Source organism: Ambystoma mexicanum, chromosome 1p (genome assembly GCF_040938575.1).
Source record: "Ambystoma mexicanum isolate Mex_15411 chromosome 1p, UKY_AmexF1_1, whole genome shotgun sequence".
Taxonomy (NCBI): Eukaryota; Metazoa; Chordata; class Amphibia; order Caudata; family Ambystomatidae; genus Ambystoma; species Ambystoma mexicanum.
In genome coordinates this window covers 1,094,698,930-1,094,987,287 of record NC_090921.1, presented here as the reverse complement: position 1 = coordinate 1,094,987,287, position 288,358 = coordinate 1,094,698,930, and the positions used below count along the sequence as shown (strand labels likewise).

The following is a 288,358-nucleotide window of genomic DNA, read 5'->3' as shown; positions in this document are numbered from 1 at the left end:
ATGACCAGGCTCCCAGCATCCACCTCTCATTCTTCAGGGCGGTTGTGCCCGTGTCGCACGCGGCATCCAGCAGAGGTCCAGCGGGCCACCCAGTCACGATGGGGGCACCCGGAGATGGTGTCCCGGAGAGCGGCCACACCACGTCTCTCCAACACTATTTTTCGGGCCCCAGCAGGTGAATGTTGGTAGTGGCGAGGAGCGCAGGAGGGAGAGCACTCCGCAAGCCGTCAGACACTGGCCCAGTCCATATAGAGGCAGTGCTCACATGCGCCGGCTGCCCCCAGGTGCAGGTATGACCCTGGTGCCACCCCTACTGCAGTTGGGGCCAGGGCAGGCTGCAACTTGGTCTCCGGGCAGACCCCAGCAACGGTGTGTGGAGCCGGGTGCCGCAGAGCCGCAGGGAGGCTCCAGCACCACCCCCTGCGAGGTTCTGTTGCCGCCGGATCAGCCCAGCCCAGTGGCAGAAACAGCAGGGAGGCAGCACAGGGCAGCCCCATGTGCACCGAAGCACCACCAGGTGCAGGATGTCTCCGGGGCGGGGACCACCTGGCGCGGCCCCGGCACGCACAGATGATCAGGCAGGCAGTGTCACCAGGCGGCACAGCTCCAGGGTGCGCCTCGCAGCCGGCAGGAGCGGGAAGCCAAAATGATGTGCCCTGGCGGGAGATCGCCCGCAGAAGTAGACAGGCAGGGCAGCGGCCGGTCTCCTCTGCAAGACCACACGGTCCAGGCCGTACAGCGAGCCAAACGTCCGGCGGCTGCATCTCGGGCCCCCAACACTGATTCCTCCCAGAACTGCAGGTAAGAGCACAGCAGGGTGTTAACAATCAGCCTGTAAAGCGATGGCCAGGGATTCAAGGAGTAGCTGCCGATATTTTCAGATGAGGGCTGACTGTTCACAAAGCTCACGGGCTAAGCAGCCGTTTTCTGGGCTGCTCAACAGCGCCCCCCACATATACATATCGTTCTACTTGTAGGTAAGAACAGGAGAGAGCACATATCTGTTGTTGAAAAACTGGAATACATAGTTCTCCAGCAAAATTGTGAGAGGTTATGTGAATTGCTACCCGATACACAATTGAAGGTAATTTTACCATGATACATGTCTAATGTGAGACCAGATGATGAAGTAGAAATGAGGTAGCAGTAGCAGAACATATAAATAAAACGGGCTTCCATTGGTTTAAATTCTACAGGACCAGATTGAAGATCTTACTGTTTAGTCACAGGGAAGGATTAATTCCATTTCACCTTTCTGCATCTCCAAAGTGCATATATGGAGGTGAGTAAAGGTGTATGCAACTATATGTGGAGTTGCCATTGATACAATTACATTACTATTGGAAGAAATGAGGATGACAGAGTACATTGACAGGTTTTATTGATTTGAATATATGTTTTTGTGTAGATGGTCCATATAAAGCAAGATTCAACAAGATGTTTGTTTCATGTCCTGAGGAAGGTCTGAAAAACAGAAGGGCTACAGAATTAGTGCTCAAATCCATGACCGAAACAAACGTCGACAAAATAAACTGCTCAAAATTATAATTAACAGCTAGTGAGACCAAGAATAGGGTCCAAATACTTTGTAAAACTATATGTATGGAATATGGTGTAACAAAAAAGTGTGGTTACACAGCAAAGTAAAGCGCCATTGTTGTGGTTGGTGTAAACGCATAAGTATGAATGAGTGACGGAGTAAGTTGGAGTGTGAGTGTGAATTTGTATTTGTATTTGATTTTACAATATTTGTTAGCGATTGGTAAATGATATACACATTGATATATTTTTGTATTTGATAAATAAAATAGCATTTGAAGAAAATGTGTTAGATAATCTGGTCATCCCCATATACTGGTTCACCCTGTTATATATTTCCCTTGATAAACCTGAGGAGCCAGAGATTAAGTGCAGGTAAGCCCTATATTTTTTGACAAAGTCCTGTCCACGACTTTATATTTTTGATATTTCTGTAGGTTTCTCTCTATAAAGCTGAATTTCAATCCTATAAAGGCAAATGGACACAATGCAAGGCCCAATTCGGTTTTTCATTTTCATATGAACTGTTGTGCTTTTTATTCCAGCATGAACTGGTTTCAATTTAAAGATAGCTGAATACTTTTGGCTCATTGGGAAGATTTTTGTTGTTTTTTGTACCGTCTCGTATGCCCGTAAGATAGCTCAGCAGGTTGAGTGCTCGCTGCTGCGATCTGTGTGTGTGAAAACAAGGAAATAATATGAGGCAGGGTAACCAAAAAGGAAACACACCAAACACAGGTTACAAAGGAACATACAAAGTACTTTATTTTATACTGAATCCAGTTACAAAAGAACAGAACAAAATTCAGATAGCTATCGACCCTCAGTACAACACAGCGAACTCCGGCGTGGTTCGGTGTGCTCAGTGAGTGCAAATATTCATTGAAACAGTCAGGCTTTTATACATTTCTCCAGCCTGTTGTCCAGCCTTTCTGCAGGTAAACCATTCCATAAATAAGTTACTGCTCTAGGGTCCCTTGCCAGGTCAAATCTAGTTCATCTTAGGTTTATACATTAACAAGAAGAAATGGTAATAATGTATGCTCTAGGCCTAACATTACAATGCGGGACTTAGTTTATACAATGTAGTTAAGCAGGTGTTCTCATTCAATTATAGATCAGTTTCGGTGATACAGGTAATCCATTGCAAACAGGTCAGCAGAAGGACAAGGTCTCAGCTCATGACCCTAACAAGTGGCCTGCAGGCAAGTTATACATTAGCTGTACAGAGGTCATGACAATCGAATTCTGTTCTGAATAACATAGGCTACCATTTTAGCTCACATGGTGACTTTATAGAGCAAGAAAACCTAAAATGGCGGCTTGACCCAAAATGACAGTTTACATGGTTTCTAAGGTCAGGACCTTGCAATGCGAATTTATTCACATGTAGTTTATAAGCAGCTTGTTAGCAGCTTGGCGTAGGCCAATATACATATATTCATAGCAATAGGAGGCACGATATAATTTCTAGTTTGACAAACCCTCCTTTTGGCCTATTCAAGTGCTAAACTACTTCTGATCTCCCTGCAAATAACTCCATGTGTCATCGTCCATACACCCTGAATAGCTGTCAGAAATAGATATCGCCATTAGATCTTTTACTAAGATCTCTTTCAGTACATACTCCTTAGAGGTTTTATCCGGGGCATACACTTTATGTCCTATTGTACCTATCGCCTGAGCGCAACATCCCCCTAGCATTGAACATATACTTGGTAGACATTGGATACAACAACAAAGAAATAGCAGAATTCCCAAAATAATCAGCAAGACTGAAAGCACTTTCCAACCCCAAGACCGCAAGAAGTCCCAGAACCAAGCGCTAAGATTCCAATTGTCCTCGGGAACATGCACTTCTGAACTAAGAATGTGCAGATTCTGTATTGCCTTAAAAATAGTTGGGGAGGAATCCGGTACGAAAACACAGCAAGCGGACCCCACTAGTTTACATACTCCACCACGTTCAGCCAGAATGACATCTAATGCCATCTGGTTCTGAAGCGCTACCAATCTGATCGCTTTCTGCTCTAAAGTCATATTTATAGAGTATATCTGTGGTCCGGTTGATGGTTCTCTCCAGTACTCTCGCTAGTTTCCTGATATCCTCGGAATTTGCTATCTGCCCAAAGAATGGAAGGAATGATTTCGCTACATCTCCTAAAACCTGTGCTGGAGTGTCGCCATTCTCGTCCTGCCGTGGACAAGCCTTCGAAACCTCTACAGTACTTGCTATAAACACCCCAGGTAACAGGATTCCTAGATAACAAGTTCCCTGCCAATCCCTGGGCAACCATGGAAATGCTACATTACCGCAAACAAAAATAGATAGGTTCGCCTACATACAAAGGTCTGTCTTCCCCAGTCAAATTTGCAACGTTGGCACAACCTTTAAAATCTCCCATTGACCGGGTGCCATTCCTCTGTATGCAGAAGGAAACTGAATCGGGGCTATGGTTAACAGTATAAGAAGGAGGCACGGCATCCTTATTGCCTATCGGAGCCATTTTAAAGGAAATTAAAGATTGGAAAGGAAGAGACAGTTTATCAGACGGCCTAATAGAAGCGACATTAGGTTTACTTCTATTTGCAAAAAGCGAGCATCCCCGGGGAGTTAATTCACGTTTCTCGAAATCATTCAAATTAGTTCCATCAAAGTTCCCTGAGATGCTATCATTCCAACGGCCAAAGAATAGTGCTCTAAGAGAGGCATAGCAAGCAGTCGTTAAAGGTAAAGGGTGAATATACCATCCCAGTCCCTTGTTCCCATGTTGCGGTAAATGAGTGCAAATCCAACAATTACTCTTATTAAAAATGGCATGCGTTGCATTCATTACTATCATTAGAGTGTTATTATGATACTTTTGTCTATGTTGGGAGTCTCTAGGGGACAGAGTGTGAAGGTGTACAGAGGGAGTCAAAGCAGTCAGTATAATCTCGGTCGGTAGTAAAGGTTTTAGAGGATAGATTTCTTCAAAGTACCAAAGTCCTACAGCAGTAGATGCAAAAATAACAATTATCATTATCAAAACACAGCAGTATGTTTTCGGGGCCCAGGCACATTGTTCATTGTCCAAGTTGGTCACCCCCTTATTCACAAGTCCAGTGCGGAGAGCAGCAGTGGAGGTAGCAGGCATTGTAGTTCCTCAATCGACGACCCCAATGTTCGTTGCTGGCGACGTTACGGTCGCGTGATTTCTTAGTCCTTCCCAACCCTAGCCAGCAGAATCCCTTTTTTTCCCTTTTGTTCAACAGAAACTTTTTTATACAAAGGAAAACTTTCGATCACTTCTCTTTCTCAAATGCACGGAAAAACCCGTGCCGTAGTTCTATTTTCTTCGTCGAAGGTTGTACCTGGTGGTACCCAAGATTGTTTGGTCCGGAAATAAGGTGTCGTCACTTCCTGAGGGAAGCGACGTATCGGAGGCGACGGAAGTCGCAGAGCTTGAAACAGTATTTTCCAGAAGTGATTTTTCAAAAGAGTGCGGAGACGAAATGGACTGTTCCCCAAGCTCCACGGGCTCCGAGAAATTCTCCGACGCACTCACAGCGCTGTTTGCTACTCCAAGATCAGGGACTGTAGCATCAGCGAGGGGTTCTGCTTCTTCTGTAACATGTGGCGTTGGGTGAGGAAGTTTCTTGACATGCGTCGCGTGGATCCAGTGTTTCTTTCCAGCCACCTGCACTGCTGTCCGAGTGACCAACAGCACATGGTGGGGTCCCTTCCAACGAGGAGCGAGACAGGAAGACCTTTCGTAGGCCTTCACTAGGACCCAACTTCCAGGCTGTATATCGTGTCCTGGGCCCGTGAACCGTACAGGTAAAGCTGAAAACACCTGGTGATAAATTAAATACTGGTTTTTAGTTAACTGGTTACAGTAGTCGGAGAGAAGTACATTTTCTACATCGCGCAATGCGCAGCTTTTAGGCAAACCCCAAATATTAGCAGGTCTCCCTATTACCACCTCAAAGGGAGAGAGCCCAGTCTTAGTTTGAGGGGTTGTCCGCATTGAAAGTACACGATCGGTAAGGCGTCCGGCCATTTTAGTTTGGTGCCGGCACACGTCTTAGCAAGCTTGTTTTTTATGATACCATTGTGTCTTTCCACTAATCCTGCGCTCTGAGCATGTCGGGCCGAATGGAATCGTTTGTCAATTTGCAATGCCGTACATATCTGTAGAATTACAGCAGCGATAAAATGCGGACCATTATCTGACCAGATAACTCTCGGCAAACCGAACCGTGGGAAGAATTCCTTTAACATGGTCTTTGCAGTGGTCATGGCTGTAGCGTCTTTAACAGGGAAAGCCTCGACCCACTTACTAAAGGCGCAAATGACCACAAGGACATATTTTAGATTGTTACATCGCTCCATTTCAATAAAGTCAAAGTGAATCACTTCAAACGGGACAGAAGGAGGCCCAAAGCTACCCCTTGGAGTTGCTGTCCCCTTTCCCACATTGGGCCTCATTCCGAGTATGGCGGTAAGGGATACCGGTCACCGTTAACAAGACCGGTGCCGGTAATCCCTTACCGCCACATTCCGAGTTCCCTTTGCGCCCTCGTCCTTAACGCCTGCTTTTAGCAGGCGTTAGGGACGAGGGCGCGAAGGGGATTTTAAGCCAATAACGGTGACCGTAAAGTACGGTCACCGTTATTTGCAATTTCCCCATTCCCATTGAGCCCTATGGGGGCTCATTTGGGAATGGGGAAGAGCCCTGGGGAATGGGAAATTACCGCCCTGGTCAACTCGGAATAGGGCGGTAATTTCCCATTCCACCAGGGCGGTGCCGGTACGGGTCCGGCGCCGACCAAGGCGCTAATAGCGCCATTGGTTAGCGCCAGACTCGGAATGAGGCCCATTGTGTTGTAGGCAAATCATGCAATTTTGGACATAATGCTGGGCAATTTTTGAAATCTTATCATTTACCCAGACTTTCTCTAACATTCTCGTGATCTGTTGCGCGCACACATGTGTGGGACCGTGTGCCATGGTAACCATCATTACTATATAGGCATTAGGAAGCAACCATTTCCCTTCAACCATGTCCACCAAACACCCATCATCATCGAGTTTACCCAAGCCCTCAGCCCACCTCTTGGATTCTTCTAATGTGGCATCGGCTTGGATATCCCGTACAGACCCGACACCCTCATCCATTGCATAGGCATCTACAGTCTCCCTTGAAACATACATCTCCGTGAAGAGATCAGAGGCAGTTTGTCTAGCTATTTGATCAGCGAAAGCATTCTCTTTCCCTACATCATCTATAATCTTGCGATGCGCTGCGCACTTAATGATTGCTAACTGACTAGGGACCGCAAGCGCTGAAAGCAATTGTACTATCAGGGAGCCGTGTTGGATCTTGATGCCATGCGAAGTTAAAAACCCTCTCTCTGACCAAAGTCTCCCAAAGTTGTGAGCCACCCCAAAGGCATACTGGCTATCAGTATATATGTTTACTGTTAGCTCTTCGGAAAGCTCATAAGCTCGAGTCAATGCTATAATCTCTGCGGCCTGCGCAGAGTTATGCGTAATTCTCTTGGTCTCCACAACCGTACTCAATGTAGTGACTGCATAAGCAGCTGTGGATGTACCATCCAGTAGTTTGAAGCAGGAGCCATTACAAAACAGCTCCCCTTGTGGGTTATCCAAAGGAGTGTCCCTCAAATCAACTCTGCCTTTTGTATCTTGTTCAGTAGTATACAGGCAGTCATGTGACTCTTCGTCACCGCAAACAGTATTTTGCGGGAATGGTAGGAGTTCAGCCGGATTAAGAACGCAGCACCTCCTAATTTGAATGTGGGGAGCAAACAAGATTAATTAATATCTTGTCAGTCGTGCGGAAGTGAGGTGTTGCGTTTGGGTTTTGTTCAATAGAATATCTACAGAGTGAGGCACCATCAGGGTTAAACCATGGCCTAGGACCATTCCCTCACTCTGTTTTACAGACGCAGCAGCAGCAGCGACAGCGCACAAACATCTTGGCAAAGCGCATGCAACAGGATCAAGGGCGGAAGAGTAGTAACCGCATGGCCTATTCTTCCCTCCATGTTCCTGCGTTAATACAGCCAAAGCACATCCATCACATTCATGCACAAACAACACAAAGGCCTTCTCATAGTTCGGTGTGCCCAAAACTGGCGCCGAACATAATGCAGTCTTGAGCAACTCGAATGAATGTTGATGCTCCGTATTCCATGGCAATGGCGAAGAAATACCCTTCTTCGTCAAGGCCAACGTTGGTTTTATCACTAGTGAGAAGTTTGGGATCCATAACCTACAGTAAGAAGCCATACCTATCAAGGCTCTAACTTCCTTTTGTGTATTTGGGACAGACATGCCAGAAATGTGTTTTATTCTTTCAGGTGTCAATCTTCTTCCCTCCTTTGACAGGAGATAGCCTAAATAGGCGACCTCCTGGCAACAATATTGAAACTTTTTAAGCGAAGCTTTGTGACCATGCTTAGCTAGATGGATGAACAACAACACAGTGCCCTCTTTACAAGAGCTCTCAGAGTCAGCGGCTAAAAGCAAATCATCAACATATTGAAGCAACGTACAAGTAGGGGGCAATCCAAGGGTATCAAGCTGCTCTTTCAAAGCCCTACTATAAATACTAGGACTCTCAGTATAACCTTGAGGTACACGAGTAAATGTGAATGAGCGTCCCCCTAAGGTGAACGCGAACAAGTATCTACTATCCTCATGTATAGGAATACTGAAGAAAGCATTCTTGAGGTCCACAACACTGAAGTGAGTAGCCGTAGCTGGAATCATGGTTAATATTGTCGTCACATCAGGCACAATTGGAAATTGCGGAGCGATGACTGTATTAATGGCACGTAAATCAATTATAAAACGAAATGGAATTGCATTATCACCTTTTTTGTACACGGGTAAAATCAGACTATTGCACAAACTTCCTGCAATCTCCTCAATCACCCCACGATGCACAAAATCGGATACAATGCTCTTCAAAGCTCGCTCGCCTTCAACTGAGATCTTATACTGTGGAATACGGGGCAGCTTAATTCCATGTTTCAAAACTATTTTAACAGGCTCAATCTGCAAAACACCGACATCATTGTCATCAACTGCCCACAAACACTCTGGTACATTACTGAATTCTGGCGGCAAAGGTCTAGTCAAGAATTGCGAAACAGAACATTGCTGTGGTGAAATCGTCAAACGCACTCCATCAGAAGAACAATGAATTACCACATTTAATTCCTTCAACAGATTCAACACCAGCAAATTCCCTCCACAATTCGAAGTCAAGAGAAATGGACAGTGGTCCGTAAAGGGACCCAAAGAAATAGGTACCGGTGAAGAAACCAGACAAACAACTGGTGTGCCAGAAAACCCTACAGAAACATTGGTTTGCCCTGACAGTGGAATATTTGGAACCCGAGAATGAGTGTCTATCAAAAATTGATGTTTCCTATTTCCCACTACCATTTCAACGTAGGGACCTTTCTGATTAACGGGAATAGGTATAGGTTCCAAACCCTGCTTCGGGCAATCCTAACAAAAGGAAGCTCTTCAGATAGATATGCAGCAGAAGGATGATCAAATATGTTTCTAGTATCCACACTCAAAGTCTGATTATCCTGTGAAAAAGGTTGTTGGGGATCCTGCGAAAACTGGCTTCTACCAGGGCCCCCTACACCCGGGCGATCTCTGGATCATCTACCCATATTTCCAAATGTGTTATTCGACCTCTGTCGAAGGACGGGGCATTGTGCACGCCAATGACCCTCCTGGCGACAATAGGCACATTGGTTAATATTCACAGGACCCAAGGGCACATTCCCTTGTTGAACATACTGACCTCTAATCTGCGAACTACCCCTCTGGGGCCTCTAACAATTTTCTGTAACAATACTTTAGTTATCAAATCACATTTTCTCTTCTCGACTCTATCTTTTTCATTATTGACACAGTTCTCGTAGTACTGAGCCATGTGCAGTACTTCTGATTGGGATTTTGCCTGCCAAGCGCTCTCAGAAGACATAATTTGTGACTGGATGTCAGGCAGCAATCCACGTACAAATTTTTCCACAAATAATCTTTTCCCAGACTCTGTGCCTAAGTCTTGTCCACTGAAATCCGAGAATACCTGTTCAAACCGATTAAAGAACTCGGTAGCACCCTCAGATTTTCCCTGGACACAGGCCGTAAGCTTGTCCCAAATAATTCTCTTTTCAGGGATTATAGTTTTCAGTTTTGCAATGATTCTGTCAGGCAAAGTTAGTATCACCTGAGGTGGTCTCTCACCAGCTGGCCTTTCCCCATCAAGCCTATGTTAGCCCATGTATCTCCCAACCCTGGTACATCGTCTATAGTTCTAACTTGTTTCCACAAATCTACAGGCAGGAGTACAGGGAATAGCAAATCAATGTCGCCTAGGGTAAACACTGAGGACTGCAAAACGGACTCTATCTCTTTATAGAACCCTGTCGGATTTTTCCTAATGTCAGGAATAGTTTGTCTAATAGTATTCACTTCCTGTCGTGAAAACGGGAAGTGAACAAACTGCTATACATAATGTGCAGGAATGTCCACAGCAGGTGTACCTGCTGCAGCATTAGCAGGAATCTCAACCTTTGGGACAAATGTCGGAGGAACCTCTCTCATAGGCAACTGAGATGTAGGCAACTCCGAATGCTTACTAAGCAACAGAGCCAAGTCGAGCGCTAAAGCAGTTGAAGAAGTGTCAAGTGAAAAAGCTCTCTTATAAATGTTTAATATCTCTGTGGGACAACTAACCTTTCTCTTTAAACATTCATCCTGCAGGTACTCTACCATTACTGTATCACTTTCCTCTGCATTTCTAGCGTATATTGACTGTATGTGTCATATACCTCAACTGGAGTTATCGATATGTCTGGAATCCATCTAATCGCATCTTTTGTACAAATTCGCGCCTCCTCAAATGTCGATTTACGACATGGAAGAAATCGTTTCTGAACATACATACTTTCTTCTTCGTCATCCTCATTCCGTAACCTTTCCAACTCCTTTCTATACTCAAATATCCTCTCAACATGCTCATGTACCTTCTCCACAGTGTCTCTTGAAAACACTAAAGTATTCAGGTCCCTCAACCCTTGTGGGAGGTCTGCATTATTTAATTTACCCCACATTACACATAAATGAATCCCTAAACCTTCAATGAAAACATTTTTCTCAGGAAAATTATCCATATTAGAAAGTGTGGCAAGAACATTAGCTCGATCATCTCTCTCCATACAATGCTTAGCCCATGCATACAAATCCTGTTTCTTTTCTGTAGAAACAGTATTACGAGTAACAATCCTCGACCCTGCACCCTGATCAACTACAGGCGGTACAGAACTACTTGGGAGTGAGGGTGCAGGCAAATTCAATGGAGGTACTATTACTGGTGCAATGGGAAGAGGCAGAGGAGCAGGTGGAGGAACAACAACCGGAGGAATAGGAACAACAGGTTGAGCAGGAAGAGCAGGAATAACATCAGGAAGAGGTACAGCAGGAGGAAGAGGAACATACAGAGGTGGTGCAGAGGCACCAGGCCTTCGTTCATTTAACAATTTGGCGATAAACTCATCAGAACCATGAAGATCTTTAGAAGGATAGATTTTCTGAATACCGAGTGAGAAAGCCCTGTCCATATTCCTAACCGACTCAGACTGTTTGTCCTGATCATATAACAACGCCTTTTCAGCATTTGTTTTATGACGGCGCACATGTTTTTCCCTACTTTTAAGCTGCTGCAATGCTTCTCTTTTCCAATTTTGCAAAACATCAAATGCTGCAGGTCTGGCCTTCTTTTTTAACAAGACTGACTCTAAATATTCATTACGAGGGATCTCAAAACTACCATTGACTGGCCACTGAAGTTTGGAGGCATGTCTGGTTTGTCTGTGCCAAATTTTATTAAATACTACACTTCCATTGCCATGCTTACAGTACATAGTACATGCCGGTGACCCCTCCTGTGGTGCCGGATGGCTAAATTCCAAAGATTGTCTATCGCTGCGGAATAATGCCCTAAAGCAGCTAAACAATTTCCCAGGCACTTCTCAAATACTCGGTGTTTCCTGGTCAATAATTGTGTCTGCAGATACAATGCGCCAAATTCAAATTGTCAGGGTTGAATTAAGAGTCGGGTAACGACTCACCTGACCAAACCTAAGGAGGACCGATCGGTTTACAAAGGACTTACCTAACAAATTTTACCTTGTGGATGGTGATTTCGGCAAATCTGCCCGCCTCAAAAAATTGACCCTCGTCAAGATGCCGTCTCAGACCACACGGCTATCGTCCAGGGAACGGATCGTGCAGCGCTGCTGAGGTGTCGCGTCTCGTTCAGTCGGGCCCGTTAGGTCACACCGTCCGATCCCGGTCCGGTAGCGTGCGTCAACCTTCAATAATCCGGCATCAATCTTGAGGGTCCCTATTCCGGGCGCCAACTTTGAAAACAAGGAAATAATATGAGGCAGGGTAACCAAAAAGGAAACACACCAAACACAGGTTACAAAGGAACATACAAAGTACTTTATTTTATACTGAATCCAGTTACAAAAGAACAGAACAAAATTCAGATAGCTATCGACCCTCAGTACAACGCAGCGAACTCCGGCGTGGTTCGGTGTGCTCAGTGAGTGCAAATATTCATTGAAACAGTCAGGCTTTTATACATTTCTCCAGCCTGTTGTCCAGCCTTTCTTCAGGTTAACCATTCCATAAATAAGTTACTGCTCTAGGGTCCCTTGCCAGGTCAAATCTAGTTCATCTTAGGTTTATACATTAACAAGATGAAATGGTATAATGTATGCTCTAGGCCTAACATTACAATGTGGGACTTAGTTTATACAATGTAGTTAAGCAAGTGTTCTCATTCAATTATAGATCAGTTTCGGTGATACAGGTAATCCATTGCACACAGGTCAGCAGAAGGACAAGGTCTCAGCTCATGACCCTAACAAGTGGCCTGCAGGCAAGTTATACATTAGCTGTACAGAGGTCATGACAATCGAGTTCTGTTCTGAATAACATAGGCTACCATTTTAGCTCACATGGTGACTTTATAGAGCAAGAAAACCTAAAATGGTGGCTTGACCCAAAATGACAGTTTACATGGTTTCTAAGGTCAGGACCTTGCAATGCGAATGTATTCACATGTAGTTTATAAGCAGCTTGTTAGCAGCTTGGCGTAGGCCAATACACATATATTCATAGCAATAGGAGGCACGATATAATTTCTAGTTTGACATGTGTGCTCTGCAGGTGAAAGATTCAAATCCTGGCAAGGTCAACTCAGTCTGTCATTCTTCTGAGGTCAATAAAATGAGTACCAATTTTGATTGCTTAATAATTATATATACAAATGTTCTATGTAAAGCGCTTTGGATGAAAGTGTTGTATAAATGTCGAGTTATTATTATGTTGGACTTCTACTTTTGCTATAGATGGTCTGCTTACATTGCACATTTTCCTTGCACATGCCATTTTTCTGATGTTCGTAATCTGCAGCTCATACGTTTTTTTTTTTAAAGCTGACTTTCTTTGCGTCATACTCTTGGGTATAGATATGTTCCTACAACTCTTGTTTCCATATTCTAAATGTTCCTCCAGCTGGGCTTCATCATTATTATTTAGCTCAAAGACTCCTTCAATGTTTTCCTTTTTGGGGGTGACTATGGCTGGGCCTTTAACAAGGTTCTACCTTCAGCCTCTAGGATTGAAGTCTTCCACTAGTAGGGATGTCAAGGTCCTCCATCACCTCCACCATTGGTCACGGGGTGGTTTTGCATGCTCAGCACCTATCATGGAGTCCAACAAGAGCTAATCATATAATCTTATAGGTGAGACTATTCCTACGGTCATGCACACATATTTACTAATTTTCCTGTGGATGGGTACATTTCCAGGCATGTATTTGATTCAGGGCTGCAAAACCTTCTTTAATATCTGAGAAAGTTGTGATGGTGACATTTGGTTTTTCCAAAGATGGATTGGTCACTCTCAAAATCCCCTTCGAAGATTGGTTCTTCCTTCATAGCAGAGGCATTCATTGATAGAACTCAGTTTGATCCTGATTAGGAACTGTATATTTCTACCAGCTTCTCCATTGGACTACCAGTAGGTAGAGACTGGCAGGCTTGGTCTAGTTCTCAGCATGTTTTTGCTAGTAGTCTGAAATTAAACAATAAGCCTTTTTAAGGAAGAGGTGACCGTGGTTTTCTTGGAACTAAGATTTACTGAGGCAGTGGCAAATGGCAAAAAGTAAAGGGTAGTCATCATGATTGTAGGCTTTTTACGAGTGCAACAATTCAGGGGGGACCCAGACCCAATGCCCAGAATTTGAGATACCTGCAATTCTCATGCCAGCAATCCTTTGCCTAGCTCAAAGAGTGAAGAAGGTTAAAAAAACACACACACCTCAGAAAGGTCTCTGGAGTGTCAAAAGACAATAACACAATGCCAAAGTTGTGTGCCAGTTTTCATTGGTGTTTCAGTGCACTGTATGGTTACATTAGTGGTCCAGTGTATCTCCATGCACAAAGGAGTCGCTAGGCAAGATTGAATGGTAGGTCCAGATGTTCATCTTTTGGCCTACCTAGTGGCTGGCTGGCTGGCCTAACTTTTTGAGTGAGTCAGCGCATCGCTACCCCATTACTTGTAGTAAGTGGGGCGTGTTGCTTTCGGAACACGTCAAGCAGAGTTGGGTGTTCCATGCGGAGCTAGTCTCAGTGAGGCTGAGTGCATTCTGACGCATGTGGTTCGTGAGGGTTTCCATACTGTGTGAGACCATGTTCATGCTCAGTCATTCAGTCCCAGTACATAGGCATGTTGACACATAGTCCAGTTGATGCTGCTGTACTGGTTGAGGCCGACTGCTTGATGGGGGCGCTCTTTTAGTAGCTTTGCTATTGAATGAGGCTCATCCTGGGGTTGTACTTCTGTGTGTTTTTCGAGTCTGAGAGCGACAGAGTGAATTCTGAAAAATGTAGTTCTGTTGAGAATCATTAGTGAGCGAGGGGTTGTGTTGGGATGAACCACGGGCTCCGCAGAAAGGGAAGTGTTCTCAAATACCCAGCATGAATTTGGACCATATGCAGGTTCTGGCTAGCGCGAACAGTTTTCAACGTTTTGTATGGTGAGCGCCCCTTGAGTGAAAATATTGTTGGCTGGTCCACCTCAGATGCCAGAACTGCTTATATTTTCTATTAAAAACAAGCTACCCTACTCCCTTTTGAAAGAGCTTTGCGTCCCCCCTCTGCCCATGACAGACATCCTCTGGCCACCCTACAGGGGCAAGACCCACAGTTTTGAAGACCATTGGCTTATCCTAATGACAGATACCCACACCAGTGGCGGAAGCAGCTTTTGGCACCAGCAGGGGCAGATAATAGGGTGCAATCAGAAGGTGCATTGGGTACCAGGGGTGACACGGGAGGCGGCTGTTCCTCCACTGACCCACACCCCACCTATGGATGAGTGCAGTTACCCGCATGCCACTGAGGGTCTTCCGTATTGATAGTTTGCAGCTATGCTACACTTCCGGGATTCTAGTCCAGCTGCCTTCCTTCCTGCCCAAGATTCGATGCACCCCAGTAAACTGGGATAATCGTTGCTTTTAATGGATGGCCCTAGTTTGAATCTAAACTGTTTTTCCTACTTCTGGTTGTATTTTGCACCCAACAGCACTACAAAAGGGCGTTTTCCTAAACGTCCTTTTTATCTTCCCCTTGTGTATCTGCTGTGTCCTTTTCAGAAGCGTTCCAACTGTAGTGCACTTTAAAAAGCTACATGTTCAATTAATTCGGAAATTCTTCGCGTTTAGTTCGTTTAGCGGTGCAATAGTTACTTTTTACTCAAAAGTGCTACCTTGTTTTCTTCTTGGAAGCGCAGCAATTCGACTCCCCTAAAGTGCAACATTGTATTTTTTTCTGCGGTTCCGACTTCTGTTGCATTGGATCCGCTTTATAGAATACACTGTGCGTACTGTCTTCCTGCCAGTCTGCGCATTTATGGAACTGGAGAGCCTCTCTCTCGCTCTTTCTCTCTCTCCCTCTTTTTCTCTCCCTTTCCTTCTCTCTCTCCTTCTTTGCTGTCCCTCTCTCCCACTCTTTCTCTGTCCCTATCTCTCCCACTCTGCCCTTCTCTTCCTCTCTGTCCTGCTCTCTCCCTGCCCCACTCTCTCTCCCTATTTCTGTCCCGCTCTCTCTCCTCCCCCCTCTCTCTCTGTCCCATCCTCCCTGCCTCACGCTCTCTCTATCCCTCTTTCCCTCTCTCCAGCTCTCCCTCGCGCTCTTTCCTTCTCTCCAGCTCTCTCTCGCTCTCTCTCCCTCCAGTCCCCCTCTCTCACTGTCCTCTGGGACTGGCAGAGCATTGTGAGACTTGACGTTTTTCAAACCCAAGCTCAAAGTCCGTTGGAAAGAATAATAATTATTCGCACTTGGGGAAGACAGATTAGCCAATCAGAAACGGTCTTTCCCAGCAGCGATTGTGTAATCACTGCCAGTTCCACACAATGATTGTTGGCTACTTTGGGTTGGTTTCTATTTTTGGGTTTATTTTGGGCATTTTCTTCTCCGCCTGTCTGGCTTCTCCGGCATCGCTGCTTCCGCATGCAGAGCAAGGAACCCTGGTAAGCCCTGCACTGACACTCTGCTCATCCCAAACCCCTCCCTATCGCCCCACATTGCGCTCCCATCCTATGATCTGATGACGCCGGCCATTTTCTTTTCACTTTTTCACTTCGCTCGCTTCACTTCGCTCATGCCTTCCATAGGTCAGGCTGGCGGGCCGTTAAAGGCCATGTCGGCTTTGTCCAGACCCCTAGCCGGGGCATGAAAGCCATGTTAAATATAGAGACGCTATTAGTCTTTTACAGACCGCAAGATTTAAAGCACAAGTCTCATGATAGCCAAATAATTTCCCAGGAAGAAGGGGTGAGGGGCAGCATTGGAGGTGCCTGCTTTCCATGTCCTTTCAATGTCTGCATGTGTTGTCTTTTTAGTTTGGGCTATTGGGTGGCTCTGAAAGTGCTACCTTTAAGCCAATTGTCTTTAAAATAAGAGCTTTAAATATGAGCTTTCAATGATTGTCTGTAATTCTTTTCTAATGGAGATGACATTTGAGGAGGGATACACGGTTGTTAGGTTATTGAATTCCTGCCATTCCCTGCCCCTAGCCATTCTAATCCGTATGGCTAATCCCACCCATTCCTGACATCTCAGAACCTTTTGAGCTGTGAGCTCTTCCATGAAGGCAGCCATCTTTGATGACTGTTTCTATGGAAGCTCTCTTGAAACAAGCCAAAACTAGTGGCCATCTTTGAATGGGAAAGATACCATGCAATGTCCTGTACTTTTGATACCCCCTAGTTTCAATTTCCAGCACTGGTGTATCAGAAATATTGGACAACATAGATCATGATTGGAGTCTGTATCATTGCGCTTGCCCTAATTGATAGATACCGGGTTCTTGTCACATGGAATAAATCAATGAGCATGAGATATTTGTGGTATTAGTTTGATTTAATGGGCATATTTGTAGTTATTAGCCCTCGTATATTAACTCATGTGCCAACATGTGTTTCCTCCTATCCGTTCTTTTTCAAGGCAGTTAATTTCTCTACGTGTGAAAACAGTATGTACAGGATTCACCACCCCATGATCAGAGCATCTGGATTGGCTAAAGCCGGTCCTCCCAGGCCTGGGACCCTGTTCTGTTCACAGTGCTCAGTATACCTTTTCAAGGTTATGGGGCGGCCTGTGTGTCCCCATTGGTCTGATCTTCTAGCCTGAGAGAGTGCCTTCAGGTTGCAAGTTTGGTGGCCAACGCATGTATCAGTCTTCTCTGCTTCGCTGGGAGCTGCTTCTCTTAACACAATAGCCATTGTTCGGCGCTGCTGGGTCACGTGTGTGAAGACCGGAAGGCAAAGCTCTCCTATCTGCAATTCTGAGGATTTTGTTCTGAATTCTTGCAGGTGGCTCACTGCCTCAGGGATCATGAATTTTCCACCCGCCCTTGTCCCTGGCTGCAAGCAATGTCTCTGTGCTTCGTGCTGCAGAGCCTGTATCTCTCCCTTGAATGCATTTGAGGCTTATGGTCTCATGTATTTGCTACAGTCATTCTATGGTTTCCCTATGTGTTCTAATGTCTTCTTAGAGGTTAGTGTTGATAGAGCCCTGCAGGTTCCATACGTTTCCGTAGCTCCTTATGATTAGTTGCAATAAAGCGGTTGCAAGCTTGGTCCATGTGTGTCTGGCTTTCTTGCGTTTCTGCATTTGGTTAAAGAACAATAAAAGCTTTTGGCTCTAACCATATGAGGGGAAGGGTTACTGAGACTCCTCTCCATAACAACGTCCTTATACCCAGGAGGGGAGTTCATCCCCATGAGATCCTCTCACATGTTACCATCCCTAGGAGGACTATCAGTTAGCGGCCTCACCTCTCTAGCCTCATGGAAAGGGGCTCCCCTCTGGGGAGAAGTGACGTCATCTAGAGGATCGTCATAAGAGTAAGTCTGTTTTTAGTTTAGTGTTAAATATTTAATATATGTAGCCGATTGTGTGGGCATCAGGATTGACACACCCGTGGAAAATGTTTTGATCTTGCAAAATAATGTGGTTTATGACTTTTTCTTAGGTCTTTTAAATACAAATAGACATTATCCGAGTAGGTGGATAGTTTAATTTCCGTGTCCCCTTTGGCTCTTCAGAGGTTTTGGACTACAACATCCATCAGCCCGAGAATCTTTAGTCAATAAGGAGGGATCATGGAAACCTCTATGCAAAGCATCTGGAGGGCCACAGACCGCAGACCCGTATTCTATTGTGGCAACCGTGAACGTGGATCTGATACAATTGTTCATAGAAGGAATTTCTCTAATGAAAACACAAGAGAGGAGACCATTTGTGCAGAGGGATGAAGGAGGCAAGTATATGTCTGTTTACTGATAAAAACTCTCTTGCCCCCACATAGAGAGCCATTTGAATTACACAGAATTGTGGAATTAAATGGAAAGGCCCATATAGATTGTTGGCAGGGTTTTACTGGGTACACAGCTATGTTTTTACGAGGAGCCTCAGTTTTGAGGGTATCTGCTAAGACATGGCAAACGAGACTGGTGCTGTCATCCGCTTCCAGGTAAAAATAAAAATGTGATCAGAATGCAGCATGTGATGTGGAAGCATCCGGGCGCAAACTAGATTTAAGAAACAAGTGGAACTAAAGTTAGCTACAATGGTCGGGTCTTTAACTGGTTTAGAAATTACCACAATGAGGATTTATCTGACATTTGTAACCAAGCACAAAACACGGCCACGTGGACGGGTTTCCTTGATAGACTTCAAACCATGCTTTGTGTTTTGTGTTCTTACGTCACTGATAAGACTTTAAGTAGCTCAGAAGCTTTAGTAGATAACTTGCGCTTGATAATACATTCCTCATTTTGTGCTTGGGAAATGGTATTTGTGCTTATTATAGATTGAGATCGAATTTCTGGGATTTGGAGCATTGACATTTGATGAGTTGTCAATGGTCTTGCACAATATTCACACCAACTAGGCTTTTGAGCTGCTGTAGTTGGTTATAGTTCCCATTGTGCCTAGAGGTTACAAACGGGTATCTGTTACAATCTCCTCCTTTACGTGTATAATTTGGGTGCTGATTTGTTGGTTTGTACTGTCCTTCCTCCGGGCAGCTTTAGATCCACCGTTCAAGCACTGGTCCTATGCCACCTGGATGGGGGCAATGCACTCCTCGAAGGCCTCCATATGTCCACCCTTGTGCCCCTGAGAAGTGTCCTACATGCGGCTGCACGCCTCATCAAGGGTCTAAGCAGATACGACCACATCACCCCGCCCCTCATCGACTTTCACTGGCTCCCACTGCACGAGCAGATTACCTTCAAGTCTTGCTGTATCACCTATACTCAGCATCCCCAGCAGACAGCACACTTCCAGAAGACAGGACACGTGCAGATCTGCTGCTGCAAAAGGGAAAGGACCAGAAAACAAGCCTTCTTTGCGTATGCCCCGAAACTATGGAGCCCCCTCCCTGTCGGAATCAGACTCTCCCCCACACTCCTACAATTCAGAAAAGATCTCGAGACCCACCTCTTCAAGGAGTCTCTCCTCCTCAACACCTAGGCTATTGCATCGCTGCTTGCACCACCTGACTCGCTAGATGCCCTTGTCCCTTTCCTGCCTGCTATCTGGTACAGCTGTACCCCTCCTCTGCCCATCTGTTTCCTACCCCCTGCTGCATATCTGTTCTGTTGTTACCTAAGCAAAGCACTCTGTAATTTTGTACACCTCTGTAAAGTGCTCTGTTACTTCACACAGCTAAATCCGTGCTCAATAAATACCATAATAATAATCATAGCGATACAAGAGCCCCAAACAGATACATCATAGGCATCCCGGTTTATAGTCAGGGTAGTGATGTTAGATCCGCGTCATTTTGGAGTAGCCATTAGCTCTTACCTGTGTCTATAAACGATATTTTCCACTATCCTGCCACTTAGTAGGGAGGGCTGTGCAAGAGCATCACACAGAATGCACCTGGACCAGCTCCCTGAGGGTGGAAAGAAAATCTAGGCAGCCAAGAGCTTCCTTCGTGTACTTATGATGTAAGCGGTTGATGGCAAAGAGACCGCAAGAAATGTAAGATGTGACTTGGCAGCGCAATGGTGGTGGTCTTTTTTTTCCGAGTTGATACCTAATGCGGGTGGTAGTAAAGGTATCTGAAGGCATGGGCACGAAAAGGGTTGGAGCAGGTTGCATGAAAATAGAACTGCAGAGAACAAAAAGGAAAGGCAAAAAAAGGCAGAGAGAAAGACTAGGGAGGAAAGGGATTGCTCGAATATCCAAGCGGGGTGGAAAATGAAACGAGCAGCGAGCAAGTTGCTATAACTCCAGACAGGAGCAAAAGAGGACTGGCAGGAGAAGTGACTGCCAGGCCCCCAAGGCAAGAAGAGAGAATTAGCAGAGGATACTAATTCCCTGTGTAAGTGAGAGGTGAGTTCATGGGAGACAGATCAAACTGCACGGGGTGTAGCAGAACAAAAGTAGAATTCAAAATCTAGGGGCCCAAAGGTGTGGAACCTGAGTCACCCAACTACAAAGTTTGAAAAAGGCTCCCTGGTTTCTCTGCCATTTTTATTTAGTTGTGGCATGACAGTAAAGCTTGCCGTCGCTTCTGACAATAGGCAACTGAACTGAAGATATCCTTAAAACATGCCTGCATGCACACAGAGGTGTTGCTAGAGGGGGGGGGGGTTGAGGGGGCTATAGCCCTGTGTCATTTGGTTGTAGCCCCGGATAGAAGCTCAGGGACTACAACCAAAAGGCTATAGCTAGCCCCGAATCCTACCAGTACCAACATTAGCTTAGCCCCTGATGTTTTCCAGACCTAGCAACACCCCTGTTGCACACAGTCGTAGCATCTGTCTCTGGCACCCGCTCACTATGATCTAGATGTCAGAGCCCATGGTTCCACGTCATGCGAATGCCATGCAAGGGAACCCCTCCTACAAATCAAAGACGCTCAAAACAGGCTAACTGTATGTCAGGTGACCTGGTAGCACTATCAGCCATGTGTCCCCATTTCTAGACAGAAGCAGGATGCGTGTAGTTTTGACTACATGAGGATCATTGAGGTTTTAAAGTGTCTTTCGTGTCCCGCAAAATTTGCTCACTTTTCCATTTCAGGGTAATCTTGCAGTAATCCCCCACCTGGGGCTGTACGATGAGATCTCCACCACTATAAGTGAGCTGGCTGCCTCTTCAGATATGCATCCTGGGTGTATTTCAGCAGACAGGTTGCAGAGGCCAGCTTTCTGCAAGCCAGGCGATCATCTCCACAGGAGCTAGGCTATGGGGATTAACTTGGCTCAAGTGCAGCAAATCTCATGGTATCTTGGTGCTTTGGGACAAGCCAGAGTATGGGTTTATGTGGCTGCAAAACAAAGGGGCGTTCTTTTGAGGTGGACTCTCAGATCGTATGGAGCTGTGAACCTAGTGTTCCTAACAACAGCTCTTCTGAAGGCTTTGGCCTGGTAGCTCCAGGGTGTGCACTCACTCTAATATAACCTTACAGAGGTTGAACTATGTCAGCCGGTTCAGCTGACCGGGGGGAAAGGACTCGATCCTTTAAAAACAAGATCCTCCTCTTCAGAAGATTGGTGCCAAAATTAAGTACAATAGCTCTCTCATTCCAGATGTTTTTCACGACTCTGGACAACTTTACTATATTAGGGTGCTTGTACACTCCAAGAAATAATGTCAGAACTTAAGAACAGTAATGCGAAGCTTTCATCTCAATTAAATGGAGTTCCCGCTAAAGTGGATGACTTTCAGCAATGTCTTATTAAGCCGACGGGCCCCGTTCAAGAAACTGAAGGGCTAGTGGGTGCAGATGAATCTGCTGTGGTCATAGTTGGCAATAGAGCTTAAAAGGTGGAGAGAGGGAAACTTCAAGATGGCCGCGGGGGAGTGAGGACATGCCGTTCCTCGCTCTGTCTCATGCCCACATAAGCAGAAAAGGAAGCTGATATACATGGATTAAAAACATACTTGCATGCTCTCCAATGACCCCCCCAGCAAAGGAAAGAGTGTATTGTCACTCTTCCTCCCCACAATGGAGCGAGTCTGGCCGGAGAAGCGGAGCCTGGATGACTAAGGGATCGGTGCGAGTAACCCCCTGACCCGTTGGTGGGATATGGCCGTTTGTGTGAGTGAGTGGGGCCGGAGGAGACTGGATACCTCAGAGGGGTGGTGCAGAGCCTGGCCTCGGCTACTGTGGGTAGGGGTCCACTGCACTGCCTACCCCCCCCGCTTGAAAAAATTGAGATAGTGAGCAGATGATCGCGTTGGAGCGGGCCTGGCGGAGGGTTCAGACCCCCAGACTAGCGACTAAGGCAGAGCCGGTGAAGATAAGCAGAGGGCCCCGAAAGCCTGTCAAGGGTGGTGCAGCCTACACTGCGCCGGTCTTTGGATCAAAGAGACTGTAATACGGAGCCACCGTGGTTTCTGATGCTGAAGGGATTTACCAGTGAGAATGACACTGGACGCCCCGAGATGCCCGGTCGGCTTGCCGGACAGCACTTGTCACGGCCACAGGTACAGGGTTGTCCCTCCCCCCTGGGAGGTGAGATATCGGGACTCTCCAGGGGGCAACGAGAAACAGCAACAAAGGTGGCGTAGGGGAGACCTCCACCTACCCCCCCACAGGTTGAGAGTCCGATGGAAGATGTAAGGGATCGGGTGATAACAGACGCCCCAACAAGCAAGATATGCAGTGCTCTTGTAAACTGGGGAGCAAAAACAGGGAGCACATATGCATTTCCCCACAAATGTGGTACCCTGAGGAAGACTAAAATGAAGCTCAGCGAAGTACCACAGGCCAGGGCCGGTGCTTCATGAGAAGACTTCGGAGGAGGTGAGAGTCCGGTGATGGGGGTACAGACTCACAAGCAAGCCCATTGTTACTTTGGACACACTCCACTTCTCCCCCTGCTACAGCGCAAGATACAATTTTCTCCTGGGTGGCGCAGTACACGTGCATTTCAAGCATAGCTGGGCCCAATTGATACCGAGCTCAAAACCCCGGGGCAAAGCGCGCACACGACAGGTGGCCCCTGGAAAACCTTGACTGGACGCTATAACGGAATATCCAGCCCGGTGTAGATAAGGAAGTCTGGGCAGATCAAAGAAGCACTACAATGGAGCCACAAGAACTCAGGCTGTTTCAGTGTACCGGCTTTGCATAGGACCCCTTCCCCATACAACCGTGAGGCCCGACAGTTGTGAAGTGGTGGTGGATTTGGACAGGAAGAGAGTATCCTTGGGGAGGGGGATATCCATTCAAAATGACCCTTGGATGGCCGTTGGGGCCCTTACACACCTACGAGGGCAGAATAAGGAAAATACAACTGATGGGTACCAGAGAAAGTCAGAGTTGCGCACGATAGACTATGAAGCGACGCCCAGGATACAGGGGAATTAGAAGGGGACAAAGTCCCCCTCCAGATGCAACAACCAAAGAAAAGCAGACCCCAGCCAAACAGGGAACGAGTCAAAGCCAACAAGGAGGTCAATTGTAACGGTACTGGCACCTACATAAAGAGGAGACCCTAATGGTTGGAGAAGTGCAACATCAGGCGGGCGAAGAAAGGCCCCAAGAATTATGTGAAATGGCGCTCAACAAAGAAGACTTAAAAGACTGCATCTAAGGTCAGGAGGAGAGGATGATTTCTACATTTCAAGACCAGATTGCGAGCCTGAAGGAGGAACTGAAAGGCTCTCTGAAAAGCAGTCAGGGAAGAAATGAACGCACTGGGGAGTAGAGTGGATGTCACACAGCGGGGACTATCAGAAATTTCAAATGAAGTATATCAGAACTCCTGGAGCAGATTGCTTCGGCTACCCACAACCTGGAATTGCAAGCAGAGGATTTGGAGAATCAGTCTCGTAGGTCTAACATCAGTGTGAATGGTTTTACAGAAGCAACCCCAGACTCCGCCCTAAAATCTGTGATGCAACAATGCTTTGGGAGACTTCTGACAGACACCAATCCTGAGAACATACCAATTGACCAAATCCACAGAGTGATTCCAAGACTTTTGTGCCCGAAAAACAGGCTTAAGATGTATCAGTGGCCCTTGCCTCATATGAAGTGAAAGAAGGATTCCTTTGGCCAGCGAGGAGCCTAACGAGCATAGCAGTGAATAGGGCGCAAATACAGTACTTTCAGGACCTTGCTCTGTCCACCCTGCAGAAGAGAAGGGCGATGGGCCTGGTAACTAAGGCACTGACTGCCAAGAACATCCATATGAATGGACATTCCCGTTTGGACTTCTTTCCTCTTGGGAAGGCAAGCAACAAACAGCCACCACGTGCGCAGAAGGCCTCTCGAGTCTATGGCTAGACGAGGAGGAAGAGGAGCCAAGGAGGGAGCAAGGAACCGGTAGCTGACAGGGGAATAGATCGTGGACATGGATAACAACTGGGGCGAGGCTTAGGGGACCCCTATCTAAAGTAAGGGGTTGACGGAATGAAAAGGGGACATGAGCATTGACACAAGCCTTGCACCAGGAGAGGCGGGGAGGATACGGAAAGAGGGGAAGTGGAGAATGAGTAAACGTGCAAGGGGGAGGAGAGAATGAAGGGGAGGTTGAATTTTCAACTCATTAAGTGGTCCTGGACAGGGCATGGACGATCGTCAGGGATTTTGGCGTTCATCTGAGGGATTAGTTCACCCTCACATCAACATTAATCAGGGTTGAACATGGGCCTGGTTTCTAGGTTAGCTTTGACACAATTCATAGGACACTGGACCCAGACCAGGTGGGTTGAGGGGGGCAGGTAAGATGCCGGCAGCGACATAGACAAGAGAAAGGCGTGGATACCAAGGTACTACAGTTTAACATGGCAGCAATATACACTCAGAGGGAATGGCGATGAGAATTCTTTCACATAATATACGGGCCCTGAACACCCCAATCAAACAGAGACAGGTAGAAACACAGATCAGAAGGGGACAGGCAGATGTTATGCTACAAGAGACGCACATTCAACGATCAGATAGGTCCATTGTTCACTTCAGTAACTTCTCGTAAATACACCAAGCTAATACAAAAGGGAAAATGGCTTTGCATTTTTGTAAAAGTCAAAGGTTTTTCTGCAAGTTTATGAATGACAATTTGACAAGCCAGTGTTTTGGAAGTATGTAAAGCTTTAAAATACAAAAGTCCAACCCAGATTAAATCTGTTAAATCACACTGATTGGTATGCTGGTACTTGTATACGCCTCTTGATGATGGAGAGACTGAAGCTAGAATCAATCTGTGTTACACCCTTCCATAATATTTTGTTTTTAAAAATGGTCATGTTTGGTAATGTGATTTGTGTACGTTCCAAGTCAGTTTTATAAAATGAGATCATTTTAGTTCATGGTAAGAACTGGTATTGAAAGTGTTCAAATGCAGAAATTGCAGAGTTGCACACATCCCAGATTCACCCCTTAACCAGTGTGTGTAATGCTGTGCATCTAATTTAATCTTGTATTGCCTAGCCTCTCGAAATTGCCAGTCCCTGAACCCTTCAAAATTGTCAGCCCTGCAGTGAGATTTCCCTCTCAGGGTATGATCTTCAAAACAGCCTCACTCATGGTTTCACTGGCTATAGTGTTGCTTACACTATAAAAATGAGCATTGATATATTACACACCACAGGCACTTTATTCTTTTGATCTCTAATGGCAACACTATTTGAAAACAATGTCCCATTTATAATCTCATTCTGTCTTCATACTGACACCTTCCGGGTAGCTTCTAATCTGTATCCACTATCCATGCTATGATATGTGTAGCATTCTCCTTCCTACCAATTGGTCTCCTCTATCCATGCTTGAGCACGTTTGCATTCTGTGAGGCAGCAAATGTGAGTTCTCTGTCTATTCTGGGTTACATGTACCTTTTACATACAGTCCTGCATTAATACTACAGGTTGCATACCTTTCTGGATTCTAATGATAAAAGTCTCCTGTATCTATGCTAGAACAGAAGTAACCTTTTCGTAGACTGATAATATTGGCCTTCAAATGGTACTTGTTTATCAGTCTGATTAGAGCAAGAATGAAGAGGGCAAAGGGACTTAAAGGGAGTAAACATCCTTATTTTTAATATTATGAGGCAGCATATCAACCTATGGGTTTTGATTGCAGCGGGAAGGGAGGGGCAGATATTATTGATCACTTATTTCCTTTGGTTTGGTGGAGGGGGGCCCCAAAGATGTCTGTGCCCAGGGCCCCAAAAGTGCTTAAGATGGCCCTGATCCTTTGCAGCATTTTATAGTGAATTATACACATCGGAACAGCCAGATCTGACAGCTATCAAGCTTTTCTTTGACCTGCTAATAATGCCGAAACTGGCCCATGTAGATAAGAGAGATGCTGGAAAAAGATATATCAGAGGAGGAAGTGGAATCTATGATCCAAGCACTTCCACTTAACAAGGCACCAGGACCGGACCGATTCCCGGCAGCCTTTTACAAAACATTAAATAAAAAATGTACCCCCATTCTCACGCAGTTATTTAATTCGTTTAGACAAAATGAGGGAATTACATGTTTGATAGCGGAGGCGAAGATGGTTGTGTTTGGGAAGCCCAATAAAGATGTAACATTATGTGGCTCCTACCAGCCAATAGCGCTGCTAAACATAGATGCCAAAAATATATGCAGGAATTTTGGCCGCAAGATTGAAAGCTCTCCTCCCTGCCCTGATAGGACCAGACCAGTCAGGTTTTATAATGGGATGACAAACCTAGGGCAACACGAGAATAATAAACCTAATAGAAAAAGTGGCAATCCAACAGTTACTGGCAGTGCTAGTCTCCTTGGACGCTGAAAAGGCCTTTGCTTGCGTGGAATGGACTTTTCTATTCGCTACTATGGAGCATTTGGGTATAGACCTAAATTTATAAACATGGTGAGAACTAATTATAATAACCCCTCTATGCGTCTATCCATTTACTCCAACTATCCAGGAGCATATGAATGGAAAGAGACATCAGGCAGGGGTGTCTGCTGTTTCTCCTGCTTTATGCAATTTACTTGGAGCCCCTCCTAACCTCCATTCAGCAGAACAGACGGATACAAGATATCCTCTTTGGAGGTGAGGAACACAAGACTGCGGCGTATGCTAACGATATGCTGATGTCCCATTAGAACCCGAAAGATCGATATCAGCTTTAATATCCAGATAAGTGACATGGAGAACATTTTGGGCCTCCAAGTGAATATGACGAAATCTGAATTGCTGGGTCTCGGTCTATCGGATATGCAAATCACTACGTTGCATACCTACTCCCCTTTTAAAATTGCTAAAAAAAATTATACTATATTTAGGGGTGAAATTGACAACCAAAGTCGCTCAGCAATATGAAGAGAATTACTGAGGGGTGCTAAATAAGATATGGGAGGACTTTAATAGATGGTTCCCTCTTAGAATCTCATGGCTAGGACGAATAACCTCGGTCAAGATCGATCCCAGTTCTCGAGGTCTTCTTTAAAACAGCCAATAACCTGATATCAAAATGTACATGGCAGAATAAACACCCTAGAATCTCCTTAGAAACTCTGATGGCACCAAGACATAGGGGACACATGGGTTTACCAAATCTTTACAAATGTTATGAGGCGGCGCAACTGCGGATGATCAGGGAATGGTTTACTGGAAATTGAGACAAAATATGAGCAAGGATGGATAGAGCAGTCGCAGGGACACCCTTGGAAGGCTTGCTATGGTTGTGGGAAAAGGAGAGACTGCTGAGTGCAAGACTTAGTATGATCTACGCTATTATCTGTCCCTGTAACAAATCCTATATAAGTCAGAGAGCGAGCCCCATCAAGACCAGAATCTCGGAACACAAATTGAGAATTCGGACGAACACTCAGAATGCTCCGTTAGTGGCACATTTTTTGGAGCTAGGTCATAATTGTGACGAACTTAAATGGTGGGTACTGGAACGAGTCTTAGGGGCAGATCGTCTTAATAGAGCTACCAGACTAGCACAAAGGGAGCAGTGGTGGATGTACCATACTGATAGTTACCACACGGGATTAAACCATCAGGAAGAATGGCTTCAATGTGTTACCTGATATCAGGCCTATGGGCTGTCACCATTTCCTCCGCTGCCTGTACATTCATTTTCAGAGAATGGTCTATCATCGACCACATCATTATGATGTTTGCATCATACATTGATGCTAGACTAGACTTAGTAACGTCTATCTATCTTCCTTCTTTAATTCTTTTTCTTTCCTCCCCTTGCTGGGATTCCGATATCATCATCTTTTAGTGTCTGGATAGTCAATGCCTTTTGGCTTTCCATGCATTCAATTGGGTAGGCATGTAATGGACCTTTAAGAACTTGATTAGTCCATCGACGTCAGGTGACTAACTGGTGCTGGTCACGTGCGACGATAACACAGTATTTCAGGAAGTGTAAGTGCGTCGTACCTTTGACTTCTGTTTTCACTTTCGGAGTTGCTTGAGGAATGGACGTAATCGGTAGCCCCCTTTTCTTGCGAAGCCACCTGTGCTGCGGCCGCAGCTGCTTCAGCCGGCGAGGAACACGCCTAGCGTTTGTACGCAGGTAAAAGCGGGCGATGTTTTCCTTTGCTATTATCTCATTTCTTTTGTAATCCGAATGCGGTGTTCTAACAGCTCATCATCCGCAGGGCATGCGATAGCATCTCTATGCTCTTTCTGTCTCTATAATGGCTCTATTACATCTAACTATGCCGTGAACTAGAGACATGGCTGCTTGGTAGGATATTCGCCTATGTTTTTTCATTCTGTAATGGGATCATTTTTTCGTTCTCTACCTTTTTAGGAGATGATCCACATAAGGACATCAGCTGATGGGATCCTTTTCCACTCAGCATGGATCCACATTGCACCCCTATTAGATTCTGAGGTTGCACTACTAAGAGAAGTTCCTCATCCTTGGATTGTCTTCCTTTGGACACATTCTAGAGGAGTGTCCATTTTCGACCTGAAGGTAGGGTCTCTATATTTTTCTGAGCTACTGCACTGTTAGGAGGGGTTTCTACTTTGCACTCTAGTCACGTAACCACTGGGATGGTAGTGAACGCCAAGATTGATTTAGGCTTTCCTCTCCCTTTTTTGCCTTGTTGGATTAACTTAACTGTATATTCACTGCATAGATGCAGGGGCGATATGTCCCTTGACATTATCCTATAAACTATTTTAGGACTTCTCACTTCTGACTATCTCCGAGAGTAGAGGGTGGGGCTACTTCCCGATTATTATTATTGGGATCATATTCACTAATTGCTTGCACGGGGTGTTGTATGGGGTTGTTAGATCAGGTCAAGCGATGTTTTTAATCTTGTAGTTTTTTACTTCCATTGATGTATTGTCTTACACTTTTCTTTTTCTCTTCTTTCTATACGTTCTTCCTTGATTTGCTGTAACCTTAGTTCTGAGTAAGACTAAGATGGAACGTATTGACCATCCTTGTGAACTAAGGAAGTACCATGTGTGATGGAATAGCACCAAGACATTCTTTTATCGTCTGTGGACAAGTGCCCTGTTTTAAATTTATATGTGAAGAACTACATGTATTTTACATTATTGATGACTTAATCTGTCCTGTCCTGAGGGAGACGACTGTCAAGCCTTCTCTCTCTTACTAGGTTAAGAGACAGACAGCTTAGACACTGTTAATAAGTCGTCGAAACTACCTGCACTAGATACCAGTACAGCCCATGAGATTGTTGGCAGCTGTACTAGGTACGGGTTGTTGACTATTATGGTCAGATTGGAGACACGTCTTGCATTTTTTTGGTATACACTGATGCAATTCTGTATATCTTTGTATAATACAATTGATTTGTTGTTTGGGGACAACCTAACATTGATTGTCTCGACCTGTATGGGATGGTGCCTGTCATATATATTTATATATATATGATTTTACGTCTACTAAACCTATATGCTCTTTAATTGGATGTGTAATATTGATTGTGTGTTTTTATGCTGCTTTTATCGTGATTTTTGTACTATGTGTAATAGAATTGAATACGTGTTTATTAAAGATTAATTGACAATTTTATTCGCCTTGACCTGGTCTATCTACCCATCCAGCGCCTACTTAATGAGCATTTCATTTGGTTGATTGATTCAATGGTTTGATTCACGTGAACCTCCCTCCCTTTCTTGTGTTTACTAAAGACTACCTGTGGCATATGGGATCGCTTGCTGGAGAAGGGCTATCTTTCCACATGCCCATCCCCATTTACTCCTCTCTTTCAATATCCACAATTCCACCCTGGGATGGAGATGGGGAAGTTTAAACAATGGCGTGAGAAGGGATGTAGAAAGTTGGGAGATATGGTATGGGAGAAAGAGATAGCAACATTTGAAGAATGTAAGCACCAAATTGGCCTGAGGGAAATGGATAGATTTGAATACAATCAACTATGACACTGGTTGATACAACCTGAAATAAGACAGGCAGCAAAGAGACCGCTGACCCCGTTTAAAACCTTTATAAATACACAATCCGGAGACAAACAGCTGGTGTCAAAATTATGCTCAATCCTCCAGGAATCAGACCCCCATCAGTCCTGGGCGTATCTAACCAGATGGGAGGGCACCCTCAGGGAGAACATTCCGAGAGGTTATTGGAAAGCTTTATAGAGAAAAATTCCGGATTTAACTAGAATGATCCAAATTAGAGAGGCCTGGTACAGGATTATGATACAATGGCACTATACACCGTAACAACTCCATAAAATGTACAATGCCACATCCCAAGACTGCTGGTGGGGGTGCTCTGGAAAGGGGGATTAGAGACACATTTGGCGGGACTGCCCTAAGATCCAGGGGTTCTGGTGTGACATTAAAGATCATATCTGACAGATGCTGCCAGGTATGCATACACTCACAACAAGGGAATGGCTCTGTAATATTATGGATCCCGAATCCCTACACTCCTAAAACCTCCTTGTAGCGCGCTCACATAGATCTTTTGTACCACCCCCAAATCCAGGAGCGCCGCCGTGACCGGGAGTCATTATATTGTTGAGATCCATGTCCGAGCTGAGATAATGAATGTAGGCTGCAAGAGAAATGGGTAAGATGGAAGAGGAAATTAGTCACTGAAATTCTTCCCAGATTCTACACTCGGAGAACAGAAAGCAAGAAAAAAGACTGAGACAGTGTAACTACCAGTGCTTTAAGTGGGATAAGAAATTAGAAGGGGGAGGAGGGGTGCTCTAGTGCACTGTGAAGCACATTTTCTTGGGTGCAGCCTAAAAAAGGTCTGGAGCACCCTCAAATCCCAAAACCTTTAAAAGAGGTGGGGGCCTACGTAATTAAGAGTCACCTAACAGACACCTTCGAGTTTTCAATAATGCAATGAAAGGGAGTAAATTGTACTTTAAGATATATATTAAATATAATAAATGTGCTAACAAAGTTGATTTAAATACAAATATTCATTCATATATAAAATAGAAATTCAAATCAAAATAGGTCACTGCACCATACAATCCCATAGATCCTTTGAAAGAAATATGCGATCCTTATGTACTAAATAACATCATTGTACTGATAATACTTTATAATCAAAACCACCTAATTCAAAATGTATTTAACTGATGTTTTACTTGTAAACATGACTGATAGGGGCATCTACTGGTGAAGAGAAACATTGTCACTCAGCTTTGTATTTACATTACTGAAAGGGAGAGCTCTGGTCAGGAAAGTCAGTTGCCAGAGCCCTGCACTCAAGAGCAATATTTGGAGACTGCTACGGCTGACCTCTGGCTAGCCCTGGGCCACTTAAAGCCCTGGTAGCAACTGTTATGAGAAAACAGGACTGTGATGGAAATGCCAATTACATTATTTTTGTTATTTATAACGTTAGTGAGATGTGACTGGTAGCTTATTGATTAGTTAAAATGTACTGTTTATTAATTATACAAAAGGCACCTGACAGCCATGAAACTAAGCAGGATTAGCCTTTGGTGGTTTGCAGATGGGAGACTGGCAGGGAAATACCAAGCTTAGTGATTCCTGCACATGGATTGTGTTTATATGATTTAATTTGATCACGGCTAGCTCTAGAGATCCACTAGCTCACTGGTTAGAGCCTGGGTTTACAGGGGCAAGGTGCAGGTCTCAGTAAATTCGAATTAAACATGTTGGGCATAATAAAAAATATGTAGTAACAATGTCTCCCATCAGCAAACCAACCAAGGGTGATCCTGCTTAAAAACATTTAGATATTACATCTGCATGAAACCAAATGCAGCAATACAATCCTAAAATACTGGATGAAAAAGTTCAAGTGCCTCTTTCCAAATACAAAAAGCGGCAGATTCAACCACCCGAGAGTCAGGCGCATCAATGACACTCCAAAATTGATCAGTAAGCAAACTCTCCTCATGACTAACACAATTACGATAACCATTACAAATGTTCTCCTTCAGAACACTACAGGAACTGAGGACGTGGCGGCCAGTTTCTGTCGCATGGCGACAGTGGCGACAATGTGTTTCTTCGTATGGAATGCCTTGCCAATCACCAATGTACTCTAGAGTGGGCAAAAGATTAAGACAAAGGTAAAGGATGAATCTTCTCAGTTTGGGTGAACACATTTTTTTAAGGTATGTACATGGAACACCAGGGGAACAACTTTGAGTGTTGTATAAATTGATTTGCACCAACTCGGCAGAATAGTTCCTTGGGCAATGATGCAGTAAAATAATCATGCTAACAGAGGGGTCCAACTTTTTAAGTTATCTTTTATTATGGCGTTTGCCGTGCCATTGGGGCCTGGACCATGGAAGGCATTTATTTTCTTAGTGACCTCAAGTATATCTGCTTCTTCAAAAGTAGAGGCAACCTGACTATAATAGCATATCCCAGCGCCGACCAGGCTATGGTGAAAATCACCTTCTGTAATATAGCTAAACCAAACTGTTTAAGGTATGGGATTAAGCTCCTGCATTGTATTCCCTGCCATACATATTCTATAGCTGTACCAAAACATCTTACTATCATTCCCCATAAGCACAGCAAAGCAAAATTTCCAATTTGCATTGTTCATATTACATTTATGGTTCTTCAGCCAATTCTTATTCTGAGTGCAGAGGGAAATTAACTGATTTTCCCTATCAACCCAGGAATATCGGCATGATCTTTTAATAGCAGTAATCACTTTACGATAAATAAGCCTTTTTCTTTTTGTGAATCATAAGATCAAACAATCCAAAGTGGAAGTTATTGTTATTGTGCAATACTCGGTCCGAATGAAGCAACTCCAGAAAATTAGCCATCATTACTCGTCTGCCGCAGTCATCCTGCGATAGAAGCAAATCAGGGACATGCTGGTCAGGTTTGAGCAGCTGGTTTAGTTTCCTGACATTATAATCAGACCAAGTGATACAATTACCCTGGGGATTCACACCAATGTCAACGCAAAGACAGGACACTTGCTTTTTGTGTGGAAGGTTCTGAGTCCATGTAAGAAAAGCGTGATCAGTGAGGTCAATAAAATTGATCTGTAAAGGACTAGTCATCATCCACAGGGAAGAATCAATAAAAACATAATCAAGACTAGCAGAAACCTTGTAATTGGTCCAGGTGTGCTTTACCGCCTTTCCACCAAGATCCTTCATATGTAGACAGCTCAAATCAAATACATGCAAAAACTTCACCCACTCATGGCCTGCAGGGATCCCTTTTGCTTCCAACCAAGGTAAAACATAGGCACTACTTAACTCTTCAGCTATATCTTCAGGAGAGAGGAAACAGACAGCATTAAAGTCCCCTGCAACAATCATATTTGTGCCAGGATACTGATCAATCAATTTTAATAAGAGTCTCTCAATAGATTTTTGAATAGTTTTAGTAAAAAAGGCACATCGGGGATCATAAAGGTTAAGAATCAGGCTCCTATTAAAAGGTGTAGATAAATCTTCAAATACTGCACTTAAAACATGGGGGGGTAATTGGCCCAGAGTTAAATTCACTTGCTTTAAACTGGACTTTCTCCCCAATTGCAAGACCCCCCCATAGGGCGACCTCTCTCCTTAGAGATTGCTGAACGACAAATTATATTGTAATCATCAATTAGGAAATCATTATATACCCAAGTTTCCTGTGACAAAACAAATGTGGTGGTCGTAAGAATGGAAATGCCAGAAGGATGACATAGAAAGGATGTAAAACCACCAGTGATCAAAGCCATTTAACACTGTCCCAAAAAGAAGTGTGTCAATGATTACTATCCCCAGAGAATCAGGAATCCACTGAAGGAGGAGTCTCTTCAGTATTGGTTTAGGAAAAGCAGACAAGAGACTAGCTCTTTCCATGGTATGACTATGTGCCAATAGGGAACTCACAAACTGAGAGTCAGCTGGCTGAATAATTGCAGTGGGTGGAAGATTTAGAACATGTTTATGACACACAGTCCATTGGAAGCCCAATGATTTAAATTGATGGAAACAAGAGCTTAACAGCTCCGCAATAATTGGTGAGATTAATTCTATTACTGCCCAGTTCGATGCAGTGTCAATTTCAGGCAGTTCAATGTGAACTACATCATCAGAGTCAATAGACTTTAACAGAGATACTTGTCAAAACAGTTCTAGCAAAAAACTACTATTCTGAAAGGGGCTCTCAACTGTGGGCTTTACCTCCTCCAATTTCCCTAAAGGGGAAAGAGCATTAACAGGCTGTGGTTGCCGCTGATACCGTAGAAGTGACCAAATCCAATTTTTTTGAGGAAGAAGTGATTGAATAATTTTGTTCACGAAAAAAAGTTTTTTTAATAAAATATATGTGGGGGTGGGGTAAGGGATATTAATAAAGCTAGGGGGAAGGAAGAGGGGATGTGGAGGGTCTCCCCCGCAATGAAAAAAATATGTGGTCACTTCACTCTTTCGAAAATATGGATTTGGTCAAATCACCTACATCCGGTTTCCATGAAGCTATAGTGCCTGTGGAATTACGATCAGGTCTTATCAATGATAAAGAAGCACCATTTGAATGAGAGATAGCAGACGTGTCCCCACGGTTTGAAAGGACAGGCCACAGATTAGGTACAGCATCCAAGGCCAAAGCTTCCTTGGGGTTGGCCTGGTATGTTCTGTGTGAACATCAGGTGTCACAGCACATACATCAGGGACCAGTTAAAATCCATGCCTTCCATTTATGCATAGGGCCCCGGAGCTGAACCTGACGGACTATGCCATCCTGTAGAGTTTTATCAGATGATATTTGATTTTTAGACGAACACTGGCACGCCCCAGTGGTTTGAAATTCTGAAAAGAAGACACCTCTTTATGTGCTTCCTGTTTATTGTTGAAATTGGGAAGCGTACATTTCCGTCGTCCTTTTTTCCTGAATTATTTGAAAATCAGGCGAGTCTCTTATGATAGGTGCCTCCTCTGCCAAGGGTAGTGGTGAAGAGACAGAAACCACTAACGCAAGGCCGGAAGGAAGCACATTATTCACCTGATTTGACACAGGTAATTGAGGTGGAGAGGTAGAAGCGCGACTACGAAGGACACCCAGAGCAATCTGTTGTACCATCCTATTAGAAGAACTAAGCTGTCTACCTGAGGTGGGAGAAGATATAGGGTGACAAGCCCAGCTCAAGGCACTCGCATTAGATTGAGCAACTCCAACACTTTCTAGGGTAACACCAACCACTCTGGCCAGTATTCTCTTCATATCGGACTGCTCCTTCGCCATATTGGACCAAAGTGCAAACAGTGCATCAACCGTTGCTCTCATTCAAAGAGGGCGCTGACAGTTGCACCTCCGCAGTTAAATTCTCAGACAGCATAGAGGAGTCAGCTTCACTGTCGCTATCATAAGACTATGATGTTGAGACAATTCTTTCCCGATCTGGCGAGTCGTACCAGGTGGCAACGGACGCTCCTAAAGAATCTCTTTGCAGGCCTAAATAAAGGTTTAGCAAAGAGTTGTTCTAGATGGTGGGTGATATATTTATCACTGGCGTAGGTGTGGCATTACTAATAGAAGGAAGGTGGGACTGGTTCACTATAATTTCACTTACTTCCATTGAAAGAGCCGCTCTTCCAAAGAAAAATGTGATTTTTGATTGAATGTCGGGTATGCTGTCCGTTTTGTCTTTTTCTGAACGTGGCCTGTCCTTATTCAAGCAGAGAGGAGCGGAAGGGCTGCACATCCGTTCACCAGAGCGCATCGATTTACTGCGCAATGCGTAAGCATGAGATTTGGGTGATTTCATGTGGAAAGGAAAGCACAGTCAGCACAGAGGCAATGTAAAAGACGCCCCACTATGTGTCCTGCGCACCTCTGCAAGACTGCTAGACTGTCAGTGCACTTAACAATGCACTTTCCAACGTGCGCGCTGATGCGCGTCTGCGTGCTTTGGGAGGCTGCTGCAGTCGTAGAGGTGAACGCCAAACCACCAATGAAACCAGGCACAGATTGCAGATGCAGGAGAAATAGAGGTAAATCCACCCGTGCTGACTGCTCCTTAAGGTAGAGTCAGCAGAAAATAAACGGTCTGCTAGACTGTAAGTGCACTTAACAACACACTTTCCAACACCTTTGTCATCCATGTTGTTAGAGGCACCTAAATAGAAGTGCTTTAAATTATTTTCTGTGGCAGTTAGGTATGGTGGAGTAAAATTGTGTGTAGACCTCAAAACACTTTTCAAATGACATTTTAGTGCTCTATTGGAGTACCTGAAAACAAAAGTTACGTTGCCAATATCTGTTGCTGGTGGAGTAGCAATCATCCAGATATTAATTCTACCGAAATGTGTTACCAGTTTCAAGCTATGCTGATAGTTCTCCCCATGGCATTTTTTAAGAAAGTGGGGTCCCTTATTTCTAAATTAGTGTGGGGGTGGGAAGGCCCCCCCCAATATACGATGGGATGTACAATCCAAACCATTTGCTTCAAGGGGGTCTAGCGATACTCAATGTGAGACAGTACTACGCGGCGGTGCATTGGCACTTTCTGGAGCACTGGTTTCATGGCAATAATGATCTCCCCCATGCTATAATGATCTCCCCCATGCTAAGATGCAACCACTATGGGTGGACCTAACTATCTCTGTCATGAGTAGGGTGACAAATCCAGGGAATGTGTCCCTTCGCCCCAAGGGGCAGCCACCTCCTTTGGGACTAAGGAGCTGAGCCTGCTACGCAATAACCTCCATAGGGGTCAGGGCAAGCAGGATCCCACTGGAGTGACCTGGTGACCCACCCACCCTCTCTGGGGACAACAAATGCCCAAGACAGGGCAGCATCCCACCTCCCTTCCGAGAAATCAAAGTTTATTGGTTATATGGGAAACAAAGAAGTTACCAATGTCCAGGGCTCCTTTAAGGTGGATGGTTTGGTTACTGACCTGTACTCATTCTAACCTGCTGGAGAGGCTGATGACCAATGGAATTCTTGTCTGTACTCCTGGGAGGAAGTCAGCTTACTGGGACAAACTCTGCAGGATAACGCAGAACACTTGCCCGTGCAGTGACACAGAGGATGGAGGCAATTCCTCTGCCGGAGAGCGAAGAGCCAAACCAAGGACCTGGTGGGTGAAGGGCGAGGGCACTGTGAGGAACACTGCCACTTCGATGAAGGTGGGGACCCCAAGCTTACAGGGGCTGCTGATGCAGGAAGCGAGCAGAGAGGCACCAGTGACCTGGCGCTCAAATGCCGAAGTCACGAATGGGAGAAAGAGGAGCCAACTGCACAACCCGGAGAAGAAATGAAGGCACAGATCTGCAGGAACCATGGAGGCCAATACGGAAACCGAGTCCTGCTGCTGGAAAGAAAGTACGCAGCTACCATGGGAATACTTGTTGGCGGGTGGAGAAAATGATCCAAAACAGGGCTGACCGAACCCATAGACCAGTTCTGGGGCAGAAAAACCAAACATCCCATGAAGGGATCGAAGAGAGATACCGGGCTGGGCTGTCCAAGCCTTTTGGTCATATGAGACTGAGAAACCAAAGAACCCGCAAGGGGATTTTTTTTCTATTAAAAATCCATCGGAAAAAAAAGTCTGCGGTAAAATCACAGTGACCACAATAAAAGGATCTGGATGCAGCAGCTCCCATCCCTCAGAGGTTTACGTGTGCACCGCCTTCAGAAAGGGTGGCCAACTTTACAAAATGGTTTAGCCAGACACTTTAGACATGGTAGCGCAACAGAAGCAGTATGTGCAGTTCCATTTAGTGTCACTCACGCCCTCCCCGCCCCAAATCAACTTTTTGATAACATTAGTGGCAGATGTTATTTTACACATCCACAGCAAAACAAATTAAAACTTTGGGACCACTATGCATGCAGGACACTGACCTATTAGAAATCTGTCCAGGACCTTTACAGTAAAAGACATGCAAACCTCCTAATTTGCATATGTATTCACATCAACAGAAGTGACTTCACGGTAAAGGACATTTCAAAGAGCACCATTAAACTTTGATATTTAATAGCACCATGGTAAGCGATATTACAAGAAGTTGCCATGGGTAACCTGTGAGACAAATAACTTTGTGGTGTGAAATACATGAATGGACACCATTATAATATATGAAGCAACTCTATAGTCAAGTAAACCATGAGTGAGACTTTTTCTATAATAGCATATAATCCCATAATATTCCATAAACCATGAACTGAATCGCATTCATATGAGACACAGTAAGAATAAATAATTTGCCCAAGATCACGCACTTGTTCATTGAGCACATGTGAGTGATTTAAGCACTTGCCACATACCTTCAAAGGTTTTGTTGATGTAAATGCATATTAAGGCTTTGGAATCGGTTTTGTGTGCTTAAATAATACTTTCTTTACAGTGATGCATTGGAAAGAACACACATTACATAAACTAATCTTACAATAGACTTACAATATGTGAATCATCATGCAAAAAAGTTCAGTGTAAAGAGTATGCGACAGTTTATGTTAAAGTGACGGTAACAGAATTACTGCCACATTTAACATACCACTGAATGAGGAGTCAGTGGAAATGGCCCCGACGCAATTTCCGTCGGCAGACTTAGCGCCAAGATCTGCCGGAATGGACGATGGGGCCAGCGAAATTACTGCCCAAATCCAAAACTGTATTTTTGCTGCATTACAAGTAGAAATAGCACCAAACATGGGCAGTAGCTCTCTGCAATCCACAGTGCAATGCAGACAGGTGCCAGAAATGAAGTCGCAGTTGCACCCAATTCATTCCATAGGGCTACAAAAGGCAGACGCCCACCACAAACACACTTCCAAACACCATGCTGCCACTTACTATTGGGGAATGGGAATTTCAGCTGCTGAGGCTGTACAACCATGTGCAGAGGCAGGGAGACCAGCACAGGGAGCAGAGGGGAGGAGGAGGCGGAAGAGGAGGAGGAGATACCATGCCAGGTGAGCAGTTATACCCAGGGTCAGGGCCTCACCCTGGACCTACACAGACACCCAGCTGTTAACCCTCTACCGGCTGAACCGGGACACCATTGGTGACCTGTTCACCCTAATCTAGGAGGATCTAGAGAGCAGAATGAGCATCCGCACAGCTGTGCCCCTGCTGCTGAAGTTTGTGCCTGTTTAGCAATTTCTGGGACCTGGTACCTTCCAGCACTCAGTGGCCATACTGCATGGCATTGCACAGCCCACATTCTCCATCATGCATGGGCAGGTGCTGTACGCCCTCCTGCGCCATGTGTTCTGGTACATCTCCATGCCCACGACCCATGTACAGGTGCATGACATGAAGACACGGTTCCATGCTGTGGCATGCATGCCCAATGTCATTGGTACAATAGACTGCACCCGGGTGGCTTTGGTGCCCCCCCCAGCACACGAGGAGGTGTACAGAAACAGGAAGCACTTCTGCTCCCTAAACACACAGGTCACATGCAATCCCAACCTCCAGATCTCACGCTGCTGTGTAAACTTCCTGGGATCCACCCACGACACCATGGTCCTGCACAATAGTATGCTGCCAAGATACATGAAGAGGCACAGAGTCCAACTGACCTGAATTGTGGGTGAGTACAAGTGCCAACACACAAGTGCAACTTGCTACACCAGAGAATAGAATTGCGAAGGGGTGGGGTGCATACCAACCACAGAGATATGTGTGCCATGCACATGCAGCACCTGCCCCCCCCCACCACACAGATGACGGCCTACAACCCACATGACTAAGACATGATGATAAGAATGAATACGTGAACACACTTTGCACAAACAGCCTACCAGCACACACATGACTCCAAGTACCATATTGCATTAGTGTATATCCCTGTACATTGATCCGCAAAGTGCAACACAGCATCAATGAAAGATAACACTGACAGTAGTCAAGCCATGTACACAGGAATGTGACACCATCATGTCACAGATTCAGCAGACATTAACATGCATAGGAACAAATTACCACCCATCAGTGCACATGTATGAGAGCAAAGCAAAGGCTCCAAACATGCATCATGGCACTATGCCATTAGAACACAGACCCAGGGAATGGCTACTACTGGGCCTAGAGACCCCAGCTACTCCTCAGTGATGAGCTCAACAAGGCCAAAACATGTTTGGGGATACATGGGGTCTCGCGCAAATGGGGTGTGACCAAGCAGTGCAGACAGGACTGCCCCTTTTGGGATGGGACCAAGCATGATACGCATATGGTCTTTCCCCTTTTGTAATGGCTTGGCAGGTGAAGAACAATGCCCTGGAGGGTTGCCCAGAGCAATGCCAGAGGATAGGATTCATTTTAACCTTCCAGTCCAGCCATCACCTCTTTTGTTTTACTGCTGGCAGTGACCTGGGTGCATGGGGTTACACGACAATGCAAATGGTGAATGATTCCATAGACAAGTACAGTGATTGCAAGACATGTAGAGCGATTTGACCTGGAATATATGCACAGAATGTCCATATACATTCTGTAGTAAATGGAACCATACACAATTATCTGTGACTTACACCTATCACATTTGTCCTTGCAGGTGACTCTGGATATCACCAGCTACGGTTGCACACGACACCAGTGCGGGATCCCCAGATGTCATGGGAGGTGGCCTATAATGAGGCTCAAATTGCAGACCATGCTCTGTACAGAGCAGACATTTGGCCTCCTGAAGGCCCATTTCTGTTAGCTGATCAGGAATGGAGGTGCACTTATGTATGCGTCTGAGAAAGTTGGTAAAATCATGGTAACCTGTGCCATAGGAGGAATGACCCTCTGCCCCCTGATGTGGACATGCTGCCCCCTGATGTGGCTGACATACTGCCTCTGGGCGATGCACTTACAGGTGGTGTGCGGGGTGAGGTCCGAGATGGGCGAATGGTCCATCAGGAGCTAATGAATATATTTTTTTATCACATTAGTTTAAACATTCTATTCACTAATGTACATTAGCGCCCTGGCGGGGGAGCCAGCAACTTAGATGGCTAGGAACGCGGGCTTGAATCGCCGGTGCAAGCCCATGTTCCAAGCCAGCCGTTATACTGACACAAGCAAAGAAATCACCTGTACACAAAAAGGAACGTCCTTGATTGCTTCAAGTGAGCTTATGTTTAACGCATGAAAGTAGATACACCTCACCCCCTCCCCACAACACCATTCCCAAAACACCTACCCTCCCCACAACCTCATCCCTAACACACCCACCCCCCTTCCCTCAACACTATCCCCAACACACCCACTACCTCCCCACAAGACCATCCTCAACACACCCACCGCCTCCCAACACAATCTCCAACACACCCATCCCGACCCCACAACACCATCCCCAATGCACCCGTGTCTCTATCACCAAGTGTCGAGCCACCTGTGTGGCCTTTTCCCCTTACTGGTGTCCCCCAGCGAGCTTTGGGGCCAGAATTCACCCTGTACACCTGTCACGGCCATTGATGTTCAGTTCACTAGCCTTCCTCTTTTCAGAGGCCAAACCAAAAGCATCATTACAATTCAATGCAACTTTTCACTGTATTCTACAGCGCTTTAATAATACTGCAGTGCCCTCAGCGCTGTACAAGTACACGGAAGATAAAACTTACACCAGGCAGAGCTGTACTCCTGCCGTGGAATTTGGTTACGTTTTCTAGAGAAGGTTTAGGCATTTAGAAACACAATGCACTCCCTGGGATTGTACACATCCACTGGTTACCAGAGCGCGCTTGTTGGACCGCTGGTGTGTTGCTAGTACCCGTGTTCGTGCCATTGCCAGCCTTGGAACGAGAGAACATGAAATGCGGATTGTTTTGCCAGTGGCAGGCTGACATTTCCCAATAGCCTTCCTCACAGTATTGCTAGCTGGCCCCCGAGGTTTCCATTGTGTCTGGCATTTCACAATTCAGTGTAGGCCAAGTTGGCCTCTCAAGACGCATGGCATCTGCCCAGATGCATTGCTTTGGTTACTATTTGGAAGAGCAAGTGCCAACATTCCAAAAGGACATTTTTTTTCATTGGTTTGCAAGACTAAATATTTCCAGAATAAATGTTCCCGGGAGCGCATCTGAGCACTGGGAGTGGAGAAAAAGACTCAAGGAGAGGAGGGCTCATAGAGGGGAGAGGGGCGGTGCGGGGGTGGGTGGGTGTTCAATGGGAATATATATATATATATTTTTTTTTTATTTTATTTACTTGTGTATAATCATAAGAGACAATGATTTTTACAAGGATGATCAGAATCTGGGCTGGCCGCGTGTGCTTCTGCTTTCGTGTGAGTGCGCCAGCTCACACATTTCGTTGCAGGAAGTTATGGTCCTTTACGGGTTGACCGGAGTGGTTAGGCCCAGAAGAACTGAATGTGACAGTGGGTCCGAAGGCCAGACCTTGCTAAACCAGGGGTGGTGCTGTCTGTCTCAGAGAGAGGCCGTGTTTTCGCCTGCCTAGTGAGAAGATTCTATGGCCTTTATTTTTATGAAGGCAACTTCCAGTAGTTTACATGCCGCTACAGCCCAACGTGTTTTTTCACCCGAGATGAGACGGCACCACCACGTGTCTTCCTCCACCAACACTGAATTGACCCATAAGGGTTCCAAATAGGCTACACGTTCTGCGTTGAGAGTGTGGCAGTTTAGCAGAAGATGGCGAATCGTCTCGATTGCGTCGTCGGATTGACATTATCTGCATGAGGTTGCCGCGGCCAGGCTTCTTATCGCCATGATTTCTCTGGTGTGGAGCAAGTTAAGCCTTGCTCTTAGGAAGTATGTTCGAAGATTTCTGTTTGGAAATTTTACACAGTAGGCCAGAGGGCAGTTGAGCCGGTTGAATGACGGTGGCAGATGCTTTAAGAATTTGATCGCTCTAGTTTGGTCGGCTGTGGTGATCCAATCTTGATTTTTCAGTTTTTGAGACACTCTTTGTAAGTTGGTTTTCAGGTCCTCTGTAGAACATGCCACTTGTTCCAGAATGTTTGCTTGGCAGGCAATCCACTTCTTGATCTCCAAGCATTTAGTTGATTCCAGTTCTTTGTTAATAATGTTGAAGATTGGAAGACCGTCTTGAATAAGGGTCTTTCTGAAGATAGCCATGGAGTCAAGGCTGACCGTTGCACCCAGCGACAGTAGGCCCAGGTCTCTTCTGATGGCTGCGATCGGGATGGAGTTCGGGAGACCCAAAGTTGTCTTCCAGATGTATCCTTCCAGCTTAGGCCATATTGAACTGGGCATGTTAATGGTGGCGTCCATGCCGTAGGTTAGTGCAGGGACTACTTTGCCTTTGTAGAAATTGATGACGGGCATCCAAGAGAATTTGCCGAATTTGCAGTCAATCATCTTCATTTGAGAGGTTAGGTTTTTTACTTTCTCCCAGAGATGCTGTTGCATTTTTGTCTCCTTTGGAGACCCGTCGATGTAGACTCCCAGGTATTTGAAATGTGGGACGACTTCAATGCTGCAATTATTCACTGACCATGAGTGCGCTGATTTCTTCGGCTGACGCTTCTTGGCCAGTATCATGATTTTTGTCTTGCTGTTGTTTATTGTAAGGTTGTTGACAGCCATGTACTCTGCCAGGTTGTCTAGCTGGCGTTGAAGGCCTATTTGTGTCTGGTCTAGGAGGATCATGTCGTCCGCATAGAGAATACGGGACAGGATGGTGTTACCCAGCTTCGGAGGAAAGCTGCGGACCGACACTTCAGATTTTTGGAAGTCTCCCAGGAAAGCAACAAAGAGGGCCAGCGCCAGAGGGCATCCTTGTTTCACTCCTCTTTCTGATGGAATTTCTTTGGTGAGAGAGCTTTGGTTGTTCAAGCGGACACGTAAGGATGTCTTCGAGTGGAGAGCTCTGATCGGTTGGAGGATTTCGTCTGGGCAGCTCCATCCTTGAAGTTTATTCCATAGGCGCGTTCTATCGACTCTGTCGAAGGCCTGTGACAGGTCTATAAAAGCTGCATAGACAGTTGGAGCGCCCTGCTTTATCTTAGCCTTTAGAATGCTGAGGATGAGGATGTTGACTGCTGTCCCGCCGTTCTTCTTAAAGCCCATCTGGAATTGATCTTCGCATGGGGCGGATTTGGCCCATTGACGAAAGTGGTCGAGGAGACGAGTGGCAAACAGTTTGCCCATGATGTCAAGTAGGGCTATAGGCCTGTAGTTTGCCGGGTCTTCTCTGCTTCCCTTTTTGAAGATCGGAATCAGGGTGGCTTCTGTCCACGACGATGGTATCATTCTGCTGATTCTACAGTGTGTAAACAGAAGACTGATGAACTCTGTCCACTCATCGATGTTTTTTTTAAGGTCAATGTTCGTGAGCCCGTCAGGTCCCGGAGCTCTGGATGATTTAAGCTTCTGAATCCCCTCGTAGATGTCAGCTTTCGTGGAAAGATCAACCCAGGGGGTCCTGTTGAATTCCGACTCTTGGGTCATGTTCAAAGCAGGAGTAGTGAAAAGCTTTGTGAAGAAGTGTACCCAGAAGGCTGCCGGAACCGAGTTGATCATGTTTGCTCGGGTGTTGCCTTGCACGGTGTTGATCAGGGCCCAGAAGTCGGCAGATTTTTTTGACGTCAGTGTTCTCATCATGGTTTCTGCATCATTTTGGTACATAGTGGCCCTTCGCAATCTTATCCATGCTTTGTAGGTTTTGTTTTCTTTTGCCCAAAGTGCCCATGCCGATATGGTATTTTCAGCTTTTGCAGTGCGTTTCAATTTCCTCAGAGCCTTTTTGTTATCCGCTATGAGTTTGTCGTAGGTGTGGTTGAAAGTGGTGGGAGGTTTGTTTCTCTTTTTCTGGATGGACTTGTGGTTGGTCAGAAGCGGAATGTAGTTGGGTCTCAACAGTGACTCAGCCGTTGTTGGATCGGCCTATTTTATAGCGTATTGCTTGGTCATGGCTCGGACACTGGCCGCTGTCAAGCGTAGACGAGTTTGTTGGGGGTTTACCTCTACCGATGATTTGTAGGTGCTGGGTTCTTGAGAAACAGAAGACCAGACGACGCTGAGCATGTTGTGATCGCTCTGGAGCATTTTGGAAACCTTGAAGTTTTCGATCTCTGGGCACATCGGTTCAGAAATAAAGATGTAGTCCAACGTAGCCTTTGAAGAACCTCTTTCCCAAGTTGGGATTTGCGGGGGCCAGTCTTTGATCCATGCTGCGTTATGTATGTTCCTGGCAGACATCAATGTCATCCAGGCCTGTCCTCTTGAATCTGTTGACGCAGCAGCTGGCGATTGCAACGGAGCTTCTTTTGGATGGCGGCAGTTGGCGTTCAGGTCCCCGCATATTAAGAGGTGCACGGTTTTGCACTCGATTACGATTTTGTCGATTGTTTCGGCCATAGATTGACAGAAGGCCGTGGACGACGTTCTTTGAGGATTCCAGTACACCGTGACAATTGCCAGCGAGGTCACTGACCGTTGCTTTGGTGATTCCGTGAAGTGGGTCCATTCAATGAGTGATGCCAGTATCCCGTAGGATCTCACGATGGTTTTGACAAGTTTTAGATTGTGGCCTGTTTTTACAGCGATGAGTAGGCCAGTTGAAGGGCGGCCTAGTAGGCCCCTGACCGCCGGGGAAGTCTCGATCTCGAATCCATCCATGGATGGTTTTTCTAGGAGCCAAGTCTGTTGGAGACAAAGGATGTCAAAGCGGCCCAGGTCCTCACTATTGGCGTCGGTTAAATGGGCATGGCCTCTGGTGTTCCACAAGGCCAGTGACAGGGTCTTTGTTAGGGAAGGTGGGCTGGCTCCGGTGGATAGTTGCTATCTGCTTCGATTGGCGATTAACGCTCCTTTTAGCCAGTTCCATGGGCCGCCTGCCGACGAATCTTTGTTTAAGTGGGCCGAAGTTTCCGGAGCTCTGAGAGATGGTGATTGCTTCCTACGATTTCTGTAGCTGTCGAGTCTTCTTCGTTGCGGGGAATGCTCTCGTTTCCTCTCGCTTCTTTGCGGGTCGTGGTGTCTCGTGAAAGACTGTTGGGGCAGGCTGTGCCTGCTTCTGTGTCGAGAGTCTCGAGGTGAAAAGCCTTCCGACTCGTCAGTCGGGTGGTTTCGGCGGACGGACACTCCTGGTCTCCTCGTGGAGGATATCGGGTCGGTTCTTCTGGAAGTCTTACTGTCTTCGGCATGGCGGGCGGGTTCCCTGTCTGGACTCACCCGGAAATGGGCTCTTAATTCCGCTTTTCGAGTGTGGTGGTGATCTGGTGAGGTTGTCTTATCTTTGCTTTTGCTGACTATGTTCTCTTCCTGGATTCCTTTCTTAGGTGATGGAGCTGAGCTATAAATCTCAGATAGAAGAAATCCGGCTGCTTTTAGTTCAGATTCGACTTTCCGGGTTAACTGTTGGATTGCGTCTGATTTGATGTGGAGATATGCTTTCGCCTTGTTGTCTCTATGATAGGGCTCAATTAGTGTGAAATCGTCCGTTTTCAAGTTCTTTAGCTCAGATGTGGATGCTGTGATCTGTAGCACCGTTCTGCGATTGAGGACCATGTATTTGCCTCTGCTTGAGGACTGTTCAATTTTGAATATTCGAATGGTTTTGACATTTTTGACATAGGCTTTAGTATTTCCTGTAGCTCTGTGTGGTGTCGTATGGTGTGACGACGAGTTTCCTTGTGCAGAGTCAGTTATTGGGGTTGTGGAACGTTTATTCGCTGAAAGAATTTGTGTGGATAGGAGGTGGGCTTCATTTTTCCTGGGTTGTTGGCTTGGAGGACCGTCCCTTTTTTGGGTTCTTGAGGTTAGATGGGTTGTTATCTTCTCCGTGGGAGTTGAGGGCCGTCTTGCTTCCTTTTGTGGATTGTCCTCCAAGTGCCCAGAGGCCGTATGGGTCTCTGGATCAGGATGCTGCGAGAGGTTGCTTAGAGGGCTGGAGTCTGAGGATTCCCTGGCAGTTTTGGGTGAGTGAGTTAGGTCTATCGCGTCAGCGGCAGACGTTTGCAGTGGATCTATGACGGCGTTGTCGTGTGTTGTTGCAATTTTCCTTGTGAGCGATGGGTAGTTCGCGTTTAGGGGGTGTCGCGTTGGAGGGTTTGTATGCTCCTTCGCAAGTTTGAGAGCTTTTTTCCCCGGCTCCTGGTTATGCAATAGGCCCACGTTGTTGGTGGACGTGGCGTCGATCTTCGTGGATGTTCTGTTCGGAGTTGGAGCCGGTTTGTTTTTGCTGAGAAAAATAGAAGCAATGTCATCGTTCTCTTTTGGTCTAAGAGTCTGAGTTGATTTTGATTCTTGCGGCCTCGATGACACGAGGTTAGAGCTTGGGATGGCCGGGCCGTGTTCCGCGTCGAGGTCGATTCTGTCTCTTTTCCTTTCTGAGATGTCGTATTTCAGGTCAATGGGCGTGATAAAGCCTTCCAGATAGGACAGCTTAGATTGGATGATTGCCAGAGTAGCAGTGTTGTCTTTCGAAGCGTCACCTATGGCTTCGTAGAGTTTGCAGAAAGGCGCCATGGCGATTGTTATGGCTGACATTATCGTGGTCATGTCTCTCTTATTGTGTGGCGAATCTTTTAGTGTAGGTTTTTGAGATTCAGTTGTGCATCCCTTTTTGGGGAGAGTTCTCTGGTGCCTGTTGGTAAGGTGCTCGAGACTGAGTGCCGCCGTCCCGGAGTAGTAGCGGCTGCCTCTGGTAAGTTAGCAATCCTTGGCAAAGAGTTCCAGGGGCCGCAACTTGATGCTGATTGTGGTAGAAGATCTGTTGGATAGGAAGGTGCGGGCGGGCGGGTGTTGGGTGTCGATGTGTGAGCTTTGGACCCGGGTTGCGGGCTCATTCCTTTATGCACAGGGTATACTTTGGGCTGAAGTAGTTCGAATATGTCCAGCATTCCATGCTGGTGCGTTCGTGCTTCTTTTAGCGATGTTTCGGTTGTTTTACTAAGTGTAGAAACCTCTGGGTTTGTTGGCTTCAGGCCTAGGGCTTCTGGGTGGTGGATTGGACTTGTGATGGCCAGTGCGTCTGTCTTGCCCACTTTAAGTAGGGATTGTTCCGTGGGAGCTGTAATCGGGAGGTCTAGTTGGGCGGTGGACATCGGGTCTGTGCGTGTTACTTGCAGATGATGTGCTGGCGTGTCAGCTATTTTGACCGTGGCTTCTGAATGATTGCAGGGCACTGTCTTTGAGCTAGGTTCCTCAGTGGCTGAACAAGGCAAATGTTCTGTGGTCAGCACGTTTGTGGATTTGGTCAGTTGTGTTTTTCTGCATTTGGCTGATGGAGGAGTCTCTTCCAGTGCCTCAAGAATTTCTGCGTCCGACAACTCAGAATCGTTGGATAGTTTGCGCTTTCCTTGTGTTTTAAAGTTCAACAGAGCGTTGGAGAGGAGCGGAACAGGTAGCAGCCTTTTCCCAGTACCCCGTTTTTTGAGAGGCACTAGTGAGGCTGAGCTTGTGGTTGATTTAGTTTCTTTTGTTTTCAGATCTGCCTTTCTTTTTTGTACAATAGAGTTGTCCCCGGGTCCTTGGGACAGAGGGAGTTTGGGTTTAGGCTTCCCTCTCTTAGAATACTGCAGTCTTTTCTTGTTTATCCCCGAGTTCGGTTTGGAGATTAAAGTAGGTGCAGCCTTGAGCTGGTCGTCGTCGTCTTGGACTGAGTTAGATGTAGACATGTCACTGTGGGTGTGGGATTCCGAGTCTGAGTCGTAGCCCACAGACTCTGCTTGTACCAGAACCAGAGGCTGGTTCGCTGGTTCTGTGGGCGGACACAGGTTAGAGTTGGCAGGTAAGCCTGTGGGGGTGGAAACAGCGGAGAGTGGCAATGGAGGTGGGGCACTGTCGGGTTGTTCCGACAGTCCTCCCTGCGGATAGTTGTGGACCAAGGCCAGGACAGTGAGAGACGGCAGAGTTCCAATTGGGCTTTGCTGAAGTGCCTTGGCAGGGCCTTGTTTGGGACACTTTTCCTGGTTTGGGTTGCAAGTCTGGGTCACCAGACCGGGATGTGCTTCCGATTGGCCCACTAGATTCCCTTGAAATGAGGGTATGGTGGATGTAGTGGAAGAAACGGGTTGAAGTTGAGTCCTCTCTTCACTGTGACCCCTGAGTGGGCCGTGCAGCTCCCCTGCTGGCTTCAAGTCGTCGACAACCGCCTTGGCCCCCGCCCTCAGACCTGCCGCGAGGGATCCTCCGATCCTCTTGTCGGTTAGGTCATTCGCCAGAGCGGTGACGGGGCGGGAGGCGTTGACGGGGAGAACCTCTGTTGCTGTGGGTGTCCCGACCTCCGAGTCGAGCGCGTTAGTCTGATCAAGCTCCATGGCGATCTCCGAAGGAGTCGGAGTTCGTTCCATGGGCGAGAGGCAGGGTGTGTTGTCTTTTCGTCCGGTGTGTTCAGATCGAGATGGGGACAGTGTGAAGTTTGGTCTGCCGGCTGTGGGCTGGGAGGGAAGGACGCAGTGGTCTCCCGATGTGGTGGGGGATTGGCAGTCCAGAATGGGATCAGACGCGATCCTTGTTTTGAGCGTAAAGAATGAGTTTGTCAGAGTGGGAGGTTGCAGCGTGAGCGAAGAGTTTTTTTTCACGTGACTTCTGAGGATACGTGACTCGGAGTCGTCCTCCATGTTTGGGCGAGTCGCGCGCTGTGCACCGAGGGTGAACAGAGAGCGGGGCTCGTAGATAAGTGGGAAGACAGAGGTGTGGTAATTATAGATCTATGTAGATCGAGTGTAAATTGCTCGCAGTTCACAGGATACAGAGCACAGTTCGAGTAGTTTTCCGACGGCAAATGTCGTTGTCCTTCTCACCTCTGTAGCAGGACTCACTGGCAGGCACGGTGTCAGTGGCGGGGCTCGCGTCCGGCGCGGACTGGTGCAGACTGGTACTCTGCACGGTACTCCGCGCGCGCTCCGCGCTGTAGAAGTGTTTTTAAAGCCAGTGGAGGTTGTTTTCCTTAAAGGAACACGTAGAGAAAGCAGCAGCACAGCAGAACACGTCCTCTCCCTCTGGTGCAGACTGGTATTCTGCACGGAATATATTCTTGCTATACAGTTTAAAAACCCTTCCCACAACTTTGAGTGAGATCTTGAAAATACTGCAAATACTTCCTGGACCGTCTTTGTGAGGATGCCTGGCAATGTTCTGTACTTCCAAGTTTTCTGAAGAGCTGCAGCACTGCTCTGAAGGAATGCTAGATTGGTGCACGTTGGATGCAGTGTTCCCAGCCTCCAGGCCTTTCACCTTGCATCTCAAGGGAATATGTGCCCTGATCACCCTGGAAACACCATTGCTGCGCTGGCTCTGCTGATTGCCTATAGACTTCTGATGTTTGCAGTGGGCTTTACCATTCACCAACGTCCATCTTGCGTGGCACGCGAGGGTGTGGGTCTAAGATAGAAGCTAACAGACAATAGTACATTGCTCCCCCAGCATATGAGTTTCCTTCTGATAGTGCCTATTACCATGAATACATTTGATGCATATTTTTCCTCAACGAAGGGGGTTTCTTGGGGAGACCTTTCTGATAAGACTGGTGGCAGATATTCTCCATGACCACCCTCCAGGTTGTATATTTGGTCAAGTTGATTGCTTGTAATTCCAGTCCCCCATCATGGGTAGCATCATTATAATTGTAAACTCTAGAATGTCTCGGTTTCTGAACTGGATTCCAGAAAAAAATTAAATTAGAAAAACGTCTTGTGCTCAAGCAGCATGTTATGATAAAGCAGTTAAGAACCATATGCACCAGCCGACTGAATGTCATACGTGATCTGAGGTCAGAGCATCTGATAGTTATGGTGCAGTGGGGAAGGAGTAGCGGCAACTCTTCATTTTGGTAACTTTTTATTAGAATTTTATAATATGACGATAGTGTATCTTACAGAACAGTGCAGTCATCCGTTAAGTATGCAGCAACATACATAAAAGAGGGAGCGTTGAGAGGCTCCTAAAAACTATTCTAAATATGCAGAACATGACCTATAGACAATATGATTGAGAATAGAAGATATGGAACTGAATACCATGAACAATTTGCAACAAAGGATACTGCGGTATTGGCAGGTAAATAGGGGGAAGACAAACTAGGGGACCAATATAGTACAGACAAGAAACAAAGGGAAGGGGAGGGAGGCGCAAGGAGATAAATGAGGGTGATGTGGCACATAGAGGTTCATGAACGCAGTACCAATGGTATCAGGCATGTCTTAAAGGTGAAAATATTCATAGAACATCTGAATAATTTAGAATACATGTAGAGGTTCACATTCCATGTGTAGTTACATTTAAACAATCCAAATAGCGAATAAAAAAAGACCATTTAGCATTATACTTAGGGATGTAGTTTAGATTGTTATCCATGCATAGTTCCAGTCTTTGTGTGTGGCATATATTATTCCACCAGCCTCTGACAGATAGGGAACGAAAGTCTTTCCAATTAGCCGTTATAACTTTCAGTGCAATGGTGATGAGTAGATCATAGAGTTTGGCGGTGTCAGGTGACAGGTTGGTAGTGATAGCGAGGCTTCCTAGGAAAATATTTAAGAAAGATAATGGAACGTCAACCGAAAAAATAAGTTTAAGGTATTTCCATATAACCTGCTAGAACCTGAAAGTAAAGGAGCAGTTAAAAAACATATGTTCATAAGAGGCTGGAGCAGAGCCACAAGACCAGCAATTGTCATTGTTGCTTATTTTGGATTTTGCTAGTTTTTCGGGAGTAATAAACACACATGCATAAAGAAGAGGAAATGTTGCGTAATATTAGCAGATGCAGATATGTATTTGATTTTAGAGAAAAGGAGGGACCATGTATTGTCATCAAAAGTGCAACCCAAATCATTTTCCCATCTTGTACGCACAAAGCATATCTTAAAGGATGAGGTGAGCATGCTGTAAAATTCGGAAGCCCTGATGTCAGCGTGCATGGTTAATTGCAGTAATATAAAAGCATCAGGTGTAAGAATATAATTAGAAAAATGATGAAGTGCATCAAAACAAGAGTTGACAAGATTATAATAAAAGTAGAAGTCAGTGTTGGGAATGAAGAATCGGTTTTTGAATTGTTGAAACGGAAGAATTGAAAGGCCATCTTTGATTTGTTGTATAAATCTAATGCTTTGTTCAACCAAGATTTCCGATTTAAAGTTCTTTTTATTAATCAGAATATTCTTGTTGTGCCATAGTAGAGAGGAGAGACATGTCTTAGGGGTTTTTATGTGCGGAAAGAGGTAAACTTGTAGGGCCAAAATGGAAGCTTTGATGGAGTCGGAGATAGTCTAGGAAGAATGATTAAATGTATAGATAAGGTCAGCAATTTCAAAGGGATGAATCAGATGTTTCTCTAAAGTACACCATGTGGGAGTATCTGTTACTTCAGGGCACGCAAACTAATATTGAGATTGTTTTAAAAGAAAAGCAGAATTATATAATTTTAAATCGAGAAACTTAACCCCACCCATATCATGCAGTGCTTTCAATTTTGCTAAGGCTATTCTTTTACTTTTTCCTGTACCCCAGAGAAAGGTAAGCAGGATAGAGTAGATAGATTTAAAGAAGGAAGGAGATATAGGGACAGAAAGGAGTTGTAGATGATATAAAACAATTGGAGAAAGCATCATTTTTATTGTGTCGAGCCATCCCCACCATGAGAGATAAAGGGGGGACCATCTGGAGGTAAGATCTCTAAGTTTATCTAACAAAGTTTGGGTATTGAGTTTTATAGTATCATGGATTGTGGGGACAAAATGTATACCTAAATACTTAATAGAGGTACTACACCATTTGAAACCAAAGGGGTCAATGTCATGTTTGAGACAGTAGGGGTTAGAGGCATAAATTCAGATTTGTCTTTGTTTACTTTATAACCAGATGCTTGTCCAAATTGAAATAGTACATTGAGCATGTTAGGGAGATGTAGTTTAGGATTTTTAATGAAGATAAGGATGTCATCGGCATAAGCTGCGATTTTAATATGTGCTGCTCCTCCTGAAATTCCAGGAACATTTTGTTGGATCTAATTAATTCTAGTAGTAGTTCTAATGAGAGAATATATAGAATTGGTGAGAGTGGACAGCCCTGTTGCGTACCTTTGAGGAGAGGGAAGAAAGAAGAGGATAAACCATTGATACATATTGAGGATTTAGGTGAAGAGTAGAGTAATTTAACAAGGGAAATGAACTTTTCTCCACAGCCATGCCATTGTAGGGACTGAAACATAAAGTCCCAGCTGACACGGTCAAAAGCTTTTTCTGCATCTAAGGCGATGGCCACTTAGCCCTGCTTGTCCCTTTTATCCTTGGCCGATATATGAATGGCATCTAATAGTAGTCTGGAGTTGGAAGAAAAGTTGCGTCCTTTTACATAACCTACTTGATCAGGTTTTATTAGGGCAGGAAGTGAGGATTCAATTCTATTGGCGAGTATTTTCGCACAAATGTTACTCTCCACATTTATAAGGGAAATGGGCCGGTAATTTTCGCGGAGTGTGAGGTCCTTGTCAGGTTTGGGGAACAGTACAAGTAGGGCCCCTGAAAATGAGCCCGATGAGGATTTTTGGGATATAAAATAAGTGAGTACATTTTTAAGCTTAGGACTGAGGGACTGAGATAGACTTTCAAAGAATTCTGTGGAGAGACCATCTGAGCCAGGGGCCTTACCTTTGCCCAAGCCTTTAATAGCTCTGGCGATCTCTAAAAGGGTAATGTCATTATCTAGGTGGGATAGATCCAATTAAGGGTAGGAGGATCTTTTAAGGTTTCAAAAAATGAAATAGTAATTGTTTTGGGGGATAGAATTTTCAGGGGTGTATAGATCAACATAAAACCTTTCAAAGCAGTTTAGTATATCATCAGGATGATGATTCATGGGGCCAGAGGCATTGTTGGTATGGGAAATTAGATATTTGTATTTCTTTGTTTTCAAGTACGAGGCTAGCTCTTTGCCGGCTTGGATGTTTGGTAAATTTTTGTTTTATATTTGAGAATGGTTAATGCAGTTAGGTCTGTTATCTCTTATTAAATTGGAAGCGTAATGCCATGACCTTACAGAGATTTGTTGGGTTAGAATCATGATAATGATGTTGCTCAGCTAGAGTAAGCTGGGAATAAAAGTCATCTAGATGTTTCCTGCATAAGTTATTTTTTTCCTTGAGTAATCCATAATGTCCTCTAAGGACAGTTTGAATGCATCCCAATTATTCGCAACTGAGGTATCAAGGTCTGCATTATCTACAAAGAATTGTTGAGTAAATGATTTAACAGATTGAATAAATTGTGTAATAGAAAATTGTTAAATTTCCAGCGAGAAGAAGATTTGTGCACATCTGGAACACTAAAGGAGGTACATACAGGGGCATGATCAGATATAATGATATTGGCTATCTTTGAATCGACAATAGAGCCTGTAAGGGTTTTGGTGGAGAAAGTATAATCAAGAGTGTATTATGCGGGGGTGAGTGAAAAGTATAGTCAGGTTGAGTAGGGTGGGATAGTCTCCAGGTATCCATAAGGCCAGTTTCAGCTAAGCATCCCAGAAAGGACTTGTGAGATTTGGTAGTTTTGAACATACAACTGGATTTCCTGTCAAGAAAAGGGTCAAGGACCTGATTGACATCACCACACATAATTAAGTTAGTGAAGTTATTTTGAAGTATGATTTGTTTAATGGAGACCCAAAAGTTGGGATAAGGTGTAGTGGGACCATAGATGTTCAAAATGGAAATGTGTGTAGATTCAATCAAGAGCTTAGCCCATACCTACCTCCCATTAACATCCGGTCCCTGATCTAGAATTTTGAAAGGTAGCTTCTTACTGATTAACATGGCAACACCATTTTTCTTAGCGACTGCTGGACTAGAGACAATTTCTTTAACCCAAAGGGATTTAAGTTTCAATGCTTCTTTGTTAGATAAGTGTCTTTATATGCTACAGAAGGGTTACATTTATTAAGGTGAGGAATTATCTTGCATCTTTTGATGGGGTTATTGCAGCCTTTGATGTTCCATGTAACACATTGAAAAATCATTTTAGCATTAGAATAATGACAGAAGTATAGCCAAATACCATAGTATATACAGAGATTTAGAGCCATACAGATGTAATTAAAATCACATATATTCAGGGGGAGACACATAAGGAAGACACATCGGGACTCAGGGAAGGGAGTAGGGAGCCTGATCATATACAGATAATTTAAATATTAGAATTTAAAACTGATGAATATATCAGGCTGGGTCAGGGGGAAAAAAGGGAAGAAAAAGAAGGCGGGCAAGGGTGACGCCTGCTGAGTCATCAAAAGGAAAAAGAGCAACTCAGAGTGGAAGAAGGACGCAACTACGACACCCGTCCCACCAGGTTATAATAAAAGGATAATCAGGGCATTACATGGAGTAAAGCAGTACACGAAAGAGGATAGCATAGTCAAGTAATGAAAGAAGTAGAGGTACTGGCTGGAGAGGATGTGTCCATGACTTCGGATCATCGAACATGACGGTACGACCTTCATGTGTGATTTTAAAGGAGCATAGGTGGTATAAACTGTATCGAATATTGAGCTGCTTCAAAGCTGGATGAAAGGACAGGAATACTTTTCTACGTTAGGCTGTACTCCTGGCCATATCTTGTGTGATAAATATCTTATTGCCATTCCAAATAAGGGATTTGCGTTCCTTAGCAGTGGATAAGATGAGCTGCAGTTGGGAGTATTCCAGAAGGTAGAAAATCAGTGTTCTAGGCGATGGATGTGGAGAAGTGGAGACAGATAATTGACCAATTCTATAAACTTGTTGAATATTGAATACTTTTTCCAAAGGTAGATGAAGTACAGCTGGTAGGAATTTTTGCAGGAAAGCATTTTTTCGGGAAAGCAATGGTATTGACTCCTTCGGATCCCTCTGGCAGGCCTGAAATTCTGAGATTGTTTCGTCAGCTTCGATTTTCTAAATCTTCATTGTGCTTCTGAAGATCTTTGATAGACTTCTCGAGTTGTGCCACTCTGGGGGATACATCCTCCACAAGACCAACTCTTCTTTCCACCTCATCCATTCTATTTTCCAAGCCCTTCCATCTGTCATCTAATTGTTCTAATTTTAGATTTGTGGTCTCAATAAAGTGTTTAAGTGATCTGATTTCTGATAGTATGGCGTCAATAGCTGGATTCGACTCACTTGGTGAGTCACTTTTAAGTCTCTTGAGGTTAGTAGATGCGATATTGGATTCTTTTGTAGTAGGCACACTTTTTTAAGAGTTTTTATTGGTGGCCATGTTGGTAACTGAGATCGGTAGAAATATACTCAATGTAAAGATACTTGTATACGTATGTAGAAGCTTGAGAGCAAACAATGGCATTTATAAACAGTTGCAAAAGGCAGTGTTCAGTAATAATGTGGTGCCTTTCCAATAAAAGTAAGGAGTAGTCTTCAGTAAGGCCTGGAGTAATGTATTCTCAGTAACTGGACCATGTAACATTGTTTCCTATAGTTTACAATTTTTATCTCCATATTATGCAGACTGCGTTTCTCCTAATGAAGGAGGGAAAATGAAAACTCCAGAGGATAATAAGGAGTAAACAAAGGAAATGAGTTGTGAAGTACCACCAGTCACGTCTTAGTGGTAAAGAACCTAGTTTCCCAACTCTGATAATTAGATGAGAATTTGCATGAGTTTACATTGACATCGGTATGGAAGCACAAAAATAATCTAGTTGTATTCAGTAAAGGCAGAGCAAATTGTTCTTGTGTATTCAGAAGTGGCCACAAGGTAGTGACATATTTTCAGTAGAGGCCAGATGGTAGCAGAAGAAAAGGTGATGATTGAAAGCGTTGGGCAATGTCACCAAACAACTACCAGCTTGTGTAAAAATACATAGATGAATGTTACTATATGTCCATCGACTTGTGTACAGATCTGTACGTACTGGCTGCCACATGTTAAAATAAGATCCAAAATAAACTGTAGAGAGGCACGTGGATTAGCAGGAATAATATTATGAATATATATTGTATTGAGGGATAATACTATGAGCAATATTATTTTCCATTTCAGGTGTTGTGAAAAGAAATGGACCCCAGAGGGCGTTAATTGTAAATGCTGCCTGTACCTTATAACGCTTTACAAGCTTAAATGAAATAAAGGAGCGTTACGTTATGAGGAACGCTTTTCTTTGAAGTAGCTTGTGGAGCACGGGACTGCTTGGCATGTCTGGAGCACAGGCAACAGTGGCAGCAATGTTGAGGAGGAGGGGCTGACCAGGCCGCAGCCGGCACGTCACAGTGGGTGTGACGCCGGATGTTTCCTCAGGGAGGGCGGATACTTGAGGCAGCAGTTGTCGGTGAAGGAGCATCAGATCCCGGTTCCAATTGATAAAAAGGGCGGAACGGCACTGGAGTACGAACGGCATCTCGCACACTCGATTCAGGTCACCCAGCTGAACAAAGGTATGATTAAGAAGCAGCGTAAAGTAGAATTAATGCTCTTTGTTATTGTGCGTAGGGTGCAGTGGCAGAGTTACGCGACCATCTTCTTTGCCGTTCGACCATGCCTCCAGCGGCAACTCTTCAACCGCAGTCAGCAAGTTGGATTTGGCAGCAGGGTTTCCTGTTACGGAGACATGATGTCTGGTTTCAAGGACGCATTTACGGTTCTCCTTTCAAAAACTTGTTCTCGAGTTCCAGATGGCTGGTTTGCAAGCTTTTGGGGGAGTGCCGGTAACCGGTAGGTGCGCAGCACTATGATGGTGGTTATGGGTCATGCTCCATTGTATCCAGGAGTCATTAACTTTTCGCTGTCTTTGACAGTAATTTTCCAATTTTCTCTTGGTTGCGAGATGGAGTTCAGTGCCAGTGGGTCTTGTTGCAAGGCACTCACTCACTGAAGTTGACATGACGATGAGAGAACTTTATCTTGCTGACAGTTTTGATCTGAAAGTGGGGGATGTTGGATACCAAGGCTGTGCTTCATTTCTCCAATTTCTCTGGTTGAGAGTGTATATTTGTAGACGCCTTTTATCCTTTTTGGCACAGGACCCAGTTTTGTGTCTGTTTCGCAATCGAGGAAAGTACGATTTGATGTCCACCTCCTCGTCCTTTGATTTGTATGCATATAAAATGTATATCAATAAAATGCAGACAAGCTTTCTGCCTGGTGTGTACCATTAGGCCAGCCTCTTCTCCTGCATAACCTGCAACAATTAGCCACCTCCAAAAGGGATGGCAGGAGAATGCGACATGGGCAGCAGACCAGCAGGTGCACAAGTGACATTTCTGCCCTATTTTACCTCATTCACTGCAAAGTCCTCACTTCTACCAAATAACTCACGTGTCACCATGTTGACTCGTCCTGTGTGTAAAAAAAACGAATAATTGGAGATCCATGAATCTTATACGCCTTTCATTATATTGCATAAAATTGACATGATGTACTTCTATATGGTAAGAAACTCGTGTACAAGTCTGTGGATGTTAAAGTGTATTAATAAAAGGCAGGCAAAGAAACACATTTGATAAGAGTTTGAAACAAAGGTAGACGAAACAATACCCGTATATAACCTTAGCAATGTGACATAGTTTGCTTTCTCTTCTCTACTCTCTAGATACATGGCTGCCTTTTCCAGTCCTCTCTGCCGAGAGGTGTCTAAATAAAAAGTTCCCATTAAGAGTGCTACGTCTTGCATCAAAAGAAGGGGGAGTAGGGAATCTCCACACTCTGTACTGAATGGCAGGACGTCTGCTGCTAAATTAAGTATGGCAAAAAAAGCACATAGCAAGTAAAATCATTTACTGTCTTTAATTCACAGAAGCGGAATGTACATATGTCTGCAGATCAAAAGGAAGAATAAGAAACAGACATTCGATCAACTACGAGGAAGTCAGTGCCAATGTATGGGCCCTGAACAGAAAGCGGGATAGATCAGCATCAATGCAAGACATTAGGTCCAGAAGAAGGCTTTTTAAATTGTAAAATGCTGAAACGTTGTACAAAACTAACGTAATCAAAGATTGTACATCCGTCGACTTTGAGGAGCTTTGAGACTGAAGAGTCTCCTGCTAATATGTGATAGATGCACTTTAGAAATGAGGAATAGTGTGATAAGAATAGTAAAATATGAGGAAATCCTGCTTTAGTAATGAAATGTGATGGTCATACCAATTCATGTGTATACTTTGTGATAAGTCTTTAAGAACAATGCGTTGTATGTGTCACTAGAGGTCAAGCACTTTGCACCTTTCTTTGCACTATTTTTGCACTTTGGTTTTGTAAAATTGTGAAATGGAAATATATTCTACAACTGATGTATATGCGATGTCCTGTTGTCCCTTTTATTGACTTGTTTTTAGATTTGTAATACATTTAAAAGTGATTTAAGTAACTTTGACAAGAACAAGTGTATGTAGATAAATGCTCACTTATGAGCAGGCACTAGAAGAAAGTTGACCTGAACTCTCACAGCAGTGCTGGGACATGCCTGGAGCACAGGCTGGCTGGGGTGTGCCTGGAGCACGGGCCTGCTGGGCATGTCTGGATCACAGGCCTCCTGGGCATGCCTGGAACAGAGGCCTGCTGGGGCATGCCTGGAACAAAGGCCTGCTGGGGAATGCCTGGAACAAAGGACTGCTGGGGCATGCCGGGAACACAGGCCTGCTGGGGCATGCCTCGAACAGAGGCCTGCTGGGGCATGCCTGGAGCACGGGCCTGCTGGGCATGTCTGGTTCACAGGCCTCCTGGGGCATGCCTGGAGCACAGGACTGATGGGCATGTCTGGAGCACAGGCCTCCTGGGGCATGCCTGGAGCACAGGTCTGCTGGGGCATGCCTGGAACAAAGGCCTGCTGTGGCTTGCCTGGAGCATGGGCCTGCTGGGACATGCCTGGAACAGAGGCCTGCTGGGGAATGCCTGGAGCACATGCTGGCTGGGGCATGCCGGGAACACAGGCCTGCTGGGGCATGCCTGGAACAGAGGCCTGCTGGGGCATGCCTGGAGCTGGGGCATGCCTAGAACAGTGGCCTGCTGAGCATGTCTGGAGCACGGACCTGCTGGGGCATGCCTGGAGCACAGGCCTGCTGGGCATGCCTGGAGCACGGTCCTGCTAGGCCGGCCTGAAGCACGGGCCTGCTGGGGCATGCCTGGAACACAGGCCTGCTGTATCATGCTTGGAACGAAGGCCTGCTGGGGCACGCCTGGAACACAAGCCTTCTGGGAATGCCTAGTGCACTGGCCTGCTGGGGCATGCCTCGAGCATCAGCATGCTCGTTACTACCTGGAGTGAGTTGATTTTTTAAAGCCCTCGAGCAGAGAGGGTAACTACCTTTCGCCCTTGCATACCCAGAGGCACATATCGAAATCCCCATTTATTTCCCTCACACACCTTTCCTTTTTTTGAATTTTATTTTATGTCATTCAGTGATGCTCGTTCACTTATTTTATAGCATTCTGTCAGATTACATTTTCATTTGTACAATGTGATGGATATGTTTTCTCAATTGGATCCTGCAATTTCGTTATATTCCACATTCAGTTTTGTTGCTGGGGCAGTGGTTATATTTCATCTTCTGTTGTTGTCCTTTCTCCCTTTCACTGGCTTTGGCAGTGATTTCCCATCATTGGTCCCCTGGCTGCTAGGGCAAGGTCTGTGCTGGCGGTCGACAGGCCTAGCTTCCGGTGCTCACTCACTGACATTTATCCAGAAGGTCCATAGACGCAAGATGGGGAGGGTCTGAGGCATCCGGCCAGGAAGTTTCCCTATTTGGTTCATGGCTAGCCACATGCGCATGGCCTGTGGCCTGAGGATATGTATGCACGCCTTCACAGCGCGTTATAAATACTCAAAAAAAACAAAAATCAATGAGAATGTTAAACGTTTTAGGGCCTTGTTACTCATTACTTCTGGTCGACTCTTACAGCATGCAGTAAACCTGCAGGATTTAGAGTCATGCAGGCCCTTCAGGTATTCGGTATTTTGCAGTCCCATAGGAATCCATTGGGGACGGCAGTACATTTCCTCCACCCACAAGCAGGCAGTTTGGAGAGGTTCAGTTGTAAACCCGTGGTTTTGCGGAGCAGTAAAACACCCAGATCGTTTTCCACTGTAGCTAGGCTTGTAATGCGAACTTTAATGTAAGTTGAAGAATTTTGGGTGGTGTGATTTAACATTTGCCTTCTTCCTTTTGATTTGAATCTATGTCAATGGGGTTGTGTTAATAAAATGCAGCCAGCCTTGCTTTCAAAATATACGGCCTTGAGTGTTTCCTTGCGCAAGTCTGGTCCTCTGCACAGCCTTCTGTATTTATTTATTTATTACATTTATATAGCGCACCTAACCCTGGGGCATCTGGACGCTGGTTACAGATAGGTACAAAATGGTCTTGGCGTCATGAGATTGGTTACATCCAGTTACATTCAAGCTTACTCGTGTGTATGTGCTTAAGGGGTGGGTTGCATCCAGTTACTTTCAAGTTAGTCATAATCTTGTACATATTTTCAACTTAGTCTTAGTCTGGAGCATAGGAATTGGTTGCATCCTGATGCAGTCAAGCTAGATCAAACTTTGAGTTAAAGGATTTGGTTACATCCAGTTGCTTAGGACTTATTCAAATGCAGATGCAACAAATTACATGCAGAGAAGTGAGCGTCTAGGTCCATCATCGGGTGGGTATTTGTGTAGTGAACCTGCCGAGTTCGAGAACGATGCCGGAGTGAAGGAGGATCTATTTGCTTCACAGGGAGGGCACCCACCTGGGGCCTCTCGTAATAAATATACTTAACTCAATTCTATGTTGTATGCCACATCTTTGTATCCACAATAATTGGTGACAAGGAAGCGAGAACCTCCAAAGAGAGCAGTCTCTGCCTGATGCCCCACGAGCAGAGGTTGAACAAGGGAAAAGGTGCCTACTGCAACAAGCAAGTTGGAATAGAATAAATTACAGTCTGCGAACCAACCGCAAGTGTAATGCACTGCGGGGGGAGGGCGGCAAACCGAATATATATATATATAAAACTAGAGAGAGGTGTGAGGACACTCACCATGTAATACGAAGAGGCATCATTCAATTACGGGACCCGGCGAACGTGTAACGCTTATCCTTCAAAATACTAGAAGAAAGGACATAGAAACGTTCTCAAACATGTCGGCCATCTTGCCCGCAAATCACTGTGTCGGACGTTGCCATAAAAACACAATACGGACTGTAGTCGGCATTTTCAGTGTTACAGAGTCACGCCGTTGGAAGGACCAGCACAGCAAAGCAATCTCTCATTTATTTTCACTATTCTCCAAAACATCAACAGAATAACGAGGCCCCACAGGATATCAGGGGTTTAGCAAACAGTATGAATGCTTTAATCAATTATAACAATAACAAAGAGTCACCACACTTAATGCGATCATGCCATGAATGCTTGCACAATTTCCATAATTAATAATTAAACAGTGAACAGTGAACAAAACACTTAACAGCAAGCAGAACACAGTGAACAGCAAACAAAACAATGCAGAATGCTCCTGCTCCTTGTCCCTTCCTTGCAAATCCTAGCAACCCCACCACACTGTGGGAACAGTGGGCGGACACATTCTAAGTGTACTTATGAGCTATTGGCGGTACAAAATTCAACGATGACCTTAAAGAAGCGACTTTGTTAAATTGCACAGGTGCTGAAGCACTCAGAATTTTCCGCACCTTACCCGACCAAAGCAATAGTGACGAGGGAGCAGGAGATTCTGCTAGCGCTAGTAGCAACAGACGCTACGAAGTTGCCCTTTATAAACTCTCCAAACATTTTGGAAATAAAAGAAATGTGGTAATGGAGAGATACCAATTCTTCTCCTGGGAACAGCATAAAGGGGAATCAGTGGTACCTATATTGCTATTTTGAGGGGATTGATGGCAATGTGCAGATTCACAGGCGTTGCAGAAGAATACCTAAGAGATCAATTAGTTCTCCACACTGCTGATTCTCACATCCAACTAAGACTATGGCAGGCTAAAGACCCCACTTTAGACCAGGCAGTGAAAATTGCCAGGACTATCGAATTGGGTGGCAGATGTATGAAGACAGTATTAAACAAACCAGATACTACGGAAATCAAGAGTGTACAAGCAAAAAAAGATGATGATGGAGAGGATACCATAATAGCATTGATAAGTAAGATGTCCACAGTGACTGCAAAAATGAGACCTTCTGAAAAACCTAGAAGGGAAAGAGATAATAGAATTCAATGGAGATGCCACAGATGTGGTTGTGGTAGACATCCAAATGGTGACAAAGAATGCCCAGCATATGCCGCAGAGTGTTTCAAGTGTGAAAATACTGGACCTTTTGGAAAGGTTTGCAGGAATGGCAGAAGAAGGGGAAGAATGGGTATAAGCGGCAGAACATATAAAGAAAGCAGCTGCCCACAAATGATAATATTAGAGCTTTGGAAGAAATAGGGGGCCTAGGCAGCCTATTGTCCGTGTTAAATTCCAAAGAAGAATGGGAAATACAGATCTTGACGATCACCACAGGAGGAAAGAGAGGTCCATGGGTGTGCATGTATATCAATAAAATACCTATGCAAGTGATTTCCTTTCCTGGCAACAGAAGTGCGTGGCTCACTTTCCATCTGCTCCTCCATCCTGACGCTCAGCCCGGTATGCACCAGAGCCTACACTTTCATTTTTGGATCCTGGTCTTCGCTACATCTGCCTCATGGCATACATTACCATCTGTGAGTGCGGCCCCGCACATGCAGTGCTCTGTCGCAGTGTATGCTGCTAATAACCTTTCCTAGCCAAAGAACAGCATTTTTCAGCATTATTTGGTTTCTCTACCAATGACCGCCCTCTTCCTCAGCACCGGAGTGCCTCAGAGGGTTGCCATGACAACCACGTAAACATGGCTGCTGATTGGCCCTTGTGCTGTTTATACAGTCAATCAGTCGCCGGCAGGCGAGAAGCCGGCCCCCAGCCAGAAGGCCCACACCTTAAGGCCCTGTCTGCTCCCTCTGCTTTCCTTTCCTTTACTGGCTTCAAAAGCATGTGGCTCGCTTTCCATCTGCTCCTCTATCCTGGCGCTCAGCCGGAATGCATCGGAGCCTACACTTTTAGATCCTGGTCTTTGCTACATCTGCCTCATGGCATACATTACCATCTGTGAGTGCGGCCCCGCACATGAAGTGCTCTGTCACAGTGTATGCTGCTAATAACCTTTCCTTGCCAAAGAACTGCATTTTTCAGCATTATTTAGTTTCCTTACCAATGACCGCCCTCTTCCTCAGCACCAGAGTGCCTCAGAGGGTTGCCATGACAACCAAGTAAACATGGCTGCTGATTGGCCCATGAGCTGTTTATACAGCCAATCAATCGCCGGCAGGCGAGAAGCCGCCCCCCAGCCCGAAGGCCCACACCTCAAGGCCTTGTCTGCTCTCTATCCGCTGCCTGGTCGGGCTGAGGGGCGAACCCCATTTGAAAAACTGGCTCCCAATGCGGCATCCATCTCTCCCCTTCTTGGTAAGCCAGGGTACGCCACTATATTTACGATTCCTTCCTATCGAATTGCCGGACTTGCCACCTACCACTACCTGCTGCATTACTGTGGCAATTTACACTCTTGCACTACACTTATTATGGCATTCGCTCCCATGTGCTATATTTGGATATCTTACCTACCTGCAACCTCCGAATGTGACACTCCGCTATGCAGTATGAAACACATTTACTTTTGGATTGTCTCTGCGCAGCCTCGCGCTGTGTCGCATATTACCTACTTGCAACTACTGGATTAACTATGCGTAGCCCTGCACTATGCTGTATGTAACGTATTTACTTTGAATTGTCTATGCGCAGCCTCACGCTGTGTCGCATATTACCTACTTGCAACTACCGGATTGACTATGAGTAGCCCTGCACTATGCTGTATGTAACGTATTTTCTTTTGGATTGTCTCTGCGCAGCCCCGTGCTGTGTCGCATATTACCTACGTGCAACTACTGGATTAACTATGCGTAGCCCTGCGTTATGCTGTATGTAGCATACTTACTTTTGGATTGTCTCTGCGTAGCCTCGTGCTGTGACGCATATTACCTACTTGCAACTTCCGGATTGACTATGCGTAGCCCTGCGCTATGCTGTATGTAACATACTTACTTTTGGATTGTCTCTGCGTAGCCTCGCGCGGTGTAGCATATTATCTACTTGCAACTTCCGTATTGACTTTACCTAGCTGTAATTACAGCATTGACTTTGCGCAGCTCTGCGTTGTGCTGCAGGTAACTTACTTGCAGCCACTTGATTGACTTTGGCAGCCTGCACTGTATCTCTTGTAACCTACGTGTGACCACTGGATTGACTTTGCACAGTCTGCGATATGTAGCAGGTAACCTACTTGTAACTATTGGACTGATCTCTCACAGCCCTGCACTGTGGAAAGTATGTAACCTACCATTTAAGCAACTCTTGTAACCACTTTCATAAGGAAAAGCGCCCAGATGCCTCTAGGTTCGGTGCGCCAAATACATGTCAAAATAAATTAAATAAATGGTGGACACAGGTTCGCCATACGCAATAGTAGACCTCCTAACATTCATCAAAGAATTGAATGGGCGATATGAACAGTTGAGGACAACAAATGGATACGGCAAAAGTCCCATCAAAATCATTGGTTATCAATGGGTTCATCTCAACTTTGAAGGCAGAGAGACGTACTGCAAGTTGTTTGTGACAGAAAATGGATTGTCGGTGGTCGGATGGAAAGAACAGGCAGCCCTTCAAATAAGGAGAGAGTATTCTGATATTACGTGTGTCCATTGAAGATTATAATACCAACGAAGGGCTAGCAAAAAGATTTCCTTCAGTATTCAATGCGAACATTGGGATGCTGAAAAGTTTCTAACATAGGATTGTTTTGAAGAGAGGTGCCAAGCCCATCGCACACAGGGTGAGAAACATTCCGTTGGGAACCAGAGATGCACTGCAGGAAGAATTGACGAAATTGTGTGAACAGAAGATTATAGAGCCCATTGAGTCCTGTGAGTGGTTGTCTCTGATTGTGATTGTGCGCAAACCAGATAATTCCATAAGAATGTCTGTAGACCATTGGGATCTCAATGCCAACATTTGGATTGATAGGCACCCTCTACTGAATATAGGTGAAATGCTGACAACCATGAAGCCTGCCAAATACTTTACAACACTTGACTTATCGTCAGCATACCATCAAGTAGTTCTGGACGAAAGCTCAAAGCATTTAACATCATTTGTCACTCACATAGGGACTTTTAGATACAGGCACATGCCTTTCGTCTTAGCATCTGCTCCTACAGTTTTTCAGAGGCTGATGCAACATTTGTTCGGGGGCCTTGACGGTGTATATTATTTCCAACACTATATCCTGATTGCGACCATGATGGACGAATAACACAATGCCAAATTGTTAGAAGTTCTGCAGGTCATATAAGAAAAAGGACTCAAACCTAAAATTGATGAATGTAAGATCAAATTGAGAGAAGTGATGTATTTGGGACACATTATAAATTCCGAAGGGATCAGTCCAAAGAGAAATCTGATGGAAAGAATATCAAACATGCCTGCTCTTTCAAATTAAAGATCAACTGCGCAGTTTCCTGGGGCTAGTGGAATACTATTCAAAATTCGAACCACGTTTTACAGACAAAACAAAGCACATGAGATAGCTCTTGAAAAGGTCAACAAAGGTTGTGTGGTCTGAAGAGTGCCAAGATGAACTACAAAACATTAAAAAGAGTATAAACAGTGCACCAACATGAAGCATGTTCAACAGCGCAGCCCCTAACATAATTACAGATGTCAGTAATGGTGGCCTGGGTGGAGTTTTGGAACAAGTCCCGGATAATGGTATAGTACCAATTGCTTTTGCTTCGCATGTACTGAGAGCAGCAGAACAAAACTACTCAACCATAGAGAAGGAAGCCCTTTGGGTGAGATGGATTCTGGAACATTTTAGAGGTCTAATATGGGTCCTTCCAATAACCCTCAAGACTGGCCACAAGCCATTGATACACATCTTAAATTCTAAGAATCCGCAATTAGTGTCCCCTAGGATTTGCAGGTGGATCCTTGACATAATGCAATTTAATGTGAAGATAGTGTACACGCCTGGAAAGATGAATGTTATTGTAGATTGTTTCTCTAGATTGCCTTGGGATAATGGAGAACAGATGAAGATTTTATTGAAGAGAAGGATATGGAATGCATTATTGCACATATTGAACCAGGAATTCCAAAAGAAGAGTGGGCCTGGGCATCTGCAGAAGACCCTGAGCAAAGTTTACTGCGCCAAGCTGTACAGAAAGGATGGGGAAAGGTTGATCATGCTCTGAAAAAATACACACAATTGAAAACGAAATTGCAGAAGATGCGGTGTGTATGTTCAGGGGTGATTAAATAATTCCTCCTCTAACATAAAGGAAAAGAATCATGGATTTGGAACATGAAGGGTATCTTGGAAGAAATATTATGAAAAGAATAATCCGAGAATGTTTTTTGTGGCCAAGGATGTGGAATGAAATTGAAGAGCTCATAAAGAATTGCCCGGCCTGTGCTGTAAGCGACAAGAGCAAGAAGATGCATGTTACACCATTACAACCTTTTGAGGTTCCAAACATGGTGTGGAAGAAATTCGCCATAGATATTACAGGGCCTTTCGAGACATTGGATACCCAAAAGATATATATAGTTGTGTTGTTGGATTACACCTCAAAGTGGGTTGAATGGGGAGTAATGGAGGGCACAATTACAACAGGAAAGATTGTGAGATTCTTGGAAGATGTATTCAGTAGGGAAGGAGATCCCCAAGAAATAGTATGCGACAATGGGACCCAATTTATGTCAGAAGAGATGCAAGTGTTTTTAAAGGCTAGAGCCATTGAGCACAAAAGGCCTCATCACGACTTTGGCGATAACTCTTAAATCTGGCGGTAGCGCTATTACTGCTGGATTTAAGGGTCTGCCAAATCAGGACTTCGGCGGATTTCGCCCCAGCTCTTAGCTGATAAAATTTCTGCTAAAAATTCACACTCATACTGCCGGTGGGAAATCCACCGGCGGTATTAGCGTGAAATTTCCACATTGAGCCCAATGGGGAATGGGGCATTCCTGAATGGGCTCAATGGGGAATGGGGATTAACATTACCTCACCACGACTTAGGCGATAACCCTTAAATCCGGCGGTAGCGCTATTTCCGCCGGATTTAAGGGTCCGCCAAATCAGGACTTTGGTGGATTTCACCCCAGCTCTTAGCTGGGGTGGAAATCTGCTGAAAATTCATGCTCATACCGACGGCAGGAAATCCGCCGGCGGTATTAGTGCGAAATTTCCCCATTGAGCCCAATGGGGAATGGGGCATTCCTGAATGGGCTCAATGGGGAATGGGGATTAACATTACCGCCGAACTCGTGATCCGGTGCTATTAGCGCCGGGGAGTTCGGCGGTAGGGCTAATACCGACAGCGATAATACCGCTGGCGTTACCGTCCGGTTGTGATGAGGCCCAAAGTCACTACACTTTATCATCCCATGGCCAACGGGTTAGTAGAGGGCATTAATGGTTTTGTGAAGAATATAATACAACTCACTGTGGCAAATTTGTTACCTTGGAGGGATACACTAAAAGAGGCATTAAATGTGTTTAGAATGACTCCTCATTTTTATCAGGATGAGAGGGGGAGTAGTGTCTAACAGGTTGAGACCACCATGGTTACCAACAGAAAGATGTAAAAAAAATAGACATTGAGAGTATCATAAGGAGAGTGAAAGAGAAACAAAAGAAATATAAAGCACCTCATCACGAGTTTGGCGGTAACCCTTATATGCGGCGGTAGCACTATTACCGCCGCATTTAAGGGCCCACCAGATCATGGCCTTGGCAGATTTCTCCCCAGCTCTGAGCTGGGGGAAATCGCAGCAAATTTGCCGGTTTCCGGCGCTATTACCACCGGCGGGAAATACGCCAGCGGTAATAGCGCACGTTTTCCCCATTGGGCCCAATGGGGAATGAGGAATTCCCGAATGGGCCCAATGGGAAATGGGCACTAACCGTTCATCCAAACCTGTGATCCGGCACTAATAGCGCCGGGGGGTTTGGTGGTAGGGCTAATAGTGCCGGTGGTAATACCACCGGCATTACCGCCCAACTCATGATGAGGCATTATGACCATACTAGGCATGTAAGGAAAAGTAAATTTAAGGAAGGAGACTGGGTGTGTGTAAAAGGGTGTGCGTAAAAGAACATAGGAACATTTTAAAATGATTGCTCAGATTCTGGGGGGCACAGAGAGTGGTGAAAGCATCGGAGAAGTCAGTGGTTTTGGAGGATGGAAAAAGGTGGTTATGTAATGATGCTGTGTGTTCTGGAAAACTTAACAGACCAAGTGAGCTGTCATATGATTTCAAAGGTCAAGAGCAGATTCACGACCAAGGACCATCCACGGATACCGCGATGGAGAGTAATACTGGTGATCCCGTTCCCTGCCAAAAGGATGCTCCTGAGGAACAGTGACTATGGGGGTCATTACGAATTTGGAGGTAGCTATGGCGCTATTAGTGCCATGACTGCTTCCAAACCCGGGTCCGGGTCCGGTCTCACTGAATGGGGACTTACCGGGACATTCCGACCTTTGCAGACCCGGTAAGTCTCCATTCAGTAAACCATTCCCCATTCCCATTTGAGCCCTGGGAAGGCGCCAATAACGGGCCCGCAAATTGCGGGCCTGTTATTAGCTCCAGGGTCCGTTAATGGGTCCCGCAAAAAACAGCTGGTCAGACCAGCCGTTCCTGCTGGGACCCGCTAAGGGACCTCGGAATAGGGCGGTAAGGGTTTACCGGCACCGGCATCCTTACCGGTGCCCGTAAACCCTTACCACCCAACTCGAAATGGCCCCCTATGTTTACTATTAATTGTATCCTTTTCATTTACATAGTTTATCCTTACTTGGTTTCCCTCCCCTGCTCTTCTTTCCCTGTTCACCCTTGGAAAGGAGATGTTGTGATGTAAACTCTGACGTCGTTCTCGAACCTGCTGAGTTCAAGAACTACACCGGGATGAAGGAGGATCTGTTTGCTTCACAGGGAGTGCACCCACCTGGGGGCTCTTGTAATAAATATACTTAACTCAAGTCTACGTTGTATGCCACATTTTGTATCCACAATATGAGCATGAATATGCCTTGTGTCTCTTTTTTCGGGCTCGGGGCAGACTGTAACACAGTCAACAATGGAGACGAAGCGGTGAGGAATGCGCATTTTGCACACGGCGCGCCCAGCGAAGGTGTTGGCCTGATCACACTGTCACGTTGTGCTCCGGTACTGGGTGCGACAGTATTGCAGAACGTCATCGAGGGTTCAGCTCCCCTGCAGTGCCAGTTACAGTGACGGTGATCCAGGTCGACAACCTGGCGGTCCTGCCGTGGGTTTGGCGATGAGTCCCCTGAGTCCCATTCTGCATTTTATCAGTGACCCGAACAATAAGAGCACAAACACAATTTTTTAAATCTTCGTGACCACGCACAAGTGGCTCGCAACATGGATACCCTCATTCCTAGAGGGGCTTCTTTAAAGGTTACACCTTGTTACTGCTTTCTGGCACCTGGGCCTGTTGGGAAGTGTCCCTATTTTGCAGATAAAAACATGATCACATATTGATCATGATACACACAAAAAAATAGAGAAATATCTGGGAATAGACAGTTTTAGTAAACTATGTGAACACAAATATTAAGTCTATGACAGAGGAACTTTTTATATTTATTCCTGTTTGCACTTTTTTCTTGTAATGTCTCTTATATTTTATTGTTAAATATGATATTCTCTTTGACTCCTTTTTTATGTTTAGAAAAATGTATTTCTTTCTGTGTTTGAACAATTTATTTTCAAGCCTTGTCTAATTCATCTTATTTGTTTTTTTCATTAATAAATGGTCAATATTTTTCCAGCTGTACTTTTGGTATTTTCCTACTTGTGACTCTATACATGAGCATAGAAACATGTTTTGGTAAAAACAAGTAAAACTAGGACAGTAATTCTTATGTCTAACTACAGTGTGGATTGCTCTATTTTATTTGTTTCATAGTTTGCCTTGAATCCACACCAAACACCTCAGGGCCTACCCTACCCTTTTGTACAACAACCTATTTTGCTCTCCAGGTGATGAGGGGCATATTAGGCTCTCAAATATATCTGCCATCACCATGGACCAGGGGGATGAAGAAGTATTCCCAGCTGTGTCCACCTCCCCATCAACAGGGATCCCTTGCCCCCTTTATGGAATTCGACATCCCAGCAAGTCTAGGCCCATGCTGGTACTTGTGGTTAGAACACCTCAACATGTATTTTAATGCCACAGGGCATCCGAGTGACCAAGCTAAGAAATCTACCCTCCTATACTCAGCGGGCCCTGCTGTCCATAGGGTATTTAAGACTCTCAGACCTACAGATGGCTCCTATGTGGCTGCCACAGTGGCGTTGCATGAATATTTCATCCCGATGGTTAACATTGACAATGAGAGGTTCCTCATGAGGTTGGTGAAGCAAAAGGAGAATAAGAGTCTGGACAGTTTTCATGGGAGACTGTGACAACTTGTGTTCACGTGCGTCCTGACCAATGAGGAGGAAGAAGTACGGCTGAAATTTATCCAAGGCTGAGCGTCCGTGAAGATGAGGAGGCAGATTCTACGGGAACCTGACATCATGCTGGCTTGTATCTTAGAACTCAGTAGATCACATGAGTTAGCAGATATTAGAGCGTCAAAGATGGATGCTGCTATGAAAGCAGTAAATTAGAAGAAGTATACGCCATCAGCAAACAAGTGCCCAACAATTCAAGCAAAAGGCTTCCTTGGACCAAGTGGGACTCAAAAGGGGAACACCTCTCAATGTGCCCCTATTGTGGGTATGATTTTCCACACTCAGGAGACTGTCCCACCAAAGGCCACACCTGTGGTAGGTGTGGGGTCCTGAACCAATTTCACCAGGCACCATCCACTCATTCCAGGGGGAAAGAAAGGTCATGGCAACCGTTTCAGAAAAGGACACAAAAGATTGCACAAGTGGAGCCTAAAGGACCAGACGTGAAACAATTGCCCAGGGATGAAGATGAAGACAGCGTGTTTTTCATCTCCAGTGTCCTCAAGATAGACAAGAGGAAAAAACGCCAGCACAGGTGTGTGGTGTGTGTCGGTAACAGAAGGTTTTGCCATAGCAAAATTGGCCGAGGGAGAATTAATCTAATTATTTTAAACGATTATTGCCTCAAGTATATGTGCGGGTGGGTTTATGTTAATAATTCATGTGGGTGGTTAGCAGGGGTCTCCCCACATATATTTACAGCAACATTTAAAAAAATGATTTGATTAAATCTCTGCCGACCAATTGTTTTTGATGACATCACATAGAAGCGTGCATGTCGTTGGCATGGATACCCCAAGTACTGATTGACACCAGGGCATCAGCTAATGTGATGGCTGCCTCCCATTATGAGGAGATACATTTCCCCCCAGCTGAAGAGCACACATGTATGCATATATACTTTTGGAGGCACATCCCCTTTGCAGCTAAAAGGTGTCTTCATGGTGTCATTCGAGCACAAGGACATTGTGATCAGGGCAATGTTCTTCATCACAAAAGTGAGCACATACACGCTGCTGTGTTGTGTCACTGCAGAAGCCCTAAGGATTGTGAACTTTGCATTCAGGGTGTACATCGAGGATGTGCAGTCGCTTCTGGGGAAGTTTAAGTATGCATTTTCAAGAATTGGCAGGATGATGGGTGAGCCATTGCGCACGCACATAGATGACACTGGCCAACCAGTGGCTCTCAAGCACAAACGTGTCCCCATCCACGAAGGGAGAAAGAAGAACGTTGTAGAGGAGCAGCTATTTGCCTCTGCAGGAAGTCCCGCCCACCTACCAGGTACATGTTGCAAACCTAAGATTGTGTCATACTTAAAACCAACAGTTCTGCCAATTCCACAGCGTATATTCGAAAGAAGGTACGCTTTGAGAAAACCCTATCAAATGTATCCCCGAAGAGATGACAACCTGAGGGAGGAACTCCTTGAAGGAATAAGAAAATGAGACAAAAAGCAGCTGGTCACGTCACGAAAGACGAATGTGACGCCCGAAAAAGACTGGTTGAAGAAAACATATGGGCCTTATAGAAATTGATGACGAAGTTGAGAATCGAGTAAACTTTCATATGCGAAGAGAAGATTGCTGGTGTGAAGAGCAACGCAAGTAGATCAGCTAATTTTAGGAGCTGGCAATAAGTAGTGAATAGACTGCAGGCGAAGCCTCAATTATATAAAAGCTGGACATCAGTGTCACAAATTTTAGTAAGCACAGATCCATGGAGAGAAGAGCCGAAAGCTGTGTCACAGCATGAATTAGCTGAGATCGTGGAAGAGTCTGGAAGGGCTGTCTCGCCTGGTGTTAAAGCTAAAGAAGCCATGGCCGGTTATCTATTCTCGAAGGCGGTGAACGTGAGATGCTGAATCATCCCTTGTTAAGGTGCAAAGAAAGAACACCCTGCGTGCCAAGTTTTATTCATTTAAGACAATTAAATGCTGCAAAATGGACCAAATCGTGGTCTCCTGTCACATGAGCCAAAGATGGAAATTGGAGCTTGGAGTTCCAGAATAACGATAGTGCATGCCCTCACTCCCTTATATTCCCAGAGGCAAGGATACTTTGCAAGGCCAAGTTCAAAGAACATCTTCGTGGCAGAAGGCATGGGTGATGATGGGCTAATTGGGTGGGGAGGTATCTCCTGGTACCTAGGGTTGAGCTTACGTGCTGCTAAGTGAGCCGAATGTTCCAGAACGGCATGAGTGTGCCAACCAATTGTAGAGGGGCATATAATGAAGGGCCTTATAGTTTGAGAGCCATTGACATGCCATTTACCTAATAGTAATGAAGATGACTTGCACTAAAGGTGGGCACAAGTTGTCCACCTGACAGTAGAGATCTCAAGCAAACGTCCTTAGATGTATGTTGTAACTCCCTGTTTTAGATAATTGTTACTAAAACAGTAAACTTTGCCATCTTCCTGAATTGGTTCGATTATTGGTTTAAGAGTTACTCTGCCTCCCATCCACTGCATACATGCTACCCAAAGAGCCTTACGTTGTCGTGGTAGAAGAGGATGTTCAAAATCCAAACTAGTTTTGCTCCAGAGTTTCAGACGATCGGGCATCCTCTGCCATTAAGCTGGAAGATCGCAGGGTTTCCTGTGGAGAGCATCCGATAGAAAAACCTGCAAGAAGAACTGATGAAATCCCTGCCCGGTTTTCACGGGTGCTCTGCAGACGGAAGGCAAGCAGGTTGGATTGGAGGAGGAGACAATACTGAATGCCTCGAGTCGATTAACGAACTAATGGTGAGTAGACTAAGGGGAATGGCAAATTAAGGGGATGGGGTTGAGATAATTTTTGAAGTAACGGGAAATATTGTGTGAAGAAAGAGTAGCGCCTAGTAGAAACCTGGCTCAAGGGAGCTTCAGAAGGAGACGTTTCAAACTCCAGTTGGAGTAGAGCAAAAAATATAACTCACAAACAGGTTTGTGTAAGGTGACGTCTCAAACCCTGTACAGGGTATTTGGTTTAAGAGTTACTCTGCCTCCCATCCACTGCTTACATGCTACCCAAAGAGCCTTATGTTGTCGTGGTAGAAGAGGATGTTCAAGATCCAAACTAGTTTTGCTCCAGAGTTTCAGACGATCGGGCATCCTCTGCCATTAAGCTGGAAGATCGCAGGGTTTCCTGTGGAGAGCATCCGATAGAAAAACCTGCAAGAAGAACTGATGAAATCCCTGCCCGGTTTTCACGGGTGCTCTGCAGATGGAAGGCAAGCAGGTTGGATTGGAGGAGGAGACAATACTGAATGCCTCGAGTCGATTAACGAACGAATGGTGAGTAGACTAAGGGGAATGGCAAATTAAGGGGATGGGGTTGAGATAATTTTTGAAGTAACGGGAAATATTGTGTGAAGAAAGAGTAGCGCCGAGTAGAAACCTGGCTCAAGGGAGCTTCAGAAGGAGACGTTTCAAACTCCAGTTGGAGTAGAGTAAAAAATATAACTCACAAACAGGTTTGTGTAAGGTGACGTCTCAAACCCTGTACAGGGTATTTAAAAATAAAGGCGAGAGGGAAAAAGGTGAACACAGTGTTTATTAATGTGTAGAGTCAACTAGTCTGTATATTGTGTATTGAGTAAAAATGTCGAAGAACGATAGAAATTGTGAAGTAATTGAGAGAAAAAGTTGAAGAGCTATAGTGACTATCTAGCGAAGTGGTTGGTACCAATCCAAAGGTAGACATAGCTAATTGAGAAATTAAGGGCTTGAGCGGTGATTGATGGTGCGCGCTCATATTTTTTGTTCTAAAGGTGTTGAAAAAAGTGGCGATTTAAGTAAAAATGTAAAGGTTGTTTCATAAGCCTGGTAAGTATTGACAGTCAATTGAGACTTGTCATAATGGGAGATACTCCTCTGATGCACTTATGTAAGACATTGCCAAAGCACATGCCGAAGCTCAAACAGTATAGTGCGGAATGGGTGAAAGGCACGGCAGATAAAATGTTCATGACATGGCCACAAGGGAGATCACTGTCAAAAGCGGTATTGCAACACATGACCACATACTTGCACACTGCGTACACAGGGATGAAATTAGAGAAAAGCTTAGCGATCCTAGAGCTCTGGAAAATGTATCAAGAAGAGAGGGAAGATCCGCCACCTGAGGAGATGCTGCTTAGCCAGTGTAAGGAGAAAGGTGTTGAGCCCTCAGCTCCCCTGGCCTCGCCTGAAGTGCAATGCGCTGGTACAAAGGAACTAGGGTTGTATCCTGTAAAGGAATTGAAAGCGGCGACGGGGTATAGTAACCCGATATAAAAACCTCCCGCTTATAGCAGTGATGATAGTCCAGAGGAGGATAAAAGAAAAGAAGAGATCTATAAGGTCATACAGGACAAGGAAGAAAATAGTGAACGGTCGAATGTGTCGACAGGTATAGAAAGGGAGATTAAGAGATGGAAAGGAGAGAAGGATACGGCTGACGAAGTAGCGCTTGTGCAGAACGAATGGATGGGTGGACGGATATTATTCAAATTAGATGGGAAAAGCATTAAGGAAGTTAGGCAAAGAGAAGATAATGACAAACAAGATAGAAAAGTCAGGGAACGAGAGAAGAGATTGAAGGAAGAAAAGCATAAAAGAAAGAGCAGGGAACAACGAGAAGAGATGTATCAGGAGGAGCAAGAGAAAGAAGAGGAATGGGCAGAAGAGCAAATAAAACATCACAACAGGCAGAGAGTGATAGAAGACAGGGATAGAAGTGAAAGGAAGAGAGAATAGGAGGAAGTGCAAAAATGAAGGGAAAAAAAGGATACAGAGATGAAGGGAAGAGGAGGAAAGACGGGAAGGAGTGAAGAAAGAACTAAGGCAAGAGAAAGAAAGAATTAGAAGGGAGGTGAGAAAATTAAGAGAACTAGATGAAGAAATAGAATGAAGGAGGAGACAGTCAGGTCTTGATGTCAGTTTTATTTGTAAAGCACCTATAGGGCCGAGCCCAGAGACACAATGGGATAGAAGAGAAGAGTTCCTTCCGATAAAGGAAGCAACTTCAGGAGCATCTTAGGTTGTGTTAGACAAAGAAAGCTTTGATGCGATGAGCGTCGGAGAAAGGATTAATAAGGCTTATCAAGAATTGAAGGAAGGTAGCCGATACGAAGTTTGAGGGAAAAGGGATCCATCTCTAGCAGTTCAATCACTAAGCAAAGACGAACATATGTTCGGTCACAAACATTGAGCATTGTCCTTAAGCAGACTGGACCTAGACAAGGGTGAAGGGGATGAGAGTCACACTAGTTGCGGACAAGATATATCAGACGAGGAAATAGAATCCTTCCTTGAGGAAGAAGGGGGAAGCGTGTGCACCCCTGAAGGAAGCTTGCAGATAGATAAAGAAGTAAGATGGTCAGATCTGGAACAACCTAAGGATAGGATGGCAGATCCCTTAGCATAACCAGAGCGTCCCCGAGGATGATCGTATAGTGAAAATGGAGAATCACTGCCATATGTGAGCAGGTTATGGTCGCTACCGGCAAGGAGATGGACAGGGACGATTGTCCCTGCCATGGATAGGGTAACGATGGGAGCTGACTGCGGGTTGGGGTTTACACAGTTTCCCTTATTGGAAAAAGAGGGAGCAAGACCAAAGTATATTCCATGGCCGCAGATGGACAAGGATAATCAAAGGTGTAAGCTCCCGAGTTTGACTTCGGGTGCAGGGAAATGGATATACAAACTAGAAAAAATGACAAGAGGAAATACGTTGGCCATAGGGGACATAAAAGGCCTCCTGGCAGCTATTCTTGGGGAAAGGGCTGATGACATATGGAGGAGACCAGGGTATTCAAGTGTGACAGCACAAAACAAAGCGCACAACAGAGCACCATTTGATATTTGCAGAGCATGTGTTTGGATACTCAGGGTACAGTATCCCGATACATCAGATATGGGTGCAATCATGACATGTAAAATGAAGGAAGATGAAGACCCTATTGCTTACATACAGGATATTCAATAGAGATGGCAACTTCAAACTCGCGAGCTGTGGGAAAAACCGGTGGCATTATTTTACCATATTTTATGTCAGGTGTTACCTGAGCCAGTAGAGAGACAGATGAAGAAATTAGTGGGAATGGAAGCAAAACCATGGGCTGAGATACAGCTGACAATAGTGCATCACTGTCGGTTGTTAAAAGAGAAAAATAAGATGAGACTAGGAAAATTGAGAAAGCCAAGTTGATTCAGAAACGATTGTCAAAATTTGCCATAGAAGGGGTGGTATTGACAAGCGGAGAAAGGTTGGGAATGCAGGAAGCAGAGGGTACATCGCAGACGAATAATCAGCCCCCGATCGACCAAGGTTTTTATGGGTTTGGGCCATGAGGCAGAGGTATGGGCAATAGAGGAAGGGGTGGATTCCAAAATAATCCAGGTGGGTTTCAGAATGCGCAGTATGAGAATCAGAGTCCCCAGAGAGGATATAACCAAGGCAGACTTGTTAGGCGAGCATCCCCAATATGTTGGACTTGTGGGATGACAGGACACATTGCACGTGTTTGTGGGAGCCAAGGGAATGTACAGAATGGCCAATTTTCAAGAGGTGGGACAGCTTATCCTCCACTATATAGCACACAGGCTAGGGAGGGGTTCGCTCAAGATCAGACATTGTATCAGACACAAGCACCATGAGTACAGCAAATACAGCAATCAGAGCGAGTGCAAGTGAATCCACCACAAGGGCAGTTGCAACAAGCCCCCATGCAGACACAGCAGTATGCAAACACAGGACAAGCGGTGACACACAGAATAGGAGGTGTCACTGTGGTAGGAGGGAATCCTTTCACAGCGACAGGGTTGAGCCTGTCTGTACCCGCAAAAGGACAGCTCACAGGGTGACTTGATGTATTCAGTACTATCTGTGACACCAGACCCCCAAGAGGAAACAAGGGTCGATGTGACAATAGCAGGCAAATCTTATTCTTTTCTAGTAGACACTGGGGCTACTCGTTCATGTATACGAGAGGGAAAATATCCAATGTCGGGAATTGCCATGAATGCTCAAGGGTTCTCTGGAGCTGCAAGTCAAGTTCCTTTTACTGATGAATTACCAGTCTCTATAAGAGAGTGTGACATGTCTGTTCCTTTGTTATACTCATGACAGACACCATTTAACATTTTGGGAAGAGATTTGATGACAAAACTTAACATGATGATTTTATTCACTGGAATAGTGTGTTCCACTCCAGGAATACACTATTTAAACGTGGGTGAATTTATGCTGGTGTTCACAGGGCAAGTGACTTTGTGAGGCATTCCAGTAGAGCCAGAGGTTTTCCTGTATGGGGTGAGCATTTTACTGACATGGCTACCTGGCTTAGTGGAAAACATTTTGAGAATAACGGATGAGTTTTTATTTAGACCACAAATACCTATGGACGAAGAGGGGGGACAGACTATTCCTATAGCATTGAAAGCAGCTGTAGTATGAAGGGAAATGGTAATGCTCGAAGGAAATATTATGAGGGTAGAACATGGAGAACAGTAATAGCTCTCAAGGAAGGGTACAGATTGACTGACATAACTGATGATGACATGTTTAGGGAAGACCGAGAAGACGATTAAGTGGTGTTCTTTATGAGCATCACATACTGGATACAAATAGAGAAGAGGGAAGTCCCACAGCGAATGGCAATAATGCAGCAGTATCCAGCATTTTTTCAGGAAGACTTGGAGAAGGTGCTAAGTGTCCTTTGGACTACAGGCCCTTATGACATAGGTTTATTAAAGGCAATAGGGGAAGTCAAAATAAAGCTGAACCTGGGGCGATTTTACCTCGAGCAAAGCAGTACCCCATGCCTCGAGAGGCTGATGAGGTTATATTTCAGACTATTTCAGCACTGATGAAGCAAGGGATTCTGGTGCTATAGAATCGTGTAATACCGCAGAGTATCCTATCAAAGAATCTAAAGGGGGATCGTGAAGATGTATACAAGATATGAGACGGATTAACCAGATTGTAGAGCAGAGTTTCCTTTAGTTCCTAATTCGGCGACAATACTTTGTAGTATCCCAGTGGAAGCTCGATATTTCATGGTGATCGATTTGAAAAATGCATTTTTGTTGATCCCGTTGCACAAAGACTCACAAGACATGACTTCCTTTACGTTTCACCAAACTCGACTGAAACATACTTGTTTGCCCCAGGGATACTATGAGTCCCCATCGACTTTTAATAGAGTCTTATACATGGATTGAGGCAATATTGATCTGAAGAGTGCAGTGATACAATACGTAGATGACATTTACATTTTTAGTACCACAGAAGATGAGTGTAGACAAGATTCTATTCAGTTGATGCCTATCCTAGCAGACAAAGGATATAAGGTAGACAAAGAGAAGCTGCAATACTGCGAAGAAGAGGTGTTATAAGAAGAAGAGGCAGTTGATTTCACATGAAGTAAAGAAGGTGGCACCTGAAAGAGCTGAGGCGATTGTGAAAACTGCAAAGCCAAACACAGTGAAACAGATGCAACCATTTTTGGTGCTATGCTACTATGTTAGAGCTTGGGTGTTTGATTACAGTACATACACAAGACCTCTTTTGCAGGCTTTAAAGAAAGCACAAGTGGACAAAGTAAAAATATAATGGACTGAGGAAATGGAGGAAGGGTTTGAGGAACTCAAAAAAGCAATTTGTACAGCTCCTGTTTTGGGAATTCCCAATTATGCAGAGGAATTTTATTTATTTTCGCACACAAATGGGACAGTCATGACAGCAGTGCTTACACAGAGGACTACATTGGGGTATAAGCCTTTAGCGTATTACAGTGGGGTTTTAGACCCAGTTATGAAAGGACACTTTCCTTGCGAACAGTAGAGTTTGCAATTGAGAAGTCTACAAGTATTGTTATGGGCTGCTCTATGACTCTCTCCGTGGAGCATGCTCTGTTTGCCATTTTAGAGAAACCCAAAGGTACAGTGACATCCCAAAGAGCTTCAGCTTATGAGGTAATGATTCTGAACCCAACAATTAAGATTGTCAGATGTAAAATAGTGAATCTTGCCACGTTTATAGATGAGCCGATGGCAGAAGGCAATCAAGTGCAGGACTGTACTAATTATGTTGATTTTTATGATGATATACCACGTGTGAAGGAGAATGCTTTGTCAGGAGGGGAAATTCTCTTCATTGATGGTTCTTCAAAAATTGATCAGACTAGTGGCGAAAGATATTCAGGCGCAGCGGTAGTAAGACATGATTCAACTGAGAATTGGAAGTTGTAGCAAGTTTTAGCAAGTGCCAGGCTACTGTCTCACTTTTCAGCGCAAGTAGCAGAATTGGTGCGCTTATTGTCGAGCTCGAGAAACACGAATGGCAGGAAGTGACGGGGTACAGTGACTCCGCCTACGTGACGTCAACCGTACACGCAGGGCTAGCGTGTTGGAAAAGGCGGGGCTATCTCTGAGCAGACGGCACTCCAGTGCAGCATGCATCCTTATTGGACAGGCTCATTAAGGCACTACAACTCCCAGTAGCCATAGAAGTTGTTAAATGTGCAGCTCTAACTAATTTCTTGTGGGAACTAAGCTGCAGATGTAGAAGCCAAAAGGGTTGCATATTCTGCTGATATTTTGAGTTTTGATACTGAGAGTATTAAAGAGAAATTAGTCATAGCCGTCCAAGTGCATGAATGGTTTGTATAAATTGTTGATAACCAGCTAATGGAGATTCAAGGGAGTGCACCACAGGAAGAGTGGGAATTATGGAAGCAAAGGGGGTGTTCTTTATCCCCTGCAAAAGCATTATGGACAATTGAGAGCACTGAAAGGCCAGTAATGCCAGTATTGTTATTGAAGGTCATGCTTGAGCAACTGCATTACCCCGTACATGTAACTAGGGCAAGTCTGGCTGCAACCATTGCAGAAGTCTGTTCTATTCCAAATTTGTTGGAACACGTTGTACTATTTATAGTGAACTGCATTGTGTGTCAAAAGTTTACTGCTGGGCATACACTGAGAACAATTAGAGGAGTAATACCTTGACTGAATGGTCAGTTTATCAGCTTTACATATTGACTATGTCAATATGCTTCAAGTATGTAATGGATATAGGCATCTATTAGTGGTGGTGTGTCCCTTTTCCAGGTGGATCGAAGCAGGTCCGTGTACACACCCTGACGCCACTTGTGCAGCAAAGTGTTTAATACACAAAGGGCCTCATTACGACTTTGGAGGCAGCCATGCCCTTAATAAGGGCATGGCTGCCTCCAAAATCGTGTCCGGGTTCCCTGAATGGGGAAATACCGGGCCATTCCGAGTATGGAAGGCCCAGTATTTCCTCCTTCAGGGAACCCAGGCCCGGTCCTTCCCCATTCCCATTCAAGCCCTCATAGGGCTCAATGGGAATGGGGAGGGAGCCAACAACGGGCCCATTACGAATGGGCCTGTTGTTAGCTCCCTGGTCACCTCACGGGACCCGCTATGGACGTCTGAAAAAACCAGACATCCAGAGCGGGTCCCGCGAGGGGACCTCGTAATAGTACGGAGTGGCTTTAACGGCGCCGGCACCAAACCCATTCCACACAGGTTATAATGAGGCCCAAAGTCTTCCCGAGATGGGATGTGTATGAAGTGCTGAGATCCGACAATGGGCCACATTTTCTTAAAGAGGTGTTTCAACAAAATAGGGATTCTATTGAACATTAGGCCCAAGTATTCTTCTGCTTATCACCCACCGGCAAACAGATTATGTGAGAGGCTCAATGGCCTCCTTAAAGAAAGGATTGCCAGGATCAAATTGACATTGAAGAAGGGATGACTATATTGCCTACTCTTAGCTTTATATGCCCTTTGGAATCAGCCTGGTTCAGACCATCACCTCACCCCTCACGAGCTAGTGACAGGGCAGCAAATGAGAATGCCTCTTACACCTCCAGAAGTAGAAGTGATACCCAGAGTGTATCCAAAATGTTAGGTGATGAATTGAATGACTAATTGACATGTATGACCTCTAGCATCTCTCTCATTTCAGATCAAATCAAGCATCAGGGGTGTCGGTCTCAGAACACAGATGACAACAATTCAACAACTGCCACAAGTGAACTTTTTCGGCACCCAAGTTGTATGTTGGTGATTTAATCTTAGTGAAAAACCTTACGCAAAAATGGCATGAGCTACGTTTTAAAGGTCCCTTTGTGTTGAAGATATAACCCCTTTAGCGTTGAAAGTCCAGGGTAGGCGACCTTGGCTTCATTTAGGAGATGTGAAAGTCTATAAAGGTGAAACCCCTCCTTCCACCATTGCCGATCCAGAAGCAAGACAAGAAGAAGAAGTTCAGCATTTACAGACTCGATCGATGACGAAGAAAAAGGAAGGTGAAGCAATGACCAAGTGAATGAAGCAGCTTTAGTTTGGACTAAAACTTAGTCAATACTCGTTATAGATATTTTAGCAGCAGTACAAAGACTTACAGCAAGTTTTAGTAGGCCAAAATTGGACATTCGAAAAAAACGATGATAACTATATCTGGATGTGATTTCAAGATCGAAGATTGGAAACAAGAGCAATATCCAGATTCATTTCTCACTGAATATCTGTTTGGTTAACCACATTGTTCTCACTGATAGTGATGTGCATCGCTTGTGCTTGCTGTTTTTGTATTTATTCTTGAAGCTTATCTTGCTCTGGTCAGAAGAGACATTTATATTCACACTTTTTTACAGGATCCTAAATATTGTCCTTTTATTAGAAGGCTTCTCATCACGATAATAGAACAGATACTATAATTGCAAGTGTAAAATAATTTTTTTATGATCATAGTAGAAATAAGACATGCAGAAGCTGGCACGATTTTAGGGAATTAACAAGTACCAGGATGCCATGAAAGGTGGATGTCAATGTTTTGGTGCATGATATATGCCTGCACGATTACTCCATTTATCTTTCTGTCTTTCCTGTTTCACACTCTCTATCATGTTGGTACTTCTGCTGAGGGAAAGATCCCCATGACTCTCTCTACTGTGAGAACTACCTTTGAATTGCTTCATGGTCACTACACAAACTATGCATATGGGAGATATAACAGAAATGCAGAGGAAGATAGTGATGGGATAAATACCTATTTAGACATTGCAGCACACTTGGGTAATAACATGTGGTATCAGCACATAAGAAAGGTGGGAGAGAGAACATCTAAGGATAGTTTCTACGTCTGTGCTCTCATACCCTATGCCATGAATACAGTGCAAACTTTAATTTCGTGAGAAGTCCCAGAACACGATGCCCGGGGCCTCATTCATCTTGCAGCATGCATGACCAGAGGACAGTTCCAAGGAAGTTGGGCTACTCTGCAATGGAGATTGAAATGGTTGTTCCATTCCATGATGATTATATTAAGACCACACAGATGGAAAAGCAACCCTGATGGGAGAGTGAGATGCTCGTGTATCCTATAGAAGGACAGGACGAGGTAGTCATGAAAGACATTAAGAGAATGTAATGCACTGATATAACAGAAGTAGCTGGATGTTGGAAACAAACTCAAGTTTTATTCTATGGATAAGTGAAGTCCAAGAAGGGATGGGAAGAGTGATATCCTGTAAAGCTCATCTATTAAAGTCAGAATATGTGCAAAGGTGCAGAGAGTAAACAATGGATGTTTGAAATCATGGGCCAAGCATGCCAAGCTACTGGCATGGCTAGATTAATCATTTCCAATGGTAGTGGTTCCATTGGTGAATGCGACACTATGCTTTCGAAGAGAAGTAAGAACGAGTGTGGGAGATAACATAGGCAGCAAAACTACAGTTGATGTTTCCAGAATAGGAGCAGGGACAGCCGTCCTGATATATCGATATTGGGCTTGTGGGCCTAGAGTCTACATGAAGCTGCCCAAGGATTGGGGAGGGACGTGCTTCTTGGTGCTCATCCATGTTCCAGCATTAGTGATTCCTCAGAGTGACCTGAAGATTGGAGAATTTTCGAAGGTAGATGCTCACTTGAGATCGAGAAGATCGCTTGAAATTCTCAATCGAACCAGAAGAGAGAATTATTTCTCAGCCAAATCAATAGAGGCATGTGAGGCCATTCCATATGAGCACAGATTGTTCTGCAAGACTGTGTCAATATTCATGACTATTTTCATGCCTGGGATCCAGACGATGGCCAATGCCAAATGGTTGCAGATTGCAAGATGGGAGCGTCTGCAGACAATCAACACCAGCATAAAGGGATTCAATGCTATCAAGAAAGAATTGAGAGGCATACAATTAATGACTATGCAGAACAGATATGTCCTTGATGTGATCACAGCGATGGAAGGACGAGTTTGCGCAAAAATTGGGCCTTCATGTTGCATGTTCATACCCTCTCACGATGACAAGAATGGGACTTTTACATAGGCCATGACGTTGTTGATGAACCTACATAACCAGATGGAAGACAAGACAGAGGACAGTACTGATGACAGTTGGTTTGCATCCATATTCTCATAGGTTCCACAGTGGATGGTGAACATCTTCAAGTTTCTTGGAGCAGTATTGGTGATGGTGATGTTTGGATTCTGTGTGATCAGGATAATAATCACACAGTGTAAGAAGACAGCAAAGAAGGCAGTAGGAATAAAGATCATGATTGGTGTTGAGTCAGGGTTGGGACCCAAGGCGTTGACAGATGAAGATGTCAGAAAACACATAGAGGCTAGCATTGTAGCACCTGAGGGAATGAAGTTCCTGTATCCGAAGAATCACAAGAAGTAGGAAGGATGATGGGTTTATTGTAATCCGAATGGACAGTGCAGCTATATGACCTGGAGTGTAAATGATAATGTAAAATCAGCCGGCACCATGAAGGGGGTGATGAAGATCTGGACTCCGAAGAAGCACTTCTTCAAGAGAAAATATAAAAATGTGGAGACCATTGAAGGTGTGGTCGATGACTCGACCAGATGAGGGAATGTAGCAGAGCAGCTGATTGCCTCTGCAGGAAGTCCTGCCCCCCTACTGGCTATATGTTGCAAACCTAAGATTGTGTCATGCTTAAAACAAACAGTTCTTCCAATTCTGCAGTGTATATTTGAAAGAAGGTACCCTTTGAGAAAACCCTATCAAATGTATCCCTGAAAAGATGACAATCTGAGGGAGGAACTCCCCGAAGGAATATGAAAATGAGAGAAAAAGGAGCTGGTGACGTCACAAAAGATGAACGTGATGCCCGAAGAAGACTGGGTTTAAGAAAACGTATGGACCTTATAGAAACTGATGACGAAGTTGAGAATCGAGTAAACTTTCATATGCGAAGAGAAGATTGTATGTGTGAAGAGCACTGCAGAAAATGCAAGCAGTTCAATAAATGTACAGATGCTGTAACACAAGTAGATCAACTAATCTTAGGAGCTGGCTATAAGTAGTGACTAGACTGCAGGCAAAGCCACCATTATATAAAAGCTGGACATCGGTGTCACAAATTTGAATAAGCTCAGACCCATGGTGAAAAGAGCCAAAAGCTTTGTCGCAGCATGAATTAGCTGAGATCGTGGAATAGTCTGGAAGGGCTGTCTCACCCGTTGTTAAAGCTAAAGCAGCCAAGGCGGTTATCTATTCTCAAAGGTGGTGAACGTGAGATGCTGAATCATCCCTTGTTAAGGTGCAAAGAAAGAACACCATGCGTGCCAAGTTTTATTCATTTAAGACAATTAAATGCTGCAAAATTGACTAAATCGTGGTCTCCTGTCACATGAGCCAAGAATGGAAATAGAGTTGAGCTTGGAGTTCCAGAATAACAATAGTACGTGCTCGCACTCCCTTATACTCCCTGACTTCCCGATGCCACCGGGGGATTACAACCCCGGCGGACCGGAAAGTCAGGCTCTGGCAAATTGTAAGTCCCCATTCCCATAGAGTCCCATAGAACTCTGGTGATAAACGTGCTGGTATCACCAGCACGGTTACCGCCGGACCCTTAATGAGGCCCTATGTCTCTAGAAGGGATTAGAACAGCGTCTGAACCACTTGCCTGAGTATGCTGCATGTAAGTATGTTGTCATGTATTGCAATACTGTTCTTAATAGCAAACCTTCTTGATGCCAAGGCATGAACATTTTGTCACCCGTGCCTTTTACCCACTTGGCATGGTATTTCCTAATCTTAGGTGTGTATCTCGGTATTGTTTTGCACAGGTGTAAAATGTGAGTGTCCCCCATGATGGCAAGTAGTTTTTGACTGTCAATACCTACCGGTTCTTTTAGTCTGTTATTACTTTGATTAATTACTCCACAACAATCAATTCGGGCAAGCACTATCAATCGCCGCCCATTTTCCAAAACAATTCTCCAAACAATTTTCAAGCTGTTAAGGATTTCAATCAGGCGACGCACACCTTAGTCTCGGCCCAGTAGGCAGCGCACAATTGAAATGCTTATGTTAGAATAGATTCAATATTGAGATGGTACACCACTCATATATCACCCCTTTTTCAAATACCCTGGGTCCCAATTGACCATGAACCAGGCTGGTTGATAAAATATAATATTTATTTATTTATTTATTTGAAAATTAAAAGAAATCATACCCATTTTTATATGTGGCAGCAATCACTAATGGGGCGATAAGAACAATATGAATGTAAGCAATGCACTCAGTTTAACCTTCTATTGACACAACTACAAAACACCAGGGAATAGGAGCACTTTTCGATTTTAGGTAAGATAGCACTTGAGTTAGAATTTCCCCCTGCAAGGTTCCCTCAACCCAAAAATATTTTAAAAAATTTAAGCAGATAAACAGAATCAGCAGGTAATCAGGAATGACAAGCAAGAAACAGAATTGAAATCCGACCTTTCCTCCCCAAACAAGAGAGAAAAACGGATTTCAAACCCTGGCAATGCTAAACTGACACTCGGAAATGGATGAATAAATGAATGAATGGGTATAACTCTAGAAACAAAAACAATTCTTTACTGGAGCAACACTGGAAAGATACTAGCAACCACAAGCAATGGATTGAGCAAAAGCATACAATTCAAAATGGTTTTTGATAAAAACGGGTGAATTATTATTTTGTGTTGGGGTGTAGCTATGGATCATAGGTACAATATAAAAGTGAAATGATTTCGCTAGCTGTTAAATTGAGTGAGTTATGCAAGATCTAGTGAGGTGCGTTTTTGAGAAAATGAAGGCGCGCAAAAAGGAACAGAAATCAATGTTGACAAGGACAGTTTTACTCTACACTAGGGCATTCAGGCTAGGCTACCAGATTGAGACACAGTAAGCCCCAGAGTTGACTTGCGAGTTCAACCCTAGCACCTCCGAGCCCGCCCTGGCGGACCCAGTCCGTTCACTCCAAACAGGATTAATAGTTTAGGATTTTACAAGTAAAATTATTAAAGAGGTTGGCGCTGGCACAAGAAATATTAGCAGGGTAGCAAGAATGATTGTGACAATATTATAAGTTATCGGGGTCAGAATAGGATAGCTTAGAGATTGGAACTAAGGACAAGGCACAACAAGGTATACTATGTTTTTATGGTTCCTATTGATACTCACAGCCCACTTTTAGTTTGGTTTTTGGACAGTCAGCGGTTCTGGTTGCCACACGATTCTGGTCTAACAAAGGGCAGCCGGACAAAATCAGCGGGACAGGGTCAGCTGGGCAGGGACTGGATACCAAAGGATAGTTCTTCTGGACTGGCAATTCTGGTAACTGGATACTATAGGGCATCAGGAGAGCAGGGTGGCAGCAGCATGCAGTGAGTGGCAAGCCAGGTTAGTTCAGGATGCTTCCCAAAACACCACAGCATTTCCCTTGTTATGGGGATTATTTTAGAATTGAGGCCCAGCTGAAGCAAGATCAGCAATGCTTGGCCTTGTGGTTGGGATCTGGAGTTTAGATGGATAATGCAAGATGAAGACAGGAACAGACAAATCCTGTCCTTGTGTGTTGTCAGGGGCTCTTATTTATAATGCCAGGTGACATCATCACAGTATATGACAAGGGCAGGCTTTACTACACACACCCTTAACAATTGTATTGGACAAGGGTAGTAATCTCCGCCTTGCTCTCTGTTGGTTGGATTTCTAAGGGAATGATGTCAGGTTTATGAGGTGAGGTTTACAATGTCCAGAAACTCCCACATTCACTTTACTGAAAATCTGATTTTGCCAAAAACATACATTTATACACTTGCAATATCTTGGCAAATGATACCCACAGGTTACATATGATGTGCAGCACAGATTAGTCCAATCCTCCAGTCTGTGCGACCTTATTTCGCCTTTCTGATACATTTTGGTAGTTTTACACATTAAAGATTAAACATTTAAAAGATTTGGCCTAAAATTCCACACATTTATACACAAATGCGAATTGTCCCCAGGGATGTATGTACAAAATCTTATGTTTGCCACATTAATACTTTCCTGGGAATCTGTCATATTTTGTAACTTCTGTTCCCCATGTGGCAATGAGTTCTACCAAGTTTTAAAAGATGGCCCACAAAATTAGGTTTTAAACTGCAACCTTTTTAGGTTTTTGCTAATTCTTGCTACAGAAATAAAAGTCTTCAAAGTTTCTTTGTAACATAGTCTCTGTAACCAAAAGGCAGTCCCTTTTTTACTTGATCCTGTTTTATTTTCTTCCTTCAACTGCAAGCAGCTGTCATTTCCTTCCAAGCAAGGGAGTTTCCAGTCTTAATTGAAGGTTTTATGGTCCCTTCACACTTGACAGGTTAGTGACCCAGGACTGCTATTGTCCCAGCCTGGAGCACAGACGAATGTCTGATGAGCATGTGAACTTTCATTGTCCTATCCCATTCAAAGTTTTTCAAGCTGGCACTTCGCAACTACGTGTCCTGGATTTAGGGTGTATCTCCCTTCCTTGGAGGAGTTTCATAGCTGGCAACTGGAATAACATGTTTTTCTGGGAGCTTGCAGCTCCAGCCTATGTGTTTTAAACTGTTTAATTTCCAAAACCAACCTATGACAGAAGATATCCTATGTGTGTATTTTCACCACTAACATAATTCCTTTACAATGCTAAGTAAGCAGGCTTTCATTAACAAGTTTTAAACAGGTATTTTTTTTTCTCTTCAGTCAGCACAGCCCATTTTTCCACATGTGTTAAAAACTGCTATCATTTCTTTAATTCGGTTTGCAGCTCCTGAGATTGCCACTGTAGTCATTTTCCTTGCAGCAAGACTTATCTAAAGTATAGATACATTTATCCTAGACCTGGCTCAGAGAGTAAAAAGTCTCTTTTAACTGCTGCGCCTGGATACATTTTGTCAAGAAATAAACGTGTGTTCCTGTGCAAGGGAAAAATGAAGTTGCTTTTGATTTCTCTGAGATTTGTTATGACTGGGCCTTTTTACTCACAATGGTTTCAGAATGACAGGTGCAATTGGCACCAAAGCAGCATTTTGAAAGTGTGAAAATGTTTCATTCTGAAGGGGAAGTTTTGGCTTTTATAGCAATGCAGTGCTGGCGGTTCCTTTGATTCTATGTATATGTCTCAGAACACACTGGCATACTTTTTCAATGTGTCCCCTTGTTCCATTTTGCCTGAAGTCTGAGGTTAGATGGTGCAGCCATTTTTCTGTTGATGCCAAAATGCAGTTTTGAGGTCCTGGTGCGCTTTCCAAGTCGAGGGGGAGTCGGGCAAGTGGGATTTCTCCATGGGTCGCAGCAGGGTCCGGCAGGTATGAGTCCCTCTTCCATCAGAGAATGGTGCGTCCTGATCCTCTTGTCGGAACGTGGATGACACCCCCGCTTTCCCTGGGATTTTCCTTTCATGGCATAGAGCGACATCTCCTTTGGTTTCTCCCTTCCAGGCTGCGGGGGCAGTGCTCCTTGGTTGTTAGATAGGCGCAACCAGTATGAATCTATGACAGAGAACACAAACCGGTTACACCACTTTCCCACTAACTGCCCACCATTTGGGTTGACAGCAGTGGGATACACAGGCATTGAATAATAACAATTGATAATGGAGAAAATACTCCCTGTTACATAATCAGACCTATAAATCCTATTGGCTCCCTTCTGTTTCTTCTTTTCCTCATTCTCGTGTTTCCGATGTCTCCTCTGTGTGATTCTCTCTGGGCTCTTCAGTTTGTTGCAAAGGGTGCCTAGGGTGGCAGCTTGTTAGTTGATTAATATGGACCCATTTCTCTTCTGTCAAGCCACCTTTGGGGATGCAGATTCTGTAGGTGACAGGTGAGATTTTGTCTACAATTTCAAAAGGTCCTCGGCAGCTAGGCAAAAATGTGCGCTCTTTGGTCTGGTTCCTTCTTGGTATTCCTTTTTGGTTGTTTTTAGATCATACTGGGGGTCATTACGAGTTTGGAGGCAGCCATGGTGCTAATAGCTGTGTCCGGGTCTGTGGTGTAGCAATGGGGTTTTACCGGGACATTCCGACCCTTGCGGACCCGGTAAGTCCCCATTTCGAAAACCATTTCCCATTCCCATTCGAGCCCCCATAGGGCTCAATGGGAATGGGAAGGAGCTAATAACGGGCCCGCAAACTGCGGGCCCGTTATTAGCTCCCTGGTCCCTTAACGGGTCCCGCTAAGGGCAGCTGGTAAAACCAGCCGGCCCTAGTGGGAACCGCTAAGGGACCTTGGAATGCGGCAGTAGGGGGTTAACGGCACTGGCATCCTTACCGGTGCCGTTAACCCCCTACCGCCGTACTCAAAATGAACCCCACTGAGTCTTCTTACCCTCTGCAGATCTTTCTAGATTCTGCTGAGTGTATGCAAAAGCATGTTTGAAGGCGTTTTCTTAGGTTCTCAACATACTCATGAGTTGTGGAGGCGTTAATCAGTGTCTGCTCCTGTGTTCTATAGAGCAGATGCTGAGGTAGCACCATCCTTCGTCCAGTCATCAGCTCAAATGAAGACATCTTAGTTGCAGAAGAAGGTGTGGATCTGATGGCCATCAGGACAAGCGGTAATCGGATGTCCCAACTTGGCCCAGAGTCTTCCACAAACTTTTTTAGTAAGCTCACAATGGTTTTGGTTGTAGCTCTCAACTCCACCACTAGAGGACTGTGGTCTGCAATGTGAAGTTTCCTTTTTGCCCCAAATATCTTCCACATATTTGTTAGCACCTCGCTGGCGAAGTGACTACCTCGGTCTGACTCAATCCTTTTGGGTAGGCCAAAATTCGAGAAGATGTGATTGATCATTAGGGCAGCTGCTGTTTCTGCCTTGAAATTGGGGCATTGAGACATTCCCACACATTTGGTAAACAAGCATGTTACGGTTAACATGTACTTGTTCCTCGTAGAGGAGCGAATCACGGGCCTGATAAAACCTATTTGTAAATATGACCAAGGCAGTGTCATCCCCCTCTTCTGGAGGGGAGCTCGGTGTGTGAGTGGAGCTGGCAGAAATTGTGCACACACAAGACACCCCTTCAAGTATTGGTCGAGGTCCTGCCCCATGCGTGGCGAGTATGCAACCTCTTGCAAGATTTCTAATGTAGTATGAAACCCCCGATGACCGGCTGTGGCCGCATCATGGGCGTGACTTAGCATCAGGCTTTGGAATGAGGTAGGGACCACCCACTGGTCACAACCAGATATGGATCTCCTTACCAACAAACCGTCTTGGATTCAGAACATTTATGGCCATTTCATCAACACCCTGAGGTCTTCTTTCCCAATGCAATCGTATCCGTCAGGGGAAAGTTCTCAGGATCCTCAATGTGCTGATAAAATTTACCAATAATCAGATCCACTTTTTGTGCCATGATTAAATCAGCATCTGGGGTCTCCTTACTCCATTGGGCAGTTGAGAGTTCATTGTTAGCATTTGTCTGGGACCTAGCGATAGCAGTGACCAGGATTTCCCCCAACAGGGACTGGGACTCACTATTGAGGAGATCCCTTTGGATGGCTCCTGTTTTTGCCAGCTGATCAGCTAAGTCATTTCCAGTTTTGTCTGGTCCCTCTATTCTGGAATGACCTTTGATCTTCTTCCGATAGATGGTCATCCCACTAGAGGTGACCAGATCATCTATATTTTGGATTAGCTTGCCATGTTTAAGCGGTATGTTGTCAGCACATAGCATGCCTCTGGTTTTCCAATTTACCAGGTGCTCCACGAACCCATTCCGGACTTAATCTGAATCAGTGATTATGGCCAGTTCGTGGAGTTGGTGTTGGACGGCGGTGAGGATGGCCTGATGGACTGCCATCAACTATGCCACTTCTCTACTACGGGGACCGATTTTGTACCCAGCGGAGGGTTTCGGGGCATCATTCACCCAGACATTCCCAACGCCGGCCATCAGTTCCTTTTCCCCGTTGTTGTCAACATGGTAGGAGCACCCGTCCACATAAACAGTGGGCATTCCCTCGCATTTGTCTTCTTCATAGACTTTGTGCAGGGAATTCAGGTACGCCTCGATGTTGTCCTGGATTTTAAATCTTTCGTCCTTGAGGCAGTTTTTTCTGGCACAATCATGCAAGTCAGGCAGACCTTGCACGAGGTGACCCTTCTTGTTTTGGCCATATCTGACCTCCACAGGAAAGCCTTGCATTGACAGAATCCAGGAAGTAATTCTGGAATTACTCTCATTTCCGGCCCGGATTCTGTCACTTTGGAGATATTGAAAAGGCTGGTGGGGAGTCTCCACTATGATGTGTTCCCCCTGGATGAACGGGCGGTAATTTTTCAATGCCCACACCCTTGCCAGGAGTGCCTTCTCACAATCATTGAATTTTTCCTCCACAGAGGATAAAGTCTTGCTTGCATAGGAGATGACTTTATTGAGCTTGTCATGCTTTTGATATAATACTGGTGTCAAGCATGTATTCGAGAACCCTGTCTCCAAGAAGAACTCCTTGTTTTTGACAGGATAAGCTAGACAAGGTGCTTGTGAGAGGCTTCTTTTGAGTTGCTTTACTGCCTCGGCTTGTTCCGGACCGCACTCCCACGTGACCCCCCCTCAACAGATGGATCAGGGGTCTTGTGATCTCTGCGTAATCCTCAATGAACTTCCGACTGTAATTAGTCAGTCCAAGGAAGCTCCTTAGCTCACGCAGAGTTGTGGGGTCTTTGAGTTTTAGGAGTGCTTCCACTTTCTTTTCCTGAAGACAGAGTCCCTCAGGAGTTATCTCATGCTCCAGGAAATTGACACGTGTCCTGCACCACTGTGCCTTTTGAAAGGAGAGTTTTGCTCCGGCAACCCTCAACTGTGTCAGAACACAACGGATTTCCGCTATGTGTTCCTCCACATTTGAGCTTTTGATCAGGACATCATCTACATAGGCCAGGTTACCCCTTTCACCCAAGTCAGGCATGGCCTTATGCAAGAAGATGTTCAATTTGTTGCCGGAGTTGATGTATCTGAAAGGAGTCTGGGTCCATGTGTACTGCTGCCCCCCGAAGGTAAAGGCCAGCTTGTATTGGTCCTCCCTACTGACCGTCACGGTCCAGTACCCATTGGTCAGGTCAATGGCAGTGTATACCTTTGACCCCTAGATCTGGGCCCGCCCCAGGTCAATTTAGGGGAGGGGCCATTGGGACATGTGGATCCATTTATTCAGCTCCCTTAGGGCAGCACAGAGTCTCCACTGGCCGTTCGGTTTTAAAATTCCCAGCACCGGATTATTAAAGGTGCTGTGGACAGACGAATTAGTCCACGGGACTCAAGGTTTTGGATTATTTCTGTGAGGGACTCCATGGATGTGAGAGGCAAGCGGTATTGCTTCACAAACACTAGAGTCATTCCAGGGTCCCTGGCAATTGTTGTTGTATGGATTTCAGTGCAACCACTGTGCTTTCAACATGCTTTTCCCGTATCACTCCCATGTGGAGATATAGGTAGGCCGCAATTCTGGCAATTTTGATTTGCTCCTCTTTAATTTTTGGGGCCATGTATAATTCACTTAGAGCTTGGTATAATAAGCCATTGTCCTGCCATATATCCACGTTCATGGTGGTGACCTGTTGTGTGATTTCCTGCAGCCAGACATTTTCATCCTGTTCTGGCCATTCACCCCTGACAAAAAGCCTGTGCAGGAGGTGGTCCCTAGCCCTACTGATTTCTACTGGAATAGCCATCTAGGCAATGTTCTGTCTTCAATTTTTATTTCAGTTTTGATTTAATTTTACTTTTACAGACAGGCCTGTTCTTGGAGTATTTGTTTTGGGGGGGGCGCTTGTACAGTGTAACACAGTATTCACACCACACAAAGTATTACTACTCTGCAGGTTAGTCTGCTGTGTTAGACTGTCACGGGTGGTAACCAAACTCAATCCCCGGACTCGAGCCCCGAAATTTGTTAAGGATTTCAATCAGGCAACGCACAACTTAGGGCCTCATTACACGGATGGCGGTGAACCATGGCGCTATTAGCGCCATGGTTCATGCCGGTAAAATACCGGCACCGCCTTGGTGGAAAGGGGAATTACCGCCCCATTCCAAGGTTGGCGGGGCGGTAATTCCCCCTTCCACCATTGCCCTTCCCCATTCCCATTTTTGCCCCATAGGGCTCTATAGGAATGGGGAAGGCGCTAATTGCGGTACCGCAAATTGCGGTACCGTAATTAGCTCCACTGGTCCCTTTGCGGGTTGGTTTTTAACGCCTGCAAAAAGCAGGCGTTAAATTCCCCAACCCGCAAAGGGACCTCGTAGTAAGGCGGTAAGGATTTACCGGTACCGGTAAAATACCGGTACCGGTAAACCCTTACCGCCATCCGTGTAATGAGGCCCTTAGACTCGGCCCAGTAAGCAGCGCGCAATTGAAATGCTTATGTTAGATTAGATTAAGTATTGAGATGGTACGCCACTGATATCACACCCCCTTTTCAAATACCCCGGGTCCCAATGGACCATGAACCAGGCTGGTTGATAAAATATAATATTTATTTATTTATTTTAAAATTAAAAGAAATCATACAAATATTTACACGGGGCAGCAATCACCAATGGGGTGATAAGAAAAATATGAATGTAAGCAATGCACTTTGTTTAACCTTCTATTGACACAACTACAAAACACCAGGGAATAGGAGCACTTTTTGATTTTAGGTAAGATAGCACTTGAGTTAGAATATCCCCCTGTGAGGAACCCACAAATAATCAATTTTAAGTGGATAAACAGAACCAGCAGACAGTCATGAATGACAAGCAAGAAACAGAATTGAAATTTGACCCCTCCCCCCCCAAACAAGAGAGAAAAATGGATTTCAAACCCTGGCAATGCTAAACTGACACTCGGAAATGAATGAATAAATGAATGAATGGGTATAACTCTAGAAACAAAACCAATTATTTACTGGAGCAACACTGGAAAGATACTAGCAACCACAAGCAATGGATCGAGCAAAAGCATACAATTCGAAATTGAATGGAAGATTGAAAACATTTTATAATCAAAATGACATTTTGTTAAATTAACACACTTATGCAAATCCCGCCTGAATATACCAAAATGGTTTTTAATAAAAACGGGTGAATTATATTAAATCACAATATTTTGTGTTGGGGTGTAGCTATGGATCATATGTACAATATAAAAGTGAAATGAGGTATCTAGCTGTTGAATTGAGTGAGTTATGCAAGATCTAGTGAGGTGCGTTTTTGAGAAAATGAAGGCGTGAAAAAGGAACAGAAATCAATTTTGACAAGGACAGTTTTACTCTGCACTAGGGCATTCAGGCTAGGCTACCAAATTGAGACACAGTAAGCCCCGGGGTTGACTCACGAGTTCAACCCTAGCACCTCCGAGCCCGCCCTGGTGGACCCAGTCCGATCACTCCAATCAGGATTAATAGTTTAGGATTTTACAAGACAAATTATTAAAGAGGTTGGCGCTGGCACAAGAAATCAAAGCAGGGTAGCAAGAATGATTGTGACAATATTATAAATTATCGGGATCAGAATAGGATAGCTTAGAGATTGGAACTAAGGACAAGGCACAACAAGGTATACTACGTTTCTATGGTTCCTATTGATACTCACAGTCCACTTTTAGTTTGGTTTTTGGACAGTCAGCGGTTCTGGTCTCCACATGGATCTGGTCTAACACAGGGCAGCTGGACAAAATCAGCGGGACAGGGTCAGCCGGGCATGGACTGGATACCAAAGGATAGTTCTTCTGGACTGGCAATTCTGGTTACTGGATACTATAGGGCATCACGAGAGCAGGATGGCAGCAGCATGCAGTGAGTGGCAAGCCAGGTTAGTTCAGGATGCTTCCCAAAACACCACAGCATTTCACTTAGTTATGGGGATTATTTTAGAATTGAGGCCTAGCTGAAGCAAGATCTGCAATGCTTGACCTTGTGGTTGGGATCTGGAGTTTACATGGATAATGCAAGATGAAGACAGGAACAGACAGGAACAGAACGCCGGCCTAGGAAATCAGGAATCAGTGTGTCCTTGTGTATTGTCAGGGGCTCTTTTTTATAATGCCAGGTGACATCATCACAGTATATGACAGGGGCAGGCTTTACTATACACGTCCCTAACAATAGGATTGGGCAAGGGTAGTAATCTCCGCCTTGTTCTCTGCTGGTTGGATTTCTAAGGGAATAATGTCAGGTTTATGAGGTGAGGTTTACAATGTCCAGAAACTCCCACATTTACTTTACTGAAAATCTGATTTTGCCAAAAACATACATTTATATACTTGCAACCTCTTGGTACATTATACCCACAGGTTGCATATGATGTGTAGCACAGATTAGTCCAATCCTCCAATCCGTGCGACCTTGTTTTGCCTTTCTGATACATTTCGGTAGTTTTACACATTAAAGATTTGGCCTAAACTTCCACAATTTTATATACAAATGTGAATTGTCCCCTGGGATGTATGTACAAAATCTTATGTTTGCCACATTAATACTTTCCTGGGAATCTGTCATATTTTGTAACTTCGGTTCCCCATGCAGCAATGAGTTCTAGCAAGTTTTAAAAGATCGCCCACAAAATTAGGTTTAAAACTGCAACCTTTTTAAGTTTTTGCTAATTCTTGCTACAGAAAAAAAAAGTCTTTCAAGTTTATTTGTAACTTAGTCTCTGTAACCAAAAGGCAGTCCCTTTGTTACTTGATCATGGTTTTTTTTCTTTCTTCAACTGCAAGCAGCTGTCATTTCCTTGCAGGCAAGGGGGTTTCCAGTCTTAATTGAAGGTTTTATGGTCCCTTCACACTTGACAGGTGAGTGTCCCAGGACTGCTATTGCCCCTGCCTGGAACACAGACGAATGTCATATGAGCATGTGAACTTTCATTGTCCTTTCCCATTCAACGTTTTTCAAGATGGCACTTTGCACCTACGTGTCCTGGATTTAAGGTGTATCGCCCTTCCTTGGAGGAGTTTAATAGCTGGCAACTGGAATAACAGGTTTTTCTGAGAGCTTGCAACTCCAGCCTATGGACCTTATTACACGTAGTGCGGTAAGGGTTTACCGGTACCGGTAAGGACACTGGTACCGGTAAACCCTTACCGCCTTACTACGAGGTCCCTTTGCGGGTTGGTACTTTAACGCCTGATTTTTAGCAGGTGTTAAAAACCAACCTGCAAAGGGACCAGGGTGCTAATTACGGTACCGCAATTTGCGGCACCGTAATTAGCGCCTTCCCCATTCCCATAGAGCCCTAGGGGGCAAACATGGGAATGGGGAAGAGCAATGGGGGAAGGGGGAATAACAGCCCCGCCAACCTTGGAATAGGGTGGTAATTCCCCTTTCCTCCAAGGCGGTGCCGGCATTTTACCGGCATGGACCACCGCCTACCGTGTAATAAGGCCCTATGTATTTTAAACTGTTTAACTCCAGCCTATGTGTGTATTGTCACCACTAACATAATTTCTTTACATTTCTAATAAGCAGGCTTCCATTAACAATTGAGTTTTAAACAGGTCATTTGTTTTCTCTTCAGTCAGCACAGCCCATTTTCCCACATGTGTTAAAAACTGCTATAATGTATTTCTTTATTTCACTGTCTTGGCAGCTGTAGTCATTTTCCTTGCAGCAGGACACTTATCTAAGGTATAGATACTTTTATCCTTGACCTGGCTCAGAGAGTAAAAAGTCTCTTTGAACTCCTGCGCCTGGATGCATTTTGTCAAGAAATAAACCCGTGTTCCTGTGCAAGTTGCTTTTGATTTCTATGAGAGTTGGTTTGACTGGGCCTTTTTACTCACAGTGGTTTCAGAATGACAGGTGCAATTGGCACCAAAGCAGCATTTTGAAAGGGTGAAAATGTTTCATTCTGACAGGGATTTTTGGCTTTTGCAGCAATGAAGTGCTGCCGGTTCCTTTGATTCCATATATATGTCTCAGAACACACCGTCATACTTTTTCAGTGTGTGCCTTGTTCCATTTTGCCTGAAGTGTGTGAGGCAAGATGGTGCAGCCATTTTTCTGTTGCTGCCAAACCGCAGTTTTGAGGTCCTGGTGCGCACAGGAGCCAGCACATCCATGTTGCTGTTTCTTGCACAAATGCAGCTCAGTGATGTGGGGCAATGCGTTGAGTGGGTCCTGGTAGGCACAACTAGAACAGCCTCTAACTGCTTATAATATAGATAATAGTAGAATAACAGCAGCAGATTAGATTCTGCAACAATGTATGTTCTACCATCGCACAGACCATCAGGATTGGTTGGCATCCTCTTCCAACCTTGGACATTCAGCTCGTTATCAGCATGTAAGCAAAGCGAAACCCGGGTGCGGAGTTCAACGTCAGTTGACTGCCCATTTTGCCAAATAACCTTACCATTTCTCATCAGTTTGGCCCTAAGTGAAGGCCTCTTCTTTGTAGTTGACCTTGCTGACTGTTCTCTTTTCTGGAAAATTTAAGGGAGTGAGGGTACATTGCTATCTTCATCTGGAGCATTATGAATATGCCTTGTTTTCTGGTCTTGCACGACGTGTGAGAAGACCATGATTTGCCCATTCTGTGCCATTATTTAGTGCCATTTGATTCAATTATACTGGATACTATTAATCTCTTTGGCCTCTGGAGACTTGATTGCTTCGTCTTGCATATTCTTTCTTCATTTTTAAGTGTACAATACTTGCCACTTGCAAATGTTTACTCCTTTGGTTAATCTAAGAGAAATATGCCTTACGTACATGGCTTATCCTCTTCGACTACTTTTGTACTTTGCAGTTGCTTCTCACTGTGGCATCCTTGATCCTCAGCCAAACAAATATTCTTTGTTCTTACACGATTTTGTATTTCAGTGGCCTCCAGCTCTGCAGCCTTGGGGTTTTTGGCTTACTATTACACAAAACCGACGTCCATCTTCTCAATATGGCCGCTATACCCGCATTATATTTTCTACTCTAGCAAGCTCTATATTTCTCATCTACCTTGCGTTTCTGCATATATACATTTACTGCATCTCTTCTTACTTATCTTCTCAGTATATATGATTTCTTCAAACCTATATGTTCATTTACTTTGTTACTTCAGTTACATCTTCATTCTTTGAGTATCTGCATATTGTTTCAGCCCGTCATTGTATCTTCTCTTTATGATGTCACTTTACACTTGTCAGACTTTACTTATAATTCTTCTACGTCTGGTGGTGTCTTCCGACTTCCTTCTACCACTTCAGTTGAGCCCTGTACAGTTGTCTGAGCCCATAAAGTCTTTCATATCTTCGATGCAGTACTGGGATGATACCAGGTGTCATGCAGAGTGCTTTCCTACTGCTCTTCCAATATGATGGAGGTGAGGGGGCAGGCCCCTTGAGTGATGTGTACATCTCTTTCTCTACATGCCTACTTCAACAAACTAGTAAAGGAACTTAGTCTGCAACCCACAACCTATTGTCCCGAGCACATACCTCAAAGCCCAAAGAGAACAATCGACGAATAGTACCAGGGACCTGCTGTTGTATTATATCACTGCCCTCATAAATGTTGTTGGAATATTGATAAATATGCATTTTATGGTTGCTGAGGCTTTTCGAAAAAACATGTCATGAGATGGACGGGCCTGCGCCCAACCCTGGATACACATTGAAAACACATATTTGCACCTCTCCTGGCAGTATGTGTGTATCTTTAACGTGACCGACTGCTAGGTGTTTGTTCACTTGCCCCAGTATTTTTCATCACAATTCTCTATTGCACCAATCCCCTTTCGAAGGGGGGACCTGTGTTTGGATCTCAAGTTGGTCTCTGTGATGAATCATGTGCATCCCTCACTTCTCCCCAATGGGGAGACTTTCGCTGTGAGGCTAGGGAGGTGATCCTGCTCTGTAATACACTCCCCAGAGGTACGCAGGACTTCACCGGAAGAGACTCCCCCTTTGGGGACAAGGACTCCCTTTCTGAGTAGGAACGCCCTAGAAAATATACCACCAACATACCTTTAAGTTCATCCAATTAAGAAAAGTTTGAAGAACATGCTAAAATCTGTTATTGCTGTCAAGATACTTTGTGGCAAAAAGGGAAAAATCACTTGGCACTGAGATGAAGGAAAAGACCTGGTGAGGAATACAGATCAGAAAATCAACTGAGATAACGGACTATAATGTTACGCTGGGGAAGTCCCAGGAAAGCACAATAAAAGTGTAAGGCGGAGCCTGGAAGGTGAATGGGAAAGCCTGCAAGTTACAAACTTGTTCTCCAGAGAAACCTGAAGGGAAGTTGGATGCTCGGGGCCTGTGCAAAGTGGAACCCAACTGAAGTGTCCTTTCTGAGCGGCTGGGGAAGAGAAGCCGATGAAAAGGCGAGATGGCCCAGCCCAGACCGAAAGGTAAGTGGTGGCGTGACCAAAGGCAAACAGAGGTGGACCAGCCGGTCCGAGAACATCGCCAATACCACTTGTTTCACTAGAGAAGAAATGCATCAGTGTATCTGAGAGAGCAGAAACCCGATGAACAACCACAAGAGTTATAAGAGGCTGTCCTGACACGTGAGGAGAGAAGTCCCAAACTGTTGAAAGAACCGGTGACCTGGTCCCTAAGCATAAGAGGTAACGGGGAACTCATCCCAGTCAAGATAAGACTTTGACATCAAAAGAAACTCATTACTGGCATGATCATGGTCGTCCCAGTCAAGATAAGATTTCAACATCAGAAGAGACTTGTTACTGGCACGATCGTACTCGTCCCTGTCAAGATAGGATTTTGACATCAAAAGAAACTCATTACTGGCATGCTCATACTCGTCTCAGTCAAGAGAAAGTGTTAAGAGTGAAAGAAAGAAAAGGGTTCTGTCCCCGTTATACTCATTACAGTCAAACATTGAGAAAAGAAAGATAGAATTGTTACTGTCCCGCATATAGTGGTCCCACGTATAGTGGTCGCACTCGAGACAAGAGGTCAAAAGAGAATCATAATCGGAATGCTCATAATGGAGGGAAGAGATTTTACTGGGACAGTTATCCCAGCAACGAGACGAGAGTGACATTTAATAAAGGGAGATCATCTTCACGGACACAATTCATACTAGTTTCAGTCAAGATAAACGTCTTACTTCGAATGAAGAAAACAAGAATCATTACTGGCACGATCATAATCATCCCAGTAAAGAGAAAGTGTTAAGAGAGAAAGGAAGAAAGGAGATTCATTCTTGGATTAGTGATACTTATCCCAATCACATCAAGCCATTCATGTGGAGTGATAACTATCCCTGGAAGATTTATAAGTCAAGAGAGCAAGGAAATAACAAGATATTATTCAATTGTTTGTGAGGAGAACAAACTCACAGAACTGATTGATATAGGAAAGAAAGGCCTAGTCACAAGTGACATCAAGGACTGTGAAACAAAGTGTGCCAAAAGATAAAGTATAAGTGTTAGGTAAACTTAACAAATCAAAAAAGAAGGATAAATACAAGCAGAATAACCCAAGAGAAGAATAGAGTGAAAGAGTGTCAAAAGAAAAGAGACATTGAAGAACTCAGTTATTGAACTTGCTAATTTGATCAATAAAGTCACCAAGAAGTACTTAAGGCTACTTGATTAAATGGAACTTTGTGAACAACTACAACATAGAAGAGGGGAGTCATTCTCCTGAGTTTTGTTATTATAATAGTGCTAGGCTCAGAACAAATTAGTTAGGACAGTGAACTGAACTGGCTTTAGAATCTCACTGACAACTGACTCGCACCTTAGATAGTTTGGTTATGTAGGGAAAACCCAAGTTTAGGAAAAGAAAGGCATTTGTTTCTTTCAATTGATAAAGAGAAAACAATGCAATGTAAAGTCTGAGTATTTGTCCTTCTTCTGACCCTCCAGATCTCCCAGTCACAAGGCCCAAACCACTGTAGGGATGTTCAGTCCCTGTTGGGATTCACTGGGCCGCCAAATTTCCTTGAGCCAAACCAAGCACACCGAAAATCACCTATCATTTCCGGCAGTGGGCCGCTTGTGCTATATTAAACAAGGGTCCGTGTTCATGAGATGGGAACCAGTAGATCCCAGTATTACTGTCCACCAACACCATTGTGGTGATCAATAATGTTACATTTGCTTTTGAATTACAAATGTGTTCCTGGGCTGGATATGTTACTTATTGCAGAATGTATTTAATCTGTGGAGATAATGCATATCCAGTTGCTACATGATAATGATGTGGTTATTTATATAGCACCTTAATCCAACGCACTTTACAGAGCACATCATTTCATTCAATATCATCCAACTGAAATTGGTACTCATTTATCAACCTCGTAAGGATGAAAGGCTGAGTTGGCCTTGCTGGGATTCGAACCTGCGACCTGCAGATCATGCTCAGATCGCAGCAGCAAGTGCTCAACCCGCTGAGCTATCTTACCAGCTTACATGCAATATGTTCTGCCTGCAGTGTGTCACACCTCTACTTTCCCCACACAGGCTCGTCTTAAACAAAGCTTTCCATGGGAGGGCTTTGTTGCAGTCCAGGGTTACCGAATACAGACCTGGGGATTAAGATAAACAGAAATCGGTTAACGCAGCTTTCCCTGTTGGTGGAGGATATTGCCAATGTGACAGCCTCCTCCTTCTCTATGCTATGCTGGCAACAGGTAGCCCTCTGAACCATAGTTTTTCAGAACCGTATGGTATTAGACATGGTTCTGGCCTCCCGGTGAGGCATCTGTGCAGTCGTAACGGTGCTGCCCTTTTGTAACAGATTACGCAAGCAATATCTCTGACATCATTACTCACATTTGGCACATGGCAAGCCTCCTGCACACTAGACTGGAGGCATCCTGGTTCTTGCAGACGTGGATCGAGGGCAACTGGGATACTTGGGGGCATCTATCGGACCAAACCTGCTCGTAGTCGTCACCATAATCCTGGGGCTGTCTTGTCTGTCAATGGTGGGCAAAAGCCTTTACTATTGGTTATGTAACACCTGTTCTGAAGTGTCACAACCTGTTTAAGTGTTTACTGTCATGTTGAAGAAGATATAAAGTGCTATGACCAGATGGAATGTGATGTTTGTTCCCCTAGGCATGATTGTAATGAGACTTGAGTTAAGGTCTCATAGGAGGGCACTGTGGAGGAAAATTGGGAAATTAAAATTGTATGTACTCCCCATGCCTGACACTGCAGTAGTATAGCAACTAGACCTTGTAAACTGTCATGTTTAAAAGACATTTCCTGCTTAAGCAAGGTAGAGACTGTAGGATGTACGGCACATGTCTTTGCAATGAAAGCCTCTTGCCTAGTCTGATGGAATGGTCGCGCTTTCATCTCTTGCTTATGACTTGTTTCCCCTTTGGCATATAGAAGCGGGATCTAGGATCTAGATTTCCTAGGAAAAGCGGCACAAGGGAGCGGGGCTAGAGGGAAGGGGATGCTGAGAACTTTGCATCTCATGTTGCTGTTGGGTTCGTACTGTCACTGCTTTCTACTAATAAAGTGTTCACCAATCCACCGGAGTCATGAGTGATCCTTTTTCCTCGACAACCTAAAGACAGCATAACTTTAAATGTGCAACACAAAATGGCCTGAAGGGGCTAAAGGTGGCATAAAAAGCCAGCTACAAAGCTTTAGAAATGCATACAAAATGGAACTTCTTTCCGCGAAAGAAAGACATCTCCAAAAGATGTTCAACAATCACATACCTGTTTGCTCTGATGTGAGCTCATGAGTGTGTTACGGGGAAGATTATTTGGGAGTAAATTAATCCAGTCTCTGAAAATGACCTTTCACATTTGAAATCTTTTGCGTACTCCACATTAATTGTTAATTTTAGTTTTAGCTGTTAGGTGGTGCTTTAGCACCATCTTTGAGCCAAAACTATTGCTTTGGAGTACAGCTAGAAGGGAGATGACATGTGTGGAGAGACACGCATCATGTGGGTGTTCTTTGGTATTCACCCTCCCACTGGGCCTCATTACGAGTTTGGTGGTAACCTGCTGGTGGTACCGGCGGGTTGCCACCGAACTCATAACACCATTTCCGCCCCTGATATCCCAGTGCCACCAGGACATTACAAGTCCCGGCGAACCAGGAAATCAGGGGGAGAAATGCGTAAGTCCCCATTCCCATGGAGTCCGATATGACTCCATGGGAATGGGGACACGGAAGCACCGGCACCATTGCTAATGGTTCCGGTGCTTCCGTGGCAACTCCCCTACCAGGGCCGTTGCGCCCGGCAGGTCAGACCTGTGGGGCGCAACGGCCCAGGAAGGCAGAGTTTGAGTGTGGCAATCGGAATGAGGTCCACTGACATCTCATGGCCATGCAAAACCCTGTGGCTATTTCCATGCACTACTTGCTCCCTCTTTGCTCCAAAAAACATCATGCTCAGATCTCTTTGAGCTACCTCTGCAAAGCAGCAACATCAAACTTTGGCCTACCAGTGTTATTTCTAAGCAGTCTGCTGATAGTTTATGATATAATTGCAGTTGCAAATGTTCTACTGGGATAAAAAAAAAAAGGCCTTAACCAAGTGTGCTTTCAGCTACTTGATTTATATATGTTTCTTGCACTGAAGTCACTGTTAAAAATAAACATTGACAAAATCATCAGTTTTGGCTTGTGCCTAGGTATTAGCTAGGCATTTGCCAGGCACTGAGGTATGTTGCTGGTGTGCTCTTCCGGCCCCGTGAGCCCCCCAGCACACAGAACACGCCAGACACGGTGTTCACTGTCCGGGCTCGATGGTCGCACTGACAAGTCCAGGACCGCCCCGTTTATTACGTACACGCAGCAGCGTTATGTCACTCTACAGCGTGTGTGCCGTTAAAGATACAGGCACCACAGGCACTGCTATTCTATGCCCAGGTAATCACACCATTTACCAACTGTTGCCATTTTATGGTAAGGTAGTACCAATATGTTAGAGCCTATAAAATGTTTATTGCATGCCTACTCAAAAATCCAAACTGCTGTCTTTGCCAATGCTTGTTTGTATTGTGGGTACTATGAAGCAGCAGGGCCCCTAGACATCATTTTGAAAATGGGCCTGCCCTTCTTCAGCTGGCTCTGCCACTCTTTAACAAATAACGCCTCCTTTTCTGGATCTGAGATTAAAATCCCGTGTTGTTTTGGGAGGAAATCTCAGGGGCAGCATGCTCGCCTTGGAAGCAAGACGACACTGAGCCCCACAGGTTCGATCCCCAGGTCCGCGCTTAGAAACTGTTATAAATAACCAATCATATCATATTAATATGTGGAAGGCAACATTTTTTGCACTCTCCAAGTACTACTGTGCATGCTGTCTGTGAAATGTCTTGGTGCCCCGTATTGGTGCGCACAATCATAATAACGTTTAGCTGCCTGAGTAGGAGTAGCAAAGCCAGTGGATTGTGCAATAAAGGCGCAGCAGAAACCTTATCGCTGGTGGTCTGCTGGGCGTCAGGAAATATGAGACTGTTGGCTGGCTGTCCCAGAAAATAGATTGACTTCCAATGTAAATATTTACCAGACTCAGGAGCTGCTTCAATTTCACTCAAGCTCGAGTTTAGCCCTGCAGCTCCTTCCAACTGCCAGACTGCATACACACGTTATCACCTCATGTACAGTCGGTGGTGGGTGCAGGTTTTAGTGTCAGTGGGGCGGGAGTGGGAGAGGGGGGGGGGGGCGCAGGAGCCTCCTCAGGGGGGTGGGAGGGGCACCAGACATGATCCGTATCCTTCACTAGCTTGCGAAACAGCAGTTTACTGTGGAGCGGCTGCTTTCTGTTTGTTGTAATATGATACTCTAATTGCGCACGGTGGAAGCTCCATTTTTTTTTTAACATCTTAGGAGGTCTAGTAAAGGGATTCTGCCATGAAAGCCACATCTGCTGAACAGAGATTGCTCTGTGTTGCAGAAACTGGTGTTCATGGGTTTATACATAGATGGGCCTGCAGGCCGTTGGGTGTACAGTTGATTGTACCAACATCCATATATAGGACAATGCATTCTTTCTAATTGGCATCAGAAATTGGCAAGCCTGCAGCTGTTAGAGCACACAGTTCCTAACAAATGCACGCACAGAGTAACAGCTTCTCATGTAGGTTCTCCTTTAAAAGAGTAATTGCCAAAAAGGAACCAGTTTATGCAATGTAGCTATCTATTGACACATTTTGCCGTATTACCCCAGTATGATATGGTACGGGAAAGGATGGTGCGGACTTAGTCTGCCAAAACTAAATTCATGTTAGCAGCAATAGGGGTACACTTTTAGAAGGTACGTCTCCCGATTTGTTCACTTCCATGGTGTGCAAATATTTTGGTTGGAAACATGTTATATGTGTGCTAAGCAATCTACACATTAGAAGGTGCATTGCTGACCACACCGGGAAAGTGGCCTGCAAAGGAGTTCTTGCTAGTATGTCTAGAACCAAAGTTATTCTAAATTTCGTTTTGGCCTTTTAGGGATCAAAACAGGAGTCCCTTTAAAGATAACCACACAGCTTTCAATTGTTAACTATGTATCCACCTGGCCTGATGGCAGAATGTTGGTTAACTATCAACATAAAGATATGTCTATTTTGATATAGTGGCCTAGGAGTAGATACAATATACCTTCGGAATGCCATTTTACTATCAACTCGGTTCCTTTGACTCATGCAGCTGTTGAAACCTCTGTGTATTGCCGCCTAGGGGGTTCACCAACAGATGCTTGGCCCAGCCCTGGATCCCCCTTTTCTCTCTGCTGGGAAGGCATATACCCCAGAGGGTAGGTAGGAATTACTGCTTCGAAGGAAGCCCGTCCTCTGCAATGGGGAAGTCACACCACAGGGATCATTTCTGGAATCTGTTTAGTCTCAGGCAGATATGAGAGGGAGATATATAGTGTAGCCGATAGAGGAGTTGTGCCCCTTAGAAGGGTCCAGCCATCTATAAAATGCTTAAGTCGCACTCCTTCCTATGATACCTCCTAATTTCCTGCAGACAATGCACAGTGGGGGCTGACATCAGAAGGCAGAACGCCTGTAAAGCCAATGTGGCAAAATAGCTACACAGGGAGTGGTAGCCCTCAGTCCCTGTAAGGGAATAATATTTGAATCATCTTGGAAGAAATATCTTGGAAGCTGGAAACATGTGGGCCCAAGTACCCAGTCTTATTAGTATGAAGAAACAGATTTTAAAGGTGGGAAAAGGCCCTCCCTCCACTACTCACTTCTTTTTAAAAAAAAAAATGTTTTATTAGCATTTGGTTTTCCAATTGTAAACCTTAAGCTATTTATCAAATATAAAATACAGAATACAAAATACAGGAAGCAAGAAGAAAAAAAACAGGAATAGATGCATACAATTTCCTTAACTAAAACACAGTAAGCTCAATAAAACATACACAATATATTTAAATTATTCCTGCAGAAAAATGTCAACCTAATTCCACATCCAGCTGGAGGATCCTTGTCTCCCCCAGTAAATAATAAAAAGTTTTTACATTACCATCTGAAAGGCGAATAATCACGTTTAGCAACAACCTTCCTTTTATTCTATTGTTACAAACACTTCTTTCAGAAATGATAAATGGCAAGAGTTAATGAAATGCAGTCGCCTTGGAGCAAAGCTGACCAGCAGTCCTGCAATGTCCTTGTCATGAACTGTGAAAGAAATGTCACCAGCCATCTTCTCCTTTGTTGATTTAAATCTGGACATATTAAGGTCAAGTGGAACAGCGTCTCCCTTTGTCATTCACAAAGTCTACATTCATAATTTCTACGTTTTTTTTCTTTTCTTGCTTCTAATAGTTCATGGATGGGCATCAGATTCATCTGAAACCGCATGAATTGCAAGGGAATTGTTCCAAGTATCGCGTGGGCTTTCCTCTAGTTCTATGTTCAATGCCCTTATGGCCGTAGATCTTCAGTTCTCTGACCTTTTCCCTCATGTTGATCCAATCTTGGTCAAATAATTTTAGTTTGACTTTGGCCGGTTCTCTCACAAATTTTTCTTCCGATATACTCAGATCGGATAGAATCTTTAAACACGAGTTTCTCCAAGTTTCCAGGTCAGGTTCACAATTTTCCTGAAGGGCTTTATTCAGTACTTTAAAGCTACCTTCTGGTTTGTCCAGAAGGCATTTGGAAATGAAAGCCAAGGTTTTCAATTGTGTGGTGGCAAACAGGGAAACAAACCCCAGCTCTTCTCTCATTAGTTGGATTGGCAAGCTAGATGGAAGGTCCAAGACCTGTCTCCAAAATAAGCCTTCCAGCTTCGGTCCTAGCTCCACTGGCAGAAGAAATGTAGTTTCCGAGCCATTCGTGACTATAGGTACCACCTTCATTGTATAGAAATCGGTCACCGGCTGTGGTGTGAATTAACAATGCTTACTTAGAATTACTCGTCCCTGCAAGGTCAGGCTTCTCATCTTCACTCTTAATTTTGCTTCTTGAGGGGCTTCAACTATACTGTTGTTTATGCAGACCCACAGGTAAACCATAATTGCGTCTCCTGGATTGTTTCACCTTTCAAATACCAAGATTGCTTTTTGGAGATCTTGTGACCAATTTTTCCTCTCAGAGACAGGATTCTCGATTTTGCTACATTCACTTTCAGTTCATTACCATCCAGACAGACCGCTATTGCGTCTAGTTGTCTCTGCCGACCCACTTCTGTCTGGTCTAGTTGAATGAGGTCATCTGCATACAGCAGATGGCCTACCGCTTCCCCGGCCAATCTAGGAGGAAACATTTGGATATCGTCAAGGGCGTTCGGTATATCTGAGATAAATTGGTTGAACATGGCGGGGGACAATATACACCCTTGTTTCAGGCCCTTTGTTGTTTTTATTGGATCTGATAAGTGTCCCCTCTTATCCAGCCTCACCTGCAAGCTTGTATTTGGATGCAACACCGTAAGAGCTTCTCTCATATCCCTTGGGCAGTTCCATAGCTGCAGCTTTTCCCATAATTTAGCTCTCTCAATAGTGTCAAAAGCTTGGGCAAGATCAATTGAGGCTACATACACCCTCCTCTTAGGCTTTGATTTAACACTTGCTTTGATTTGGTTAATTAAGAAGAGGTTCAGGGAAGTGCCTATACCCTTCTCAAAGCCCGCCTGCCATTTATCATAATGTCCCATACTTTTTTTCCAGGTGTTAAAGGCCTTCAGTACCAGAGCCCCGAAGATCTTGCCCATTACATCTAGAAGGGCGATATGCCTATAATCAGAAGGGTTGGACCTATCGCCCTTCTTGAATATGGAGATGACAATTGAAGTAATCCAGGATTCGGGTATCCTCTTGGTTCTTTTGATTTCCTCAAAGAGATCATACATTACTCCAGTTTATCCGGATCTTCCTTTAACTTACAAATTGTCAGGCCACCGGGTCCTGGAGCCCTTGAGTTACTTGACAGCTGAATCAAAGTTTTCATTTCACATTTTTCTGTCGAGAAGCACCAGCTAGTTCTGGATTGCATTTCCCAACTCCTTATCTGAATTAAACAGGTCACTGAGGTGTTTCCACCAGACCTCAGCTGGTACTCCATTGGCTATTAAGGAGTTCTGGTGGCATTTAAATTGTTCAAAACCCTCCAAATTCCTATAGTGTTTTTTGTCGAAACTAGATGCAGCATTGATTCCATGTCTCGTTGGTGTAGGAGCCACTTTTGACTTTTTATCCAATTGTTATATTGCTGTTTTAGTTTTCTGATAATGTTACTGCTCTGATGTTTTTTTCTTGGCTTGTCTCAAATTCCTTTTCAGAATCTTTCTTCTCCTCAACACATCAGCATCAAAGGAATGATGTTTTCTAAAGCCACACTTTCCAGTCTTCTGAGCCACTTCTTTAAATGTTTTTCATTTCTGGCCTATGTCTTCTTGCTCATTTATAGCCTTGGAAATTTTAAGTCTATTACCTCCTTGTTGAATGTATAAAACCACAGGCCCTTTTGCAGGCTTATCATTTGCCCCAATTCAAGATTGACACTGCCACAATGTCACGGTTACTTTTTTCTCGATCTTAAAATCAATTAAGTTTGCGTATAGTTTTTCAGATGTGAACACATAATCAAAGTTTATTTCTCCTCGCCTCTTCTCCAGGTAGCCTGACCGGGATATCGTCATCTATATGGCCATTGGCCATGTAGATGTAACTCCCTTCCAATTCCTCTCTCCGGGTGATCCCTCTGATGACATGTGTAGAAGCATTAACTGGAGGATCTATTATCATAGTGGATTTTTCATCGAAACAATAAATGTTTAAATCCCCACATATTAGGATTTCCAAATTTAGCCTTGATACCTTGGTGTTATCAATCATGTCTAGGACTGTTTTTACAAAGTCCACACCCATTTTCCCTACAGGATTCCAATATAGATTGATAATAAGGACATAATTCATGTTATGGATGTTGCTTCGGCCTGCATCAATTAAGAGGGCTTGTATCCACAGCGCAGGGCAGTATTCCTTGATCACTTGAACGCTTATGGTGTTTTTTAAGGCCATTAACAATCTGGCTATCGGGTGCCCCGTCATTCCCTTAATTGCCGGGTTAATGTATACGGAATAACCCTCTAGAAGTGGAAGTTCACACAGCCATGTCTCCTGGAGACATCATTTCATATTCTTCAAATCGTAAATCACTAGTGCCAAAGAGATGGACAAAGCCTTGCGTATTCCACGATGCCAAGGAGCTTCTCATACCTGGGTCTTTTAGCTGGCTGACTGCTCCAGGTGTTACTAGCTATGTTGTAGGCTTCTCACCGTCCAGAACACCTGCCAGCCAGGTCCAATTGTCCTTCGTTTCCACTTGTTTTGCATCGACTTGTCTCTGTGTAATGGCGTTCCTTGTTTTCCGATTTTCCAGTATTATTTGTATATTTCTTTTATTATCTTTCATTTCAGTAGTCCATGAATCCTGGGTGCCCCTGTATATGGTACCTTCTGGTACTTTCTGCCAATCTCACCCCGAGGCTTTGTTAGAGATGTCATGTTTCACATGTTGTCCTCCCTGGGATATTTCCTCTCCATCATATTCCAACAGTGCAAAGCCCATGGGTAGTGATTTTCCTGCTACTTGCATGAGCCAGTTCTTTTTCCCCCGAGAGACAACGTAGATTATCACCTTATCCAATCTTTTATCCTCCAGGAATTAGATTAAATGGAAGTCACTTGAATCGATGTCTATCAATGTGGGGATAAAATGTATCAGACGCAAGATATTGGCCCTATTTAATACTAAGTCTTCCTTTCGCACCAGGACATGTTCCAAAAGTAGCCGGTATGTAGTGTTATCTTTCTTTTTCCGAGCCTGGGGCTGTCCTCTCTGTAAATGCCTTTCTTCCGTGTATAAGCGTCTTTCTCCATCTCTGGTCTTTAATTGTTTATGTATATTAGCTCTTTTCTAATCCTTGGTTTGAAATTAACATGCTTTTCTTTTTGTACTATCCATAACTTTTAGGGGTACAAATTTAGAGGGCGGCTCCTCATCTTCAGTATCTTTCACACTGTACCCGTGTTCCTTTTTTTCCGACAAGGGAAAATTATTCCTAGCCCGTCTTCTTTTTTGGCCTGTTGGGGCTTTAAAGGTCACAGTTTTCCCTAACCCGAGTTCTTCCCTTTCCACCCCGTTGGGGCATTCTTCCTGGAATTTTGCCTGTGATGTAGAGAATTGTCTTTGAGTTTGAGCAGGTTTTCTTTTATGTAAACTTAAATTCTGCCTTAGCAGCAGTTGCTGAATTTCAGGTTCATCATTATCAGACTCTTCATCATAGTCAGTAGTAGCTTAATTTCTATTTACCCTATCCTCATATATTGAATCTCTCATTTCAGTGTTGGAGATCGTATCTTCACCCTCCGTTAACGTGTAAGTGGAGAGTTTTATGAGTACCTCCCTTTGTTCTTCCTCATTTATGTCGTTATCAGAGACATTTAGTTTAGGTAAACTCTCCTCCACTTCACTAGTTTGCTAGTTTGAGATTGCTTCAGACCGTAGTCCTAAATTATCCGCATTCTTTTGTCCAGCCTCTCTTACTACTCTGCCTGTGTCTTTTTACCAGAGATAATGAGCCCTGTACTTTAGTAATTTGCTTCAAAGAGTCGGGTACATTCATAAGAGTTTTTTGCTCTTTCTTTTGCTTTATTAGGCTAGCTTTTAAGAGCTGTCTCTTAGTATTAGGAGATTGTAATTTTTGCCCCACCTCACCCATTTTACAGAAAATGTTGTACCTTTTTTTATTGACTGGACCAGAGTCAGAGACTTTATCCTCCTCTGATAATCGATTTCCTTTTCTCTTAGAATTATCCTGAACGGGGAGGGAACTGTACATCTTTTATCTTTACAGGGGCATCCCCTTTTGGATCGCGGTTACGAGGACTCTCCCATTCTGCCTCTTGAGTAAGTTCTGAGTACTGGACAGATATATTTTGGTCATCCTTTCCAGTAGCGCCTGTTCTCGAAATCCTTATTGTTACCTGCTTCTCATCAAGTACTATTTCAGTTGTCTGAGGAGCCCTGTCATGGGGTAAGCTGTTGGTTGCATCTTTCAGTCTATCGGCTCTCCTTTTGTTCTTTTCTTGTAGAATAGGGTATATTTTGCTGTGAAGGATGCCCGGGATATGCTCTGTATTCTTTTCAAGATTTGAGTGAAAGCCTTAATGAATCCTTCTATGAAGATCGACTTTGAATGTAGCATGGCTCTTATAGTAGATTGGTCCCTTATTTGATAATTTAAAGTCTCGTGGAGCTTCATGTATGGTGTTAAAGTTAGAGTCAAAGCTGCTATTAGCTCTGTATCAATAGGCAATTTTTTCTTGGGGACTTCCTCAGTGTTGATCAGTTCCATTTCTACTAGGAGATCCTCATATGAAGGTGATATTTCAGAAGCTTGTTTGAACTCCACTTGTTGAATTTTTTCCAAGGGCAAAGGCTCTTCATCCGGCTTATTACTACAAGACCCATCTTCAAGATCCGTATGTGAGAATACACTAAGATTTCCAAGGCTATTGGTGACTGATTCTTTGAGGTCAACAAGGTTATTAAGCTCCTTTTGCTTCTTAGGATTTATTGCTGATTCTGAAATGTGTTCTTTCTTATGTTTCACCGGCGGAGAGTTGTTTAGCTCTGTTTTACGGAAGAAAAATCTTTGTTTAGATAGTAACATTTCCGAAGTTAGAGTCGAATGTTTCCACCGAGTTCTGCCCATAGGAAGGGATTTTTTTTTATGGAGGTTCAGTGCTGGAATTGTGCTTGCCAAATCTGTACACCATAGGAGGGGAGGTCATGGGAGAGGACAGGCCCATCTCATCTGATGGGCTCCCAAGTCCCTCCTCCCCCAAGTGCACCATTTTCATACTTGCAGTTTCAACAGTTTCAGCCATTTCGGCCGTTCCACCCTGTACCTCCTCTGTCTGTTGCACCCTTGTATTTGATGACACAGGTTCCTTTCTAGGAATAGTCGGCATACTTTCATTTGGTCAATCTACACCCACATCCTTTTGCATAATGTTCTCTGAGGAGGCTGTTGTGGTGCCTATCTCAACCCTGATGTCAATGGGGCATGGTTTCAGCCCTAGAGGGAACCCCAAACCATCCCTCATTTCCATGGTCGAATCCCCGATTTGCTCCACCACTGTTACGGACTCCCCTCCATTTCTCTGCTCCTGCCCAATCTGAGGTTCATAAATCTCAACATCTTTGGGACCGCCCATTGGTTTCTCCATTGTCTTTGACAGAAGTTTAAGATGATTGAGATGGTTGAGTCAATTGTATTAGTTAAGGTGATAGTTACACACAGAGAGAGGAGGAAGAGGGATTGGCAATGTATTAGGCCAACAAGTTTAAATGTGCATTCCCCCGGCAAATAACACAAACAATCCTGTTGTTTCCAGACCGCACCACTTTAAGCACTTGTATGTCACAGTCACAGTCTCAGCTGAGAGCAAACACTTTGTTCATAAAAGTGGTTCACTGTCCTCGCTCCAATTTTAATTGGGCCACTGGGGCACCATTTACACCTCACGCACGGCAGATCCCTGCATTCTCTTTCTTTTTTACTCTTAGCTAAATTAAGCATGCTGAGAGCAAGTCTGCCCGGATCAAAGGGAAATCTGCCAAGATCACAGGCAGTCACCCTGCAGTCTCCCGGCAGCCCAGAACATACGCTTTATTTATTTTCCTCTTACCAGATCGTAGTCACAGGCTACGTAGTCACAGGCTCCCATGTCAAATCCTTATTAACTCCGCTACCAGCTGCTTACGGTATACAGCATACTGCTAGCTGCTCACTGCTTGTCGTTAGAGGCTGGCCTTCTCAACCACCGTGACACCCGAGCCGTCCAAGCTTAGCCGAGCTGAACTGAACAGCCTTCCGGAGCCACAGCCGACAGGTTAGAATAAAGGACCAAGTAGAATAGTGTTGTAACACGTGACGCGTACCCGTAGCAACCGTAGCACAGAATATGTATCAAGCCGCACTGAGTCTACACCACACTGAACAACAGCCACTTCCAATACAGACACACTCCTCTACCCACTTCAAGGCAACATTTGAAATGGCCTGTTTTTGGAAAAGGCCTGCCTGCTGGTTAGACACTGGCACCAAGGACTCTGCCTGCGGAAGTGGCAAACCTTAAAAGTGTCCCTGACAACCTTTCTGGCTAGGAGGATTTCATGTCTCCCTTTTATGTAGGGTCGCTGCTGACTAGAGTTGCGATTGCGCAGGAACGAGCCAAAATGAGGGACACGGAGACCGGGAGAAGTACGTGTTTCTTTATTGACTTTCTCCATTCCCCTTCCAAGAACATGGCAAAACCCATTACGCATGCACGATCGCGCAGATCCCTATTTGTCCAAGTCCACGTGATGAGGCTCCTCAGCACGCTGCCTTAACTGCATCCTTGCGAGACACATCTTCCCCTCTCATGCAAAACAAAACACATTACTCACAGTTTGTTTCAAATTTCCTCAATCAGTCTCGAAGCCTTGTGATGCATCAAGTTGGTCATGCATGCACCTCCACTGCAGGTCCAGGCTCCATTGATCCTGAATTATCATCTATTGACCTTTTCTTGACTGCCTTCTTCACCACTCTCCTCTTTTTATGCTCCTTCTCTCCCTCACGGGAAAGCTTAAATTGTGACACATTTCGTGTGATCTCCTTTCAGGAGATCAAGCAGTCAGCATGGATCCCTTTATCTACATAATGACTAAATGAGCAGGATCAAATCTTAACTCCGACTTCTGATCTTGTTTTCCCGACACACAAGAACACTGTCACCTGTTTGAAGTGTTGAAGATTTTCCTTCCGTTTTTCATCAGCATGTCTTTTCACCTCCCTTTTCTGACTGCATCCTCAATTCTTCTCTGTGTGGAAGTCTCATTTTTACTTTCCTTTGAAACACGAGCTCTGATTGGCACCTTCCCGTCATTCCATGTGACGAGTTTCTTTAATCCCTGAGCTTGTTGCATACTGCTTGGTTCAACAGCATCTGACTCAGCTCATTTTGTTGAAGTACTTTCTTGAGGCTCCCCCTACATTTCTCAATCATTCCGCTAGCTTGCGGCCACAGTGGTGGGATCTTATGGTGGGATATGCCCATGTGACTCATAAATTGTGCAAACTCCAGACTGCTGAATGGCGGCCCATTGTCTGATTTTAATATTTCAGGAATACCCCATGCCGAGAAGATGTTGTATAATTCAGGGATGACGGTGCTAGTGGCTGTGGACAAGATTATTTGTACAAGAGGTAAACGAGAGAATTCATCCATCACCACATCCAATAATTTCCACTCCCAAACGGTCCGCAGAAGTCAACTCCTACATGTGTCCACAGAGCCTCTGGCATTTCTGACATCTTGAGTGGTTCCAGGTTGTCAGGTTTTGATGTGCATTGACACAGGTGACATCTTTTTACCTTGTTTTCCACCATTAAGTCAATCCCTGGGAACCACATGGTATCTCTTATTTGTCGCTTAGTGGCCACCATGCCTCAATGACCTTCATGTGCTAAGGCGTAGATCCGTAGGTATGACTATACTCCTCCCACGCATCACAAGACCTTCTGTGGTCATTGACAGATCATTCTTCACTTGTCTGAACGATTGCATTTCTTGCATAAAAGCCTCTTGCTTTTCACATGCATACTCCCGATCCCTATCTCTCCATCTACAAGACACTATAGTTTTTTACTTTCTGTAATATTCTGTCACTCATTGTGTGATTTCTCACCATACTCGTTATAAGTGGCTTTGGAGGCCCTTGCTGAGCGAGTAAATTGATGCACTCCTCCACCATGGACAGATCATGTTCTTGTTGCAGGAGTGGGTGGGGAGACATGAAATCTGCCGGATTGTACTCTTTCCTGGAATATAGATAATTGTGAAGCTGAAATCTTGCAATCTTAAACCCCCACCTCTCAATTATAGGAGGCATACTACACTGAGGGTTTCTGTAGATAGTGACCAGGGCTTAGTGATCAGTAACAATTGTGAATGGTTTCCCCAGCAAGAACATCTGAATGTGCTCACATGCCCAGACAACTGCTAGCCACTCGTGAGTACTTTCTTTCTATGTCTGTTAGACTTTTGGAGGCATAGGCGACAATGGCTCTTGGGGTTTCTCCTCCCAGTCTGTGTTGCACCAGGATGGCACCCAGGCTTGCCAGGCTGGCGTCCACCATTGATTCAGTGCATTTAGTTCGGTCAAAATAGGCCATGCACTCTGCCAATCCAATGCTTTTCTTTATATGTGCAAACGCCTCTTCACAAGATCGGTCCCATTGAAATTCATTTCCTTGCTCGGTGAGCTTTCTTAATGGCGCATAGATGGTGGCAAAGTCTTTCAGGTACCTACTGCAATAACTGGCCATACCCAGAAATTACCTCACCTCTCTCACGTCTTGTAGGAGCTAAATGTCTTATGTACAAATTCCCACAAAACAGCTTCCTTCCTTTCCATCCTGTGTTAGTACTGGAGTACCCCCTGACAATCTTATCTCCACCCCTTTAACATAACTTTAGGCAGAGCACCATGGATTCTCAAAAATATACATATTTTAATATTTATAACAAACAATTAAAGATACAGTACATTTGCTTGGAAAGCAACAACGTGTTCACAATTCATTCTTTTAAACATTAATATTTAAGAACATCTGTATTAATCAATGAAGCTAGGACAAGGGAAAACAAACCTGTGTTGGCTTTTCCTTTATCTAAAAAGTGAGCTGCTAAATGGCTCTACTCGTTCCCTATCCAATAGCACCTCCTTGGTTCAGGAGGAAAACCATGTGCCAACACTTAACATGTGTTTCTACTACCAATTATCACTTTTTGTCAATGCAATTGAACTAATACAAATCACATTCCTTATTTGTGCTGTCTTCAGGGCACTTATTCTTTTGTCACGTGTTTGTTCCTCTTTGGCGTGTGGCATTACAGAGAATGGCAAAGTTCCAAACAATCTACAATGCAAACAAACAAATAAAACCTTGTTAAAATATTGCTGCTGTAATTGAAGCAGTTTTTTTTAGATGTCGAATTACTCTCCTGATGCTCTCCTGAAAGATTTTGGCAGCCGACGATATCCCGAAAATTAGTCGTTTGTATCGAAATAAGCCCTTGTGTGTCGCAAATACGTGACTGTTCATCTAATTGTGAACAGGTTTTTGGTCGTACTCCTTGTATAGATCAAGCTTGGGGAATAATTTGGCTCCATTAAGTAAACTAATCATGTCCTCCACGTGCATACCATGATGTCGTTCCCATTCAATTGCTTTGTTAGCTTGAAGCATGTCGACACACAGACAGATTTTGTCAAATGATCCTTCTTTGGGTACTGCCACCACTTACAAGACCAATGGGGTGGGATCACAAGCAGTTTCAATGATGTCCTCACTCAACAGGCATTGAATCTCTTTCTCCACCTGTGGTTGCAGGTGAATGGGTATTCGTCAACGGTTTTGCACTACTGGAGGTACTGACCCATCTTTGTAAAGAGTGACTGGGTCTCCTTTCATGCATCCAATGCCTTTAAATAGTTCCAGAAAAAGTTGCATCACTGGGACCCCATGTTGCATGGTGTACATCACAGCCGCGATCTTCATTTAAGGGCCATGGGTCTGCCTAAAAGATTACTTCCCGGCACTTCTCTCTGAAAGACACTGACCTGAACATACTTTCACTCACTGAAACTTGGTTCAACACCAGCTCAGTTACTTCCTTTGACTCACTCCTTCCCAACACTTTAAGATCACCTCAAAGCCTTGACCCCACCGTGCTGGCGGTGGGGTTGCCTTAATCTTCCCAGAGTGCATTCCTTCTTCTATCCTACACACTCAGCCCTATTCATCCTTTGAGATCCTAGTATGCAAATTGGTTATGTCTCATTCATCCACCTTGACCATTGCTACCATTGCTACCATCTACCGGTCCCCAGGTACTTATACTCTGTTCCTCTCTGAGTGGGCGGACTTCTGTTCCTCCCTACTCTCTACCACCTCCAACCTGCTACTAGTAGGTGACTTCAACATCGACCTAGATTCCCCATGCACAGAAACCACCCTCTTCACTGACTTCTGCTCTTTCCTATCCCTCTACATTCTTCCCTCTGGCCCACCCCATTCTGCTGGATGCACGCTAGATGCCATCATCCACTCCAACCTCACTCTCTCCACTCCCCTGGTCACCCTCCTCTCCTGGTCTGGCAACTCTCTCCTCACCTTCCATCTGGGTCCCTATTCCCCTGTGACAACTCCTCTTAAAGCTCTGCCAACCTCGTTCACGAACATCCATCCGATAAAACAAGTGTCAGCTGCTGCGTTCTCTTCCACTTTCATTCCCCCTTGCCCACCCAACACAGATTCTACCACTGAATCTGCCCTCAGCAACCTCTATCTGTCCATTACCAATACCCTTGACATCCTTGCCCCAGTCATGAGGATCTGCCTGAAACCTGCCTCCAAGCGTAACACCTGGTATGACTCCGAACTTGCAGACCAAAAACCTAATTGCAGGGCTGAGGAACGGAAGTGGCACACTTCAGGCTCACCCTCTGACAAACAAGCATGCTGCCTTATCCAGAGGCACTACAGACTCTCCATCCATGCCAAATAAAGAGCCCACATTCAGGCATGAGTGTCCAATACGTCAAACAACATGGCTGAACTCTTCAAAATCTGCAGGGAATTTTCCAACCTGTCCGCAGTATGTTCTGCCCCTACTCCTTCCCAGACCCTTTGCAATGCAGTCGCCTCTCCCTTCACTTCCAAAGCCCAGGATATTCTGAACAGCCTTGTCATGCACTCTTCCATGCCAACCCTTCCCCCTCTGCCTCTCCCAACCACCCACCCTCCTACTTCCTCCTTCTCCTCCTTCTCCTCCTTCACTCCTGTCTCCCCTGAAGAAGTCACCAGATCTGGCAACTTCATGAAAGTCTCCTTCAAAGAGGTTGCTCCATGTTCTTCCAGAACCATCAAGGACAACATCTCCTATCTAGCCCTGATTTTGATGATCTCTGCAACAACTACTTTGCTACAGGTTCTTTTCCATCCTCCCTCAAGTACTCCCTTGTGCGCCCCCTCCTTAAAAAAACCCTCTGCAGACCCTTCTTACCCAGCCAACTACTGCCCAATTTCCATCACCTCCTTCCTGGTGAAACTGCTCGAGAAGTTGGCCCTCCCAACTCATCTCATATACCGAAATTGTTGGCAGTCTGCATGACCACCAGTCTGGATTCCGAGCATTCTGAGGCACAGAAACTGCTCTTCTGAACCCCCATGACAAACTGCTTACATCCCTTGATCCCAAATCCCCTGCTGTCCTCATCCTCCTTGATCTCTCTTCTGCATTTGCACAGTGAAATATTCCATCCTCATAAAAAGGCTCCATGATACCCTTGGTATCTCGGAGCAGGCATTGGACTGGCTCACCTCCTTCCTAATGGACTGTTCCTCCAAAACCTTACTGGGACCTTTCTCCTCCCCTACTTCCTCCTCAACCCGCGGCGTCTGCCAGGGCTCCATTCTTTCACCCTCGCTCTTTAACGCATACCTTTCGATGTTGGCACGCCTCATTTCCTCCATCTCCCCCAAATTCCGTGCTATGCTGACGATACACTTCAAACTTCCTATTGACGTCATTGCACCTTCCTTCATCCCTGACTTCCTCTCTGCCATACAGGCCTGGAGCACTGCTAATGACCTCAGTCGCAATGCCGGAAAAACAGAGATTCTCCCTATAGGGTCCCTGCACCCTACTTCTTCCTGGCACTCTTGCCTTCCTCCATGGGCTCTCCGACTGCCACTTCCTCTGAAGCCAGGAATCTCTGAGTCATCTTCGACTCCTCCCTTTCCTTCATCCCTCGTATTAAGGGCACTATCAAGAAGTCCCACTTTCACCTCTTCCTTCTCAAAGGAATTCTACCCTTCCTTACCTTCCCCCAAGAGACTCAATGTTACCCGTGCTCTGGTTCTCTCCAGGCTAGACTATTGCAAAAGGCCTCCTCCTTAATCTTCCTTCATCCACCCTGCAACCCCTCCAGCTAACCCAGAATAGGGCAGCAAGACTTATCCTTGGCCTCAAGCCTAGGGATCGCATCTCTCATGCCCTACAAAGCCTTCACTGGTCCCCGGTCTCAGCACTGTATCATCCACAAGGCTATCTGGGGCCGGGGACCATTCTACCTTCAATGCTTCCTGACCAAATACTCCCCTTCTAGACTCCTACGTTCATCTGGCACCAACTCCTTGCGTGTGAGGTGGTTTGCTAAACAGAGAGCTGGTGGTTCTTCGCTTTCCTCAGCGGGCTCGCTCCTGTGGAATAGCCTCCTTCTCCCTCTCCATCTTGAGCAGGACCTCCTTAAGTGCTGAAAAAGCCTCAAGACCTTTCTCTTCACCTCTTCCTTCTCCTCCTCTCTTCCCTGCTAATCATACAGTAGCGAGACTGATGTGCAGGGCCCTTATGTATCCTCGGGGCTCTGACCCCCCACATCTCTCATCCCAGCCACTGTCTATTTACTGCACTTGCTTAGGCTCACCCTCCCCACTGAGGTTGGACTTAGGTTTTCTCTTCTTAGCACTTCACCCTGAGCACTTCTCCATGAGCGCCACAGTACCTATCCCTAACCCCCTCTACCAATGGCACTTGCATTTTCTGATCACTCACAAGGCATAGTAGGTATGTCTTCCCCTCCATTTCTTTTTCCTGATTTGTTATACTATTAATTCAATTATTTATCTTTGTTGCAATGCATTGTCGACCTCCTCTGTTGCCACTCTGTTGCCCTGTGGGCGCTTTGAAACAGTTTTTGCTAATTCTATGAGTGCCTAAAAAGTGACCAATAAATAAATAAATAAGGATGCCTCTGTGATTATTTCTTCTTACTCTTTGGAAGGGAAGGCCAGACTCAATGTCAGAAGTGCCGCCCCATGGTCACTATGGAAACGCTGGTGTCGGATCCACAGCATTGTTCCACCACAGCATTGTCAGATGCTGGATGCATGGTCTAGTTGATTCCAACATGGCGGCCACAACTCCTCGCTTGATCGCACAGTGAAAATGGAGTTCGAACTTTTGGACGCTGCGTCTCAACAGGTTTTCTTCCCGTGTTGATGTTCCTTCCTGTCTTCTCCCCTCTACCATTTTGAAGTACTCATTCTAATTCCTTTGTTTCCTGCTACTCGCCTCTGCCTTCCCTTATTGATGCTCTATCTCACTTCAGCTGCGTTCCTCCTAGCATTCTGTCTCCCGCCTTGCCTCTGTGAACTCCTAGAACTCTTGCGCCGATCGTACAACTCAGACCTGCTACTGCTCTGAGCCATTCCTGTGGTCTAACGCTGCAGGTTCCTGTTCTACACTTCTAACTCTGTGCCCACTATACATCATCCACTGGAACAAAGAATGACTGCAAAAACCTCACAACAAGGGTTTTTTCTAGGAAACCTTTTCCTATTGTTTGAGCCTTGCGGCCAGTCCTTTCCTTGTTCCCCTGATTAGGGAGACCAGGAGAAGGGTTTGCTCTGCTCGGCTCTAATTTTCGAATATGTGCCGTGTTTCCAACGTTCTGCTATTTGGTAGATGGTAAGTGCCTTAATATCTCACACTCACAGAGTGGACTCCCAAGGTTTTGACTTTACATATGGGGTCCCCCTTCACATGGTCACTTGCTCCACAAGCCACAAAAGAGTCACTCAGTCTTGGGACGTAGGGAGGCTTACTGTAACCAGAGCTATGCTTGGGAGGATGACTCCCACTACCCGAATATTCTCATGGAACTTACCCATATTGACCTTTTTGTGGCCCTCATGGGAGGAAGATTTATCAGTACCCCCAGCCTCCTTATCTTTGTACTTTTTCCCCTTCTCCTGCTTACCAGAAGCAGGCTTCTCCTTGTGGGACACTATGTGTGACACCCATAAATCTGCTGCAAAGGCTAACTTCTTTTGATCTATCTCCTGAGAATCAGCCAAGTGCTGCTTAAGCTCAGGGGAACAAGAGCAAAAATATGTTCAAGCATGACTAAACAAATCATACCCTCAAAGGTGACCTTAAAGCTTCCACCTAACCAGTCACGTTTTTTAAGGAATCAGTTACATATGAAATCCAAGTATTACCTTCTTTCTTTTTGTAATCTCTGAATCTTTTCAAGTAATGGGCAGGAGTCTTTCCAAACTTCAAGACGAGAATTTGCTTCAATTTCGCAAAGTATTTTCGATCAGCCTTTGACATCTTCATAATAGCACTGCAGACAGAATGGGGTAGTGGACTGAGTAACCATGCAATCTTATCAGCATCCGCAACTTCTTGCACTTCACATGCATACTCAAATGAAGTTAACCAGTCCATGATGTCATTCTTGTCACCATATATACTAAGTCGATCTTTTGGAAACCTTGGATGAGAGGAAGAGCCAGACCCATTACCAGATCCTCTACAGGAGCCATTGGAAGCTTGTAAATTGGAAAGCTCTAACTGGTGATCCCTGTCCTTCGGTTTTTCTGCTTTCTCCAGTTCTAGCTTAGCCATGCAAAATGCAAGCTCCTTCTGCTTAAACAGAAGCTCTTGCCTCTTGAATTCCATCATGACCTCGGCCTCAGAGCCAGCAAAAGGGACGTGGGACTGTATATCATCCATATCATCATCAATCCCCTCTATGACGGCAGCAACAGTTCTTTCATTACTATTACTGGGAGCAGCCTCAGCACCTTCTGCACTGTCATAAGACGGTAAAGTTGTTATTTGGCTTTCCCGCCAATCCATGATCTTTTGGATCCTTTCAGCTTTTGCGCCAGAAGCGGACAAGCCTCTTTCTGCACAGATCTTCTGCAGTGTTTAAGACTAAGAAGCACTTAAAGTTACATTCGCAATTGCTTCCATGCTATAATTGAGGCAGGTGGCTTACGGTAAAATGTAAACTAAGGTCACTGTGTTTCTTGTGTAAGTGTAACCTGGGTATTTCACCACGTGCACAACACTGGGTACCACCAATCTTATCCCATCGCTGTACACCAATTTGTTAAGATGGATTTCTACACTCTTACCCGGTGGGCATAGGTTTAGGAGGCCACCCTAGTTTAGTGGAACAGGGGAATCTTCTGGACAAGCCAGACCAATCTACGGTAGCTTGACAGGAGGTCAACACTAAGTCTCAAGAGGGGTGAGAGTGATCGTAAGCCCACAATGAGCATGCACAGTAAAACTCCACAGAATACTCTTAGACAAGTGTATATCAAAAATACATATACATTTATTATAGGTCTTAATAATTAAACAGAAATAAACCACAGGAATATAAAACAGTTACCACGCACACCTTTCACTATTTAACATATATACAGTTATGTTTTGCCTAATGCGGTAAAGAGGAAAACACTGCCCCAACCTGCAATACAAGGATAGCTTGACATAAATACAGAATTAGGAGAATCGATCCCTAACTTGAGCAGTCCAGCCCTATGAAGTGGGGAGCATTGTACTCAAAAGTACAGCAGTGCGTTAAAAACATGCAGTTGTGTGTAATGAGAGAATGTGAATACTCTTCAGGGAGCTGTAGCAGTTCAGGAAGGGGCTTGAGGTGATGAAGAACAGTGTCGCACTGTTCGAGTAGGGTCTACCTTTGTAAGCAGAGCGACTTTTGAGTTTATGGAATAGCTAGGGAGCGCAGGCTAGCGCAGCTAAGGTGGGTATCTTTTTAGAGATTCTCGTGTATACGTAAAAAACAATGGCTGTGCCAGGTGGTCACCGGTAAGTGATGCAAGTACTCACCGACCCTTGACACTGTCCGGGCCAAACTTTGCCAGTTTAGGCCAGGCCGCTTGTAGGTTCAACCCCTCTCAGTGGCTGCAGGACTGGACAATCATCCTTGTCAGCACAGTAGCCTTTTCTCAGTTTATGATGAAGAAAAGAGGACAGTTACAGTGCAGCATGTCTCAGGGCACAAGAGGGCAGGCAGGCAAGGCTCCTACAATGACTATCACCACAGCAGGTTGACTCAGGCACTGCAAATGCTTGTGTCATGACGCAACTCCCTTCAATCGTGACGCAGAGGAGCTAGGGCTCTGAAATTTGGTGGGAGAGGGCCTAGGAACACAAACTAGCGAGTCCCCAAGTCTCGAGAGTCAACTCATGACTGTGGTGCTGCTATGCGATACCCCTGGTTCGAGCTGGTCAGTTTACTGGATGGCCCAGGAACACTTCTGATGAGGCTCTTTTGGAGGGTAATCAGGAGGTGCCGAGAGTAGTTGTTCCCTCTACACCTAAGGGTCAAAGCGCCCTTGCATGCCTTCTGTGGTCGATGCAAAAGCAGGGGTCCGACAGGAGAACATTGGGTTCAGGGTGCCAGACCTTCCGGCATATCTCTAGTGGTTCCACAGGTCTGCTTTAGCATTTCAGGATGCTTGGCTCCTTCTGTAGGTCAGAGAGAACTTCAGTTGATCGACCTGGAATGGATGCAGAGCCCCTTCTCTTATCCAAGATTAGCTTTGCGCCAAAACCTGGGATAACCAATGAAAGATCTGCTCTCTTGCATGCATGCTAGGCATGGACCAATGACGGTCCACAGTGGTCCCAGTCATTCAGACATACCAGACATACTGGCACCAGTAATGTGGATTGGGACCAGACAGTCCCAATCCTCTTGCTGGGCACTAGAACACGTGACAAGCAGGAGCCCGCGAAAGTTGCATTTTTTTTGCAAAGGCTTCATGCACAAATCAGGAAAGCCCAGATATGCTCGACCCGGAGGAAGGCAAAGGGACAAAATGGCCAAAGGAAAGAACAAAAGACTTTGTAGCACAGCCTTTTTTTATATTATTACCCAATTTGTTCAAATAAAACTGTCAGTATGCACATTTTGTTGGAACTAGGGTAATACCGTTTGTTTGCAGCCTAATATATCAAACATGAGGAACGGAGTTGCAGGGGTGGCCCCCGCTGCCTATGTTCAAAATATTAGGCTTTGAGGGTTGTGGGGGTGTCCCCTGCTTCCTTGACATGGGAAGAGTCAGACTCAGAAAAAAGGGACCCTGCAGCGTCAGCTCTGGCCCACGTTTGAGGGACCGTGTAGAAGGAAAGTAGGGGAGGGGGATTACTATAGGGCTGCTTCGGGGCAGGGGATTGGGGTTGTTTAACTGAAGGTTAAACAGAGCTGTGGCGGAATTGATTACGATCCATTCTGTCGCAAACTGTTTGACTTCGGTCAAGCAACCCCTTTTCGGCACTGGCCACACTCTTGAGCCAAATGCGGTAAACGCAATGTGGTTCATTAAAAAGAAGTAAACATACTATAAAAGTAAACTGCTGCCGCTAGTTCATCATAGGCAGACTTGTACAATCACCAAAAAATCCTTAGCGGGTGTCTAGGGCCATAAAACAAAAGGACTCCTATGCGCGGTACTGTAAGGTACTTTGCACATAGATAAAAAGTTACCAAGAAATGGCAAAATAGTCAAAGACTAAGGGGAACATAGTTTCCCAGTACTGACAGTCTGAAGCACGTGTCAGTTTCCCCATAACAGATGAGCAAAGCCCAGAGGAGCACAGCTGAAGGCTGGGCTCCACTAGAAAAAGTCAGGTTAAGTAAGTCAAATAAACACAAAAGGTTTGGGGGGTCCATAAATGGTGGGAAAATTGCACAAAGGGAAATCATTCCTAACAGTTAGGGAGAAGAGCTTGCCTCTTCCTTGAAAGCTGTGGTCTTCAGCTCTCTGGAAGAGAACTTTGGAGTAGAATATACTAACAAACATGTTCCAAATGAATCCTTCTTCTTTCAGGCTTCCAAGATAAATTCACTAAGGAGAGGGTCTCCCTCACTTTATAGGCACATTGACAAAGTGCATTAGTCCATACCAAGCCTGTGGTAAGGTTCTTATGTCTCTAATCCATGCTGCTGTAAAAAGTGCCCGGTGTCTTCTGATGTTATACTCAGAGTGCCCTGTCTACAGGAAGGGGGAAGAGGACAGGATAGTTGGGTGCTGTATCAAGATTCAAGTTGGCGGGACCCCTCTATGGACTGAAGCTCTCTCGTGGGCTTCTCTGACTCTGCCCCTTTCTCTTTCTGCCTACATCAAAATAACTCCTGTAATCAGAACCCTCATGAGAGGTGACCATTGTAAGACTCAATCCCCAGGAAGTGCTCATGTTTCCTAGAGAATGTGTTAAGTCTTGTCACGGAGTGTCAAAATGAGGGCCTCCTGGTAAGACCCACCTGATTGTTTGGGTGCAGTCAACCCAGACTTCTGAAAACACACTGGCCCCTATCATGAATGAGTCACTGTCCAACAAGCTGATAATAAAATTACATCATACACTTGTGACTGTATAGTTGTGTAATTGCAGTAGTCACCATGTCAAAACCGAACATAGATTATATTTGGCGTTCACAAACTGCTGAACTGGGGGTCTTCTTCCCATCCCATCAAGCATCTATGAATACTTCTTTGAGAGAGACAAAGGAAAATCAGATGCCTGGGAGTTTTGCAGCAGTCTTTATTGGCTGTGGTTACAAGACCCGCTCTGGGCACACTCAAAGACATTTTGCCTTACCCCTGCTTTTATAATTTGGTTTACACCAAGCCCACATTAGCACGGTTTGGTCCTCTGTGGGAATAGCTAACCCACCCCAGAGCTGGCCACTTCAACTGGCCCTAGCTCTCTAGCTAGCCTAGAACCATTAGACTAGCCTCTATCCTGTTCTAAAAACAAAGTGTATGAACACATCCCTGCGTTTAATTAATACAAGGGACTATCTATAGAACCAATGTGCGCGGCTTGCGCGCATCTGCATTTGTATATGTCAACACTATTTACTTTGCCTTCTGTTTTATATAATGGTTTAATATGATGTAATATTTACCTCACAAACAGTACTAACACACCATTGATTTAAACGTTGGTCTATGATTAAGTACTGTTATAAGCATCACACTATCTATACTCTGTCCATTTGTTGAAGGTGAATATGATAGTTATAAACCCAGTCAGAGGACTGGATCTGCTAAATAAAAGCAGCTTTGTTTTAAGCATATAACTGACGTCTCAAGTTATGTGCATGGACCAAAATCCAGAGTAAAACGACCCTACTATGGGGTACCTAGCTTACGTTTGAAGCACTAATATACAATGATAACTGATACAGCACAGTAGACACTCAAATTGGATAGTAGTGTCAACTAATTGATATGTGGTTGGAGGCTCCCCTTTGTTTTCCACATTAGCATAGCTGGCATCCACAATTTTCTCTGACGCACAAAACCGATTAGCTTATTTTAGAATAGGCTAGACACGACTATGACAGTTCTCAACTTCTGCCAAGAACACCTTCATCACATCAGTGTCTACTCTTTATCTGATTTTCTAGGTCATGCCAAGTTAGTTAGGGTCTTACACTGTGGAGACATAGATATGTTCTATTATATGGTGCCAAATAATGCAGCTGATCTCTCAGAATGGTCTGCATGACATACATTTGTGCCCTCTTCAGCAAGAATATAGATAAATGCATCCACGTTTCCCTTGCTTTATCTGGCTTCATCATTAATCTTGTCTGCTTTTCCTGCTAAGTTCCAAGTTTAACCTCACAACCCTAATGACCACACTGCGAGATGCTGCCAAAGACTATCTCCAATATATCAGCCTCTGTTGCTTGTCTAAAAACTCGTGGCATGAGTCATAGTTCACACCTGGTTTAAGAATGGACACCATTTTGTACTTGAGTTATCCATTTTGAAATATATTTTTGTCTGTTAATTCTCCAGGGAGCTATTGTGTATTTATTTAAGTATCTCTCACTTTGTATCCCTTATTCATAATATATCTTTATACACTTATGGTATGTGTGTAATATTTAAAGCACCCTTCATTTCCTGGGTCATCCTAAATGAAATATGTGCAGTGCTATGTGCACTTTTTACTTTAAATAAAGGCACTATAATCCTGATTTCTGCAATAATAGAACCATTTGATCTGCCTATCATGTTATCTATACTCAGTTGAGGGGGAGGGGTTGGCACCCCCCATACACTGCCACCAGACTTCTGGCAGCACACAAATATTATATTTGGAAACAGAGCTACAGACAGTTCAAAAGCTGCCACAGCAGGTGTGTTCAGGAATGTACATGTGAACCTGCCCTGTTGCCACTGAAAGACAGCTGCTGGGGCATGTCAGTAGACAGTCACTGTGACGAATTGACTTCTGCCCTGGAGTAGTACAAGGATGAGTATGAGTAGAGGCTAAAACACCCACTCAGCCCTCACACTTCTAAAAACCAAGAGCCATAAAGCTAAAACAGGCCCAGTCACTGGATATACCTCCTTTGCCTTTTGTGGTAACGTGGGCTGAGGGAAGGCTATACTCTTAAGAGGGTTGTGAATGTGGTCCAGTAGCAACCCAAAGACCAAAGTATAACAGTCCAATATAAAGGAATGTCTAATCAAGATTCTATAAAAGTATATACATTTTAATTAAACACACCCTGTGCAATAATTACTAACTAGAAAAACACCACACAAACCCTACCACTGAGGAAAGAAAACAGAATAAGCAAAGCTAGTAGATGCAGCAAGCAAAAGCAAGAATGCTCTTAGAAAAACATATGCACTTGTGAGCAAACAGGATTCAAAGTGACCTAAGAAGTCCCTAGGGCCCAGAAATGGACCAAGGGGGAAGTTAGTAGTCAATACTACCGTCTTTGCAAATGTTGGTGGTTCAGCAGCGCCGAAACAGATTTCTTGGCGCTGAGTGAAGATCAGGAGAGGGCAAAAGGCACCAATGGAGGGTTCTGCTAGTTCAAATGTGCTGAACAGTTCTTGAAACATGCTACAAGCAGTTCAATGGTGTAAAACACTAGCGTCCCAGCTGTCTTGGCTCTCAGGGTGCTGTGAGTCCCACTCCAAGGACTCTGGGACAAGATGGATCCTTGTTCTCGGGCTCCCAAACAAGAGGGAGGTTGGGACACAACTGCAGGTGTCCTCCAACATGGTGAGGTCCTGGGTACTGCTGTGGCTGGCAGAGAGGCAGGTTCTGTACCAGAAGCAGATCACCCCCAATGGTTCCGGGGGATGGTTAGGGGACAGAGCTAGTATCTACCTTGGAACATATGCCTTTACCTCACAACTGGAGGACTTTAGAACTGACTGCTCTCTCAGCAGGGTCCAGTGAAATCCTCTCAATTGATGATCCAAAGATGCTTCAAGATGATTACAAAAAGTGGTGTCAGACCCCTTCTTTTATAGGAAAAAGTCCCCAAGTTATTGGACTAAAGCTATCCTGTTTTAGCAATTGAGTCCTTGCTCTTGAAATAAGTGGGCATTGTCCCTATGATCTCACACCTAAGGTGCTTTGCTCCAGAGGAAGGGGAGGGGACAGGAAAGAGAAAGAGAAGCATATAGAAACACAATTGTGGAACACTCTAAAAACAGTTCAGACCCCTTTCTGGCTACCCTAGATCCACCCCTCCCTTTCTAAAAAGGAACTGCAGTGGGGTAATTATTGACTAGAGAGCATGTTCAGGCTCTGCCCCCCCTGCCTTCCTCAGAAGAAACCAAATTATAGGATAAAAAAGAACACATTTGAAACTGCACTTTGAATTCTCCTGGAAATGCAGCTGTCACAAATAATAGTTAGTAGAGAAAAGATAAGGCATTAGCTTGCACAGTTACTGTGTTTTAAAATAGAATAGATTAGGTGACAGGAAGGCGTGCACACAAGATAGGCACTCACTACACAAGTAGGGCAAACAATTGTAGGTAGATAAGGTTGCTGCTAGGAAGGGAAATAATGTGACAGGCATACACCAGAAAATCGGTAGATAACAAAGCAAATGTGTCCTGCAGAGAAAAAAACGTGACAAGCAGAAACCATTTTAAAGTGCACAAGCACAGTAGAGAATTCAGCTCTTTAGCTTTAAGAGTGGCCTCCAGCTAAGAGCGCTATTTTAAACAAATACATTTAAATCAGGAAAATTCTGTGGTGGCTGGACATAGCTGCCTTAAAGGAATGTCTAAAGCCAGGACACCATAACGGAGGTTTACATAACGGAACAAGATACCATTGTCTGGGCAGCGACCGCTCAACCATTAACGTAAATCAGTTACGACAAAAAAAAATGAAGACTATTTGGAGTCCATGACCAATCAGACCCTAGAGGGGTATCTTCGCTGCTTTGCCAACGCTACTCAGTCCAACTGGAAGGCGTGTCTGGACTTTGCTGAACTTTCGTACAATAATTCCATCTATTCCTCTACTGGAATCAGTCCGTTCTACTGTTCTTCTGGCCAGCCTCCGAAACTGATGCCCTTCCATCCTGTACACGCTAGTACGGTTCCATCTGCTGATGACCTGGTGTCTTCCATTCAGAGACAACATGAAGTGGCACGTAAGACTTTGGAGTTAACAAGGAGTCGTATGAAGGTTCAGGCTGACAGAAGGCGATGTGTGGAACCAGATCACCAGGTGGGGGATAAGGTTTGGTTATCATCTAGGAATTTGCCACTTCACAATTTGGCGGTTAAGCTGGCTCCACGTTATTTCGGCCCATTTAGGATAACCAAGCGCCTGTCCTCCGTAGCTTTTCGCCTTGAGCTCCCACGTTCTTGGCATATTCACCCAGTCTTTCATGTTTCCCTTCTGAAACCTCACGTCAATGACACCTTTGGTCGTTCCCCTCTTCGCCTGGCCCCAGTTTTAGTTCAGGGTGTCCCCGAATTTGAGTTTCAGGAGATTTGTGATGCCCGCTATCGTAGAGGGGTACTACACTTTCTAGTGGATTGGAAGGGATACTCAGCTTGTGACCGCACTTGGGAACCACAACAGCATGTACACGCACCTCGTCTTGTGCGTGCTTTTTACGAGAAGTTCCCTTGGAAGCCTGGGGCCCTGGGTCTTCCTGGGAGGGGTCATAGTGTCACGCCACTTACCTGGAGACCGGGGTCCTCTGCTCCTACTCGCTCTCTTCTCTCTTGGCGGATCTACCCGCGCTTCCGCCTGCGGGGATCCGCCATGGGGAGAGCTTCTGGGGTTCCCGTCGGGAGTCCTCTGCGCATGCGTGGGAGACCACGGTCTCGATTCCGCGCATGCACAGTAGATTGGGCTCTCTCCACGGCGAGTGCTCGCGTTCCGAGCCTCGCTTTGGATGTGCCGGCACCCAGTAACGAGACGGCTTGCGTTTCAAGCCTCTCTCGGGTGCCGGCCATCCTATAAAGCGAGCCTCGATCAGGGGCAAGTCGCATCTCAACGCGGTTTGCCCTGATCGTGTTTTCGCTCGTTTTGCTACCTACCAGTTCCGGCCTTGCTCTGTCTCCAGCTTCTGTCTGAACCCTTCCCTGGGTTCCTGCCCCTGCAGCTTATCTGGTCCTTCTCCCTTTGGGGTCTTGGTGTTCCTTTCGGGTTCCTGAGTTCTTCCCTTGGGTACTGTTTCGTTTTTCCCTGGGTTCCCCTTCTCAGTCCTTTCCAGTCCTGTTCCTGGGTTGGTTTCCCAGTCCTGTTCCTGGGTTGGTTTCCCAGTCCTGTTCCTGGGTTGGTTTTCCAGTCCTGTTCCTGGGTTGGTTTCCCAGTCCTGTTCCTGGGTTGGTTTTCCAGTCCTGTTCCTGGGTTGGTTTCCCAGTCCTGTTCCTGGGTTGGTTTCCCAGTCCTGTTCCTGGGTTGGTTTCCCAGCCCTGTTCTTGGGTCTGGTTCCCACACTCTGCCTGAGCCATCACCTGTTTCCTTTGGGGCATTGAGTCTCCCAGCTGCTTCCAGTCGGATCTACCACCTGCCTGCCATCCTTGTTCCTCCAGTGGTTGCGGTTGTCCGGCTCTACCACCAACTTCGGACTTCACAGTCTTTGGACATTCGACATCTGCCTCTCCTGTCAGTGCTTGCACTGTCCTGACGCCACGCAAATCAGGAGAGTGCGTCCCGTGGCGTTGGGAGTCGGTCCATCTTCCACCTTGTTAAAACCTTGGGTGGCGGAGAGGCCGGTTCCTCGCGTCATACGCTCATCGTCAGTCTGGCTGCCACGTCAAGATCTTCTTCCAAGTCTTCAGGTACGCTTCACTCACGTGATACCCAGCTTAACAGGGGGCTACAAATCAGGGCACAGTATGCTTTTAGAATGGAGCTTATGAAAGGGGAATCGGATGAGCTGATTTACCTTTCAGAGATGGATTTACCTGCATCATGTTATTATTTATTAACATTTTAAAAAGCCAGGGCTTTCCCACCTTTGCCAGGTGGCAATCCATCACAGTCACAGCAAATGTAAATGTGTGCACCATACTATTTGGCTAGGGCCTATAAACGTGAGGACAGATTAGCAGATCTCACTCCCAGAGGCAGACTTATCAGAATACATGTATTGCAAAAAATCACAAAGCCCAGGCTATTTCACCCTCACAAATGTCATGTTCTACAGGAGTGCTAAGGCCTGTGCAGCTGTATAGACCTTGCACCAGGACTGCCGGCAACTCTCTCCTCCTGAACCCCTCTTTTACAAGTTTGTCTTCACCTTGCTGCATCTCTCCTTCAATCAATGATCCCACTACCCGCATTCATCTTCACTCTCCTGCAGCTGTTTCTTCTCTTTCTTCCGTGCAATGCCAGTGTGACCAAATGACTACTGCACAGCAGGAATGCAGGGATGAGTAGTGGCTAAACCACCTACTCAAGCCCACACCACTGTCATGCCCGCGCCGCTGGCACACGCATTGGCAACCATCATGGACTACTTGGTACTCATTTATCCTCCTAATACTCCTTGAACAACTCCTTTTCACGCCTTGGTCTTTTATTTCCATTTGCTCAACTTTGGTTCTTTCTTATTTTATTCAATTAACTACATTTATCATAATGCATCTGGCTACAGTCCTCAATTCCTGGCTATTCTCATTCATCGTTATTGGGACCACAATCCCCAGAAGCCCTAGCGGCCAGTGCTGCTTCCACCTGCTCAGGACCTGAGAGGGAGGAGGCAGATTGTCATCAGGTGTGCTGCCCCAGGTGCTGTCAATTAGCCTGCCTCAGAACAGGGCAGGGCTGTATATAAGCAGCTGCCTGCAGGAGCACAGTGTCTTGCATCTTGAGATCTCCCTGCTCCTGTTTGCCTTGACCTGCTACATTGTATGCTGTTCCTGTTGCTGCATTATCCTGTTTTGATCCAATGCCCTTTCCGGGCTCCCAGCTCTGCAGCCTGCCTCACTCCGGCTGCCTACAGTCCTTGTCCTCTGGGCTCCCAGCCCTGCAGCCTGCCTCACTCTGGCTGCCTACAGTCCTTGTCCTCTGGGCTCCCTGCCCTGCAGCCTGCCTCACTCCGGCTGCCTACAGTCCTTGTCCTCTGGGCTCCCTGCCTACAGCCTGCCTCACTCCGGCTGCCTACTGCCCTTGTCCTCTGGGCTCCCTACCTTGCAGCTTGCAACACTCTGCTGTCTCCAAGCCCTTGTCCTCTGGGCTCCCTACCTTGCAGCCTGCACCTCTTCGCTGCCTACAGCCCTTGTCCTCTGGGCTCCTTCCTTGCAGCCTGTCTCCCTCCGCTGCCTACAGCCCTTGTCCTCTGGGCTCCCTGCCTTGCGGCTTGCTACACTCCTCTGCCTTACAGCCTGTGTTACACTTAGCTACCTATGGCCCTGCTCCTCTGGGCTCCCTACCTCGCGGCCCTATTCTTTTGGGCTCTCTGTCTCTCACCTACTACTAATCTCTCTCTGTCCTGTTCTTCTGGACTCCCTGCCTTGCAGCCTTCTACAGTCCTCCGCAGTCCACTACAGTTTGCCTGCACCTAGTGCCACCCTTGACTGCAGACCTGCTTCCTACTTTGCAGCCCTTTTGTTTTCCTGACTGCTGCTCCCTTGTTCTCTTCCTTGAGTCCTCTGTAATCCACCTTAGGTTATCTACTTCAGTCTAACTGCCTTTCCTTCTGCTAGATTGCTCATTGACTTCCTTTTTCGCTGGATATATCTGTTCTTGTCTTCTCATGTGTCTTATGTAATCCCTTTGTACAGAGCTTGCCTGTTGGTTTCCGGCAGGCAACCTCTGCCCCTTCCCTTGTCGTGTTTTCAGTGTTACAGACACCCACTGCTGTTGTTCCCAGCCATGAGCATACAGCGTGGGCCTCTGTTATAGCAATCTGTGCAGAAGGCTGGAGTTTCCTAAGGTTCGTGGAACACTCTTTCCCATTTCAGCATACACCCTAAGAGGGAATCCGGTTTGTTTGTACCTTTGTATCTTTTGCCCCTTTTCGCTCACAGCTACAGTTTCCTACTCTTCTTTCTTGTTCAACTCCCTGCTGTGTGTGCTTATCTGCTACCTTACTTCGGCACAGACACCCAAAATCTACCTGGGTACCCTGTGCCACTCTTGACAGAGTGCCATTCCTGACAGAATGCAAGACCAAAAAGATTCTTGTTCCATAGGCAGGAAAGACACACACAGACCAAATATGCCTTATTTTCGGTTCAAGAAACCTCTACAAAAATCTAAAGTTTTCACAAGGACAGCAAACAAAAACCCAAGTTTAAAGGACAGACTCGCCCTAGTAAACAAAGGTTTACAAGCACAGTACTACACTCACTGGCTCTCTGACCCTTCTATGTATAACTACTTTGACATTTGCAACTATGATCCACAATCTCTGTTTGTAGAAGAACTACAGCAAGATAACGAATTCTTGCAGATTTTGTTAGTCCAACCAGTGGATAACACTCATGCGCTTTCTGGCATTACTTTTGACACTGCTTCAACCAAAGATGTTGCACTCATTGTGGCAAACTCTCAACCAGAGTACGTTATTGCCAAAGTGACATCCTCAAGATCAGCTTGGCAAGCTACACAACCTCCCCAGACTACCGATACCACTCATTTAATAGGACAAGACATTCAGTATCCTGAAGTTAGAGCAGCTGGTCCTGGGTACAAAGGACCACTACTGACACTCGGTAGTCTTAATGCTTCCCCAGTAACTACTAACCATGATAACTCTAAGGTCAGTCTGCATATTGCAACACCCACATTTTCTGCTACACCAGATTCTGAAGCTGTAGAACAGGCTAATGGAACATACCTGTTACAAGAACAACTCTTAAGCCTTAAAAGACAAACCGAAGACCTCTATGATGAATTTGTCTATCTGTATTATAGGAATCTAGCTAAGGGACACAATCTACCAGACCATCTGACACTATGTCCTACACCCGACATTCTGTCTTTAGAGTTTAACAGATTAAGGCCTGTACTGGTAACACAGAAGAGGATACAGACTTATACAGAGCAGTTGGAAGACCTGAACTTGGCATATACATACCAGTTAAACCTTGACACCGCTCATTCACTTACTAGCCACAGTAACACAGGCTGTCGTTCAGATAGTGAAGAATGGACTCCTCCAGTGGGCCAGATCGCTCACACGGCCATCACACCAAAGATCAAGTGTAATCATCTGACTGGACATTCCACTGAGTCAAAGGATTGTTCCATTCTTGCCCTTGATGTCAGTCCTTTACTCCCACTTACAGCCTCTACTGAAGTGACCAGATCTGAGATGTACTCTGCTTCTATGAACATTGGCACTCCTGACCATGAGTCAGATCCTGAAACATACCCAGTACCTGTCTGGAATCCAACTTTGCCTACTGTCAATACCCCAGATCCATGTATCAACTTGGACACACAAGACTTTGCAGGCCAGCCTTCGGAAGGCTTACCCTTTCATGGTCCTACATCCACCATGCTACTTGTTACAAGATCTGCTAGCCCAATCTCTGCTGCTCCCCCTGCTAGTACTCCTGAATCTGCTACTGGTGCCTCATCTCAGATCACTCCCACTGCCGTCGAAGCACCCCCTTCCTCTCTGCCTGCAAGGAGTGTACCTGTTGCAAAGCCAGTTAAAAGTTCTCCTATTAAGGCAACAGCTCCGGTAGATCCTGTTGGTGCCTCTGCAGCACCTAAACTACCAGTCACGACGCCATCAGTCTCAGTTGCGTCCCTGTCGGCTGGTGCTCCTGTGACACCTATACTGCCAGCTGTTACAGCATCTGAACTTCCTACTGCCATTCCCGATCTTCCTGCAACTCATGATGTTCCTGCAACTTTTGTTACTCCTGAAGTCTCTGTCGCAAATCTTCATGTTTCCATTGCTGCTTCTGACAATTTGGACGACCGTCCTAGAGCAACCAATTCAGCTGAATCTCTGGTTCCACCTTTCAGCACTGTACCATTGCCAGTCCTAAGGAAGACCACTTCTTTCAAAGCAATATATGCCATGGAGCCTGCAGCACATCTCCACAGTTCCTCAGTTCATGAACGCACTGTTGGATTTTGGGTCCCTAAGAAGTTGTCTTTTCTGAATTCCACCTCAAAGGTTCGAAACATTGGTAATGTCTCCTCTCTTCAAGACTCTCACCTTGCAGCATTAACCAGTTTTTGGTGCTTCGTGATGTGCCTTTTCGGTATAAAACTCTCTCGCGGTGTGACAGGCCTTGGACGTGCTCTTCTTGTTGGTCAGTCTTCAGGGGGCCTGGAGAGGGGCATACTGTCCTGCCCGCGCCGCTGGCACACGCATTGGCAACCATCATGGACTACTTGGTACTCATTTATCCTCCTAATACTCCTTGAAAAACTCCTTTTCACGCCTTGGTCTTTTATTTCCATTTGCTCAACTTTGGTTCTTTCTTATTTTATTCAATTAACTACATTTACCATAATGCACCTGGCTACCGTCCTCAATTCCTGGCTATTCTCATTCATCGTTATTGGGACCACAATCCCCAGAAGCCCTAGCGGCCAGTGCTGCTTCCACCTGCTCAGGACCAGAGAGGGAGGAGGCAGATTGTCATCAGGTGTACTGCCCCAGGTGCTGTCAATTAGCCTGCCTCAGAACAGGGCAGGGCTGTATATAAGCAGCTGCCTGCAGGAGCACAGTGTCTTGCATCTTGAGATCTCCCCGCTCCTGTTTGCCTTGACCTGCTACATTGTATGCTGTTCCTGTTGCAGCATTATCCTGTTTTGATCCAGTGCCCTTTCCGGGCTCCCAGCTCTACAGCCTGCCTCACTCCGGCTGCCTAAAGTCCTTGTCCTCTGGGCTCCCAGCCCTGCAGCCTGCCTCACTCCGGCTGCCTACAGTCCTTGTCCTCTGGGCTCCCTGCCCTGCAGCCTGCCTCACTCCGGCTGCCTACAGTCCTTGTCCTCTGGGCTCCCTGCCTACAGCCTGCCTCACTCCGGCTGCCTACTGCCCTTGTCCTCTGGGCTCCCTACCTTGCAGCTTGCAACACTCTGCTGTCTCCAAGCCCTTGTCCTCTGGGCTCCCTACCTTGCAGCCTGCACCTCTTCACTGCCTACAGCCCTTGTCCTATGGGCTCCTTCCTTGCAGCCTGCTCCCTCCGCTGCCTACAGCCCTTGTCCTCTGGGCTCCCTGCCTTGCGGCTTGCTACACTCCTCTGCCTTACAGCCTGTTTTACACTTAGCTACCTACGGCCCTGCTCCTCTGGGCTCCCTACCTCGCGGCCCTATTCTTTTGGGCTCTCTGTCTGTCGCCTACTACTAATCTCTCTCTGTCCTGTTCTTCTGGACTCCCCGCCTTGCAGCCTACTACAGTCCTCCGCAGTCCACTACAGTTTGCCTGCACCTAGTGCCACCCTTGACTACAGACCTGCTTCCTACTTTGCAGCCCTTCTGTTTTCCTGACTGCTGCTCCCTTGTTCTCTTCCTTGAGTCCTCTGTAATCCACCTTAGGTTATCTACTTCAGTCTAACTGCCTTTCCTTCTGCTAGATTGCTCATTGACTTCCTTTTTCGCTGGATATATCTGTTCTTGTCTTCTCATGTGTCTTATGTAATCCCTTTGTACAGAGCTTGCCTGTTGGTTTCGGGCAGGCAACCTCTGCCCCTTCCCTTGTCGTGTTTTCAGTGTTACAGACACCCACTGCTGTTGTTCCCAGCCATGAGCATACAGCGTGTGCCTCTGTTATAGCAATCTGTGCAGAAGGCTGGAGTTTCCTAAGGTTCGTGGAACACTCTTTCCCATTTCAGCATACACCCTAAGAGGGAATCCGGTTTGTTTGTACCTTTGTATCTTTTGCCCCTTTTGGCTCACAGCTACAGTTTCCTACTCTTCTTTCTTGTTTAACTCCCTGCTGTGTGTGCTTATCTGCTACCTTACTTCAGCACAGCCACCCAAAATCTACCTGGGTACCCTGTGCCACTCTTGACAGAGTGCCATTCCTGACAACCACTTCTAAAGCAGCAGTGATCCTAATCATGAACATGAAACATACACAGCACGCCAGGTACACACCCTTCACCTCTTTTGATAATGTGGGTTGAGGGCTGGCTATAGCTTCAGGAGTATCATGAGTTGATAACGGTAGCAACCGAAACTGCATTACTACAATAGTTCCAAAACAAAAGGTTGTCCAGTCAAGGTCTTATAAAAATAGGTACTCAAATAAAACAGCCAATGCAATCAAATAATTAGATAATACTAATACAATAATTACAAATACTAAAGACCCTCCCCTGCAAGAAGAACATAGAGAATGCAGACTTTTGATTGACAAGAACGGACACTATTGTTATAGAAAGCGTCTCTTGGGCGCAGAGTACCTGAACTTCCGGTAGTTGATCGTGGTGAGGTCGCCAGGCTGTCCGACTGATGACTGCAGAAGGTGTAGCGCAAGAAACCGGTGCAGCCCTCTCCCTGGTGTCAACAGGGTTAGGGGTGGACCAGCTCCCAACGCCACAAGTGTGCACCTCCCTGATTCTCGTGGCACCGGGGCTGTGCAAGCACAGTCAGGGAGGCCGGTGCTTGCGGACTGTATGCTGAAAAACTACTTCTGAGATGACTCCAAAAGTAAGCTGATGATTAAAGGCTAATGTCCACAAAAGAAGTAGCAAGGTTCCAGGAAATGGCTGGGGACCAATAGTAGAGCTGAGTAGATAGTCCAAGGCAGTGGCTGCAAGGCACAAGGAAGGCAGCAGGCAAGTTGGCTGATCAGAGGAGAGTAGTCCAAGGCAGTAGCTGCAAGGCTCAAGAAAGGCAGCAGGCAAGTTGGCTGGTCAAAAGTGAATAGTCCATAGCAGGGTACGGCTTGGCTACAGGAAGGCTGCAGCAGGCAAGGCTGAACAGAAGCAAGGCTGAGAGGGAAGGAGGGGAAGGAGAAGTCCTAGGCACCCTATGGGAGAACCAAGAGAAGGGAGGACCAAAACCCAAGGAAACTGAAGGGAACTAGAGGAACAGGATACCAACAAGGAAAAATGGATGGCAGCGGAAGGCTGCAGGAGCGAAGAACACGATCCGGAAAACAAACCGCGTTGAGACGCGGTGTGTCTCAAGATTCCATCCCTTAAATAGGGCCGGCAGCACCCGGGAGGCTTGGAACGCAAGCCGTGCTTTCCCCGGGTGCTACCGTGCCCAGAACGAGGCTTGGGAAGCAAGCTTGTGGCTTCCCAAGCGTCTCGTGGAACGCGCATGCGCGAAGGACAAAACGCGGCCTTCCGCGCATGCGCGAATCCAGAGACACAGAAAACCCGGAAGCGCCGAGTGCCGCAGAAGACCGCGGTCCCCCCAGCCGGTATCGGGGATAGCAGTGCCAGGATGGGGCGCGCCAGGACCCATAGGTGCGCCCCTACCCCAGGTAAGTGAAGAGGAGCACCCCCTACGACAGGTAAGTGATGTGGTAACACTTTGCCCCCTCCCAGAAAGGCCAGGAGCCCCAGGTTTCCAAGGAAAGCGGCGACAGAATTCACGAACCAGGTGGGGAGCATGCACATAGCTACGTGGTTCCCAAGTACGATCACAGGCGGGGTAGCCTTTCCAGTCCACCAAGTACTGGAGAACCCCTCGCCTTATGCGTGAATCGCAAATCTCCTGCACCTCAAATTCTAGGGACCCCCGGACAACAACAGATGCAGGACGAGGGGAAGACCGGCCAAAAGTGTCAACCACGTATGGCTTCAACAGGGAAACATGGAAAACTGGATGCACCCGCCATGACTGAGGCAACTGCTAACGAAACGCTACTGCGGACAAGCGCCTAGTAATCCTAAATGGGCCAAAATATCGGGGAGCCAATTTGGTGGGTAAATTACGTACTGGAAGATTCTTGGAGGACAACCAAACCAAATCCCCCACCTGGAAAGCGGGTTCCGGGGTTCTCCCCTTATCAGCCTGTTGCTTCATCCGTGCCTGTGCCTCCGCTAAGGTACTGCGTGCCAAGGAGTGTTGATCCTGGATGGAAGTGACGAGCTGATCAGCAGAGGGAACCGCACTAGGAAGTACGGGACAAAAGGGCACCAGTCTAGGATGCAAACCAGACAAACAAAAAAACGGACTCAGGCCAGTAGCAGAATGAACCGTGTTGTTGTAGGAGACTTCAGCAAAAACCAGATGTGACTTCCAGTTAGATTGAGTGGCATTGGCAAAACAGCGAAGGTACTGTTCCAGAGTCTGGTTAGTCCTTTCTGTCTGGCCGTTGGTGTGAGGATGATAACCAGAACTGAGTGCGCGATGAATGCCGAGATGCCTACACAATTGACGCCAGAAAGATGACAAAAAGTGAGATCCTCGGTCGGATATGATCTTTTCCGGTAATCCGTGTAACCTGTATACCTCCTGAAGAAATGCCAACGCCATCTGCGAAGCAGTGGGAATCCTAAAAAATGGAACAAAATGGGCCGCCTTAGAAAAACAGTCCACAACGACCATGATACAGGTATATCCTTCTGATGGGGGAATTCAACGATGAAATCAACCGCAATGGTGTGCCATGGGTAAGGAGGAATCTCAGTGGGATGAAGCAAACCCAGGGGCCTCTTCCTAGGAGTCTTCACCTGAGCACACACAGGACAGCTCTTAACATAACGGTCAACATCATCGGCCCAGCCAGGCCACCAGAACTGTCTAGATATCAATTCTCGAGTTGCTCTCACTCCACGATGGCCACCCACTAGGAAGTCGTGAAACCCATGAAGCACAAGAGTCCGAAGTGAGGTTGTGGGGATATATAGCCTGTTCCGAAAGAAAAGCAGCCCATTATTTTCAGTAACCTGCGAATGTCTCAGGAGGCCTTCCCGAGCAGGATCAGAACTTGTGTCTTGTAGAATCTTCTGAAGATGAGGTGAAAGTGTGAACAGAAAATGCCTTGGGGATATTAGTGGCTCATCCCTGTATTGACTTCTCGCGTCTATATCCAAGGACCGAGACAAGGCATCAGCCTTTAAGTTCTGAGCACTGGGTATGTACGTAATATGAAAGTCATAGTGAGAGAAAAAGAAGGCCCATCGGGCTTGACGAGAGGTTCGGCACTGAAGAGACTTCAAATACTGTAGATTTCGGTGATCAGTACGTACTTCCACCGAATGCCGGCCACCAAGGAGATGATGCCTCCACTCTTCAAATGCAGCCTTTATGGCCAACAATTCCTTTTCGATCACTGCGTAGTTTCGTTCGCTAGGAGTGAGCTTGCAAGAAAAATATGCCACAGGTTGTTCCAAATCAGTTTCAGATTCCTTCTGCAAGAGGACAGCACCAACAGCAAAATCAGAGGCGTCGGCCTCCACTATGTAAGGCATCTCATCATTAGGATGACGCAAAATGGGAGCAGTACTAAAGGCTTGTTTCAAGATGTTAAAAGCCTTGGTGGCCTGTGAATTCCAAAGAAAGGGCACTTTACTGCTGGTTAATTGAGTCAAGGGAACCGTGAGTTGTGAAAAGTGGGGTATAAATTGCCGATAAAAGTTGGCAAATCCCAAAAATCGTTGAAGGGACTTCAGATCGGAAGGTCGAGTCCAGTCCTGAATGGCTTGTACCTTGGCTGGATCCATGAAGATTCCTTTGCCACTGATCACATAACCCAGAAACTCCATTCTTTTCTGATGAAAAGAACACTTCTCAGCCTTAGCGTACAGTTGGTTCTGGGACAACCGTCGAAGCACCTCTCGGACATGTTCCACATGTTGTTTCAGGGAGGCTGAGAAAATGAGAATATCATCAAGGTACACCCAAACTGATATTCCGATTAAGTCGCCAAAGATGTTATCCATAAAACGCTGAAAAACAGTCGGGGCATTACATAACCCGAATGGCATGACCCGGTATTCGTAATGCCCAAAAGGGGTCTTAAAAGCCGTCTTCCATTCATCTACTTCTTTAATTCGAATTAAATGATAAGCGCCTCGCAGATCCAACTTGGTGAAAACCTGGGCAGCTCGAAGGGATTCCATGATGTTCCGAATTAAAGGCAATGGATATCTATCCTTTCGTGTGATATTGTTTAATTGACGATAGTCGATACAGGGTCGTAGAGTTCCTTCCTTCTTCTTCACAAAAAATAGCGGGAAACCAGCTGGTGACCTTGAGGGAGCAATGTATCCCTTCCTGATGCAGTCTGACAGGTATTCCTGAAGGGCTGTCTTCTCAGTAAGGGACAAGGCATATACCTTCCCATGAGGTATCACAGAACCAGTTACCAGTTCTATAGAACAGTCAAAAATTCGGTGAGGAGGCAGTGGTATGTCTTCAGGTTCAGAAAACACGTTTTGAAATTTGGCGTATTCCTGAGGGACAGGCGACAGGGAACAAAACCCAGGAGGACCAGTACCCCTCGTGAGGGGTATGGAGGAGATATCCTTTCTTGACACGCCGGGCAAACAACAATTTTGGAGACAATGAGCAGAGGAGAAATCCAAAGTGCGAGCTCCCCAATCGATGGTTGGATTATGGTGAAGAAGCCAGGGCAATCCTAAAACCACAGGATACGAGGGTGATCTGATGACATCCAAGGCGATTCTTTCCCCATGTTCCTTAATCTGAATATGTAGGCACATGGTTTGTTGACAAATTGGGCCTGAAGATAAAGGGGTCCCATCGATCACCTCGACGGGCAGAACACTTCTCCGGGCGAACAGAGGTATGCCATGACAGACTGCAAATGTCTCATCTATGTAGTTTCCGGAGGCCCCACAGTCCAATAAGCCTAGAACCTCTGCCTCTTTGTCTAACCATGATAGCTTGATTTTCACAACCAGTAGAACAGCCGGTTGCATAGGCTGGAACAAGGAATTGGAATTGGAAAGGACTAAGTACGAGTCAGGACCTGTCGTTGCCCTTCCTACTGACGACAGGCCTTCTAGTTTTCTGACTTCCTTTGGGGGCGTAGAGGACAGGTACCCAAGAAATGCCCAGCAGCCCCACAGTATAAACAAAGTCTTAAACTTCTTCTGCGTTTTCGTTCTACTTCGGAGAGCGGACCCCTAACGGCTCCCAACTGCATGGGTTCTGGACCGGGGTCCGAAGACCCAGAATTTCCGGGCTGAGCATTGGGTGGCCTTGTGAACATCCGTTCAGCTCGTCGTCTCTCACCCCTCCGTTCTGCCAACCTGTGGTCTATGCGCAAAACCTGTTCAACTAGTTGCTGAAGGGTGTCAGGCTCTGGAATATGCAGTAATTCGTCCTTATACTCCTCTCTCAATCCTCTTCGAAACAAAGTCTTTTGGGTTATCTCAGGCCACTGGGAGTCGGTTGCCAATTGACGAAAACGGCCAATGTAGGCTATTATATCCATAGATCCTTGTTTCAGATCCATCAATTGGTTCTGGGCTGTGGAGGCCAGATTTGGTGATTGAAAAGCCTCCAAAAATGCTTTTTCAAAAGCTGCGAAGTCATTGAGTATGGGGCTATTGGCGGACACCAATGGGGCGGCCCACGCCAGGGCATTCCCAGTCAAATTTCCCACAATATATCCTATCTTGGCCTTGTCAGAATTGAAATAGGAGGCTCTAAAGAGGAAATGTATCTTGCAGTGGTTGCAAAACTCTGCCACACGTCTTGAATCACCGTCAAACTTGATGGGCGTGGTCTGAGACATAGCTCCTTCTCCCTGAGGTGCTGCCCCAGAGGCTTGTGACACCATCTGTCTTAGACCAATGTTCTCTTGATGGAGTGCTGTCATTTCGGCCCGAAGAACTCGCATCTCCTCCCGAAGTTCTTGAGCCTCATCCATCTCGGAGTCGGAAGGTAGGCATCTCAATCTGTTATAGAAAGCGTCTTTTGGGCGCAGAGTACCTGAACTTCCGGTAGTTGATCGTGGTGAGGTCGCCAGGCTGTCCGACTGATGACTGCAGAAGGTGTAGCGCAAGAAACCGGTGCAGCCCTCTCCCTGGTGTCAACAGGGCTAGGGGTGGACCAGCTCCCAACGCCACAAGTGTGCACCACCCTGATTCTCGTGGCACCGGGGCTGTGCAAGCACAGTCAGGGAGGCCGGTGCTTGCAGACTTTATGCTGAAAAACTACTTCTGAGATGACTCCAAAAGTAGGCTGATGATTAAAGGCTAATGTCCACAAAAGAAGTAGCAAGGTTCCAGGAAATGGTTGGGGACCAATAGTAGAGCTGAGTAGATAGTCCAAGGCAGTGGCTGCAAGGCACAAGGAAGGCAGCAGGCAAGTTGGCTGATCAGAGGAGAGTAGTCCAAGGCAGTAGCTGCAAGGCTCAAGAAAAGCAGCAGGCAAGTTGGCTGGTCAAAAGTGAATAGTCCATAGCAGGGTATGGCTTGGCTACAGGAAGGCTGCAGCAGGCAAGGCTGAACAGAAGCAAGGCTGAGAGGGAAGGAGGGGAAGGAGAAGTCCTAGGCACCCTATGGGAGAACCAAGAGAAGGGAGGACCAAAACCCAAGGAAACTGAAGGGAACTAGAGGAACAGGATACCAACAAGGAAAAATGGATGGCAGCGGAAGGCTGCAGGAGCGAAGAACACGATCCGGAAAACAAACCGCGTTGAGACGCGGTGAGTCTCAAGATTCCATCCCTTAAATAGGGCCGGCAGCACCCGGGAGGCTTGGAACGCAAGCCGTGCTTTCCCCGGGTGCTACCGTGCCCAGAACGCGGCTTGGGAAGCAAGCTTGTGGCTTCCCAAGCGTCTCGTTGACCGCGCATGCGCGAAGGACAAAACGCGGCCTTCCACGCATGCGCGAATCCCGAGACACAGAAAACCCGGAAGCGCTGAGTGCCGCAGAAGACTGCGGTCCCCCCAGCCGGTATCGGGGATAGCAGCGCCAGGATGGGGCGCGCCGGGACCCATAGGTGCGCCCCCTACCCCAGGTAAGTGAAGAGGAGCACCCCCTACGACAGGTAAGTGATGTGGTAACAACTATGGGTTGATAAGCAGGGGTGTACAGGCAAAAAGATTTCAGCAAAAAAGTAATTGTTCAAGAAGGTGTTCAAAAAGGCAAAGAAGAGGGGCTTAAATGTCACTATGATCTCTTAAATGGATCACAGTGACACAGCTTCTTCAAAATACCTCTAGTTCTTGTCTTGTGTGCTCAACAGCATTGAGCCAGGCTCCTACTGCCATTGAGCAAATGTTGAGACCTTCAAGTGATGCAGTCCCACTGGTGAGTTGGTATAGAGACAATTCAATGTATGGGCTCACATTGGGCCAAATCAGTGCTCGAGACAAGGAAGTCGATGGCTTCCAGCAGGTTGAGTCAGCGCTCGAATCAAACGCTTCCACAGAGTTGAGCTGTTAATCTAGTTGATCCTTCTGGTCGGCTGCAGTAAGTCGAGACAGTGTCTGGATGACTGAAAAGGCAGTTAAGTGGTTTGACTATGCTTAGGAGTGCGGATAGCAAATGGCGGGTCCTGTAGTGGCTTGAAAGGCATTGCATGTGGTTAAGCCTGCTCGTAGACATTTCAAGGGGATGAAAAAGAGTATAAGCTAACTGCACTTCTGGGTTGCTGTGGTCTCCAGGCACAAGATGAATTCTCATTTATGCACTTCCAGTCTCGGAGGTTATCTGGCACCTACTCAGGTCCTTCAGCTCCAGGATCCTTGTTCCAGCTCACAGCCAGCAAGGATCCATTGGTCCAGCTTGTTATGATTAACCAATTATAATAATTAGGGATGGTGTTATAGATGTTAAGAGACTGGACCAGCAAAGGTACATGCATACACAATGCTTGGTATGTAGCTTTCCAAAAGGTGGGTCTGATTAACAGACCACCCTTTCAGAAATTGAATTGCCTGCATCATTTTATGTAAAAAAAAACAAAAATGCTTAGGCTATCCCACCCTAGCCAGGGTGCATTCTGTTGCAGCTGTCCTCTCCTTTGCACCGCTTTATCACTAGCACTCTCCCTCCTGTACTCCTTTCTTAACTACACACATCTGCCATGCACATATTTCTTCCCATGCTGTCCTCATTTGTGCAACCCTTTCTCCTCCAGACACACTGCATTCCCACCCCTCTCTCCATAGCAGTTTGTTCATCTTTTTGTCTTCAGCGGTTTCCAGCCTGCACAACGTTCCCTCATCTCTGTCCCTCTATGCAATATGCTTCCCTTGACCTCTCTCAGTGCTGCGCACACACCTTTCTACCCTGATGTGCCTTTCTCTTCTACACGTTTTCTTCTGCACCATTCTCACTCTATGCTCTCTACTCCACTACAGATTCCTCTGCACACATACCTTTCTCTCTGCTGCACCCCTCTTTCTGCTGCACTTGACCCCTCATAAAGTTATCCCCATGTTAATTCTTTTCTTCTATGCATAGCCTGCTGCTCATTTTATTAGCACTCTCTCACCTATTCCTGTTTCCCCTGCAGGCCTGCAACACAACCAACATAGTGTGTCTGCTTCCATCTTACCCTCTCCTCTATACATCTAAAGCAGCAACATAGCACCATGCACAGGCATATCGGTGGCAGGGAAGGGGGGCATGCTAAAATGTAAAAGGCAACCAGGGGGTGGTTGCAACCTGCTTATCTGTTAGTTCAGCCACTGTGTGCAGTGTATGCAGGGGCATAAGAACGGGTATGGTTAAGGGGGAATCACACTTTCACTGAATAGGGTGTTAGAAGAGCACTGATACCTCACACCTTTTTCCTGAGTGGAGGATTTGGGGCAGAGAGGCTCGCTGGATTCTCAAATGTTGTGCCTACGACACAGGTAAATTGCCAGGGAAGAAATGATGTGAGGTTTGCTGCACTACCAAGGTCCAGACAATATTCATGAGAAAAGCACAGCAGTAGGTGCACGAGGGGGTTTCTCTGGAAAAACAGAATGTTTGTAAATTGACCTGCTTGTCGTTTACTTTAAAATGTTTGTATTCAAGCTGAGCAGGTGAGCATCTCTCTCTGGTCAACCAATTGATATTGCACATGTGTCAGCTCCTGTAAGTCAGCTCTGCTTTGGAAGGGAATATGTATTCATGTCAGACGGGCTGATTGTCATGATCACTGCTTCCAAGGAGCTAGGACCAGCCCAACGTCCTTGGAAGCAGGCCCCTAACCTTCATCCTAGGCACCAGCCGGTCCCCACTGGGACCTTTTGGACCTTGTCCTAGCGCCGGTGGCACCAGGCTCATCAGAGTCACTGGTCCCGGCACTGGAAGCGCCGGGCTCATAATTTGTATAAAGATGCTTGGGTGGACTTACCTCCAGCAGACCATGCTGCTTACTCACCAGCCACATAGAAATCCTCTGTGAGCCGGGACTACTTTCTGACCTGGGTGGGGCAAGCTCCACTCCCTGGATACAACACTGGAACTCTTCTGGAACAGGAACTCTTTTCTTACTAGGGCGAGGCCGTGGAGGAAGACGCCTCATCACTCCAAGGCTATTTAAACCACACCCGATTGATGAAACGTGCTTCGCGTTATTCTGCATCTGCAGCAGAACGCTCACCGTGTCTGTTCCAGTTTTCTTCTTTCCGATCCTGAACCTGCAAGAATAAACACTTACCATTCCGGTATCCAGCCTTCAGTAGCACCTGTAAAGACAAGAAGCAACAGGTTAGCACGGCAACCTTCTCGCGCAGCGTTTTCCTTACCTGGATCCATCGGCAGCTACCATCTCTTCACGCTGCTCCTCCGCCTGCACTCCGGGAATTCCGGTTTTCTTCAACGCTGCAATCCTGCACCTGAAAGACAAAAGAAGAGACATTAGACAGGTATTTTACTTACGCGCCATCGCGCCCGCCACCATAGGGCGCCTGCAAATACTCCGGCCTTTACTTACGCATTTCCAAGCGCGTCAATTCAAGACTCTGGCTCGAACTTCGGCTTTCTTCACACCATCTTCGCCCTGCAAGACAAATAGAAAAAGCATTATACAGAGCCCTGTTCCACATTAACGTGCCCACGCACCTAAAGACTGTAAGGACTAAAAGGTGTCCGGAAACTCAACGCTCGTGCAGTTAACGACGGTAGCAACCCTCTGATGTCAAGAGGCCTACGTTTCATCCAGTGAAGGAACTGGCAACGGCACCCTGCACCAGACGCAGATGGAGAGTCCAGCATTCACCTATCTAAGGTGAGCACGTTGACCTTGGGGCTCCACGGAAAAGCGAGGAAGGGAAAGGGAGAGAGATACCCGACAACCCCAGATCATTAACCCCATATTCTTCACCTGCAGATATCTCTCTCTTCGAGTTAGACACACAGTAAGAAGAGGATCAGCCCCGGAAGCCAATCGAGTCCTGCACTTCACTTTTCGAGTCACAGACACCATCCTGCCAAGACCGGCTCCTCCGTGGGAATCAGGTGAGCGTTACAGAACGCGAAGCCGACCGCAAAACTCCTACCCAGGCGCAATGGAAACCTCGGATACTGATCAATTGGCCCAGTTGCTTGGGGAATTAAGAGCAGAAGTACATGCAGCTCGTCAGGAAACAAACGCTTTAAAAAGAGAGCTGATAACATCCAAGGAGCAAACAGAGGACCTCGCTAGACAATTGCTACGAACACAAGCAGGACAAACACCTTTGCCCGCTCCAGGAGGAAATTATCCTTCAGCATCTTCCTCAAATCCAGTGCAAATCAATCTACCCGGTAATGTGCCCTTGGCTCCGCCCGAACGTTTTTCTGGTGACCCAAAGAGATTTGCAGTGTTCATTAACCAGTGCCGCCTACACTTCTTATGTAGACCAGCTGCCTTCCCAACAGATCAGGCCAAGGTGGCTTTTGTGCTTTCTTATCTCAGTGGCAGTGCCGCAGATTGGTCGATCCCTTTAGTCACTCAGGATGATCCGGTTCTTCATGATTTCCAGGCCTTCCAGTCCAGCATGGAGAAACTGTTCGCAAGACATGCACAAGGGCTGGCCTTGGACAATGAACTCCTTTCGTTACGACAGGGTAATCAAGACCTCTTGACTTACATTGCCTCATTCAACAGACTTATAGTGGAAACTCAATGGCCTGAGGATAAAAGGATAACGCTTTTCTACAGAGGCCTGCGTGGAGAGCTCAAGGATGTGTTAGCTCAAGTTGTGAATCCTCCACAAGAATGCTCAGACTATATTGACTTAGTTGTTCAATTGGACCACAGATTACAGAACAGAAAGGCTGATCGTTCCAAATTTGATACTCGAGTGTTTTCTAAACCGCAGACCTCTACTAGGGGATCTGACACCGTGGAACCCATGCAAATAGGGGGAATGAAAGGACCTTTAACCCAAAAAGAGCGAGAAAGGAGAAGACAGCTGCAATTATGCCTCTATTGCGGAAACTCGGGGCACTTTCTTCGAGACTGTCCAGTGAAACCAGCTAAGAAGGCTGTAGGAGCCGCAGATACCTGTACCACAAATTCTGAGCAGGGAAACGACCTAGCCCGACAAGTGTAGAGGTCCTCTTGCCGAGCGTTAAAATCTGTTCCATGACCTCGCATTTCGTGGTGCCTATGGTCCTCATTAGCCCTGAACGTCCGGATCGTTTGCATGCAATTGAAGCTTACATCGACAGCGGAGCAATCGGTAATTATGTGGACCGTGAAATGGTATCAAGGATGAATCTACCTCTTGTCCCTAAGGCAGTAAAAGACGTCATTACTACAGTGGATGGCACGGAGATAGCCTCCGGACCAGTAACTCACGCCACCCAAGAAGTGACGTTAGTGAGCCAAGAGGGACACCGGGAGAAAATCGTGTTCAATGTGATCAAGGCTCCGCAGTTGCAGATCATTCTGGGAATTCCTTGGTTAGAGAAGCACAATCCTCAGATCGATTGGCGAGCAAAGACGGTTCAGTTTCCAGAATGTATCTCCACTTGTTATCCTCGGCCTGATGTTTCACTGGCGGCAATCTCTTCTGAGGTTCCCAAACTACCTCCCGAATACCAGAAATTCCAAGACGTCTTTCGGAAGGAACCAGCTAACACCCTGCCTCCTCATAGGTCGTACGACTGTCAAATAGATCTGATACCCGGAACAACTCCTCCTTGCAGTAGGATTTATGCCCTCACCGAGCCAGAGAATCTTCACCTCAGATAATATCTGGATCAATACCTAGCTAACGGATTTATCCGTCCTTCAAAATCTCCAGCTTCCTCGGCTTTGTTCTTCGTTCCGAAAAAGGAAGGAGACCTTAGGACTTGTATAGATTACCGCTCCCTGAATCAAATCACTGTTAAAAACAGATACCCGTTACCTTTGATCCCTGAACTCCTGGACCAAGTCAAAGACGCATGTATATATACAAAGTTAGATCTCAGAGGAGCCTACCACTTGGTACGAATAAAAGAGGGCGATGAATGGAAGACGGCCTTCCGCACCAAGTATGGGCTGTTTGAATATCAAGTTATGCCCTTTGGACTATGCAACGCTCCTGCCGCCTTCCAGTATTTTATGAATGATGTCCTTAGAGAACTCATAGATGTGTGTGTTGTTGTCTACATTGATGACATCCTCGTCTATTCATCATCTGAAGAGGAACATCAGAAGCACGTTAAAGAGGTCCTCGAGAGATTACGTCAACATAACCTCTTTGCTAAGCTTGAAAAATGCGTTTTCAACCTAACTGAGGTTGAGTTCCTGGGATTCATATTGTCACCAAATGGAGTCCATATGGATTCAAAGAAAGTCGATGCAATTATCAAGTGGCCTTCACCAACCTCTGTAAAAGGAGTTCAAAGCATGTTAGGCTTCGCTAACTTTTACCGCAGGTTCATTCCTGAATTCTCTCGAATAGTCCAGCCCATCACCGCTCTATTAAAGAAAAACAAACGTTTTGAGTGGTCTACCGAGGCGGAACAAGCTTTTCAGGACTTAAAAGCTAAATTCATCTCTGCACCTGTTCTAAAACACCCTCGCCCAGAACTCCCCTACATCGTAGAAACAGATGCTTCTAGCCTTGCTATGGGTGCAGTTTTATCACAAAGAGATCCGGTCACACACCAATTACATCCTGTAGCCTTTTGGTCCCGCAAATTCTCGGCTCCCGAGATCAACTATTCAATTACAGACAAGGAACTTTTAGCTATCAGATCAGCCTTTAAAGCCTGGCGGCATTATCTTTTGGGAGCCAGACACACAGTCACCGTAATGACAGATCACCGCAACTTACAATATCTGAAGACGGCCAAAGCTCAGTCTTCCAGGCAGCTCCGCTGGGCTCTGTTTTTGGCTGAGTTTGACTTTATAATTACTTATCGACCAGGCAGTAAAAACGGAAAAGCAGATGCCCTCTCCCGGATGGGAATAGATGAACACTTGACCAATCCTGAACCAATACCCATAATCCCGGACCAAAGGATTTTGGGCTTGGTCAGCACTCAATCCTTTGAAGACATCGAGACTACAGTCAAATCACTCCTAACTCCGGCAGAATTACAGGACTGGCAATTCAAGGGGAAGGATTTCTCAGTGGACCAAGAACTACCTTATTTCCGAGGACGATTGTACTTGCCCTGTGAGGAAATACAAAAACAGGTAATCTCCTGTTATCATGACTCATTAATGGAGGGTCGACCTGGCATTACCAAAACCATGGAAAAGGTCAAAAGACATTTCTGGTGGCCATCATGGAAGAAGGATATTAGAGACTTTGTAATCTCCTGCGGTGTGTGTGCTCAGAATAAAAGTCAGAAGGAGAAACCAGCCGGCCTCTTACACCCACTGGACATCCCTCCCTGTCCATGGCATACCCTGTCCATGGATTTCATCACGGACTTACCTCCATGCTCAGGGTATAATACCATTTTAGTAGTCGTGGATCTATTCTCCAAGATGGCTCACTTCATTCCCCTGAAGGGCCTACCTTCAGCTTCAGTATTAGCCCGAGAATTCTTAGAAAACATCGTTCGGTTACACGGTTTTCCCTCGGTTTTGGTTTCTGATAGGGGAAGTCAATTCATCTCCCACTTTTGGCGAAGTTGCTGTCGCTTAGCCCAAATTGATGTGAGACTTTCAACCAGTCACCATCCCCAAACTGACGGACAAACCGAAAGGACAAATCAAACTCTAGAGCAATATTTACGTTGCATGCTCCAACAGACTGAAGACCCTTGGAAGGATATCCTTTGGATCGCTGAATACGCTTATAACAATTCGACCCATTCTGGAACCGGGAAGACTCCCTTCTTCCTATTATACGGAAACCATCCTAGGACCTCTAACCTGGATCCTCCCCAAGAATTCGAAACACCTGCGGTGGATCACTTGCACTCAGTGATCACTCGTACTTTTAAAGAAGCCACTACCCATCTGCAAAGAGCTAAAGCTCTATACAAGAAAGGAGCGGATCAACACCGTAAAGAGGCCCCTCACTACGCAGTGGGAGATCAGGTCTGGTTATCCACTAAGCACCTGCCTCTAAAAGGACCCCGCACCTTCATCCCGAGATACTTAGGACCCTTTCTCATCTCTGCCATAATTAATCCGGTGGCTGTCAAATTGGAATTGCCTTTGCATATGAAAATACATCCATTATTCCATGTCTCCTTACTAAAACCAGTACAACCAGAAACCCGATTGACCGAACTCCCAGAACCTGTTTTAGTGGATGGAGAACTTGAGTTCGAAGTAAAGAACATCCTAGACTCCAAAATCTCCAAATCTAAATTATATTACCTGGTTGATTGGAAAGGATACGGCCCCCAGGAAAGGTCTTGGGAACCCTCAGAACATGTCCACGCACCTCGTCTGGTCAAGAAATTCCATCTGAATCACCCCGACAAGCCAAAACCCCCGGAGAAGACACACTTAGGAGGGGCCTTGAGGGGGGGTGCTGTCATGATCACTGCTTCCAAGGAGCTAGGACCAGCCCAACGTCCTTGGAAGCAGGCCCCTAACCTTCATCCTAGGCACTAGCCGGTCCCCACTGGGACCTTTTGGACCTTGTCCTGGCGTCGGTGGCACCAGGCTCATCAGAGTCACTGGTCCCGGCACTGGAAGCGCCGGGCTCATAATTTGTATAAAGATGCTTGGGTGGACTTACCTGCAGCAGACCATGCATAGAAATCCTCTGTGAGCCGGGACTACTTTCTGACCTGGGTGGGGCAAGCTCCACTCCCTGGATACAACACTGGAACTCTTCTGGAACAGGAACTCTTTTCTTACTAGGGCGAGGCCGTGGAGGAAGACGCCTCATCACTCCAAGGCTATTTAAACCACACCCGATTGATGAAACGTGCTTCGCGTTATTCTGCATCTGCAGCAGAATGCTCACCGTGTCTGTTCCAGTTTTCTTCTTTCCGATCCTGAACCTGCAAGAATAAACACTTACCATTCCGGTATCCAGCCTTCAGTAGCACCTGCAAAGACAAGAAGCAACAGGTTAGCACGGCAACCTTCTCGCACAGCGTTTTCCTTACCTGGATCCATCGGCAGCTACCATCTCTTCACGCTGCTCCTCCGCCTGCACTCCGGGAATTCCGGTTTTCTTCAACGCTGCAATCCTGCACCTGAAAGACAAAAGAAGAGACATTAGACAGGTATTTTACTTACGCGCCATCGCGCCCGCCACCATAGGGCGCCTGCAAATACTCCGGCCTTTACTTACGCATTTCCAAGCGCGTCAATTCAAGACTCTGGCTCGAACTTCGGCTTTCTTCACACCATCTTCGCCCTGCAAGACAAATAGAAAAAGCATTATACAGAGCCCTGTTCCACATTAACGTGCCCACGCACCTAAAGACTGTAAGGACTAAAAGGTGTCCGGAAACTCACCGCTCGTGCAGTTAACGACGGTAGCAACCCTCTGATGTCAAGAGGCCTACGTTTCATCCAGTGAAGGAACTGGCAACGGCACCCTGCACCAGACGCAGATGGAGAGTCCAGCATTCACCTATCTAAGGTGAGCACGTTGACCTTGGGGCTCCACGGAAAAGCGAGGAAGGGAAAGGGAGAGAGATACCCGACAACCCCAGATCATTAACCCCATATTCTTCACCTGCAGATATCTCTCTCTTCGAGTTAGACACACAGTAAGAAGAGGATCAGCCCCGGAAGCCAATCGAGTCCTGCACTTCACTTTTCGAGTCACAGACACCATCCTGCCAAGACCGGCGCCTCCGTGGGAATCAGGTGAGCGTTACACTGATACTGCCACACCACAGGACAGAAACCCATAGGACCCAGCCTCTCTTTGATTCCCTTTGGGAGGGCCGGTATCCCACTCCCCCAAAGACAGGCGCACAGCAGGCAGCTGTCCTCGGCTCAGGTATCAAAGGAGCACACCCATTCAGGAGGCATAGCTTCACACCAGGGTGCTGCATATCCAAAGGTCTTTGTTGTCAGTAGGAGGGAAGGGGGCAGACGTAGGATAGGCAGGAGTGCTCTAGACAATGGAAGAAGCCTTCCAACATCTTGTTTCTCACTATCTCTCTTTCTCTTTCCTGTATCCTCCACTTGCTCTCGAGCAAAGCACTTTTGGTGCAAGATCAACAGGCTGTAGGTCACTCCAGCCAGGGGCAGGAATTGGTCCTCTGAGGTAGTATAGCTTTAGACCAATCACCTGAGGACTTGTGTCCTTAAAAGGAGTCTTGCACCCCTTCAGGAGAATTCCCTCAGTTCCTCAAGGATCCTTTAAGGCGACGAGACATTCTGATGATTCTCAGTTGGACTTCCTTTGGGACAGTTGACTGTCCAAAGCCCTTCACCGGAGGTGAAGAAGGAGCCGTCCAAGACAGAAGGAAGATGTGTCCCCTAACCACTCTGAGGGAACATCAGGAGTGACCAGTGCTGTGGACCAGGACCAACCATTCTGCAAAGGATCTCTGTGGCAGAGGAACACCCTGAACTGATGTATGTTGTCCTCAAGTCCTTTGTAAGGGCCTCACAGCCACCGGAGGGCCAGGCGAGCCAAAGTTCCCTGTTCTCTCACACCAAACCAGTCACTCTGTGTTTCCCGCATACAGAACAATAAGGAAGGCGCGGTGCTGATGTCTGCGTTCCTCCAACCAGTCAAACTACTGCACTGCATCTAAACCAGCTTGGCACTACACTGTGTCCTAGCAAAGCCTGTCACTTTCGAATTCGAAGCGCCTGCTCAATGGCAGAACATGAACCGAATCTCTGCAGGGTCACTCGCTGTCTCGACAAAGGGGTTACAACCCCGGCTCATCCCAGCTAGCCCGAGAACTGCCGCCTCATTGACTGCACATTGACGGCCCCTCGATTATCACTTTGATGACATCACTCGCCGACTCGAAATGCTGACACGTCACTCGCCTACCTCTCCCAGAGGAGGCTTGACTCGGCCTGGCCAACTGCAGAGCATTGTTGGGACTGCCCCGACCTACATCACTCGGACTGCCACCATTCCGCTACACAAAGCACTGAATTCGACTGCAATTCTTAAGTTTAAGAAGAGGCATGCTTCACTTTGGAAAAGTCTTTTTTGTTATTTTTATGACATTGTGATCTGCACATTTAGACAACAGTAGTGTGCCCAGCATATGGGAACCCTGCTTTTAACACAGAGGCCCCTCACCTCAATGACATTTATAACCAATTAATTCCTGTGGTGTCTGCTTCTGTCCAGAAGAAAGAACAGGCTCAGCAAATAAAGAGATGTAAATCCTGATTAACTGACCGTTGGAGGAACACTTAAGACTCTTGAAAGTGTTATTTGCCTGGCCGCTGGGGGGGTGGGACTGGTGGGGTGCGTTAGGGAATAACCAATTGGGGCAGGGACAATGCAGGTATTAGGGGCAGTAGGACAATTCCCCCTTGTTGCTCTCCCCTGGGGACGCCTATAGATGGAAGCCCTCATAGGGCCTCATTACGACTTTGGAGGTAGCCATGGCGCTATTGGCGCCATGGATGCCTCCAAAATCGGGTCCGGGTTCCCTGAATGGGGAATTACCGGGCCATTCCGAGTTTGGAGAGCCCGGTAATTCCTCCTTCAGGGAACCCGGGCCCGGTCCTTCCCCATTCCCATTTGAGCCCCCATAGGGCTCAATGGGAATGGGGAGGGAGCTAACAACGGGCCCACTCATAATGGGCCCGTTGTTAGCTCCCTGGTTCCCTCGAGGAACCCGCTATGGACGTCTGGATAAGCCAGACGTCCACAGCGGGTCCCGCGAGGGAACTTCGTAATAGTGCGGAGTGGGTTTAACAGCGCCGGCACCATTACCGCCTCCGTTAAACCCATTCCGCACATCTCATAATGAGGCCCATAGTGTTAAGACGGGGACGAGGAAGAGGTCCAAAGTGGTCATTTGATATGTTAAAATGTATTTATTTATTTTTACATTTATATAGCGCACCGAACCCCGAGGCATCTGGGTGCTTTAAGCTTGAGAATATGCTTACAATTACAAAGTGCAGTAATGTCCGGGTACATGAAATGGGAAAGCCTGACCTCATGTCGCAAGGCGGCTACATCAAGGCATGTAGTTGCGCATGTTAAAGTCCATACGCTGCTCTGTCAGCACCATCCTGTGGTGTGAGGTAAAAACCTTCCTGCGAGGAATTAGAATGAATTATGTCACACTACCATACATGCATGCCAAATATATCTACCCCAAATTTAATCCAATGGGAAAATTATATTCTCCAGATTTCTGTTCCAAAATCTCCCTCCCAGCTGTGGCAAAATGTTGGCACGTATGCACTACACATTAATTTTCATCATGTTATGTTAGATTTTGAAAAGTGTATTTTGAGTGAATGTCCTACACAGACCTTCCCCAAGTTCCTCCATTCTCCGAAACTCTGTAACATGCTTGACTTGCATGAACTGTACAGCGACCTATGACACATGTCTCGGGACACCCTTCCTGCCCTGATGTTCACAATAGTCTAGTACAGCGTGTCGTCATTCCTGAGCCGCCTGCACTCTCTCATCCGTCTCCGTCTGGGCGTAGGAGTCACCCGATCTGCTTCCTTGTTCTCGGGGCGAGCTTTCCTTGGCCTGGTCCGGCTGCTGCGTGCGCACACACACAGACGTTGGCTCATCCGTCAGGCATGCTTCAGCGGTGGGCGGCTGCCTCCGTGCTCCAGCAGCAGCCCACCCCGCCCGAACAATGGCTTTACCACACCGCGAAGGAACGCAGAAACCGTTCCCACATGTTTAGCATTTACAGAATATTTGAGATGCCGGCTACCTCAAAGCCTAGTCTGCGACGTTGCCGGCAGCTCTGACATGCTGCTCGCTGCGTCGTGCTTCCGCCATTTCCTACAGCCCCAGCTAACAGGTATAGGAGGAGACTGCCCCTACAGGGAAACGTGGAGATTACCAGTAGGTCGATGCATTTGAAAGGCCAGTAGACATATTTAGTTACATAGCCAAAGCCTCTGAGAGGCATCTAGGGCTGTCACGTGTCAGATTCTGCCATTTTCTCTCACCTCACCATGACTGATAACTAATCACAGTAAATAACACGCAACTCATACCATAGCCACTTTCCCTTCCCTCATTAAGCGGCGGAGCCAGGCTCCATATTATCAGTGGCAGAGGGGGGGAGGCTGCCCCCTGGCTCACCCTGGTGCCCAGTGCCCCTCCAGCCTCCTACTGGTGCCCTATTATCCCCTCGCCCTGGCACCAAAAGCTGCCTGCGCCACTGAATATTATTGGGGATGAGTGAGGGTCTGGATGGCAGGCTTGAAAGCTGGTAGTCAGTGCAACGACTAAACACACTGAGCTGTCTACGCCCCCTGGGCCCTTCCCCTGAGCCCAGGACACTGAATAGCTACTGTGCCTTCCTTTTGCCCATTAGTTGCATCTTTCATCTCAATTCATAGGCTATTTAGTTTCACAAAGATGCTAATCATTGGAAGCATAGGCCATCTAAATGCTGAGCAGCGCAGTTAAGTGTTTGTTTTCATCAAAGGGGGTCTATTGACATTGCCTGGGCAGCCTTTGTCCTCTGCACTGCGCCTTTGCTGCTAGCATCATTGTATAAACGTTAAGCAAATACACTGCTCTCTGAGGTAAGAAATGTGACAGGATCTTGCCTTCACGGGCTGGGCATGCAACAGAAGGATGCATTCTGCCTGCAAGTGGGAGGACTTTAGCCCTCCCTAGCCATCAAGGGTGGCAACAAAACCTACATTTCGGTGGACGGGGGCTAACTGGTGATGGGAGGGGCCACTTCAAAGAATGTGTGGGGCAAACGTCGAGGCTCCGCCCCCACTGTTATACGGCTCCACCCCATGGTCTGGTGTGGGGACCAACTATCAAATAGTACACTTTAAAGCACAAGATGTAGAGAGGAGATGGAAGCCTTTTTTGAAAGCAGCAGCTTTAAAGTTTTACTGTGTTTTTTAGAGTACCTTTTTGTGCACAAAACAGTAACACTTTAAAACCACCAGTTTTAGGAAAGGCTTCCCTGACCCCTCTGCCTAACAAAATGCAAGTGAGCACATCCAGAGGTGCACCTACGCTAAAATGTATGCGGGGCTAACACTTCAAATTTCGGTAGAGGCTCTAACTTCAGAGACCGGGGGAGGGGCAAACCTACTTGTGTAGGGCCAACTTCTTTACGCATTCTAATGAGCCTATTCTAGTGCAGCTTCAATGTTACAAGCAGTTAAGTCTCTCCTTTAAGTCTGACAGCACCGACTTAAGGACTGCTGTGAGAATGAGCTGTCTCCTGTCCCCCCTACAATTGGAATCACTCCTCTGGCATGCAAGTACTAACCCCACATCGCAATTTCAATTGCCCAAACATGAATTCATCTGAATGCAGGTGCTAACAATTAAATGTTTTATGTAACCATGGTTTCCACAAAGCACTTCAAGGGATCAGACCTCGGGTTCTCCGCATTTCATAACATATCCCCAAACCCATTGAAGAAGATCATCACTCGAGTACTTCTGACCTGCACCCGCCTGTCAGCACCGTCAGTCCTGATGCACATCACAATGCCTTTAAATTCCATACAAATCTTACATTAGTTTGCAAAACCACACTTTCTTCAAATAAAACAGTTTGCAAGTGGGGAGGCAAGTTCAAGTAGAGTTTAGCCCCAGATCCATGACCATTTGTGAGGGCTGCTAGGACTGAGTTCCGGCTAGACCCAGTCCACTTAAAAATCTGCTAATGAGTTTCTTCTTGATGCTGCAGTAAACATGAGCAGATTGTTATGAGTATTGGTAGGATGTTCAGGTTTTATGGTGCAAAGAGGCAATTAACCTGAAATCGGTGGTACTACATGTGGGATTGCATGCATGTATTGTAGACAGGTGTAGAGATGAAAGACAGTTTGAAAAGGGGGGGCGGTTACGAGTAGGGTCATGAATGATTATCCACTGCCCCGCCATGTGCTGCATGCCCGCCAATAGGTGTGCCTCTGCTTAACCATGAACAGGTTTGCATCAATGTGTGCACAGGCTCTTTCTTTATTTGCTCTCTCTCTCCCACCAACTGGCTTGAGAAAAAGGGAGGAACGAAAGAGAAGCGTAAGGGCTAGTATTGCTAAGTCACTTGCTCTCGGAATCAACCAGGACCCCTTCTTGATTCACACATGTAGCATCATGACAGGAGATGATGTCATAGGAAGTGACATCGCAGTAATTTCCCTCTAAATTACTGGGTCAGAAATGTCAAAAGTAAAACCACAAATAAGGACATTATGGACATTGGAACGAATGCTCAAAACAGAATTGTTTAAGGATTTCTCCACATTTACCTGTAAAAATGTGCTTAGAGACTCTAATCAGGTTTGCAAAATGTGACAATATTTGTTGGAGTAAAAGATGGCTAAGGCATGCATTTAAGCGCATGTTCATGTGTATTACGCAAATCAAAGTTATTGCTCTGTCGGTTACGTGCTATTTACGTTAAACGGATGCTATAACACACGTTAGCTGCGGGGTGCTAGTGTCATTTGTAAATATGTGAATATTTTCTGCTGGTCCCAAAATCTCACATCTACAATGAAACATTATTAATTAAACAGCACTTGTATTGTGTTGTGAAAACTATACCAGTGCTTTAAAATCATCTTTAAATAATCAGGTAATTAAACAACATCAATGGAATGTCATTTTTGATTACTGCTGCAGCAGTAAAAGCCAACCCCTGCCTGACCTACAGAGCCGTGGCCGGACAGAACAGGACACCAAAGTTTAAAGGCTTCGCTGCTAACAAAGGTCCTGCACGGAAGCCCTGCCCCTCAACTCACATTTCAGGGTAGGGGTCTGGAGCCCGATTAGTTCAATGACGTTGCGTGCCTGCTAGCCATGGACTGGCACCGCCCTTGCCCTCATCCTAAGTTTTTTCCCTTCATTCAATTGTCACGTCTATTGCCCAATCCCCCTTTTGCTTTCACCTCAAATTAGTGACTATATAAAAACCAAAAACGGGACAGGCCATAGACATAGAAGTAGGACTATCGTAAACACAAATAAAACTGTAGTCCTACTTCTATGTGGCTGGCCTTCTGTGGGGTAGGGGAGTGTGCTCACAGGCACACTCCTCTCATTGGAGGAGAGCAGACCAGGGAGGGTAAGGGGCAGGAAATGGTGGTGTGAAAAGCATTCACACCCTATTCACGTGCAGGAAGAGTCACGCCAGACTCGATTTCGGGATTTCGAGACCGTCGCTACCCACCCTTCCAATTCCGGGTCGGGGTTTATAAAATTAAAAAACTCCCGGGACCCCGGGACGGACAGCGTTTTTCCCGGGACTGTCCTGGGAAAACCAGGACGTCTGGTCACTCTAACTCACACCTCTACCATTTTTCCAAGTGTACAGACCAATATCTGGTGACACCCTGGTGGGGTCACAATATTCCACCTCTCGGACAAGGTCTGGCACTGCAAGACCACTACAGTGGTGATGGACGGAGTACAAAATCCTAGATAATATAACATAACATAGCCCATCGTGCTAACTCCGTGCTGGCTTTTCATAGACATCAACAGATTTCCCCCTTGGCCAATTCACCTCTGGACGTTATTTTCACAAACCATGGTACCGCCAACACATATATTTTGGTTGAGGCACCAAGGGGGTGGAGAGGGCATGCCAACTGATCCCAGGGGCTTCTACTATGTTAGATTTTCGTGATCCCTTTACAGCCCTAGGAATACAGAGGAAGTAATTGGGTGTATGCTGGTGGCCCCACTGGAGTGTTTCTACCAACTGTCACATTTAGCCGGGATAGTGGAATTGAATCTCATGGCTCAATCTTTGTCCCAGACATTTTCATGGGAAATGATATCACAGGAATTGACATCCCAGGCATGTGCCTGTGGTTGGCAAACTATGCCTTGTTTTTTTAATGTCACTCTGTGTCGAAGAGGTCCTGTCCCCCTGGTGCCTTTTTGGGAGTATAGTGACTTTTAATACTCCTTCTCTACTTTTTCTTCAAGAACATTGACATTGTTGCCCAATCTAATTGCCTAAATACCCCAGCTCAGCTACCCAAAGTGCTGTCCCGCAGCATTTTGCATTCTTTGGCCCTGATTCATGAAATCGACTGTGCAGAAACTCTCCTAGGACCTGTGTGGATTTCAGGCTGGCCCAGCACGTCTCTGAGAGCGCCCGACTGCCTTGCGCGATACACCACATGGAGCGTGGGCGTCGCTTGCGCAGAGGGCTTGGAAGGGGCTGATTTCTGAAAATGGGGAAGAACACAAGAAAATGTGGGCGTTATGAGAGTCGGCCCGCAGGCAGTCCCGCGGCCACCCACAATTGATTGGAACGAAATGTATTCATGAATCCAACCACGCAACCTTTCAGTAGGGAACAGGCCACGCAAAGCACTCATTCTATCCGCCACCTGAAGGCAGGCGGACAGGCACTTGAACGTGGGATTCGCTGTGCGACGGTAAGATTGCATGTCTGACATAGGGCTGCGTGCACGCAATCAGGATAGAATTTAGGGGTGCGCGTAAGTGGCGTATCGGGGTTCAGGAGCATTTTGCGAGGGTTCACACTCATATTTACTGGCAAATGTCAACTTTTACATTAAGTGCTTTGCATGTTGATCAGGCGCTGCACCTGGTTTTGGGGCCCCCCCCCACCGGGGTGCTGGCTTGGTGGTGGGGGTTCACAGGCAGTCTTGTCGGGGTGCATTGATTTCACATCGGAGGAGTGCGCAAAGGTCCCTCTCTATGGCTGCTTTGTCTTTGAGAGTGGGCATGTCGTTGGCGTCCCTCTCGCAACCTGCGCATTGTCGTAGTTCTGCATGGATATTTCCATGAATACGCAGAGCGCACAGATTTTCTTCTGCACGACGGGCTGCGCGGTGTCATTCTTAGCGGTGGCTTTTGTTGGACAAATGCACACTTTTCCATGAATCAGGCCCTCTGTGTTTTCTTTTACAGTGGTAGGTTTTCCAGTTGTTTGCAGTTTGTTGTTTAATTAAAAGTCTATGGGCCTCATTACTAGCTCAGAAGCGCAGTAAACAAGTGGTGGTATCACTACAACCTTTATCGCACCGCAGAAATTCCAGGTTTCACGGGAAAGTGGAGTATTCACCGCCATCCACCAAACATCCCCATGGAGTCTAATGAACTCCAAAAATCAGGATTTATATTACCATAACACCACTCCTAATTCCATGGTAATGGCATTGAACTGAGTGGTGGTAACAGTAAACAGTAAAAGAGTTTGGCGATATGTTGGCAGATTTACTGCCAAACTCGTAATAAGCCCCTATATTTTTATAGAACCTTGATTGGACATTCTTTTTTTGGAGTCATTATTGTACTATTGTTGTTTGTGTTGCTACTGTTATCAGCTCACACCCCATCTGAAGAACTAGTCTGAGCTACCACATAAAACCAAAGAGGTACAATTCAAGCGTTGCCTGTTTTACCTTTATGCTTGGAATCACTTTTGGTTTAGTAGTACTGTGGGGTTGAGAAGGCGGCTTAGCCACTGCTCATCCCTGTTCTCCTGCGTAGCAGTAGTAATTTTGCCACACTCGTGAGCAGTGGTGGGTTTTGATACAGACTGCATTAGTAATGTTAGTAATCCTGAATTGTCTAAGTGCCTCCAAGCTTTTGGAGGAAGATCAGGTAGTGAATGAGACCCACAGGGCTGGTAGTGATATGGAGTCCCCAACCCAGATACCCATTCCACTAGGGGGGAGAGGGGGCATAAAAATAGAGTGGGATAGCAATAGTAACAATTCTTCTCACCATTCTTGCCAGAGGGCGGGAAGTGCAGTTTCCCAGAGGTCCTGGGTTTCAGTAAAATCCTGAGATTCAGTTGGGTCACAGGTCGCAGCCAAGTCCCAGGGGAGTGTCTCTGTGGCAGAGCTGGCTTTGTGGAAGCTCCTTCTAGAAGCAAGGATGGTGGCCCTAGCTGAACATAAGCAGACGGATGCAAGAAAGAAACTGAAGAATGTTGTGATGCTCTGCATGTTGGAATGGAGGAGCACTCCATTGCTGCAAATGAGGAAGAAGAGCTGTATCCTCACTCCATCCATGAGGCCCAGAGGAGCCAGCACTCTGCTTACCTGCAGGTGAGCCCTGAAGGGCTTGTGGGGTAAATCAGAGGCACCTCACATTGAGCGGAGCGCCGTGAACGCAATTTAGATTTTCTGGGAAGTGAAAAGAAAATATTTTGTTAAGTGGGGACATTTTCAGTCATGATCTCGATGATGGTTTTGAGTCCTTGTTTTGGCCTCCTTTCCAAAATGGCCACCTGCTAACTGTTGGCACTGGAGTGCCTGAAAAACTCTCCTTGCTCCTCACTGATTGGGCTGTGCTTCAAACATAAGAACCAATCAGGTAAACTGGCAGGTGAATGCTGGCCCCCACCCAAAGCCCACCCCTAAGGCTCCTGTCTGAGCCTGTCGGATCATGGAGGAGCTCCTAGAGACCACGTTATGAGTGCTTCCCCATTATTACGCTTTCCTGTTACCTGCTGGTAACAACCCTGGCAAGCAGACCCTATGACCAGTATCCCAGCAACGGTTCGCAAGTAAGTCACCCTTTACGGAGCTGATCACATATGTCAGCAGCAGCCACACCATCGTGTCCAACAGCCCCCACGCGAAGCTACAGCCAGTGCAGAGCCATGCACATCTAACTCTTCTCCCATAACGAGGGTCAGAGTTTAAGACTTAGGCCGACTATGACTAGCCTATCGTACCTTTAATTACTGAACTCGCTAATCCTTGAACTCACAAATTCAGCTGCAAGTGCTTTGAAGGCCCCACCCCATTCTGCGATAACTGCCTCGCATTACGCGATTTACACATTGTCTCTGACAAAAAATGTTAACGTTTAATTCCCTAACCGATTGTTACACATATACCTCTGTTTTACTGTAATTGCATCGCCTTTATAGTTGCCTTGCATGTGATTTGTAAAGTGAATCTGTCCTAAATGCTCTAAACTGCCCTGAACTGTTGTAACTGCCTGTAACTGCGTAGCACTGTACAGATGGCTAACCCTCCTTACCTACAGCGCATCAACCGCACTGTATAAACTGCATTACTTAACATGAGTTAAAGACCCTGATCTATCTTGCTGGCACCACTAAGCCATCTCCCCGTGATTTATATTAAGTGCACAGTTTTTGCCATATGAACCATCTGTTCTTGTTACCAGCTTATAGTCCACTTAGCCCAAACTCAAACATAACTTTATTTGTCGAATGAGCCCCAGCACTCCATATACGCACATGCTTATATTCAATCACATTTCACCCCCACCTGCACATTGCACAAACCTGCTACATAGTGCTAGCCAACACATCGTGCACTACGCACTAATCACCTAGCTTATCTCTGTTTGCAGCCGCACCCAAGCCTGATCCCACCTACGCCAAAGGCATACACCCCTTTGATTGCTTACATACTGCAACCGCCATACAATGGACCAACCTATTGGCATGCACTCCCTTTCACTCAGACCTCACTCCAAACTCAGCCTACCACAAACCCCCACCAAAAACATGGGCTTTATCTCACTCTCAATGTCATCCAACCAAACTGCTTGACTATGGTACTCTCCCCCCTACTCGCTTCCTTCCATCTGCCAACACACACAACCTTAGCCTACCTCGGTGGAGGAGCATACAAACCCATCCTTCCAATAAGGAGGCAGAAACCACTCAGCGCCTGATATTGCAACCCAAACCTTCCAATAAGGAGGCAGAAACCACTCAGAACCTGATATTGAAACCCACACCTTCCAATAAGGAGGCAGAGACCACTCAGTTCTGGACCATGCAACCCAAACCTAACCTGGGCCTACCCTGGCCGCTTGTCATCAGAAACAACAGACTCACAACTCAAACTAGGTTCAGCAGGGTCCCAATTTCTACTACCATCCCATCGACTAGCCAGAGGAATACACATCTTAACTACAGAACCAGTTACCACACTATCAAGACATCTCAACCCCACACTACTAGTTCTCACGTTGGGTACTCACTAACCAACTGCCTCTCATCGTTTCCATGTAATAATGTCGCCACAAAAATCTCGCCATGCAAAAATATCGCCGAAAAATGGCAGTTTTTTGTGGCGACATTATTGCATGGAACATGCGGGGGACACCCCTGTAACCTGATACCCTCTCATCAACCTCCACCAAGAACCCTACTTCGAAACCCAGGAAACGTGACATTCTAACATCGACACATATACTTAAGACAGACGCAACATGCACCCAAATTCACAACACTAACCCTAAAGAAACTATGATCCAGGGGGCCCTCATCAATGCTAGGTCTCACCTTGCACATGCCCTAGATATCGCAGACATTATTACCACCAACAAACTTGACTTCATCGCCATCACTGAATCCTGGCTCCACGCAGCCGTAGGCCAGCCCTATCGCTCCCTCTCCCAGAAAACGATGCCATCTTCAGGACTGATAAACCCACCACCAAAGGGGCGGTGGCAGTAGCCATTATTGCCAACAATACACTTAACATTAGAGAGATGCCTAACCAGACTTTCCATTCTGGTGAATTACTCTCCATCAAAATGTCCTTATTGCCTACTGCTACGTTGAACATTCACCAGATCTACAGACCTCGAAGACCGATATCTTCATTTGAGGACATTGTTCCTCAACTTCTCTCAACAAATGCCGAACCCAGTTTTCAAACCTTACTATTGGGAGACCTTAACTTGGGCCTTAATGCTCCTAAGTACAATAACGCCTTAGCCCTTGGCAATACCATCTCAGCACTAGGTTACACTCACTGGATCAAGAACCCTACACACATCAAAGTTTGCATAATCGATTGACTTGCTGACCTTAACTGTAACACAAATATGACCTCCAATTCCCTATGCCCGTGGTCAGACCATCATATCATCATATTCAATATTGCCAAGAACTCTGGGACCTACATCCCCCCACCAGTGGCACCAGCTGCCTTATCCAGAAACAAAAGCAACATCACAGCAAATAATATCCTGCCTTTGCTACACCCCATAACCCCATAACGGCGCACCTAAACACAGGGACTAAGGACCCCTCAATCGTGGTTGATCTATACAACCAAACCGTCCTTGCAGCCATCGATAACATAGCTCCCCTATCCTTGCGCAAAGCTAAACCTCTAGCCCACCTCAACTCTTGGTACACTTCCAACCTAAAAACCCTGCATAACAATAAGAGAACTGCTGAGGCTAACTGGAAAAAATTCCCAACTGAACCAGGCAAAGCAAACTTCATAGAGGCCTCCAAAAATTATAAACTGGCAGTCCTTCATACGAAAAGTTCCACATACAATGTGATAATAACTAATGCCAAATCAGGAACTAAGGAACTCTTCATTATCCTGAGAGAACTTGAGTCCCCAGTGCCACCACTAGAAGTCTGCAACAAAAACACAATCTGGTGCATCGGTATTCAAAAAGCCCTGCTCGAAAAAATAGCCCTCCTACAATCCGAAATTGAAATGAAAAGAATCAACCCTAAACTGGCCCAACAACCACAACTGACTACGAGTCACACTACTCATAATACTGCTTCACTATTCAAATTCACACCTGGCTCTAACTCAGAAGTCCTGAAAATCATTTCCAGTCTCAAACCTTCAAGATGCCAAGGTGACCAATACAAAGCTGAGTTTATCAAAGACTGTGCACCTGAACTTACACCTTTCATCACAAGGCTAATGAACGCCTCAGTTGAAAGCAGCACCATCGCAACAAATCTCAAAGATGCTTGGGTCCTCCCTTTACTAAAAAAATCTACTCTAGACCCTAACATACCGACAAACTATTGACCTGTAACTACAGTGCCCTTGGTCCTCAAAATACTGGACAGAGTAGCGTACCTGCAGATCCAGAATTACCTGGAAACTAACAACCTCCTTGGCCTACGCCAATGAGGCTTTCGCCCTAGACATGGGACAGAAACAGCACTACTGGACTTGAAAATTCAAATGGATGAGCTTAAAGACAAAGGCAAACTATCCATCCTCCTCCTGCTTGACATGTCAGCAGCATTTGACCTAGTCAATCACAAAATACTCTGTAATCATCTAGCGTCGGCGTACTACTTCTCACCGAAAGCCATTCAGTGGATACAATCTTTTCTTACGGATAGAACCATGAGAGTCTTCTCACCCAGTGCAGTAGCACAGCCAGCACCGGTCACCTGTGGTGTACCACAAGACTCCTGTGTCTCATCCATACTACATAACATTCTCACAAAACCTCTATTTGACAGCCTTGACGAGTTGGGTGTCACCTACACTAAATATGCAGATGACACTCAAATCCTGATTCCTATATTGGGCTCCTATGACATTGATTCTGCATGACTTAACATAATCTATCAAACCATGTAGACCTGGATGGCCCAGCACGGATTATGCATGAATTATGAAAAAAACAATACCGCCTCAATAAACTAAACGACTCCTTTAAAGCCTTCATATAGACTGCATCACTATCAAGGTTATGAAGGAAGTAAAAAACCTTGGCTTTTATTTGGACTCAGCCCTTACTTTAACCAAACAAGTCAACGCCCCAGCATCGGCAGCAGCTTACACATCTAAGTTCATTAATGCTTGCAGACCGTTCCTGTCACCCGACAGTTGCATCACTCTAGCCAGAGCCCTCATTTTGTCCAGACTGGACTACTGCAATTCTCTTTACGGTGGCACCAATAACCTGTGCTGCTCACCTTGTCCCTGCAGGGGCGTCCAGAGCCTCAATACAGGGGCGCTCGGATGTGTGCTGCACCGCCTCCACTCCTCCCAGACTCACTTTTCATGGAACAAGTCCTACTGCAAGGGAACAGGAATTAGAGCGTAGCGGGGCCTCTCTCAGCCTCTTCTCCCCGGTAACTTCTCCCTTCTTCCTTTTCCCCATTTACTGCTGCTCACCTGATAGTATTAGTAGGTGGGCTCTCTGTCCTGCTCTTTCGGCAAGGGCGCAATGTCCGTGCTTATCTTTTGTCCGAATCTAGTTACTTCACTGATTTGAAAATAATGACCAGACCCAGTCCCGCTGCAGCGCTGGCGTGTTGAATGTTGCAGTTCTTGTCGTGGTTGCGTCACGACCTTCATGCCAACTTATTGCGCTGCGGTTTTCCCTATCTTATTTCACTCTCTGTTTTCCTGTCTTTTTCAGGTTCGGCTGTGTTTATGATGAGATGCCGTGGGATCATACTGCTGTGGCATTGCAACTGTAAGTATCTCCCTTATACCGCGATTAATGCTTTGCACGCATGGATTCACGCTGTTTTGAATGCTTGATTCGATTATCAATTGTCTCTTACTTTCCCTTCTGCAGGTTTTCTCTTCGCATGGATGTGGCATTAAAACTGCTCAAGTAAGTATGCTAGCGCTGCTTCCCATGCGTGGTATGGCTGCGTTATGCTTACTTCAATGCTTAATGTCTCTTTCTCTTCTTCCCTCTGCAGGTTTCCGTTCGCGCTGATGCAGTGCTGAAAACATCCAGGTCTGTATACTCGCGCTGTTCTTGATGCACGATGCAGCCCTCAAATCTGTTACTCACAATGGTTCGTCATCGGATAGTTTGTTCAAGATGCTGTAGATTCAGTAGCAGATCGAGGATGTTGAAAGCTTGGTAGTTGTTCGAGGATGCTGAAGACTTGATTCAGGGAAGCCGCGTGCTCTGGATGTCAGGTTTAACGATGTTTCTTTCCACAGGCCACAGTGAGAATCATGCTGCTACTGCAGAATGATGCGAAGCAAGGCTCCAGGTGTATGGTGTGGCTTATATAGGCAGCCACACCCAGACACCTCAAAACACTACAGCGCATGAACGGAAACCCAGGAACTAGTGAGTCAGCCATGTTGGGAGGTTCATTCACTAGTCCAACCATGAGCTTGGTGCCAAAGGTGCCAAAAGGTGCCAAGGCAGTGTCCATACCCACTTCTGTTGCTTCTTGATGGTCTCTCTTGGCCCTACACTGCTCACAGCCTTCCTATGCGATGGCTCCATACTAGAAGAATGAGAGCAGCATGCCAGTGGATGCTCTGGTTGTGGCGAAGTTGGCCTAGTGGTTGTGACAGCACCCCAATATTTAAAAACTAAAGGTGATTCAAAACAATGCCCTTAGAGCAGCATTAAACATCCCTAAAAATACTCACATTTCCATGAATAGAAGGAACACCAACTGGCTACCTATCCAGGAACACATCCTCTTCAGAACTCTCACTTTAACACACAATGGGCCTCATTACGAGTCCGGCGGTAACCGCGGCGGTAAAACCGCCTGGTTACCGCCGGACTCGTATTACCATTCCGCCTCCGTGATTCCCGGAATTACCGGGGCATTACAACCCCGGTTTTCCGGGAATCACGGAGGCAGAATGGTGTTAATCCCCATTCCTATTGAGTCCTATGGCACTCGATAGGAATGGGGATCATGGAAACATCGGCAGCATCTCGTAATGCTGCCGGTGTTTCCTCGGCCGCCTGCAGGCGGGCAGTGTTAAACCCGCCAGGTCAGACCTGACGGGAACATCACCTCCCGCCTGCAGGAGTCGGGATCAGGCGGTCCGGAAACAACGGTGGCGGCGGGTTTACCGCCACCGTTATTTCCGGACCGCCTGAGTTATAATGAGGCCCAATGTCTACATAATTCAGCCCCTAAATACCTGGCAGATAAACTCACTGCCCCTCAATCCAGTAGGCATATGCGCTCAGCACACCTACACCTGGTCTCCACCCCGTGATTCAAACTGCAGAAATCTAGAGGCAGCAGCTTCCCAGTGGTAGCTGCCAGACACTGGAACACATTACCAGCCGAACTAAAGTCAGAAGCTTCGTTCTGGACCTTCCACAAACACTTGAAAACTTGCCTCTTCACACAGCAACTACTAAAATAAATCTTGATCAGTACTCAGCATGTTATTACCAACTATGATCACTGTAACTTAAGATGATGTTATAATCCAGCTTCTTGTAGATGTATGCCTTGTATATACGTAACTATGCAACCTGTATGTTTTATTACTCTTCAAGAATATCGCCCAGATGCCTACGGGTTGGGTGCGCTTTACACATTGCAAAAACAAATAAATAAATAAATAGGAAAGCCCACAAACAGACCTGCAATGGGGAGGGGAGTGCTTCCAGTGGTGCCACGGAAGGAAAGCCTAGGCGCCACATCCCCATGGACATAGTCCAACCATATGCGGTGGGGAAGGACTCCTTTGACTGGTTCAAAGCACTGGAGTTAGCCTTCCAACTCCAGGAGGTGGATTAGGAATTGTGTGTAGGGGCCCCTTTGAGTGGTCTACCAACAGCTGGTACTGATGTTGTCATTCAGGTGGCGCCTGAGGAAAGGCTCATTTATTGTAAAATGTAAGCTGTCATCCTCAGGAAGTTCTTCAATACCCCAGAGCAATACCTTGGGAGCTATAGAGAGCTCACCAAAAAGGGAAATCAAACCTTTGACACGTCAATCCTTAAAATATCTGAGTAGTAGGTGACTGGTAACACAGTTGACACATTTGAAGGGATATACTATCTGATTGTATGCAAGCATGTCCTTAAACAGTCTGAAGAAGAGTTACACAGGATTTAGTGGACACGAATATCAAAGACACTAGGGAGCTTCTAAGAGCTGCAGACATGCATGCGAGTACACTTTATGGGCCTGCCAGATGTCCGTGAGTCGTCATCAACTAGCGGCCCAAATCAAGCTGACTTATGTAGGGCACAGAGTTGCTGCCCCTCTCTAGCTGAGCTGCGAGAGCAGGCAGAGAAACAGTCTCAAGGCGAAGCCCTGGAATGTTCAGACTGTTTTGAGAGAATTATCTCATGTACGGTGATCACAGAGATTCAGTGGCAGGGGCCAACCAGAGGATGGTTGTGCATCAATGCCACAGAAGGCTCCTACTGGACTTGGCTCACAACATTCCTATGGCAGGTCACTTAGGAGTGATTGAGACAGATGGTGGGTGTCTGCATATTTTATACTGAACTGAGATGGGCGTAAAAATAAAGGAATGTGCCTGGTCCTGCTATACTTGCCAAGCAACCGGTAAGTCTAGCAGGGCAACAAAGGACCCCTAATTCCATTACCAGTGGTTGGGAAGCCTTTCAAGAGAATTAGTACGGAAATTGTGGGTCCTTTGTAGCCACAAACCACCTAAGGGAACAGTTATATGTTTGTCATGGTAGATCACACCACCAGGTAACCTGAAGCATCAAAGCCCCTGTGGTGTTGAAGGCTTTTATAGAGATAGTCTCCTGTGTAGGTTTTGCCAAAGAGGTAATTTCTGACATGGGCTCCAACTTCATATCTCCATATATGAATGCAATGTAGGACAATTGGTGAGTTACTTACAATTTCCCTACAACATTCCATCCCCAAACCAATGGGCATGTTCAGGGATTCAACAAAGACTTGAAAGGCATGATATGTTGTTTGGAAGAGCACTTGAGGAGAAAACTTCTCCTGTAATGCCTCTTATTTGCCTATTGGAGGTTCAACAGAATGAGGTAGGGTTCACCCTTTAAGCTTCTGTTTGGCCATCCTGTTTGGGGTCCCCTTAGGCTGGTGTGAGAAGGCCAGGAGGGTAACCCTTGATGTCCTGCCCACAAAGTAGTGGACTATGTGTTTGGGTTTGTATACAAAATAGCCAAGTACTGAGAACAGAGTAAACAGAATCTCAAGATTACAGAGTATACTTCGAGACAGATGGTCTAGATTAAGGAGCCTGTCAAAACTCAGCACCTTAAACACAAATGGTCTGGGCCTTACTGTGTGCTTGAAAAAGTCAGTGAGGTAAACTATCTCATTGATATGAAAGGGCCTAAACAGATGTGCAAGTTCTTTCACGTCAGCCGGCTAAAACCCCATATTAGCAGGGATGACTTGGTCATGAGATTAGTGACAGATGGAGAGACTGAGGAGACCAGTCCCCACCCAGACCCTGTATACAGAAGCCACAGACGGGTCAGTTAAAGGTGTCAGTGTGCAGGAGGTTTGGGAGGAGATTGGTCTCCTTTTCAGTCTCTCCAATATCCCATTTTCTACTCAGGTGCTCCTCCAAGCCACCTATCATGCCTTTCATAGTCTTGTTGAACCTCTTAACAAGCACGTTCATTTGTGGATGGAATGATGTGGAGAATCAATAGGTGTTCCACACTCTTCCCTCATAGCCTTCATATACACTTATATGAAGTGTATTCCCCTGTGAGAAATGACTTCCTTGGGGAAACCAACACGGGAGAATATCCCAATCAGAGCCTTCGCAACCGCAGGAACAGCCTCAGGGTACCTTGTGGCATGGTCTACCACCATCAAGATGTATCAAGACGTATCTGTTCCCTGAGCTGGTTTGACCCACAATGTCCATGCTTATTCTCTCAAAAGGCCACCCAACACGGGGTAGTGGATTTAAGGGCGCCTTCGTGGCACTGCCTGGCTTGCCAGAAGCTTAGCAAGTTGGGGAGGACCCCCCACATTCCTTAACTTTTACACCGCACTGCGGCAAGTAAAAGTGCGCAGACAACCGGTTTGATGTCTTAGTCACTCCCAAGTGACCCACTAAAGGAATCTGGTGAGCTAAATCCTATCGGAAGTTTCTGTGGCACTCGGAAATCACCAATCTTCGGGTGCCCTCACAGTCTATTGGCTCACTGTACAGCAGTCCATCCTGCCAGCACACTTTGAACAGTCCAGGGGCCTTGCCCATAGCCTGGTCCTCCACCTGCTTGCGCAGGCCCACCATAGTGGGACACGCTTTCTGGGCTTTAAAGAAGTCAGCCTGATCTGGGCACCCCGCTGATGTAAACTCCTCCAGCTTGGGCAGGCCCTTCAGGTCTGAACTTACCTGGTCCTCCACCTCAGGTTCCTGTGCTGCACCAGGCAATTCTGAAGTCACGGAGTTCCCTGCTACCAAAGTAGGAATCCCTGTGGCTACTGGCCCTTCTCCCACATGAGTAGGCAATTCAGCAGTCTGTGGAACTGGACCAGGGGCTATCGGTCACACCGGTCCCTCACATAAGCACTCTGGAAGCACTTCAGGCTCTAAGGCTCTGAGAGTCTTCAATCTGGCAGCCTCTTTGACCTTCGATCTAGTGACTGCCGCGACTATCTCAGGGTCAGGCAGATCATTACCCAACAGAGTGTCAGGGATGGAGTCTTTCACCGCAACACAGCGCTGGGTCAATTCACCTTGCCAACTGAACTCTTCCACCACCATGGAGCACTTACTCTTTCCATCAAATCCACTGATGCTACAATCAGCCCCAGCAATATACTGCCCTGGCTGTACCGCCACAGTGTTTCTGACCACAGGAGTTTATGTCCTTTGCTATACACTTGTTCTAAGAACAGTTGAGTATTGTTGGGAACTGGGGCCTCTTCTGAAGATCTGGTACCATTCCCACACAGTGTAACTAGTCCACTTTCAGTCACTCCTTGGCCTAGTGGGAAGTCCTCCTCTAGGAGGCCCACACTAATGATGGCCTAATCGACGAGTCCAACATTCACTATGGCTTGCTTAGTTAAGCACGTGCAAGCAGGATCCCCTTTCCTGTGGCCCAGCTCCTTACACACAACACAACTTTTGGTTTTTGAGAACGCAGGTGTCCCAGTGTTGGGGTGCATGCACCCTGCTTTTCTGAGTGCATGGTTGAACTAGAGTTGTGGGATTTCCCTTCATGCTTTTGGGGACCTGACGTAGAAGAGGAGTGGATTGGACCATTATCCTACCCATCCTTGTTACTTTTCTTGTCTGAGGATTTCTCGTCTGATTTGAGTGTGCTCGCCTGAGGCTTTTTTGGAACTCGAGTGCTTACAAACCTGTCGGCAGCCTCTGCAAGCTCCCTAGGGTCTGTAATAGTCTTGTCCCCAAGATGCTGGTGTAGGTCTACATCACAATTCTTCAAGATATGCTCACACGCAATCAAATTGTACATCCCTTTAAATGTGTCAACTTTGTTACCAGACACCACCCGCTCAGATATTTCAATGACAAGTGGGTGAATGCTTCAAATGACTGTCCACTTTTCTTTCCAAGCTCTCTGAAGCTCTTGGGATACTGCTCTGAGGTCTTACAGTACTTCCCGAGAAGGGCCGCCTTCATTCTCTCATAAACGGGCCTTTCCTCAGGAGTTAACTAAAGAATTGCATCAGTCCCCTGGGTCGGTAAACAACTCATCAGGGCTGAACCCCACAGTACCTCACCCACCTCCTGTATCTGAAAAGCCAGCTTGAGGGCTTCAAACCAATCAAAAATATCCTTCCCCATTTCATAAGCCTGTACTAAATCTTTGGGGATGTGACACCAGGACTTATCCTGGTCACCTTGGTTTGGGCCACAACTGATGCTTTCGCTAGAGGTGGGTCTATTGGCTTCCTTCTTCTCTTCGAGTGCCAGCTTGTGCAGCTCTATGGTGACCTTGTTCCACTCTTTTTGTTCCTCCAGTTCTAGTCTCCTCTGCTCCAACAGGAGCTTTCTAGCTGCTACATCATTTACCACCAGAACAATTACTGTGCCACTTACAGGCTGTGCTGAGGCCTGAGATCTGTGGGATGCTGTGCTAGTCCTTGACCTTGCTGACACTCTGGAGTGTTGAGAAACCAAACTTGCCTCCCTGAGGGGTAGTTGGTGAGAAACAATACTCAGGTTGTCTTCCTTGCTATCTTCCACCACCCCTTCTGGAAGGTCTTCTCCATTCAGGAACACAGGGCGTACCCTTTTCCCTCAGGTCTCTTCCCCAGCTGCCCTAGCTTCTACCCATGCTTGGATACTGATCAGCAGCTCAGGTGTATTAATCCTGGTGCTGTGAGGAAGTACCCCTCTCTTGACATAGGATGCGTGGGACATCTTTGCTCATGCCTTTCACAGTCTCTGTGTCAAGATCCATGATTATTAACAAATACCTGTAGTGTTCTAAACATTAACTGCGACCATACTTTTATTCGGTGACTAAGCTGTGCGCAAGGCTCCAGCTAGATCTAATTGTCTGCCACCGATATGATGAATCAAATTCCGGTGTACCAGTGGTCCTGGTGTGTATATTGGTTTCTAAACCATCAATCAGTCCCACACCTCTAGTATCCCAGAATGGATGCAAACAGATTGAAATAAACAAGCATACAATTACAATTATAAACCTCCTTGTCCAATTTTGGTAACATGGACCGTATGGCAGGCTTATCTCCTCTAAAGGTCGTGGATCATTGGTTAGTTGCAACACAGTGAAAATGCAATTATTACCCAATGATAAAAGGAGTGTCCAGTCAAGTTGGTATACAAATATTTACTTTATAATTTCACAACAGACAATCTAACAACACTACTAAATACAATCCCCCCTGCAAAGGAATATAGAGGACAGACAGTTCTAAGAAGGAAAAGGGATGCACTCTGAATACTGACAGGAGGGTGGTTGGTATGGTTAGTAACCACAATAGTTGGTAAGGGTTTCTTGGCATCAGCGAAAGGGGAAACAAGTCTTAAAACATCTCTAGGTACCTTCTGGGAAGGTCCAGGGGGACAGAAGTACAATGTACCTTTTGCTGTTAATGTTCTTGGTGCTCGACAGGGTCGAGTCGGCTTCAGGGCACTTTGCAGGCTTCAGTGACAGAGTTTGTGATGGGAGTTATCGGTGGGTATTAGGTGGCAAGACGGTTTGGCGAGCAGAGCTGGACGAACGGCTGCAGGCTGGCCTACACAGTGGCTCAGGGTCAGGAATCACTCTCTCAGTGTTGTTTGGTGGTTCTGAAGCACAGGTCGAGAAGTCTTGGATTTCTTTAAGCGACTGCAGGTTGACAATGGTCAGCATTGTAGTCAGTTGCGGATCGAGGAACTGGACTGGCTCAACAATGTCCCTTAAGGCAGACTGCGGTAGATGCTCATCCAGGCACTTCTCCCAGCTTCTTTTATTCGCTTGTGTCATCCTTTATGGTAGTTGGCCTATAGCTGTGGAGAGGGTTGCAGGCAGCTGCCTTGTCCTTGGTTGTAGGTTCAGAGACCTTCTGGCACTCCTTGTCCAGGGAGTTTTCTGCAGAGCCTAGCAGGTCAGTCTGTGTGCTGGCTGGGTACCAGTTATGGACCGGCTGGGGAGTCCTTTGTGTTCCTTTCTTGCTCTGTTTCCTGGGAGAAGTTTAGGGGAGGGATCTTGCTTCCCTCTTTGGATATCCTGGCTTCCTCCACTAGCAGAAGATTTAAGGCAGAATGTACCTTCAGCCAGGGTCCAAGGTTGAGTTTATTTATTTATGTATTTATTCTTCGCTTGTTAGGCTCTTATACAGCAAATAAATTGTGTTTCAAAGCGCCCACAGGGCAATAGGGAGGGCACAAGGGACGAGAAACATTAAAAAACATAAAAAATATTAAATACAGTGGGGGAGGGCAAACCTACTATGCCCTCTGAGTGTTCAGAAAATGCAAGTGCAGAAGGGAGGGGGAATGGGATAGGTGTTCATGAGTGAGCAAAAGGTGAAGTGCAATGGTTGGTAAGGGAGAGCCTCCAGGGTGGAGGGTGCGCTGAGGAAAGTGCTGAGGATAGACAGAAGCTGGGGACGATTCAGTGTGGGAGGACAGGGCCCCGAGGATGCATGATATGATATGATATGATATGGCATTTATAACACGCCTATACACAAGTGTTTCAAGGCGTGACGAGGCAAGGGAGGGGAAACAGAGGGAAGGCAGAGACAGCAATCCTTCTAGGCCAGGTGACATTGAGATCGCGCAAGTGCAGGGGAGGCGGCAGAAGGGGAAAAGTGCAGGGGGGAAAGGGGAGGGGGCAGTGCAGTATATAGGAAACAGTAAAATAAATAAATAAAATAAATAATAAATAAAAGTGCGGCCAGCTGGTGGAAAGTGCAAGGGTAAGTGCAGACATCAGGTGTCAAGTGCTAATAGGGGATGTAGGGATACAGAAACAGTCCCCAAGTGCAAGGGTTGCCATGGGGGCAGTGCAGGTGTGCAACTGGCGGGGAGGGGACCTGGGCCCGAGATCAGAGGGTAGCCAGGTAACCAGTGCAATTTCAGATTCAGCCAGGAGATCAGCAGGGGAGAAGAGGAGAGAAAGCAGAAGCAAAGAGGGAGGTCTTGAGGTGCTTCCAGAATCGGAGATGGTTCTCCCCAGGTTTCAGAGAGGCCCTGGACAACAAACAAGCAACTGTGAGATTAGCAGAGGAGAGAGGGGTGTTGGTGAGTGAGGAGGTAAAGAGAAAAGTCTTGAGCTTCCAGAATTTAAGAAAGTCCTGCTCAAGGCGAAGAAGGGAGGAGGCTGTCCCAAAGAAGGCAGCCAGCTGAGGAAAGCAGTCAACCTCCTGCCCTCTGTTTAGCTAAATACTTTACACACAAAGAGTTGGTGCCAGAGGAGCACATAGGTCCAGAGGGGGAATATTTAGTAAGAGAGAGGTGCAGATAGTGGGGTCCCCGGGCCCCAGACAGCCTTGTGGAGGATACAAAGGAATTTGAATTTAATCCGTGAAGCAACCGGGAGCCAGTGAAGACTTTTTAGTGCAGGAGAGATGTGGTCCCTGGGCTTTAGGCCAAGGATTAGTCTTGCTGCTCTATTCTGGATTCGCTGGAGGGGTTGCAGAGTGGACAAAGGTAGATTCAGGAGGAGGCTACTGAAATAATCAACCCTAGAGAGAACCAGTGCTCTTCCTTCTTACTTCTTGTGAAGTCTTAAGGTGATCTACTTAAAGAGGTGCTCCAGCCCACTTTTAAAGCCTACACAGATGTGATTTATCCTTTTTATCTAGATTTTCATCATGTCTTTTACAGTATCTGAATGCTTTAAACCCTTTTATCATCTAAGTAACCAGAGTGGATCATCATAAAGTTTAGTTGCTCACTGACAATGTATCTATTGGATCTAAATGGAAATTCCTTTTTTTGATTGTCTAAATTGTTATGAATTATGATAGAAATCTGACATTATCGTTGTCTAAATACTCTTTGTAGAGTTCTTATATGAAGCCTCTGATGAAGAGTATCTTAACCCGAAAACGCGTAGGCAATCCCTCACATTAAAACTGGATGTCTCTGTTTACAGATTATGCATGAATTTAATTGACCAAGTGAATGTTGTTAAGTTTTGTTTAACTGGTCACCTATCTTTAACTAAGAGTAGCATAGGGTTTTCAAGAAACCTTCTTTTTAGATCGCTTCGGAAACCTGAGGCTACAGATTCTCAACTATTTGCCTAATCTTAGGCCATAGGAGAGTGTGCAGGGGACGTAAATTCCCAGATTGGAAACTCTGTTCTTTCATTGTATAGATAGAACCCAGATACCAAGGTTGTTTTTCTCACCCCCGCACCTGAATCTCATTTAAACATTTATCCTAACATAACCAAGTTAGATATGACTCCCTATAAGTCAATCTGATACATTTAGGTGTGCATAGAGTCAATTGGTAATCTTCTAGAAGTCCAAAAAAAAGACAGGTCCTGAAGGAGGAAGAAAGAATGTATCTATTGGATCTAAATGGAAATTCCTTTTTTTGATTGTCTAAATTGTTATGAATTATGATAGAAATCTGACATTATCGTTGTCTAAATACTCTTTGTAGAGTTCTTATATGAAGCCTCTGATGAAGAGTATCTTAACCCGAAAACGCGTAGGCAATCCCTCACATTAAAACTGGATGTCTCTGTTTACAGATTATGCATGAATTTAATTGACCAAGTGAATGTTGTTAAGTTTTGTTTAACTGGTCACCTATCTTTAACTAAGAGTAGCATAGGGTTTTCAAGAAACCTTCTTTTTAGATCGCTTCGGAAACCTGAGGCTACAGATTCTCAACTATTTGCCTAATCTTAGGCCATAGGAGAGTGTGCAGGGGACGTAAATTCCCAGATTGGAAACTCTGTTCTTTCATTGTATAGATAGAACCCAGATACCAAGGTTGTTTTTCTCACCCCCGCACCTGAATCTCATTTAAACATTTATCCTAACATAACCAAGTTAGATATGACTCCCTATAAGTCAATCTGATACATTTAGGTGTGCATAGAGTCAATTGGTAATCTTCTAGAAGTCCAAAAAAAAGACAGGTCCTGAAGGAGGAAGAAAGAACACTCAGGAAGAAGGTAGAACTCTGAGACCAGGAGGAGGAGGCCCAGATATCAGGGCTGGAGAGTTGACACAGAACTACTCACACCTGACGAAGGTAGTGGTACAGAGGAGATGGGAGATTACCAGAAAGAGCAATGTGCATCAGAGAGAGTACGGCCATTCCAGTCAATTAGAAAGGAAATGTTCTGGAAGGTCAAGATGGCCCTAAGCCAGACCAGATGGCAGGAGAAGGACTGAGGAGGCAGGAAGCTCACAGCATGTTCAGAGAGATGAATGGAATGATATCTCAGGTCCTAGGGACTCCAATCCATGGACTTTTTTATGGGTGGGCAAACATGGCACCTGCCCTGGGCCCCCACCGTTGGGTGGGGGTCTCCCCTGTTGCCCAGCTTGAGGGGAGGTGGGTGGGGTGGCAATTCATGGTGTGTGACCAAGTCATGAGTCCAGAAAACATCTCTTTCTTTCTTTCTTTCTTTCTTTCTTTCTTTCTTTCTTTCTTTCTTTCTTTCTTTCTTTCTTTCTTTCTTTCTTTCTTTCTTTCTTTCCTTCTTTCCTTCTTTCTGTCTTTCTTTTCTCTTTCTTTCTTTCTTTCTTTTTCATCATCATTTAGAGACTAAAAAGAACATATGTTAAGTGTGTATATGCCTGTACGCACATTTGACACACACAAAAAACAAGCATTGACATTGTCAACTGTTTGTATTTTTGTGTAGGCATGGGAAAGGCACTTGCCAAGCACTGTGTAGTGCGATTAACTGGCCATTGATGGTAGCAGGTGCAAAATGGTGCGAGTACCTGGGCATCTTGAAGCAGCACCTAGTAAATGCCTTACACTTATACACAAGAGAAAACTGTTGGCTTTTCCAATGCTTGTTTTTGACAGGACTTCAGTGAAGGACATACACAGTGCCTATAAATACATTTTTATTCCACCAGTAGCGTGTTTCCAACTCAAATGAAGTCATTAACTTTCAGAAGACTGCTTTGAAAAAAACACTGGGAGGCACTTTGGGCCTCATTACGAGTTGGGCGATAGCTCTTAAGTGCAGCAGTAACAGTATTGTACAGTAATTGCGCCAGAAATGGACCCAATGGGGAGTTACCGCTACCTGGACCTGTGATCCAGCAGTAACACCACCGGACTGGTTGGTGGTAGCACTACTTGCCCAGGCGGTATCCCAGCGGTAATATCGCTGGTATACCGCCCAACTCATGTTGAGGCCCAAAGTTTGATGGTAAGGCTTGGTTAAAGTGAGCTGAAAGAGTTCCAATGAGGAGGTGTTTTGGGTGGGGAGGGGCAGGAACTGGGAGAGAACGGCCATAGGGATCAGCATAGCCATGGGCAGCCAATGGGTGGGCAAATAGCCAAACAACACCTACAAGTTTTGTGTCCATCCTCAGATGCTATTTCTCCCTATTTGTACTTTAATGCAATAGTTTTGGCTTATAGGTGGTTCTGCCACCTAAAGGTCCAAACTAATGAAATAATTCATTGCTCCACCCGGACCGACCAGTGCCCACCACATGGCAACCAATCAGTTTGCTGATTGGACATGTGCTGCTCACTGCTGGCTCCATAGCGGGGATGACAGCAAGGAACTAGGAAGATAGAAAACCAAGCATTGGCAATGTCAACAATTTAGACTCTTTTGTAGGCATAGGAAAAGCACTTGCGAGGCACTGATGGTAACAGGTGCAAAATGGTGCCTAATAGAAGTGCCTACAAATGCCTGATACCTATACACAAGATAAAACTGCTGGCTTTGCCACTGCTTGTTTTGAACAGGACTTCTGTGAAGGAGATACATAGTGCTTATAAATCGAGTGGTTGAAGGCAGACCTGGTTAAGAAATGTGTATTACACCAGTAGCTCATGTATTACTCCAATTAAGTCATTAAATCTCAGATGACTGCTTTGAGAAAACACTGCAAGGTGCATTGGTTGCACAGTTTGATGGTAACGCTTAAATAAAGCAAGCTAAAATAATTCCCATGAGATGTTTTGGGCAGGGAGGGGCAGGAACTGGGTGGCAATGGACGTAGGGACTAACATGCCAATGGGCAGTCAATTGGTGGGCAATTAACCAAAGAACACCTACAAGCTTTGTGTCCCTCCTCATATGCCATTCCTCCCTATCTGTACTCTAATGCAATCGTTTTGGATTATAAGTGGCACAAGCACCACCTAATACCCAAACTAAAAACAGTAACAATTATTTACATGGAGGTGCTTGTGTTGTCTGATGGCTCCACCCCTCCTTGCATCATTTGTCACTGTTCTCTCTGCCTTCCCTGACTGCTGGGTGTGGCCGTGGGTGGGAAAGTGAGTGAGCACAACCTTGGAAGCCTCAGAGGCAAGCAGCACGAGGGCCCACGCTTTGAGAGGCAGCAGGCCTTAGCTTCTATCCTGATTCCTGCCTGCCTTAGATTGGATGCTTCCCCTCCTCCTGTTTAGGTGTCACACTGCAGCAACTTGCCTGAGGTGGCTGCTCTGCCTTTGCCCTCCCTCTGTGCATGGTGCAGCAGGTTGCCACAACTATTACTATTTATCTGGCCCCCCAAGATCAGCACTTACACGTTGCTGCCTACAGCCTGCCTGCCACAGAAGGACAGCCAGCCAGGAGTCTTTGGAGCTCTTCCTCGAGTCGCTCCTCTCAGAGGCACAAGGGAAGGGAGACCAGTGGTCATCAAACTGGGGAATGTACATACATTCATCATCCATGCAGGGCCGTCACACAGGGAGTGACAGTCAGACGGGAAAACTACCCCTACCCCTCACAGTGCAGGGCAGCCTAGCTGTGTGGAAGTTCCTCATGTGTTGTGTTGTAGGTTTTTATTTGCATAGCACTTCTGGCATCTGAGGCCAAATCTTTGTGACAACAAATTGGGGTGTGTGGCCTAGTGTCCACTTTACTGAGTTTAGCAAGCAGACACTTCGATTTAAATCCTAGCTTCAGTGCCTGATCAGCACAGTGTTTTTCTGGACCAATCTCTGCATCTCCCCATGTCTAAAAGTACAATTATGTGGAACGCGATGTGAAACTGTAGCCTCCAGCTGCTGTGCTGCCCTGTGCTAATACTGTCCCATCACTTCTAGGATTCTCTAATTCAGCCGCCAAAGCCCCATGGCCAAATAGTTATGCTTGTGGTAGCGCTTGTTTGAGGGAGCCCTGCTGCCATCTATCTCAAATACCAGCTTTTATCAAGCAGGATATGGGAGACAGGCAGTAACAGTTCACTGTTTACATTATGTAGGATTTGTAGTAACCTGCTCAGATTACACAAAATATGCACAAAGTTAAAGGAAAAGGAAATGGGGCGCTGAGCTCTGTAACCTGCAGGACACTGTTTCTGAACCCCATCAGGGCTGACTCAGACTTTCATTCTTTCAGAGGTGGATAAAATGAGTACCATTTAGCTGAGCATTGAAACACCTGAATACTTAAGTGCCAGATTAGTTTAAAGTGCCCAAAATAACATGACACATAGATTTAAAAAAATGCTTGCCTGATGAGGAAATGTGGTTGTCACATTGGGGGAGGGAGCTTGAGAAGGGCATTGGCAGGCCCTCACTTTAATGGCAAGTATTTCCGGTATGGCAGCCCCCCGAGCTCTTGATTCTGCAAGGCACACAGTGAGGGAGCTCCCCCCATCTACTGGGTCCATAAATAAGTGTATGGCTTCAGAAATCGGTGATCTACTGAGTATAGTTTTTGCACAGTATGCTGTACAAGCTAAATTATGTTTTTGTCTTGTAATTGTTTGTATTGTGCCTTGTACCAAACATAGGCCATTGAAATGCTATCTCAATCATATACTGGGCCACTTCTAAGCCATGACACATTATATTCACAGCCGTTATTGGCCGGGGTAACCTCCCTGGAGCCTGTGTCTCCCAGAGAAAACAAAAGCAGGTGACAGATAGGCCACCCTTCCAGATGTAACAAGAAAGTAATTGTAATGGAAACTATGTTGACCCAATGCACAATAAATGTGTTTTGGTATGTGAAGACTTTCATTAAGAATGTTTTCTCTGGCAATTATGTGTGCGTGAAACTATTGTAGGAGGAGCTGTACAAATTACAATAAACAGACATAAGTTGCAATCTTGCCTTAGTCACTGAGGCTCAATGTTGGCAATCAATTTGAAACACACTAAAACACTTACTTCTCTGCGAGTGTGCACGGCTGTTACAGTTCAACTTTGGTAAAGGGCTGGCATCCACAACCTAGCCATTATCATATTGTAAATCTCAATTTAGTGCCTAGCTAAGGTGATGGCTGACAACAAAAGGAAAGTGATAACAGGCAGGGCAGGTGTGATCTATTTGTCTACATACACTGAGATGTTGCACTGTGGGAGGGGCTTATACCTGCAAAATAAGTTGTTACACTTTTTTTAAAGACTCAAAAACATCATTATAAGGCATAGTGTGCTGATGAGGTATTGCAACCGAGTTCAGATTAGATCAACTGAACCTCTTAAGGCCCAGTTTTTGCATTCACTACAGCACAACCTTTGTGGCGATTCCATCTTTCTTTGGGGAATATATCAATAAAAGGCAACAATCAAATATTGATAAGTTTGAGTTACACCATGATGAAGAAGATAGCTCAGTGAGTTAAGTAGTTGTTGCAGTGATCTGTGTGTGATTTCTACGGTTCATATTTGTGCATATACATGCTTTTGATAGGAGCACCTACTGGGCTACTAAACAACATACCTGCAATAAAAAGAACTAGTTATGTAAAATAAAATAGCGTCATTATGGTGCTGGTCTAGTGAGTAATGGTGCATGTCTTTCCTCACACCAATATTTTTTTTATAGCAAGAACTGCACTGAAAGATAAATTATACCTGCTACATTTCTCAGTGTCACCCATCTACTGGTTTATGCAAAATGAGCAATGGGAAGTGATGTTAGTTTTTCTCAAAGCCCCATTATAATTGCCCTCTTCATCTCTTCTTTACTTTACTTTAATTTGCGCTTTCTTTGAGACATCTTTAATATTATGGGTCCCCTTTAATCAATGTCCTATTTATTTTCTCAATTCCTGAGCATGATGAATGTCAGATTTTTGAATGAACACAGTGTGAAGAATTCCCATCTGGCAGTGGTGTGCAGCTCCGGCTTTTTTGATTTTCGTTAATATATAAAATGATCAGGTCATTCCATTTCCAAAACGATAATCTGCCAACGAGATTCCTCTTTTTCGTCAACTCCATGTCAGAATCATAGTGTACTTGTGCCCTGCTGCATCAGTAGCCCGATTCGCTGCACCAGCTCTGCTTGTGGCATAGAACAGATTCTATAACCATCCTATTTTGGAGGGCCAATAATCTAATTGCCTTTTGCTACAGCGTCATGTTGTACAGAATATCGGTGGTCTTATTGATGGTCTTTTCCAATACCCTTGCTAGTCTTCTAATATCCCCGGAATTCATTATCTGTCCCCAAAATGGCACAAAGGATTTTGCGACATCACCCATGACTTGTGAAGGTGTATCACCATTCTCGTCCTGCCTTGGATGAGCTCTAGAGACTTCAGTGGTGGTAGCCACGTATACCCCTGGTAACAAGATACCCAAGTAACAAGTACCCTACCAATCTCTAGGTAACCAAGGATAGGCCACATTGCCACAAACAAAGTAAATGGGGTCTCCTACATACAAAGGTCTGTCCTCAGTGGTTAGATTCGCAATGTTAGTACAACCCTCAAATGTACCCATTGGCTGAGAACCTTCCCTTTGTATACAGAAAGCCCATTGGGGCTATGATTAATAGTATAGGAAGGAGGCATGGCATCCCAGTTGCCTACGGGAGCCATCTTGAAGGAAATCAATGACTGAAAAGGTCTAGAGAGTCTATCGGAAGGCCTAATAGAAGCAACATTGAGTTTGCTTATATTTGCAAAGAGAGAACATCCAGAGGTGTTAAGACTCATTTTTCAAATTCATTTAGATTAGTCCCATCGAAGTTCCCAGAAATACTATTATTCCAATGAACAAAGAAAAATGCCCTGAGCAAGGCATAGCATGCAGTAGTAAGAGGAAGAGGATGAATATACCAGCCAGTCCCTTTTCCCTGTGTTGTGGCAAGTGTGAACACACCCAGCAATTAGTTCTGTTCAGAATCGCATGGGCCGCATTAATGATCATTAAAAGAGTGTTATTATGGTAACCCTGTCTATGTTGGGAGTCTTTAAGAGGAAGAGTGTGCAGATGCACAAAAGGTGGAGACACAGTGGAGATTATTTCAGTGGGTAACAAATTATCAAGTGGACACACCCTTTCTATGTCCCAGAACCCAAGCGTAAATATAACTATGAAACAGACCAGTACTATGATTAAAAAACAGTGGGTCCTCAAGGACCATGATCTTCGGTGTACAGATTCTTTATGAGCCACAAGACCAATAGCTTGCTTCGCACGAGTGGATTTAGGAAGGGACATTGTTTCTCAGAGTTAGTTTAGAAGCCTCTCCATTAGGCTCTTTTAGTTCATCCGTCGGTGGCTCCTGACCACGTGGCCTATCTTGCTTGAAGGCAACTTTTCCAGTCCCTGTCTCTTATTTATTTTTCAGTGAAAGAGTGACAAGGGTCTGGCTCAACAATGATTCCTTGTGTGCACAGCCGATGCTGCGCTGTAAGTCCGGGGTCTCGGACGCAGATCGTACCTCAAGACTCCAGGTACGGTGTAATCTGCGAACAGAGTGTTGCCGCTTCCTGAAGGAAGTGATGAAGCGGAAGCAAGGTTGCTCAACGGTGAAGTAAGATCCGAAGAAGAACTTCAAGGCAAACCAGCAGTCTCCCCAGGGCCCACGGGCTCAGGAAGGATTTCCGTAGACAAAAAAGGCTTGTGGTGAGCATCAAAGTGAACAATCTCCTTCTCTTCCCCTTTGTCGTGGGGCAGAGGAAAAGGAATCTTCTTGAGGTGGGTTGCATGGATCCAGTGTTGTTTCCCTTCCACTTGTACAGTGGTCTGTGTGGCCAACAGGACTTAGTGCGGTCCTCTCCAGCGAGGTGCGAGACAGGAGGCTCTTTCAAATTACTTTATGAGCACGCAGTCCCCAGGTCGGAGTCGATGACCTGGACTCTCGTACTTTACTGGGAGGGCTTCTCGTACCTGTTGATAAATCAAATACAGGTTTTGAGTTAACTGGTCACAGTACTCAGAAAGGAGCAAATGCTCTACATCTTTTAGCAGCTTGGGTTTAGGTACATTGCAAATATTGCTGGTTTCCCCATGATTATCTCATAAGGAGAGAGCCCTGTCTTTGTTTGTGCGGTCGTCCGCATGGACAATAGAGCTATCGGTAAGGCATCTGGCCATTTCAAATGGCTATTTGCACAGAGTTTGGCGATCTTATTCTTTAATATCCCGTTGTGGCGTTCTACAAGTCCAGCACTCTGAGTGTGTCTGGCTGAATGGAACAGTTTATCGATCTGTAATCCTGCACATACTTGCAGGATAACAGCCGCAATAAAATGTGGACCATTGTCCGACCAAATGACTCTCGACAAACCAAACCTAGGAAAATATTCCTTCAGCATGGTTTTTGCCGTTGTCATTGCTGTAGCATCCTTTAAAGGAAAGGCTTCGACCAATTTACTGAAAGCGCAAACAACTACCAGAACATATTTGTAATTCTGACAACGCTCCATTCCGATAAAATCAAAGTGTATAACCTCAAAAGGCATGGAGGGGGGACCAAAACTACCCTTCGGTGTTGATCTACCTTTCCCAACATTATGCTGTAAGCATACCATGCAATTCTGGACAAAACGCTGAGCAGTTTTTGAGATGTTTATATTAACCCAGACAGGTTTTAACAATTTACAAATCTTTCTGGCACATATGTGAGTTGGACCATGAGCCATCGTAACCATGGCGGTGACATAAGCATTGGACAGCATCCATTTTTGTTTTCCATTATCTAGCCAACAACCTTCATCGTCTAAACTTGCTGAACCCTCAGCCCACTGTTTAGGTTCGTCTGGAGTGGCATCAGCCTGAATTTCTTGTATGCAACCAATCCCTACGTCCACCACACAAGTGTTAGTGACCTTTTTCGTTATATACATTTTGGAATGCAAATCAGTGGCAGTCTGTTTGTCTATTCTGTCAGCAAAAGTGGTTCCCTTCTCCACAATATCTGTTACTTTCTGGTGTGCTGTACACTTCATTATTGCTAACTGAGTATGAAGCGCAAGTGCTGAAAGTAGCCGAACAATCAAAGTACCATGTTGTATCTTAGTTGCATGCGAGATCAAGAAATCTCTTTCTGCCCATAATCGACCGAAGTTGTGAACCACCTCAAAGGCATACTGACTGTAAATATATTCACACTAAGCCCTTCGGAAAGTTCACAAGCCCGAGTCAATGCAATAATCTCTGGGGCCTGCGCAGAGTTATACAGAATTCTTTTGGTTTCCATTATGGTGCTTAATGTAGTGATTGCGTAAGCAGCAGTGGATGTACCATGCGGAAGTTTGAAGCAGGAGCCATCGCAAAACAGCTCCCCTTGTGGATCCTTTAACGGTGTATCACTTAGATCAATTCTGCCCTTAGTCTCTCGTTCTGTGGTATAGAGGCAGTCATGTGACCTTTTGTCAATGCAATCAATTTCTTGCGGAAGAGGCAATAGTTTGGCTGGATTTAATGAGCAACATCTCTTAATTTGGATATGCGGTGCAAATAGAATCATCTCGTACCTTGTTAATCGTGCTGATGTGAGATGTTGCGTCTGCGTTCTATTTAATAGAACATCTACAGAGTGAGGTACCATCACGGTTAAGGAGTGACCCAGAACCATACCCTCACTTTGTTTTACAGATGCAGCGGCAGCAGCAACAGCTCTCAAACATCTCGGCAAAGCGCATGCAACAGGGTCACGCGTGGAGGAAAAATAACCACACAGTCAATTCTTTCCTCCATGCTCCTGAGGTAACACAGCCAAAGCGCATCCATCACATTCATGCACATACAGAATAAAGGCCTTGTCGTAATTTGGTGTGCCCAAAACTGGTGCTGAACACAACGCAGCCTTGAGCAGATCAAAAGCTTTCTGGCAATCCATGTTCCACTGTAAAGGCAAAGAAATGTCCTTCTTTGTCAATGCCAACATTGGTTTTATCATTAATGACAAGTAAGGGATCCACTGTCTACAGTATGAAGCCATGCCTATCAAGGCTCTGACCTCTTTCTGTGTATTTGGGACAGACATGCTAGAGATGCTTTGTATCCGTTCAAGTGTCAGTCTTCTCCCCTCCTTTGACAGGAGATAGCCTAAATAGGCGACCTCCTGTCGACAATATTGAAACTTTTTTAATGAAACCTTATGCCCATGTTCTGCTAGATGGGTAAGCAGCAACACGGTGCCCTCCTTGCAAGCAACTTCTGAATCTGCAGCTAAATGAAGATAACACTGCAGCAACGTACAGGTGGAAGGCAACTCAAGTGTATCAAGCTATTCCTTCAATGCTTTACTATAAATGCTTGGACTCTCAGTTTCCTCCTAGGCTGAACATGAACAAATATCTACTGTCAACATGTACAGGAATACTAAAGAAAGCATTCTTTAGATCCACAACACTAAAATGAGTAGCTGAAGCTGAAATCATTGTCAATATAGTAGTCACATCAGGCACAATCAGAAATTGTGGAGCAACAATCTTATTGATAGCACGCAAATCAATAATGAAACGGAAAGGTATTGCATTATCCCTTTCTTGTACACCAGTAGGATCGGACTATTACACAAACTTCCTGCAATTTCCTCAATCACTCCTCGATGTACAAAATCAGAAGCTATACTCTTCAAAGCTTGTTCACCGTCAACTGAAATCTTGTACTGTGGAATACGTGGTAGTTTAACACCAGGTTTCAACACAATTTTAACAGGCTCAATTTTTAAGATACCAATGTCATTATCATCAACCGCCCATAAACATGCCTGAAACGTATCCAATTCAGCCGGTAAAGGCCTAGTCAAGAATTGTGAAACAGAAGTTTGTTGAGGTGAAATCGTTAAATGCACTCCATACGGAGAACAGTAAATTACAGCATTCAATTCTTTCAACAGATTCAACCCCAACAAGTTCTCGCTACAATTCCTCATCAAAAGAAATGGACATGTATCGGTGAATGGCCCCACTGAAATCAGTACCGGCTGAGAGACCAGACTAATCACTGGCGTACCAGAGAACCCTACACAAATGTTGTTCCGCCCTGACAGTGGAATATCTGGAACCCGCAAATGATCAACGGAACCCTTCTGTGCTCCTGTATCTATCAAAAATAGATGCTTCCTATTCCCCACCTTCATCTCAACGTAGGGCCCTTTCTGATCGACGGGAATAGGTATTGGTTCCAGACTCTGCTTCGGGCTGTCCTAACGGAACAGTACATAATCAAATGCAAGATCCTCAGAAAAATAAACAGTTGAAGGATTATCAAAAATGTTCCCATTATTAACACTATGCTGCTGACTATCCTGTAAAAATGACTGTTGATTCTGAGCGAACTGACTTCTACCAGGACCCCCTATCCCAGGACAGCCTCTGGATCGTCTACCCATGGTACCATAAGTGTTATTCGATCGCTGCTGAATGATTGGGCGTTGTGCTCGCCAATGACCTTCTTGTCAGCAATAGGCACATTGGTTCATGTGTACAGGACCCATTTGCACTTTACTCTGTGGTGCAAACTGACCTCTAAACTGTGTATTCCCACCTCTAGTTCCTCTTACTATTTGCTGCAACAATACTTTTGTCTTCAAGTCTCCCTTCTTCTTTTCTATCTTCTCCTTTTCAGTATTAACCCTATTCTCATAATACTGAGCCATATGCAATACTTCAGACTGCGATTTTGCTTGCCAGGTGCTTTTGGAAGTCATCATTTGTGATTGGATATCAGGCAACAATCCATGCACAAATTTGTCTGCAAATAGCCTTTTTCCTGACTCGGTACTTAAATCCTGACCACTGAAGGGAATAGTTTCTTACCTGTAACTCCATTTCTCCAGCATTGGTATCTTTCATGGATTCACATGCTTAGAATATTCCCCGTCATCAGACTGGGACCCCTCGGTACACATATATAGCCTTTTCCAAAGGAAAACTTTCGACACTTTTGTGTCCTATCTACGTCCTTCTAGGACCCGCCTACGCATGCTCCGCAGGCCGTGCTAGTATAAGAGGCCCGCCCCCGTGGCTCCCCTTCAGATTTCGGCCCCTCCAAAGTAGGAAGGGTTAAATTTATCACATACATTACATACGGGGAGGTTGGCGGGCGCATGTGAATCCATGAAAGATACCAATGCTGGAGAAATGGAGTTACAGGTAAGAAACTATTCCCTTCTCCAGCATTGGATCTTTCATGGATTCACATGCTTAGAATAGATTGTATAGCAGTAACGCTTGAGACGGCGGTGAGAATGTAATGTAACAATATATATCCTCACCCTACTACACAATGCATATCTACCGTAGGGATAAGTTAAGTCATATAACGTTGCCCACATAAAGTATATCGCCCTTAAGAGGGTAGACAACAGAATCTCCACAGGGAGGAGCTTACCTTACTGAAACAGATGGCGCAGGACAGCTCTTCCCATCTGCACCTCGTCTGCATGCTGCCTGGCAAGGCAGTAGTGGCGGGTAAACGTGTGGGGCACTGACCATGCCGCAGCTTGGCATATGTCCGTCAGCGGAATCCCAGCCCATAACGCTGTTGAGGAGGACATCGACCTTGTAGAATGAGCTCTAGGATGTCCTTGCAGTGGCCTTCTGGCCTTAGAGTGACAAAAAGCAATCGTCGACGAGACCCATCTAGCCAATCCCTGTTTAGAGATTGCTTTTCCTCTCGTCGACGGACCATATGCGACGAACAGTTGCCGAGTAGCCCTGATGTCTTGTGTACGATGTAGGTAGAATTTCAGAGCCCTCTTAACCTCCAGGGTATGAAGAGTTTTTTCTGCTGCCGATGATGGAGTGGCGAAGAAAGTAGGCAGAACCACGGATGAGTGTTTGTGATATACCGTCGGAACCTTCGGGACGAACATAGGGTTAGTTGCCAGGACTACCTTGTCCTTAAAGAATCTTAGGTAGGGCGGGTCCACGACCAGCGCTTGTAGTTCCGAGATACGTCTGGCTGATGTGATAGCTATCAAGAATGCCAACTTCCACGAAATGAATTTTATGTCGGACGTGGCCATAGGCTCGAAAGGCGGTTTCATCAAGCCTGCCAGCACTGTGTTGAGGCTCCACATCGGGGGAAAACGTTTCACCGGGGGAAAAGCTCGAAATAAACCCCGCATGAAGTGTTTTACCAGTCTGTCACTGAATAGAGGAGACGACTGCCTCTTCCTTGTGAACCTCGAGATGGCTGCCAGGTGTACCTTTATCGATGAGGGGGACAATCCCTTTTCTGCCAAGAGGAGCAGGTAAGGTAGAACTTGTTCTGGCGTCACCAACAATGGTTGTAGGCCCCGTTGTCCTCTACACCATTCACAGAATCTCCGCCACTTATAGGAGTAAGATTTGTTAGTAGAAGGGGCTCTAGCCGCCTGTAGAATTTTTTGGCAATCCTCTGAAATGTCTAAAGCGCCGAACTCCAAGAAGTCAGGAGCCAGGACGTAAGGTTGAGACTGTCCGGGTCGTGATGCCACACCGTGCCTCTGTCCCGGGATAGAAGGTACGGGACTTTCGGAAACGCTATGGGATGTTCCAGCGATAGATGGAGGAGGTCTGAGAACCACGGTTGCCTCGGCCAGTATGGTGTCACTAGAATCACCCGGCAATTGTATCTGCGTATCCACTGTATTGTTTTCCATATGAGGGGAAACGGGGGGAAAGCATAGAGGAACATGTCCGTCCATGGGAAGGAGAACGCCTCCCCCACCGAACCCTCTTGGGGCCATCTGCTTGCAAATTGCTCGCATTTCTTGTTGTCTTTGGTCGCGAAGGCGTCCAGAGGGGGGTGACCCCATTTCTCGAACACTTTCCTCAAGTGACCCGTGTCCACTTCCCACTCGTGTATCTGGGCCATGCTTCTGCTGAGGGAGTCGGCTTGGCCGTTCCTCACTCCTGGAAGGTGATGAGCCACGAGGGAAATTTCGTGCTTCGATGCCCAATGCCATGTTTTCTGGGCTTCTATGGAAAGAGTCCTTGATCGTGTCCCTCCTTGTTTCCTCAGATAAAACATGGCTGTTGTATTGTCGGTCAGTATTCGCATTCGCGAACTCTTGATTTGTGGTAGGAACGCCTTCAAAGCCCATCGTACCGCTCTGAGTTCCAGTACGTTTATGTGTAGTAGTGACTCCGTTGGAGACCAGCGACCTTGCGTTTGGAGAGCACCCATGTGCGCTCCCCATCCGGTTAGGGACGCATCCGTAACTATGGTGCTCTGAAACTCCGGCTCCTGTAGGGGCCACCGTTGTTCAGATTGTGGGAACTCTGCCACCACTGAAGGGTCCGACGTAGCTTGTCGTCGTCGATGGTTATCCTGTCCGACCACGATCCCTGAGCCTGAGTCCATCGGTCCGCCAGGAATTCTTGGACTGGCCTCATGAATAGTCGACAGTTTCTCACCAGATGGATGCAGGATGCCATGGCCCCTAGGACCGAAACATACTTTCTCACTGAGATCCTGGTGTTTCGCCGTAGCCGGGCCGCTTGTTGAATGAGTCTTGAGGTCCTGTCGAGAGAAGGTTTCACCAGCCCTAACTGAGTCTCGAACTGTGCCCCCAAGAATACCAGCATTCTCGATGGCCGCAGAGAGGATTTCTCGAAGTTTATGGCGAATCCTAGCCGTTGTAGAAGCTGCATGGTGGCTTGCAGACTTGTGTTGGTCGACGCTGGGGAGGAATCCCCTTACCAGCCAGTCGTCGAGGTATGGGTATTCATGGTGGCTTTGCTTCCTTAGCCAGGCAGCCACTGGAGCCAGGCATTTTGTGAACGTTCTGGGGGAGGTCTTGAGCCCGAAAGGAAGAACCGTGAATTGGTAGTGAGTTCGCCCTATTACAAAACATAGGAATTTCCTGTGTTTCCGACACATTGGAATATGGAAATACGCGTCCTGTAAATCCAGGGACGCCAGGAAATCTCCCTTTTGAACTGCGCGGATCACTTCCTGCAGAGTGAGCATCTTGAATTTCAAGCTCTTTAAGGACTTGTTGAGATCGCGTAAGTCTAGAATGGGACGCCATTTGCCGTTTGGCTTTTTTACGACGAAGTATCTTGAGTAGACTCCTTGACCTCTCTGTGATGTTGGAACTAATTCTATCACGCCCTTCGCTAACATGCGTGTAACCTCTTGTTGCAGTACCTTCATATGGGACTGAGCGGTGAACGCAGGTGGAATTTGCGGAGGGTTGAGTTTGAATTGCAGAGAGTGTCCGTTTCTTATAGTGTCTAACACCCATTGGTCCGTCGTTATCCTTTCCCATTCGTCGACATATGCTGAAACTCTTCCCCCCAGAACGGTTTGTGGTATGTCACTGCTGATCTTTATTTTGCTTGTCTCTCGACGACAATGGGTATGATGGTTGTTTTCTGGAAGACTGGAAGTTTCGTCGACGGTTAGCCGATTGTGAGGCACGTCGGTATCCCTGGGAGGGGTAAGCCGATCTGGCAAAGGATCTGTCTCCAGAAGAGAATCTTGAATTACCTGAAGCCCCTCTAAAGGGACGAAAAGACTTGTAACTTCTGCCACTCTGGAGGGCACCCAATGAACGTGCTGTGTCCGAGTCTTCTTTCATTCCTTTTAGGGCCTCGTCCACCTTCTCACCGAAAAGAAGATCTCCCTCAAAGGGCATATCTAAGATCTTGTATTGCACTTCTGGCCTGAAGTAGGTACACTTAAGCCATGACTGTCGACGCAATACCACCCCATTGTTGACTTGCTTGAAGCCTGACTCAGCGAGATCCACCGCGAAGTTTATTGCGTGATTTGAGGCTTCCTCACCCTCTCGGACCAGTAGCATCGCCGCCTTCCTCTGTTCTTCTGGAAGATGATCAAGCAGCGGAGCTAGTCTGTGCCACATCTCCCTATCGTATCTGGCCACAATTGCCAGAGAGTTTGCGGCCTTTACTGTGGTCGCTCCCACGGAGAGCACTTTCTTGCCAAAGGCATCTTGGCGTCTCGCTTCCTTCTCAGGAGGAGTCGTGCACTTGTGCTGTGCCTTTGCCTTCCTCGCTGCTGCTACCGCCGACACCACCGAGTCCGGTATTGGTTGGGAGGATAAACACTTGGGGGTAGACTCTGGAGCCTTAAACTTTTTTTCTAGGCGTCCTTTCACTGCTGGTTCTGAGAATGGGTGTCTCATTGTCTGCAACCCCTCTTTCCATACATGGTCTAGTATTGGTATCGAGAACACCGACCTCCTTCTCTTGCCCATGTGGTCGAACAAAAAACAGTCCTTTTTCTGTTCTTCCTGGGACAGACCAAATTCTTTGCATGCCTTCTCCATCATAGAATGGAATGACGCAATGTCGTCCGGAGGGGACGTGTGAGCTGGGCTTCTGGGGTTTTCCAACTCCGCCTCTGACTCCCAGGTAGGATCCCTGGAGGGGGATAATGAGATATCCGACATGGCTCCCCTGTCAGACTCCGAATCTGGCAGCTCACCTTCCTCCTGTGCCAGTGTTGAGATTGGCGTGCGTGGGTGCGTCGGTTGACGGGACGGGCCCGGCTCGTCGACGGGTGACTGTGGCAGGCTTGCCTGGGGTAGTCGCTGGTCCAACGATCGCAACAAGGACTGAAGCGTGGACAGAATATCCAACGACAAAACCGATTGAGGATTGAGGAGAGGGGCAGATACCGGTGTAACGGATGCCCTCGTCGACGACTTGTCAGCCGCTCGTAGCCCTAGGTCTGTTGGGCCAGCAACTCTCTCGTTCTCGTCCTCCGAGGACAGCAACATAGCTTGTTCTTGTAGCAAAGGCTCCGGGGGGGTCGGGTCAAAGACTTCAGGCCTCCAGTCCTCCTGTAGGACCCCCGTCGACGAGGCCCTCGTCGACGCCATTGTCGATGGGACGGTGGATGCCCCCTGTGCAAGTGGCAGGGAGGCGGCCGATGACTGGCCCGCCGTCGACGACGAAGACTTCGCAGGTGGTTTTGGCGGTCCCGCCTTCTCCACACTGTGCCCGCTTTTACTCGACTCTCGACTCGTGGTCGATTTGTGATGATCGCCAGAGGAGGATTTCCTTTCCTTCTCATGCTTTTTTGATGAGGATGATTTCTTTGCCGAGGAGTCTCTAGTGGAGTGACTTCCAGACGACTCTTTTTCCGACGGTCTAGATTTCTTCGCCGGTGGTTCCGACGAGGCCGCGCGGCGTGATGTTTTCGCCGACTGTGTGGAGCCCACCTCCGAGGGGGGGTATGCCCCCGCTCCATCATTCAGCCATGCCACCAGGCGTCGGTTCCGGTCTTTGAGGGTTTTTTGAGAAAAACCCTTGCATATGTCGCAGGTATCCGCCGAATGGTGAGGGTGGAGGCAATATATGCAGTCCATATGTCCGTCCCCCTCGTAAACCTTTTTTAAGCCGCATGTCGCGCATGGACGGAACAGCGCTTTTCCTGACACAGAGGACATTATTACTCGAAATCCAATAACGCAACCTAGTACAAAACAGTAGGACAACACGAGGAGATCCCACTACTTTGGAGACGGTTGAAATCTGAAGGGGAGCCGCGGGGGCGGGCCTCTTATAGTAGCACGGCCTGCGGAGCATGCGTAGGCGGGTCCTAGAAGGACGTAGATAGGACACAAAAGTGTCGAAAGTTTTCCTTTGGAAAAGGCTATATATGTGTACCGAGGGGTCCCAGTCTGACGACGGGGAATATTCTAAGCATGTGAATCCATGAAAGATCCAATGCTGGAGAAATCTAGAAACACTTGTTCGAACCGATTAAAAAATACAGTAGCACCTTCAGATTTCCCCTGGACGCAAGCTGCGAGCTTGTCCCAAACTATTCTTCTCTCTGTAACCAAACTTTTCAATTTAGTTACTATTCTGTCTGGCAGTGTCAATATCACCTGCAGCGGTTTCTCACCAGCATTCCTTTCTCCATCTACCCGTACCAAGTTAACCCATGTGTCCCCCAGTCCTGCCTGATCATCTACAGTTCTAATATGTTTCCATAAATCAGCAGGTAGCATCACAGGGAACACCAAATCTATATCACCCAGCATGAAAACTGACATTGCAAGACAGATTCAATTTCTTTATAAAATCCTGTTGGATTTCTCCTAATATCTGGAATCGTCTGTCTAATGGTATTCACTTCCTGTCTAGAAAATGGGACATGAACAAACTGTGAGACATAATGAGCTTCAATAGTAGTGGCTGCTGCGCCTGGAATTTCTACTTTAGGAACAAATGTCGGAGGAACCTCCCTCATTGGCAATTGAGAAGTAGGCAATTCTGAGCGTTCATTAAGCAACAAAGCTATATCACTGACAAAGTAGTCAAAACAGTATCGGGCGAAAATGCTCTCTTATAAATGACTATCAAATCTGCGGGACAACAAACCTTTTTCTTCATAATCTCATCTTGTAGGTACTCTACCATTACCTGTAACACTTTCCTTTGCATTGCCGGAGCATGCTGACTAAACGTGTCATATAATTCAATGGGAGAAATTGAAACATCTGAAATCCATCTAAGCGCGTCTCTTGTGCAAACACGCGTCTCTTCACTCATTGGTTTACATGAAGGAAGAAATTGTTTCTGCACGTACAAGGCTTCCAATCTACTACCATCTATTTCATAATTCTGTAACCGATCTAGCTCCCTCTTGAACTCAAAAACAGTACATTAAACAAAACGGTGAGCCAACAGGTGGCACCGGTTGACCTCGTCCCAAAGATTGTCTGTCTCTGCGGAATAAACTCCTAAACCCCTGAAACAGGCAGACAATTTCCCAGGCATGTCAGATTACTGGTGTTACTGGGCGTTGTTTGTACTCATGAGAACAAATCTGCAATCAATATCAGGATTCTTAGGAATCGGGGCACGACTCACCTGATTTCAAAGACTAAGGAGGTCCAATTGTATTACAAAGGATCCTTGTGGTTGGCGTTTTCGGCAAAGAGCCCGCCTCGATATGGGGACCGTGTTCAAGATGCCCTCTCAAACCGCTTGCTCACCATCCAGGGATCGGATCGTGCAGTACTGTCGAGGTATCTCGTCTCATACAAAGGGGCCCCCTTTTTTCACTCTCTGATCCCGGTCCGATAGCCGCGTCTTCTTTTCAGCGAGGTGACATCAATCTTGAAGGTCCCTATTCGAGAGCTATCTGAAAAACGAAAGTAATATCGAGGCTTAGTACCACAAAATTAAATTCGCCAATCACGGGTCAAAAGATACAAGTATCTTTATTTCTGTACAGATTTCAAAGCAAAACAAATTGCTATCTGGCTCCCAAAACCTCGCAGTGTGTACCAGCAGACACAGTGAGGGGTGAGAGTGCTGAACATCTTAATGCGGGTTCTTTTATACATTTTTCCAATCATTGTCCAGCCCCTCTTCAAACTAATAATTCCCATGCTAGGGTTCATGCCCAGTTCATATGACAAATATAACAATATTCTTTATTATATTTAACAAGTTTGCTTGTCCATGAAGATACAATGGCAGTGTTGGGTCTCTGGCTCATAGTAAGCCTAGTTTCAAGAAAGAACACAATATATTACAACCAAAGCACACGGTTTGAGTTTGCCCTACATTGTTCCATTGTTTAGATGAGGATGAGGCTTGTGAGCGCAGACAACACTTGGATTGCAGTTCATACGAGACACAAAGTTTCTTTGCACTGAACAAACAGTCTGCTTTCGGTCAGCCTAAATGTTGATGTAACTCCAAGGTTGTTCGGCTTGGCTGAAGTTGAAAACACAATCCACCATTTTAGGACACAAAGCAAGAGTTAATGCTACACCATCCTTAGAGCAGATAGACCGAACGCTCGAGGTGGCGGCGTAGCTATCATCTTTAAGACCACGCTTGACATCAGACTATCCTCTGCTCCCCCACTCAAATCCTGTGAACACATTACAGTCAAATTTCAAACCTCCCCTAAAAGTACTATTACGCTGCACTTAATTTACCGACCCCCGGGCCCTCCTGGCTCATTTGAGGAAGACATCACTTCACTAGTTGCTGAAAGTTCCAAACCATCAGCACAATTGATTATACTCGGAGACTTTAACCTTGGGTTTAACGACCCCCTAGACACCCCAGCCACTGCCCTGGCCATGGCATTAGAGGAGCATGGCCTCCAACAACTTTGCTCCAAACCTACCCACTCGAAAGGCAGAATCCTTGACTGGATAACCACCCTTAACTGCAACATTACTACGAAAGATCCCACACAACTTATCTGGACTGACCACCACCTCCTCCCGTTTGACATTCTTACCAGCAATTCAGCACATAAAAGGCCTATCATGGCACCTGCCTGCCCTACTAGGAAAAAGAGCAATATCACAGCGGAAGCCCTAATACCTCTGGTGATCCCTACTTTAAACGCACTACCCGCCACAATGGACTTGAACCAACTGGTCAACGCCTACAATGAGTCCATGGCCAAAGCCATTGACATCATTGCCCCACTGAAACTGCGCAAAGGAATACCCAAAGCGCACCTGAACACATGGTTCACCCCGGAGCTCAAAACCCTGCGTCAACAAAAAAACAAACTTGAAGCACTCTGGAAATCAGTGCCTTCTATAAATAACAGAACCAATCTCACCAACATCTCCACCCTCTACAAAAATGAGATTATACGGGCCAAGAAAGAATCTCTCAATACTAGGATCTCCCAGGCAAGCTCCAGTACTAAGGAGCTCTTTAACATACTAAAGGAATTAGAAAACCCCATTACCCCCACTGACTCTTGCACTAAGGATAAACCCTGGTGCACAGGGATCCAGAATGCCCTAGCTAACAAAATCTCAGGGCTCCAAACTAAAATCAACAACAAACGACAACAACTCACTCTCGATCCCACCTCCTTCCCCACGCCCCCTCCACCTACTGCCACTAATTCAGGCTTCACCTTCAAAAAGGTATCCATATTGGAGGTTCAGAAAATTATAGCATCCCTCAAACCATCGAATTGCAAGGGGGACAGCTGCCCCGCACAGATCATAAAAGATGCAGCTAGGGATCTCTCCCCATTTATCACCAAATTAATAAACCTGTCCTTCGCCAACAACATGGTCCCCAGCAATCTGAAACAGTCCTGGGTCCTACCGCTACTAAAAAAAACTACTCTCAACCCTGACATCCCCACGAATTACAGACCCATTACCACCGTCCCATTCCTACTAAAAATCTTGGATAGAGTGGCTTATTTACAAATCCAGGACTACCTTGAGGCCAATCACCTACTAGGAACTCGCCAATCTGGCTTCAGACCACAACACGGGACAGAAACGGCCCTTGTTGATCTCAAATGCCAGATAGACGAACTCAAAGACAAAAACAAGGCTGCCATCCTTCTACTCCTTGACCTCTCCGCTGCCTTTGACCTGGTCGACCATAAAATCCTGTGCAACCATTTATCTCTGGCAGCACACTTCTCCCACTCTGCAGCCACATGGATCCAATCTTTCCTGGACAACAGAACCATGCGGGTCTTCTCCCCCCTAGCAGCGGCTGACCCCATCCCCATCACCTGCGGTGTCCCACAAGGATCCTGTGTCTCACCTACCCTTTACAATATTTTCACCAAGCCCCTATTCGACAAGCTGGACAATCTGGGTGTCACCTATACTAACTACGCAGATGACACCCAGATACTCCTCACCTTATCAGGCAACTACAACAAGGACGCCAAATGGATCAATGAAGTCTTTTCCATCATTCAGGCATGGATGGCCACACATGGCCTATGCCTGAATGATGACAAGACTGAATTGCTTCTTGTCGGCTCGCCGAACACTATCAGTAAACTCTGTCCCGGCTACACTAGCTTCACTATTGACGGTAACACCATACCCATTGCCAAGAGCGTAAAAACCCTCGGTTTCTACCTAGACACGAACATCAACCTAGCTAAACAAATCAACATGACCGCCTCAGCCACTGCCTACACCGGTAAACTTATCAGGGCCTGCAGACCACTGATCTCCCCTAGCAACTGTCTCATCCTAGCCAGAGCACTCATTCAATCTAAACTGGATTACTGTAATAGCCTCTATGTAGGTGCCAACAAAACAGTAATCAATAAATTGCAAGTTTTACAAAATAACGCACTCCGTGCCGCCCTCAATATTCCTAGAAGGGAACACATCTCCGCCACCAGAACTGCCTGCAAATGGCTGTCCATCCAACAGAAAATTGATTTGAAAACCATATGCCTTACTTACAAAGCCCTCAATCATCTTGCCCCACCCTACCTCTCGAACAAATTTACACTAAGACAGAACACTAGAACCACCAGATCGTCCAACTCATTACAACTAACAGTTCCCAAATACTCCCTCAAAAGAGCCGGAGGATCCAGCTTCCCAACCTTGGCATCACAACTCTGGAATTCCATCCCACTGGATATTAAATCCACACCTACTTTCCAACCTTTCAGAACCAAGGTCATTTCCTGGTTAACCAACAAATAACTGTCCTACCACATATGTATGCACTCCGAATGTCCAATTTTATGTATATTGTTTGAATACTATTATCTATGCCCTATCAATACTGTACTATTGTCTTTTACCTGTAACCTGATGTTCAAAGCGCATATATACCCCCGGGTCAAGAGCGCTATATAAATAAATAAACAAACAAACAAACAAACAAAATGGCGGATAATTATTAAAATGGCTGCAAAAATTTATCAGAAATCAGAGCATTTCGAACATGGTTTTCTGTACAACGTGAATGGGCTTAGGTCAATATTCATAACAAGGCGGTATTATCCAAATACAGTTTAACAATATGGCCTTGCTGTGTAGAACATGTTGCTTTGTAGAGAGGCGAGAGTTCAAGTAGACCCACAGGTCTTTACACATTGGCTGGCCTGGATACTACAGCCAGCAATTATAAACTGCATATATTCTGCGTCAAGCCTTTTAATATGTTGGCTGGAGCCCACCAGCATAAGCTCTGTAGTGAGGTAGAGGCCATCCAAGCCTGAATCAATCATCATATATACCTGATTGACCCTGGCTGTATCAGGCTTATATTCTCCTGGAAGCGCAAAGAACACCTGTGTGTCATCAGAGTAATTGGTATCACCAATGCCGGCGGCATCCAGGAGATCAAAAAGTGGGTGCATATAAACATTAAACAGGGTGGGAGAAAGGCAAGCTCTCTGTGGTACACCACAAGTCAGCAGCTCTGGCGACGACTGGAACTTTTCAATAGCCACTCTAGATTGGCGTGGACGCAGGAATGAAGCTGGCCAAGAAATAGCTAGCTCAGAACAATTCACATACCTTCTTCATCTTTCAAGTAGGAGGACATGGTCCACCAAGTCAAATGCCGCTGAAAGATCCAGCAACATAAGTAAAGCGACAACCATTATCAACTATTTCAGCATGATCGGCTCATAAATCCAGCAAAGCAGTCTCCATTCCATGTCGAGCCCGAAAGCCTGTTTGATGGGCACTCAATAACCCATGTCTCGCTATATGCTCTTGAAAATGTAGATAAGCCACTCTATGAAGAATTTTCAATAAGAATGGGACCTTAGTGATGGGGTGATAATTTGCAGCCACCACTGGGTCTAAAGATTATTTTTTCAAGTGACGACGGAAACATGGCTGTGGCAAAGGAGGAGTTCACAATTGTAGTTAGTGGAGGTGCGATATAATCGATGGAATCCTTAATTATCCTAGCAGGGCATTCATCACTCGGGCAGGCAGATGGTTTCAGACCCTTCACAACTCTTATAATATCAGCATCATTAATCTGCTAAAAATGGAACTGAGGAGGCCCATTCAATGGAGCCATCAGGGTGTTATTATTAAAAAGACAATCAGCTGAATTGACTGAGCTCTCAAGGTGAGCATTAATTGTTGCTTGGTGGTGTTTTATTTTCATAGAGAAGCCCCTTTGGAACTCAGTACAACAGGCGTTGCTCTTATGTACCTCAGGACTCACAATCTTCTTTCCCTCTAATTCTCTTAAAATGACAAATAGTTATTTCTGACTAGATTCTACACTATTTATCCTAGCATCAAAACTGAATCACTTAGCCATAAGAATGGCTTGTTTGTATTTAGTTGCAGTAAGCTGGGAAGAGGAGAGGGTGTTCTCACAGGGCTTCCTTCTCCAACTACGGTCAGCTAATCTTTTGAGTCTCCTATGTTCTATAATGTCCATAGAGAACCATGTCTCTTCAAATGTCTCAGTTTTACTCTTTTTTTACACTAAGAGGTGCTACAATGTTAATGGCTACATTAGTGATGTTTACAAACTGTTCAACCAAAATGGAGATCTTATTGAGATGTAACGTATTGGAGAGCGAGGGGAGAACTAAGTCAGAAAATGTCTCTGGGGAGACCCTACGCAGAATTCTAACTCGCGATTCTGATCTAGGAAATAAGTTAGCTTTCTTACATTTCCCTAGAAGGGGGAGGTTGAGGTTGAAGGAGATCACAAAATGACCATGAGCATGGGGAAATAGAAAGAAAATCAATAGATAGATTATAAGGTTGCACCCAATCTAAAATGTGACCCTCTTTATGTGTAGGAAGTTTTGTCTGTTGGGCAAAGCCTAACACCTGTAGGGATGATAGGATAGAAGTGGCTTCCTGGACATTACTGTCAAGTGCCCACAGGTTAAAGTCACCAAGAAGAACTGCATATGTTAAAGTCTTAACAAGGTCACCCAATAGTGTCATCAATTGTTCTACGAATAAGGGGGTTTTCATAGGAGGACGGTAAATAACTAAAAAGCAAACCGTCATATTAAAATTCATTCCTATTTTTATTAGTGTATGTTCACAATTATCAATGACAGTCAGATAAAGCATGTGTATATTCAGGATATCCCTAAAAATAAATGCTGTACCCCCACCTCTTCCCTTTTCTCTATCAGTTCGGAGGATTCTATAACCTGATGCAGTGGCTAATATAGCTGCATGATTGGTGTTATCAATAAGCCAAGTCACAGTCAGGCAGACAATATCCAAATCATGAGTCACAATTAGGTCTGCGACTTCCGTTGAGTGTTTCACTAATGACCTAGTATTTAAAAGTACAATTAACAGCCAATCTTCCCTTCTTTCCCTTCTACTAACTGAGGGTACCACTGTTTTTACCCGCATTCGCATAAAACTCAAGCTTTGAGGACTATCTGGTGCAATATCTGAATATGAGGTACAAGGTATTTCACCAACAGGAGCCCGTGCGGTTCCTGAACAGTCTGAATCATCTCGATCCAGTCCAAATCTACCAGAAGTGGTCAAACTGCCTTCAACACAATTACCAAGGAGAGGGCAGACAACTGGGAAATCTAAGATAGAGAGCGGGGAGTTTCCTGTCCTTAAATAGCACCCCATACATAATATCCCTGACGGGTTGTGAAGTAGGTTGCAGACTAGAAAGAATCAGAATATTACCCAGATTATTCCTAGCAATTTCGATAGACTCTAAGGGATGCATGATCAGGTGAGGATCGCCGAAGTATAGCGGCACCCCGATCCTTTCAAAAACAGGCGCCTGCCCAATCCAGCAAAAAAGGCCCACTCCACGCACGACATGGACTGACGCAGACCGGCTAGTTCCTCACATGCCGAGGCTCACGCGCCTGGTATGCAAAGAAATTATCACAAGAATTACAGTGCTGATGGGAGCTGTAGTTCTTTGTGGATTAACGTAATAAAAGGCAAAATCACATAAAAAATATTTAAACTCGTAACCCAGTGCAAAATTCGGATTTAAATGCAATGCTAAAGTTTTAAATCCAATTACTAAGCGGGTTTAAAGTAAAATAATAATGTCCTAATATATTCTAAAAAAGCAATTTTAAAACAAGTGCAAAAAACGCAGGTCTAGTAACAAGTCAAATTTTTTAATAGCCCAAAGTGGAAGTGAAAGCCTAAACTTCCTGTTATATATCGGCACACAACGGCTAGTCCCTCATGCATCGGCGCTCTCACGCCTGGTACGCAAAGAAATCGTCACAAGAATACAGTGCTAGTGTGAGCTGCAGTTCTATGTGGCTTAATGTTACAAAAGGCAACAGTCACATAAAAAGTATTTAAACTCGTAACGCAGTGCGAGATTCAAATTTAAATGCAATGCTGCAGTTTTAAATCCAAGTACTAAGTGTGTTTAAAGTAAAATGATACTGTGCCAATATATTCTAAAAAAACAAGTGCAAAAACACAGGTCTAGTAGCAAGTCAAATGTTTAAATAGCCTACCCCACACCCCTCCTCAGAGCACAGCCTTCTGTGGCGCTGCCCGATGACAGGGCGCGCACGCGGCGGCGTGACGTTCCACGCCGCCGCGTGCAACATAAATAAACAGGGCGTTTCCCGGCCGCGCCAGCCCGAGCCGAGAGGATGTGTGAGAGTGAGTCCTTCGGGGTCTGGAGCTTACGGGAGGCGCCGGAGGTCGCAAGCAACCCCCAACAGTGGCAACGAGTGGGGGAAACGATGCCTGGGCCCGGCGGTGAATTATTCAGCAATTTTTCTTGATGCAGCGAGGTTGTCCTGAGACTTCGCTCCGGCCCGCAGGCCTTGCGTTACCCACGCGGCTGGCGGCCATTTTGCAGATCAGGCCGTGAAACTTCTCTGAGCTCCGGTTTGAGCAGGGAGGTGAATCCAGGCATAATTTTTGGGAATCCTGTGAGCAGGCAGTCATACCTGCAAGTGAATATGCCCAGTTTGTGATTTTTCATTTTCCTGGGTCTCCTACGTCGAGTGCAAGCAAGGAGGAGGGCTACAATGGCTGGGCCTGCAGAGCCTGAAGTATCCAAAAACAAAGTAACACTACTTTGTTAGGAATGGTGCTTTTCAGTTAGCCCCATGTGGTTGCTGTTGGATTTCTAAAATATTAAGTACGCCTAACAGTATTAAGTAAATTAAGTAATTGATTCAAAAAGTGTATCTCTTAAAGCAGGATATGTTTTATTCACATTCCTGATGTTTTCCTTCAAATGACGTAATTGTGCACATCGACAAATGGGTTTCCATCTTGTATTGCCTATAACACACTAGTGCCAATGCATTTCGGATTAAACCTTCTTCAGGGCGGTATTAAGGCAAAATCAGTATTACATAACTCATATTACATTCATATCTTGTAAATCTTCAGACAACACACCATAACAGTTCAATTGAATCAATACGGAAACACATACCATATCATGTGTAGAAAACATCCATGCGCATTGGAAAAGAAAAAGAAAAACAAAATGTAAGCACTGATTAGTTAGCTTGCAGTATGATGTATTCTGTCCGGAGATTTCAATTAATGAACTTGTCCTACCTGAGTCATGTTAAATTCTTGTCTATGTGCGTGCCTGTACAAAGATGTATCTGCAAGATAGAAAAGTAAGGTGTCACCCTACTTCTAGTGTAAAAGAAGACAGCGCAATAGGTCTATTGTGCGAGTCATTCTTACCGATCAGCTTCTGCTCGCGAGTCTAGTGAACCGAGAGAGCCGCTGGAAAGCGCCCTCGAGGCGGAATCACTTTCCTTTTGTGTGTTACCATGGAGACAGTACGAGGCGTCGTAGTCCAGCTGGAGTACGTACACCTCACGCCCCACCCCCTGGCGCAAGCCCTGGGGCGGGGATGTCACCATGGAAACGAACACCTTTAGCAGGAAAAAATGTATTCGTATTCTAAATGAGTTAAAGAGCGTGCGTGTGATGTAACATGTATGAATGCGTGTATCAAAAAAATGCGGTATCATGGGAGGATGATAGTCAGATTGTATTATGCTCGGGAAACTAGGCAGGTTTCACTGCATGAGTATCCGTGGGTGTAGTTAGTTGTGCATGGTATGTACAAAAGCTTTGCGTTGGTCACAAATTCAAGTCAAGCCAAAACAGGCCACCGGGTGGAGCACCCTTGGGTCCTAGTTGTGTAGTCAGAATATCACAAGTAACAAATATCAAAACATTATGTTGTGCGACTTACACCCATATAACATTACAATGTAACAAGCATTACAAAAAGCACATAAAATTAATTTCTTCGTTGAGCCCCCTTGGAGTCAAGGAGCTCAAGCAGTCAATCCAAAAGGATTCTCTTTGGTCCATCCTTTTCTGAAAGTTCTCGTGGATATCTCTTTTGGTTACCACTTCCAAAATCACAAATCGGATCTGAGCCAGGTTGTGTTTTCTGTCATCCCAATGTCTCGCCACAGCTGAATTGGGGTTATTGTTCCTTATGCAGGACCTGTGCTCGTTCCATCTTGCTTTAGCTACCCTTAAGGTCTGGTCCACATAGTACAACCCACACGGGCACTTTATGGCATAAATCACGTTGTAGGAGTCACATGTTGCAAAACTCTTAAGTCGGATTGTCTCCCACGTATGCGGGTGCTTCACTGATTCGTCTTTCATGACATATCCACAGTTGCTACAGTTCAAACAAGGGAAAGTCCCAATCCTTTCTGTGATTTTCTTCTTGAGAGCTGGGCTAGTTTGGACCAGCCTGTCTTTCAGATTCTGGCTCCGCTGATATGCGAATGTGGGAACTTCTTTAAACAAATGTTCTACTCGTTGATCACATAGTAGTGTGTTCCAATGCTTTTTCATGATACACTTGATGCGATTGCTCTGTCGCAAGTATTTAGATACAAAGACCAGTGGTGGAACCTCATCTTGTTTAGTCTTCACTCTCAATAGGTCTTCTCTGTTCTGAGTAGCTACACGTGATTGTGCTGCATTTATTTCTTCCTCTGAGTATCCTCTATCCAGAAATGTCTTGCCCATTTCTCTAATAGCAATGTTGTAGTCCTCTGGATAGCTTACCAATTTCTTTACTCTAAGCATTTGGCTATACGGAAGGTTTTTAATAAGACTTGGTTGGTGGAAGCTGAGTCGTTGTAGCAAGTTATTTCGGTCTGTTGGTTTGCGAAAGATGGTAGTCTCGTATCCCATATTGGTAATCTTAATATCTACATCGATTGGGAGAGACAATTGAGCGACGTAAACACCTATGCAAGACTAATACAGGATCCTACACCAGAGATACGAGAGAATTTAAAAATACTGCTCGATAAGGCGGAAGAGTTAGAGTGGATTAATCACCACACGAAGAAGTTCTTGACCAATCAACATCCCCGAATACCACACTTCTATACCCTACCAAAGGTGCATAAAGATCCAATTAAACCCCCTGGGAGACCCATTGTAGCAGGGATGAACAGCATATTAGAACCCCTTGGCAAATATGTGGATTATTTTCTACAACCACTCATCCAAAATGCCAACACATACATTAAGGACTCAACACATTTCTTACAACTGTTGAATTCGACACCATTTGATTCTTACAACATTTGTTTCACCATAGATGTCAAGAGTCTTTACACCTCAATGCCCCACGATCAAGGCAGTGAGGCCGTAGAATGGATGCTTCTTAAAGCCGAAGAGATACCAGCACAGAAGGAGTTCATTATGGCCCTTCTGGAATTCATAAGCAATAACTCATACTTTCGATACAAAGACCGATACTATCTTCAAGTAGCAGGTACAGCCATGGGGGCCACCATGGCTCCTTCTTATGCGAACTCATTTATGCACAAATTTGAGATAGAACACATATTACAGAACGCACAATGGCACCCCAAGTTGTGCCTATGGATCAGGTACATCGACGATATATTTGGAGTATGGAAAGACACAGAGGGAGAATTACTCAACTTTTTTGAATAGCTGAACAGTATAGATGCAAGAATTCAATTTACGTATGAATACTCACAAGTAAATATTCATTTTTTGGATGTAGATATTAAGATTACCATTATGGGATGCCAGACTACCATCTTTCGCAAACCAACAGACCAGATAACTTGCTACAACGACTCAGCTTCCACCAACCGAGTCTTATTAAAAACCTTCCGTATAGCCAAATGCTTAGAGTAAAGAAATTGGTAAGCGATCCAGAGGACTACAACATTGCTATTAGAGAAATGGGCAAGAAATTTCTGGATAGAGGATACTCAGAGGAAGAAATAAATGCAGCACAATCACGTGTAGCTACTCAGAACAGAGAAGACCTATTGAGAGTGAAGACTAAACAAGATGAGGTTCCACCACTGGTCTTTGTGTCTAAATACTTGCGACAGAGCAATCACATCAGCTGTGGCGAGACATTGGGATGACAGAAAACACAACCTGGCTCAGATCCGACTTGTGATTTTGGAAGTTGTAACCAAAAGAGATATCCGCGAGAACTTTCAGAAAAGGATGGACCAAAGAGAATCCTTTTGGATTGACCGCTTGAGCTCCTTGACTCCAAGGGGGCTCAACGAAGAAATTACTTTTATGTGCTTTTTGTAATGCTTGTTACATTGTAATGTTATATGGGTGTAAGTCGCACAACATCATGTTTTAATATTTGTTACTTGTGATATTCTGACTGCACAACTAGGACCCAAGGGTGCTCCACCCGGTGGCCTGTTTTGGCTTGACTTGAATTTGTGACCAACGCAAAGCTTTTGTACATACCATGCACAACTAACTACACCCACTGATACTCATGCGGTGAAACCTGCCTAGTTTCCCGAGCATAATACAATCTGACTATCATCCTCCCATGATACCGCATTTTTTTGATACACACATTTATACATGTTACATCACACGCACGCTCTTTAACTCATTTAGAATACTAATACATTTTTTCCTGCTAAAGGTGTTCGTTTCCATGGTGACATCCCCGCCCCAGGGCTTGCGCCAGGGGGTGGGGCGTGAGGCGTACGTACTCCAGCTGGACTACGACGCCTTGTACCGTCTCCATGGTTACACACAAAAGGAAAGTGATTCCGCCGCGAGGGCGCTTTCCAGCGGCTCTCTCGGTTCACTAGACTCGCGAGCAGAAGCTGATCGGTAAGAATGGCTCGCACAATAGACCTATTGCGCTGTCTTCTTTTACTCTAGAAGTAGGGTGACACCTTACTTTTCTATCTTGCAGATACATCTTTGTACAGGCACGCACATAGACAAGAATTTAACATGACTCAGGTAGGACAAGTTCATTAATTGAAATCTTCGGACAGAATACATCATACAATATGTGGCAAATATGTGGATTATTTTCTACAACCACTCATCCAAAAGACACCATTTGATTCTAACAATGATTGTTTCACCATAGATGTCAAGAGTCTTTACACCTCGATCCCCCACGATCAAGGCAGTGAGGCCGTAGAATGGATGCTTCTTAAAGCCGAAGAGATACCAGCACAGAAGGAGTTCATTATGGCCCTTCTGGAATTCATAAGCAATAACTCATACTTTCGATACAAAGACCGATGCTATCTTCAAGTAGCATGTACAGCCATGGGGCCCCCCATGGCTCCTTCCTATGCAAACTCATTTATGCACAAATTTGAGACAGAACACATATTACAGAACGCACAATGGCACCCCAAGCTGTGCCTATGGATCAGGTACATCGACGATATATTTGGAGTATGGAAAGACACAGAGGGAGAATTACTCAACTTTTTCGAATATATGAACAGTATAGATGCAAGAATTCAATTTACGTATGAATAGTCACAAGTAAATATTCATTTTTTGGATGTAGATATTATTACCAATATGGGATACCAGACTACCATCTTTCGCAAACCAACAGACCGAAATAACTTGCTACAACGACTCAGCTTCCACCAACCGAGTCTTTTAAAAACCTTCTGTATAGCCAAATGCTTAGAGTAAAGAAATTGGTAAGCTATCCAGAGGACTACAACATTGCTATTAGAGAAATGGGCAAGAAATTTCTGGATAGAGGATACTCAGAGGAAGAAATAAATGCAGCACAATCACGTGTAGCTACTCAGAACAGAGAAGACCTATTGAGAGTGAAGACTAAACAAGATGAGGTTCCACCACTGGTCTTTGTGTCTAAATACTCGCGACAGAGCAATCGCATCAAGTGTATCATCAAAAAAGCATTGGAACACACTACTATGTGATCAACGAGTAGAACATTTGTTTAAAGAAGGTCCCACATTCGCATATCAGCGGAGCCAGAATCTGAAAGACAGGCTGGTCCAAACTAGACCAGCTCTCAAGAAGAAAATCACAGAAAGGATTGGGACTTTCCCTTGTTTGAACTGTAGCAACTGTGGATATGTCATGAAAGGCGAATCAGTAAAGCACCCGCATGCGGGGGAGACAATCAGACTTAAGAGGTTTGCAACATGTGACTCCTACAACGTGATTTATGCCATAAAGTACCTCTGTGGGTTGTACTATGTGGGCCAGACCTTAAAGGCATGGTCTAGTAAAAAATGTTATTTAAAAAATAGATAGGCAACATAAAAAAAAATACTAGCATTCTCTTTTTTAAAACTTCCTATGTAAAATTTTGAGCTATTCAAGCTCAAAATTCGCAAAAGCAAGCACATGGGCGCATCCATTTTGTGAAATGGATGCCCTCCTGTGCTGGCTTTTGCTTTTGCGGCACTAATGAAGGAAAAGCCAGCCAGCTGTAGTAAACAAAAGGTACCGCTGGGTGGCTTTCCCTTCATTAGTGCTGTACGCGGAGGACGGGGACCGGAGACCAGAGCAGGAAAGCTGCAGCTGAATGGGAAAGCAGATTCAGGCAGAAACAACGCAGCATTGCGGGAAACAACTGCGTTGTTACTGCCTGAATCTGCTTTCCCATTTGGGGCTCTCGGGCTCCCCACGGGGAGCCCGAGAGCCCCAAATGGGAAAGTAGATTTAGGCAGTAACAACGCAGCATTTAGCATTTCCCATTTGGGGCTCTTCAAGAGCCCCAAATGGGAAATCAGCTGTAGGCAGAAACACTACGCGGCATGTAAACACAACCGCGTTGTGTTTCTGCCTGCTGTGGCTTTCACTTTCCGAGCCGGAGGAGCCTGAGAAACTTGGAAAGAAAAACCGCAGCGTTTTCCAACACAATAACGTTGTATTTATGTTTGCGGTCGCTTCAAAAGCGACCGCAAACATAAATACAACGTTTTTAAAGCTGTGGTTTTATTTCTAGGTTTTCCGGGCTCCTCCAGCCCGGAAAACTTAGGAAAAAAAACGCAGCTAGTGTATATTTATTTTTTTAAATAAATAGCACTTACCGAGATTCAGCTGCAGCTTTCCTGCTCTGTTCTCCGGTCCCCGTCCTCCGCGTACATCACTAATGAAGGGAAAGCCACCCAGCGGTAGCTTTTGTTTACTACAGCTGGCTGGCTTTTCCTTCATTAGTGCCGCAAAAGCAAAAGCCAGCACAGGAGGGCATCCATTTCACAAAATGGATGCGCCCATGTGCTTGCTTTTGCGAATTTTGAGCTTGAATAGCTCAAAATTTTACATAGGAAGTTTTAAAAAAGAGAATGCTAGTATTTTTTTTAATGTTGCCTATCTATTTTTTAAATAAAAATTTTTACTAGACCATGCCTTTAAGGGTAGCTAAAGCAAGATGGAATGAGCCCAGGTCCTGCATAAGGAACAATAACCCCAATTCAGCTGTGGCGAGACATTGGGATGACAGAAAACACAACCTGGCTCAGATCCGATTTGTGATTTTGGAAGTGGTAACCAAAAGAGATATCCATGAGAACTTTCAGAAAAGGATGGACCAAAGAGAATCCTTTTGGATTGACTGCTTGAGCTCCTTGACTCCAAGGGGGCTCAACGAAGAAATACATTTTATGTGCTTTTTGTAATGCTTGTTACATTGTAATGTTATATGGGTGTAAGTCGCACAACATAATGTTTTGATATTTGTTACTTGTGATATTCTGACTACACAACTAGGACCCAAGGGTGCTCCACCCGGTGGCCTGTTTTGGCTTGACTTGAATTTGTGACCAACGCAAAGCTTTTGTACATACCATGCACAACTAACTACACCCACGGATACTCATGCGGTGAAACCTGCCTTGTTTCCCGAGCATAATACAATCTGACTATAATCCTCCCATGATACCGCATTTTTTTGATACACGCATTTATACATGTTACATCACACGCACGCTCTTTAACTCATTTAGAATACGAATACATTTTTTCCTGCTAAAGGCCTTTATTTCCATGGTGACATCCCCGCCCCAGGGCTTGCACCAGGGGGTGGGGCGCGAGGCGTACGTACTCCAGCTGGACTACGACGCCTCGTACCGTCTCCATGGTTACACACAAAAGGAAAGTGATTCCGCCGCGAGGGCTCTTTCCAGCGGCTCTCTCGGTTCACTAGACTCGCGAGCAGAAGCTGATCGGTAAGAATGGCTCGCACAATAGACCTATTGCACTGTCTTCTTTTACACTAGAAGTAGGGTGGCACCGTACTTTTCTATCTTGCAGATACATCTTTGTACAGGCACGCACATAGACAAGAATTTAACATGACTCAGGTAGGACAAGTTCATTCATTGAAATCTCCCGACAGAATACATCATACTGCAAGATAACTAATCAGTGCTTCCATTTTGTTTTTCTTTTTCTTTTCCAATGCGCATGGATGTTTTCTACACATAATATGGTATGTGTTTCCGTATTGATTCAATTGAAATGTTATTGTTTGTTGTCTGAAGATTTACAAGATATGAATGTAATATGAGTTATGTAATACTGATTTTGCCTTAATACCGCCCTGAAGAAGGTTTAATCCGAAATGCATTTGCACTAGTGTATTATAGGCAATACAAGATGGAAACCCATTTGTCGATGTGCACAATTACGTCATTTGAAGGAAAACTTCTGGAATGTGAATAAAACATATCCTGCTTTAAGAGATTCACTTTTTGAATCAATTACTTAATTTACTTAATACTGTTAGGCGTACTTAATATTTTAGAAATCCAACAGCAACCACATGGGGCTAACTGAAAAGCACCATTCCTAACAAAGTAGTGTTACTTTGTTTTTGGATACTTCAAGTTTTGACTGGTCCTTGTGCTATGGGACCATTACGGACTGGCAGCTCCAGGCAAAAACATTTTGAGTATTGAATTTGACTCATTTAAAAAATCCCACAACTAAAAGATTGAATATAAGTGGTGCCCTACTCTCCCTCCATAGATTTTCAATTTTTCTGGGCCTGCAGAGCCCACATTTCTTTCTTGTCCTAATTTTTGGAGCAGTTGAAAGCTGAGGCTTCTTTTCATCCTCTTCATCATCAGATTGGTGGCCCCACTAATCTTCATCCTCTTCATCATCAGACTGGTGGCCCCACTAATCTTCATCCTCTTCATCATCACAGAGGTGTGTTGCAGTAGCTGTTTCTTCAATGGTGCATGCTGGAGTCATTTGGACTTGGTGTTTGAGTTGCGGCCCCAATCTTCCACGCTGGGGGTGCCTGTGCACTCAAACTGATGAGTGATACTGAGGACCAGGACGGAGCGGCGGTGCAGCAGCCTCCACGTGCGCCAGTAGCACTTCAAGGTTTGCTGCCTCCAGTGCAGCCGGCACAGCAGCCTCCACAGCAGCCTCCAGTTGGTCAGGCAGGTCTTCCGGGTCCTCTACCTCCAGCACAGCCTGCGGCAGTACCTGTTGTTCAGCAAATTCCCCCCGCCATGGCTCAGGTACTTGCACAGGCGGCTCTGCAGCCCATCCCGGAGTTTGATGTATCGGGCCCGCCTTCCAGTTTGGGGCCCAGATGGAGGAGGTGGGTGGACCGCCTGGACATGTACTTTCGGGCTGCCCAGGTGGTTGATGATGACACCAGGCTGGCAACCATGCTATACTCGGCAGGTCCCTCTGTCCAAGAGACTTTTGAATCGCTTCCGCCGCGGTATGGATCCTATGATCAGGCGAAGGCCGCTCTGCAGGTTTACTTTCTGCCTCTCGCCAATGCGGATTATGAGCGTTTTGTGATGCTCTCTGCCAAACAGAAAGACGATGAGACTCTGGACACTTTCTATCGGCGCCTGAGGCGTCTCTCGCTGGCCTGTGCTTGTGGTGATGCAGAGGACATGATCAGGACTATGCTTATCCAGGCGTGTTCATCAGGCAAGCTCAGGCGCCAGGTATTAAGGGAGCCTGGAATCACGCTTCAGTGCATCCTTGAACTGGGGAGGTGCCATGAGGTGTCGGAGGCGAGAGCAGCTAGAATGGAGGCTGGGTCATGCCCCATCAAGACTGAAGAAGTATGTGCGATGTGGCGAGGTGGCAGGGGCACCAGAAGATCTGGCGGCGGTCCCCAGGATAGAGCCGGGAGGGCAGGAGAAATCTGCCAAAAATGTGGGTATGACCTGCCCCACCCAGCAGAATGCCCTGCGGCTGGAAAGACCTGTGGACGGAGTGGGTTACCGGATCATTTCGCGAGGGGGTGCAAGGTGGCAATGCCGGTGTTGGTGCCGAGGGGCCCGGGACGGTCCGGTTCCACTCACCAGGGTCGACCATCCAACGTCGCTCAGGTGGACCAGACTGAGAAGGATGCCCAGGTGGAGGAAGCGGAAGAAGATGAGGAAGAGAACATTTTCTTTGTCTCGAGTGTGGGGATCCTGAAAAGTAAGAACAGGAGACAGCCAAGGGGCGTGGTCGAGGTGAATCGATCTCCAGTCCCGGTCCTCGTGGATACGGGGGCGTCAGTGAATGTAATGGCCCGTGGACACTATGATGCTATGGACCAGCCCCCCAAGCTGGCTGCACCCAAGGCCTGCATCTTTGCCTTTGGTGGTGTGGACCCTATCCCTCTGGACGGTTTGTTCGTGGCAAAGGTAGAACATGAGGGCTCCCAAATCACAGCACGATTCTATGTGACACCGGTGAGCACAAATACTTTGTTAAGTTGTGCTGCAGCAGAGGCCCTCGGCATTGTCAGCTTCGCATACTCTGTCTATTTAGAGGACATTAATGACTTGCTCAATAAGTATGCCGCACTGTTCAAGGGGATTGGGCAGATGGCCGGTGACCCAGTGAGGCTGCACATTGATGAATCAGTGCAGCCCATTGCTCTGAAACATCGAAGGGTACCGTTTCACCTCCGTGAACATGTCGACAAGGAGCTGGACAATTTGGTCAATCTTGACATAATAGAAAAGGTTGAGGGCCCGACTCCCTGGGTGTCCCCGATCGTGGTGGCATGGAAGCCTAAACAACCTGATGCTGTTAGAATCTACGTCAACATGAGGCTCCTGAACAAAGCCATTAAGAGAGAGAGAGACACCTCACACCGACAATTGATGACATCATTGCGGAGGTACAGGGTGCTCGCTTCTTTTCGAAACTGGACTTCCGGCCGGGCTATCACCAGGTTGTCCTCCACCCCGAGTCGAGGTATATTACCACCTTTACTACACACCGAGGGCTATACCGCTATAAGAGACTGAGTTTTGGTGTGTCCTCAGCAGCGGAGGTGTTTCAGAACATTATTCGGGGCACCCTGGCTGATCTAGAGGGCGTTTTGAATATAAGCGATGACATCCTGGTGTTTGCAAGAACGGAGGTAGACCATCTGAGGCAGTTGGCAAAGACGTTCGGAAGACTGCAATCCTTGGGCCTCACCCACCACAAAGAGAAGTGTGAATTTCTGCGACCATCGATAGAATTCTTTGGCTTTGTATTCAAGGCGATGGGGGGTGTCTCCTGATCCCAGGAAGGTGCAGGACATAAAGAAGGCGCAGCCTCCGGAGTCTGTGTCTGAGGTGCGAAGTTTCCTGGGCATGGTTACATACTGTGGACGATTCATAAAAAATCTTGCCTCCAGGTCGGAACCGCTCAGGGCACTGACAAGGAAGGATGCCATCTGGAACTGGGGCCCGCTTGAACAGGCGGCTTTTGATGACATCAAGTGTGCCTTGGCAGCTGAGGATACCATGTCATTTTTCGATCCTGCGTTACCATCACAAATCATCGTCGACGCCAGCCCATTCGGCCTGGGTGCCGTGCTAACGCAGATTGACTGTTATGGGGGTGTCCGCCCGGTATGCCAGCAAAGCCCTGTCTGAGGCGGAGCAACGGTATTCGCAGAACGAACGCGAGGCGCTGGCAGTACTTTGGGGATGCCGGCACTTCCGGCTCTACGTCCTTGGACACCCGGTGATGGTGGTGACAGACCACAAGCCACTGCTTCCCATCCTAGCGGGGACGTCATCCAAGCCACTGGCCCGCATTGAGAGGTGGATGCTCGCTCTTTTGGAATATGGAGTCACCTTGGTATACCGGCCGGGGGCGAACAACGCGGCAGACTATCTCTCCAGACACCCTGGGGCGTCCGGAGGGGAAGACAATGACAGCTGTGCAGAGGAGGCCGAGGAGCACGTCCGGGTGGTGGTGGAGGCGGCCACGCCGAATGCCATGCCTCTTCAGGAGCTGGATGCAGCTGCAGCGGATGATGAGCGCTTCAAAATCCTGAGGCACTATAAGCAACAGGGCTCCTGGAAGTCGGTGCTGGAGGCTCTGGCGGGGCGCACTCAGGAGGCCAAGACTGGACTTGAGCAGCTATGGAAGGTCCGGGAGGAGTTGTCGTTTTCAGCATCCGGCCTTCTACTCCGTAGAGATCGGATTGTGGTGCCCCAATCGAAGGTGGACGAGGTGATCGCCCTGGCACACCGTGGTCACCAGGGCGCCGCCAAGATCAAGGCACGTCTATGGCTGAAGGTATGGTTCCCCGAGCTGGAGCGCAAGGTGGATGACTTTGTGGCAGCCTGTGTTTGGTGCCAGGCGGCATCTCCCCTGCAGCGTGAGCCTGCCATAGAGACGATGCCTAGGGGGACGCGCCCTTGGGAAGTTATTCATGCAGACTTTGGGTCCACCACGATGGGCACCCACTTCCTGGTTCTGGTTGACGAATACTCAAGTTATCCCGAGGTGGACTTCGTGGAGTCTGTGGCATTTGAGCACGTCGTTGTGGCCGTGGAGAAGGTGTTTGCGGCCCATGGGTTACCACGCACGCTGTGCTCGGACAACGGGGCGCCATTCCAGAGCGAATGCTTCTCTGAGCTGATGGAGAGCTATGGGGTGGTGCACAGGAAGATCATGCCTCTCTGGCCCTGGGCCAATGGTGAAGCAGAACGGCTGATGAGGACTCTAAATAAGATCTTTAGAATTGCTCAGGGGCAGTCCCTCCAGAGAGCCGTGTACCAGTTTCTGAGGGTGTACCGCACCACGCCACATGTATCCACTGGAGTGGCCCCGGCAGAGGCATTTTTTAAGCGGTGCCCTCGAGGTTTGCTGCCGGAAGTAGGAGAGAAAGAACCTGGGGTGATCAATGACCAACAAGTCGAGATGGACCGGCGAACAAGAATCGAGCAAGAGAACGTTCGGAGAGGGCTTCGCCCGCAGCGGCTGGAGCCAGGCGATGAGGTCCTTATTCGAAATAGACATCCCCATGGAAAGCTCTCCCTACCGTATGAGCCGGAACCGCTAGACGTTGTCGCAGTCCGGGGATCCATGGTGACTGCATCGGACGGCCGGTCTGCGGTAACTCGCAACGTGAGCTTCTTCAAGAAGCTGCGGGATCCAAGAACTGATCCACCTCCTGATCCAGACCCAGGAGAGGTCCCGGAGGACGAAGGGGAAACACCTTGTCTGCCTGAGTCCCCGGCCGGGGGCATGCCTATGGTCAGATCACCCGTGCCGGAGGTGAGCAGGAGGTACCCCCAGAGGGCTGGGCAAGGGAAACCTGCTCACCTCAGCGACTACGTGTTGGGTCATCTGGACGATCATCCTAATGATGAGAACTGTTAAGTAAGGGGACCCGGGTGGATGTTAATAAAGGGGTGTTTTGAACATGGGGCCTTGTGAAATGATATGCATATATTTTGGTTTGGTTTGCAGTGTCTAGTGTTAGTATTGTTTATTGTTCTCCCGGAAAAAGGAGGAGTGTGGCGCTGCCCGATGACAGGGCGCGCACGCGGCGGCGTGACGTTGCACGCCGCCGCGTTCAACATAAATAAACGGGGCGTTTCCCGGCCACATCAGAGCGACCGGGAAGCCCGAACCGAGAGGATGTGTGAGAGTGAGTCCTTTGGGGTCTGGGGCTTACGGGAGGCGCCGGGGGTCGCAAGCAACCCCCAACACCTTCCTTCGTACCACGTTACCACAAAAGAAGAAGGAGGTATAGCTCTACGATCCCTGTTTTAACTTTATGATTGAAGCCAGATTGAAGTTTTTGGCTTTGCTAAGCTTTGAGTCTGACAAATTAATGATTTTGCAATATACGAATCTAGATGGAAATACATAGTTTAATATTGGCAGTGTTTCAGGCACATCAGCCTTCGGCAGTAGAAGGAATGTACTCACTGGGTGCTTCTCATTTCATTACTTCTATGATTACTTGAATTTGTTTGTGTGATGTGTGGGCATGGACTGAAATGCTAAGTGAATTTTAATGTTTGTTACAGGAATTTTTGTTTTTTCTGCTGCCTAGTCAGATAATGTTTTTCCAAGGGCATGTACTTTGGACACATTCATACAGAGATAAATTGTCCAGTTGAACTGCTAGGTTATAAATACTTGCTTAAAAATAATTTTCCTGTATTTTCTTTCAAAGTTCTTTCAACAAAGTGAAATGTCTTCAATATCGCACCCTCTTGGGGAAACAGTTCAAGGTCACAGAGATGTGTAATGTTTATATTTTTTTAACAAATAGATAATCCATTCAAAGCCTAGACGAATTTCTGTTGAATTTAACTCGAGGTATGTAAACCTTTCATTTTGCTGATCGATAGGGGGCATGGGATTAGGGGGGTGGGAGGAGGGCATGAGTTTCACAGGGTGTGGGAGGAGGGCATGGGCGTCAGCGGGGGGCAAGGTCGTCTGTGCCCCCGGCCCCAGAAACTGTTAAGACGGCACTGCCCCTGTCTATCTCTCCCTTCCAGTCACAACCAATGGCCCGACTGCCTACAAGACTTGTCACCTAGAAACAGTTAAGGAAAGCCCACATTTAAAACCAAACAGAGAAGGGGGTTGGGAAAACCCATAAACCTTTAATGCCAAAAACGGGAGGTGAGGCAACATCCTGAGAACTTTAAGGACCCAAGGTCCAAAGGCTGAACTGCACCCAGCTATCAGGAGAGACATTTCTCTGAGAGGGAAGACCATCTGGATTGTTCTGTTTTTTTGTTGATTGTGGGAGTTTCCGAGCTACATTTCAGCTGGGCCATACTTGTGCATAGTCCCTAAACGACCATGCTTGGGCTTGGCCTTCTTCTTGATCCCAGGTCTCCTACATGACCTTACTCAGCCCAAGATTAACAGCTGCCAAAGAGGTGACAATCACATGTATTTTTCACCCACAATGGGAATTCACTGTGGTGTAGTTGACATCATTGTGATTGGAGCTTTGGGGCATGTTACCATCAATATTATGGATAGACTTGGAATCTTTTGAAGTTGAAGATAGCCTTGAAGTCAGTGAGAACCCCAGTTTCCTTCAGGCTGTAAGTGTTCTCCAGCGGCCCACTGAATAAATACACTGATCTGGGAAGCACTTAAATAGTTTTTCTTAAGTGATGTATTTTTGTAGTAAATTATCAGGAAAGATTTCTTTTATTTTAGTAGCTCATTTCTCTTTTTTCCTAAATTGGAATGGTTTGGAATGGTTTAATTCTACATAGTTAAAAGTCTCGCAAGTGCTGGTTATCAAAATCATGTCTGATGATTCATCTAATTTTGTCGTTTGATTTACTCAAATTTGACTAAAGTAAATAGCATGAAACATAGCCATTTTCAGCTAATGAGTTTGCCTATGATGCATTGCTGTGTGGCTCGGATCTGGAGGGGAACTTCCAGTGATGGCTACTTGTGCCAGTGTTTGTCTTCTAAGCTGAAATATACCCACCATTATAAAGGCAATAATAGGTAACGGGTGTCATCAGCATCCCAAGTCAAATGTGCTGCAGCCATTTAGTACCTTAAGATTCTTCTACTTTGTTTATTTGCACCAAACAAAAGCTCATTTTGTGTTATATTATTTGGGGTTTTTAAACTGCAGTACATGACACTGGCTGGCCGCGAAATAGCATTACTAGTGGGGACAGAACTAGCAATCATGAACAACAGTTTAGGGATTTTTGCAAATCGGGATAGTCTTAATTAAGCAATAAACCCCCAAGCAAGGGGGCATTACCACTTCAGGTAATGCCCCGGAGTCAATAGTTACAAACCCGAGCGAATCAAGGGCCTCAATGAAGCGGTAACGAAGCGTTACTGCCCCCCTGCGAGGGGCTTACTGCTATTAGTACCCTTGCCCGTAAGACTTGGATACTAAAAGCATTTGTCTCTGTTGTGAAATGCTCTGTTTTGCAACAAAAACAAAAGTAAGCAAATTGCCACCAAGGAATGGTGAACGTAGTCCGTTCTCCCTTTCCACGGCAGCCATTCATAAAAAGTAGACAAAAAAAATGCCTGCCATGGAAACTGGAGAAGGGACTACACATATTCCCTGCTTCCTTTCCATGGTGGTGTGTCGCAGATCGAAGAGGAGCAAAAAATGAGGTAAGTGAAGGGAAGGGGATGAGGTAGGGAAATCTGTGGAGGGGGATGGAGGGGAGGGGAAGGGGAGCGCTTACCTGATTCCCCAGTGGGGGAAGATGATGGCCTCGAGCCATGAGCAGGCTCGGAGTGGGGGGATTACCATGTGGTAATTCCCCCGTTCTGAGCCTCCCCATTGGCTGGGAGGTCGCCACAACCCCCTCGCCGGGTACTAAATATCAATAACCTTCACTAGAGCATGTAAGCTATCAATTGTGTGGTTAGGCTCAAGTTTATTTTTAAGACCTCAATCAAGAACCTCCAATCCAGCTCAGGAAATCAAAATTATCCTTAGAAATTACGAAAAACAATGGGATTTATTTAGCAGAGATGTGGCTATACCTCGCTCAACATGCAGACCGTTGAGGAAAATCATTCTTATAGCAATACAGATAATAACCTGGCCAAATGATCAAACATGAGTGACACCTCACTGATGAGACCCAACGAGGCCGAAATATGTCTGAGGTTACATGTGGTCTCATGCAGATGGGATGTGGTCAAGCAGCTGGGAGTGGGACCATGCGTGGTTGGCATGCAATCTTCCCCCTTGTGTAATGTGGTGGCCGGCTGTACAATGATAATGTGGAGGGTTGCCCTGAGCCCGGGCTGTGGTTCTGATTTATTTCATAACTTTCATTCATCACTCTTCTGTCTCGCACATGAATGTAGACATGATGGAAATAGGCTGCAGAGCTAAAACACACTAAAAGGCACAAGAACACATGTTTCCCATTTAGAGTTATGTTGGCAATCAGTCCAGTGCAGATACAGAAAAACAGACGGATGCTGTGATTAATATTCTGGGAGATAATGTAACAATGGGGAACAGCCCCTGGGAACAATGGAAAATGAAGTGGCAGAGGCAGACTAAACATTCTTGGAGCAAGATAACTGGGAGAGATGCAACAATGCTGCAATGTGGGTATTTCCAGAAGCCTTTGAATAGATGGGTGAGTGAACTTCCTTATGTAAGAAACTGGTGTCACTATCACATTGCCCTCAGACCCAGTGGGGCACAAATCATTGATGTTGCTAGAGCAGCTGCACGAGACTTTCCAGCTGTCCTGAGCCCAGCAATAGGTGTGAAGGGTTGCTATTGTCTTGTTTACATTGTGTGATGTTGTGCAAAGCAGAAACGAGTCAAGGGAGAAGTAGTAGGCGGCAGAGAAAAGAGCAGGGCGTTTAGATGAAAATAAGTGAATAGGGAAGGTAAGAAAGAAAACAGGCAGATAGTCACGAGGTGAACAAAAGGGGATCATAATAGAGGCAGTGAAACAGGGTTTGAGAGAAGCAGTTAGTTGAGAAAGGGGTGAGGTGGGGGGAATAGAGGAAGTGAAGGGAGAAGAGGAGCACTGGAAAGGTGGCAACTGAAGAAAGCAGAGAGGTAAGTCAGAGGCCGAGGTGAGGTAGGGCCAAGAGATGTTGAGATTAGATGGCAGGAGTGGGTGCTGCAGTGGATGCTCATTGTTTTCACCGCGCAAGGATCCTGTGCCAGTACTGCTATGTCACTGTGCAAGAAAGCCACCTGGCAAAGGGAAGCAAGCCTAGATCATTAGGACCCTAACATCCAAACCCGTGCCCACTATTTTATGTTCAGTACATTCTAGGAATGCATAGACGGTCCCCAAAGGCCACTTCCATTGCAGTCAAGAGCCCCACCCCCATATTTCAAGTGTCAATGGCCCATTTTGTGTTCCTATGTTAATTGAGCTGTCCCGGTGTTCTTAAACAACTGTTTACATTTTGCCTTTTATCTTGTTTATGTCTCACTATTGATCTGTATTTCTAGGGAAGTTGAAGAGGGAGACCCAAACGTGGCCCTTGTTACACCCAGCCCACTCTCCGCCTGGCGACAGAGAAACGAGAGGTGTACATCGCTTCTGGCCCTTCCTCCCCATCATTGATGTATCGCAGGTGTGAGAAGTGCTACTCACTCAGAAAACCATTCAGACCATACCCAGATGACAGTATTGAAGAGACACAACTGTCATCAATTGAACAAGTTGACTGGCTGCAACCTTGAAGAACGTCGATGACGTCACGACTGACATCATGACATAGATACATTAGACATGAAGTACATAGGCATCCCTGCACGAAGTTATGCAGACATTTAGTTTATTGGTGAAAGGCATGAAGCCAATGCTTATGACTCACATAGAGGACTGACACACATTCACATGACACATATTTTGCTATGCAAAATCTGCAAGCCGCCTAAGAATACGTATGAACAGCTTGCTGATGCCTAACCCCAACTAACACGGGTGGCCATGCGAATAAAGATGGAAGCCATAGGTACATTGAAGTGAATGGGAAAAGCAGGACAATCTTCAGAACACAGGGAAAGGCTGACAGGAGGATCCTGCTGAATCATGCAGACCAGGCTTCCAGCGTAGACACCGTGCACAGCTCCGCCAAGGACATGTAGGGAAAGAAAGTTTCAAGTTAACAAGAAGCGATAAGGCACCTGCGAGGGACACAGTCAAAAAACCTCTTAATGCAAGCAAAGGAGGTCCATTTCGTGTTCCCTACACACGTGACCTAAATCTATGAGACACCCTATTCATTTGAGGCAGACAGAGAAGGCTTTTCCCATCAAACCACAGGCAGCAAGATACAAACGTAATACAGGTTCAAAGCTGAATGTTCTCTCTCAACACGTACAAGATCAGAGGGGGTTACCTATTGGGAACAGGCATCACCTTGGGGGTCTTTACCACTACCTTGAATAGTTGCACTTGGCCTGGTAATTGTGTAAAGCTCCAAGGCTGAGAAGACATTTTCTGTACAATCCCTTACTATCTTCCACGCTAAGCATACACCATGTTGCACCGGCCAATCACCTTTACACTAACCTGTAACTTTGTATTTGTGACACATAGAGGCGGTGTCAGGAGGAGCCACTAGATATGACTTACCCAATGATCATACTAATCCCTTATGGAATGCATATTTAGTTCACCTCACTAACCAATCCCTTCCCCTGTTAAGTTTTGTGATGTAACTTTGTTTTTGTGATGTCACTGGTTAACAAAATGGAATGACAGCACCTGGAGGGCAAAAGCACTTGGGGAATTTTGCATTGCTCATGTTGCGATCCCTGTCATTTGAATTGTTAATAAAGACAGTGAACTTTGTCCTATGGCTGAGTCTTCCATTCTTGGGGTAGAGGAATTACAGGGCCCAGTTCTGCTTGCATGTAAATGGGGAGACTGATAATAGTTCCCCCGCCACTCTAGTGGTAGCAGAGGACAGTCGCTAAGACCTTTCAGCATTAAGACCATCTTTTACCTGCCACGTGCCCGAATGGTTGCATCGCGACCCGCAAGGACTGGATTGAAACGAAACACGTGAATACCGAGGAGGTGGTCAGGAGCCACCTTGGTGAAATTCCTGCTTGCTTCCCGTGGGACGCTGTGGGATGCCAAGAAGACTGGACGACAAAGTGGTAGATTGTGGGAGAGGAGGTGCCCGAGGGGCTTCAGTGGATACACTTAGTGTAAGTGTAGACTCTGCCATCTTACAAATATTGGGGAGGGGAAAGTGTTGTTTGTCATTGTGTTTCTATGTTTATGTGAAGGATCCCTGTTTCCAGGCACGTTAGCTGAGTTATGGATGAAAAAAGAAAAAAGACAATAAAAAGGGTACCTGTTTTCTAGGCAGTTAAGCTTGGTTCATGGATGATTTATGTGGGGATCCTTGTGTCTAGGCGCTAATGTAGCTCGCTTAGGCCGCAGAAGGTGGTTTCTTAGTTTATCTCATGGAGATGTATTCCTATATATGGCGGTATAGAAGATGGACCACATGATTTTGGTATTCCCTGTGATTTCAGAGGCAGGAAGACGGCCATGTGTTATGTCATTTGTGTTGTTTTGCCTTGGGATGTTGTAATAATTGGGAGTATATTGGAAGTATTAGGGCTTTCTCTAGAGCTCGTGATGTCACTCATTAGGTTGTTTAATAGGACTTGGTGCGTTTATGTGGGGATGAAGGCCTGTAGTAAGGGGCACAGATGAGATGGTGAGAGAAACGGGAAGTGTTGAAAAACAGAAGATGATGGGTATCAACTTGATGAAGTGATGTTTAGATTATCAAGGAGTGTTATGCCATTTGGGCTGGGCTCGAAGAGCACATGAAGAAATTGTGGTTTGACCTTCAAAGGCAGAGAATACAGTGTGGAGGTGCGCGGAGCACACTTGTATTGATGGTGGTGAGCCAGAGAAGCTTGTGGAATGGGTTGAGAATTGTCACAGTTTTGCAGAACAGTGTTTTTTTCTTTAATCTGGGGGAATTACTCCCTTCCCCAGACTTTGCATTTCAAAATAGAAAACACCTTCAACAACTCCAGGTGTGAATGCCTCACTTCCTCTGGATGTTGATGAGCACAAAGTCAATGGTCAGGGGGAATGACTCTCTTCCCCTGGCATCTCCGGTAGACACTCCTATTGAGTAGTATCAAGAGAATGGGCCTCATTACGAGTCCGGTGGTAACCTGCCGGTTTTTCTGGCTCGGTTACCGCAGGACTCATATTACCATTCTGTCTCCATGATTCCCGGAATTACCGGGGCATTACAACCCTGGTGACCCGGGAATTCCAGAGGCGGAATTCGGTAAATCCCCATTTCCATTAGGACTCAATGGAAATGGGGACCATGGAAACACAGCTCCGTCTCGTGATGGTGTCGGTGTTTCCACGTCCACAGGCAGGCGGGCGGTGTTAAACCCGCCAGGTCAGACCTGGTGGGAATGACACCTCCGCCTGCAGGACTCGAGATCACCCGGTATCGAAACAACGGTGGCGGCGGGTTTACCGCCACCGTTATTTCCATACCGGGTGACTCGTAATGAGGCCCAATGTCTCCCTTCTCCTGATATGTCTTGTTGCAATTAACACACCTGCATGGGGAGCGTTTACCTTCCGCTGGATCTTTATAGATAAACGTTCCAACTGTGGCTCAACACAACTCCATGGGGAATGCCTCCTCTCCCCTGACCTTGGTTCCAGGAGATTGACTCTTCTCCTGGTATTTTGACTTCAGATTTCGGTACAACCAGGGGGAATGACTCGCTTCCCCTGGTCCTTTTTCACTTGGTTGCACAGTTCAACACCACCAGGGGGCTTGAGGGGGCTCCCTTGCCCTGGCTTTTCACTTTAGTTTTACAATTCAACACTTTCAGTCTTTCACTTTGGGGGTCCCAGGCTCAGGCTTCCCCATCTTCAGAGACTTGGCAGACTTGGTTCAGTCTCCTGCCAAGTACTGCCACGGGGAAGATGACGTGTACTTCTCTTCTCTTGAGAATGCGGGTCCCAGACCCGTATTTCTCTACTGCTTTGGTTTGGCAGACCTGATTCACTCTCCTGCCAAGTACTGCCACGAAGATGACTTGTACTTCTCTCTTGTGAGTGGGGGTACCAGACCCGAGTTCCCCTATGGCTTTTTCCTGGCAGACCTGATTTCCTCTCCTTCAAGTACTGCCATGAAGATGACTTGTAGGGACCTTCTTTCACGTGTGGTGGTCCCAAACCCAACCTTCTCTTGTTTTGTTTTGGACGTTCTTAACGTTTTCTTCTTCCCCAGGGGCTTCCTCCTCACCCCTGGTTTGTGGATTAAGAGTCTCCCACCACTCTGTTGAGCCCGCACCAACCGTCATGGCAACCCCTGAACCTCTAGGGTTCCAGCCAGTGTGCTCCTGTCAGTCTTGGGCTCTTCCCATTTCTGTTGTGGGCTTCTCATGGCTTCTCCTGCTCTTTGTTGTGTTTAGGCGGCTCTGAAGCATTTGGTTCCTTGCAGAATGCACATATTCACTCAACTGCACAGTCCAGCTGCGTTCTATGCCCGGACCTCTGATTCTCCAGCTTTCTGTTTGGTCCATCCACAGCAGATCGATAGGTATGCTTTAGCCAGCTCGCTAGCATCCCGGTGAGCAGCCTCTTCTATTTTCCATTCCGAACGACTCCCACGCCTGCAGTACTTCCAGGGAGGGCTTGACAATCTCTTTAGTCCCTCATCGATTTTTATGTCAGTTTCTTCAATTGATGTTCGTGAACCACTAGAATGCTCACCTATGGTTCTTGTAGCATTGTTCATGGTTCTGCATCTCCCTCGCCTCACTACTTGTTCCATGAGTCTCCCTAAAGTAGTCTGGACTCTTCCTCATCCCAGTAGGTGTTAGTTCTATTGCTCTACACACGTACATGGGGTGTTGGTGTGTACAGTGGGGATGTAAGGGTTGGCTTGGAGGTGATTATATTGTGCTCTCCCTAGATGGTTGTCCCTGCCTCCCAGAGGTGGTGTCTCTCCCCATGAGATCCTTCCGCTGTGCACCTCCCTCAGGGGTCTATTGGGTAGTGTCCTCACCTAACTGGTCTCATGTGAGGGGGCTCCCCTTGGGGAGAAGTGATGACATCTAGGGATTAGTCACATCACAGATCACTGCAAATTGGCCACCCAATGCACAGCCAAATGCACCAACGTCAGACAATAACACTGGTACCTCTTATTTTCCGCCTACAATTTCACAGTGACCTAAAGACCCGGAACCAAGAAAGGAAAGGCAGATGCATTGTCTAGGTGTTTTTTTGGAGACAAACATGGTCATCCTTTCAAAAACCATGTCCTCTCAGAAGACCAAGTGATATATGTTTGTGATGCTCCCACGTCCCTGTTGAAAGAATCACAGTGCTGGGCTCTTACTGATCCAATAGAAGTGGTCACCAATACCCTAACATCTAGGCAGGATTACCTTACCTCAATAGGAGCCTCTGTCTTCCTACTGCATAGTTTCAACAGGCAGCCCTGCAGTGGTGCCATGATTCCTTGTTGGCGGGACACCCGGTTCGGCAGAGGACCTTTTACCTTTTGGAACGCTTGTGTTGGTGTGAATCCATGCATAACTATACTTGGTAATAATTCAACAGATGTGCTATATATGCATACAGTAAGAAGAAACCTGGAAAACCTAAAGGCCTGTTGAGGCCCTTACCACTTCCAATGGCACCCTGGGACACTGTGTCGTTACACTTCATAACTAACCTATCCTTTGTAGCTATGCATGATACGATTCTGGGGATGGTTGCTTCTTTCACCAAGATGGGACATTTCATGGCATGCCAGGTCATTCCAACAGCACCCAATCTTCGTCCCCTGTTAACCAACCACATATTCCGGATACACGGACTAACCCTCCATTCTTGTTTCTTATCGTGGCATGCAATTCACCACCCTTTCCTGGAAGGCTTTATCTCACCTTCTCAGCATCTATCACCACCTTTCATCAGCCAACAGGCGGCCAAATGGAATGATTGAACAAAACCCTGGAGCAGTACCTATGGTGCTTCTGCCTCCAGAACCAGACGGACTGGTTGCCTTTGCTTAGCACAGCCAAATTTATCTACAACAATGGCAAGCACTCAGCTGTGTGTACATCGTCCTTCTTTGCCTACACAGGATCACACCCACGGATGTTGTCAAATTCCTTGCCTCTTTTCATTGCTGTCGCAGCAGCCAACGGGAGTGCATCCTACATGGTTCAAGTGCAAGCCAATGTGTGGACTCACCTCAAGCATGCATGGGAATATTCAAAAGTACAAGCCGATAGAGAAAGGAGGCACCCGTTTATTCTGTGGGCTCCAAGGTGTGGTTGTTTACTCAGCATCTTCATATTCCTGGGTCTCACAAGCTCATTCCTCGATTTGTGGGACCATTCACCTTGGAGAAGGTCATCAATTTAGTGGCCACCCAGCTGCCTCTCCTGTCCGGATGTAAGATGTATTCTGTCTCCATGTTTTCTTGAGATGGGATGTTCGGCCCCTTACTCGTTTTCCTGACCATCCTACCCTGACTGACAGTGATGATGGTGTGGAGTACCAAGTGCAGGCAACATTGGACATGAAACACATCTGAGGAGCGATTCCTCTCTAAACTTGCTGAACAACTACATTGTGTGGCAACGTTTGTGTGTGCTTGTTTAATGCTCTAGAGTGACGTCTGTGGTTCTGGTCCATCATTCTCACCGGCACGGCTTGGATTTGCCTCTTACCGCCAAGCCAGGCCACAGGCTCACCTCTGTCTCTGCTCTCCTCAGGAATTCCTAGGCTCCACCACCTCCACTCCATCTTCCCTGCTCTAAATTCATTGCCTTTAATCTTTCTCTAATCTCAATCCTCCATCGTTCTGTCTCTTGCCCACTGACCAATTTTGTCTCACGCTCTCTTTCTTGCTACCTCTTCATTTCGTCCCCTCTCTTTCTTTTCTCTCCTTCAACCTCCCAAGCTCAATTTCTTGCTCCTTCAACTAGTTTTTTTCATCAAGTACCCCTTTTCTTCTTTTGGCTCACACTGAGTGAAGCCTCCCGCCCCCCCATGCCTTCCATCTTTACAATGACCACTTCACCTGCTATGACATGGGCTGTATCGCCATCTTTAAGGTCTGATTCACTCACCATTTTGAGTTGAAGCTCCCCTTGATCCTCCCCTGCAGACCCCTAAAATATTCTCCTGCCCCCACATCCTGACCTTCTCTTGACTTCTCATCCATTTTCTACCGCCCTTAGTCACCCTCTCTACTGGTGGCTACGGGCACCTACTGCCTGGTCCATGCCTTTCCCCATTTCTTTGGACCCTTTCTTCTTACTCTCACCCATAGAATATGTGGAAATAAAGGGCGATGGGGCTCTCCACTGCAACTGCGACGACCATTGGGGCTGCTTCTGCGTTCCTGGCATGTCCCAAACATATTATAGTAGGTACATGTTTGGATGTTTGGGTCATAATGATCTGGGCTATCTTTGCTTTGCCAACTGACTTTCTTGAACAGTGACATAGCAGGACTCGCGAGGGATTCTTGCACAGGTGTAAACAATGGCCGCCATCACTCTACCAGCCCCAGCCAACTGCCCATCTAGTCTCTACATCTGTCTCCACCTCCCCAACTCTCTTGCCCCTCTTCTCTGCTCTGTTACATGGCTTACTATTCCTATTATTCCTCGCTACCTACCTCTCCCCCTCTTGCTTCCCTTTTCACCGTTTTCTCTCCAACCCTGTTCTGCTGCTTCTATTATCTACGTCTCTTCTTTTACCAGAGGCTGGACTATCTGCCTCTTTTCCCCTTTCTTTCCCAACTCACATATGCTCTTCTATTCTTCCCTCTCCCCTGACTCTCACCCCTGCCCTCTTCTTCTCCCCTGACTCTCTTCTGCCTTGCAGAACCTCACACGGTGTAAACTAGAACATGAGCGCCCTCAGACATCCTGCTGGGCTCATGCCAGCTGGAAAGTCGAATGCTTGCATAAGAAAACTAACTCACCCATCTACCCACGGCCTTCTTGAAATACCTGTATTCCAGCATTGCTGCATCTCCCCCAGATTACAAATCACAGCATCTGTCTGTTAGTATGCGTCTGTGCCCTTCAGATTGCCAGCATAACCCTAAAACAGAAACATATGTTTCTGTGCCTTTAGTGCTTAGCTCTGCAGGTTATTTCAATAATGCCAGCATTCATATGCAAAGCAAAAGAGCGATGGATGGAAGGTGTGGAATAAATCAGACCCACAGGCACTGGGCTATGGGTAACTTTCCACATCATGGTTTTACAGCCTGCCACCCCATTACAGAAGGGTAAAGACTGTATGCCAATCAGGCGTGGTTCCATCCTAAAAGGGCCTGTTCATCCCAGCTGTTTGGTCACATCCCATCTGCATGAAACCACATGTAACCCCAGGCAAGATGGGCATCATCAGAGAGGTAACATTCAATTGATCAGGTTATTGTCTGTGGTGGCATAATTCGGTCTTATTAGAAGTTATGTAGAAATTCAGTGGTAAATCTGCCAAGAAATTGCCCCAAGGAATTACCGTTACCACCACTTGGTCACACGGAATTTCCGCCGGATTACAAGAGCTGGTGGCGGTGTGATTCCCCATTTATTTTGGGTACATTGGACTCAACGGGGCTTTTTTAACGACATTACCGCAGCAGAATTACTACTGCAGTAATTCTGCCAATTCTGCCGACTGTTCAGCGTTGAGTGGGAAGATACACCTGCAGGATTTTCCTGGAGGTAAATACTCAACTCAAGATCCAACCTCATAATTTGGTGTAGTGGTAAAATTGGCAGTAACTCAGTTACCGCCTGTGAGGAAGTGACAGTGGAATCTGAGTGGGCACGGTCTGCGGCACGCAGGACAGGAAGGGGTTAATCAGGGTGTGCGCAACGGTTACAAGAATGAAGGACTGTCAGGTGTGAGCGAGGGTGCGGATGGGGAGAGAGGCAGAGTTGGATTCATGAATTGGCTCTGTCTTTTTTCTTTAAAAGGAGGAAGATGCCCACCAGGAGGGGTTCGTGCCATGAGGGATGGAGGAGACTGCAGGTCACTGTGCAGAAGAGGCGCTGGTCTGGGATTATTAGCCGGCTCGGAAAGACGGTACCGCAGGGCCGACATGAACGGACGCAGGGGCGGAGTGGAGTGCGAATCGCGAACCAGGTAACAAAGCCCAAACTCACGAATAACAGCCAGAAGAGGCAACAGCGAAAGACCAGGATTTACCATGCGGAATGCCGCCAATGAGGGAGCAGGTGAGCCTGCCGAAGATTGCTGGGAACGTTGGGAGGCCAGGGGCCAGTGCCACGTGGAACGCATCCAAAGAGTGAGCGGGTGAGTCTGCCGAAGAGAAAGGGGGTTGAGGGCAGAGGAAAGGTGTGAACTCTTAAGCGGAACGCTGCCACCGTGGGATTTGTACATAACCATGACGGACTGTGCTGCAACATTCCAATTCTATGACAAGACCGGAGGCGAGCATTATGCTTATTCTTCTTTATTACTGCCTCAACAAAGCACTTCAAAAACATCTTCATTTTCATTTCTTTTTCTTTTTTTTCACAACAGGTATAAAACAAAACCTATAAACTTTCATCCAACGTGGATATCTTAAAGCAGTCCAAGAAGTGTCCTCACTACATTTCCCATGAGGCCTCTGGTATCCTGTAGTCGTAGCCTCAGTCTCAACCACCAATAGGACTCCCTTTCCTAGTATAAGTCCTCCCTTGACCAGGTGCTTTCCTCTTCTTTTTTGCTGCATACACTGCTAAGTAGAACCTCAGCAATTTTAATGCAATTAACTTTGCATTCATATGATTTTTTGTCAAGCGTTTATTTGTATTGATCATGTGAGCGTCATAAAGTGCTTCGCGCGCGCGTATTTTTCAATACTGATATCTTTAGCAGCGCGCTCATTGTAATTATGTAGTATCTATATTTATTCAATATTTTATAAATTAGGTGGCAAAGTAATTGAAGAACGATAGATTTTATATTCTTAGTACCTCTGTTATTCTATGAGGAAGGCATAGCCCCGCGAGCGTTATCGCTCGCTCTAGGGGCCCGCCCGCCTCTCAGTCAGCAGTAACACAAACCTCCTCAGAGGCCGCGAGAGCCCGACCTCCTGAACACGACAGTGGCGCCGTGTGCTCACCAGCGCGACTTCGCAAATGAGCGCAGCGGCTGTTTCCTGTCCTCCAACGGTCGAAACTCTGGTTTGAGCGCGTTATACAGCTCGGGAGTCACAGCACCCGCGGCAAGCACCACGATGCAGCATTTTGCAGCCACTTCCAGAGGCAGCAAAGGCAAGAAGCTCACAAGGAGTAAATAAAATAAATAAATACATAAATAAATAATTGATAAATATATATATTTTGACAGTGGCATTTCAGCTGAGAGAGTGCAACTCCTCAGAGGCTCCAAACCAAGCCTAGTGAGACTCCACAGGAGCTTATCAATTCATACCCCCAAAGAGAGCACAGCCCCACAAGCCGAGGTTATGGCAAGTGACAGAGGCGAGGAGTATTGGGAGGAGTATGAAGACCAGGAGGAGGAGATGCAGGAGGAAGAGATGGACCTTTCACTCAGCTTCAAAAGAGTGCTAGGACACTCACTGGTTAAAGCAGTAGCTCAAGGAATGCAGCCATTACAAGACTGACTCCAAGTCCTGGAGGGTTTGCTGGGCACTAAAGCTGGCAGTCAGGAAGATCCAGGTGAGGGGACCTCCGCAAGACCTCTGGAGAACACTAATAGGGGGTGTAAAGCGGCCCGGAAGAGGAAGCACTCTTCTACCCCCCTGGGCTCTGTCAGGGGACTAAGAGAGAAGGCCCAGGAGGCAGCTGATGCTTTCCACAGGTTGAAAGAAGCCTTTCTAGCAAAATCAGCAGTGCCCTGCCTTTTACCCCTGACCCCAGGGGCGGATAATGTGGGGGATGAGCGCTCATCATCAGAGGAGTATGATCAAGACGAGGAAGACAATGAGAGCATTTCGGGCAAACAGAAAGCTCTTGAACAATCCAAAACAGAAGTGATTAAAGCCAGCATAGCGGAGGCTACCCCAGATGAGGACATATCGGATATGTTCGAGTCGGACACGATCAGGCATCCTCGGTCCACAGAATGGACCCCTTTGCCAAGAGTGGCTATTTATATGGCTCAGAAAATAAGGAAGCCCCTAGAGAAGGAAACAAGGTTTCGGCTCAGATCGGAGTACCCCAGATCGGAGCTGAGCGGGAAAGTCTCTGAGACTCCAGAATTAGACTCAAAAATACTTACCTTTGTCACTAAAGCAAATAAAGATGTAAGGAAAGGAATGTACCGCGCACGGCGATCCTGTCAGGATAAAGTGCTAGACCTAACTGGGCCCATTGCGAAAATTATGGACCTCGCAGAGAGAGCCAAGGATACTGGGGAACCAGTAGCTCCTTTCATTCTAGCGGCTTGGTGCAGCGAGCCGTCTGTCTTCTAGGGAATGCGAATTCAGCAATATCAGCAGAGAGAAGACCCTCTGACCTACTAAAGATAGATAACAAGCTAAGTGATTTAGCCTCATACGAGGCGGGAGAGGGCACTCAAGGATTACTCTTCGGAGACACATTTGTGAAAGAGATGAGAAGGTTCGTAGGAACCTATACAGCCCTCGAGAAAGCGCAAGCTTCCATGAGAAAAGATTTCCCCGGGCGAGTTTTTGCCGGGGCCGGTCGATATAGAGGCCGCTCGAACGGCCGATTTAACTCTAACCGGAGGCCACAGGGGCCTAGAGCCCAGTACTGGGAGTCGCGGCAGCAAGATGCCTTCTTTCCATATAGAGGCAGAAGCTTCAGAGGAAGAAGAGGAAGAGGTTACTTCAAGCACCAGAATAACAACAAAGGTGAGAGTACGCAAAGCAATATATCCACCCGTGGGGGGCAGAACCCTGCGTTTTATACGCAATTGGCGAAAGCTTTCTGCAGACGTGTGGGTACTACAATCAGCGCAGGGCTACCGACTAGATTTTATATGTTTTCCCAGACAGAGAAATCTCCCACTTCGCTTTCATTGTTCAGAAGCAGAAGCGATCCTACTAGACAAAGAATTGCAGGAATTAGCGCAGAAACAGGCCATACAGAGAGCAAATTCTCATTAGACAGGTTTCTTGAGCAACATGTTTTTAGTGCACAGGAAAGGCAAGGTTCGTCCTGTCATAAACTAGAAGGAGCTGAACAGTTGGCTAGTTTACAGGCATTTCAAGATGGAGGGCGTCCATCTGCTAGCAGACCTTCTCAGGAAGGGGGACTGGTTAGCTCGTTTAGATCTGAAAGACGCCTATCTGACAGTCCCTGTAGCCCACCAGGACCGTCGATTTCTCCAGTTTATCTGGAGGGATCAAAGATGGCAGTTCAAAACCCTGCCTTTCGGTCTAGCATCAGCCCCTTGTGCATTCACAAAACTAATGAGGCCCCTCGCAGCCGCTCTCAGGGACAAAGGCATACGAATGTTCATCTATTTAGACGACATTCTTTTTATGTCCGAGGACAAAGAGAGACTAGTAAGTCAGATCCAATGGGCGAGTACACTGATTGCAGAGCTGGGATTTCTCATCAATACAGAGAAGTCAGACTTGGTGCCAAGCAGGAGAATAGAATTCCTGGGTTTCGTTATAGACACAAGGAAAGCTTGCCTGGAACTTCCCAGCTCCAAGATCAGAGCGATAAAGAGAGATCTGAGAACATCTCTGAAGAAACCGGTTATATCGCTTCGGAATCTAGCCAGGATAGTAGGGCTACTAGCATCCTCGATCCAAGTCTGGGCCCTACACTATCGAGCACTGCAGAGGCTCAAGATAAGATTCCTGCAGAAAGGATGGAGGTATCACCACCTAGTTCTTCTAGACGAGGACAGCAGGTCAGAAATTCAATGGTGGCTCAGCAACATGGAAGCTTGGAATGGCAGAGCCATATTCGGGGACATACCAGGGTTGGTCATAGAGTCAGACGCCAGCAGGTCAGGCTGGGGAACGAGATGCGGTCTCATAGAGACATGTGGAAAATGGTCCCAAGAAGAGCTAGAACTGCACATAAACTGTCTGGAGCTGTTGGCAGGATCTTTCGCAGTTAAAGCATATACCAAGGAGCAAGCGAAATGCTGAATCCTTCTTCGCATGGACAATATATCAGCAGTGAGATACATCAACAAGCTAGGGGGCACGAGGTCCAAGATGCTAGCCGAGTTAGCCAAGGACTTTTGCCACGCATGTTTGGAAAGGGAAATAGCGGTGCAAGCAGAGTATCTCCCGGGAGCGAAAAACACAGTGGCAGACTGGAACTCCCGGTACTTAACAGACTCCAGCGACTGGAGGCTTCACGAATCAGTCTTTGAGAAATTGCAACGGAAATGGGGTCCGTTCAATACAGATCTGTTTGCATCGAGACTGAACGCCCACCTGCCAAAGTATTTCAGCTGGAGGCTGGACCCGGAAGCGATGGGGACAGATGCGTTCATGCACAACTGGAAGGGTCCCATTCACTATGCCTTTCCCCCCTTTGCGATGCTGGCGAGGGCCCTAGCAAAGACTCGCAGAGAAGGAGCAGAGCTGGTGATAGTGACACCAGAGTGGAATTCGCAAGTATGTTTTCTAGTTCTGATGGAACTTTCTATGGATTTCCCGCAGGGGATTGCCCCCAGAGCAGATCTCCTTCTCGATCCGAGAGGCAATCCACATCCGCTGATTCAGAGCAAGACCCTGAACCTCATAGCGTGCAGAATTTCAGGCGCAGATGGTGCCTGCCGGGACTTTCAGAGCAAGCTACGGAGCTTATCAAGGTATCATGGGCTCCATCCACAATTCGGAGCTATGATTCCGCTTGGCAGGCCTGGGTCAGATGGTGCAGGGGGAGGAGTATTTCTCCCGTTTCAGCACCTATAGAACATATTCACGAATTTCTTAGCATCGTTAATGGCTAGTGGGAAAGCTTTCAGGACAGTAGGGGTCTATAGGTCAGCCATTTCAGCAGGGCACGAGATCCTAGACGGCACCCCAGTGGGAGAACCCCCAGCAGTGACTAGACTCCTGAAGGGAGTAAAGCTTACTAGACCTCCATTACCTAGATATTCAACGCTTTGGGACATCAACAAGGTTTTACAACTATTCGAACAATGGCCTAGAAATTACCTCTTATCGAACAGGCAACTGTCAGGGAAGTTAGCCACTTTACTCTGTTTAGTTTCCTGCAGGAGAGTATCAGACGTTAAGGCTTTAGAAATTGATAGGAAAATGTTTTATCCAGAAGGCATAGCGTTTAACCTTGCACAGCGCACTAAGACAAATTCTAAGGTTATTAATTAACCCTATTTTCCAGACAATAGGAAGCTCTGCGTTGCACAGTGTATTAAATGTTATGAAGCAGCAACAGCGGCAGTGAGACCCCATAATGTCACACAGCTTTTCATTGCGCGAAGGAAGACTTACAAGGCGGTAGCACCAGCGACTATTGCGAGATGGGTGAAAGAAATTATGGAACTGGCGGGCATAGATATTTCTGTTTTCGGAGCTCATTCAGCCAGAGGATCCATGGCGTTAGGGGCTTTTGCAGCCGGAGTTCTGCTGGAGGAGATCTTGAAGGCAGCAGACTGGTCTAGTGACTCAGTTTTCAGAACCTTCTATTTTAAGCCCATAGCGAATATTGCATCAGATGTGATTCAAAGCTTTGAATAAGCATAATGCTCGCCTCCGGTCTTGTCATAGAATGAAGATTGCCAAAGCGCATAGCGCAGGAAGTCTTGATTCTATTAAAGACACAGAGGAAAGCATTATCCCTCCCTCAGGGAATGTTGCTATAAGAATATTTTAGAACTATGAATTTAATGTTATATTTCTGTGGAGAGTAGTCAGTGAATTCCCCACCATAACATATCGATTTTGTTTTTGCTTAAGGGGAAGAGCAGAAAAATGCAAGAGAGTGACTCAAGGTTGTATCCAAGAGAGTGCAGAGCCCCTTGCTGCTTATAAAGACAGGAAGAAAGGCACCATTTGATAAGAAATAGATTTTTAATGCCAGTTCAGCCAGATCAACAAAAAGAAGAGGAAAGTACCTGGTCAAGGGAAAACGTATATTAGGAAAGGGAGTTCTATTGGTGGTTGAGACTGAGGCTAGGGCTAGAGGATACCAGAGGCCTCATGGGAAATGTAGTGAGGACACTTCTTGGACTGGTTTGATATATGAAATTGTATAGGTTTTGTTTCATACCTGTTGTGAAAAGAAAAAAAAAATGAAAATGAAGATGTTTTTGAAGTGCTGTGTTGAGGCAGTAATAAAGTAGAATAAGCATAATGTTGGCCTCCGTGTCTTTAATAGAATCAAGACTTCCTGCGCTATGCACTTTGGCAATCTTCATTAGCAGACTAACCTAGGAGAACTCTGACCAGGCAGGGGGTGAGGTAACCACTGCTTTGCGACCAGAATGTTGGACCAATTACAAGTAACTGTTAAGAAATAAAATAAAGAACCGCATACAATTTACCATGAGTCTCAGCGTACTTTGTAACTAAACCCAAGCAGTGACACCGCCCATTTTATAACGTACTGCCTAACTCGTAATGAGGCTGGATGTACCTAAAAGCGCTGCATTTCTGGAGATGTACATCCGAATCCTTTTGTTAATTTGTCATATTGCTTTTGCTATTTTTCCCATTGCTAAGCATTTTTGTGATTTCCTGAGCTTGATTCAAAATTCTTTATTGGGGACTTAAAAATGCAAATCAGCCTAAGCTAAATTTGAACAACTTGCATGCTCTGCTCAAGTAAATGTTATTGATATTAAAGACTTTTCCCATTCAAAAAAATCCCTCACCTGTTGTTCATGCTTGCTGATTATGTCTGTATTGGCAATCTCAATGATTAATGCAGAGGCTAACATTTATGCCAAAGTGCTCGCCCCCAGGCTAGACACACTGCTTCCCAGGTTACTGCACAAGGATCAAACAAGGTTCGTCAAGGGTAGACTTTCCTCAGCTAATACTCAACATGTCTACAATATATTGGTTGGGCAGATAAACCCTGGGCGGTAGCCACACTGGATGCAGAGAAGGCATTTGACAGTGTGATGTGGGAGATTCTAAATAGGGCTTTATAATGGCATGGCATGGGCCACATTCATCATTTTCATTATTGTTATATAGTGCTTGGGATGAATGTAGAAGCCTGTGATGTATGATAAAATGTTATGGTGTGAGTGAGGGTACGCTTATAGTAAAGGTTCTAGTCTCTGCAGTTGGAGAGCCCCTCCCTGGGTGATGGGAGCCAGTTGTGTTCCTACTGAGCTACCTGAGCTGGGAAAGAGGGAAACAGCCTCATAGTAATTAAACCTGTCTTCTGAACTCTAGATAATTAGGAGTTTTCTTTATGATAAGTGTAAGATTATTACACAGAACTGCTGCAGCAATAGAGAAAGCCCGGCCGCCAACCCGGTCTCTCTTGTGCTTTTGAACAACCAGTTGTTCGGAGGTGGCTGAGCGCAGATGACGAGTGGGGCAATAACGCATGAACTTAGCTTGAAGGTATTCTGCACCCTGACCATGAATGGCCAGGTGTACAATGCACAAGGTCTTAAATTCAACCCTTTGAGCCACAGGGAGCCAATGCAGGTTCCGTAATACGGGGGAGATGTGCGCTCCAAAAGGGGAGCCAGTGGCGACCCTTGCAGCCAGATTTTGCAACCACTGCAAACGTTTAATCAGGCCCTTAGGTTGGGTCAGGTACAGCGAGTTGCAATAATCTATACGTGATAAAACCATAGCGGCAACCACGGGAGGGTGTAGCGAGGCCGGTATAAGAGGAAAAACTCTTCTCAAAATCTTCAACTGAAAATGACCAGCCTGACAGACCGCAGAGACTTGTTGGTCCATAGACAAGGATGCGGATAAAACCACACCCAAGTTTTTCACTTTCTTAACTGGAGTCAGCAAGTGCCCCAGGGAGGAAGGCCAGAAAGAGCACACCCAGAGTGTAGCATCAGGAGAATAGCCCACCACCAACACCTTAGGTCTTGTCCTCATTCAGTTTGAGCCCATTGTGGTTCACCCAATATCCAACCGCAGTCAGGCAGCCCTGCAAGCACGACGACACCTCAGCCTGATCCAGGCCTAACCTGATCAGTATCTGGGTGTCGTCGGCATAGGAGTAACACCTGCCACTGAAGGAGCGGATAAGACACACCAGGGCCCATATATAGATATTAAACAGAATAGGCGACATGAGGAGCCTTGGGGCACTCCAAAACTGAGGTGACAAGGAGCAGCAAGAAAAGGCGGCATCGAGAGGGTCTGAGTACATCCACCAGTCTGGTCATATCATCCAAAACGGCGACCAAGACACTCTCTGTGCCGCGACCAGGACGGAACCCGGACTGGACAGGTTCCAGGAAATTAGAAGATTCTAGAAAGGTAGATAGAAGGGAGGTCACCAGTGATTCCAAAAGTTTAGCCAAGAAAGGAAGGAGCGAGATAGGCCGGAAGTTAGATGGAACAGTAGGGTCCAAAGTAGATTTTTTGAGAAGGGGATCACCCAGGCAGACTTCAACTCCCGAAGGACGGATCCTGTTTGAAAGGAATCGTTAATAGCTTTGGTAATTTCTGATAGCAAATCAGGGGCAATGTCTTTCATGACCCGTAGAGGAATAGCATCCGGTGGCAACAGTAAACACAGACACAAGTGATCACAGTTCAAGGGTGTTTATTAAAATGTATGCAGGTTGGAAAAACACCTAATCTAAACCTAAATCTAAGATGGGAGCAAACGTCGACCATCAAAAGAAAATAAGGCAGTCCTAGTGGCATTGTGTGAAATTAAAAGGGCCTATACTAAGAAACCTATTGCCAAACCTTACAATACAAAATACAAAAAGGGATGTGGGATAGTTCTCCAAAAATATAAGAAGTGTTCACAAATAATACCTCAGGATGAGGTAGGTTGGGACTTCCTTCCCCACATTTTGAGCACGGGGTAAGGCGGAATCTTGGAGCACAGCACACTCTCTAGCTTCCCCAGCATTAGACGACAGTTTCACTTGCAGCTATCAGGACCGTTGATGGCCAAGTCTTGTTTTTATTGAAAGTCTCTTGCCTTCGAGTGCTTGACATATTCAAATAACAAAACAAAAAGTTCCTTCAACAAAACAAAAGTTTGTTTCCTGGTTTCACTTAGGGTGAGGATTTTTCACGCCTAGGTCCCACTCTTCCAGGTGCTGACCCCTCTTTACTTTCAGCCTCCCTCCACCGGGTTCACTATGGCTTTTCCTTCCTTCACAAATCTTAATGTCTTTTTAAACAGTTCCAGTGGACTTCCCTCGACCGGGTTCACTCTTGTCAACACACTGTTTCTTGGGACTTTAGACCTGCCCCCTTCTCATCAGCATCCCTCTTCTGGGTTTACTCTTGCCAACTTCACATTCACATTCATTTTCAATGTTTGCAGGATTCACTTCCCTTGCTTTCTCACAGTTCTTAGGTAAAGTGCTTTCAACTGTAAAGTGATTTTGCTTGACCTCCTGTAGTACCACTTTCACCTCTCTTGGCGACTCTCCTATCGCCATCTGGTATCTGTAGTTTCATTCAGATGGGGATTGACCAGGGTTTCATGGATCAGCACCCACGTGGTGCAGGCTCTCTTTTGCAGCTGGTCTCCCCTTTACAATGTTACAGCTCTCTAAGCTTTTCTCACTTTGCTACTTTGTGACTTTCATTCACCCCAGTCCGGTTCTTATCAGCTCTCCCTCGACTCACTGGTTGTGATGAACTGCTTGGCGTTCCTCCTGACTGGAGTCAAGGCCGGTACCACAGAAGCAGGAGTTTCCCTCGCTCCGGTTTATCAGCATCAATATGCTACATGTACCATTGACATTTGCTGCAGCACACTTGGGTTATTGTCCACGGCCTTACGATTCTTTCAGCAGAGGGTTCGCTGGGTTTTGTCGAAGAGAACATGGTCATGTCTCTCCTCGTCAGCCTCTCAATATTTGCTGCCTTTCTCCTCCTCTTGAACTGCCGGGACTGGATAGCTGTCTCATTGTGCGGTCTGCCTTGCTTGTACTGTGCTCTCTTGCTCCACCTTTTATCCCTGTGGAGAAGGGAAAGGGCAGTCAGATGTGTGTGATTCTGATAAATTGCCTGACTTTTCCTGACCCTTGTATTGGGACATGTCAGGTAAACGGCTCTGGTGTTAGTCCGTTCTCGGGTGTGTCGTGCAAAGGTTTTTGTGTTGGAAAAGGGAGGGGGTAGTGGTTTTGAATGCCCTACGTGGTAGGGTGGGGAAAAGGTGTTGAAAGAAGGGGGATACTACGTCTCACCCATCAGTGTCCCACTCCCAGAGGACCCCCCATCTAGGTGATCCTCTCTCACTGGTCTACCCCCAGATACTGGGTCCAATAGCGATGACTGTGTCCTGGCCACCTAGATGACAGATCCCCAGGGACTAGCTAGGGAGACACCTTCATGCTTCTCACACAGTTCACGCAGTGCTTTAAAAAAAACGGATGCCCCGTTTGGTGATCCTGAGCTAAGAAGAGGGGGAAGCAACAGACAAACCCAAGGGTAAAAGAGAGAAGATCCTGGGTAAAAGCTGTAGTCCTGAGCCAAGAAGGGAGAAGTGTGCAGGAGGCCCCAAAACATGTAAAGCACAAGTGCCCAGAGTCTCCAGGGCAAGAAAAGGAATGGGATTGTGACCAGTTTCAAGGCACTAAGGGCAGTGTGGCTTAAGAGAAAATAACTGTGATACGAGTCGGTTATGCACTGGCATAATTAAGTGTCTCTGAGGGTCGGAAGACCCTGTGTGGAAGCAAGCCAGCAGGTGGGGCACTGCGGTGTGCAGTGCGGGAAGAAAGCATGAAGAGAAGATATGTTTTTGCCTAGTGCTCCCTGTCCAGCAAAGCTCTTGTCGGAGCTTCGAATAGCTCGATGGTAAATACACATATGGTGATTTCACGCGAGGGGCTCATCAGGATGGCAATTGTGTGGACCACTGTGGTCAATGGCGTGCACGCCTCCTTGCGGACTGTTGAACTAGCACTGTATTACGTAAGTAAAGGACCTCAATGCATCAAGGACACGCAAGAAGTTCACGTTGGAAGAGGTGTCCGTCTCGCTGAAGATGCTAGGTCCTTTCATGCCATGGCTTACTCTAGGGGCGGCGTTGCTGCGGATGTTTTCCAGGGGGGAAAAGGCGCCCACTTAGGGATGGGGAGGCGAAGAGAAGTCACGTAAAACATCCGGATGTCAGAAGGTTAACATGGATTCAAGGTACTGTGACTTTGGGTCGACTGTAACTTGGGAGTCATTTTACTTGTGCAGCATGCAGTGCGGGAAGAAAGCAACATGTTTACAGTGTGTAACGTGGGCTGAGGTGTTGGTGAAGTGCTCAATACAAGTAGTGACATGTTTTGGTTACAGTACACGGCACGAAATCCATGTGGCATTGAAGGCCGTTGTATGGTTTCCAGGTTAGAGTTGTGACCAGTTATAGACTTTTAGAATAAGTGCTCTTGGAGAGCAATGGACTTTTAGGGATGAAGTAAAGTGTTCTTGATGAGATGGTGTTGGTATTTTGATGATAAGTGGTCAGTGTGAAAGGGAATCTTGAGTGAGTGAGCTAGTGTAACCTGATTTGAGGAATTTTAGGTTGGAGCTATGTTAAGCTTGGACTTCTAGGTTTGAATGGTTTGGTGAGGTAAAAGATATTAATTCTAATAAGTGCAAGGACAGTGACATGTGACATGTGTAAGTTGATGTGATGCATGTACTAGATATAACAATTCTGAGGAATTGCAGCTTTAGAGTTGTTATTCAACTATGGACCCTTCACAATGTAATTTAAAAATAGGTTTCATGCTGTGTAGAGCTGTTTATTTAACATGGGTGGTGGATTGTTATATGGTGAGTATTTCCATGTCTAGTAGTGACATGGTGAATGTGGAAGAAAGGTTGTGTAGAACGGGGGGAAGTGTACCTTCCGCACAAAGTGAGTGTTTGTGATTTATTGTGTTAATTAAAGTAGATAGGGGGATGTATGCCTTCCGCTTTGCGAGAGTGGTTGTGTCATGTGTTTGTGACAACCAGAGTAGATAGGGGGGAGTTATGCCTCCCACATAAAGTGAGAAGTTGTGCATTTTTGTGCTAACCAAAGTAGGTAGGGGTGTCTGTGGGCACCCCGCAAAAAGTGTGTATGAGTGGCGTGGAGTACGCCAGCCATAGTAGAAATGGGTTTCCACTCCGACGTGCGTGAGTGGCAGTTATGTGGTATCAGCCCGAGTAGAAAGGTGGGGCGCCTTCCGTGTTAGTGATTCAGAGTTGCGCCTCTCATAAAATAAGGCGCACTGTGTGATTGTGTGTGTGTTGGTGAGATGTTATATCTTGTGAGTCTGAGTACGTGTTGGGTGTATGCGGTGTGTGAATAAAGGAGATGTGTTATAATGTAACCCTGAGTGCGTGTTGGTGTATGCAGTGTGTGAAGAAAGGAGATGTGTTATGATGTGCTTCGTTGAGATGTGATGAGATCTGGAAGGAAGGGAGATGTGTTATATAGTGCTTGGGATGAATGTAGAAGCCTGTGATGTATGATGGAATGTTATGGTGTGAGTGAGGGAACGCTTGTAGTAAAGGTTCTAGTCTCAGGCAGTTGGAGAGCCCCTGCCTGGGTGATGGGAGCCAGTTGTGTTCCTACTGAGCTATCAATCTGGAACTTAAGTATCCTTAATGAAGTAACTGCTGGAACCTACCTGTGAGACTTAGGATCCCACATTATTTCAATTATGATGTTATGGAAGCACCCCAAAGCCATGGCGTATGTGAATGGTGTCTTCTCCAAGTACTTTCCCTTGTAAAGAGGCTCAAAGCAGGGATGTCCCTATCCCCACTACTCTTCCTTCTCTCCCTAGAGCCCTTACTTCAAAAGATCTGCATGGACGACTCAATTAAGGGGGTGGCTACTTCAAGGTTTACAGTTAAAGTCTCAGCAAATGCCAATGTGTTGCCTGCTGAATGGATCCACGCCAGCTATAGCCTGGAATCTGTCGCTATATGTAAGAATGATCTGGCCGATATGCGAAAGGGGCCTTAAAGTAATGACATCTGCCTAGAAAGAATGAAAGAATCAGTTCAGATGATTTTAAACTCTTGAACGCAAGAAAGGGCATATATAGCAATATTTTCATCAAGTTTTAACCTATCTTTTTCCTTATCTTTTTAGAATAAGTTACACGGATGTATTTGTGATTGTGTACTTGTATTTCTATAACGTGTGAGATATTGTATGTATTATTGTAATGTTCTTTGACTCGACATCACATGAAACCAAGAATGAACTGTAATTGTAGTTGATGCATATGTTGAATGCGCTGTATCTTTTTATGGATTATTGTTAATCCGAAATAAAGAACCTACTACTACTGGTTTATCTAGAGGATCCGGAGAGGTCACTTCCCCCCTTCTTGCAAGAGATCCAGTCGTATTCTGGGGTATATGGATATAAACTTAATTTAGGCAAAACGGAAATAATGCCCTAAATAATTTATATTTCAGTTCACATATCAAGGGACAGGGACGTAAGTGGGGGCAGAGTGGTATCAAATAACTATGTATTGAATTTTACATCCACAGGGTTGACACACTACAATTAAATTGCTTGAGGGTTAAGACCAAGATAGAAGGGTTATTGAACAAGTGGTCCCCACTGCTCGTACCCTGGTGGGGTCGGCTAACAACTATCAAAAGGTGTATTAATTAGTATGGTCTGGCAATGTTACTCCTCCAATTGGCCTCGTCCTTTTTTGAGGAAATATATAGGGGGTTATCTAACTTCCTATGGAAAGGGAAGAGCGTCAGGATATCCCTCAGCAGACTTCAGATGTACCAGTCTCAGGGTGGACCAAATTCCCTAATTTTAAAAGATACCTTTCAGCATTTGGTATAATCCAGGGAATGCGTTGGTTGTCAGAGGCGGCTGGAGATCATAAACCGGTATGGGTGGATCTGGTGGCATCGTTAGTGTACCGCTATTAAATACACGACAGACCACACAAAACGGCAAAACGTTAACGTTGACCCGATAACTTTGACCTGCAATGCATTGCAAACTTGAGGTGTAGGCACGGGAGGTAAGCTGCTTCCCCTCAGGAGGATGCCATCATAGTACAGTTTTAAACTGGGAACGGTGGGTACATTCTTAAATTGGTCCTCGTGGGAGGAGCAGGGACATGTGTATTTGCATCAGATATGGTCAACCTCAGGTAATCACCCCTTTGCAACATTACATAAGACGTCTGGCCTACCTGCCGGAAAATTCTTAAGATATGTTTAATTGGCTAGGTGGGGAGCAAATGCGCTAACCGGGGACACTGAAAGGGGGAGGGGGGCTGAAAGAAAGCTCCCCATAAGGCTTCAGGCATTTATGCTACCCTGAATCAGAAGGTTAAGACAAATCCCACTAGAATAACTGAATTAGCTGTGGGGCCACAATATCAGAAAATATATGGTCACACATATGGCATAGAATCGGACACACCTCACTTGCGGTGTCCACAACAGAGACGCTATACATGGTTTATAATAGGTCTCTCTGCACACCATCCCACTTTATAAAATTGAGCAAGGCTAGCGGTAGCACACTCTGCTGGTCATATTGGGAAGAACAAGGTACCCTGGCACATATGGTATTTTGGTGCAAATTCTCAAGCTCATTCTGGGTGGCGGTATGGCCGAGGATACTTTGAATCTGTGAATCCGATATACCATTCTCCCCAGCATCAGTGCTCATGGGGAGTGTGCCCCCCTCGCTTAGCGGAAAGTATACACAAGGGAGACTATTGGATGACCTAATAGCCATAGCAGTTAAAGTCATAACGACAAACTGGAAGGACCTCTGCAAAGTCTCACTCTCTCCCAAGCTCTGGTTCTCTCTAGGTTGGACTATTGTAACAGCCTCTTTCTAAATCTACCTGCCTCTACTCTTTGCCCTCTGCAACTAATCCAGAACAGGACTGCTAGACTTGTCCTTGGCCTCAAGCCTTGGGATCGTATGTCTCGATCTCTGAAATCTCTCCATTGGCTCCCAGTGGATGCAAGGATTAAATTAAAAACCCTCTGTATTGTCCACAAGGCTTTCTGGGGCAGGGGTCCAAAATACCTTCAGCTATCCCTCCGCAAATACCTCCACTCTCGAGCTCTTCACTCCTCTACTTCTAACTCCCTAAGGGTCAGTCGTTTTTCAAAGAAACGAGCTGGGAGTAGATCTCTGTCTTCGGCTGGGGCCTCCCTCTGGAACAGCCTCCCTGCCACTCTAAAACTTGAGGAGAACCATATCCGGTTCCGGAAGCACCTCAAGGCCTTCCTCTTTGCTTCTGCCCTCACCCCCCTCTCCTCTGCTGATCTGCTCTCTCTGAGCACCGTGCACCTGGCCACCCTCTGTCCTCCGGCCCCAGGTACCTGCTCACCCTGCCACCCTCCCGCACTGCCTCCAGGCCACCCCTTGCACTGGGGTCTGTATCTGTACCCATACAGTCCCCCCTTTTTTTTCCTGCACTTATCAGACCTACCTTGTCTGCTGCCTTAAACACAGCACTTGCCACTTGCTGGCTGCACTACCACTGTTTGTTGCCTTTATTATTTATTTACTTATTTATTATTAATTATCTGTTTCTCCTTTGCTCCGCACTTTACACTTCTCCCCCCTTCTATGCACTTTTCCCCTCTCCCATGCACTTGCACGTTCTCAATGTCACTGGGCCTAGTAAGATCGTTGCTTTGTTCTCCCCTGTTCCCCTCCCTTGCCTTGTTGCGCTCTGAAACACTTGTGTACGAGCGCGATAGAAATAAAATATCAATTCAATTCAATTCAAGTGTCAGCAATACTCTGGTGGAATCAGGCGGCGTATACTCACCGGCTGGGAGCTTGCTTAAGCAGGAAATTGCTGGGTTCTGGTTTGAGGGCTTTGCTGTGGCGTCACATTTCTTAATTCCACATGAGATGGTGGGGTCCAACACTGCAGAAGAGCATGACAACAGGTTGAGGGGCAAATAGAGTGATTGATGCAGGATGACTGATGATAAGGCCATGCATCTGCGGTGTGGAATACCCAATGGACCACAAAAAGCTAATGCAAATCCTCTAAGCATTTGGACGTGTACAGCGGTATGGGGAGGATACAATGGATACTGTGGGTATGCATTTCACAACACCGTTGCTCTGTTTCTCTTCCCTTCTCCCCTGTTGGTCTGATCCCTCATGTTTCCACTTCTTCTGTTTCTTTTATTTTCTTCCCTTTCTTTCTGAGTCCTTTTATTATGGGTGACCCTGTTACATGGAATATATTGGATATCGATTGTTATGGTGGAGAGTACTCATTCTACGCATGTATGGTGAGAAGGGGGGCCTGAACTATTGCTCTGCTATTTTGATGAAACAACAGCGGTTAATTACAAGTTTATGGTGGTCGTTTTATAGTTGTAGGGTTGCATGCTGATGAATTGAGGGTTGTGTACGGCAGAAGAAGTAAGGAACTTGGTGGTGGGGGAAGGGTATCACCAATTGGATAGGTGGGATGGGGGAGCAAAGGACAGGTACAACACCAACCCCCATCTGTAGAGTCAAACAGTATATCCAACCCAGGATCGGGCATGCCACACGATCATTCATAGAGCTGCCCATCCAGCAATAAGGGTAACACATGCTGCCCTGCCCTTGGGTTAGAAGACAGAATAGGAGCAGTTCATACCCCTCAATATATGAACGTGGTCGTACTATGCCCCCCCTTTACCCTTGCCAGCCTTCCAGCCACAGTACGACAGTGTACATTATGTATCATTAAGCTCCATTTTCCACAATGGCGTCTGGGTATTGGTTCTTGTATGCTTGTGTTTTTCATATTTACTGCTGCATGCAGTTCAGAGGGTGAAGGTGGGGGGTCTACCCGGTAGGAACTACAGATGCAATACACCAATGTCTGTTATTCCCTTTTTCTTGACCAACAGTTGTATAATTTCGATGTATCGTTCGAATGAATTATTGTTCTATTTTTAAAAACAAATATAATATTTAAACATTAAAAAAAAGAGAACATAATTGACCACAGGCAAATTGGCAAAAGATACCACTGGAAATATTTACTGGGGACCAAAAGAGGCCCTGGAAATAATGTTAAAAGTGGCCCCATATGACACATTTTCAGCAAGCCCAGTGCTTTTCCTATGAGAACATTTAAAAATACCACACAAAAGAGGCCCAGGGTGCAGAGGCCCACCGGGAAATCTCCAGAGGTCCCTATAGGCCAGTCCACCCCTGCCACTGTGTAATGTCCCCCAAGAACCTTTGTATCGCCAACCCAGTCAACCCTTCTAGCCATGATCACCGCCTGCGGATTGATTTTCGACCCAGTCAATTTAGTGTTGATCCAGTGAGCAGTTTTATGAACTAAAGAGAGGGTTGATTCTTTAGAGGAATCTGGGTGGGGAGGCACCCCTACAGTCACCCCAACCTACTGTAGAGCTGCTGGTGGCAAGTTGAGGCTTTGATGAATTGGGGCTCCTTCCCCTCGAAGTGTGGCTGCTTTTCCAGATAGGGGCCTCATCCTAAGATGTCTGTCATTATGGATCTGCACTAGGGCCTTTGGAGACACAAACGCATTCCCTGTGGCCTGATTCTTCTGTAGAATGGATGACGTAGATCATGCTAGAGGGGGGACTATTTCATTGTTGTTTTGGGGGAATTCAGTTTAGCTTTGGCAAGGCTTTGCATTAGGCATGTGTGCAATAAATTAACTGTGTGGCAATAACAAAGACAATGATACAACTTCTTTCTTAACATCTCTTAAAATACACTCGATAACGACCAGTGTGTTACGAACCGCCTATTTGAAGCGATTTAAAATGGACAAAGACATCAGACATTTCCCCATATAGTCCACCTTGATGCTTTTGAGCTCTTTAGTTCTTTAGCCATGGTCGCTTGAACCCATGCGCAGTTTGCCACATTGCTACCAGAAAAAGAAGAAGCGACTTTTCCTGCATGTTCATGGTCTGGCAGATCAGCGGATAGCGCAGGCAACGCATATATTGATGTCTTCAAGCGATCCAGTAATGTTGTAGTTTGAGGAGCTGGCAGATAAGCCTCTGTCCAATTGAGCAGAGACACCAGAGTGTGAGCAGGAAGCCTGGTAAGAAGAGAGTTTCCTGAGAACTAGTAATACAGTCATTTGCTTTTGTCGGTGGAATAGCTTGCAAAAGAGGCGGCATGGGCAGGGAATTGGAATACACCCAAGTGACCAAATCTTTTCAAGTAGGAAGAATAGACAGCAAAGCACGCTGTGTGGCCACTAAAATCGACTGTTCCAGTTTGCCCTTAATTTCCTGTAAATAAATGTCCAAAGACCTTTAGGCGCAGGAGAGGCTGCGAACAAGGGTCCCTTCTTAATTGTATTGCCCACTGCCCGAGGGCTTGCTTGGGGGGAGTTAACCTGCCATTTCCCAATTGCAGATAAAAAGCTGGAAATGCCAGTAAGGCAGGAGAAGCCAGTAATTATGTTGATTGGTTACAACTCTCCAACCGATTGGCCAGGCGGGACACACATATCCATATTTCTTAGCCAAGCCACAACTATAAGCGCCATTGAAAACTGTAATTCTTATAGAATCTACTGACAGTTGCTGCAGTAATTTAGATGATGTGTACTGAGTCATTGGTGGAGCATTTGGGGGACGCATATAACCCCCAATCGTCAGCAAAGGCTCCACTCCACAGAGACAAAAGTTGGAATAAAGATGTATCAATGAAGAGACAAAGAAAAGAGGCAAAGCCCCAATGCCTCAAAAGCCGGAGGAATAGTGGAAAGTGTATGGCGTGGCCCCCTGAAAGAAGGGGCGGAGGGGTCAAGCCACGGCCCCTGCCTCCTTAGGAGGAGAAAAAGGAAAACAGGGACATAAATGGTGGCTTATGGACAGGAAGGGAATGAAGTCGCCATCCCCGTGAAAGGGCCTGATTGGAGGGCAAAGGTATCTTCACACCATCAACAGGAGGAAGGACAGGGGGAGCAGTCTCTTTAACTGTGTAACCCCCTGCTGCAAGGATCTCTATGTGAAGAAGTCTCTTCCGCCATTGGAGAGGAGATTAGAGCATGAGCAAGGGATGCTTGCCAGAATAAAGCTCAGCCCCTAGCCAGAGCCTGATACAGCCGTGTGCAGCCTGATAGACAGAGAGGGTCCTTTTCTCAGAAGCAAGCAGAGCGGTGTGTGCTCAGGTTGCCAAAAATTGTTTTTAAAAAGAGGAATGAAGGGCGTTAGAAAGCCAAGAGTGACATCCGCAGCCTATCCAGCACAGTGATTAAGAACCAGGTCTATCATGGATGGCGGAGAACTGGCTCTGTCTAAATAGTGATAAGACCGAACTCCTGCTTGTCGGCTCCCCATCTACACTGCCTTCCGCAAGGCCTTAAAAACCCAGCTCTTTGTATAAAGAGCCCGTCATTCCAGGTTTGCACCTCCACTATATCACCTTGCATAGGACACTCTCTGTCATGCCTTGTGCTACCTAGAAAAGAATAGGAGTAACTAAATGTAACTTTCACTGTATATCCTCTGTAACCATGTAACTGGTCTGTATATCCTCTGTAACCATGTAACTGAATCTACTTAAGTATACCTTCTGGGGCCGCTTATTGTAACCCTCAAGCAAGCCTTTTTTAAATCTCCTTATAGCCCCGTGTTGCCTCTGGGCTGATGTGCGCTCTGCAAATACTAAAATAAAAAAATAAAAAATAAAATAAAATAAACTGAGCGAGCAGAGTTCGAGGGCGGAGAAAAGCCCATACCATCCGGGAATAACAAATTAAGGAAGGGAGGCGGAAGAATTTATAAAACAAAAAAGAAAAAGTAAAGAAGAAAAGAAGGGGACAGGAAACTTTAATTTTGCGAGTGGGCCAGAATCATCCCAGGGCAACATGGAGAGCACAGAAGAGATGGCAGACTTAATTAGGAGGATTAGGGCAGCCACTCTGGAGAAAGGGGTGATCTGCTTCATAGCCCAGGCCACAGCTAAAGAGGAGAGAGAGCAGGGAGATATAATGGTCCTGGAAGATACAGAAAGGGAGGATGTCAATGTAACTGAAATACCTTTATTAACTTAAATGTCAAAATGGCTTAAGGCCTAACTTGCCCTATGCTAAGGTGGGATTTCCCTACCTAAAGAAACTAAGGATAGTCCATGTCAGTAAGTTCAATTTATAAGCCTGTCTGTGTCCAACACCTATGCTTGCCATCACAACTAAAACAAAACAATGTGTAGGGATCTGAACCATAAACTAAACAGTGTTCCAAAAGTAAAGTTCTGAGCTATTCCAACTCAGGCTTATTCTTCATCTCCTGCTCCCCAAGTACCAACAAGTTCACCACAGTGTTTAAGTTAACTTCTCTTGGATTTAAGGTCATACCGCTCCATACCTTTCTTGGAATTCCCTTCCCCAAGTTCAATACAGTTTAATTGAAGCTAGTCTCAGGGTTCCCTTCCCCAAGTTCAATGTAACAGTTATCACAAAAGGAAGTATATTGAGGCTCTGTCTTTAAGATAAGTTCTGACAACTCTTCACAGCTCAGGGTATCCTTCCCCAAGTTTTAAGTGAACCAATAGCAGTTTTCCTTTTGACACAATAGTAGGTTTCCTTTAAACATGTAGGGGTTCTCTAGTCTTGGCGCAGTTGGCAAACCACACAGTACACCCATCACAGGTTGTGCAACCAGGAACCCCTAGTTCTTCTGCTCAAACATAGGTTCCTCAGTGTTTTGTATCTGTGTTTCACTTTCTTTAATTAGGCTTTTATCATTTCGATATTAAACAAACAAATAGTTTTTCAAATGTAGTTTAAGAAAATAAAAAGTTTCTCACACTTGACTTCAACTCAGCAGTCAGAATCCTTGATTCGGCTTAGTTTACTATTTTCTTTCAGTGTGTGATTCAATAAAGCCCACCAGTTCACGGTCTGCCATTCATTCCGTGTTCATCATCTGTCCTGCAAGTTAGACCTGGAAGTGGTGCAGATGCCCAGTTTTAACATTGCGTGACATGTGCTTGCGCTCGTTACAGCAAATGAATCCCGTATTGAGCGCCATCTTGAAACGGACCTGCATGCAGGGTCCTTACCAATAGGGATATTGGGATTAAATATCGCAGTGAGATGGTTGCGCATCGCAAGGATGCGTGGGCACCCAAGACCACCTCTGAGGGTGATGGTAGGTAGCACCCCAGCCACGGAACTAGGTGTTTCAAATGCAGGTTTGAAACAGTTTTGTAAATGAATAGATAATTTTTCATTCACCTCATGGAATATTCATTCAAGGTAAATTATTCAGACGGGAAGATGTCAGTAATGATATGATATGATATGGCATTTATAACGCCCCTATACACAAGTGTTCCAAGGCGTGACAAGGCAAGGTAGGGGGAACAGAGGGAATACAGAGACAATTAACTTACTAGGCCAGGTGACATTGAGATCGCACAAGTGCAGGGGAGGAAGAAAGGGGAAAACTGCAAGGGGAAAGGGGGAGGGACAGTGCACTACATAGGATAAACAGTAAAATAAATAAAAACAATAAATAAGCCAATAAGAGTGTCATCCGAATAGCACTAAAAGTTGGGGCAGAGAGCGGCAATGCAGTGAGCAAGAAGTGCCAGGTATTGGTTGAGCAGCCAGGGAGAGAGGTTAGACCCCTGGGGAACACCACAGCTAGAGATAGAGATAGAGGAGAGGAAGGACTCAAGTTGGACCTCGGAGGGTCGATTAGAGAGGAAGAAGTCAGCCAAGCCGGGGCCCGATCAGTGATACCCAGGTTATCACGGAGACAGTTGAGCAGGATGGCATGGTTGACCGTGTCAAAGGCAGAAGAGAGATCAAGTAAGATGAGGACACAGGAGGTGTTGGAATCGAGGTTGGAGAGCAGGTCTTCAGGGATGTTCAGAAGAGAAGTTTTCGTGCTTCTGGCAGCTCTGAAGCCAGACTGATGGTCACAGAGACAACCAACAGATTCAGTGTGAAGATTAAGCTGGGAGATGGCCAGCTTTTCCAGGAGTTTGCCCAGGAAGGGAGTGATGGAAATTGGGTGATATTTAGCCGGGCAGGACGTGTCGGCAGAGGGTTTCTTAAGAAGAGGGTGTACAAGGGAGTGCTCCAGGAGGGGAAGGGAAGACTCCAGAGGCGAAGGAGTGGTTGTAGAAGTCGGCCAGAGCAGGAGCCGGGGAGTCAATGTGGTCCTTGATGGTTTTGGGGGAACATGGGTGAACCTGTTTTGACATGACTTTCATAGTTTGGACTTGTCTAGAAACCTCATCTGGGGAGAACAGGGCAAAGGCAGAGAAGGAGGGAGGACAGGTGGCCACAGAAGGGCCAGAGGAAGAGCAGGGAGTAGAGGATGGAGGGGGTGAGGAAGAGAGAAAGGACAGGATGTCCTGTGTTTTAGAGATTAAATGACAAGCCATAGCCATGCAGAGAGCCTGGGGGGGATAGGAGAGGTAGAGACTACAGCAGGATTTGCCAGCTCTTTGCAGATTTTAAAGAGTTTGGCCGAGTTGTTAGACATCGCAGAGAAGCAGGATTGGATATGGGCTCTCTTCTTGGTGCGGACAGAGAGCCAGTTTTGTCTTTGGAGCAAACAGCAGGCCAGTTTGTCAGAGGATGTACCAGAAGCACGTCATGTCCTCTGAGCCACCCTGCACTTGTGTTTAAGGGTGACAAGGTCTGAGTCATATCAGGAGTTGCACTTGGTTTTAGGTTTCAGGCGGGTCCTCATGACAGGGGCAAGAACATCAAGAGTATCAGATATAGCAGAGCGGAGCATGGAAAGGGCTGAGTCAGGGTGTGAGTCTGCCAAAAGGGGAGAGGAGGGTGAGAAAGTGGCATTGAAAGCCTCAACTGAAACACGCTTCATGGGTAGATAACCCAGAAGGTAGGTGGCAGTTCTGGAGGTGGCTTGGCCTGAGGGGTAGAGAGGGTGAGCTGGGAGGAAAGGAGAGAGTTGTGAGAGGGATAGAAAGGGGAAAGTCTGAAGAGATCAGAACATCTAGAGTGTGCCCTGCAGAGAGAGTCAGGCCAGAGGGGAGAATAGAGAGTGAGAGAGATTTTCAGAGGTCGCAAAAGAGTCCAGAGGAAGGACAGGAAGCATCCAGGTGGATGTTAAAGTCTCCAAGAAACAGTAGTTGAGGGGTTGAGACCAGGAGGGAAGAGGAGAGGTCTGCCCACTCAGAGAAAAAGAAGGAGATCTTACCAGGTGGCCGATAGATGCTAGCCACAGTAAGGGAATGGCCAGGAGAGAGAGGGATAGCCTGCAGACGAGGCATTCAAAAGAGGAGTACGCCAGCATAGGAATGACAGAGGCAGGAATCCACTCAGGGACGATAAGGGCTAGACCCCCTCTGGAACGGTTGGATCTGGGCGTGTAGAGGATCTTGTAGCCATCAGGCAGGAGAGTGTCAAAGCTCATGACAGATCTAGCCGTGAACCATGTCTCGGTGAAACCGAGGACATAAAGGTCAAGTTCTTCCAGGGGGCGGCAGATGTCAGAGGAGTGTTTGACAGCAGAGCAAGAATTCACAGTGGCAGTATGGAGAAGGTTGCATCCTTGAAAGACTTCTGGGGAGGTGTACAAATCAGAGATACGCCCTGCAGAGGTGTAAAAGAGGCCTGAGGGGGGGCAGAAAAGGAAGGAGGAGAGGGCAAGGTAGCCAAGGAGGAGAGAGCAGGGGGTGGCAAGGAAGCCGTGGGAGGAAGAGAAGGGGCAGCAGGGGAGGAAAGGAAATTGATGAGCCGCGGGAAGCATCTATCAAAGAGGAGAAGGTGGGCCTGAGGGCCTTGGACCAAGATGGTACCATTCAGGTAAACATTAATGATGACCTTAGAGGAGTGGAAGGGGGCAAGGAGGGCCTCCCGTCTGGTGCCACCATTAATGGCAGAACAAGAGAAAGGATAAAGCACAGCGACCATATGAAGAGTCCATAGGTCTGGCAAGGGAACCAAAAAAAGGATGTCGGTGAGGGTTTGCCTGGAAGAGGCACTGGTATAGGTGTCAGCGATAGGGAGGCCTGGTTTGGAGACCCGGATTTCCTTTTAAAACTTCTTCCTACCAGATTTAGTGAGGAGAGCAGGATAGTCGATAGAAAAGCAGTTAGAAAAGATAGGAGAAACGGAGCACACCATAGAGTAGGTAGGAAGAGGAGAGAAGCCGAAGAAAATGGTACGAGGGGGAGGGAGGCGGGGAGACACTAGGGAAGGACACAGGGAGGGGTGCAAGCAGGCAAAACAAAGAGGGACAAGACAATAGTCCAACACTGAATAATATGACAAGAGCTAAAACAATAGTGGAGCAGTATGCTAAATGAGCGATTTGCTAAGAAGACAAAACCAAAACAACATGGACAAAGTAGTTGGCGTATGAGCACCTAGAGGAAAGAAAAGTTCAACGGAACACACAGAAGTACAGAAAGGACAGGGCAGTCAGTGAGGTGAATACAAAAACCACAGAAAACCAACACAGGAGAAATCGGTGGAAGCGGAACTAGATGAGAGAGGAATATAAGTAGAAATACAGGCAATGTAAGCAGAACAGCGAAAACAGACTTAGACGAGGGAAGAATAAGGAGAAATACAGGCAATGTAAGCAAAACAGTGCAGTCAGCAAGGAAAAACAACAGCAATGAAGAGAGATGAAGGAGGTAAGGATACAGCAGAAACAGGACAGTAGGACAAACAGTGAACAGGGCAGTTCGTGCAGAGCAGAGGGCGCGTGGGAGCAGGGGATGAGAGGGGGGCATGAGGAAGGGCGCAAAACACGCGGTCTGGAACGCAAGGAAGTTGCGAGGACATGTGAAGAGGGAGATGCGAGGAAACACGCAGTCAAGGACTGCGAGGGACCACGCGGGCAAGCGCCAGGCAGGGAATTGCGAGGAAGTTACGAGGACACGCAATAGGGGGGAGTTGCGAGGAACCACGCAGTTAAGGATTGTGAAGGACCAAGTGGGCGGCGTGAGGCAATGCGTGGGGCAGGTGGTCAGGAACGTGAGGATGTTGCGAGGAGACGGGATGAGGGAGAAGCGAGGAACCACGCAGTCAAGTTTTGCAAGGTACCACACAGTCAGCACAAAGCAATGTGTGGGGCACACGGTCAGGGAATGCGAGGAAGTTGTGAGGACACACGAAAGGGAGGGATGCGAGGAACCGCGCAGTCAAGGATTGCAAGGGACCAAGTGGGCAGCGCGAGGCAAATGGCGTGGTACGTGGTGAGGAACGCGAGGAAGTTGCGAGGATACACGATGGGGAGATTCGAGGAACCATGCAGTCAAGGATTGCGAGGGACCACACAGGCAATGGAAGGCAGGGAATTGCGAGGAAGTTACGAGGACACCGTGACAAGGAGAGTTGCGAGGAACCACGTAATAGAGGATTGCGAGTAACCACGCTGGGTGGGAGTGGGGCAAGCGTGGATCACGAGGTGAGGGGCGTGAGGAGGAGACGAGAACACATGAACAGTGGGAGGCGGGGAACCACGCAATCAGGGATTGCGAGGGACTACGCGGGCTGGGCGCAAGGCAAGCATGGAGCACTCGGTCAGGGGAATGCAAAAGGGGGTGACGTGGATGCGCAATCAAGGGATTGTGAGGGACCAGGTGGGCTACGGGGGGGTCGCGCAGGTGAGGGGGATGAGAAACACATGCGAGGCTAGGTCGGAGGGTGCGGGAGGAGGGCAAGGAAGTGCAGAGCAGCAAGCAAACTCCCAACTTCTTACCTGGCGGCTGCAGACAGGAGGGCGAAACGTCCACACTCACAGTCTACGCCGCAGACCCCTTCATTGCCAAACACCTGCGTCACTCAACGCCAAGGCCTTGCCCTGCGAGTGCTTTGCCGCAGAGGGTCCCGAAACTCAGATTATAAAGGCTCGGTAGCGTGGACGTAACAAACGTGTTACGTGGAAATCGGGCAGCGTCTCCTGCAAACCTGCATCGCTCAACACTGCGACCTTGTCCTGCGAGGGCTTTTTTTTCAAGGGGCGTTGAGGTAGGCCAACGTGGCAATAGAAGGAAAGGAGGTTAGACTATTACTGAGGAGATCAAAAACAGACCAGGCAGGTAAATGGCAATGGTTGCGGCTGCAAGGCATACGAGATAACAGCTTCTTCCCAGTTTGTTTACTGAGGAAGTTTATGGCCGTTAGACCTACTGGTGCAGAAAATCTCTTGGTCAATAAAAACGGGCTACCGTTGACGGCATTTCAATTCCGGGCAGTGATGGGCATGCTGTTGAGAAGGTTGGGGAGGGACCCAAACAATACGGCACTCACACATTCCGAATAGGAGCAGCCACCACGGCAGTAGGGGCGGGGGCAAGCATTCAAGGAATTAAAGATATCGGACGGTGGAGATCAGGCCCCTACAAGAAATATGTTCGGATGACATATTGTAGTGTGCAACAATGATAGGTATATTTTTCTACTCTCCTGATAGAGGACTCCACGAGTAGCAGAAGAATAGCATGGGTGATTGGTCACACATTGGTAGCAAGAGCAGCAGAATGGCCAAACTTCAGTAAGAATAAATGAAGGAGCACATTTGGGAAGACCAACATTTAATGGTTCGGGAAGCGAGGGATGAGATGGGAAAAACTTAAGAGCATGATGAAAAGGTTGACTGAAACGGAAGCCCTTCCTGACATGGTGGAAATTCATTTAGGTGGGAACGACCTGGCTCAGGTGGGCAAGGGGCAATTGCTGAAGGAAATGTACCTCACACTTTGGTGCTTGCACAAGGACCTGAGGGCTTGAAGATTGGTTTGGTCCACGATGGTACCTAGGTTCTCTTGGAGGAAGGCAAGACGTTGCAACTTGACATTTTATTGATAGTTGCTACCCTCATATTTATAAACTGTACCTCATGTAACTTGCACCCCATTGCCTGCGGGTTTGTGCTCTCTTTACAAATTCAAAAATAAATAAAATTGCATAGAGCAGTGGAAAAGTCAAGAAATAAGTTGAACATGGCCATGGCAACATTTTACAGGTGGGCTGGCTTTTCAACGGTTAGGCACCATCTGATACACCTAGGAGTGCCACGTTACTACAAGAAAGACGGGGTTCACCTGTCGGAAATTGGGTTGTACCTCTTTTTATTGAATTTAGAGAATGAGGTTGTGAATAAAAAAAACAAAATTAAAAGAATTGTGGTGTGGCGGCAAAGGGGCGGAAACCCCCTTTTTGCTGTGGCGGTTACACAGGCGTTCAAGCAGTGCCAAAACTAACCTCCTGGCAGATGACAAGCATGACCAGTAGTAAGTAGCCCCCTGTTAGTCTAACACAGCGGTGGAAGCAAGGTCAGACAAAGAGGTACACCCCCCTTTTGGTTGTCAGCTTTCAGCCTTGGCTGGTGGAAAGAAAAGCATAACAGCGCTCCACGCAGCCCACCAGTGGTGGCTGTCTATGTGATTCGCCCTGAGGGGGACGCTAAGGGAGGTTGGGGGACTGAGACCTAAAGGATGCAAAGGAAAGATTTATAATGAGAAAAGTGAGCTTACTGCAGGAGAATGAAAAGAGATTAATGGTTGAAGGGAGGTGCTGATGAAAAGAAAAACTAAACAAAAGGTGCTGGCGATCTTCTGTGTTACAACAAATATGATGTGTGTGTTTTTTTTTCGAAGTTTTTTTTTATTACGTCCAACATTAAACCAAACAATAAAGCAGTTATACATTCCAATTCTCATGTACAATTCTTTGTTATATCAACGCCCCCCGTTAAACCCTCCCCTATCCCGAGTCTACCCCACATCACTGCTATCCACCACCCTTTCTGAGGGATCCTCTCCCTCTGTTCCCCCTGAAGTGCCATTGTCCACCAGGCTTGCATGGTCAGGCCCAGACAGTGTAGCCACTAATTGCCTCCAGGCTACCAACGTCTCGACTTCTTCATCCCCACCTCTGTTTGCTGCTTCGTTCCACACCACAGTTTCCCCATCCGCCCATTTCCAGAGATCATGCCACCAGGCTTCTACTTTCGGTCTATTACTTGCTTTCCAGAACATAGCTATTCTGCGCTTAGCGAGTATGTAAGCCAGGTCTTTAAGTTTACTTACATGTTTCAATGTATGCGGCCTAGGGAACCCCCCCACCAAGTACGCCCACATAGATTCCACATCCAGCCTTATCTCTTTCCCAGCCAAAAGGTAGGTTGCCTCGCCAAAAGTCTCCTTATTTCTGGACATACTGAGAACATATGTACAAGTCCTGCATTCTCCTCCCCACATTTGGGACATGTTTGTGTTCCTGCGTCCTTAAACTTAGCTATCTTCTGAGGAGTCAAATATGGTCTGTCTTGTGAAGTTTGTAATTTTAAATATGTAATAATAAACTGTGGCCGTGTTTTTCCACAATAAGAAGAGTCTGGTTTGGCCCCAGTCATTCGAACAAGCAGTGGTCGAAGTGTACGAAAAGAAGTAGTGGAATTATGTTGCCTGCTGGTCGGTCCCGCTCCCCACAAACCCCATCCCTGCTCCCCTCCCATACACAATCCAAACCCCCAAACACACCTGCTATTTATGGGAATTTGCAGTGCAGTGCACTGAAGTGCAAGCTTCAACTTCTTCCTACACTTTTATTTTAAAACTAAACCATTCTAACTGATGGGCCGTATTACAGCCTGTAAGATGAACTTACTACCGAGATTTCTGTATGCATGCTCCACACTCCCGGTGCCGGTTCTGGCGCCAGCCCATTAACGCTTACAGAAGAAAATGATGCAGTTTATTTGGAGGGGGAAAAAGCCCAGGATCCCCAAATCCACGATGCTGGGCAACGCGAAACTGGGTGGCCTTGCGGTCCCTGACCTGCAGAAATACCAAATGGCTCACCTGTCCTGTATCCAATCATGGCAAGTCCTCACCAACCGCCCTAGATGGGTGGACCTCGAACAAGCGCAGTTACCCCTCCCGCTACGCTTTCTCCCACATGTCCCCCCTCCGGAACGGCGACAGTGGCGGAATCTTCTGACATCCACCAAACACACCATTTGGATGTGGGACAAGGCGTTGAAACAGAAGAGGATCCCGACGGGGCTCAGCCCCCTCTCCCCAGTGTTTATGAACCCGACCTTCTCTCCTGGTCTGTCTCCCCGGAATTTTAAGGCCTGGATTGCAGGAGGCCTAGAAACCCTGGGTCAACTTTTTGAAGGGGGCCAACCCTGCACCTTTGAGCGATGCAAAGAACTCTTTAGGATCCAGGAACAAGATAGATTCACATATACCCTGCTACGCCACTGGTGCACCCAGCCACAGACTTGCTAGGCGGCTACTCGTCCCCCCACAGCCATCGAATTGACCCTTAATGAGCTCCCGCCCCGAGGAAGAATCTCCACTCTATACAAGCGCCTCCAAACGGATTTCCAAACCTCCAAGACCCGGTATATGGACCTATGGGAGGTGGACCTGGGCCATCCGATTGAAGACCAACAGTGGGTTGACATCTGGTCCCGGGCTCACACCTCCTCATCATGCATCACAAATAGAGAGTGCGCCTACAAGATCCTCCTCCGGTGGTACTACCCTCCCCTAAGACTTCACCACATGAACTCCACACTCAACCCTCAATGCTGGAGGCAATGCGAACAAATAGGCTCCTTCTTCCACATGTGGTGTCCTTCCCCAAGGCTCAAGCCTTTTGGAAACAATGCCTAGCGACGATAGCGGACATCACTCAGGTGCGACTGCCCTTGGCCCCCGAACCTATCCTCCTTGGAGCACCGATCCCCGGGATCTACCCAAGGTCTGGTCCCAAGGCAAAACTATTATCGCAATGCCTACTTGCGGGCAGGAATGTGATAGCCCGTACCTGGAAAACGACGGAAGGCCCTCTCATGCCTTTCTGGTGGATGAAAGTCTGGGACATCCTGATCGCCGAGAAGGTGACGGCTGCCGGGGAAGGCACTTTACATCGCTTTCGCAACATCTCAGGTCCGGTATTGGATTTTGACCAAAGGTTCCCGGCCCTGACTTTCAAGCCCCAACTGGCCAGGAGAACTATTCAGGATAGAGATCCCCTGCGGGGACGTGAAGACGGAACTTGAGACCGAAGGGTGGGGTGGGAGGAGCGTCAAATGGTATTACTGTATGCTACATGTCGCAAGTGATTAAGCTTTGTATTGCCATAACCTGCCTGTTTAAAATAAACACGTTTAAAAAAAAAAAAAAAAAAAAACTGACCCATTCTAGAATGGTTTCATTTTAAAATAAAAGTGAAACTTCAAAATAAAAAGTATAGGGGCACTGCTCCCGCCCACTCCCGCACACTTCGACCTCTGCGTACAAGATATGCTGAAGTTCATTTGTTGGATATGATGGTGGGGGGGACAGTTCCTGATTACCTAAGTTAGCTTATGGTGCGACCCCCTGAAAGAAGGGGCCAAGGGAGCCAGGGCTTACCATGTCGGAGCGGCAAAGCCCCAACCCTGCCCCTTTTTCCATAGGAGGAGAAACAGGAAACAGGGTCACAGGTATGGTGACCTGGGGGAAGGGGAAATGGAGGCATAAAAAGGGGCTTGTGGATAGGAAGAGGAAGAAGCCCCCCGCCTTGCCCTGTGGAATGACTAGTTTGGAGGGTGAAGGTACCTTTGCACCTTCGACAGGTGACATTATAGGCCCCATTAGGTGCCTCTAAATAGTGGAGGCAGAGGGGGAGTGGTCTCTTTCACTGTGTAATCCCCTGCTGCAAGGATCGCTTTGTCCCACCCACCACACTCTAACATAATTTCTCTTTTCAGGTTCTTACGTGTTTTTATGTGGTCGCAGGTGGTTACACGGGCGACCGAGCAGTGCCAAAACTAACCTACCTAGCAGAGGACAAAATTTGGCATGGAGTAAGTAGCCCCCTCTTAGCCTAACACGGTGAGGGGAGGCAAGGTCAGATAAAGAGGTGCACCCCCTGTTTGTTTGTCAGCTTCCAGCTGAGAGTGGTGGAAAGAAAATGATAACAGCGCGTGGCCTTCAATGTGATTCGCCCTGAGTGGGGGGCTCAGGGAGTTGGGGGATTGAGACCTAAAAGGTTGCCAATTGAAGAGTATAAGAGAAAAAGAAAGCTGACTGCAGGAGAATAAAGAGAGATTAAAGGTTGAAGGGGGTGGGGGTGGGCTGATAAAGAGAAAGGCTAAACGAAAGGTGCTGCCGATCGTCTCTGTTGAAATAAATGTGATGTGTGCGTTAAATATGTAATAATAAAATGCGGCCGTGTTTTGCCACAATAAAACGAGTCTGGTTTGGCCCCAGTCACTCCTACAAGATATGCTGAAGTTCAACTATTGGATATGATGGGGTGGGGGCCAATAGTACCCGACTGCCTGTGTCATAGAAATAGCCTGCTCGCACCCTGCTCCACTCTGCACTGTGGCGGGGTCCACAGCCTCCTCTGCTCCACTCTGCACCGTGGCGGGGTACACAGCCTGCTCGCACCCTGCTCCACTCTGCACCGTGGCGGGGTCCACAGCCTGCTCACACCATGCTCCACTCTGCACCGTGGCAGGGTCCACAGCCTGCTCGCGCCCTGCTCCACTCTGCACAGTGGCGGGGTCCACAGCCTGCTCGCGCCCTGCTCCACTCTGCACCGTGGCGGGGCCCACAGCCTGCTCGCGCCCTGCTCCATTCTGCACCGTGGCAGGGTCCACAGCCTGCTCTCAACCTGCTACACTCTGCACCGTAGCGGGGTCCACAGCCTGCTCGCACCCTGCTCCACTCTGCGCCGTGGCGGGGTCCACAGCTTGCTTGCACACTGCTCCACTCTGCACCGTGGCGGGGTCCACAGCCTGCTCGCGCCTTGTGGCGCTGCCCGATGACGGGCTTACGCGGCGGCGTGACGTGTCACGCCGCCGCGCTGTGTATAAATAAAGGGGGCGTTCCCAGCCGCGTTAGAGCGACCGGGAAGCCCGAACACGAAGGACTGGTGCCGGCGTGAATCCTTCATGTGGTGGGGGCTTACGGGACCGCGTGGGGGCTCCGACTCGCCCCCAACAGTGGCGACGAGTGGTGAGGGAGACCCGGGCCCGGCGGTGTAATCTTTGGAAGAAAATTTTTTGAACGAAGCGGAACGGACCTTCGTTTCGTTTCATGCCGGGTCGCGGGACGCACACGCGGCCGGCGGCCATTTTGTCTTGGAGGCCGTGAAACTTCACGAGGCTCCGGTTTGGAGCGTGAAGTCAACACGGGCCTAATTTTTGGACACATTTATAGCAGGAAGTCTACCCTGCACGCCCATGTCTGATTTGTGGGTTTTAACCCAATTTTGGGTCTCTTACGTCGTGTGAAAGCCAGGAGAAGGGCTTATATGACAGGGCCTGTCTAGGCCAATCCATCGCCTCGGCTCAATTTTTGGAACTCCCAGGTCCATGTGGATTGCGGCAAGGTGGATCCATGGTGTTCTCTTTGTCCTCTTCATCATCAGAGTGCCGTGGGTTTTTCTTCTTCTTTCTTTGTCTTCTTCATCATCAAGCTTGGCTGCTCTGGGTATCTGAGCCTTTTGTGCATCCACTGGTTCCTTGTCCGGAAGCCTCCCCTTGTTTGAACTGTTCGTGTGTCCGGAAAGGAGGGGTGAGTCGCACTATGATGGTGGGAGTTTGAGTTGCGGCCCTCAGGACAGTAGGTGGGGGTGCCTGTGCGCTCAAGCCCATGGGTGACTCTGAGGATTCAGACAGTGGTGGTGCAGCAGCGTCGCTCCCCCGCGATCGTGGCCAGGCAGCGGCTCAACAACAGGCCGTCCTACCTCCGGTGATTCAAGCCCCTGCAGGACCGCCACCTGGACAACCAGGATTTCCCATCATGGCTCAAGTACGAGCACCCGCGGCCCATGCCGCCTTGCAGCCCATCCCGGAGTTCGATGCGTCGGGCCCACCCTCGAGCATGGGGCCCCGATGGAGAAGATGGGTGAGTCGCCTCGACATGTATTTCAGGGCTGCTCAGGTGATGGATGATGACAGCAGAATTGCCACCATGCTGTACTCGGCAGGGCCGGCAGTCCAGGAGATATTTGAATCGCTTACACCAATCAACAAGTCTTATGATGCGGCCAAGGCGGCACTCCTGGCACACTTCCTCCCCCTTGCAAACGTGGACTATGAGAGGTTCGTCATGCTCTCGGCTAAGCAGAAGGAAGAGGAGACACTGGACACTTTTTATGGTCGCCTACGCCGCCTCTCCCTCGGATGTGCATGGGGAGATGCAGACGACATGATACGCACGATGCTAATCCAGGCATGCTCCTCCGGCAAGCTCAGGAGGCAAGTCCTGAGAGAGCCGGGCATCACGCTGCCCCGCATACTGGAGCTGGGCAGGTGCCACGAGGTAGCAGAAGCACGAGCCAACAAGATGGAAGCAGGATCGCGGTCAGTGAGGTCGAAGGAGGTGTGTGTCGTGTGGCGGGGTGGCCGAGGAGTGAGACGCCCGGGAGGAGGACCCCGAGACAGGGCAGGAAGAGCCGGAGAGTCGTGCCAGAAGTGCAGGTACGACCTCCCTCACATGGCAGAATGCCCGGCGGTTGGAAAAATCTGTGGGAGGTGTGGACTGGCCGATCACTTCTCGAGAGTATGTCGTGCAGCCATGCCGGTGATGGTGCCGAGAGGTCAGGCACGGACGTGGCTCCGCGCCAGAGCCAACAGCCCAGTGTTGCCCAGGTAGAACAGGGTGAAGTTGAGTCCCATCCGGAAGGAGCCGAAGAGGAAGACGAGGAGAACATTTTTTTCGTCTCAAGCGTGGGAATACTCAAAGGAAAAAGCAGGAGACAGCCGAGATGTGTGGTCGAGATCAACCACTCCCCAGTCCCAGTGCTCGTTGACACAGGCGCCTCTGTCAATGTGATGGCCAGAGGGCATTATGACTCTCTCAAACCCCTCCCAGGTCTGGTCGCACCGAAGGCCCGCATATTTGCTTTTGGGGGTCAGGAACCGCTATCGCTAGACGGTGCCTTCGTAGCAGATGTGGAGCATGATGGCTCACAAATCAAGGCTCGATTCTACGTGACCCCGGTGAGCAGTAATACCTTGCTCAGTTGCGCAGCTGCGGAGGACTTAGGTATCGTCAGCTTTGCATACTCCGTCCACCTGGAGGACATTAATGATCTCCTTGACAAATATGCTGCACTCTTCAGTGGGATCGGAAAGATGACGGGGGAACCAGTTCGATTACACATCGATGAGTCAGTGCAGCCCATCGCATTGAAACACCGCCGAGTACCATTCCATTTAAGGGAGCAGGTCGATAAGGAGCTGGACAACTTGGTGAGCCTGGATATCATCGAGAAGGTTGAGGGCCCAACCCCCTGGGTGTCTCCGATCGTGGTGGCCAGAAAGCCCAAGCAACCTGACTCGGTACGCATTTGCGTGGACATGAGGCTCCCCAACAAGGCGATCAAAAGGGAGCGCCATCTTACACCAACGATCGATGATATCATTGCTGATGTGCAGGGGGCTCGAGTGTTCTCGAAACTGGACCTCCGAGCCGGGTATCACCAGGTCGTCCTTCATCCAGAGTCCCGGTACATAACAACGTTTACCACCCATCGGGGACTGTATCGATACAAGCGGCTGAGTTTTGGAGTATCGTCTGCCGCTGAAGTGTTCCAAAACATCATCAGGGGCGCCCTAGCAGATCTGGAGGGCGTCCTTAATATCAGCGATGATATTCTGGTGTTCGCCAAAACCGAAGTGGATCACATGAAGAGGCTCGATAATACTCTGAAACGACTTCAATCGTTGGGCCTCACCCTTCACAGGGAAAAGTGTGAGTTCATGCGCCCCTCTATTGAATTCTTTGGCTTCATATTCAAGGAGGGGGGGTGTCGCCAGACCCGAAAAAGGTTCATGACATCAAAGCGGCAAAGGCCCCCGAGTCTGTGACGAATGTGAGGAGCTTCCTGGGGATGGTAACCTATTGTGGGCGGTTCATCCCGAACTTAGCCGCGAGATCTGAACCACTCCGGGTGCTGACCAAGAAGGAGTCACCTTGGCACTGGGGCCCTCTCGAACAGGCCGCCTTTGAGGACATTAAGGGTGCCCTCACAACGGGGGACACCATGGCGTTTTTCGACCCAGCCTTGGAATCAGAGATTGTGGTCGATGCAAGTCCTTTCGGGTTGGGAGCAGTGCTGACTCAAGTAGATCACAACGGGACTGTTCGACCTGTGGCATATGCGAGCAAAGCGCTCACCGAAACAGAACAGAGGTACTCCCAGATCGAGCGGGAGGCCTTGGCAGTGCTGTGGGGCTGCAAACATTTCCGGCTCTATGTCTTGGGACGTCCAGTGACGGTGGTAACTGACCACAAACCACTGCTTCCGATACTGGTGGGTTCCTCGTCAAAACCACCGGCTAGAATTTAGAGGTGGATGCTCGCCCTCCTCGAGTACTCCATCACCCTGGTGTATAGGCCAGGGGCCAACAATGCCGCGGACTAGCTGTCTCGTCATCCGGGAGTAGGTGGGGGAGATGGACATGACACCTGCGGAGAAGAAGCGGACAGTTATGTACGAATGGTGGTGGAGGCGGCAACGCCAAATGCGATGTCCCTAGAGGAGTTGGAGGCTGCTGCGGCTGACGACGAGTGTTTTCGAATCTTGAAGGACGCCATGCATAATGGGTCTTGGAAGTCCATCCTCGGAACTGTGTCCGGGCGCACGCAGGAAGCCAAAACAGCTCTGGAACAGTTGTGGAAGGTGAAGGAGGAGTTGTCGTTCTCCGACTCAGGGCTGCTACTCCGGGGTGACCGGATCGTTATTCCACGGTCAAAGGTGAGCGATGTGATCAGTCTCGCCCACCATGGACATCAGGGCGCCGCCAAGACCAAGGCGCGGCTCCGCTCGAAAGTCTGGTTTCCGGAGTTGGAGAAAAGGGTGGACGACTTCGTGGCGGCATGCGTTTGGTGTCAGGCGGCCTCTCCTCTGCAACAAGAACCTGCCATTGAGGCAATGCCCCGAGGCACGAGGCCCTGGGAGATCGTCCACGCCGACTTTGGCTCAACATCAGTGGGCACTCACTTCCTGGTAATAGTCGATGAACACTCGAGATACCCGGAGGTTGAGTTCGTCGAATCTGTGGCCTTTGAGCATGTGGTGGTGGCGATGGAGAAAATATTTGCGGCCCATGGCTTTCCCCACACTCTATGCTCTGACAACGGATCGCCCTTCCAAAGTGAGCGGTTCTCCGAGTTGATGGAGAGCTGCGGAATACAGCACCGGAAGATCTCCCCACTGTGGCCCCGAGCAAACGGGGACGCTGAGAGACTGATGCGGACTCTGAACAAAACCTTCCGAATTGCTCAGGGGCAGGGGCAATCCTTACAACGTGCCCTCTATCAGTTTCTGCGGGTGTACCGCACCACCCCACATGCCGCCACGGGAGTGGCGCCGGCAGAAGCATTATTCAAGAGGTGCCCCAGGGGACTGCTGCCGGAAGTTGGGGAGAAAGAACCAGGGGTCATCGATAGTCAGCGGGTGGAGGCTGAAAGGCGAGTCCGAACGGAACAAGAAAACCTGCGTAGGGGTCTCCGACCTCAAAGACTTGAACCGGGAGATGAGGTCCTCATCCGCAACCGACACCCCCACGGCAAGCTCTCGCTCCCCTATGAACCGGAGCCATTGGATGTGGTGGCAGTGAAAGGGTCCATGGTGACGGCCTCGGATGGACGATCTGCTGTCACCCGAAATGTGAGTTTCTTTAAGAAGCTGGGTGATTCCCGAACTGAAACCCCACCTGAACCTGATCCACCAGACTTGCCTGCTGACGGAGGTCTCTGGGACGAAGTACCGGAATCCCCAGTCCGGGGGGACGCGGCGGAAGGATGTCACGTGCCGGAGGTAGGCCGGAGGTACCCCCAGAGGGCTGGGCGAGGGAAACCTGCCTACCTCAGCGAATATATTGTGGGACGTTTGGTTAGTGAACTGGGGTGAGAAGATCTGGGTGGATGACATTAAAGGGGTTTTTGGGTGTGCAGTAGTGTTTATGATAGATGTGTGGTTTTCTGGTTAATAAAGTTACTGTTAATCTATGTTGTTGTTCCTCCCGGAAAAAGAGGAGTGTGGCGCTGCCCGATGACGGGCTTACGCGGCGGCGTGACGTGTCACGCCGCCGCGCTGTGTATAAATAAAGGGGGCGTTCCCGGCCGCGTTAGAGCGACCGGGAAGCCCGAACACGAAGGACTGGTGCCGGAGTGAATCCTTCATGTGGTGGGGGCTTACGGGACCGCGTGGGGGCTCCGACTCGCCCCCAACACGCCCTACATCCACTGCGCGCCGTGGCAGGGTCCACGCCAGCTTTCAGTGCTGCTGCTACTGATGATGCAGAAAGGTCCCCGGACAGCCTCCCGGGCAGCTCCCCTGCATATATATGGCCAGTGGCTGGATTTGCCAACAGCCTGCATTGGGGTGCCCAGCAAGAGTGCAGAGAGGGGCGTGACTATCCCTGAGGGCGGGCTGCAGAGAGCCCATTCCTCCAGCATTGCTGTCCGTGCACTGGCTAGCAGTGGGATGAGGAATAGCCTTCATGGTCCTCTGTTTCACATTCAAAGCTGTTCATTGTAATGCGCCAGCATTCCTCGAATTAAAGAATAGCCCCTCCCCACAAGGAAACTGAGACCATGCACTCATTTGGCCCTACTAGTATCTCCCAGTGACGTACTGGGGCTGGCCCTTCTCGAGCATAATAGCACGTCAGCTCTGGAACCCCTTGTTCAGTTCAGCAAGAGACATTTCTGAACTAGTGTCTTCAGAAAAGTCATGAAAACGTTGCTCTTTCCACAATAAGACTTGTTCTGTAAAGCCATGAACGCCTGGAACCCTTATGTTCGGCAGGGTATGAATATTCACATCTTCACGGTTGCTTGATAAACTTGACACATATATTGATGATGTTGCTTGGTATACTTGAGGCATGTATTGATGATGTTGCTTGCTATACTTGACGCATGCATTGGTGATGCTGCTTGATATACTTGACACATGCATTGATGATGTTGCTTGTTATACTTGAGGCATGCATTGATGATGTTGCTTGTCATACTTGAGGCATGCATTGGTGATGCTGCTTGATATACTTGACTCATGCATTGATGATATTACTTGGTATACTTGACACATGCATTGATGATGTTGCTTGATATACTTGACACATGCATTGATGATGTTGCTTGTTATACTTGAGGCATGCATTGATGATGTTGCTTGTCATACTTGAGGCATGCATTGGTGATGTTGCTTGTCATACTTGATGCATGCATTGATGATGTTGCTTGGTATACTTGATGCATGCATTGATGATGTTGCTTGATATACTTGACATATGCATTGATGATGTTGCTTGGTATACTTGACGCATGCATTGATGATGTTGCTTGATATACTTGACACATGCATTGATGATGTTGCTTGGTATACTTGACGCATGTATTGATGATGTTGCTTGATATACTTGATGCATGCATTGATGATGTTGTACCTAGGAATCTGCCCCAGTACCCGCATTCACTGCATTTTGTCACCCATTTCCCTGCCTTTTTTGCAGCATGTTTTGGGGCATAGGGGTGGGCTAAGGGTGCATATATTATTGAATGTTATGGTAATGGTGGCGAGGGGTGGGGCTTCTAAGGAGGAGAACATGGCTACTTGCACCCCCCCTTAAAAAGTGCAGCAAAAAATGGCCCGACTCACCCAGATTTGCTGCCACTTCTAATTTATGTGGTGTATAGCTTAATATTGTTTAATTTAGGTATAATGTAGTAGTTGTATATGTATATTATCACCAACAAAATGTAGTTGTTCCTCGTCGCCTCCTCGCTATATTGTATAATTTCAATACCTCTTCCAAGTGGAAATGTAAGAGGCCTACACACAGAGAATACATGTCATTTTTCTCATTGAGTTCATCTTTTGGCTCACACGCTGCAACACCCCACACGCTGCGGAATCACTCATGTTATCCGCATATCGGCGTGTCATCCAACTCTTGTACAAAGAAACTCACGGTGGCCAAACCCACGGACAATTGCGATATCCGCCCCAAAGAGCCCCGAGCAATGGCGGGAATCCGAGGCGCGAGTAGCGAGAGCATCCCAACTGCACTTCCCCTTTGTACAATCAGGCACTGCTACCAAACCAAACAAGCGAAACCAGAGATTGGCCGTGAATTACGCCCTAGAGGATGAGAGGGCGGGTGTATTTCGATGTATGTCCTCGAAAATAGTACACAAGCACCCGTACACGGCCACACAATGGTGTGTCTCTGAAATAGGACCAAAAGGTAGAGCATATACTGACTTGGGGATGCACTGCACTTCTGTTTCTTCAGAACTATCACTTGAGTTAGAAATAGGCATGACTTGCTCTCAAACAGTATGTATCTGGGTGTTGGATTTCGGTTTTCAGGGTACTTAAATTATGGGGGTGCCCCAGCTGCACCAGGAACTGATGAGCCTTCACACACAGTTTTCTTTATTTATTTCCTAGTTCATTTCTCATATTAATGTACTATATTTAATCAGATATTTGACAATGCACCTTCAAACTCCTGTGGTCTTTCCCCCGCTTCCCCTTCCACAAGCGCCCAAGGGGGACAATTTAACACGTCATTTGGCTCTGACATTGCTGCGCGGTGTGCAATGAGTTCTCAGGTGAGGAACAATGACACGTGTGGATCATGAGAGCTTGTCACATGTAAGAGGGCCAGGCTAGCAACATATGCTGGAACTTGTCCACAGGGCCATTAAAGCTCGCCCCACCCTTTTATTCTCCATCTACATTCACCTTTCACCTTTCTTGGCTCTGCTAGACCTAGCCTCGAGGATTGCCAGTCCCTGCATTGCCATTCTGGAGTTTTCCCTATGGGGACATTTAAAGGTAACCCTTGCTCAGATAGCCAGCACACTTCACTGTGTGGGGCTTGAGGACACGTTGAGCCCATCACACAGCTTGACACCAGTGTTATTTACTGGCGCTCTTTGAAACTCACCCACATCAATAGACCATTCATTCCAACCATGTTCGACTAGTTCTGCAATCCTCATCTACGGACTACTTTATGGATCTGCGCACACACAAGCTGTCCCTAAATGTGCCTTTCCCCTTCATCACCCCTCATGCCTAGGCCTTTGGCATTTGTACCCCCCCCCCCTTTCCCATCATCTATTTTGATGCCCAAACGTTTTTCTCTGCAGACTAATGTCTGGATGCCCCAGGCAGGGGCACAATATGCCCACTTCTATACAAGCCTAAGCACTCCGACAGAAACGACGCAAAGGGGCCTAGAGCTCAATAAAAATATTGGAACATAAACTAACATAACACTTAGTATCACCTTACATCACTATTCCTCTACGTCTCAAGTATCAATCCTAATGGACAAATTGCCATGCGTGGAGTTTTTTTTTTTTAACTTATAATGTTTGCTAGACTTTTGGCTTATATGTGTCCCTTCAGCAAAAACTGTTGATAAGAATAATGGCAGGTGGCAAATTTCTATGAAGGCACATCTGGTTTAGTGATGGGTCATACCCTCATATATTGCATGTTTCTTGCATTGCAACTCCTGGCAAGGTGAGCACGCGCCTTGGCTGCAAATGGCGGCCTGTTTTGCGTCACGTGCTTCAATGCCTTCCTTCTCACGGTTCCTAAATTCAAAAGAACCAAGGCCGGGGGACGCAGCTTCCCAATTGTGGCAGCCAAAGGCTGCTGGAACGCCCTACCTCTAGCTACTAGAGCTGACCCCTCCCACGCCTCATTCCGCAGAAAATTTAAGGCCTTGCTCCTCACATCCAACGCGTAGTCCCCCCTCAGCAAGAGTATTCACCAGACACTCCCTCTATTTCTACAGTATCATCACTATGCAATAATACTGTTTCTGTAAATACGTTTGATTACTGCATCTGTAAATATTTCTGGGATTATGACTGTATTTGTAAATATGATGACTGTACCTGCAAATACCCATGGGATTACTGTATATGTAAATACCCATTGGCTGTAAATATGCTCAAGCTGGCTACATGTCAAGCCTGTGTCTTCCATTGTTGCCCATGCTAACACCTATAAATTGTATTACCTGCTTTCCAGCGTCCAGATACCCACGGGTTAGGCGTGCTTTACCAATACTAAATAAATACAAATAAATGAATGATTATAACTTGCAATCGTGTGATCTTGACTGCTATCCTTCAGTCGTGGCATGACCTTTATTGAGGCATTAAAGGCTGCACTTGACACAGAACACGCAAAACCTATCGGTTCCATGTAATAATGTCGCCACAAAAATCTCGCCATGCAAAAATATTGCCGAAAAATGCCTGTTTTTTGGCCCAAACTTTTTATTTTTTAATTTTTTTACATTTTTTTTGTTGCCCCTGTCCCCATATATATGGTCACCCAAATAATATCGCCACGACATTTTCCCGGCGATATTATTTACGGCGACCATATATATGGGGATATTATTACCTGATACCAACCTATCGGCGTTGCTAATGTGTGCTTATACAGTAACATTTAAGACGAAGCATCGCCTCCTGGGGTTAATGGACATGTAAATGGTGTGGCCTATTGAATCTGTCTTCTTTGGTGTATTCAGGTGTGAAGAATTGTCTCTGCCCACCCTGCTAATGGCATTTTGCCTTTTTAGATGACTCGCCTCTGGGCCACCCACTCATCCTGCGACCAACATGCTCAAGAATGTGTTTCCTTCTTATGCAAAGGCTAATTATGAACAACCTCAATGCCATGGGTGTGAAAAGACTGAACCCTAAAAAGCTACCTGATGCAGCTAGCTCTCTAACCTTCCATATCCCAATAATATCCTGGAGGACAAGGCCAAGAAAGGAAAAAAGGACTATGCTGAATGCCACAACCTCCCCCGTGATTGTCATTCAGTCCAGAACAAAGTACAGGTATACAGATCGTTTTTTAAAAATACTTATTTCAATTTGAACTGTAAGTGTGTTCCCTTTCACTCACCCTGGTAGGAAGAACACCTTGCTGCCGTCTTATTTGTCCGCGGGTGAATTAGTCTTACCCTGCGCACAGACCATCTTTCACCAATGATGGATGAAAAAGAGAAGGAATAACATATGCCAGATTTAGCAATACAATCACCCCAAAACGAACAAGGAGTACTTTCTACAAGAATAAGAAGATCGAGCTGGGTTCCCCGTCATACTGACGGGTGAACTGACTGACTGCTAAAATCAAAGAAATCGGTCCTGATGAAGATGACACATGAAAAGAAGTCATTGAAACCGGTCGACCCAAATCTTTTACTGATGGCTCTGAACTAAGAGAGACACATGAACACAATATTGTTCACAATTGACCAGAGCCTAAATGAAATAGGACATTAGGTCCAACATGTACTTATCATGTTTTCTGAGTCGAGTAATACAATAAGAAAAATATTATGAGCTCGTGCAATGAATGAACAACAACCCACGTGATAGTCTCATTAAATACCGTGACTAACACGGCTTTAGAGAGGTTCACCTCTTTTTTATACTGTTTTACGCAATCTATTGAACGGAAAGGAAAAGCACACCTCTCGGAGGGTGAATTCCCACGTGAACTGCCTGTCCTATCCGTCACACACGCATGGGATATACACTCCTCATTGTGCTTTTATGGTTTTTATACAATCACCCTATTGTAGGAGTAGGGCGAGATTCCTTCTATCCCCTTTTAGATAAGCGTTACATCACTGCAATCTAGGGGGACTACACCACCGAGGGGCAGAGTGTTTTTCATACCAGGGTGAGTGAAAGGGAACACACTTACAGTTCAAATTGAAATTAGTAAAAAAAAAACGATCTGTATACCTGTATTTTGTTCTGTGTGATACCGTTACTGTAGATCGCAGGCAGGTCCAATACCCTGTTGGAGGTGTATAATAGAGCAATCAATTTCCCTGAATTGTTGATGTCATTCAGTCTATACACCTTTCAAGGGTCCAAGACCACACACGCTGATATCTAGCCAGTTCTCCTGGAATCACTGGAATAAAGTCAAGGCGTCATTCTGGCCCTCCTCATCCTCTTTCTCCTATGTTGTGGTTGACCATGAGTCCTCCCACGACCACCAGCAGAAATAGAGCAGGGTGCCCCGGCTCTGTACTAGGGCCTTCATTTTCAATTGCAGCCAGGAGATCAGAATAGGCTTCACTATCTTCGCTGCAATAAGGCATCAAAAGGAATTTTTGTTAAAACATTGAAAGGGTGTCATTAAAGTCACTAAACATCAAAACTATTTTAAGGATTGTTGAAATACTCAAAACTTGAAAACTTGTGTTTTGCTCTAATAATGTTTCAGATATGAAACTAGGGAAATAATGAAGGTACAAAAAAAAAAAACTTTTAATACTATAGCCCGTATTTGGCATGGCCGACTTTCCCTACAGTCAAGCGAAAGGCTGGGCTACCGCCGAGTGATGCAATGGCCCATTATAGAAGATAAATTCCTGCAGGCGGGGCCTCCACAAAGCACCACCAAGTGGCTGCGGCCATATTTGTATGGACAATGTCCCGCTCAAATCTGGACCGGCCCACAAACTCAGCCAGCTCCAAACACAAAATACGCAGGTCTAATTCTAGAAGGTTTCTCTGGGAGACATCCAAGAGATTGCCTGAGACCTGCAAAATGTGAAAGGGGTTTCATGGGTGGGATCTCTCTATCCTCCTGGTAGGGGACCAAAGAGCTTACCACATACCTCAGTGTTCAGTACTCTACCGTAATATGCAGTAGGGGTCGGAGCCGAACATGACATGTGACACCTGCCAGTGAACCGTGCCACTGCATTTCACTACTACAAGTGACGTTTGTCACCTTTAAGCAGGGTCGGCCTTAGCGGGGGCAGCGTCCTGGGTGGCAAAAAAAACATTTGGCACCCCCTCCCCCTGCGTGCCCCTGGTCAGGCGGGTGGGGGCAAATTCGTCAATAGGCGCTGAGAGTATGGCCATTTCATTGCCTGCTGTGCCTTCTCCCACCATGCCAGCTCGGGGGAGACCTTGAAAGACTCCCCCGAGCTGGCTTGGTGAGGGGCAATTGGTGCCCGGGCGGTCACTCAAGTACCCCTGCCCTAAGGCCAGTCATGCTGGTAAGTATTCCATATCTTTGAATTTCTTTTTTTTTTCAAAGTGTTTTTATTGCATTTTTATAACAGTGAATAAACAAGAACCACATTCCAGGCCACACCCCATCCTGCCAAAGTAGCCATTTTGGAGATATCCCAGCACATCCCCCCCAGTTCCATTTGAAGGAGGTTTGGCCCCTTTGGGCCAGGTGGGTTGCCCATTCCAGCGAGACAAAAGTCCACACTTTCTGAAGCCAATCTTGACTATTCGGCACCTGTTTCTGTTTCCACTTTGGTACCACTGTTAGCTCACAGCGACGAGGGGAGTCATGAAACTCTGTTTCTGTGTTTTGGAAAGCGATTTCTGTTTTGGGTCCCATGGTCCACATAGCAGCACCCTCCTGTTGTATGGGTCCATTCTGGGAAATATCCCTCCCGCCCCCCAGTTGTCCTGGGCTTCCTTCGAAAATGGTCTGAGGGCCCGGCAATCCCATCAGATATGTCTCCAATCCACCCTGATCCCGCAGCCCCTCCAACACAATGCAGAGGCTTTCGAATACATCGTATGCATCCTCTCCGAGAGTCTAGTGCCACTGGAACATCATTTTGTACCACATTTCCCTCACTTGCATGAATCGAGTTAGTTTAGGGATGATTTTCCAAAGATGTTCCCAGTGATCTCTTGGTATTTTGTCCACAAGCATATTACCCTATTTCTTTAATGTAGTTCCACTTGCTGTCCATGAACAGATTGTATAGTTTTGAGATCAAGTTTTTCGAACCTGTGTGGGTCATGATGTACACTTCAAAGGGGGTGTCAGGTGTCGTGTGGCCGCAGTCACAATCTTTGGGGTGGAAAGGCAGTGTCTTAGTTGGTTGTAGCAGAATCCGTCCTCCTCCTCCAACCCCATGTCATTTGTACAATCCATAAATGGCCTAAGTGTGGAACGCTGGAACATGTCCCGTATTTTCATGTAACCTGCTGCCATCCAGGATTTGAATGCTCCAGGTTCCACTCCCGGTGGAAACTCCGGATTATGGACGATCGGGGAAAAGGGTACGGGGATGTAGTCAGGGCCCTCCGTTACTGCGGAGTCCCATACCTCAGCTACCAGCCCTATGATTTTGCTAATTTTTACATTCGGGGGTCTGTGGTTCTGGTCTAGCCATAGAAGACCTGAGAGAGGCGTGCCTGCTACCGCTCTATCTTGTTGCATCCATACCTTTTTTCCCCTTCCTGAAACCATTCTTTAATGACTCGCAATTGCGCTGCTTCATAATATCTGTGAAAAAATGTCAGAGTCCCATTCCGCCCCAGTGTCTCGGTGCCGTCAGGGTGGTCATCGCTATTCTGGGGGCTTGTTTTGCCAAATATACGCCGTGATCAGTTTTGTAAGGGAGCTTAAAAAGGATTTGGGCACCCGGAGTGGGAGTGCCTGGAAGTAATATAGTATTCCAGGTAGGAGTGCAATTTTGACTACCGTCATCCTCCCCAGCCAAGATATCACAAGGGCCAAATGTGGATAGTTGGCCCCATTCAGGTGTTCTGGCGATTTGGTCAAGACCACCCCCCTAAGTAGGTGATATCCTTTTCTGCCAGTGTCGGCTGGGTTGGGGACCATATGTATTCCAACACCACAGGCCCGACCGACAGATTCAATATTTCTGATAACTCGTCCAACTCTGACATCAGCAAGGGTACTGACATTTCCGGGTCCACCATCGCTATTAACCTACCATTGGAAAACGCCATTGTTTTGTATTCTTTGTCGGCCATGCCAATACCTCTAACTTGGTCCGAGGTTCAGAGGAGTATCAATAGGGGTTCCAGATAGATGGCATATAATAATGGGGATAGGAGCCATGCCTGTTTGGTCCCATGTTTTATCGGTATGCTCTTGGACAGAGCCCCATTTATCACTAGTAGGGTCTTGGTGGAGTGGTAGTTAGGTCTCACCATTTTAAGGAACCCTGACCCTAGCCCCATCCATTCCATGGTACGGAACAGAAAGGACCATTCGACTTTGTCAAACTCATTCTCTGCGTCCAATGAAACCAGCGCGCCGGTCTGTGAGCAGCGCCAGTGTTTGTGTTATAGAGGTTTTCTCCAACAGGTGACACACCTTGTGTACATAATCGTGTGTTTGTCTCTGTGGAATAAATCTCGATTGGTCTGGACCTATTAGCTTAGGTAGGAGCCCCGTAATTTGGTTAGCTTAAATTCTAGTATACAACTTAGCGTCCATATTTATCAGTGCTATAGGTCTGTATGACCCGGGGATAACGGGTCCTTACTCGGTTTTGGAAACACCACCAACTTGGCCTCGTTCATTGAGCCTGTGATTGTGTCTATTTGTCTAAAGGTGTTGAAGAGTTTCATAAGCCATGGCACTAGGGTATCTTGGTATCATTTGTAAAAATCTGCAGAGTACCCATCAGGTCCCGGAGCCTTGTTCCTAGGTAGCGAATGAATCGTTCTTATCACCACCCCCTCCTGAATTTCCCCACCTAGCCTTTCTCTCTAATCCAGGGAGACACTTGGTAGTTGGACTTTATCCAGGTTGCTACTTGCCTGTCTACCCCTGGGTAATCAGAGGCATATCGTTTTTGTATAGAAATCATAGAATATCTTCAGGATCCCCTTGGTGGTTTCATGTCCCCCATACCGTTATTCAGTTTCAGAATCATCTGATCCCTGGCTTTATTTTTTAGTTGTATGGCCAACAGCCTATCCACTTTATTAGCCTTCAAGTAATACTGCTGCCTTGTAAATAATAAAGCTTTCTCGGCATATTTTGTACACAGCGTTTCCATCTGAGCCTGGGTATGTTTCATCGCTCTCTGCAGTTTCCTAGTAGGACCATGTCCCATTTCCCAGCTCTTCCTCCCACCCGCATTTCTGCTTGTCCCTGTTTGCCTTCAGGGATATCACGTGCCCTCTCATCACTGCTTTGAAGGCATCCCAGACTATTTCCGGGGCCGTGCCTTGGGTTTTGTTCTCTGCAAAGTATGTGTCAATTTTCTCTTTTATCGAGTCCGCCAGGACTGGGTGCTGTAGCAGATCTGGCGGGAAGTGACAATTCCAGATGCCCTTCGCTGCATCTCCAATTGCAACTAGCAGTGATAATGGGGCATGTTCGGAGAGGGAGAAGTCTTCTGTCAATATAATATCCCCCCTGGCGAACTCCTCAAGTTATGACAATGACCCCCTTAAAAAGCCATCCTGTCCCATGTTGGGCGTGTAGAGTCGCTAAGGTGTATAAGCATGTCCCCAGCTTTATGTTAAGAAAAAGAAAGCACCCGCTTGGATCTCGCTTACCCTCCAGGACCTGGGCCGATAGTCTGTAATTTATCACTATGAGTACCCCTGCGGTCTCGCTGCTGGCATTAGCTCATTATAGCTGGGAATAGCCCCTCAACCTGAGCTTCTCTGTGTCCTTTTTTCTAATATGTGTTTCTTGGTAAGTGAAAACAAGGAAATAATATGAGGCAGGGTAACCAAAAAGGAAACACACCAAACACAGGTTACAAAGGAACATACAAAGCACTTTATTTTATACTGAATCCAGTTACAAAAGAACAGAACAAAATTCAGATAGCTATCGACCCTCAGTACAACAGAGCGAACTCCGGCGTGGTTCGGTGTGCTCAGTGAGTGCAAATATTCATTGAAACAGTCAGGCTTTTATACATTTCTCCAGCCTGTTGTCCAGCCTTCCTTCAGGTTAACCATTCCATAAATAAGTTACTGCTCTAGGGTCCCTTGCCAGGTCAAATCTAGTTCATCTTAGGTTTATACATTAACAAGAAGAAATGGTAATAATGTATGCTCTAGGCCTAACATTACAATGTGGGACTTAATTTATACAATATAGTTAAGCAGGTGTTCTCATTCAATTATAGATCAGTTTCGGTGATACAGGTAATCCATTGCACACAGGTCAGCAGAAGGACAAGGTCTCAGCTCATGACCCTAACAAGTGGCCTGCAGGCAAGTTATACATTAGCTGTGCAGAGGTCATGACAATCGAGTTCTGTTCTGAATAACATAGGCTATCATTTTAGCTCACATGGTGAATTTATAGAGCAAGAAAACCTAAAATGGCAGCTTGACCCAAAATGACAGTTTACATGGTTTCTAAGGTCAGGACCTTGCAATGCGAGTTTATTCACATGTAGTTTATAAGCAGCTTGTTAGCAGCTTGGCGTAGGCCAATATACATATATTCATAGCAATAGGAGGCATGATATAATTTCTAGTTTGACAAACCCTCCTTTTGGCCTATTCCAAGTGTTAAACTACTTCTGATCTCCCTGCAAATAACTCCATGTGTCATCGTCCATACACCCTGAATAGCTGTCAGAAATATTTATCACCATTAGATCTTTTACTAAGATCTCTTTCAGTACATACTCCTTAGAGGTTTTACCCGGGACATACACTTTATGTCCTATTGTACCTATCGCCTGAGCGCAACATCCCCCTAGCATTGAACATATACTTAGTAGACATTGGATACAACAACAAAGAAATAGCAGAATTCCCAAAATAATCAGCAAGACTGAAAGCACTTTCCAACCCCAAGACCGCAAGAAGTCCCAGAACCAAGCGCTAAGATCCCAATTTCCCTCGCGAACATGCACTTCTGAACTAAGAATGTGCAGATTCTGTATTGCCTTAAAAATAGTTGGGGAGGAATCCGGTACAAAAACAAAGCAAGCGGACCCCACTAGTTTACATACTCCACCACTTTCAGCCAGAATTACATCTAATGCCATCCGGTTCTGAAGCGCTATCAATCTGATCGCTTTCTGCTCTAAAGTCATATTGTAGAGTATATCTGTGGTCCGGTTGATGGTTCTCTCCAGTACTCTCGCTAGTTTCCTGATATCCTCGGAATTCGCTCTCTGCCCAAAGAATGGAAGGAATGATTTCGCTACATCTCCTAAAACCTTTGCTGGAGTGTCGCCATTCTCGTCCCGCCGTGGACGAGCCTTCGAAACCTCTACAGTACTTGCTATAAACACCCCAGGTAACAGGATTCCTAGATAACAAGTTCCCTGCCAATCCCTGGGCAACCATGGAAATGCTACATTACTGCAAACAAAATAGACAGGTTCGCCTACATACAAAGGTCTGTCTTCCCAGTCAAATTTGCAACGTTGGCACAACCTTTAAAATCTCCCATTGACCGAGTGCCATTCCTCTGTATGGAGAAAGAAACTGAATCGGGGCTATGGTTAACAGTGTAAGAAGGAGGCACGGCATCCTTATTGCCTATCAGAGCCATTTTAAAGGAAATCAAAGATTGGAAAGGATGAGACAGTCTATCAGAAGGCCTAATAGAAGCAATATTGAGCTTACTCCTATTTGCGAAAAGCGAGCATCCCAGGGGAGTCAGGACACGTTTCTCAAAACTATTCAAATTAGTGCCATCAAAGTTCCCCGAGATGCTATCGTTCCATCGGCCAAAGAACAGTGCTCTAAGTGAAGCAAAACAAGCAGTTGTCAAAGGTAAAGGGTGAATATACCAACCTAGCCCCTTATCCCCATGTTGCGGTAAATGTGAGCAGACCCAACAATTAGTCTTATTAAAAATGGCATGTGTTGCATTCATTATAAGCAACAAGGTATTATTGTGATACTTCTGTCTATGCTGTGAGTCCCTAGGTGACAGAGTATGCAAATGTACAAAAGCTGTAGGAACAGTGGGTACAATTTTAGTCGGCAGCAAAGACTCTAAAGGATGAGTTTCTTCGAAATACCAAAGGCCTAAGACAGTGACTATTATAAAACCAAATATTATCATAAAAACACAGCAATACGTTTTCGGGGTCCAGGCACATTGTTCATTGTCCGAGTTGGTCACCCCCTTATTTATAAGTCCAATACGAGCAGCAGCGGTGGCGGTAGCAGGCATTGTAGATTTTCAATTGACGACCCCAATGTTCGTTGCTGGCGACACTACGGTCGCGCGGCTTCTTAGTCCTTCCACAACCCCTAGCCAACAGAATCCCTTTCCTCAACTTTTTTGGGGCAAAAGCAAGCCCTTGATGATCCTTTCCTTCCTTGAATGCACAGCGGAACCGTGCCGTATGTCTATCAGATGCACAGCAAAACCGTGCCGTATGTCTATCTTCGTGGCCGGAAGTTGTATCTTTTTGTGCCTGGTATTGTTTGATCCAAGAACAAGATGTCGTCACTTCCTGTTGGAAGCAACGTATCAGAGGCAAGTGAAGTTGGAACAGCAATTTCCGGGAGCAAATTTTCGGAGAGTGCGGAGACAAAATGGCAGCTTCCCCAAGCCTCACGGGCTCAGAAAGATTCTCTGACACACTCTCAGTGCTACTCACTGCTTTGGGATCATTGGTTGCAGCGTTAGCGAGGGGTTCTGTTTCTTCTGTAACGTGTGGCACTGGGTGAGGAAGTTTTTTGACATGCGTCGCGTGGATCCAATGCTTCCGGCCTGCGACACGCACCGCTGTTTGGGTGACCAGCAGGACCTGGAACGGCCCGCCACCTAGGTGCAAGGCAGGAAGATCGGTCAAAGGATTTGACCAAAACCCAACTTCCAGGTTGTATATTGTGGCCTGGGCCCTCGTATCGCGCGGGTAAAGCGTCTCGTACCTGGTGATAAATGAAATACAGGTTTTTAGTCAGCTGGATACAATAGTCTGAAAGCAATACATTTTCTACATTCCTCAATGCCCTAGGATTCGGAAACCCCAGATATTGGCAGGTCTCCCCATTACCACCTCAAATGGAGAGAGCCCAGTCTTAGTTTGAGGGGTTGTACGCAAGGCTAGTAACACGATCGGTAAGGCGTCCGGCCATTTTAATTTGGTGCCGGCACACGTCTTAGCGAGCTTGTTTTTTATGATACCATTGTGTCTTTCCACTAAACTGGCGCTCTGAGCATGTCTGGCCGAATGGAATCGTTTGTCAATTTGCAATGCCGTACATATCTGTAGAATTACAGCAGCGATAAAATGCGGACCATTATCCGACCAGATAACTCTCGGCAAACCGAACCGTGGGAAGAATTCCTTTAACATGGTCTTTGCAGTGGTCATGGCTGTAGCGTCTTTAACAGGGAAATCCTCGACCCACTTACTAAAGGCGCAAATGACCACAAGGATATATTTTAGATTGTTACATCGCTCCATTTCATTAAAGTCAAAGTGAATCACTTCAAAAGGGACAGAAGGAGGCCCAAAGCTACCTCTTGGAGTTGCTGTCCCCTTTCCCACATTGTGTTGTAGGCAAATCATGCAATTTTGGACATAATGCTGGGCAATTTTTGAAATCTTATCATTTACCCAGAATTTCTCTAACATTCTCGTGATCTGTTGAGCGCACACATGTGTGGGACCGTGTGCCATGGTAACCATCATTACTATATAGGCATTAGGAAGCAACCATTTCCCTTCAACCATGTCCACCCAACACCCATCATCATCGAGTTTCCCCAAGCCCTCAGCCCACCTCTTGGATTCTTCTAATGTGGCATCGGCTTGGATATCCCGTACAGACCCAACACCCTCATCCATTGCATAGGCATCTACAGTGTCCCTGGAAACATACATCTCCGTGAAGAGATCAGAGGCAGTTTGTCTAGCTATTTGATCAGCGAAAGCATTCCCTTTCCCTACATCATCTATAATCTTGCGATGTTCTGCGCACTTAATGATTGCTAACTGACTAGGGAGCGCAAGCGCTGAAAGCAATTGTACTATCAGGGAGCCATGTTGGATCTTGGTGCCATGCGAAGTTAAAAACCCTCTCTCTGACCAGTCTCCCAAAGTTGTGAGCCACCCCAAAGGCATACTGGCTATCAGTATATATGTTTACTGTTAACCCTTCGGAAAGCTCACAAGCTCGAGTCAATGCTATAATCTCTGCGGCCTGCGCAGAATTATGCGTAATTCTCTTGGTCTCCACAACCGTACTCAATGTAGTGACTGCATAAGCAGCTGTGGATGTACCATCCAGTAGTTTGAAGCAGGAGCCATCACAAAACAGCTCCCCTTGTGGGTTATCCAAAGGAGTGTCCCTCAAATCAACTCCGCCTTTTGTATCTTGTTCAGTAGTATACAGGCAGTCATGTGACTCTTCGTCACCGCAAACAGTATTTTGCGGGAAAGGTAGGAGTTCAGCCGGATTAAGAACACAGCACCTCCTAATTTGAATGTGGGGAGCAAACAAGATTAATTCATATCTTGTCAGTCGTGCGGAAGTGAGGTGTTGCGTTTGGGTTTTGTTCAATAGAATATCTACAGAGTGAGGCACCATCAGGGTTAAATCATGGCCTAGGACCATTCCCTCACTCTGTTTTACAGACGCAGCAGCAGCAGCGACAGCGCGCAAACATCTTGGCAAAGCGCATGCAACAGGATCAAGGGCGGAAGAGTAGTAACCGCATGGCCTGTTCTTCCCTCCATGTTCCTGCGTTAATACAGCCAAAGCACATACATCACATTCATGCACAAACAACACAAAGGCCTTCTCATAGTTCAGTGGGCCCAAAACTGGCGCCGAACATAATGCAGTCTTGAGCAACTCGAATGAATGTTGATGCTCCGTATTCCATGGCAATGGCGAAGAAATACCCTTCTTCGTCAAGGCCAACATTGGTTTTATCACTAGTGAGAAGTTTGGGATCCATAACCTACAGTAAGAAGCCATACCTATCAAGGCTCTAACTTCTTTTTGTGTATTTGGGACAGACATGCCAGAAATGTGTTTTATTCTTTCAGGTGTCAATTTTCTTCCCTCTTTGACAGGAGATAGCCTAAATAGGCGACCTCCTGGCAACAATATTGAAACTTTTTAAGCAAAGCTTTGTGACCATGCTTAGCTAGATGGATGAGCAACAACACAGTGCCCTCTTTACAAGAGCTCTCAGAGTCAGCGGCTAAAAGCAAATCATCAACATATTGAAGCAACGTACAAGTAGGGGGCAATTCAAGGGTATCAAGCTGCTCTTTCAAAGCCCTACTATAAATTCTAGGACTCTCAGTATAACCTTGAGGTGCACGAGTAAATGTGAATGAGCGTCCCCCTAAGGTAAACGCGAACAAGTATCTACTATCCTCATGTATAGGATTACTGAAGAAAGCATTCTTTAGGTCCACAACACTGAAGTGAGTAGTGGTAGCTGGGATCATGGTTAATATTGTCGTCACATCAGGCACAATTGGAAATTGCAGAGCGACGACTTTATTAATGGCACGTAAATCAATTATAAAACGAAATGGAATTGCATTATCACCTTTTTTGTACACGGGTAAAATCGGACTATTGCACAAACTTCCTGCAATCTCCTCAATCACCCCACGATGCACAAAATCGGAAACAATGCTCTTCAAAGCTCGCTCGCCTTCAACTGAGATCTTATACTGTGGAATATGGGGCAGCTTAATTCCATGTTTCAAAACTATTTTAACAGGCTCAATCTGCAAAACACCGACATCATTGTCATCAACTGCCCACAAACACTCTGGTACATTACTGAATTCTGGCGGCAAAGGTCTAGTCAAGAATTGCGAAACAGAACATTGCTGTGGTGAAATCGTCAAACGCACTCCATCAGAAGAACAATGAATTACTGCATTTAATTCCTTCAACAGATTCAACCCCAGCAAATTCTCTTCACAATTTGAAGTCAAGAGAAATGGACAGGGGTCGTAAAAGGACCCAAAGAAATAGGTACCGGTGAAGAAACCGGACAAACAACTGGTGCGCCAGAAAACCCTACAGAAACATTGGTTTGCCCTGACAGTGGAATGTTTGGAACCCGAGAATGATCAATGGAGCACTTCTGTGCTCTGTCTACCAAAAATGGATGCTTCCTATTTCCCACTACCATTTCAACGTAGGGACCTTTCTGATTAACGGGAATAGGTGTAGGTTCCAAACCCTGCTTCGGGCAATCCTAACGAAACAAAATATCATCAAAAGGAAGCTCTTCAGATAGATATGCAGCAGAAGGATGATCAAATATGTTTCTAGTATCCACACTCGAAGTCTGATTATCCTGTGAAAAAGGTTGTTGGGGATCCTGCGAAAACTGTCCTCTACCAGGGCCTCCTACACCCGGGCGACCTCTGGATCGTCTACCCATATTTCCAAATGTGTTATTCGACCTCTGTCGAAGGATGGGGCATTGTGCACGCCAAAGACCCTCCTGGCGACCATAGGCACACTGGTTAATATTCACAGGCCCCAAGGGCACATTCCCTTGTGGAACATACTGACCTCTATTCGGCGAACTACCCCCTCTGGGGCCTCTATCAATTTGCTGTAACAATACTTTAGTCTTCAAATCACCTTTTCTCTTCTCGACTCTATCTTTTTCATTATTGACACGGTTCTCGTAGTACTGAGCCATGTGCAGTACTTCTGATTGGGATTTCGCCTGCCAAGCGCTCTCAGAAGACATAATTTGTGACTGGATGTCAGGCAGCAATCCACGTACAATTTTGTCCACAAATAATCTTTTCCCAGACTCTGTGCCTAAGTCTTGTCCACTTAAATCCGAGAATACCTGTTCGAACCGATTAAAGAACTCGGTAGCACCCTCAGATTTTCCTTGGACACAGGCCGTAAACTTGTCCCAAATAATTCTCTTTTCGGGGATTATAGTTTTTAGTTTTGCAATGATTCTGTCAGGCAAAGTTAGTATCACCTGAGGTGGTCTCTCACCAGCTGGCCTTTCCCCATCAAGCCTAACTATGTTAGCCCATGTATCTCCCAACCCTGGTACATCGTCTATAGTTCTAACTTGTTTCCACAAATCTACAGGCAGGAGTACAGGGAATTGCAAATCAATGTCGCCTAGGGTAAACACTGAGGACTGCAAAACGGACTCTATCTCTTTATAGAACCCTGTCGGATTTTTCCTAATGTCAGGAATAGTTTGTCTAATCGTATTCACTTCCTGTCGTGAAA

The 288,358-nt window shown here is 46.2% G+C and overlaps 2 long non-coding RNA genes across 2 annotated transcripts; both read left to right on the top strand.

Moving 5' to 3' along the window:
- Positions 1 to 15,983: 15,983 nt before the first annotated feature.
- LOC138569167 (uncharacterized) lies at positions 15,984 to 30,155 on the top strand. The gene is made up of 3 exons (XR_011303170.1): positions 15,984 to 16,181; positions 28,944 to 29,111; positions 29,554 to 30,155. It is a non-coding gene; the product is annotated as an uncharacterized lncRNA (long non-coding RNA).
- Positions 30,156 to 57,770: 27,615 nt separating this feature from the next.
- Positions 57,771 to 226,121, top strand: LOC138569126 (uncharacterized). Its single transcript, XR_011303144.1, has 3 exons — positions 57,771 to 57,902; positions 59,261 to 59,331; positions 224,771 to 226,121. It is a non-coding gene; the product is annotated as an uncharacterized lncRNA (long non-coding RNA).
- The last annotated feature ends 62,237 nt before the right edge of the window (positions 226,122 to 288,358 follow it).